The 288,358-nt window shown below is 45.1% G+C and overlaps 6 protein-coding genes, 1 long non-coding RNA gene and 1 pseudogene across 18 annotated transcripts; 6 read left to right on the forward strand and 2 right to left on the reverse strand.

Annotated features, from left to right (window-relative positions):
- Positions 1-33,107: 33,107 nt before the first annotated feature.
- LOC120838962 lies at positions 33,108-33,950 on the forward strand (annotated as a pseudogene).
- Positions 33,951-66,795: 32,845 nt separating this feature from the next.
- Positions 66,796-98,879, forward strand: LOC8031682 (low-density lipoprotein receptor-related protein 1B). 2 transcript variants are annotated; one of them, XM_029978400.4, is made up of 21 exons: positions 66,796-67,077; positions 68,854-68,988; positions 72,283-72,487; positions 73,417-73,618; positions 74,457-74,633; positions 75,891-76,035; positions 76,160-76,259; positions 77,000-77,128; positions 79,780-79,883; positions 82,252-82,369; positions 84,414-84,606; positions 85,546-85,679; positions 86,110-86,400; positions 87,533-87,889; positions 89,140-89,275; positions 89,833-90,120; positions 91,039-91,163; positions 91,259-91,382; positions 91,470-91,552; positions 92,954-93,147; positions 97,226-98,879. In XM_029978400.4, the coding sequence occupies exons 2-21, from the start codon at positions 68,854-68,856 to the stop codon at positions 97,358-97,360; spliced, it is 3,375 nt and encodes a 1,124-aa protein (XP_029834260.2). In that variant the 5' UTR covers positions 66,796-67,077; the 3' UTR covers positions 97,361-98,879. The 2 variants fall into 2 exon arrangements, with proteins under 2 accessions (XP_029834260.2, XP_029834264.2); XM_029978404.4 differs by having other exon boundaries at positions 66,801-67,077; positions 87,536-87,889.
- On the reverse strand, positions 98,864-110,081 carry LOC8031680 (tRNA-dihydrouridine(20) synthase [NAD(P)+]-like). Of its 3 annotated transcripts, XM_029978419.4 has the most exons (13): positions 109,802-110,081; positions 109,634-109,679; positions 108,861-108,952; positions 108,637-108,680; positions 108,475-108,535; positions 108,301-108,414; positions 108,022-108,179; positions 105,902-106,067; positions 102,447-102,568; positions 100,836-101,000; positions 100,686-100,773; positions 100,554-100,621; positions 98,864-99,018 (listed from the first exon to the last, which is right to left on the reverse strand). In XM_029978419.4, the coding sequence occupies exons 1-13, from the start codon at positions 109,916-109,918 to the stop codon at positions 98,904-98,906; spliced, it is 1,356 nt and encodes a 451-aa protein (XP_029834279.1). In that variant the 5' UTR covers positions 109,919-110,081; the 3' UTR covers positions 98,864-98,903. The 3 variants fall into 3 exon arrangements, with proteins under 3 accessions (XP_029834279.1, XP_040356465.1, XP_040065078.1); XM_040500531.1 differs by having other exon boundaries at positions 100,554-100,773; XM_040209144.2 differs by lacking the exon at positions 98,864-99,018 and adding an exon at positions 109,037-109,128 and having other exon boundaries at positions 99,210-100,773; positions 109,802-109,862.
- Positions 110,082-111,258: 1,177 nt separating this feature from the next.
- On the forward strand, positions 111,259-153,516 carry LOC8031676 (vesicle-fusing ATPase 1). Its single transcript, XM_029978436.3, has 20 exons — positions 111,259-111,401; positions 117,728-117,819; positions 117,929-118,025; positions 122,315-122,433; positions 123,451-123,538; positions 123,650-123,707; positions 123,997-124,055; positions 124,186-124,274; positions 125,208-125,350; positions 128,397-128,596; positions 130,484-130,558; positions 131,025-131,378; positions 135,549-135,644; positions 135,731-135,887; positions 137,507-137,640; positions 138,196-138,262; positions 138,350-138,429; positions 142,637-142,833; positions 149,650-149,701; positions 150,642-153,516. Exons 1-20 carry the CDS (start codon positions 111,387-111,389, stop codon positions 150,711-150,713), a joined length of 2,244 nt encoding a protein of 747 aa, XP_029834296.1. The 5' UTR covers positions 111,259-111,386; the 3' UTR covers positions 150,714-153,516.
- LOC120838970 lies at positions 142,811-166,255 on the reverse strand. Its single transcript, XR_005715212.1, has 4 exons — positions 165,863-166,255; positions 164,883-165,030; positions 163,418-163,488; positions 142,811-142,891 (listed from the first exon to the last, which is right to left on the reverse strand). It is a non-coding gene; the product is annotated as an uncharacterized LOC120838970 (long non-coding RNA).
- On the forward strand, positions 159,307-175,507 carry LOC8031677 (toll-like receptor Tollo). Of its 7 annotated transcripts, none has more exons than XM_040500535.2 (8): positions 159,308-159,533; positions 166,935-167,227; positions 167,567-167,653; positions 167,748-168,615; positions 169,749-170,335; positions 171,080-171,218; positions 173,164-173,488; positions 175,086-175,507. In XM_040500535.2, exons 2-8 carry the CDS (start codon positions 166,937-166,939, stop codon positions 175,375-175,377), a joined length of 2,589 nt encoding a protein of 862 aa, XP_040356469.1. In that variant the 5' UTR covers positions 159,308-159,533; positions 166,935-166,936; the 3' UTR covers positions 175,378-175,507. The 7 variants fall into 7 exon arrangements, with proteins under 7 accessions (XP_040065067.1, XP_040356469.1, XP_042143092.1 ...); XM_042287158.1 differs by lacking the exon at positions 159,308-159,533 and adding an exon at positions 159,674-159,761; XM_040209132.3 differs by lacking the exon at positions 159,308-159,533 and adding exons at positions 159,687-159,761; positions 164,045-164,149 and having other exon boundaries at positions 166,935-167,653.
- A 3,304-nt stretch (positions 175,508-178,811) lies between these two features.
- On the forward strand, positions 178,812-190,189 carry LOC120838967 (protein toll). Its single transcript, XM_040209136.3, has 6 exons — positions 178,812-179,857; positions 182,646-183,507; positions 183,608-184,176; positions 185,507-185,645; positions 186,830-187,154; positions 189,604-190,189. The coding sequence occupies exons 1-6, from the start codon at positions 179,123-179,125 to the stop codon at positions 189,887-189,889; spliced, it is 2,916 nt and encodes a 971-aa protein (XP_040065070.1). The 5' UTR covers positions 178,812-179,122; the 3' UTR covers positions 189,890-190,189.
- A 26,685-nt stretch (positions 190,190-216,874) lies between these two features.
- On the forward strand, positions 216,875-236,883 carry LOC120838969 (protein toll). Of its 3 annotated transcripts, XM_042287160.1 has the most exons (9): positions 216,878-216,898; positions 218,790-218,844; positions 219,654-220,506; positions 227,437-227,596; positions 228,020-228,304; positions 229,956-230,524; positions 231,122-231,260; positions 234,029-234,353; positions 236,536-236,883. In XM_042287160.1, exons 3-9 carry the CDS (start codon positions 219,790-219,792, stop codon positions 236,807-236,809), a joined length of 2,469 nt encoding a protein of 822 aa, XP_042143094.1. In that variant the 5' UTR covers positions 216,878-216,898; positions 218,790-218,844; positions 219,654-219,789; the 3' UTR covers positions 236,810-236,883. The 3 variants fall into 3 exon arrangements, with proteins under 3 accessions (XP_040065072.1, XP_040065071.1, XP_042143094.1); XM_040209138.3 differs by having other exon boundaries at positions 216,875-216,898; positions 227,437-228,304; XM_040209137.3 differs by having other exon boundaries at positions 216,875-216,893; positions 227,437-228,304.
- Positions 236,884-288,358: the final 51,475 nt, after the last annotated feature.

Here is a 288,358-nt window from a genome sequence, read left to right on the forward strand (position 1 = left end):
CGTGGACGCCTTGCGGCATCAAGCCCACTCAAGTCAGCGGCCTAGACGAGAGCTGTTGGAACAATAACTTGGGCACAATGGCATTTCTTTACTTGCCGATACAATACATGGCTACTGTGAATCACCCTGCAACGTTGACGGCCCATGCAGTGCCGAACGAGGATTCGAAGAAGTTTTCCGACTAGACAAACTGGGTGGTCGACCGCAGACGTGGACGCCTTGGCGACATCAAGCCCACTCAAGTCAGCGGCCTAGACGAGAGCTGTTGGAACAATCGTTTGGGCACAATGGCATTTATTTACTTCCTGATACAACACATGGCTACTGTGAATCTCCGTGCAACGTTGACGGCCGATGCAGTGCAGAACGTGGATTCGAAGAAGTTCTCCGACTAGAAAAACTGGGTGGTCGACCGCAGACGTGGACGCCTTGGCGACATCAAGCCCACTCAAATCAGCGGCCTAGACGAGAGCTGTTGGCACAATCGCTTGGGCACAATGGCATTTCTTTACTTGCCGATACAACACATGGCTACTATGAATCTCCGTGCAACGTTGACGGCTCATGCAGTGCAGAACGAGGATTCGAAGAAGTTCTCCGACTATAAAAACTGGGTGGTCGACCGCAGACGTGGACGCCTTGGCGACATCAAGCCCACTCAAGTCAGCGGCATAGACGAGAGCTGTTGGAACAATCGCTTGGGCACAATAGCATTTCTTTACTTGCCGATACAACACATGGCTACTGTGAATCTCCGTGCAACGTGGATGGCCCATGCAGCGCAGAACGAAGATTCGAAGAAGTTCTCCGACTAGAAAAACTGGGTGGTCGACCGCAGACGTGGACGCCTTGGCGACATCAAGCCCACTCAAGTCAGCGGCCTAGACGAGAGCTGTTGGAACAATAACTTGGGCACAATGGCATTTCTTTACTTGCCGATACAACACATGGCTACTGTGAATCTCCGTGCAACGTTGACGGCCTATGCAGCGCAGAAAAAGGATTCGAAGAAGTTCTCCGACCAGAAAAACTGGGTGGTCGACCGCAGACGTGGACGCCTTGGCAACATCAAGCCCACTCAAGTCAGCGGCCTAGACGAGAGCTGTTGGAACAATAACTTGGGCACAATGGCATTTCTTTACTTGCCGATACAACACATGGCTACTGTAAATATCCGTGCAACGTTGACGGCCCATGCAGCGCAGAACGAGGATTCGAAGAAGTTCTCCGACTAGAAAAACTGGGTGGTCGACCGAGACGTGGACGCCTCGGCGACATCAAGCCCACTCAAGTCAGCGGCCTAGACGAGATCTAGAGCTGTCTGAACAATCGCTTGGGCACAATGGCATTTCTTTACTTGCCGATATAACACATGGCTACTGTGAATCTCCGTGCAACGTTGACGGCCCATGCAGCGCAGAACGAGGATTCGAAGAAGTTCACTGACTAGAAAAACTGGGTGGTCGACCGCAGACGTGGACGCCTTAGCGACATCAAGCCCACTCAAGTCAGCGGCCTAGACGAGAGCTGTTGGATCAATCGCTTGGGCACAATGGCATTTCTTTAGTTGCCGATACAACACATGGCTACTATGAATCTCCGTACAACGTTGACGGCCCATGCAGTGCAGAACGAGGATTCGAAGTTCTCCGACTAGAAAAACTGGGTGGTCGACCGCAGACGTGGACGCCTTGGCGACATCAAGCCCACTCAAATCAGCGACCTAGACTAGAGCTGTTGGAACAATCGCTTGGGCACAATGGCATTTCTTTACTTGCCGATACAACACATGTCTACTGTGAATCTCCGTGCAACGTTGACGGCCCTTGCAGTGCAGAACGAGGATTCGGAGAAGTCCTCCGACTACAAAAACTGGGTGGTCGACCGCAGACATGGACGCCTTGGCGACATCAAGGCCACTCAAGTCAGCGGACTAAACGAGAGGTATTGGACCAATCGCTTGGGCAGAATGGCATTTCTTTACTTGCCGATACAACACATGGCTACTGTGAATCTCCGTGCAACGTTGACGGCCCATGCAGCGCAGAACGAGGATTCGAAGAAGTTCTCCGACTAGAAAAACTGGGTGGTCGACCGACGACGTGGACGCCTTGCGGCATCAAGCCCACTCAAGTCAGCGGCCTAGACGAGAGCTGTTGGAACAATAACATGGGCACAACGGCATTTCTTTACTTGCCGATACAACACATGGCTACTGTGAATCACCGTGCAACGTTGACGGCCCATGCAGTGCCGAACGAGGATTCGAAGAAGTTTTCCGACTTGACAAACTGGGTGGTCGACCGCAGACGTGGACGCCTTGGCGACATCAAGCCCACTCAAGTAAGCGGCCTAGACGAGAGCTGTTGGAACAATCGCTTGGGCACAATGGCATTTATTTACTTGCCGATACAACACATGGCTACTGTGAATCTCCGTGCAACGTTGACGGCCGATGCAGTGCAGAACGTGGATTCGAAGAAGTTCTCCGACTAGAAAAACTGGGTGGTCGACCGCAGACGTGGACGCCTTGGCGACATCAAGCCCACTCAAATCAGCGGCCTAGACGAGAGCTGTTGGAACAATCGCTTGGGCATAATGGCATTTCTTTACTTGCCAATACAACACATGGCTACTGTGACTCTCCGTGCAACGTTGACGGCCCATGCAGCGCAGAACGAGGATTCGAAGAAGTTTTCCGACTAGAAAAACTGGGTGGTCGACCGCAGACGTGGACGCTTTAGCGACATCAAGCCCACTCAAGTCAGCGGCCTAGACGAGAGCTCTTGGCACAATCGCTTGGGCAAAATGGCATTTCTTTACTTGCCGATACAACACATAGCTACTATGAATCTCCGTGCAACGTTGACGGCTCATGCAGTGCAGAATGAGGATTCGAAGAAGTTCTCCGACTATAAAAACTGGGTGGTCGACCGCAGACGTGGACGCCTTGGCGACATCAAGCCCACTCAAGTCAGCGGCCTAGACGAGAGCTGTTGGAACAATCGCTTGGGCACAATGGCATTTCTTTACTTGCCGATACAACACATGGCTACTGTGAATCTCCGTGCAACGTTGACGGCCCATGCAGCGCAGAACGAGGATTCGAAGAAGTTCTTAGACTAGAAAAACTGGGTGGTCGACCGCAGACGTGGACGCCTTGGCGACATCAAGCCCACTCAAGTCAGCGGCCTAGACGAGAGCTGTCTGAACAATCGCTTGGGCACAATGGCATTTCTTTACTTGCCGATACAACACATGTCTACTGTGAATCTCCGTGCAACGTTGACGGCCCTTGCAGCGCAGAACGAGGATTCGAAGAAGTCTTCCGACTACAAAAACTGGGTGGTCGACCGCAGACGTGGACGCCTTGGCGACATCAAGGCCACTCATGTCAGCGGACTAAACGAGAGGTATTGGAACAATTGCTTGGGCAGAATGGCATTTCTTTACTTGCCGATACAACACATGGCTACTGTGAATCTCCGTGCAACGTTGACGGCCCATGCAGCGCAGAACGAGGATTCGAAGAAGCTCTCCGACTGGAAAAACTGGGTGGTCGACCGCAGACGTGGACGCCTTGGCGACATCAAGCCCACTCAAGTCAGCGGCCTAGACGAGAGCTGTTGGAACAATAACTTGGGCACAATGGCATTTCTTTACTTGCCGATACAACACATGGCTACCGTGAATCTCCGTGCAACGTTGACGGCCCATGCAGCGCAGAACGAGGATTCGAAGAAGCTCTCCGACTGGAAAAACTGGGTGGTCGACCGCAGACGTGAACGCCTTGGCGACATCAAGCCCACTCAAGTCAGCGGCCTAGACGAGAGCTGTTGGAACAATCGCTTGGGCACAATGGCATTTCTTTACTTGCCGATACAACATATGTCTACTGTGAATCTCCGTGCAACGTTGACGGCCCATGCAGCGCAGAACGAGGATTCGAAGAAGTTCTCAGACTAGAATAACTGGGTGGTCGACCGCAGACGTGGACGCCTCGGCGACATCAAGCCCACTCAAGTCAGCGGCCTAGACGAGAGCTGTTGGAACAATCGCTTGGGTTCAATAGCATTTCTTCACTTGCCGATACAACACATGGCTACTGTGAATCTCCGTGCAACGTTGACGGCCCATGCAGCGCAGAACGAGGATTCGAAGAAGCTCTCCGACTGGAAAAACTGGGTGGTCGACCGCCGACGTCGACGCCTTGGCGACATCAAGCCCACTCAAGTCAGCGGCCTAGACGAGAGCTGTTGGAACAATCGCTTGGGCACAATAGCATTTCTTTACTTGCCGATACAACACATGGCTACTGTGAATCTCCGTGCAACGTTGACGGCCCATGCAGTGCAGAACGAAGATTCGAAGAAGTTCACCGACTAGAAAAACTGGGTGGTCGACCGCAGACGTGGACGCCTTAGCGACATCCAGCCCACTCAAGTCAGCGGCCTAGACGAGAGCTGTTGGAACAATAACTTGGGCACAATGGCATTTCTTTACTTGCCGATACAACACATGGCTACTGTGAATATCCGTGCAACGGTGACGGCCCATGCAGCGCAGAACGAGGATTCGAAGAAGTTCTCCGACTAGAAAAACTGGGTGGTCGACCGAGACGTGGACGCCACGGTGACCTCAAGCCCACTCAAGTCACCGGCCTAGACGAGAGCTGTCTGAACAATCGCTTGGGCACAATGGCATTTCTTTACTTGCCGATACAACACATGGCTACTGTGAATCTCCGTGCAACGTTGACGGCCCATGCAGCGCAGAACGAGGATTCGAAGAAGTTCACCGACTAGAAAAACTGGGTGGTCGACCGCAGACGTGGACGCATTAGCGACATCAAGCCCACTCAAGTCAGCGGCCTAGACGAGAGCTGTTGGAACAATCGCTTGGGCACAATGGCATTTCTTTAGCTGCCGATACAACACATGGCTACTATGAATCTCCGTGCAACGTTGACGGCCCATGCAGTGCAGAACGAGGATTTGAAGAAGTTCTCCGACTAGAAAAACTGGGTGGTCGGCCGCAGACGTGGACGCCTTGGCGACATCAAGCCCACTCAAATCAGCGACCTAGACTAGAGCTGTTGGAACAATCGCTTGGGCACAATGGCATTTCTTTACTTGCCGATACAACACATGGCTACCGTGAATCTCCGTGCAACGTTGACAGCCCATGCAGCGCAGAACGAGGTTTCGAAGAAGCTCTCCGACTGGAAAAACTGGATCGTCGACCGCAGACGTGGACGCCTTGGCGACATCAAGCCCACTCAAGTCAGCGGCCTAGACGAGAGCTGTCTGAACAATCGCTTGGGCACAATGGCATTTCTTTACTTGCCGATACAACACATGTCTACTGTGAATCTCCGTGCAACGTTGACCGCCCTTGCAGCGCAGAACGAGGATTCGAAGAAGTCTTCCGACTACAAAAACTGGGTGGTCGACCGCAGACGTGGACGCCTTGGCGACATCAAGGCCACTCAAGTCAGCGGACTAAACGAGAGGTATCGGAACAATCGCTTGGGCAGAATGGCATTTCTTTACTTGCCGGTACAACACATTGCTACTGTGAATCTCCGTGCAACGTTGACAGCCCATGCAGCGCAGAACGAGGATTCGAAGAAGTTCTCCGACTAGAAAAATTGGGTGGTCGACCGCAGACGTGGACGCCTTGCGGCATCAAGCCCACTCAAGTCAGCGGCCTAGACGAGAGCGGTTGGAACAATCGCTTGAGCACAATGGCATTTTTTTACTTGCCGATACAACACATGGCTACTGTTATTCTCCGTGCAACGTTGACGGCCCATGCAGCGCAGAACGAGGATTAGAAGAAGCTCTCCGACAGGAAAAACTGGGTGGTCGACCGCAGACGTGGACGCCTTGGCGACATCAAGCCCACTCAAGTCAGCGGCCTAGACGAGAGTTGTTGGAACGATCGCTTGGGCACAATGGCATTTCTTTACTTGCCGATACAACACATCGCTACTGTGAATTTCCCTGCAACTTTGACGGCCCATGCAGCACCAAACGAGGATTCGAAGAAGTTCTCCGACTAGAAAAACTGGGTGGTCGACTGCAGACGTGGACGCCTTGGCGACATCAAGCCCACTCAAGTCAGCGGCCTAGACGAGAGCTGTTGGAACAATCGCTTGGACAGAATGGCATTTTTTACTTGCCGATACAACACAACGCTACTGTGAATCTCCGTGCAACGTTGACGGCCCATGCAGCACCGAACGACGATTCGAAGAAGTTCTCCGACTAGAAAAACTGGGTGGTCGACCGCAGACGTGGACGCCTTGGCGACATCAAGCCCACTCAAGTCAGCGGCCTAGACGAGAGCTGTTGGAACAATAACTTGGGCACAATGGCATTTCTTTACTTGCCGATACAACACATGGCTACTGTGAATGTCCGTGCAACGTTGACGGCCCATGCAGTGCAGAACGAGGATTCGAAGAAGTCTTCCGACTACAAAAACTGGGTGGTCGACCGCAGACGTGGACGCCTTGGCGACATCAAGGCCACTCAAGTCAGCGGACTAAACGAGAGGTATTGGAACAATCGCTTGGGCAGAATGGCATTTCTTTAGTTGCCGATACAACACATGGCTACTGTGAATCTCCGTGCAACGTTGACGGCCCATACAGCGCAGAACGAGGATTCGAAGAAGTTCTCCGACTACAAAAACTGGGTGGTCGACCGAGACGTGGACGCCTCGGCGACATCAAGCCTACTCAAGTCAGCGGCCTAGACGAGAGCTGTCTGAACAATCGCTTGGGCACAATGGCATTTCTTTACTTGCCGATACAACACATGGCTACTGTGAATCTCCGTGCAACGTTGACGGCCCATGCAGCGCAGAACGAGGATTCGAAGAAGTTCTCCGACTAGAAAAACTGGGTGGTCGACCGCAAACGTGGACGCCTTAGCGACATCAAGCCCACTCAAGTCAGCGGCCTAGACGAGAGCGGTTGGAACAATCGCTTGAGCACAATGGCATTTCTTTACTTGCCGATACAACACATGGCTACTGTTATTCTCCGTGCAACGTTGACGGCCCATGCAGCGCAGAACGAGGATTCGAAGAAGCTGTCCGACAGGAAAAACTGGGTGGTCGACCGCAGACGTGGACGCCTTGGCGACATCAAGCCCACTCAAGTCAGCGGCCTAGACGAGAGTTGTTGGAACAATCGCTTGGGCACAATGGCATTTCTTTACTTGCCGATACAACACATCTCTACTGTGAATCTCCCTGCAACTTTGACGGCCATGCAGCACCGAACGAGGATTCGAAGAAGTTCTCCGACTAGAAAAACTGGGTGGTCGACTGCAGACGTGGACGCCTTGGCGACATCAAGCCCACTAAGTCAGCGGCCTAGACGAGAGCTGTTGGAACAATCGCTTGGGCACAATGGTAAATGGTAATGAAGATAATGATTTGTGGAACAGATCCCCTCTAACACGCTTCAGGACCACCGAGAAGAAGCGAGTGAAGCACAGCTCTGGGTTAAGGCGCTTCCTTCCCTCCGTCGTCGGCCTCGTCTTGCCTAAGCTGATTGGCAAGATGCTAGAAACGATTGAGATTGCACTCAGTCTGACGCCCGAGCACGAAGCCCTTGCCAAGGGGTTCGGACTGATCATCAATCGCTCGGACATGAGCACTCTACCCAGGCAGCACTCCAATGTTGGTCCGACATTGGCCTAACATTGGCAAAGACGGGCCTCAATATGGGACAATATTGGACGCGTTACTCTATCCAACGTTGGCCCAGTCATCGTTGCCAATATTGGGCCACTGTTCAGCCGTCGTTCCAGCCAATGTCGGCCCCATCATTGGTGCCAATGTTGGGCCATTGCTAAACCATGGTTCCAGCCAATGGTGGTTCCACATTGGCAAAGGCCGGCGTAATATTGGACATCACTGGAAGCGCGACCGGTTCCAATGTTGGCCATCATTGGTGCTGATTTTTGGCTATCGTTGCACTCGCCCAGCTGTATGCAAGTGCACTCGCCAAGTTGATTGTAAAAAGGAAGGTACACGGACACAAGGGATTGTTTTGAAATCTTCTAAAAGTTTATTACGCACAGCCTTTTCTGTAGACAAGTACAAACTAAGCAATTCGTAATATGTGAAGAGGTACTACTCAGCTGTTATACAACTGAGAAGATTTCAAAGCAGACAACAACCGGGGTAATTCTTGGGTAGTGTCCAGTCTCCCGGCAAGTGGCAGAATTTTTCCCCCGAAATTCTACCGGTAGTCGCGCCTCATTGGCAGTGCTATCAATATATCGAACGACATTTCATCGACAGATCGTTTCATAAACCATGCGATGTTTCATAAAAAAAACTCAAAATATATATATATTTTTTTTGTTTTTTGCAATGAATTGCTGCAGACTTAACATGAAGCGGCGTGAAAGGGTGGGCTGGTTCGGTGAGCACGCGCCTCAGGAATACACGCGCGTTGAAATGCCCCTATACAGCGTGCAATTCGCGTAACGAATGTCGAGGAAACATTGCGCCTCAAGAATACATGCGCGACGAAATGCCCCTACAGCGTGCAATTCGCACAATGAATGTCGATGAAACGTGAATGTCGACGAAACGTGTATTCACGAAAAGGTGGCCACGAAACGTGTTTTCGCGAAACGCAAGGAGAATACGAAAGTCAGTCTTCTACCCGCAGTTGTGATAATATTTCAGACAGATAATGGCAGGTGACTGTCGGTAAGATTGCGGGGAAATTATTCTCCCGGCTGCCAGGAAATAGGCACTGCCCAATTCTAGAGGTTATCCGAAAGAGTACCCGTAGAAGAACGGACAATGATCACCAAGTAAATTGCAGCGCACTTACGTTGAATATACCAGACTTGAAAGATGTAATCCGAGGTATAATCGACACGGGCACTGCAGAACCAACCACTCAAACACAAAAACTAGAAGGAAGTGATCCGTGAAGATTTAACACGATTTAGCACACGCTGCCATTTGCCGGACCGAACACTAAGCGATTCACAAGAATGTCTTGGGCTTTTTTGAAGAAATCGATACGCGTATGACTTTTCGAACGAGATATACCAGTTACCACAGAAGCGAAATCCACAGCAGGCCCGCAGGCCGCATCACACGCGAAACGGGGAGGCTGATGCTTCGAACGTTCGTCAACTGCAACGCAAGCGCGTCGGAGTATCGTGTCGTCTCCGTTTTCCTGATGAAGCTCGGAGCACGTCGAACGAAAGCTCCGTTGCAGAACCCCCTGTATCCTGGGTTCAATCCCCACCCCTACCCGTTTCGATGTTGATAAGCATCGTACCGGTGTGCGGTCGTGCATCACTACTGCGGGATGAACGTTAAAGGCCTCAGGCTAGCGGTTGTACTGCACTGGTTAAATTTCTTATCTACATGCTAAGAGAATCGTCGTCCGTTGAGGCCGACCAAGTTTTAGGCTGTATCAACATGCACACAACCCAATTATTTTATTTAAATCGTAAATGACAAATAAGAATCATAACAGCACGGATCCTAATTATACAAATATTGCTTGGATATGGGCCAGTTGATTAGACATTGTGATGGTTTGCTGCGCTGCGTTGATGCAAGAAAAACGCACTTGATAAAGATTTAAACTAAACTAGAGAATAGACGAAAAACAACATACATGAATTGCGCAGACTACTGTAATGCCACTGGCGCTGTGGGTAAGTGAATAAATAAAAAATAAAACAACTGTGTAATTTCTTTCTCATCTTCCCCCCCCCCCCCCCCCCCCCACACCGCCACACAGCCACAATATGTTTTTTTTGTTTTTTTTCAAACTATTGTGCACGTGGAGCGAAAGCTCGCGCTGCAGAGCCCAGGATCGTGGGTTCAATCCCTACCCCTGCCCGTGTCGATCTGGATGAGCGTCGTACCGGCGTGCGGTCGTGGATCACTACTGCGTGGTGCACGTTAAAGTCCTAGGCTAGCAGTCATACTGCACTGGCTAAATTGCCTATCTACAGTGGGTAACAATGTTGCCATGTTCTGGCATGTTCTCCTGCTGTATAAACAACTAACGACCGATTTGTTTGTCAAAATACGGTGTAGAGGGAGAAATATAAGAAAGAAATTACACAGTTGTTAGTCTCCGCCATTCATGTACATTGCTTATCTTCGATCCTCTGTTTGAGTTTAAATTTCATGAAGTGCGGGTTTTTTTTTTTTTTTTTTTTTTTTTTTTTTTTTTGGGGGGGGGGGGGGGGCATCTACGCAGCGCAGCAAACCATCAGAATGATTGTAAAAGCCTGTAGGCAATGATAAATGGCGTTCCTGGCTGCAGGTTGCCGTAAAAACATTTGTTTATGATTCGCTTTGTAAAATTTTGTTGTAGGATTCACGACGGGGACGACGGTCCATTCACGGCTCCATCGCCTCAAGCCCGGTTCGCCACGCAGTTCATTGCACAGCCACCTTACCACGTCTTTCAAGAGGCGACAGTGTTGTTGAAAATCAACGTCGTCCATGTCAAACACATTGGCGTGGCTTAAATACCTACGCTGACGGCGAAACACGAACAAGAACGCTGCCATTTTGGACGCTTCTCCCTCATCTCGCGCCCAGCTCGCCCAAACTCGCCTAGGTCGGAGCGGGCAAACTTTTCCTATCCGCGGCGGCTTTTGCCACGTCAGAATGACGTCACAGCATCTCGACGCGAGTTCTGAATATGCCGCCCTCCGACCGCCTCAAACCCTCCGTTCTGACGTCACGATCTAGGGAGTGAGGGCGCATGTCGTCATGCACGGCGCCGACCAATCGCGGCGGGCGGCGAGTTTGAAGGAGCATCTCTCCGTTCCGAGCTTAGCCCCTTAGGTCCGGTCTTCGCAGGCATTCCGGGTTTGTCAAGGCTAATGCGTCATCCGTCAAACCACGTGATCACGCTTCTGCCGTTACCCGCGCACAGAAAGAAGATTCAAGCCATAAGAAGTATATGATTCATTGGTCCGGCGAGCACGCGCCGTCTACCACGCCTTCAGCTTAGGGAGAGAGAGAAAAAGAGAGAAGGAGTCGAAAGGAAGCAGGCCAGAACGGGGGTAGTGGCGTAGGAGTACCAACTTGTTTTTGAGTGGGGGGGCAAACCGGATTCCCCCCCCCCCCCCCCTTCCCGTTCGCATATTTTTACTATAGTCGGTTACAAGTCAAGAAGGTAGGAGGAGCTCCTCCCACAAGTGTGATGCGCCCGTTTCAAATCTCTCCGCAGTAAAAAGAAGAGTTCACTGGAAACGCTCCTTGTTCCGCTTCAATGGATTCCCACTTGTCTCCGGTCCCACTTTTTAAGAAAGCGACCTTTGTATTCATCGGAGAGGAAACCGAGCCCCTGAAACCAGCCTTTGTATACATCGGGGGGGAAGCTAATCCCCGAAAGTCGTATTTGTTTCCGTCGGTGGGGGAGAACTCTAATCTCCCTCTCGTGGCTTCCACAATGCTAAGTCAAAGTCGAAAGATAAACCAAATATGTACAGAAAGGCAAGACCCTCCTCGCGCGTTGTCCGCGACGTCACGGAAACGGTGGGACGCTATTGGATGCAAAGGTGGCGGAGGGATATATGATTCCCTTTGAGGGGCATTTGCCGCTACCTTCTTGACCTGTAACTGACTATAGTAATGAGCCAAACTTTGCCGAATCGAAAATTCGACACCGAATCTGGGGATTCGGCGCAGCAGACTTAACGTCGATATTTAGTTTTTCTTACAAAAAAAAAAGGGGATTTATGTTTTTTTCTTAACTTAAATACAGCACGTAGTGCCTATTGACACAGTTATTACTAAATGAGATGATATTCTACAAGATGATTGTATCGGTGTCACTTTTGGTGTTTACTGCCAATTTTAGTGTCTGCTTGTAGAAAGTGGCGCGACAACGAGGTTGGGTAGTAGCCGGCGCAGTCACACAAGGAGAGCTTCGGTACTGAGGCTTCATCAGCGCACGAATGCAAGTGTGTTTACATTGTTAAAACAGAGGCAATCGCTGCGTTCCGACTTCCCCTGGAAGCCACCGTTTCGTGCGCGAAAACGAATGCAACGTTCGCTGAGCCTTCACCAGAAAAGATAACAATATTGTAAATATGCATGTTTTTCAATTTGAGTCACTTGACGTCAGCTTTGCATGAAAGTGTGCGTTCCATATTCGCAACGTGTCGTTTTTAACCTCTAAAATTCCGGTTTCTGGTGTTAGGACACACACGGACGTTTAGGAAGATGGGGAGAGTGAGGAATGTCGGATCTGCAACGTCGAGCATGATATTTTTGTGTTTAGTTTTAGGCAGATACATGAAAATCGCGAAATAACGCGAACTAAAAAGAAAGATTATTCTGTTCTGGCACAAACTACTTGCGAGCCGAAAACAGGATTGTTTTAATAATAATAATAATAATAATAATAATAATAATAATAATAATAATAATAATAATAATAATAATAATAATTTTATTTGCACGTACTGGAATAATTTTATTTGCACGTACCATGTGGTAATTTGTGGGGCTAGGCAGATAGGTGAAAACCCTTACGCAGAGTGCCTGCCAGCCCGCCACCACATGTGAAAAAGCAAAACAGACATATATATGTACAGAATATACACACTACAGAAAGTACTTAAAAAGGAAAGAAAGGAAGAGGGAAATATGTATCACATTATGACGAGGATGCCACCTGCATCCAATACATCCTGGCCAACTCTCGACACTCTGCCCGTTTGACAGCAGTGGGCTGCGAACACTGTCATTTGTCAGTCAATGTTTCAACTACCGCGTTGCATCAATGTAAAGGTCAAATTAAAATCACATTATCCAGAATGTACCGCATCATTTGTCACTTGCGCAGTGGACTCCCTAAATTACTGGTCGATCTTCTGTTCTTGAGGCAGAGAATATTGAAGAGAACCACACTCGCAAAGGCTCACAAACGCACAGTTACCGTGTTGCCTACTCTGCACCTCGCCGTAACCGCTGGTTCTACTAAACTGTGCGATGGTAACCGCACGACTGCTCGGCGTCCACTTGCAATCCATGGCCCCGTCGCGTTCGCGCGCGTCCGCAAACATTGGCCGAATTTTTGCCGAATCTTTGCCAAACGTTTCTTCAAGATTTTCGGCATGTTCCGGCCGAACTTTGCCGAATCTGAACTTCGGCAGACTCGGTCCATCACTAATTTTTATGGCGCAGACGATTGACCCTCAAGCAATGACGCTCACGCCGGATTGGCTGCTTGGCAACGCGCGGGAACTTAAATTTCGGATTCGGACGGCGCGTGTACACTCAAAGCGCGTTAACCCACCACCCCGCCTGCGTTCAAGCCGCTTCGCGGCGGCAGTATGCGGCTACTAATTACAAAACTATTAACTTACTTAGCCCCCCCACCCCTTGTACACGCCGCTTTGCGGCGTACAGCCGGCAGCCCAAGCCCCGCTGTCTCCCATGAACCTCCGTAAATGGAGTGCCATACCATTTAGTTCAGCGAAATTTCGTCGACAGCATTCGTTTTTTTTTTTTGTTTTTTTTTTTTTTAAGTGTTAATCACGAAAAAGAAATGTCGTAAATATCGCCAAATGCCTCGACATAACAAAATGTTCGAGGAAAATTAAAAGAAGTAAGCCCACGCCGTGAATCGAACCCGGGTCCGCTACGTATGAGGCAGATATCTTACCACTAAGGTATACGCTACCGCTTCGGAAACTCGCGTTGCAACCGCTCCACGAACCATCCCATGCGGCGTGAGCGCCGTTGCTGGAATGTGTATGGCCTGCGCGTTAAAAATATGCCCCCGCGGGTCTGGGGGTGGTGCCCTTGGTATTCCTTGGCCGCCGCCGGCCAGTGTTTGCCCTGCTCAGTAGCGGCGGTTTCAGGGGGGGCAAAACACATGCCTTGCCCCCCCCCCACTCTGAAAACTGGGGGCAAGCGCCCCCCTTGCCCCCCCGGTTGGTACGCCCACGAACGGGGGTGCGCTTACAAAGACTAATCTTCAGGGGCTTCTCAACAATGAACAAAACGAGAGGATTTCTCACTTGTACCCAAGGTTGATAGTGCAGTGGATGTTATGCGTGGCCTTGGGCTTAAGGCAGGTTCAGTGCTCTGCCTTATCACCAGCTTCGAGACTATAGTCACGTGACCCTAACCGGAGACACGATTGGCCTAAAACATGCATAGCGTCTACCCTGCTGTCAGTACCGATTGAACAGGACTGCACTTTGAAGGCCAGCTTTTGAACTTCTAAAGAAGCTGTCCAGCCCAAAAGTGATTATAAGCGGGAGCAAGTTTGAAGATGACCCACATTATAATTTAGAATGAAGAACTAAGCACGACTATTTTTTTCGCACGATTTCCACAAATAAATAAATAAATAAATAAATATATTTATTTACACTTATACCCTCCCCCTTAGACCATCCATCCACCTTTCCTTTGCCTTCCCATCCATCCATCGCTTGCTCTCTTCTCCTTGCAGACTCAACCCCCTCCCCCGATTTTGTCGGTTGGTCGATGCTCCTTCGCACACCTCTGTCTCCCCCTATACCTCCACTGATCCTTGGTTCCTCTGACATAGACCCTCCAGACCGTCTACCACTCCCTCTAGACCCCTCAAACGCACCCTCTCTAGCAGCCTCTGCCCTTTCCTGCCACCTGCTCGTCACCGTTAGACCATCCACCATCCTCCTCCTTCCGCTTTCCTCGCTTTCCCCACCTCCTAGACCCCACGTTCCATCACCTCCTCACCACCTGCACCTTCTCCCTAAAGCCTATAGCCCGCACGCGTTCCTTCCTTCCAACCAACCTCCCACTCCCTTGCCTCTTCCCTCTCTCCCTCCACCTTCCCCTAGAATGCATCCCACCCTAATCCTACTGTAGTGCCAAAGCGCGAGACTTACGGCGGTGGCGCCAAAGCGCGAGACTTAGAGCGGTGACTCACGCAACGTCAGCAGTAATGACGTTTCAAGCGCGCGGCACGAGCAGCACCGGCGGCACCGAGCTCCGGGTTCGAACAGAACAGCACGAGCCTGGCAGCGTTCGACGATGCAGCAAGGCGGTCTCAGCGGAGCCCCTTTTATGTTCTTTTCAGTTTTTGTGTGGTTATAAAGATCAGTTTGTTGATTTGCATCGACGGACGTCTTTCCTGACCCTCCACAAATTGGTGACATGAGGAACGCCGCACCTCTGAAGCCATTTCCCTGCAGCGCCAAGCTCATCAACCGCTTCCAGTCGTCATGGCGCAGTCTGGTGAACGCGTCACTGGTGGACTTTCAGCTTTACACCTTCGACTGCCTCAGTTCTGGCCAGCGGACCCTCAGATCTGGTTCACCCAGGTGGAGAGCCAGTTCGCCACGGCCCGGATAACATCACAAGTCCAGAGGTTCCACCACATCATCGCAGCGCTTCCGCCGAACATCTCAGCGGAAATTCGGGATCTGGTCCTGACACCGCCGGCAGACTCCCCCTACGACACCCTCAAGGCGGAGCTCATACGGAGGACCACGTCGTCGGAACAACGCCGACTACAACAGCTCCTTACTTCAGAGGAGCTGGGCGACCGCAAGCCAACACAACTACTGCGTCGCCTTCAACAACTTTTGGGTGAGAAAGCGCCGACATTCGATGTAGCGCTGCTGCGAGAACTTTTTCTGCAACGGCTCCCGACAGGTGTCCGCATGGTTCTCGCGGCTGCCGCTGGACTCAGCCTTGAGGATCTGGCAAAGCTCGCGGACTCTGTCATGGAAGTCGCAGTGCCCACCATCGCACACGTCGAAAACCAGTCCGGACTATCGCTTCCCACGACTCCTTCGGCCGAAGCGGGGACACCTCCATGTGACGTCAACAACCTTCGTGACGAGTTCCACAAGGAGATTGGACGACTCTCTGCACAGATCGCCGCTCTCACCGATCGCATTCCAGCAGGCCAACGACCAAGGTCATCTTCCCGACAGCGTAGGCCTCGACATCCCTCGCCCTCCCAAGGTACATGCTGGTACCATCGCACTTTCGGCGCGCAAGCCAAGAAATGAGTTTCACCATGCATGGCCCTGGAAAACGCCCAGACTCACCACTAGAGGCGGCGAGTGGTGCCGGTTCCGAAACCAGCCGTCTGTTTTTTGTACTGGACAAGAATACTGGTGTTCGGTTCTTAGTCGACACCGGCGCTGCAGTAAGCGCCGGTCATGTCAATCAAGCCGCAACGCGCTGACGTCACCTTGCAGGCCGCAAACAAGTCTGCCATCGCGACGTATGGTGAACGAGCACTCACCCTCAACATCGGGTTAAGAAGACCGCTAAGATGGATTTTCCTGGTTGCCGACGTGACAGACCCGATCCTTGGACCAGATTTTCTCCACAACTATAACCTGCTAGTGGACATGCAACGGTTAAGCCTTGTAGATGCCACGACTCACCTAGCGGTCCAAGGCATAGCATCCATCTCACCGCTCCCACAACGTTGCATTCCAACCACTACAAAGTTTGAAGACCTATACTCCAACGGTTCCTGTCGCTTACACGTCCCGCCAACTTTCTGCAACCAGGACAGCATGACGTGGCACATCACATTGTAACATCCGAACCTCCCACCCAAGCTCGTCCACGACGCCTTCTGGACGAACAGTTGAAGATAGCGAAAGCCGAGTTCGAGCAGATGCTTGAACTCGGCATCATCAGACCATCGTCCAGCCCATGGGCAACACCCCTCCATATGGTGCAAAAGAAACCCCCAGGTGAGACGTTGCGTGAGTCACCGCTCTAAGTCTCGCGCTTTGGCGCCACCTCCGTAAGTCTCGCGCTATGGCGCTACAGACCATGCTATCACCCCCCCCCCCCCAGTTCTCAGTGTGTGTGTGTGGGGGGGGGGGGGGGCAAGGCATGTGTTTTGCACCCCCCCCCCCCCCCCCCCCCCCCTGAAACAGCCGCCACTGGGCAGGCCCAACACTGTCCGGTGGTGCCAAAGGGATACCAAGGCCCCCCGGTCCTGGGGGAGGGGGGAGGGGTCTGATTTTCCACCCTCCCCCTCCCCCACTCAAAAACAAGTTGGTACGCCACTGGCAATGACCTCCTTTCAGAGGATCAGCGTGAAAACAACTTTGACAGCATGGCAAAACGAAGCCTAGACGTGACACTTTTATTAGACACCTTAGGGCTGGTTGCACCAACGCCGCTTATCTTAACCCAAAGCGGCACTTTCCTAAGCCGGCTTAGCGCCCTAAACCGAGCTCAGGTAAGCAAGGGTTTAAATTCCGGTTGCACCAACGTTAAGCCGGCTTTAAGGACGCGCCCCTAGCTAAACGCTGGATTGGCGTAGGGAATCTAGGGACAAACAGAGCGAACTAGGGAACGCTCAGAGGGACGAATATGATTGGCCGAGAGGAATCACAACAAACAAAAACAAAACTGCCGTAGTAGTCGTCGTCGGCGTCTGCTTATCGCTGTATATCTTCGGTGAGTAACAAATTAAAGGTCTTCAAATTCAATCATTTTTTCGTTTAACTTTCAAAACAGAAGTCAAAGCTTCAAATAAACACGAATGCTCTTTACATCTGTGATTGTGTGTTTAATATCGGTTGATAACAGGATATTTTGACAGTGGTAGTAGTTTTCGTGCTCACATTTTGAAGTGAAGGAGCCATCGGGGACTCTACTCGCTACATCGCTGAAGACAAAACATCATCGATATAAGTAGGCAGGTAAGATGACTACTAAAATCAAGTCAAGCCTGAGACCGATGAAGTTCAAAACAGTGACGAACTCGCCACGGCAGCTGCGAAAATGCCCGGAAATCGTCGAATAGAAGTCGTCGAGAGGTCAGGTCACGAGACCTTGCATCGACGGTACTCGTTGCTATTAGCAAGGTGACAGAACTGCACTGTACCGTCGTGAAACATCCGCTGCAGCCTCAAATGGACTTCAGTTTCACACAGTCGAGTTCAGAAAAAAAAAAACTCCCACTAGTACATCACATCGTGCCGATAAGACCAGTCGTCTCTTCGCATCGCCTGCCCCAGCCTGCCCCGATACAGCAATGAACGAATCCAGCATAGTAGTCGTTACGATTTGTCGTCGCCACGAATGAAAGATATAAAGCAAAATATTCCTAAAAAATCGCGATCATCAAAAAAGGTTACGGTTATGGAACGATACAGTTTTCTGAAGCCAAGATTCTGCTCGCGAGGTTAGGAAAATTCACTGAAGATTGTCTCAAAACTCAGAAAACGAAAGAAATTGAATTTTTGTTGTTTTATTACTTAAAAGCGCCGCAATCTAATGCGAACGGCAGAGGTGTCGACAATCAGCTGATCGCCGAGATCATGTACTGCCACTATTCAACGCGCTGATCGAATTGAAGGATACGCGCTGCAAGTGTAAATAAACAAGGTGGTAAATAACAATACGTTACGGTTATGCGAAAATTAGTAAGTACATACGAATAAGCTCGTTGACAGAAGAACCAACGGGAAGACAAACGGGAAGACAGACGTGAGCCCCGTGAGCCCCACAGACCCACAGCTCCGTACGTATCTCGGTTAGGGCTAACGCGCCCTGACCGCTCATTCACACTGGAAGCGGATCCGCGTTCGCAAAGCGGTTGCGAACGCGGTTGTATAAAGATTCAGTACATTTGCACGCGCACTTGATGTCCTCGAGTGCGCGTGCAATTGCACTGGATCTTTATACAACCGCGTTCGCAACCGCTTTGCGAACGCGGATCCGCTTCCAGTGTGAATGAGCGGTGAGAGTGGAGAGTCAACCTGAAAACAGGGGTCGATAAACACTTCACGCGACAATATTTTGCATCCTTGTCACAATCGAAGGTCATTTTGTCGAGACTTTCACGCTGATGTAGCCTAAAACACTTTGCACAACCAATTTCGTCCACCGCGTCGACCACGACAAACCAGCCGCCATGTTTTTAACACAGGATTAAGAAACAACCAAAAGCAAAGCGCCCAATGTTGAGCGCTTAAGTTAAGCGTAGTTTAGTGCTAGGTTTAGCGATAAGCGAGTTTGGTGCAACCGAACATAACCGAAACTAAGCTTAGGTTCCCGGCTAAGCTCCGCTTTGCACTAAGCGGCGTTGGTGCAACCGGCCCTAAGTGTCTAATACAACTTCTATAAATGATAAATTTCTGCTAATTGACCAACTATGCGGTAGTTTGTTAACCTTATGAAGCAACCAAACGGATTGCTTGAGCGGTTTGAGCTGTTTGCTTCTGAACACGATCTAGCAAATCTTTCAAAACGCGTCTAGCAACCCCGTGACGAGGCGCTGTTTTTCTTTTTGTTTCCTCGTCGCTGCTTTATGCATTCTATGCCGATTTTGAAAAGCGCTTTCTCAAAGAAAAACTACCAAACTTCTTATACAAAAAAAAAAAGGAGAATTAAGTCGCGACCCAGCTCCGTCCCTTTTAACCAAATTGTGAGTGTGCCAACTTTACGACACAAGTGAGTGTCAGGTTGGTCATGTTCACGCCAAGTTCATGCACGCTCATGAAACGCAGGATTTCAGTCAAACATGGTGTTGTGTTACTACTGTACATAATCATCATGATGTGGACATGTGAATGAACGGTGAAGAGCGCGTGATTAAAAGAGTTCGAATTGGAACGTTGCGGCGAATTCATTTCTTTACTTGCCGATACAACACATGGCTACTGGGAATCTCCGTGCAACGTTGACGGCCCATGCAGCGCAGAACGAGGATTCGAAGAAGTTCTCCGACTAGAAAAACTGGGTGGTCGGCCGCAGACGTGGACGCCTTGGCGACATCAAGCCCACTCAAGTCAGCGGCCTAGACGAGAGCTGTTGGAACAATCGCTTGGGCACAATGGCATTTCTTTACTTGCCGATACAACGCATGGCTACTGTGAATCTCCGTGCAACATTGACGGCCCATGCAGTGCAGAACGAGGATTCGAAGAAGTTCTCCGACTAGAAAAACCGGGTGGTCGACCGCAGACGTGGACGCCTTGGCGACATCAAGCCCACTCAAGTCAGTGGCCTAGACGAGAGCTGTTGGAACAATCGCTTGGGCACAATGGCATTTCTTTACTTGCCGATACAACACATGGCTACTGTGAATCTCCGTGCAACATTGACGGCCCATGCAGTGCAGAACGAGGATTCGAAGAAGTTCTCCGACTAGAAAAACTGGGTGGTCGACCGCAGACGTGGACGCCTTGGCGACATCAAGCCCACTCAAGTCAGTGGCCTAGACGAGAGCTGTTGGAACAATCGCTTGGGCACAATGGCATTTCTTTACTTGCCGATACAACACATGGCTACTGTGGATCTCCGTGCAACGTTGACGGCCCATGCAGCGCAGAACGAGGATTCGAAGAAGTTCTCTGGCTAAAAAAACTGGGTGGTCGACCGCAGACGTGGACGCCTTGGCGACATCAAGCCCACTCAAGTCAGCGGACTAGACTAGAGCTGTCTGAACAATCGCTTGGGCACAATGGCATTTCTTTAATTGCCGATACAACACATGGCTACCGTGAATCTCCGTGCAACGTTGACGGCCCATGCAGCGCAGAACGAGGATTCAAGCTCTCCGACTGGAAAAACTGGGTGGTCGACCGCAGACGTGGACGCCTTGGCGACATCAAGCCCACTCAAGTCAGCGGCCTAGACGAGAGCTGTCTGAACAATCGCTTGGGCACAATGGCATTTCTTTAATTGCTGATAGAACACATGGCTACCGTGAATCTCCGTGCAACGTTGACGGCCCATGCAGCGCAGAACGAGGATTCGAAGAAGCTCTCCGACTGGAAAAACTGGGTGGTCGACCGCAGACGTGGACGCCTTGGCGACATCAAGCCCACTCAAGTCAGCGGCCTAGACGAGAGCTGTTGGAACAATCGCTTGGGCACAATGGCATTTCTTTAATTGCCGATACAACACATGGCTACTGTGAATCTCCGTGCAACGTTGACGGCCCATGCAGCGCAGAACGAGGATTCGAAGAAGCTCTCCGACTGGAAAAACTGGGTGGTCGACCGCAGACCTGGACGCCTTAGCGACATCAAGCCCACTCAAGTCAGCGGCCTAGACGAGAGGTGTTGAAACAATCGCTTGGGCACAATGACATTTCTTTACTTGCCGATACAACACATGGCTACTGTGAATCTCCGTGCAACCTTGACGGCCCATGCAGCGCAGAACGAAGATTCGAAGAAGTTCTCCGACTAGAAAAACTGGGTGGTCGACCGCAGACGTGGACGCCTTGGCGACATCAAGCCCACTCAAGTCAGCGGCCTAGACGAGAGCTGTTGGAACAATCGCTTGGGCACAATGGCATTTCTTTACTTGCCGATACAACACATGGCTACTGTGAATCTCCGTGCAACGTTGACGACCCATGCAGCGCAGAACGAGGATTCGAAGAAGTTCTCCGACTAGAAAAACTGGGTGGTCGACCGCAGACTTGGACGCCTTGGCGACATCAAGCCCACTCAAGTCAGCGGCCTAGACGAGAGCTGCTGGAACAATCGCTTCGGCACAATGGCATTTAATTCTTTACTTGCCGATACAACAGATGGCTACTGTGAATCTCCGTGCAACTTTGACGGCCCATGCAGCGCAGAACGAGGATTCGAAGAAGTTCTCCGACTAGAAAAACTGGGTGGTCGACTGCAGACGTGGACGCCTTGGCGACATCAAGCCCACTCAAGTCAGCGGCCTAGACGAGAGCTGTCTGAACAATCGCTTGGGCACAATGGCATTTCTTTACTTGCCGATACAACACATGGCTACTGTGAATCTCCGTGCAACGTTGACGGCCCATGCAGCGCAGAACGAGGATTCGAAGAAGTTCTCCGACTAGAAAAACTGGGTGGTCGACTGCAGACGTGGACGCCTTGGCGACATCAAGCCCACTCAAGTCAGCGGCCTAGACGAGAGCTGTCTGAACAATCGCTTGGGCACAATGGCATTTCTTTACTTGCCGATACAACACATGGCTACTGTGAATCTCCGTGCAACGTTGACGGCCCATGCAGCGCAGAACGAGGATTCGAAGAAATTCTCCGACTAAAAAAACTGGGTGGTCGACCCCAGACGTGGACGCCTTGGCGACATCAAGCCCACTCAAGTCAGCGGCCTAGACGAGAGCTCTTGGAACAATCGCGTGGGCACAATGGAATTTCTGTACTTGCCGATACAACACATGGCTACTGTGAATCTCCGTGCAACGTTGACGGCCCATGCAGCGCAGAACGATGATTCGAAGAAGTTCTCCGACTAGAAAAACTGGGTGGTCGACCGCAGACGTGGACGCCTTGGCGACATCAAGCCGACTCAAGTCAGTGGCCTAGACGAGAGCTGTTTGAACTATCGCTTGGGCACAATGGCATTTCTTTACTGGCCGATACAACACATGTCTACTGTGAATCTCCGTGCAGCGTTGACGGCCCATGCAGCGCAGAACGAGGATTCGAAGAAGTTCTCCGACTAGAAAGACTGGGTGGTCGACCGCAGACGTGGACGCCTTGGCGACATTAAGCCCACTCAAGTCTGCGGCCTAGACGAGAGCTGTCTGAACAATCGCTTGGGCACAATGGTATTTCTTTACTTGCCGATACAACACATGGCTACTGTGAATCTCCGTGCAACGTTGACGGCCCATGCAGCGCAGAACGAGAATTCGAAGAAGTTCTCCGACTAGAAAAACTGGGTGGTCGACCGCAGACGTGGACGCCTTGGCGACATCAAGCCCACTCAAGTCAACGGCCTAGACGAGAGCTGTTGGAGCAATCGCTTGGGCACAATTGCATTTAATTCTTTACTTGCCGATACAACACATGGCTACTGTGAATCTCCGTGCAACGTTGACGGCCCATGCAGCGCAGAACGAGGAATCAAAGAAGTTCTCCGACTAGAAAAACTGGGTGGTCGACCGCAGACGTGGACGCCTTGGCGACATCAAGCCCACTCAAGTCAGCGGCCTAGACGAGAGCTGTTGGAACAATCGCTTGGGCACAATGGTATTTCTTTACTTGCCGATAAAACACATGGCTACTGTGAATCTCCGTGCAACGTTGACGGCCCATGCAGCGCAGAACGAGGATTCGAAGAAGTTCTCCGACTAGAAAAACTGGGTGGTCGACCGCAGACGTGGACGCCTTGGCGACATCAAGCCCACTCAAGTCAGCGGCCTAGACGAGAGCTGCTGGAACAATCGCTTGGGCACAATGGCATTTAATTCTTTACTTGCCGATACAACATATGGCTACTGTGAATCTCCGTGCAACTTTGACGGCCCATGCAGCGCAGAACGAGGATTCGAAGAAGTTCTCCGACTAGAAACACTGGGTGGTCGACCGCAGACGTGGACGCCTTGGCGACATCAAGCCCACTCAAGTCAGCGGCCTAGACGAAAGCTGTTGGAACAATCGCTTGGGCACAATGGCATTTCTTTACTTGCCGATACAACACATGGCTACTGTGAATCTCCGTGCAACGTTGACGGCCCATGCAGCGCAGAACGAGGATTCGAAGAAGTTCTCCGACTAGAAAGACTGGGTGGTCGACCGCAGACGTGGACGCCTTGGCGACATCAAGCCCACTCAAGTCAGTGGCCTAGACGAGAGCTGTTGGAACAATCGCTTGGGCACAATGGCACTTCTTTACTTGCCGATACAACACATGGCTACTGTGAATCTCCGTGCAACGTTGACGGCCCATGCAGCGCAGAACGAGGATTCGAAGTTCTCTGGCTAGAAAAACTGGGTGGTCGACCGCAGACGTGGACGCCTTGGCGACATCAAGCCCACTCAAGTCAGCGGCCTAGTCTAGAGCTGTCTCAACAATCGCTAGGCACAATGGCATTTCTTTACTTGCCGATACAACACATGGCTACCGTGAATCTCCGTGCAACGTTGAAGGCCCATGCAGCGCAGAACGAGGATTCAAGCTCTCCGACTGGAAAAACTGGGTGGTCGACCGCAGACGTGGACGCCTTGGCGACATCAAGCCCACTCAAGTCAGCGGCCTAGACGAGAGCTGTCTGAACAATCGCTTGGGCACAATGGCATTTCTTTAATTGCTGATAGAACACATGGCTACCGTGAATCTCCGTGCAACGTTGACGGCCCATGCAGCGCAGAACGAGGATTCGAAGAAGCTCTCCGACTGGAAAAACTGGGTGGTCGACCGCAGACCTGGACGCCTTAGCGACATCAAGCCCACTCAAGTCAGCGGCCTAGACGAGAGCTGTTGAAACAATCGCTTGGGCACAATGGCATTTCTTTACTTGCCAATACAATTACACATGGCTACTGTGAATCTCCGTGCAACCTTGACGGCCCATGCAGCGCAGAACGAAGATTCGAAGAAGTTCTCCGACTAGAAAAACTGGGTGGTCGACCACAGACGTGGACGCCTTGGCGACATCAAGCCCACTCAAGTCAGCGGCCTAGACGAGAGCTGTTGGAACAATCGCTTGGGCACAATGGCATTTCTGTACTTGCCGATACAACACATGGCTACTGTGAATCTCCGTGCAACGTTGACGGCCCATGCAGCGCAGAACGATGATTCGAAGAAGTTCTCCGACTAGAAAAACTGGGTGGTCGACCGCAGACGTGGACGCCTTGGCGACATCAAGCCCTCTCAAGTCAGCGGCCTAGACGAGAGCTGTTGGAACAATCGCTTGGGCACAATGGCATTTCTTTACTTGCCGATACAACACATGGCTACTGTGAATCTCCGTGCAACGTTGACGGCCCATGCAGCGCAGAACGAGGATTCGAAGAAGTTCTCCGACTAGAAAAACTGGGTGGACGACCGCAGACGTGGACGCCTTGGCGACATCAAGCCCACTCAAGTCAGCGGCCTAGACGAGAGCTGTTGGAACAATCGCTTGGGCACAATGGCATTTCTTTACTTGCCGATACAACACATGGCTACTGTGAATCTCCGTGCAACGTTGACGACCCATGCAGCGCAGAACGAGGATTCGAAGAAATTCTCCGACTAAAAAAACTGGGTGGTCGACCCCAGACGTGGACGCCTTGGCGACATCAAGCCCACTCAAGTCAGCGGCCTAGACGAGAGCTCTTGGAACAATCGCGTGGGCACAATGGAATTTCTGTACTTGCCGATACAACACATGGCTACTGTGAATCTCCGTGCAACGTTGACGGCCCATGCAGCGCAGAACGATGATTCGAAGAAGTTCTCCGACTAGAAAAACTGGGTGGTCGACCGCAGACGTGGACGCCTTGGCGACATCAAGCCGACTCAAGTCAGTGGCCTAGACGAGAGCTGTTTGAACTATCGCTTGGGCACAATGGCATTTCTTTACTGGCCGATACAACACATGTCTACTGTGAATCTCCGTGCAGCGTTGACGGCCCATGCAGCGCAGAACGAGGATTCGAAGAAGTTCTCCGACTAGAAAGACTGGGTGGTCGACCGCAGACGTGGACGCCTTGGCGACATTAAGCCCACTCAAGTCTGCGGCCTAGACGAGAGCTGTCTGAACAATCGCTTGGGCACAATGGTATTTCTTTACTTGCCGATACAACACATGGCTACTGTGAATCTCCGTGCAACGTTGACGGCCCATGCAGCGCAGAACGAGAATTCGAAGAAGTTCTCCGACTAGAAAAACTGGGTGGTCGACCGCAGACGTGGACGCCTTGGCGACATCAAGCCCACTCAAGTCAGCGGCCTAGACGAGAGCTGCTGGAACAATCACTTGGGCACAATGGCATTTAATTCTTTACTTGCCGATACAACACATGGCTACTGTGAATCTCCGTGCAACTTTGACGGCCCATGCAGCGCAGAACGAGGATTCGAAGAACATCTCCGACTAGAAAAACTGGGTGGTCGACCGCAGACGTGGACGCCTTGGCGACATCAAGCCCACTCAAGTCAGCGGCCTAGACGAGAGCTGTTGGAACAATCGCTTGGGCACAATGGCATTTCTTTACTTGCCGATACAACACATGGCTACTGTGAATCTCCGTGCAACGTTGACGACCCATGCAGCGCAGAACGAGAATTCGAAGAAGTTCTCCGACTAGAAAAACTGGGTGGTCGACCGCAGACGTGGACGCCTTGGCGACATCAAGCCCACTCAAGTCAGCGGCCTAGACGAGAGCTGCTGGAACAATCGCTTGGGCACAATGGCATTTAATTCTTTACTTGCCGATACAACACATGGCTACTGTGAATCTCCGTGCAACCTTGACGGCCCATGCAGCGCAGAACGAGGATTCGAAGAAGTTCTCCGACTAGAAAAACTGGGTGGACGACCGCAGACGTGGACGCCTTGGCGACATCAAGCCCACTCAAGTCAGCGGCCTAGACGAGAGCTGTTGGAACAATCGCTTGGGCACAATGGCATTTCTTTACTTGCCGATACAACACATGGCTACTGTGAATCTCCGTGCAACGTTGACGACCCATGCAGCGCAGAACGAGGATTCGAAGAAATTCTCCGACTAAAAAAACTGGGTGGTCGACCCCAGACGTGGACGCCTTGGCGACATCAAGCCCACTCAAGTCAGCGGCCTAGACGAGAGCTCTTGGAACAATCGCGTGGGCACAATGGAATTTCTGTACTTGCCGATACAACACATGGCTACTGTGAATCTCCGTGCAACGTTGACGGCCCATGCAGCGCAGAACGATGATTCGAAGAAGTTCTCCGACTAGAAAAACTGGGTGGTCGACCGCAGACGTGGACGCCTTGGCGACATCAAGCCGACTCAAGTCAGTGGCCTAGACGAGAGCTGTTTGAACTATCGCTTGGGCACAATGGCATTTCTTTACTGGCCGATACAACACATGTCTACTGTGAATCTCCGTGCAGCGTTGACGGCCCATGCAGCGCAGAACGAGGATTCGAAGAAGTTCTCCGACTAGAAAGACTGGGTGGTCGACCGCAGACGTGGACGCCTTGGCGACATTAAGCCCACTCAAGTCTGCGGCCTAGACGAGAGCTGTCTGAACAATCGCTTGGGCACAATGGTATTTCTTTACTTGCCGATACAACACATGGCTACTGTGAATCTCCGTGCAACGTTGACGGCCCATGCAGCGCAGAACGAGAATTCGAAGAAGTTCTCCGACTAGAAAAACTGGGTGGTCGACCGCAGACGTGGACGCCTTGGCGACATCAAGCCCACTCAAGTCAACGGCCTAGACGAGAGCTGTTGGAGCAATCGCTTGGGCACAATTGCATTTAATTCTTTACTTGCCGATACAACACATGGCTACTGTGAATCTCCGTGCAACGTTGACGGCCCATGCAGCGCAGAACGAGGATTCAAAGAAGTTCTCCGACTAGAAAAACTGGGTGGTCGACCGCAGACGTGGACGCCTTGGCGACATCAAGCCCACTCAAGTCAGCGGCCTAGACGAGAGCTGTTGGAACAATCGCTTGGGCACAATGGTATTTCTTTACTTGCCGATAAAACACATGGCTACTGTGAATCTCCGTGCAACGTTGACGGCCCATGCAGCGCAGAACGAGGATTCGAAGAAGTTCTCCGACTAGAAAAACTGGGTGGTCGACCGCAGACGTGGACGCCTTGGCGACATCAAGCCCACTCAAGTCAGCGGCCTAGACGAGAGCTGCTGGAACAATCGCTTGGGCACAATGGCATTTAATTCTTTACTTGCCGATACAACATATGGCTACTGTGAATCTCCGTGCAACTTTGACGGCCCATGCAGCGCAGAACGAGGATTCGAAGAAGTTCTCCGACTAGAAACACTGGGTGGTCGACCGCAGACGTGGACGCCTTGGCGACATCAAGCCCACTCAAGTCAGCGGCCTAGACGAAAGCTGTTGGAACAATCGCTTGGGCACAATGGCATTTCTTTACTTGCCGATACAACACATGGCTACTGTGAATCTCCGTGCAACGTTGACGGCCCATGCAGCGCAGAACGAGGATTCGAAGAAGTTCTCCGACTAGAAAGACTGGGTGGTCGACCGCAGACGTGGACGCCTTGGCGACATCAAGCCCACTCAAGTCAGTGGCCTAGACGAGAGCTGTTGGAACAATCGCTTGGGCACAATGGCACTTCTTTACTTGCCGATACAACACATGGCTACTGTGAATCTCCGTGCAACGTTGACGGCCCATGCAGCGCAGAACGAGGATTCGAAGTTCTCTGGCTAGAAAAACTGGGTGGTCGACCGCAGACGTGGACGCCTTGGCGACATCAAGCCCACTCAAGTCAGCGGCCTAGTCTAGAGCTGTCTCAACAATCGCTAGGCACAATGGCATTTCTTTACTTGCCGATACAACACATGGCTACCGTGAATCTCCGTGCAACGTTGAAGGCCCATGCAGCGCAGAACGAGGATTCAAGCTCTCCGACTGGAAAAACTGGGTGGTCGACCGCAGACGTGGACGCCTTGGCGACATCAAGCCCACTCAAGTCAGCGGCCTAGACGAGAGCTGTCTGAACAATCGCTTGGGCACAATGGCATTTCTTTAATTGCTGATAGAACACATGGCTACCGTGAATCTCCGTGCAACGTTGACGGCCCATGCAGCGCAGAACGAGGATTCGAAGAAGCTCTCCGACTGGAAAAACTGGGTGGTCGACTGCAGACCTGGACGCCTTAGCGACATCAAGCCCACTCAAGTCAGCGGCCTAGACGAGAGCTGTTGAAACAATCGCTTGGGCACAATGGCATTTCTTTACTTGCCAATACAATTACACATGGCTACTGTGAATCTCCGTGCAACCTTGACGGCCCATGCAGCGCAGAACGAAGATTCGAAGAAGTTCTCCGACTAGAAAAACTGGGTGGTCGACCGCAGACGTGGACGCCTTGGCGACATCAAGCCCACTCAAGTCAGCGGCCTAGACGAGAGCTGTTGGAACAATCGCTTGGGCACAATGGCATTTCTGTACTTGCCGATACAACACATGGCTACTGTGAATCTCCGTGCAACGTTGACGGCCCATGCAGCGCAGAACGATGATTCGAAGAAGTTCTCCGACTAGAAAAACTGGGTGGTCGACCGCAGACGTGGACGCCTTGGCGACATCAAGCCCTCTCAAGTCAGCGGCCTAGACGAGAGCTGTTGGAACAATCGCTTGGGCACAATGACATTTCTTTACTTGCCGATACAACACATGGCTACTGTGAATCTCCGTGCAACGTTGACGGCCCATGCAGCGCAGAACGAGGATTCGAAGAAGTTCTCCGACTAGAAAAACTGGGTGGACGACCGCAGACGTGGACGCCTTGGCGACATCAAGCCCACTCAAGTCAGCGGCCTAGACGAGAGCTGCTGGAACAATCGCTTGGGCACAATGGCATTTAATTCTTTACTTGCCGATACAACACATGGCTACTGTGAATCTCCGTGCAACTTTGACGGCCCATGCAGCGCAGAACGAGGATTCGAAGAACATCTCCGACTAGAAAAACTGGGTGGTCGACCGCAGACGTGGACGCCTTGGCGACATCAAGCCCACTCAAGTCAGCGGCCTAGTCTAGAGCTGTCTCAACAATCGCTTGGGCACAATGGCATTTCTTTACTTGCCGATACAACACATGGCTACCGTGAATCTCCGTGCAACGTTGAAGGCCCATGCAGCGCAGAACGAGGATTCAAGCTCTCCGACTGGAAAAACTAGGTGGTCGACCGCAGACGTGGACGCCTTGGCGACATCAAGCCCACTCAAGTCAGCGGCCTAGACGAGAGCTGTCTGAACAATCGCTTGGGCACAATGGCATTTCTTTAATTGCTGATAGAACACATGGCTACCGTGAATCTCCTTGCAACGTTGACGGCCCATGCAGCGCAGAACGAGGATTCGAAGAAGCTCTCCGACTGGAAAAACTGGGTGGTCGACCGCAGACCTGGACGCCTTAGCGACATCAAGCCCACTCAAGTCAGCGGCCTAGACGAGAGCTGTTGAAACAATCGCTTGGGCACAATGGCATTTCTTTACTTGCCAATACAATTACACATGGCTACTGTGAATCTCCGTGCAACCTTGACGGCCCATGCAGCGCAGAACGAAGATTCGAAGAAGTTCTCCGACTAGAAAAACTGGGTGGTCGACCGCAGACGTGGACGCCTTGGCGACATCAAGCCCTCTCAAGTCAGCGGCCTAGACGAGAGCTGTTGGAACAATCGCTTGGGCACAATGGCATTTCTTTACTTGCCGATACAACACATGGCTACTGTGAATCTCCGTGCAACGTTGACGGCCCATGCAGCGCAGAACGAGGATTCGAAGAGGTTCTCCGACTAGAAAAACTGGGTGGACGACCGCAGACGTGGACGCCTTGGCGACATCAAGCCCACTGAAGTCAGCGGCCTAGACGAGAGCTGCTGGACCAATCGCTTGGGCACAATGGCATTTAATTCTTTACTTGCCGATACAACACATGGCTACTGTGAATCTCCGTGCAACTTTGACGGCCCATGCAGCGCAGAACGAGGATTCGAAGAACATCTCCGACTAGAAAAACTGGGTGGTCGACCGCAGACGTGGACGCCTTGGCGACATCAAGCCCACTCAAGTCAGCGACCTAGACGAGAGCTGTTGGAACAATCGCTTGGGCACAATGGCATTTCTTTACTTGCCGATACAACACATGGCTACTGTGAATCTCCGTGCAACGTTGACGGCCCATGCAGCGCAGAACGGGGATTCGAAGAACTTCTCCGACTAGAAAGACTGGGTGGTCGACCGCAGACGTGGACGCCTTGGCGACATCAAGCCCACTCAAGTCAGTGGCCTAGACGAAAGCTGTTGGAACAATCGCTTGGGCACAATGGCATTTCTTTACTTGCCGATACAACACATGGCTACTGTGAATCTCCGTGCAACGTTGACGGCCCATGCAGCGCAGAACGAGGATTCGAAGAAGTTCTCTGGCTAGAAAAACCGGGTGGTCGACCGCAGACGTGGACGCCTTGGCGACATCAAGCCCACTCAAGTCAGCGGCCTAGACTAGAGCTGTCTCAACAATCGCTTGGGCACAATGGCATTTCTTTACTTGCCGATACAACACATGGCTACCGTGAATCTCCGTGCAACGTTGACGGCCCATGCAGCGCAGAACGAGGATTCAAGCTCTCCGACTGGAAAAACTGGGTGGTCGACCGCAGACGTGGACGCCTTGGCGACATCAAGCCCACTCAAGTCAGCGGCCTAGACGAGAGCTGTCTGAACAATCGCTAGGGCACAATGGCATTTCTTTAATTGCTGATAGAACACATGGCTACCGTGAATCTCCGTGCAACGTTGACGGCCCATGCAGCGCAGAACGAGGATTCGAAGAAGCTCTCCGACTGGAAAAACTGGGTGGTCGACCGCAGACCTGGACGCCTTAGCGACATCAAGCCCACTCAAGTCAGCGGCCTAGACGAGAGCTGTTGAAATAATCGCTTGGGCACAATGGCATTTCTTTACTTGCCGATACAACACATGGCTACTGTGAATCTCCGTGCAACGTTGACGGCCCATGCAGCGCAGAACGATGATTCGAAGAAGTTCTCCGACTAGAAAAACTGGGTGGTCGACCGCAGACGTGACGCCTTGGCGACATCAAGCCCTCTCAAGTCAGCGGCCTAGACGAGAGCTGTCTGAACAATCGCTTGGGCACAATTGCATTTAATTCTTTACTTGCCGATACAACACATGGCTACTGTGAATCTCCGTGCAACGTTGACGGCCCATGCAGCCCAGAACGAGGATTCAAAGGAGTTCTGCGACTAGAAAAACTGGGTGGTCGACCGCAGACGTGGACGCCTTGGCGACATCAAGCCCTCTCAAGTCAGCGGCCTAGACGAGAGCTGTTGGAGCAATCGCTTGGGCACAATTGCATTTAATTCTTTACTCGCCGATACAACACATGGCTTCTGTGAATCTCCGTGCAACGTTGACGGCCCATGCAGCCCAGAACGAGGATTCAAGCTCTCCGACTGGAAAAACTGGGTGGTCGACCGCAGACGTGGACGCCTTGGCGACATCAAGCCCACTCAAGTCAGCGGCCTAGACGAGAGCTGTCTGAACAATCGCTTGGGCACAATGGCATTTCTTTAATTGCTGATAGAACACATGGCTACCGTGAATCTCCGTGCAACGTTGACGGCCCATGCAGCGCAGAACGAGAATTCGAAGAAGTTCCCGACTAGAAAAACTGGGTGGTCGACCGCAGACGTGGACGCCTTGGCGACATCAAGCCCACTCAAGTCAGCGGCCTAGACGAGAGCTGTTGGAGCAATCGCTTGGGCACAATTGCATTTAATTCTTTACTTGCCGATACAACACATGGCTACTGTGAACCTCCGTGCAACGTTGACGGCCCATGCAGCCCAGAACGAGGATTCAAAGAAGTTCTGCGACCAGAAAAACTGGGTGGTCGACCGCAGACGTGGACGCCTTGGCGACATCAAGCCCTCTCAAGTCAGCGGCCTAGACGAGAGCTGTTGGAACAATCGCTTGGGCACAATGGCATTTCTTTACTTGCCGATAAAACACATGGCTACTGTGAATCTCCGTGCAACGTTGACGGCCCATGCAGCGCAGAACGAGGATTCGAAGAAGTTCTAGCTCCGACTAGAAAAACTGGGTGGTCGACCGCAGACGTGGACGCCTTGGCGACATCAAGCCCACTCAAGTCAGCGGCCTAGACGAGAGCTGCTGGAACAGTCGCTTCGGCACAATGGCATTTAATTCTTTACTTGCCGATACAACACATGGCTACTGTGAATCTCCGTGCAACTTTGACGGCCCATGCAGCGCAGAACGAGGATTCGAAGAAGTTCTCCGACTAGAAAGACTGGGTGGTCGACCGCAGACGTGGACGCCTTGGCGACATCAAGCCCACTCAAGTCAGGGGCCTAGACGAGAGCTGTTGGAACAATCGCTTGGGCACAATGGCATTTCTTTACTTGCCGATACAACACCTGGCTACTGTGAATCTCCGTGCAACGTTGACGGCCCATGCAGCGCAGAACGAGGATTCGAAGAAGTTCTCCGACTAGAAAAACTGGGTGGTCGACCGCAAACGTGGACGCCTTGGCGACATCAAGCCCACTCAAGTTAACGGCCTAGACGAGAGCTGTTGGAACAATTACTTGGGCACAATGGCAAATGGTAAGGAAGATGTAGATTTGTGGAACAGACCTTCTCTAACACGCTTCAGGACCACCGAGAAGAAGCGAGTGAAGCACAGCTCTGAGTCAAGGCGCTTCCTTCCCTCCGTCGACGGCCTCGTCTTGCGTAAGCTGACTGGCCCGATGCTAGAAAAGATTGAGAATGCACTCAGACCGACGCCCGCGCACGAAGCCTTTGCCAAGGGGTTCAGACTGACCATCAATCGCTCGGACATGAACACTATATAGCGGAGTACTAGTGGCTCAATGACGAGGTAATCAACTTCTACATGAACCTGCTCGTCGAACGGACCAAGCAGAACAGTGACCTTCCCAAACTGTACGCCTTCAACACCTCTTTATTTACGAAAATGGCAGCCGAGGGACACTCGGCCGTGAGGCGGTGGACGAGGACAGTGGACCTGTTCTCCTGCGACATAGTCCTGGTGCCGCTCCACTTCACGATGCACTGGTGCCTCGCAACAATCGACTTCAGGAAGAAACACATCGCCTACTACGACAGCATGGACAGCAACCGTGAGAGGCACACTGCCCCCACAAGCTGCACCTTTACCTGGAGGCAGAGAGCCAGGACAAGCGGGGACACGGCCTGGACTGGGAACCCCCTGGTAGCTGCAGCTGATAAGCGACCTGCCGCAGCAGCACAACGGCAGCGACTGTGGCATGTTCACCTGTCCGTAAGCCGAGTGCGTTTCGCGCGACGCCAAGATCTCCTTCGGAGAGCAGCACATGCCATACTTCCGCAAGCGAGTGGTGTACGAGATCTTAAATGGGCAGCTTCTCCCTAGCTGTCTGAGCGGTGTTTTCTTTTAAAGCAATGTACATGCTTTACTAGTCAGCGACGACACTTTTTTTTTTTTTTTTTTATTCTCAAATAAAGCGTTGTATTTGGTTGCCGGGTGGCCTTGGTCAAGATACTGGTACCCCAGTGTCCGAGGGCGGCTATCGGTGTGGTGGGCCATTGCTCATGTTTGTAGGGATATTTTCCACCTTCTACGTGTTTGGCAGCTTGTCCCAACCTAGATGTCTGAAAGCCTGCTACACCCCCATGGCTGCTTTGCTTAATGCAGGTCCACCCATATGCGTTTGAGTGTAACTGTATCGCAAGGCCTGTCCGGCAGCCCTAAAATACTTCGTCTGCGTATAATCTACGTATCATTCTCCGTGTGTCTGAAATAATTTTTACAATGTTGTAGTAGTTTATTTTTCATGGATAGTGTGAAGACTTGATCTCGAAAATACCTCGAAACCTTTGGTATACAGTCAGATGCAAGTGAAGAGTGCTCCAAGTAAACACCACGATGTGCCAGCAGCCATGGCCCCGAATTGCTCCGTGAATTAACCAGGAAAGGCAATAGCCAAGACGAATTATATGAGTTGTAGGCTCGTGGAAGAGGCGGACATTTTCAAGGCCAAGAGCCCGCGAGGGGGAACACGATTTCTGGGCCTATTTGGATAAAGGTATGTCCTAACACGAAATGCGTGTTATGATCCGAATTCTATGAGAAAACCGTCATGGAGAACTGACTCGCGAAGAACCGTTACAGATTTTCTGTGTCTAGCCTGTATTGTCCTTGTCGGTTCAGGGTTCCCCTCAGAAATATTTGAGATGTGGACACGTGAAAAAAAAAAGGTATATTTTTACACCCTTTGTCCCACATACGACTCCCCAAAACTTCATTTCGACGTACAGCGCGCTGACGTCGAATAGACGGCCTCAACTTTTACGAGGTGCTTGAGAACGGTGAGATATACCTCATTAAACAGCTAAAGTACGCATCAAAGACTACAGAAATGAAACACTGAGGTTTTGCTGTAATACCAAGAAAACCCAGATTACTTTTCTCTGTAGTCCATAACGCGTACATTAGCTATTTCAATAAGTTGTACCACTCGGCTATCAAGCCGCCTGTGAAATTCGGGAACGACGGTTCGACGTCAGCGCGCTGTACGTCGAACTGAAGTTATGGGGTGTCGTATATGGGACAAGGGATGTAAGAATATGCCCCTTTTGTTCTGAGAGTGTATTGGGAGGAGGAGACTGGGCAACTGCTACAACTTTTGGTGTTTTCAGCACTTTCTCTATTGCAGAGCATGTGATTTTATCTGCAGGGATTATGGAGTTCTGTTGCGTAGTGCCACACAGGTGCGACAAACACAGCAATCTGGGTCGTCGAGAATTCCCAGAATTAACGTTGTCTTGTCCAGCAGCTGTAAAATATAGGGGTGGTTTGAACATAGTAGGAATGGGCAGTCAGCTAGACCGGTGGGTGGCAAAGCCACTACCGCCCACTATGGGGAGAACCCTGCCACCCACATACGTACGTGCGACGTCTGCCCTGGTAGCGGTATCTATGGCTCTGAGACGCAGCAGACACTAGCGCCTTCTATTAAGAATGCTTTGCTGCAAGGTGAAGTTCGCCGCGAGGGAGCAACACCGAGCGGAATGTTACCTTCCAGGGGTTGCACCTGTTTGAGCGCTGCGATTGGCTGCGGAAAGGCCCAAACGAGAGGGCTAATTGGCCTCCTCGTATGACACGTCATTCTTTGCGCATGCGTGTCACTCTAAAAAAAAGGGTGTCATGGGGTACACCCATAGGGGGTGTAAGTGCTTGTCACATATACTACACCCTTTGGGGGAATACATGTGCACCCCAAATATGGGAGTACGTGTACACCCGTTGGTGTGGTGCACATGTACACCTTTTTCTACAGAAATCTCACTCGAAAGGAACACAGGTGCACCCCATTCAATGGTGTACGGCTACACCTCTTTCTACACCCAATGAAATGAAAGGGAACACAGATGCACCCCATTCGATGGTGTACCATTGCACCGCTTCATACACCCGCCTCACTCAAAGGGAACACAGATGCACCCCGCTCAATAGTGTACCATTACTCCCCTTTCTACACCTACTGCTCTCAAAGGGAACACAGGAACACCCCGTTCAATAGTGTACTGTTACACCTCTTTCTACACTCACTGAATTCGAAGAGAACACAGATGCACCCGATTCAAAGGTGCATGGACACACCACTTTATGCACCCGTTTCATAACTTCATAAACCTATTTAAGACATCAAGGAAAACAGTAAAAAATGTATGCGCCCCGGTGATTGCAAAAAGGCAGGTAAACGGACACACGGTATTGTTTTCATATCTCATAGAAGTTTATTAGACAGCCTATTCCGTAAACTTGCAAGCAATATTCCGTGATATCTGAAGACGTACAAAGAAGCTGTTACACAACTGATATGATTACTAAGCAAACAAGAACCGGGGGTGAGTCTTAGGTAGTGTCCATTCTGCCAGCAGCCGGTAGAATTATTTCCACAAAATTCCACCGGCAGTCGCCATTAATTCATCGAACGACATTTTATCGACAGCTCAGATTAGCTTTTCTATATTAGCTTCTCTCCTTTTTTTTTTTCTTTTAATGAGCCGCCCCAGAATGTATCCGCGAAGTGACGTGTATGGGTGGGACAGGTGGGTTAGCATTTTTGTAATGAGCCGCCGCAGACTGTCGCCACGAAGCGGCGCGAACGGGTGGGCTGGGTCGGTGAGCACGCGCCTCAAAGATACACGTGCGACAAAATGTCCCTACAGCGTGCATTTTGCGTAACGAGTGACGATGAAACGTTAGTGTCGATGAAACGTGTCTACAAAACGTGTATCGACAAAAGCGTGTTTTCACAAAACGCCAGAAGAATAAGAAAGTCAGTATTCCACCTGCAGTTGTCACATGATTGTAGACAGCTAACGGCAGGCCACTGCCGATAGAATTTCGGGGAAATCATTCTCCCGGCTGCTAGAAAATAGACACTGCCTAATTCTAGAGGTAATCCTGAACAGAACGGTCAATTGTTGCAAAGGAGTAGGTTGCAGTGCACTTACGATGAAAATAACGGACTTGAATTATGTAATCCGATATATATGTCGACACGGGCACTGCAGAACCACACAAACACAAAAACGAAAAGAAAGGGGTCTGTGAAGATTCAACACGATGTGGCAGAAGCAGTAATTTGCCGAACCGAACACTAAACACATCACATGAATTCGTTGGGCTTTTTTGAAGAAATCCCCTGTTGCCGATATACGCGTAGGACTTTTCAAACACTGGAAATCTTGGTATACACTCGAATACGCTGTCGCGGTTGAAATCTACGGCAGCCCCACTGGTCGCAGCACAGCACACAAGCAACTAGGCCGGGAAGCAGACATTCCGAGGTTGAAAAAAGCTATACGTCATCCATGAAACCTTTACCACATGATCACGCTCCTGCCGTTATTCGCGCTCAGACAGAGGAGTCGAGGGTAAAAAAGCCTCCGGTTCATTGGTCCGGCAACTGCGCACCTTCTTCCATGCTTTCAGCTTAGGGAGAGAAAGAAAAAGAAATGAGTATGAAAATTGCAGCTCCTTCAAGGCCAAAAGGGGGCCCTCTCGCAAAGGCTTATCTTCAGGGGCAACCTAACAATGAAAGGATTTGTCGCTTATATCCTCTTGAAAGTTCGACCCAAAGTTAATAGTGCAGTGGATGCTATCCGTGGCCTTGGCCTTCAGGCAGGTGCCGTGCTCTGCCTTATCTCTAGCTTGGAGACTGTAGTCACGTGATCCTACCCGGAGACCCGATTGGCCTAAAACAAGCATAGCGTCCACTCTACTGTCAATACCGAGAGAACAGGATAGCTCCATACTTCCCAACCCAAAAAGTGACCCCCATGGGGGAATCCAAGCACAAGCTGATCGGGGTGCGTGGCTAGCGTGGCGGTGCATTGGTACACCTAGATGTTTTTAAGAGAGAGGGGCATGCTCATTGTCGGTGTACAAGCACACTGGCTGCGCAACGAAGGGTGCGTCTTTCAGGAAAAGGGTGCATGAGCGCATGATGCACCCGACTACACCCTTTTTTTCTGAGAGTTTGGGCAAGCGCCCGCCCGGGCGTCGAGAGCGTTCCCCGTTGACGCTCCCGCCGGTCATAACGGTCTTTCTTCGTAGAATTCGAACGTCCGAAGGAGGCGTCCCAGCGCAGGAACGTTCTTTATTGTTTTGTTAGGCTCAATCTCTTCTGACGAAGTCACCGAAAGCGTTGCATTGACTTCAGTCGAAAATTCAAGTCGTGTGCACCGTATGCAGCAGGCACGTAGCCAGGATTTTGTTTCGGAGGGGGGGGGGGGGGGGGGGGGGGGGGCGGCGGACCTCATGCCCCTCCCCCCCCTCCCCACCAGACTTGTACGTAATCCGTTACAAGTAACGAAATTACTTGTAATCCCTTACATTTATGAGTAATTTAGTAACGAAATAACTACATATCTCATAGAGTAATTTTAAAGTAATTCCGTTACATTTTTTACGTAACGGGTTTATTGTAATCCGTTACATTTTTTTACAGGACCCCCCCCCCCCCCCCACACACACACACACACACCCCTTCTAAAGAAAGTTTTTTTTTTTGGTCAAGTGGAGGCGCAGTGACACTGTCACGCGAATGGACCTGCGCAAAGGGAGGCTTGGCACTCTTCAGTTTCGCAAAGCCTTTATTTGCAACACCAAGCCCCTGAATTCATTTTTTTAGACCCTAAAAAGAATGTCAAGAAATCAAAATAAGCATTTGTACAAAAAAAAAAGGGATGCCCCCCCCCCCCCCCCCCCTCCTTTTTTTTTTAGTTATATCCACTTCTTTAGTTCCTTTGTATTTCTTTGCGATCGAAGACGGGGAGAGGAGGATGCCAAGTGATTGTGTGCCTCTTCGAGAAGCTCGAGGAGGTAAGTGCACAGACAATAACAAACAATGTCCTTCTCGGTTATACTGACTAGGACCATTTTTATGACACAACGCGAGACAACACTCCGTCTAACCTAAAATCCGCTAAAAGAGATGTGATACTGGGGAATTGTAGTAGACCGTTTCTCTCCTCCGCTACGGTATCCCTGAAGAAAACGCCACAGCTGCGCATGCGCGCCGCCAGCCTTGTCTGTGTAGTTCGAGGTCTTGTGGCGGATTACGGAGCGTTTTCCGGGTGCTTAGCGGGCTGCGGAGACGGTCCACTACAATTCCCCAATATGTGAAGGTGTTATTGTCACAAGCATCCTTGTTCGTTGCTGCACACTTATCATCTTCTCTTCGAAAACAGGATTTGTTTTTTTTTTCTGTTTCTTTTAAAGTAGTTTAAAAGCTACTTACTTTTTTGTAGTCCAACTTCTAAAGTTGGCCCACTTTATTTGTTAATTCCAGCCAGGTTATTTGCATCTCAATCACACTTTTTGTGAGTCAGCGTTCTTCTTTTTCCTGTTTTTACCCCAGCAGGACGCATCTTATCTGAAGCAGATATTTTCCCAAATTAAACATATAGCTGTCTAACGTAGACTTGATATTCTGGGCTTGAGAAGAGAGGGAAACTCGTGAGCGCGGGTCACAGTACTCTGCCCTTCGTTGCCCGTGGCATCAGCGGACGTCTATCTGGAGAACACCGGAGTAAACTGCACTCAGTTCGTGCTCCGTGCGTTTTTGAACGGCATCAAAAAAGGTACGCACGGCAAATTTAACGTGCGTTTACATTTCCTTGTTTTAACCGACGTTCTAATTAATTGTTGTTATGAGTGTCCTTTTATTTATTGCTTATATTTATAAACTGGAAACTCTTTTTATTCACCAACGTCTCAACCGAGGCTCGACATGTTCAGAACCAAAGGAAGAAGAATATAGAGCCAAACCTTATTTATTATTCAATTATCACCTTACTGTTACAACTATGTTTTGCTATTGTCTGGCAATAAAGGCCGGTATAGTAAGATGGACATGAATAAATTCTTATCCTAGTGTTGGCTAGGTGTGTGATGACTTCTACTGCTTCGCGATTTCGACAATGGAGAATTTTAGTAGATCGGTCCGATGACCCCGAGAATAATACCCGATACTCCGCCGCCGCCTTTTCGCATTCATCATATTGTTATCGGTGGTATCGGAGGTATCGGAGCGATCTACTTAAACTCTCGAATATCAGGCGCTGGCTATAACGACGAAGCTTTGCTCTATCTTCGAGGTAAATAGTACTTCCATTGCTTCGCTGCTGACGCCCGATGCAGAGCATAAAGGCCCGTACACACTCTTGCAACCGAGTTGGACCGAGAGCTACCAGACCGGTTTTCAAGTCTCTTACGACTTCTTATAGACCAGCTCCGCTGCATCGCATCCGGTCCTAAGAAGTCGCAAAAGGCTTAGAAACCGGTCTGGTCTTTCTCGGTCGAAGTCGGTCGCAAGAGTGTGAACGGGCCTTAAAACAATCGTGAGGGGCACTACCATCCAGTGCCTCAGTTCAAAGGCTGTTCAGCGTAGCAGCTTACATACTGAGTAGGAAATAACGCAAAATGTCTGACGAGACTTTCGAGAGTTAGCTGTTGCTCAAAATACTCATGGTCATTAAATGGAACAGGTTGCAACAATAAGAACTTGAATAACCGGCTCCCCTTTGTTTCTTAACTGAAGACAATATTGTTGAAAGTAACGCCACAAAAGTAACGGATTACTTCTTGGGGTAACGGTCAGTAACTTTTATGGTAGAGTAATTTAATTGTAATAAATTACAATTGAGCCTTGAGTAATTGTAAATGTAATTCCTTACTATTTTTCAGTAACGTGTACAAGTCTGCTCCCCACCCTCCACCCCCTGGCTACGTGCCTGGTATGCAGGTCGGGAAATGCTCTGCCCGGGCGACAGTTGGCGTCAGTTATGACCACCCGGGAAGGCGACCCCCGTCTTCCCCAGACAAAGGGGTGGCGGACATGGGCGGCGGAGAAAAGCTCACCGGAGAAACGCTCACCGGAGAAAAGCTCACCGGAGATAAGTTCACCGGAGAAAAGCTCACCGATAAACCGGCAGATGCGGAGAAAAGCTCGCCGATATTTTTTTAACTTAGCTTGATTCTGCGTAAAACGTGGCAATTTAACACAATTCGCATTCGTCACTTCATTAAAAATATGTCCTCGTTTTTGTAATATTCTTGAGGTTCATTGGGCACAGGGTTGGGCAGAAATACTCAACAATGTATTTGGAAATACAAATACTGGGATATATTAAAATTGTAGCTAAAATACTGATACTAAGATACATCTGTAAAAATGTATCGCGATACGTATCGGAAATACATTTTAAAAAGAGGCAAAAAGTATTTGGAAATACAAATACAGGAATTCATTTTAGAGAGGGCAGAAATACAAATACAAAATTACTGATAGTGCAATACATTTTCCAAATTTTTTGAGACGCCAACTGAGATGAAGCTTGAAGTTTGAAGTGGATGTTTTCGATCCCGAAATTACTTTCCTGTACGCTTGGCACTCTGCCTTGAAGGTAGTGGTTTCGGACGACAAGGAGTCTTCAATGGGCCCAAAAAAACGTTCCATCGAGGGCTGACCGCGGTCCCTTCCATGACAACTTGTCTGTCTGACGAGGGAATCCTGTCAACATTGATCACATGATGTCACGGTGGAATGAACTAGTTAGTATTCTTTATCTGTAGGTGTGGCCTTGAACATGAAACTTTACCACGCTGCTGTATGAAAGGACAATACGTACTTTCGTTGTAGGGTACCTCGCTGAAGACCGTGCATGCAGTGTCATTTGGAATTTTTGAGAATAGTGGACCAAAAACTTATCGAAGTGGCTTGATGCGAATCAGCTGCTTCTAAATGTTAACAAAACAAAATATATTGTTTTTTCCTCAATTAACAGACCAGTTAACCTTACTACCGAAATAGTATTCCAGTCACGGTCACTAGAAAGGGTTACCGAATACAAATTCTTAGGCATACATTTTCATGAAAACCTTCGCTGGACATGTCATGTGAATTTTGTGAAGCGTGACATCGCACAGTCTATTGGCATGCTGAATAGATTTCGTGCCTTATTACCAATGTGGCTAAAACGTCAGCTCTATTTCACTACTGTTCATTCTCGACTGCACTATTGTTTACTTGTCTGGGGGGTTACATCTAAATGTAATATGACTAGTTTGTACTTAATGCAGAAAAAAAGTATACGATTTATTGAAAACCTATCAAGCCGCGATCATACATTCCAATACTTTGAAAAACATCGTATCCTGAATATTGAGGCACTGTATAATCAACGATTGTCTGAGGTTATATTCTCCCAAGTTAAAACTGACCGTGAATTATTCCTTTCTACATATACGAATACTGATACACACTACAATTTTAGAAATACAAACTTCATAAAAATCAGAACCAGAACAAATTACGGTACGCAATTACTATCTTGGCAGATTCCCAATCTTCTCAACCTCCACCCTGGCTTGATCGATATAATTGATCATAATTCAAACCTCTTGACTTTCAGAAAAAAATCAAAAACATATTTTTTACTTTCCGCATAATACTGTTGTCTTCTAAATTATGTGTACAGATGTAATTGTAGTAATGTAGTTCATATATTTTTGTGGCATGTTGCGAATTATTTATTTTTCATTGCAAGAGCGTATGTAGTGTAGTGATCTAGTTACTGTGTATTTTTTGTTTTTGTTTATGGTTAACTATAGCACTCTACCACTAGTCTGCCTGCTGCATCTGCTGCATCTGCTGCAAGTGTAGTCTGGTGCTAGGGGCCTGGTCAGGTGACTTACTGTCACCTTTTGCCTCAGCACCATGACAATCCTGTATTGTCAAAAGTTCCAATAAACAAACAAACAAACAAACCTAAGCATCTTGGAATACATGCCTTATCTTCTGTTACGAATGAAAAAACGATACGGTAGCATCCCTGTTCTGAAGGTCCTTACTACCGACGCTCCACCACCGACGCACGGATTGCAGTTTTCAAGTTTTGCCTAGCATTATCCAAACAAAGACCTCGTGGATTGCGCGTTGATCTTGCCGGCACAGGTGCGAGCTGTCCGAGAATCAGCGGTCTCGAGACGAGTCGCGGGTGTACGAAGTCTGGGTCGGCACAGTGAGGCCACTTCTGGCCTCCTTCTGGGCTTCGGATCACCACAGCAGCGGGTCACGTTCACGTCGGCTGATGACGTACCCTTGAGCCGTGCAATGGTACGGGCGCAGCCGCAGATGAATTCGAATATGTGTTAAACTTCACAGCGCGAGTCTTTCTACTATTTCAGGTCAACCACCGCCAGGCTGGTGCTGCACGGAATGTGACTCAGCTTTGCCGGCTGGGTGTACTCTGTACGCTAAGGCGACAGCGTCGGTTAGCAGCGGGCATTGGGTGGCAGCAAACAATGACTCAAGAAATCCCTACCTAAGAACCTCCGGCAGAAGATGCTCTTACTCGACTCCTGGCACGCCACCTGGTTCGGGTCCCCGACTACGCAACACTTCTCAGAAGAGAGAAGAGGACGCATAGAAAAATAGTTTCTAGAATCAAAAGGAACCTTGGTCAGCATACTAACAATGCCCCAGCATCTCCTTGGCTCTGGTGCCCTCAGAAGTAGAAAAAAAAATGGATTCGGACTTGTTTCTTCTTTTTTTTTTGGGGGGGGGGGGGGGGGGGGTGGGGGCTGGGAGGGAGTATTTCTCAAGAAATGTAACGAAATATATTTCATCCTGATTGTATCGCGATACAACGAAACATTCCAAATGTATTTCGATACAGGAATACAGATACTGGTGAAAAAAATGTATCGCGATACAGAAATACAGATACGAAATGTATTTCTGAAATACTGTCGCGATACATTTGTATCGCGATACTGCCCAACCCTGATTGGGCATATTTACTAATTTTTCAGAAATTAGTAATCACCCATTCTGTAAATTAATAAAGCCGCAAGTATAAAATCAGAACATCGTACACCGGTAAAAAAAAGGCAACAATTTATTGACAGCTGAGGGTGCGCCGTCGGTAGCTCTGTCAGATAAAGAGGTTTGTTTTTTGCGAGCTAATATGAATAGCGGTGTGTGAATCGCTTGAGGTCCAAATATTGCGTAGTGCCTAATAGATAAGTAGATGTTTGTTAATGTAATCAGTGTCGGCTACGCTGTTTTCTTTCTGTTAATTTCACTAACGAAACTTTAGTTGCGAGAACAGCTTCGCCGTGTCGTGTTTGTTGTCTTCACTCCGTCGTCGTCATTTGAGCGGTTTTTATCATGTATAACGTTTACCAACTCGCCCAATTTGCTACCTACCTTACAAATAACTGGTTCTTATATAGCTCACGAATAACAACGGAGACAGTGTGCGCCTCTGAAGGTCATGGCTGGCGCACCGTAGAAGGACACTATCACACAAAGGGAACTTGTGGAAACACCAGCACGAACGGCTAGAAAACGTGCATGTCCGTGGAAGATATCCTATTGACTGTTTTATCCTGTTTTCAAATGTTAACAAAAGCTTCAAAGAGAATTTCAGGCACTGCGGTGTAGCGCGTGCACTTTTAAATTTTCGGCATTTACACCTTTGATTTTTAGGTTTTAGGCAGTCATCATTACGTGTTTTTTTTTTAACTTTTTCCTGTTCTTCAAGTTCATAAAGATTTTAGTTAGGCTTTCGTTGCCTAGAGAGTAAGCCACAAAAAACACTGGCCCGCAATTATTAATTTGGGAGCAATATACCCATTAAGCTTAACAAATATTACAAACGAGGACATTTTATTTTTTACAAAGCTGACGAATTTTATGATAATAAATTGATATATGTTACGCACGAACCAACAGACTCCATATAAAAAGAAGAAAAAAATATCGGTGAGCTTTTCTGCGCATACGCTCAATGGCCGGTGAGCTTTTCTCCGCATCCGCCGGTTTTGCGGTGAGCTTTTCTCCGGTGAGCTTATCTCCGGTGAGCTTTTCTCCGGTGAGCTTTTCTCCGGTGAGCTTTTCTCCGGGATTCGGCGGACAGGTTTGCACGTTTGAAGGCGTCGAGCGTTCGATAAAATTAGTGTGTGGTGCGAACGCAGACACGGTTTAAATAATCGAAGTTCATAAAGAGCAAGAATTAGAATGGCTGTCGCTTGCACTGGCGCATATTTATAAGATTGACACGCTAACCAGTGGCATAGCCAGGGGCTTTTCCCGGTGTATGTGTGCGTGAGGGTGGAAAAGGGGGGAGAGCGGCGGCCGGGCGACAAGACGCCTTGTGAATCGGGGGTCGCCTACGTTTAGAGCGGAAATTGGCAGGAGGTTGTCTCTTTTTGGGGCCGTTGGTGTGTCGCGTCCGACGTTAGATTGACGATTTGATAAAATAGTTGAAAATCTCATAATATTGTTTTTTTTGTTTTTTTTTTTCGCAGAGCAGGAGCCGATCAGGCATTCATTGGCGGTGCTGGTCAACCGGCGTCAATAATTCCCATCGTCGTTGATGTGTGTAAAAGTCATTTTTAAACACTAATTTTGAATATCAAGGTTCTTTTTTTTTTTAATACTTTAACAAGGTTCAATAAATTTAATGGTGAAACAAGGGTACCTCGAAATACCGAATATAAATGTCTGAGTTCATTATTCGTCTGCCTCACAGACATTAATTGTAGTATATTACGGAATAAGGTCATTAAGTTATTGCCGGCAGGGAGACTAGCAATTATATAGCTGTCTTGGCATTTTCTTTGCGTGCATTCAGACATTTCTAAAAGTCTGATCATTCAGTAGGCGAAGTTAGATTGCTCATGTTTGCATTTTTTGAAGTTGATTGAATATATTCCATCCTGCGTCAACGTTTTAGGGTGATTTCGTCGAGGGTCCTGGATGCCTACTAAGGACCACCACCACATGCTGTTGCTGGTACTGTACCTTGGACTCTTCTCGTGGCAGTTCATAACACTGTTTACTGCAGGTAATCGTAGTCCGATATTTTATTTTGATTTCCTTGTTCGCATTTGGGCACTTGAAATGAGGTTCTTGGTTTTTATGTTTACTTTGTGTGTGGTGTCCGTTCATTTCCGAAAGAAAATTTATGGTATACCGCAGTGGCGTAGCCAGGATTTTATTTCGGGAGGGGTCCAATGGCATGAATCCCCCCCCCCCCCCCCCCTTCCCAATGACGAAGCTCGGCTTGGTGAGCTCGACGCTACGAACGCTCACGTAAAGATTAGGGAGGCGCTGTCAGATACAAGGGTAACGCTGCACTGTCCTTTTTGAAAACGAAGCAGGTTCCATTTACAGGAATACGAACGTGGTGGCTGACTGTTCTATTGTCGTCGTAGTTCCGGCCCACCAACTTTAAAGACCAACGACCAGTTCGCGCTTTCCAATTTTCCCCCGCTTCCTTTTCTCCCCCTTATACCTTGTCTACCGTTGCCTATTTCCTCCTCCCCCAGGGTGAGGGGGATCTTCTGCCTTGCAGAATCTCGTGTCTGGTCGTTGGCCTTTAAAAGTTTCCTCACAGCACACAGCTCCCCCCGCTTTTCGAGGTAGCACTGCATTACCAACGCGTGAAGGGCAGACAAAACACAAGGATAGATATAGACCGGTGTCTGCTATGGTTCCATGGGCGCCGCAATGTTTGTTTATGCTGACGCAGTGACACAGTAAAGGGGGGGAGGGGGGGGCTACGCTTTGTTTTTTGTTTTTTTTAGCAACCTTTGCACATAACGTGGTGCAGGAACGTCGGAAAGGCATGGTCACGAAGCTCTAAGAACAATGCCAATGCCAATAATGCTGTAAAGAGCCAAAACCTTGTTTTATGCGCAGCCCCTCTCTTCACAAGAGCCTGCGCTTGAAATTATTATTTCACATTTTTATCGCTAGGGGCTCGGATTTCGGAAACTGGTCTATAGCTAGGCAACCTGCAATGCTGTTTGGTTGGCCGCTATCTAGCTACTGAAGCAAGAAACATTCGGTATGCCCGGGAGTGGCAGCTGCATTGTTCAAACGTGAGCTATTACTCTGGTGGCGCCGCTATAGCCTAGTGTCTCAAGCAAGAAATATTGGACAGGCCAGGAATCCGTGATTGCATAACATGCAAGTACGGTGGAAGCTGCGGCCTGGCGGGCCAATCGGGACGTGACTATCTATCACCGGAGTTTTACTGCGAAGAAGTGTCAGGCTTTTCGCTGCGTCATGCTCCAATATCTGTGCGTTGCGCTCGTATACGTAGCGGATATCGAAGCCGTCGGCACGCAATGTGAGGCTTATCGTTCATTTGCCAAGTTACACCGAGGCCAGGGTATATCTTTGGGCTCACACTCTACTGGTGCCGCCTGGCTGTTACCGGCAGGCTATACTGTCACAAAAAAATTGGGCAGCAAAAAAAAAAAAAAAAAAGAATCTCGACGTTGAAAAATTAGAGCAGCCGTCCTCGCACAGACACTAGGGGCCCATACATAGGGCGAGGGTAATTCTGAACAATTTCAAAACCAAAATCGATTATATATTAAATGTTTAACAAATTCGTGCTACAGAACAAGATGCCGAAGGAAAGAGTCATATTTTTTCTAGGCCGCTTTATCTTGACGTGTGGTCCAAAGGCAGCAGCGGCATATCCTCGGGGCGATTGGAAGTCTCAATCCGAACTCGTCGTTCCGTCACTCGGAGAAGTGACGTCACACGCCAAACACAAACACGCAAACCACACGCCGAACGTGGAAACGAACTTGAATACCCTTGCGCCTATGCGTAGTGAGAATATGAAGGCCCTTCGGAGTTTCTGATGTTCCGTGCAACGAAAAGATTAATCTAAGAACGAATTGCATCGGATGCCACCTCGACATGCAAAGCAGAAAGCAAGACGGACTTCATTGAATCCGTGAGCGACCATCGAGACGGGCGTCTTGATGGAGGGAAATTTCACGAAGTGAGAGAAACTTCGCCAAAAAATAGGGAAATTTTAGGCGTCCAATGAAAGAGGGAGAAACTTGAAACGACCGTCACGTCTGCGCTACAGGCGGTCGTCTTCTCTCCGGAGGTTCAGGACGTCATCGTCTCCTCAAGATCCTAGCGACTCTGCCCCTAACAACGGCGGAAGCTGAGCGCTCGTTCTCTTCACTACAACAGTTGAAAACATACCTGAGAGCGTCCACTTCGAATGAGCAACTGCTTGGTCTAGTGCTTTTGAATGTTCACCGCGCGCGACATTGAAGTTCAAGAGGTGGACATCCTGGATATTCTTTGCCGTGAACGCAGGCGGCTGCACCTTAATATGTAGGCGCTTGGCATAAATAAAATGATCAAGAGAGCCTGTAAATTGCTTTCTGAAATAACTAGTCACAGTTACTTTTTTATTCGCGGTAATTTCTAGTCGAAAGCGCATAATTCTGATCAGTACACAAGGTGTGCGTGAGCGCAGCGCCACCCGTTGCTTACAGTGCAATTGTTCTTACAATTCATTTAATATTCCTTGCATCACTGACATTGTTTTACTTCAGTTTGATTTAACTATGTATTTCAATGAGGATAGTTTGTTACACTTTGCCTTGAAATTGCCATTCTTCACCCCACAAATGTTTCGAAATATCCGTTCTCTATATATCTGAGATTAAGTTGGAGATAGTCCGCGTTCCAACTTCGCTCCGTGCACCGTGCAAGACCGACTGCGTGAGCAGGATAGCGAGCGGGCCCAATGCGGGCACCGGTGTTGTAGGGGGGGGGGGGTCGACTTCCCGGACCCCACCCCCCCTCCCCCTCTGCCTACACCACTGGTATACCGTATACTGCGAGTACATAAATTAGAGTAAGACATACAAGGCTCTCGCGTGTGTCTTTTTCAGTGTGTTCTTTTTCTGTGGTTTTTGTCCTTCTGTGCAGTTCTCCTCGTGTCTAAATAAAACATACATTCAAATTCAATTTTAATCTGGCAAATGACTTCGGCAAAACTATTTGCCTATTTGCCAAAGTTCGGCATTCGGCAGTTAGGGTTGGCTCTCATGGAAGTCGACAGATATGCTGAGTAGCTGCTAACCTGCTACGCCAGTTGTACCCCTTGACTAAGATTTTTTAGTCTCCTAAGTAGATTGGAGTGACAAATTTAAACATTCCTTGAATGCCCCTTGGGCCTTCAAGGAATAATAAATGATGATGATGATGATGATGATGATGACCGGTGAATACAAACTGCTTACTAATCTACGATTACCACCCGCCATGTGATAATTTTAGGCAATGGTGTAGTTAGCCAACAGTTAAACTGGTCACGTCTGGTAAGTATGGTTGATGCTGTTAAATGCTTGCATCAGTGGCTCATCAAATGTGTCTTAGAAATATATAATATTTCTTCACAGTTTCTTTAAATTGGGGATGATAGATTTTAATTTCGTATCAAATGATTTCCAGGTTTTTTTTTTTTTTTTGTTCCAGGCAGACAGTGCAATCTTCCCGGTGGCTGACAGCTCAAGCCTATCCTGAGGTGCCCAGCTATGTGATAGTGGAGGGAGATTTCGAAGCCGCGTCGCCTGCTGAGGCAGTCCTGGTTGCATTCTGCTTCTACTTCATCTTTAACTTTGAGTACCATCACAAGTTCAGGCGCAGATTCATTGCACTCGAGTACTTAATTGCTCTGATACACTCAAATGTGGAGTCACGGTGCACCACATTGCTTTCAAACTTTGTGTTCTTGCTTTCATTTGCAAGAACACAAGGCCTGCACGTGTTCCTCCTCTAAACGTCATCACTAGTAGATCCTCTCAGCGCCCCCTAGCTAGCCCGGATGAGCACCATCATCTGCTACATCGTCTGCTCCGTCGCCTGCCTCAGTGGTTTGTGTAGCCCATGGTGTAGCAGATAATGGAACACATGCTCATCCCGAGTATCAGTTGCTATAGTATACAATGAAGTTAAACGTTCATGTGGAGCGTCAAATGCATGAGTGAAAATGCCTTACTGCTCGAAGGGCTGCAAGGCACTTCACTGGACGCTGGCACTGGACGCCATTTTTGGGGGCGTTGTTTATACTCCGCTTAAAGGCCGACGTACACTTCGCGCTTTCCACTTTCTACCGCCTCCCCCTTTCCTATATCCTCTCCACTTTTTACCTTGGCCCAACTTGGCTCCCCTCGCAGCTTAGGAGAGGGGAGCAATAAGAGGATTGTCTTCCCTGCAGAAAGCCGAGGTTGGGTACGTCGGCCTTTAAGCAGAAAATGCAGCCAACGCCACAATCACGAGAGCTCGAGGTCGCTGCTTTGAAGGCAATGTTACTAGATTACCTCAGTTGTAGAACTCCCGCGGAAGGGGGTACCCCCTCACTCACTTCAGTCCGCCTCCCGTCGTTCGGAGCGCCATCTAGATTGTCGTTTACGAACTGTCTGTTCCATGGAGTACGGTGGAACGCCATCTAAACGCTGCGCTTCGAAACATACGTATCCAATAGAATACACTGGAGTTACCATATCAGGCGTCCGGCACGTCGAACGACGGAGGCGAGTCGTGGTGACTGACGGGGGGTACTGCTCGTGCATGCAGCGCCTATAAGCAGTTCCGTAACTGAGCTCACCTAATAACGTTGTTTGAAGGGTTTTTCCGTAGAACAAGCGCGCGCGCTAGAAATGCACGTCTCGAAGCCAGGAGCGCGTACTAGCTCGCGCTTTTGGCCTGGGGAGTGTTCGCATGCACGTTTCGAATGAACTGGAAGCTCGCTATCAGCTCGCGCTCAGCAGTCGCGCACACAGCTGTGGCCGCCAGTGAATGCGATGTAGTTGTGACGCGGCCCATACTCTCGTCAAGCTTCCGACTGCTTGCCGCTTGGGGTGGGTCGGGGATCTACTAACAAAACGTCATGCGTAGGCCTTGTCTTCTATTTGGTATTGAGGGGGGGGGGGAGATGTCTGGTTTGCCCCCCCCCCCCCCCCCCCCCCACACACACACACACTCAAAAACAAGTTGGTTCGCCACTGCCCGAGCCGGTTCTACGCGCTCTTCTAGACCCCACTTACTTCCCTCTCCTCTACAACCCTTCACCCCTACCTTCCTTCCCATCAACGTCCTCCTTCTTCCCCCGCGGTGAAAGGAATTTTCCAGTTGGTGCTCGTGTTTACAAACAAACGCGCGCGCCTCTAGCGGCGCGAGCGGCACCTCGCATGCGCGATAAGGTGTGGTGAAAAGGTGCGGCGTCCGGCATCAACAACACATTTGGATGCCTTGTTGACAACGCGCGTTTCAGTTTGCGTTTTTTTTTTCTCTTCGTTGTATTATCAATGCTTGTGCTTCTCCAATGAAGTGAGGCAGAAAAGGTTCATTACAGCAAAAAGGTAGAAGAGGCACAGACCTCTTCCACCCAATATTGTATGTCGAAGGAACTCAAAGTGCTTGAAATGTGCTTAATGTTTCTTGTACTTTCTGACCTCTGGCATGGGGTAGGTACCTCGAAAGTATATAAACCAAGATTATGATATATAAAAAAAAAAACGTTATGTATGTGTTGGTATTATGCGAAGAAATCAATGTGCTATTGTCAGCTGGTCGATTGAATAAATTCTAACCATTTGCCCTGTATTTTGCCATTGACATCCCGCGGACAAGCACAGACAAGACGTTTTTGTTATACATCGTTATCACAAATTGTAGTAAATGCAGAAGCAGAAAATTATTAAAACTTTAACTTCAAGGCTGCCACTCGCGACAATGTTTATCCAGTGAAGCGGCCCTCGAATCAGTACGGGCCCCTTTTAGTCCACGGACTACAGTTTGAGAACTCTGTCCTATGTGACGAGTTTCCCTACTACCAGTTGACCTGCTACGAACAGTCTTTCGACAAACGGACCTACAGTCCACCCTACGTGCACTCCGTGGAGGGTAAGAGATCCGGGCGATATGGTCCCGAAAAAAAGTGGCTTCTCATTGCAACATACTGCAGTGAGCTCACCGGCAGTATGTGGCTTCTCATAGACAGAGAAGGAAGGCAAGAGGGGGACAGAGGAGATGGGGGGGGGGGGGGGGGGAGGAGGAGGAAAAGAGGGTGGACCGAGGGAGGGGGAGGTCATGGGTAAAGGTCGAAGACCACGAACAGATGATAATGCAAGGGAGAGAGGAAACAGGAGGAGGGTGACGAAAGGGAAAGGGTACTGAGAATGAAGTGGTTTGGGAGCGTGAAGGAAGAGGAAGATAAAGGGGGAAAGGGCGGGCGGAGCAAGGAGGTGGGGAAGCTGGGTAGGAGAACGGACAGAGGAGAGAGGAAAGAAGGGAGGAAAAGCGGACAGGTGGAAGGGGAGCCCGAGGGGAGAGGGGAGGGAGCAAGGTGTGACCGGGAATAACAAAGATGAAGAGGAGGAGGAGCGGCCAAGGGTCCGAGGTCAAGATCAAAGGTAAAAGGTCACGAACACACAACCACGTGAGAGATAGAGGGAGGAAAGAGGAGGGGAGCGAGGGGTTTAAATGCCACGAACATGTGATCATACGCAAAAGAGATGAGGGGGAGGGGGAGGAAGGGCACGGAGAGGAGATGGGGCGGGTATAAAGTGAGATGAATGAGGCAGGTGAGGGGAGTGGTCAGGTAGGAAGAAGGTCAAGCGTCCGAAGTCAAGGGTCACGGTCACAGGGACGCACGGACACATGGTGGCACGGTCACACAATCGCACGGTCACATTAGATGAGATTATTTTCCGCCATTAGCAAAGCGCTGCCGTGTTTTGTTGCATGCTAGTTGTATTGTTATTTGCATTTTTAAATAAGTATAGTTTAACGCGTTTCATAGCTGTACAACTTTTTCACTGTGCCACATGGCAGATCATTATTGGTTGTTTATTGACACAAAAACGACTTTGTGATGATGATGATGATGATGATGATCACGGTACGCCGACCACTCAGTGAAGGACCGTATGCGGCCACCGCTGTATAATGGTCCCGGACAATATGGTCCCGGAAAGGATAGTTCCAAGTGCTAACCCAGACACACTGGTCCCAGTCAAAGTTTCCGCATTCTTTGCTTGATATTCGCAGTTTTTTTAATGCTTCTAATTCGTCCTTATTGAACATATCTAATGAACATTTGAATACGGTAGTGCTAAAAAAGATATGAATTCCTAAACAGACGTTTTAGCTTAGTTATTAAATGACAAACGACGAGAACCCGTGGATTGACGAACCTACAGAAGCAAACATAAACAAGTGTTGAGAAGCATGTATAACAGGCATAATGTAACTAATATCTACAAGAGCATGCAACACAAGCTTTCTACCTTTCCTGCTGCTTTCTGTGGACTCATGCAGCGTGTAACCAATTTGAATGCATACAAATTTAAATCTAAAATATAGGCACTCTTAATTGGGTACCAGACATTGAATCGGAGGTCGTTCCATTCAATGAGGTGACATTTGTGGGGATTGGTGCATACTGCTCAACCACAAAAAAAGACAAGACAGGCAGTGCATATAAAAACACGACTTTAAGGTCAGCATACAATCTTCGACTGACTAGCGAGCTCATCAAGAGCTCGCGCTCGTGCCCGCGGCGCGCCCGTGAACATCACTGCCGGCGTCAGCGCGCAGATTGTTGGTCACTTGACACACACTTCACCGAACACGGTTTCATCGAATCGCTTTACGCCATTTAGTCAAATGTCGTGCAGGCTAGCATTCTTGCGATATAAGAAAATAAATTAGGAGACGATGACAAGGCAATTAATACAAAGGTAGACCTTGCTTTTTTAATCACCAGACATATTTTATTGCGTTGGTAATTTTGTATCACTACTTTGATGAAATGCGGGATATAAATAGGGTGGGCATGTGACTCACCAAAAGACATGCTTAAAAATGCGCACTTTAAGCATAATAATAATTATAATAATAGTAATAATAGTTTATTCACCATAAACATAAGGTGGGGGCGGGGAAAAAAAGTTGTACAAGCGGCATGACTGGTCTCCAGCCCCCTAAACAGGCTCACAGTGGTGGCGAAAATATATAAAGCATGGCCGTTTCTTCACACGAAAACAAAATAAAAAGGAACAAAACACCAAAAATATCAACAATCAGAAGGTTGTGAGTGGGCATAAGCCTCAAACAGAAATGCAACAGTCAAAAGCAATACACACTAACAAATTTATATAACGTAAATTTAGTTTGCTCCGGGGTTAGCAGAAGAATAAAGCAGTGAACAGTATTTATCTTGACAGAAAGTAGTTAATAAGATTCCGTGAGCTGATGGATGCTATATCAATATTGGTCTTTGCTCCGACGTGTTTCCGCGTCATACCGTTGCGCTCTCGCGACGTCGAGTATGGAAGTACCCAGCGTTTAGTTAAAAAGTGATTCGCGATTAAAAAAAAATAATAATTAGGAAATGGCGATCAACGGAGCCCGCGAATGAATGGGAAACGTTACCAGGAACGCGCCCCATTTTCTAATTGAACGTTTTTGCAAATCGCTCAAAACTTTTTAATCGGATAACGACAAACTCTGAAACTGGCATCTGCTCCAGACCTCTCGCTCTGCGTCTGGGCCTGGGGCTAAACGTTCAACCATTGCAGTTTTTTTTTTTTTTTTTTTTTAAGGAAACACGGTTGTTTTTTTTTTGTTTTCCCCAAACACGCCGCATATTTCTTTAAATAAAATACAATCTTCAGGACGAAATGACACACTCACTTAAATAATGTAGACAAACCGGCCATTCTTTGTTCTTTGTTGCGGGGGCATGGCAGGCGTAGTTTGGATTTGTGAAGCTCATCCGTCTCACTTGCCAAAAGTTTATTCCAATCAGTTATCAGCCTAACCATTACAAATAATAAAGTCAAAATTATGGCCATGTCAGTTTCTAGTTTTTTTCCTTCCCATATAGTCATAAACTTCAAATGAAAGCGCGTTAAGTTTTATCCTCAACGTTTCCCAAAGGCCCCTTCGATTTTGAATTTCGCGCCAATAGGACGTTACCGACGCAAAATGGCCGCACGCCGCAGCCCGCCCGCCGCCTCATACCGCAGCTATGGAGTACACCATACCATACCTCGGCAAACCTCACTCATGAGGGCCCTCACTCACCCTCATCTTCACAGGTGAGGTGAGGGTGAGTGAGTTTCTGAACCAGGAAAATTCATGAGTGTGAGGGTGAGTGAGGGCCGTGAGGGCTGTGAGGGCGGTGAGGGCTGTGAGGGCTGCGAGGGCAAGGAGGGCCGTGAGGGCAGTGAGGGCCGTGAGGGCCGTGAGGGCGGTGAGGGCCGTGAGGGCGGTGAGGGCCGTGAGGGCTGTGAGGGCGGTGAGGGCCGTGAGGGCGGTGAGGGCCGTGAGGGCCGTGAGGGACGTGAGGGCGGTGAGGGCTGTGAGGGCTGTGAGGGCCGTGGGGGCGGTGAGGGCGGTGAGGGCTGTGAGGGTGGTGAGGGCCGTGAGGGCGGTGAGGGCCGTGAGGGCCGTGAGGGCCATGAGGGCCATGAGGGCCATGAGGGCGATGAGGGCGGTAAGGGGTATGAGGGCCATGAGTGCGTGAGGGGCGTGAGGGCGGTGAGTGGCGTGAGGGCCATGAGTGCGTGAGTGGTGTGAGGGCGGTGAGTGCGTGAGGGGTGTGAGGGCCATGAGTGCGTGAGGGCAGTGACATGAGAGGCGTGAGGGCCGTGAGGGCGGTGAGTGAATGAGGTGTGTGAGGGCCATGAGTGCGTGAGGGCGGTGAGTGCGTGAGGGCGGTGAGTGCGTGAGGCGCCCTTCAGATCGAGCATCTTTCTCAGCTATTTTGGTGTTAATGGCGGGTTGTTCTCTAGCTTTCCCTAGATCGACACGAATTGCTGAGATCGGGTCCGGCTCGAAGTAAGCAAGCAACTCGGAGCAATTCGAATACGTTTGAAGCGGCTGCATCCAATCAGGGACGCACAATTTTCACGTGATACCTCGTGCCGGTGATGATGACACCCAAAGACTTGGTTCTGGTTTGAAATCGATCGTTTTTTTTTTTTTTTGGAAATAAGCTGTTTCAGAAAGGTGCATTAGTATTCTTAACGAGATTGAAAAGCATAAAAACACGTTTATAACGCGTAATTTTGTCTAAATAGGGCAAGAAAAATAACATTTTATGATGACGATGGCAAATTGCAGCAATTGGTTGCTGCGTGTGATCGCGGGCGGCCCGTGTTGCTGGTGTTGCGACGTAAAGTTTCTGGACGAAATTGCCCCATCTGAAGCTGGCCTGAGTGGCGTGAGGGCCATCAGTGCGTGAGGGGCGTGAGGGGTGTGAGGGCCGCAAGGGCGGTGAGGCGCGAGAGGGCTGTGAGTGGCGTGAGGGCGGTGAGTGGCGTGAGGGCCGTGAGGGCGGTAAGGGCGGTGAGTGGCGTGAGGGCTATGAGTGCGTGAGGGCCGTGAGGGCGGTGAGGGCGGTGAGTGGCGTGAGGGCGATGAGTACGTGAGGGCCGTGAGGGCGGTGAGGACCGTGAGGGCGGTGAGTGAATGAGGTGTGTGAGGGCCATGAGTGCATGAGGGCAGTGACATGAGAGGCGTGAGGGCCGTGAGGGCCGTGAGGGCGGTGAGTGAATGAGGTGTGCGAGGGCCATGAGTGCGTGAGGGCGGTGAGTGCGTGAGGGCGGTGAGTGCGTGAGGCGCCCTTCAGATCGAGCATCTTTCTCAGCAATTTTGGTGTTAATGGCGGGTTGTTCTCTAGCTTTCCCTAGATCGACACGAATTGCTGAGATCGGGTCCGGCTCGAAATAAGCAAGCAACTCGGAGCAATTCGAATACGTTTGAAGCGGCTGCATCCAATCAGGGACGCAAAATTTTCACGTGATACCTCGTGCCGGTGATGATGACACCCAAAGACTTGGTTCTGGTTTGAAATCGATCGCTTTTTTTTTTTTGTGTGGAAATAAACTGTTTCAGAAAGGTGCGTTAGTATTCTTAAAGAGATTTAAATGCATAAACACACGTTTATAACGCGTAATTGTGTCTAAATAGTGCCAGAAAAACAAAAAATTTATGATGACGATGGCAAATTGCAGCAATTGGTTGCTGCGTGTGATCGCGGGCGGCCCGTGTTGCTGGTGTTGCGACGTAAAGTTTCTGGGCGAAATTGCCCCATCTGAAGCTGGCCTGAGTGGCGTGAGGGCCATGAGTGCGTGAGGGGCGTGAGGGGTGTGAGGGCCGCAAGGGCGGTGAGGGGCGTGAGGGTGGTGAGTGGCGTGAGGGCGGTGAGTGGCGTGAGGGCGGTGAGTGGCGTGAGGGCGGTGAGTGGCGTGAGGGCGGTGAGGGCCGTGAGGGCGGTGAGGGCGGTGAGTGACGTGAGGGCTATGAGTGCGTGAGGGCCGTGAGGGCGGTGAGTGGCGTGAGGGCTATGAGTGCGTGAGGGCGGTGAGTGGCGTGAGGGCGGTGAGTGGCGTGAGGGCCATGAGTGAGTGAGGGGCGTGAGGGCCGTGAGGGCGGTGAGTGCGTGAGGGCCGTGAGGTTTAGTGAGGGTGAGTGAAGGGCTGAAGGTGAGTGCGACTGTGAGGGTGAGTGAGGGGCTGAAGGTGAGTGTAGCTGTGAGGGTGAGGGTGAGTGAGGGGCTTAGGTGAGTGTGGCTGTGAGGGTGAGGGTGAGTGAGGGCGACCTAAAATGCCGACCTCTGCACCATACCGCAGCTACCGCAGCCATAGAGATCATACATACTAACTCTGGAGGAAATGGTCCGCCATTTTCCCATGCATTCTGGCTGCCGCAAGCGGCGGAGTATGCAGGCAGACCCTCGGGGTCCCACATGGTTACCAACTGCCTTCTATTTCACAAATATATCATCAGAGCAGTGTCATGAACTTCAACAATCCAGATATTCGCGTTCCTTTCGAAGCTTTCTTTTTGCATAGCGCGCACATGTACGGCCTCGAGTCAAATCTAAACTAAACCAGATACCCGGCTTCGCCGGTGGGGCGCGGGGGGGCGCGGTTGAGGAATACGAAACCGCGCAACCACCAGATTTCGGAGATTTGGACAGAAGGGAAGTTAATGCAGCGTTATGACTATATTGCTTTTTATAAGCGTTAGAATAGCTCAGAATTTAGTTTACAACGTTAAATTATCGCTGTTTATATTGCTGAGAGTTTTCAGTCTTCGCGTTTACCATTGCGACTGTCGTCCTTCAGCTGGCAACGTTGCTTTCTTTCTCTCGTGTTCTGTCGCTTTCTTTCGCGATCGTTCACTCGGGACCCACGATGTCGGCGCACGAGATTTGCCACTCCTCCTCACCCACCTTTACGCATAGGGATCATACATACTAACTCTAGAGGAAAAGGTCCGCCATTTTCCCATCCATTCTTGCTGCCGCAAGCGGCGGAGCATGCAGGCAGACCCTTGGGGTCCCACATGGTTACCAACAGCCTTCGATTCATGAACTTCAACAATCCACGAACTTACCGGTGGAAAGATATTCGCGTTCCTTTCGAAGCTTTCTTTTTGCATAGCACGCAGATGTACGGCCTCCCGTCAACACTACACTAAACCAGATAACCGGCTTCGGTTATCTGGTTTAGTTTCGTACTTCCGGGCGCGGGTGGCCACGCGGGCCGCGCCCGGAAATACGAAACCGCGCAACTACTAGATTTTCGAGATGTCGACAGAAGGGAAGTTAATGCAGCGTAATGAGTATGCTGCTTTTTATAAACCTTAGAATAGCTCAGAATTTAGTTTGCAACGTTAAATTATCACTGTTTATAATGCTGAGAGTTTTCCGTCTTCGCGATTACCATTGCGACTGTCGTCCTTCAGCTGGCAACATTGGTTTCTTTCTTTCGTGTTCTGTCGCTCTCTTTCGCGATCTTTCACTCGGGACCCAGGATGTCGGCGCGCGGGATTTGCCACTTCTTCTCACCCACCTTCACCCCCCTGACCGGGGCCCACCACCAACTCATGTCTGAATGGATGGATGGATGAATCCGGCTGAGCCATTTGGATCGGGCGGTAGCTTACGCCACCTAGCCATTTTGTTTTAACATTTAAGCTTAGAATATTTAAATGTGAAAACTATATTCACTCCGCACTGCGAAGAGAGTGAGGTTATGAAACGCCCTTGCCATCAGTTAATAAGAAGAAATCCACTCTTCCTTCGGTGTCTCTAAAACCCAATGACTTTATTAAATTCATGTTGTCTTCGGTAGGCATAGGGTGAAGCCCTTTACAGCAGAGTATCAAGTGCTCAGCCGTCTCGTCCTCCTCTCCAGAAGCAGTGCACACTGTATCCATTTCCTGGTACTTCGCTCTGTATGTTCTGGTTCGCAGAACACCCGTCCTCGCCTCAAACAACAATGAGCTTCCCCTAGAATTGTCATAAATGCTTTCTTTGGCAATAACTGTTTTGTTTAATCTATAGCTTTCCAGAGCCATCTTTGTCTGTATTTCCTCTAGCCGCCGATCTCTTTCTGTGGCCTTAACTTTCTTCTTAACTGGGACCTGCTCTTCCGTAACTCCACCATAGACCAAAAACTTTTCTCTTAATTTCCTAGTGCGCTGTCTCCACTTTGTGTCTATACTCCTCATGTATAAATAGCTGAAAACCTTTCGTGCCCATTGCTCTCCATCCATTTGCCTCAACTGATCCTCAAATTCTATCTTGCTCACCGCTTCCCTGCTCTCAAATGACGCCCATCCCATGTCTCCTTGTACTCCCTGGTTTGGCGTTTTGCAATGTGACCCCAAAGCCAGCCTAGCTACTCCGCGCTGTTTTATTTCTAGTCTTGCATGCACTTTGGATTTCATGCATAGCACTGCATTCCCAAAAGTCAAGCCAGGCACCATGACCCCTTTCCAAATCTCTCTCACCACCTCATACCTGTTAAAATTCCAAAGTGCTCTATTTTTCATAACAGCTGCATATCTTGCCCTTACCTATTATATACTTTTCATGCTCACTGAGATATTCTGCACCATCACATCTCCATACTCCTAGATACTTGTATTTACTAGCTCTCTCAACTGTAATATTCTGTATCTTCAGCCTCTCAACTTCATAATCGTTAAAAATCATGACTGCTGGTTTTTCACTACTGAATTCTAAACCTAATTCTTCTCTTTCCCTACCACAGATGCTCATTAATTCCTGCAACTCTGTCCTGTTGTTAGCCATTAGTACGATATCATCCGCATACATCAATCCCGGTAAGGATTGCTGAATTTTTTTTGGCCTAGCTTACAGTACGTAAGGTCGAATCCAAGCCCACACTTCTTTAGACTATCCTCCAATCCTCTCAGATACAACCACGGCCGGACTGGAAGCGCGCGCTCTTTTTCTCTAAAGAGAGCTCGCGCTTCCAGTCCGGCCGTGATACAACATAAACAGCAAAGGCGATAACGGGCACCCCTGCCTAAGGCCTCGTCTTATCTCTATTTTCCCCGTCGCCTTTCCTTCCCATGTTATAATCACCTTATTATCTTTGTAAATGTTCCTTAATATTGCTGTTAGTCCTTCATGTAGGTTTAAGCCCTTCACTATGTCCCACAGGTTCCTTTGGTTCACATTGTCATAGGCACCCTTGATATCCAGAAATGCCAGCCAGAGCTGACGAAAGTAAAAAAAAAAAAAATACTAGCCAGAGCTGTCTCTTTTTGCGCTATTTCTATACTGTGTTAGCAAAATCATATTGTCCGCCAACCTTCTTTGTTTCCGAAACCCGTTCTGTAACTCGCCCAGTATGCCCTCGCAATCTACCCATTCCTCCAGTCTGTTCTTTATAATCTGCATTATTTACAAACAAACCGGAGCGCCCCTAGCGGACGCCACCGGCGCTGCGCATGCGCGATGGGGGTGTAGGCAAGAAGCTCGCCGTCGCCCTTAAAGGGATACTGAACCAAAGAATTTAGTGCCCATATTAAGTGACGCACGTTCTTTCCACGCGCCAGCAGCCGCCGGTGTGCACGAGCACAGGCAACGAAAATGACGTCAAAGACCTCCATTCGCGCACAGTGAAATGCATGGGCTTCGGGCCAAAGGAGAATAAAGACAGGCTTTTCATCTCTACAAGTGAAAGCTACGTGCTTGTTAGACCAATTAATCGCTTACTTTTTACACCAGACACCACTGTGTAGATGAAAAACTTGTCTTTATTCTCCCTTGGCCCGAAGCCCATACATTTCACTGTCATCTTAACCGCGAATGGAGATCTTTGACGTCATTTTTGTTGCGTCTGCTTGCGCACACCGGCGGCTGCTGGCTCGCGGAAAGAACGTGCGCCACTTATTATGGACACTACATTCCTTGGTTCAGTATCCTAAACAAACCATTAAAATGCGATGTTGTCGGCGTCGGTGTGAGTCCCCCTGCCCTTTTTCGCCTTCGAATTGTTGATTCTACGTCTTCCTGACGTGTCTATCTCGAGCGGCGTCGGCGAAATTACCGAGGCTCGTTACACCGCCAAACTTCACTTGAATAACAGGGAGTTTTAGAATAACGTACGCAATTTTAGCGCACGCTAGCGCTAAATTTAGCGCTTGCGTTAGCGCACGCGACGCAATAGAGCAGGGGTGGCCAAGCTGCGGCTCGCGACTCCCTCCCCTACTACCCCCCCCCCCCCCCCCCCCCACGCTTGCCCACAAACACACACACACACACACTCCCCCGCCTTCCTCCAGGTCACGGGAGCATTTTCCCAAAAAAAGAAATGGAACGCGTTTTAAATCTACAGACAGGCTGCGTTGTGGTTGTCTTGTGCTACTGATACCTTACGTATAGTTGGACTGCTTTTGACTCTTAGATTGAAAGTAGTTCGAGTTTCGTTTACTGCTTTTGCCGCGCGCGCGCGCCCCCCCCCCCCCCCCCCCCCCCCCGGCTCTTGGAAGTTTCGTGGTTTTGTTTGCGGCTCTTAGACCGGGTCAGCCTGGCCACCCCTGCAATAGAGTTTTAGAAATAGCGTTTCTCCGCCGCGACGCTAAAGCCCAAGCTAGAGCACTGCACGGGCCCGGGCCAGCCCGAAAGCCCGAGCCCGGCCCGGCCCGGTCCGTGGGCCGGGCTCGGGCCGGGTAGCACGTATTTTCTCGGGCCCGGGCCGGGCTCGGGTTTGAACAAAAAAGTTCTCGGGCCGCGCCGGTCCGGGCCGGCCCGGGCCGTGCCTGGGCAAACTTGTGCCGTAAATCATAGATTGTTGTTGATAGCAAGAAGTTTGCTCATTAATCTTTTAGGTTCATTGAATACAAAAAAGCGAAGTGCAAATTCACTACAGCGTCGTTAAAAATAATAACTAAAAGACGTCTTGAAGCTAGAAAGCCTTCAAGCCGTGTGAGCGAGGGTTCAGTGTTATAAATTATAAACAAAATGAAGTCCCAGTCATATGCTTGTCAACCTGTCTGATTCATCGCTCTCAAAAATATCTAGTTCACTATTAGGAAGGTTTAGAAAAACGTACGCAAGCGCTTTGGGTACCGTAAAACTAGCGTTGCGATGTAAAACCTATGGCGATGCTAATTTTAGCTTGCCCAAAGTGCTTGAGTACGTTATTCTAAGACTCCCTTATTGCACAGAGCGCGACACTATATTAGCGCGAACAAGCGATCGTCGTGTTTTTATGTTTATCTCATAGAATCAAAACGCCGTTTTCAAAACTATTAGTGTCTTTAGAAGTGCTCATCTGGGCCACAGACCTAAGCGGTATACTTTGGTGCCTAATAACACTATTTCGAAGTAAAATTCGAAAAAGGAGCCAACGTCGTGTTCGCGGTATCAGTGTCGTGCAGTGTACATAGTCCGTTCCGCGCTTGCACGTTTTGGGAACCATCTTGAAAAAAAAAAAGTTTTAAGGGGTTAAGTAGGAATATATTAAACTTAAGCTTGCCTGAAAGGGTTGTATATTTTAAGAACGCGTTGACATGTAAAGCTACTTCAGAACATATTCTTAAACAGAAAAGGTGCACAGACCAGGCTTAGAACGATGGAGACTTTTTGCGAAGAGGTTGCGATGTGCAGGGCCTTATAAAAGTAGATTGAAATGGGACGCGTTGAAACGCAAAGGGTGTTTCGGAAACTGGTTCAAATAAGAAGGACATTTAGGGAATGGGTCGAAACAGAACAAATTCAAACGAGAAGGGCGTTTACTAGGGAACTAGTCGAAACGGGACGGGTTCATATGGGAAGGGCGTTTAAAGGGATACTACAACGAAATTTCGGCGCTCATTTTTTGGTCTATATGTGTTCAAAGGAGCAGCATCACATCGAACATACCAATAACTTGTTAAAGAAGTCACGAAAAGGAATTTTAAAACGAATTAAACGATTAGCAAAGAGCACCTGGTGGATGTCGCTAACGCCTCGCTTGTAATGCCCGTCTAGGAACCTTGACAGCTAGTGACGGAGGTTGTCTCGCCTCCGGCCACGACGAGAGAAGAGGGGCAGGAGGAACTCCCCTCTTCCCGAGAATGCCTTTTGTGTGTCGCAGAAGTCGCTATTGTCCCCCTACAAGATTACAGGAGATTAACCCGTCACTCAGAATTCGTACAAAAGCAGCCGCTTCGGTGGGTGGAACGACTAGGCCATCCTCTCGACGTCAGCCTCGCCGTAGCTTTGCTCGTCCTGAGACGACCTACGTCACGATTGCGTTGGATGTCACGTGGTCTGCGCTGGGCCTTCACCGAGCGCTTCCCAGAGTGGGCCGTTTATAACGAAAAATACAGCCACCAGGCTCAAAATACAAACGTGCGATTGTCATTTATGGATATTGTGGATGATATTCAACCTATTTTTGAACACGACGGGAATATTTCAGATTTCGTTGAAGTATCCCTTTAAAGGGACAATGAAGGCAATTTCGGATATTTTTTTGGCGATTGAACTGGGTTCCCGGCACGCCTCAGGCCACGATGCCCAAATTTCAGCCCAAACCGGCGCTTTTGTGCCGCACAAATCAATTAAACAGTCGCGGTAATAATCGTACCGGGATCGATCGGGGCGACGCCCCGAGCGTTGCGGGAGAAACCAGCAGAAGCGGAGGTCACGTGTCCCTGCGGGGCCTGGAAGAGTGACGTCACAAAAGACGTGTCAGCGATTGGTCGAAACGAGAAACGTGCCCTCGGTCACGCTTTGGTTCGTGGTTTTTATGAACACTGTTCTAATTCCACTTGAATAACCATGAAAACTATAAATCGAACCGAAAATGATAACTAGACCGTAAACAAAACACGATAATTATTTTTCTCTTTGCTACACTGCACGCGAAACGGGCAACGCGCAACTATGGGCAAACAAAATATATAAAATAATGAACACAGCGCGGAGCTCGGGGGAGTTCTTTGGTTCTGGTTTCAGATGTCGGTGCCGTGTTTACTTTAGGAACACGGCACTCGAGGGATTCTGCAAAGCGGTAGTCATGCCAAATTTGTGCGCAGTTGAAGGATGTTCAAACGGTCGACTGAAGACCCGTGATCGTTCGGGCGACGCTAGTTTTCACCTACTCCCAAGCGATGAAGCATTGCGAAGTCTCTGGTTGAACAGCGTTGTCTTGCGCAGAGGTCTCGGCGATGGCGTCAGAATTTGTTCGCTACGTTTTCGGTCAAAAGACTTTGAACATAACTTTCAGGTTAGCCGGAGTCTGGGCGTAGGTGTGAGGCGAATCACTCTGGGTCGGCGGCAATTCTGGGGCGTCCTCGTAAAGAGGCATTCCAGAGTTCCGTGTCCTTAGAAGCATCTCCCGTTCTGTTGGTGTCAGGTCACTGAACGGGAGCCCGAATTCGCTCGCGAGAGCAGCATTGCCGTCCATGTTGGTCCGACGAAACGACCGCGCCACCGCGCTGCTATAACCCACCGCGGTAACCAGAGTCTCGATGCCCTAAATGCTGCCGATACCGACAATTCACATGTGACGTCGCTCCCTACGTCACCTCCGTTTTCGGAGGCCCAAAAACGAGAAACGCAGATAGTTCAGTTTCGGTTTCTTCAGTTCTTTCGTAAGTACAGAAATACGCGTCACAAATGTCTATAAAAAATTGGGCAGTATGCCAGGTTCCCAAGAAGCCTAAAAACACCATTTTAAAAAAATAATTAAAATCGCCTTCATTGTCCCTTTAAAGAATGGGTCGAAACAGGACGAGGTTCAAATGGGGAGCTCGTTTCGGGAACGGGTCGAAACGGGACGGGTTCAAACGGGAATGGGTTGTTTCGGGCTACAGCCATCGGGCCGGGTCGGGCGGGGCCTAGAAATTAAAAATTCTGTCGGGCTCGGGCCGGGCCCGGGCCGTGTCTCTTCCGGGCCGGGTCGGGCCGGGCCTAGAAATTAAAAATTCTGTCGGGCTCAGGCCGGGCCCGGGTCGTGTCTCTACCGGGCCGGGCCGGGTCTAGAAATTAAAAATTCTGTCGGGCTCGGGCCGGGCCCGGGTCGTGTCTCTACCGGGCCGGGTCGGGCCGGGCCTAGAAATTCCGGCCCGTGCAGTGCTCTAGCCCAAGCATCTCGCACTTGCAACGCCACCAAGATACGGTTACAATTTTTATTTCACACACGAAATGCTGTAACTTTAGAAAAAAACAAATTTTTTGGTCCAGAGTAACAGTTTACATTTGTTTAAACGTGAGAATGCGACGCGAGCGGTCGACCGGTCGTGTCCGCATGCGTCGCCTCGGCAAGAGTGTACTGACCTTCGCCGGTAAACGTTCGCTCGTCGCAAGCATCAAGTTTCCGGTGATCGTTGCTCACTTTACTGGGTTTTCCAAACCGAGTGCAATGTCGTCCCGTATTGCAAATCGCAGCACACGCAAAGCGCAATGCGCAGTGGCGACGACGCTTTCTTAGCGTAAGCAAAGCTTTATTGTGCGCTGTTTTTAAACTCCCTAGTGTGACATGTGGCGATTCAATCCGCGTGGACGCCGCAGTATGTACGCTAAAGCCTGATTCGCATGACGAGATTTCGCTCGCAATTTTCAGTCGCGACGCCGCTCGGCTGCAAAAGCGTGAACCGTAGCTGAGATTGTCGACGTCGGACTCGATACTGAAAATCGCAAGCAGAATCGACCAAGTGAATTAGGCATAACAAGTCGGTGATGGCCACTGGTAACAATGATCATCTCCTTGCACCTACTGTTTACATCGAGCCTGCTTACCAACCTTCAAATTTAAGTCTTTTGGGGCCTGCACTTACTTCTTATCGCAAGTACCGGGCCAACATTTGGTCTACGGGCCGGCGTCGTCTAAGAGAGCAGACGACAAGCAGAAACGTTTGAAGGAGCAGACGACAGTTCGAACGATCAGGCGGCCGTTTGAACTTTCGCACTGAACGTAGTCCGCAGGTGGTCCGCACAACTTGACGGTTTTCTGGCGTTCATGCTGGAACAAAACAAATAAACCTGGTGACCACAAGTATCCCTGAATTCAACCCAAAGAGCTTCCCGCCCAAGCAATCGTTGTCCGACGGCGTCTGCTTTTCCCTTTTCACGGCACATATCCAGATTCTCGGACGAACCGAGCACGTGAAAACTGACCTCCAAACCTTTCTCCACACTTTTGGTACGGCCCCAGTCGCGGCGTCATGACGAGAAGGCAGGTTTTTGACTGGTTCCTTTCAAAACAACGCAGGAATACACGACCGGCATGGGGACTTCTGTGACTTCTGCCCACAGCCCCAGACCGGAAGTGCGACCGACGCGCCGGCCGAAAATGACCACCACGCCGCCGCCGGTCGAAAAGCGACCTCCGCCTTTGACCAGTCTCCCTAGTCTCAAAGTATTTTTCACTATGACTAATTTCTAACGCCAGTACTGTTTTCTTTGTGTTTTCTTTGACCTCGTTTTGTTCGCGCTTTTTAAATCTTAATTAATATGGACCCGCTAGGCCAAGCCCAATTTTTGATGCACTGTTTTGATGTAGCTTCTAGCGCCATCAGGTTGAGCGGTTGAGAATGAGAAAGTAGATCAGTGCCTACCCTAGCGGTCGTCTGTCTGCACTGTCTGTGTCTGCATTGACTTTGCGGCAAAACCGTTTTCCACATCTTTTAAGCTCAATGTCGGGTTAAAGGTTATATTATGACGGTTGATGAGCTAGTCAGTTCATCGGGAACAATTTGTGTTTGCCTTACCGCTTTAAAGTCATTAGTTTCTTAACTCCTGACATGTTCTTTGCATGTTACCTTGCATATTTGGTCACATTGAGTATCCTCCCCGGCTTCTCGAGATCTTCACGAAGTACTAGCAGTAAGCAATTTTTTTTTTTTTTTTTTTATCTTGAAACACGCTGCGTTGACTCGTTTGATGTGCTGAGTACTAGCTCTTCCAGACAGGGACCGAAGTATGTGTGCTGCAGCTGCCGGTAGCGGGAAGGGCAAAACAGGGTCACTCTTTTTAAACTTCCTTTCCTCTCTGGTGACGGTGCTCCATTGTTAGAAGAAATGCGCAGACGTCGTGCACGGGGCAGTCGTGCTATGTGCCGACACTGTTCCCAAATTTGTCTGCGAGTTCACTTCGGCGAATGGACTTCAGACGCGTTCATAACCGGTAAAAGTGGCCGCCTTTTGAGCAGGAGCGGGGCATGCTTGCGGTCTCACTCACGTGATCAGTGTGTGGATTTTCTTCGCTAGACTCAAGTATTGGGCAGCTTCAGGTTTCGCTGTGCGAACGGGCCGGGCCGCCTTTCGAACTTTACCTTGAATTCTTGCTGGGGTGGCGTTGCAGCACTATTTCTCTATAAAAATAAAATAAAGAAGCGTAAGTAGAAAGATAGCAATTTAGATTACGGCGCGTCATTGCGTTACGACGTAATTGTACACCGTTAACTGTTCCGGGATCTGTCTTACTCGGCATTTATCGTTACAGTCTTCCAGAGCTCACTCAAAATATTATCGTCTAGCAGGGGCGGATGCAGAAATTTCCTGAAGGGGGGGTCAGGTGTTGGTCAGCATACCATATGTTTAGGAACCCCTCTCCTTCGTTTTACGCCCTAGATTTTACACATGCAGAAATCAAGAGGGGGGGGTCAGGACATCCGAACCGACCCCCCTCTAAATCCCCTCCTGACATCTAGTACTTTCAAGTAATCTTGAAATAATATAATCTTGTTCAGCTATTACCGCGTTCAGAAAACAGGAAGGCGTGAACATTTCAGGATAAGGTAGATGGTTGAGCGTATTGGTTTCTAATTTACGATAATGAAAAGAAAGAGGTCTGTTTGTCTTGAATGTCCCTCTTCCATTATCGTAAAATATCAGGATAAGTGAGCCTAAAAGCCACGGCAAAGCCAGGGGCATGGGCGTACCAACCGGGGGGGCAAGGGTTGCACTTGCCCCCCCATTTCTCAGAGTGGGCGGGGGGGGGGGGGGGCAAGGCATGTGTTTTGCCGCTCCTGAAACAGCTGTTACTGGGCAAGGCAAGCACTAGCCGGCGGTGCCACAGGGATACCTAGGGCACCGCCCCCAGCCCTGGGGGGGGGTCTGGGTGGCCCCCCCACTCAATCACATGTTGGTACGCCACTGGCCAGGGGATTGTGAGGGTAAAGCGCTAAAAACAACAGACAAGTAAAAGAAACGTACAACACAGAGCGCTCTGTGTTGTACGTTTCTTTTACTTGTCTGTTGTTTTTAGCGCTTTTACCCTCACAAACATGGATCACCAACTAGCCCAAGTGCATATGCTTCTACAGGCCAGGGGATTGTCGATAAGGAAAGAAATTCGGAATGTTTCACAGAATCGCAGATTGACTATCTCTGACAACAAGTGGACAAAGAACATTGTGCTTTAATCATAAACTAAATATGAGATTAAAAAAAGGGTTCTCACACATTCTTTTTTGTGAGCAGTTTGTCATCTTCGTATATTTATCTTCAAAGCTTTCAATATTTTGTTGACACATTATCCACTGTTCTTCAGCTCTTCTGGGATGCCTCCTAACGTAAACATTCACATGTGACGTGTTTTATCTTTGCCCTATTTCTTTTCGGACCTATCTGACTAGTTTTCCTTCCTCCTTGTCCTTAGATGTGTCTCTTTGCAAGGAGTGGGGTCAGTGTGCCCAGCTCTGCAATGCCAATAGACAGAACAGATCTCTTGTGGACTGTGGCTGTGTCGAAGGATTTCGCCTTGACTACAACGGGGTATCATGTGTTCCATTGGGTATGAATTTGTTTATTCATGCTGCACTCTCATCAGCATAGTTTCATAAAACAATTACTTATCAGTAATGCTTATATTGTTTGTGTTCTGTTTCAAGACTGTTTTTGCATATTTGTTGAACTTCAGCTAGGACATGTTATATGTATTTAGATTTTGGTGTTTGGTTATTTTGGATTCTACTAAAAGTTGCTGAGAAATGCCCTCAGGCATTTTCTGAGATTCAAGCAAAAAAAGTGACAGTAAGCAGCATCTGTGCCATCTAGATTATAATTTTTTACTGTCCGTTTTTGTGGCTTAGCAAACTGGAAACATGATTTTGATGTGGTAAGCTTCACCATAAAATAAACTTATGGGGAGGTGACAAAATAAAGGAGGTATCTTGTCATTTAAGGAGACATTATGAAGGAGTTGTTTAAAAGGTTAAAAAGCATGAACTGAAACACGGACGACAAAGACAGGTGCTACTTACAACTGACTTTATTGAAGTCAGTTGTAATTAAAACCTTCACTCAGCCAGTCTGTCATTCACCATGTTGATAAACAAGCCATAAACGCATGCTCACAAACTTTTCACCGCATTCTTGATAAAGAAAGCTTCAACAATTTTTCTCTCCATGTTTTCATTTGCTCCATTTATTAACGTCGTCGAATCTAAAAGCAGTTTGCAACCGCAATGCTTACGATGCCGTACGAGATGCCCCCTCAAATTGTTACGTACAGTGAGCCTGTACTTCTTTGCCCTATCGTTAAAACGACGTCCCGTCAGTTTGATATAAACACGGCCATAACTCGAGGGATTCTTGTAAAGTTCCCACTCAAAATTAGTCAAATGAGGGATTGCGTCCACATTCCTACACACTGCTATCCCCATGAGCTGCCAGCATAGACTGTCAAACAGCTTTGATCTTCAGGTTGAGTGTTTGAAGAAAGCTAGTTACCCGTCTTACCTATTCCTGTTTTTACCTCAACAACCGTAGTAAAACTAGTCCGGCTCCTCGCAGAGCATTACTAATTTCGCCCTTTACGTTGATAATTAAATATATGTGTAGGTGCTTTTTGGGTTAGATATATGTTATCAAGACATACACGTTACAAATGCCAAAAGCATCTCTTTTTCCTCCAACAACCAAATCTCAAAAGAACTACTTTGCGCTGCATATGTACAATGTGCAAAACTTGCTTTTTTCTTGAGGTGAAAACTGTTATAGTTTCTAAGGTTTTTGAAAAGCTCCTACAGTAAATTAAACATCCGAGCGGCGAAAACTGTCAAGAGCAGAGAGAAAGGATGCCAGTGAAGGTTGTGCCCCATATGCACAAGGTGTCGCACAATTTGTAAAAGGTAGCTGCCAGGCATAAAATCAATGTTGTGTCGAGATAAAAGCATGTCGCATGCTCCAAGAAACATGTTACGAGGTGCTCTGAATCTGTTACAAAGGTTCCCTTGAGTTGTGGCCATGTTTATGTCCGATATAAACATGTACGTAACAATTTGCTGTAAGTAACAATTCCGGGGGGGGGGGGGGGCATCTTGTAAGGATGTTGGGAACCGCTTTTGTATTTGACGAAGTTTGTGAAAAGAGTGAATTAAAAGATTGAGATAGACACTGTTTAAGCTTTCTTTATCAAGAACGTGGTTGAAAAGTGTGAGAGCATGCAGTTTATTTTTCTGCGGAATAAGGCAATGTCTTTCTTAGATGGCCTCCTCTAAGACTGCAATTACGATATAAGGAGACAAAGGAATTTTTGCAGTCAAGATTCATATTTACATCACAGTTATTTTATGATGCTTACCCAGAATTAGCAGTTGACACTTAAAGTCAGGAAATCACATAGAAAATATTGTCTGGAACATTAGCAGCATTTGTGGGTAAGGTGAGGCCAACCTTTTAGTATTTGAACCTCTTTTGTTATTTGTGACAACATACTCTTTTATTTATAAAATAAATAAACAAGCCCCATGAGTCATTGGGATACATATATATATATATATATATAAAATTAATGTTCTAGCAACACTTCAATTATTGTTACCAGATCTGCCTGCAGATACAATGGAAAAGTTCCTTCAAAGGGGCCCTGCAAGGACTTTTTTACTTGTTTTGAATTTGCACCAAACCTGAGCGCACTGAATGTAGGAACTGAATGAAACTTTTCTTTTCTCGAATTTCGTTTTCTTTTAAAAGTTATAGGCAAATTAAAATTACAAAAGCAAGTAAGAAATAACCTTTTTCTTCACGTCCTTGGTCGCTTGAGTGGCCGTGAACTAGAGGAGGGGTAGTGAGCTCAGCGAGAGCGCTCACGGCTGCCGCACTCCGTGTCGAAGGCTCGAAAGGGCGCCACTAAAGCATGTGCTGGCTAGGCTGTATGAAGCGGGCAGCCAGGGCGACTCGCATTGCATTTGCTGCGCGATTAAGCCCTAATCCGGCATGACACTTCATTGGCCACAAACGACAGCAAACACGAGGTAAAGATCAGTTCAGAACAGGAGCTACTTCGCGCTGCCATACCGCCAAAAGGCAAACCAAAGCTGCTCGCCGAAGGCCTTGGGAATGCTCGGAACCGGCCGTACATCCGCCGCGTACATCCGGGGACTTTTCTGCATGAGTGCGACGGGTCATTTCTTGTTTCCATACTTTATAAACCGCATTTGTTTCTTTTCTGATCTAAAATGCTGAACAAAAACTACTTTCATAAAAATTCCATGTTTGAGCCTAGCTCATATATGGAATTGAGTGTTACCCGAAAAAACCACTGGACGAGCCCAGCTCGTCCAAGGCACTTAAAGGGTTAAACAGCTGGCAAATCTTGCTCTTTAATAAAGAAAGAAGTGTTTTAGAATGCTAATGTTTTTTTATTTTTTATTTAAATGCCTAAAAGCACCGTCTGCATTACAAGAAAATAAATAAAAATGCATCAAAAATGCACAAACACTCCTTGCATCTACACTTGAAAATGTGAGAAGTTCTGTGCTTGTTTTTTGTCAAACCTCCATTACTAGTTCTGGGAGGTAACCATGTTTTATATTTTGTAGCAGCTTTCCTGCTGCCTCATTCACCTTGCAGAAACATGTATATGTGCAGCGACTATAAAACAAATGCCTGCCCAGAATGAGGAAATAAGTTTGCCAAAATAGGTAGAAGGGGCTTGCTCAGTACCTCAGGCCAATTCTGAACTTTACGCAAAACAAAGCTTGCACAAGTGTGGTTTATGCTCGGTATTATATGGTTAGTGTGGCAGTCCAGGCGGTAGATCCGGTCTGTGCCAAAACCCTATATGTTGTGACTTTCCTTCTAGATTCCCTCGTCGTCTTCCCTCCTGATAACTACTAATGTTGGAATTCAACAGGCATCTCTTGGTGCCGAGAACACTAGCCAGTTTTTGTATCAGAGTCAGACCCTAGCAGTTGCTGTTGATTTTCTGTTGAACGGTCCCAATACCACAATCTTTTGGAGCGACATACAAACTGATCGAATCAGTGCGGGAGAAATTGTCCAAGGACGTGAGTACTCTTCCGTCTTCTTTCTTGGTCCTCTTAGCATTTGAATGCCTGGTGATTGGACTTCTTTTCTCCTTGGAAATAATCTAGATTGTTTCCCAGGTGCAACCTTTTCTTAATCTACAAATTACATTGAGATAATTACTCTCTAATTTTCATTCTGGTTTAAATGCACATGTTTGCTTTCCTTTTTGGTTCTTTAATTCAGCATGTTGGTCTGACCTTTTAGCCATTAGCAACATATTTAAAGACACATAATGAAACAAAAATCGCTGCTACCATTATATGAAGTGCCTACCATGGTGCTTTTTTTTTTTTTTTCATGGATTTCTTTTGTTATGGTTTTGGTATTCAAGACAACTGGAATGCTTTATGTTGAACTACAGATCCAAATCAATGAGGTAAAGTGTTCTAGTCTACTTTTTTGGGTATTAGGTTGCCCAAGGACAAGTTGCATGTTCAAAATTTCAGTTTCGTATGTTGCAGAAGTTCAGAAAATAGAAAAAAGCTGCACTATTTTTTATGTAGTTGCTTTTAGGACATGGCTGTTCACTGGCCCAGCTACTTTTATGAGTTGGGCCAATAGTAGCTGGACTGGTAATTGCATCTCTTCTGAAGTGCCTATGTTGTGGGGGGCCAGAGTGAAATTTGGTACATGTAAAATTTTTCTTATACAGTGATGCAAACAAGCTTCGAGGCCCTGTGGCTTTTGTACTTTTTAAATTGCGAGAACTGCTTATTTTACGGTGGTTGGGTTAATTCTTAGAATGACAGTACAAACCTTCTTTTGTGGCATTAAAATAAAGGAAAGGGAATGCAGATGTGTGTTGTGTGCACTTGTTTTAGGAACTTTCTCATCTTCAAATTGTTCTTTTTTTTTTTTTTTAGGGCCTCAAGGGTTGTAAAATTTTGTCTCTGTCCTTTTGGTGCAGGTCTGGAGAATGTCCGTACCCTAGTCTCCGGAGGCTTTGACTGTGTGGAGGGTCTGGCTGTGGACTGGATTGCATGTAATCTCTACTGGGTGGAGAGCAAGCACCAAGAAATCGAGGTCTCGAGGTGTGACGGTTCTTTGCGGGCGTCTGTGGTTGGGGACGTCCGCCGCCCTAGGGGCTTAGCGCTGGATCCACGGGTGGGGTGAGCAGCGCGGGCAGTTTCTCCTCTCGCCTCTTTGTTTACCTCTCGTTCTTTTGTTTTGAGTACTTGCACGCACACTTTTGCTGCTATAAAACGGATAGGCGGGCCATAGTCACCATTAGGAAATGCAGGGTGTGGCTAGTCCCAGGCATCTCATTATCGCTCCGCAGTCAGTGAGATTGCAGTATTTGCTGATAAGAATACTGAAGAGCGAAAAGAGTGGATCCCAAAGAAAGGAACATGATAAGCCCTGCATTTCTCAAGCTATCAGTGGCTGTAATTGACACATTTCAATGAAATTTAGAGCTCCAAAAGAACATGGCATAGGAAGGAGATGCACAATGTGCATTTTCTTCCTATTTGAGTTTTGTTGGGATAACAAGAAACGTGTTGTACAGGACGGTTAACGTAGAACTGAAATTATTTAATAAAAAAAAAAGGAGCGCTTGAAATGTTGAAATTATGCCTTCGAGATCAGGTTACCGAGTGCGGTGGATGTCGAGGTGCAAGTGTGAAATAATGATTAGCCAATTGCTAAAAATCCATTAATTAACTTTTTTAAGTATTCTCTGTAGGCGGCACATTACAATTAGAGATTTGTACTCCATGGCCAAAATAGCCATGTTAGGGTTCAGACAACCTTCCTAGAATTTTGTTTAAATTTTTTTATTTGGGAATTTTTAAATATCTGTTGTGGTGGATGGTCAAATAGACCACAGGGGACTGTTTCCCCATTTTTTGCTACTTTCACTTTGTTGTGACAACCTGCATACTTTTCAAGTACTGTCAATATTTAAAGAGGAATAGGTCTGTGTTTAAGTTCTATTTCCTTTCATAGCCTTCTCTTCTGGACGGACTGGGAAGATGATAATCCACGAATAGAGCGGAGTCTCCTGGACGGAAGTGCCAGACAAGTGATTGTGGATGTGCAACAGTACAGCAACATGCCCAAATCTCTACCAAATGGAATCACACTTGACTACGCAGTGCACAGGGTATACTGGATTGATGCAAGGTATGACGCTTTTAGAGGACAAGGCTGCCACCTTCATTTCTTGTGACTGTTCTTAGTATGTTTTTAATAATACCAGAAAATACCATGATTGAGTTGTGTAGTTGTAAAATAATGAAAAAATGATTCTGGGCATCTGTTTTTCATACTTAATGTCGGTATCATTGGAAAAGGTCTGTGGAGGTTAGCAGGGGCACTGTACTGCACAGGTCACTCATTTACAGTCTTGGAAACAAGATGTACTGTGTTGTCAGGCTACTAGTCTCAGTTTTAGTGTTGTGCTAATATTTTGATAGCAGTTTCGAATACTCTATACGACGTTTGCTTCGAGGTGAACTGAGATATCAATATTTTTCGAAGTGTCGATCACAGCTGGTTAGCCCCGTTGAGTTTGCTTCTTACCGAGCACCGGCGCACTGCGGAGCAGCAACAGCGACGGAGCTCGCTTCCGCGGGTGTTGCTTCTTCTCAGTGCACCGGTGCTCGGTGAAAATCGCACTCAATCGGGCTAAAACGCCGCGGGCAACACTTTGCCCGCGGCGTTTTAGCCCCGTGCTTAGGAGAAAAGCACACTTTCAAAGTGGGATGGTGCACGCGCGAGCCTTGTGTATATTGAAATGGAATCGAAAACTTTGTGAATGTTGCAGTAAGTTTCAAAAATTAAACTGACTATTATGCGTGAGTGGCCATTAGGCAAAGATGTCATGACAACCTACATGAATAATTCGTGACTGAAGAAAATATATATGTATATAGCAGGTATATCTATAAACCCCCTTTGTTAGGTATAATTGGGAATCTCTAAAAGTTTAATTTTATGTAAAATGCATAGTTTACTTGCCATCTCAATGTAGGCATCGAACTTTCTGAGGCCACAGTCAATAAATATAGTTAAATCAAAATTAGCTTAGAAATGGACAAGTGGAAACTTGGGAACAACCTTCATGTGTTCAGCTGGGTTTTCATTTAAGTAATTTGAAGTCATGAAAGGCTTAGACAAACTGTTCAATATTCAATTAATACAAATATTTGGCTAAAACCACTTCACTTCAAACTCACAATCCACTATTTGCACATAACGATTAAATTTATATTGTGCGGTATAAGGACTTCATGGCATCTTCTTCGTATCACAGTATGGCACACCAGGAGGTAGCACAGTCTTGGCAGTTGTGATGACTCAGTCTTGCCAGTTAAAGATTTGCTGCACTCAACAAGTACAACTCTAATTTCGCTGACCTCACTGCTTGGTGTATTTCAGGGCGGGTTCGATTCACACTGTCAAGTATGATGGCTCAGACCATAAAAAGATCCTCCATTTGTCTACATTCTCCAAGCCGTTCTCGATGGATGTCTTTGGCGACTATTTCTACTGGACGGACATCACCTACTCTAGCATTTATAAGGCAAGTGCTTCCATGCTTGCTCAATGCTTTTGCACCCTATCAACCAGATGGGTGCATCTGTCTGATGCTATACATGCAAGACAGCCTGGCATAGAATAATGCTGTTAATCTATTTTCTTCTTAGGCTCACAGATTTTCAGTGAATGCATCTCAGCAGGTGGTGGTTCACTCCCCAAATAAGCTCTATCAGGCAGCCATTGTGCACCCTTCGCGGCATCCGACATGTGAGTGCCAGTAACAGTTTGGCTATGCCAGTGCCACAAAGAAGCACATAAAGCTTGTCAATTTGTAAATATCCTACTCCGAAGTAATAAACTGAAATTAAAAGCTGGGAACGAAAAACAGCTTTGCCATGAATGCACCATCGTTGTGCCCATTGTGAATAATGCTATCTCGAATATTTCTTTTCGCTCTTCAGAGGATTCTTTGATTGCTCTTTTTATAGTCAAAGTCGTGCGAGTTGTCATCTTGATTGGTAAATGAGGCTGAGTTGTTTGACTGAAGAATAATGTTAATCTAAGGAATATATGTGTTTCAAAAAACGTTTTCTGTATTGTTTTTTAACAGTATTAAATTGGTTTTATTTTAAAAACTATCTAGTGGAATCAGCATTTATTTAGGCCTGTGATGACATAGTTCATGTTTATATATTTTATTTTTGCTGCTACTTGTTAGTTGCCATCACTTCCTCCTAAAGAAGCAATGGTTAGCCTGACTCTTCACTATTATTTCTAAAATTATATGTGCCAAGAAAAAAATATGAAGAATGTATTATAACACCACAGAACTCTAAGGAAATGGCACTTAACAAAATAGCATTTCTTCTGCCAACTGGAGAGAAGCAGCATTTATACCCTCGCAATTTTGTATTGTGCATCTCTTGATGCACTTCAAGAGGGAAACTTGATTTACACAGGAACTGTTGCTAAAATTTCTCTCCCCCTGTTTTTTTTTTTTTTTTCAGCCAATGCACAAAACTACTGCGCACACAAAAATGGCATGTGCAGCCACTTGTGTGTGTCGGGAAATGCTCGACCTTTGTGCTTGTGCCCGTATGGCCTGCAGCTAGGGCGCAACAAACAAACATGCGAAAGTGAGTGTTTTTCTTTCATCTGTTGTCTTTACATTTTTTGTTTGCCTCTTGCTATCTATTTTTGTGTTTACTCACTTATTTAGTTTACCTCGCAGTGCCTGAGAGGCAGTATTACAAGCAGACAATGCCTTTACATTTTTAAATAGTTACAGAACATAAGGGGATTGGGCATGAGTGTGCACAAGTTTATCATAATGCCAAAAAAAGAAAGGAAAAAAAAACAAAAAATCATGAACATGGGAAAGCATGAATTCAAATAGCAACTCACCACAGATGGTTGAAAAACAGAGCTGTGGCGATCATTAATCCGATTTTATTTAAAATGGAATATTCTATCTGCTCTTTGCAAAAGGAAAGAAAGAGGGTTTGAAAAGATCCGTTCTGCAGATACTCTTTAACCTTTGCCTTCAGGATGTGAAGTGAAGAGGCAGCATGTTTACTTGGTTTTGTCCAAGTTGATGTAATTATGAAAGATGTTGAGATAAAATTTTAATTGCATGGACCACCTTCTGCTCGTTAAGTGGATTAAAACAAGTTGAACTTGCAATGCTAAAATAGAAAAACATAAACACGGAAAAGCTTAAATGCAAACATCATTACTGAAAATCATTGAAAAACAGGGCTGTAGGGCTATTGAAACCAATTTCATTTATAATAGCCTATTCCATCTGCTCGCCATAAAAGGAAAGAAATGGCGTATACATCCGTTCTGCACAGATACTCTAACCACTTTTTGAGCGGTAACCACTTTTTGAGCGGTCTCTTGTTCCAGATGTGATTTGGGCAGGCAGCATGTACTTGGTTTCGTCACGTCAGTGTAGTTATGAAAGATGCCGCAATACAATTTTAATTGCGTGGACCACCTTTTGCTGGTTAAGTGGAACAAATCAAGCTTGTTTTCAAGTAGGTTAGCACTCAATCCGGAGTTATAGTTACCTGATATAAACCTGGCGCCTTTCTCTCTTTTCCGACGTCTCATTGGCACGGCGAAGACACTGAGCCCCAATGCACTACCGCTTCTGTTCAGTGATGTCCTCTTTGATCCGCTCCTTTCTCATGCAAGGCGTAATGAGGACAACTGGAGCACTTCCAGCGATTGCCGTTCATAGAGCGGAGCCAATTGTTGGCCAGCACATATCCACTGGGACAACTGCATATCGTGCATGAAGGTAGGAAGCTTCTGGAGGTGACATGACGCCACCAGAAGTGAAGCCAGAAGTGTGGAGGGATTATGATCCTAACGATGACCAAAACACACTTCTGGCTGCACCTCTGGTGGCACCATGTCGCTTCTAGAAGTATCCTACCTCCATGAAATCGTGCCATCCATAGTGCGATGACGCACACATGAAACGATCGACGACCTTTGCATGCGCATGATAAGGAAAGAAAGAGGCACGGTAGAGGAGTGGGGTCAAATTGTTTTATGTTACAGATGAGAATTTTCCGGGAAGGGGGGGGTTGCTGAAAGAAATGGTATTGCATTTAGTAAATGGATGACGTGCCTTGTCATATGTTCTGAAAATCGAGGAGTATGCAATTCACCTGAAATCCGGTATCAAAAAAAGATGTAACGTCGTGGTAAAACTCAATCGGCTGCATCTCGCAAGAGAACCCCTTAATGAATCCGTGTTGCGAGCGAGTGACACAATTGTTTCTGCTAAGGTGATTAAATAATAGATTATACTATAAATATGTCCCATTGCTTTTGAGCAGGTACAAAGAAGAGAGATCGGTCTGTAGTTTTGAAGATTATTGTTAGAGCCATCTTTTTGTATCAGTACTGCATTGCTGTCTTCCATTCTCTAGGAATCCTACTGCTTGAGAGTGACTTTTTACACTGAACCTCTAAAGAAGAAAGCTACAATTTAAGAATGTTTTGCGAGGACATGGTTTGGCATGCCATCGGGCCCCCCTGCTTTATTTACCTTAAATTCAGCAAAAGGGATGCACTTGACGTTCAGTAGTAACACACAACAAGTCTACCTATAGTCAACTTATATGGTGTGTTTCATGGATCGCTGGCCAAATCGCTCCTGCCAAAAGTACTAATTGCACAGGAAAAGGTTGATTTTGGAGTGGTGTCTACCAAAGGGTCTGATTAGGAAAATTAATCATGTTTGGTGGTATAAGTAGGTTCTTAATTACTTGCTCGGAGACACATTTTGATGAGAAACCGAAACTTGAAAACGCGTCCAAATTGAATGTTTTTTCCCTGGAATGGCATAAAATTCTGCACTTGCCTTATATTTTCGTAAAGTACACTGATTAAATGCCTATACTAATTATAACGTTCATTACTCAAAAATAATTTTAAGAACCTAGTTTTTATGAACATTATTAATTTTCCTAAATAGGCCCTTTGGCAGAGACCACTACGTTATCAACCTGTTTTCTGTGCAATGCATACTGTTCGCAGGAGCGATTTTGCCAGTGTTCTGTGAAACACCCTGTATAATGATACAGTAAAGATGATACAAACTCCAGCTGGTATGGTAAAAGCGTTGATGTGTGAGAGTTCTCCTAGAATGGGGTCATGAAATTATGATCCACAAATTACAAGTGGAGTGTCTAGAAGCCTCTTGTAGCTGTCTTCCTCACATACTCTTTGTAAAAGGTGCTATTGAACCCTGTCTTGTTTTCTTTGTTAGGACATGGTCCACTGCTGATCTATGTAATGAAGACTACCCACACTGCCTATTTTTCACTTCCAAGAAATCCTGCTCAGTGGGTTTATCCCCCTCTAAAGTTAAACGTGAGTGCTGTTATGTGGCTTTCTTTACTTTAAAATGCCTTTTCGAGTGATGTGGGCATATAGTGGCACCTAACATTACCTTTGTAAGGTAATGTAATGTCACATCACATAACAATGTAATGTAAGGTAATGTCACAAATGTACCGTTTGTGGCAAAAATAAACGAATTTGAATTTGAATTTGAATGTGCATGCATGTATTTGGTAGTGAGGAGCCATATCTATTGGCTCTTCAAAGGTTTGTTGGAAAGCTAAAGGTGTACTACTAGTTACCAGAGTTTTGAAAGCGCAATGTCTCACTGAGTGCTAAAAGTTATCCTGTGTTATGAGGCCTGTATCAACATTTTCATAAGTGCTTTATCGGCACAAGTCAAATCTTTTTGATCAAGATTATATGCTTTGTTTTGTGAATGATCTTTGTGAATGTCTGAAGCATGACAATTCTGTAAACACCTGTGACTGAAAATGTTACTAGGTGTGTTGCACCCTTGTTGTGGAAGGAAAGGTCTTGTATATTTATGCAAAAAGCCATTTTTCTAGTCAGTAGCCCTTGTCTGTGTCTACTATTGCAGTGAAAGTATAAGATCATCTCGCTGTGGAAGGGAATGTGAAGCGGTTCTGTATTTGAGGAAAAACACCAAAATCGTCTTCATTTGGCCCGCAGAATCACGAATATCAAGATTATTTTTCAATTTGGTTGTTTCAAAATCAACATTTTCAAAATGTTGATTTTGAAAAATGACATATTTACATCCACCAACATCTAGAGAGTATTCCCAGAAATTTTTATTAGTTTACACTGCATAGTTAATGTTTTATAAATTATTTTCTGTCCACCGAAGCTAAAGATAAGGTAGGGTTTGGAGCACTTCGAATGAATTTTTCTCCGTTCCACTTTTTGGTATAAATTCCATTTTAGTCAATCTATCGTTTGATAATGGCAATACAGGGAAGCCTCGTTCTTCACTTTTTTTTTTACTGAAATTTAATAAGGAATGCTGTTATGGAATCTTTTTGTGACTTTACAGATGTCTTTAATAAAAATGTTGACATTTTGTCGAAGACACAGAAGACCAAAAAGTTGACCAATTTTGCAGAAGAGAAAATGTATAGAAATGAATGACCTTTTTACAAAAAACAAACTTTCCGTAGCCGCACCTCCTAGGCATTCGGCTACATATATATAGTGAATAAAAATTGTGAATATTGTGATAGTTTTCCGACGATAGATTAACTAAACAATGTAGGCGTGTTGCTGATAGAAGCTGCTCTAATTTCCTTCCCACTAAACCGACAGACCTGAAATTTTGTTCTTTACCCTCTAGCATGACCAGCAGCCTACCCTGTAAATTTGATTAATTTTAAGACAAAGGTTCAAAAGTTGATCCTCCCGGGGGGTGTGTCCCCTTAAAGTATTGCTGAAGCCCCTCCTTTCTGGGGTTGGACGTCATACTAGGAGTTTTCAGAATCTCTGCTCTCGCGCATTCAACGCCTGTCAAAGCTATGCACGTGCACTCTTGCTATTTTCAAAAAGTGGGAAAAAGACGTCACGACTGGTGTCAGTGCGGGGAATATACATGGCAGGCTTGCAATTGCACGCGCTGCCCACACGAGTGACACGCGCTTGGCGGCCCAAAGATCCTAGTATGACGTCACGACTGATTGGAAGTTTTTCATGCTTTCTCGCATTTAGTTACCGTATTTTCCGGGCTATAGTCCGCGGACTATACATGTTTAAAAGTTGAAATTTCTGGCTGTGCGGACTATCTACGCGTGCGGACTATACAGGAATGGTTTTTCAATATCGTTGATTATGACGAGACGGGATGGATTTTGTGAATAAAAGAGTATGTTATTGATAATTTATGTATATTATAGGCTTTTTTTGTGAGCTAAGAAAACGTACATATGTCAAGGTGTGCCGCGTATGAGAAGAATTTCGTGTCGACTAAGCACCAGGTGTGGACTATGCACTGGGTGCGGACTATGCAGCGGGTGCAGACTATCTAAGCAAAAACTTTCATTTTTGATTCCAAATTTGCCTCTGCGGACTATACACCGGGTGCAGACTATAGTCCGGAAAATACGGTACATCTTTGGGGAAAACGAACATGATGTTCAGATTCACGGTATAAAAATACGTCAAAATTCACCTCTAACTCGTTTGTTTTTTTCAAGAAGTGTTTCAGCTTCCCTTTATAATCAAAGTAATCATTCAATGAATCGGGTATTTTGCTGTACAAGTTTGATAGTTTAAACATTTTAATGTATGTTTTTATGTAGGCAGATTGGCCAATAGTGGACGGCCAATTTATGATTAGTGAACCTCTTTTTTTATCCTTTGTTTCTAATCCTTATTGCATTTATAGGCATCCTCGTTTGGTATGACATATGATGCTGTGAATATGGCCCTGTATTGGATTGAAGGACGAGCAATTAAGAGGCATTTACTCAAAAGTGGTGTGACTGAGACATTTGCTGAATTCGGTAAGTTTTATGCAATCAAGTCATTCAGAACTGTGAAACTTGTGTACTGTATAAGGTTGGTTTGCTGCAGATTGATGAAGTAAACATTCAAACATGTAATAATAATTTTAGCTGCAAATCTTTAAAGTGGGAATGTTCCTTTCACAAGGACCATGAGGGGATGTTGAGATTGAGAAAATTTTAAGTTTATTCTTTTTGTGTATCTTTGTAAAGACAGATTTTTTTGTTTGTTTTCTTTTCAACGAAGTGCTGCAATTCTGCTTCATTCTCATAAAGCATAAACCAAGCCTTTCCCGACTTGCATTGGGGTCGTCTCCATGAGATGATGTCATATATACAATAGTGCAAGAGGACAAGAACATGAAAGGGACAGGGCAAGCACAAGTGGCGGAGGCTAGCTTTTGGGGCGATCTCCATGAGATGATGTCATATACTATATAGGGTGCCTGAAGTCGTCGGGCTTGATCTACAATTTACCGTAAATATCAACGCCTGCGCAAAGCCATCAAAACTTTTCGTCAAAGGCGTATTTCACGGGTCCGATTTTTCTTGTAAAATTACAAAGCGTAGCTCCCTTTTTGTAAAAAGTAGGGCCAAATAACTTGCCAGGTTCAACAGCGGGCAGTGATACAGATGACGGAGTCGAGCGGTGGGGCGCGTTTGGCTCACGTAATGATAGATGGCGTTGGGAACAGCGTCGAAAGGTGTAGCTGACCCACTGATCTCTATGTCTATTTGCTGGATCGTGTGTGACCAGCTCCGCCTATGGATGGGAATGCGGCCACGGTCGGCCATCTTTTTGGTAGAGTTATATTATCTCTAGCCATCATAGGTAATATGGCGGACAGCGCTATGGCGGCAGGCTGCCATTAAAATAGCCGTGGGTCTAGTACACTGTACCGTGGGTGATATTTCATGCTTGATTGAAATTGTTCGACGAAGCAGATTCTTGAAACCCGGCGTGAACGGTAGCCTCATCTTTCAGGACCCGGCGAGAGCTCTACAAAAGCGCAGCACCGGGGGAAAGCAGCGCAGCTCGTATCGAAAGCGGACTCTGTACCGGCGTCTGCTTTCGATGCTTCTTTCGATGCGACTTTTGATGCACATGTGCTGCTTTTTCCCGGTGCTGCGATTTCGTGAAACTTTCACTGGGTCCTCGAAGATCGGGCTACCGTTCACGCCGGATTTCAAAAATATGTTTTGTCGAACAATTCCAATCAAATACGAAATATCACCCACGCTATTTTGATGGCAGCCTGCCACCACAACTGCCACAACGCTGTCTGCCATGGATGGATGATAGTGGCTGCACCAGCTGTACATTGGCTAGAGGTAGTAACATAGCTTTACCAAAAAGATGGCCACCAGTGGCCGCATTCGCGGAGTGGGCAAATGCAATCTAGCAATTGTCATAGAGATCAGTGAGCTGACCAGCGAAAGAAAGCAGACGACACGCAGATGAAATCCGTTGGCAGCAAGAACGTCGTCGTTATGCTACCACTTTTTTTTTTTTTAAACTTCAAGTTTTGCTTTTATTATTTGCATTTATTTTTAAACCAAAGGTACATTACAAAAAGATTATCTTCATTTTAGTAAATCACGGTGGTCGCGAGCAGTCTTGATAAGGAGGTAGCGCCATCTATCAATATGTGCGCCAAACGCGCCCCGCCACTCGACTTGGTCATCTGCGTTGTTGTCCATCATTGACCCTGGCAAGTTTTTTTGGTCCTATTTTGTACAGGTAGGGAGCTACAATTTGTAATTTTACAAGAAAAAACAAACCTGTGAAATACACCTTTGACGAAAAGTTTAGATTGGTTTTTGGAGATGTTGATTTTTACGGTCCATTTTAGATCGAGTCTGGTGACTTCAGACACCCTAACAATAGCATAAGAGGACAAAAACATGAAAGGGACAGGACAAGTGCAAGTGGCAGATGCTAATTTCTAGACGTATTGAGCCAAAATCTGAATTAGTTTTACGGTCTCAAGTTAAGAGCTTGTGTTGTATGTTAGCTCCTTCAAACTGTTGTTTGTTTCACCAGGATCCCGAGTGAAATTGACTGCACTCTCACTTGACTGTCTGTCCGGAAATCTGTACATTGGAAATTCGATGCAATTAAACAGCGACATTCGAAGCCAGATTTCGGTGTGTTCAACGGGCAGGCGTTACTGCAGCAACCTCATTTGGGATGCCGTGAGGCATGTGGCTGGCTTGACAGTGGACCCTACCAACAGGTGATGGCCCTACTTAGCTTCAGAGCTTTTTTCTCTCTCATTTGGTATTCTTGTGTCATCATACTAAGCAGTGCAGTGATGAAAGTGACAAAATCAGCATTGGCAGTTTTCAACCAACCCGAGGCAGAAGGGAAGGGGTTTGAAGAACTTATGGTTGGGCATGAAGTATCTCTTAAGGATACGTTGAATGAATGGTAAAATAGGTACTGAGCATTTACTCGTGCAATTGCCCACATTATATATGTATATATTTTTTGGACTGCCAACATGAAGTAGACTCAAGATAACATTTGCCCGCTTATAATGATTGCTATTGCGATTTAATTTTGGCCGGACACTTGTCCGTCATTTTGTGACTTCTTGGCTTTTAGTAGAGATGAATTATGCACAGCATCCCTGTACAGAGACCAAAATTGCACCTTATTGCATCTTACTTTGCAGTTTGGATGCATGAATGATGCGGCACTGTTTGAATCACTCTTTGTGCATCTCTAGTTTCTAATGCCAGTGGTTCTCAAGGGAAGGAGAGGGAGATATAAATAGCAGCCTGGAGGCTTAGATGGACTGATTGTGATCCTGGTTCTACTGTGTTTGTTCTTCTAGTTGGATCTCATTGGAGTAGTATGATTTTGTTTAAAGTTTTCGTGTATGTAGGGTGTATATTGGAGAGAGTCACCTTTAATTTCACTTATAACTACCGTCTGAATGGCAGAAGTGTGGTGCTAGCAATACAATTAATAAATGCTGTTTTCGTCTGAATATCAGTAATAGATGTCCTGTTTTCGTCTCCTTTCTTATTGTCCCTGTGAGGTTTCGGCGCTTTGATCGTGATAATGAACCAACTAGCTTGAATTGCCATTTTAATCTTCTCATACGCTATGGTCTTTCTGCCTCTCTCAAGTCAATGGCATTCCTCACTGAAGTTAGCATATTTCCTAGGCTTGTCTTCTGGTTGGAACGAGATCGGGCAACTGTGGAACATGATTTTATTACGATTAAAGTTGCCAACTTGAATGGCTCAGACCCTTTTACACTGCACACATGGACAGTCTTGAAGAATGCTGTTGCCAAAGGTGGGTTGTTCCTGTAAAGCTTTCAGGTTTCTCTTTGCTTATTTTATAAGAGACCCTCCAACACCATTAAAAAGGTCAAAACTTGTCTTTCTCACTTGTGACATAGTATTTAAAAAGAGTTGGCGTTTTCAGTTGAAATAAAAAAGGAAATAAACAATAAAAGTTTGCCAAAGTAATTTTTTCTAGTTTTTAAAAAGAGTATTTTCAGTTGAAATACAAAAAAAAGGAAATAAACAAAAGTATGCCAAAGTAATTTTTGGAAATTGTATTAATTGCAAACATTTCTGTTTTAGAGCAGCAGTATGGCATATGTTTTGAAGCAGGGTGTGGTTAGCACTGTTTAGGCAAAGATGTGGTGCAATATCTTGCACAATGTAGCTTTCTCATTTTTTAGATAATGTACTTTTAATGTCTTGTTTTTTCTTCTCAGGGCTGAATGCAAATCCAAGCAGAAAAGAAGTGTGCTGGATTGAAACAAGCAGTGGCAACATTATGTGTGCGGGCTATGGCACAACAAGGACATTTTCGCAGTTTAATTTGTCTGGGGAAGTGCTTGGAGAAGTTGAGCTTACATCGTATGGGCAAGAAATGATCTACAGTGTTGGAAATGGCCACATGTATACCGCATCATACGATTCTGGAGACGCCAAATTTCTGTGGAATGCGTCTGAGCCAATCAGTTACCTGAAGCATAGCGGTGTGTACAGCATAGTTGATCTTGGTAAGAGTTGTTTTTTAACTCTTCACTTCTTTTTCTGGTGTATTTCTCACTTTTATTTGCCCTCCACTGTGTGCTGGATTCATTGCTGCCTGCAGTAAATAAACAAGTGAGGCATGGGATTCGGTATATTACGCAGTTAATCTCAATATATAGGGTGAAACAAGGAGACGCCAGGCTCTTTAAATCGACCGGAAAATTCGGTTTCTTAACCTATCGCGCTACGACTTTGTGCAGCGTTGCCCGCAGATGGTGCATTTTTTTTTTAAAATTTGCGAAAAGCGAACTTACCTGAAGAAAAAGTAAAGAAAGAAAAAGGCTTAGCTCCTATGGAAACGCAGCGACGCCACCGGTCTGCAAACAACACGGCGCCGTTTCGCACGGGAGACAAGAGATGGCGCAACAAATGCCGCCAACGTAAAGCCCCTTACGCCAACGAACGAGCATACGGCGCCGAGAGCAGGCCTTTTTAGCAGACAATCTTTTCGACTAAAAAGCGGCGCGCGTTCCGCGGGCGGCGACAGTCGCAGAAATAAAAAAGACAGGCGCGGTAACAGCAAGGAACTGCAGTTCCTTGTCTGCAAAAGGGCCGGCTCTCGACGTCGTCTGCTCGTTCGTTGGCGGCAGTTGGCGTCGCGACCGCTTGCGCCATCTCTTGTCTCCCGTGCGAAACGGCGCCGTGTTGTTTGCAGACCGGTGGCGTCGCTGCGTTTCCATAGAAGCTAAGCCTTTTTCTTGCTTTACTTTTTCCTCAGGTAAGTTCGCTCTTTGCAAATTTTACAAAAGAAATCGCCATCTGTGGGCAACGCTGCACAAAGTCGTAGCGCGATAGGTTAAGAAACCGAATTTTCCGGTTGATTTAAAGAGCCTGGCGTCTCCTTGTTTCACCCTGTATATGCTTTGATGTATGCACCAGCACTTGGAGTCCAACGAGATGTGGCAGGGTGAGGCTGCCATGTGGCTGATCATAACAGTTCACATCACAAATGCATTTCAGCATTTGGGGCACATTCGGGCTAGAGCACTCGGGGAAATGGTTCAGCCAAAAATAACTCTCATTTAGGTGTTTGGCACAAGTTAGGTTCAAAACCTTGCTTGAAATCTTAAATCTCGTCCGGACTTTTGTTTTATTCAGCAGAAAGCCACCCCTGCTCTCATCTGCCTGAGCCCTGCCATGGAATCTGCCTTCCTCAAGATAGCAAGCACGTCTGCCTTCCTGTGGGTGGTTCGGATACTCTGCTGGTGTTCTTACAGAACCATCGTCCAGTAGTGTACCCTGTAGGGTCAGACCCGACGGCCCCACCACTGCTCTTGCAAGCAGGGTTTAGTGACATGGCTCTAGATGCGATTCATGTACTCGCAACGGAAGAGTCTGTGGTCTTTGCGAGCCGCGAACACATCTTCTTGGCACGCATTGATGGCTACAATGTGACACCCATCGTCACAGTAACTGGTGCAAGGGTGACTGCTCTGGCTGCTGACGTCACTTCCGGTGAGTATGGCTTGTCACTGGTTTAACATTTCCACTAGCGATTGAAGACTAAGGTAATAAGCCTTGTTGGTTGCATATCTGCTTATATAATTATGTATACCTCTCACCACTGCATCAGGTTGTTGACAAAGCATAAATGTGGCAAGTAGAATCTCAGTTTCGGGGGACAATTTAATAGTTATTAATGACATTTTCTCTGTATATGTTCCAATGTTCAACCAAATAGCCCACCAGATGATTTTGTTACAGTCCCTGTTTTCAATCAGATCTTCAATGGCATGACAGAGCTTTCATGGACTTCCCTTATTATGTGAAAACCAAAGCACATCTTCTCTTGGCTGGGGATTGGTGGCCGAGTATGTTAGTGCAACGCAGCTCGGAGCTCATAGAACCAAAGCTTGGGCTGCAGAACCTAGGGACGTTTCCAGGGTTTGATCCCCGCCCCTACCCGTTTAGATATGAATGAACATTGTACTGGTTTGCAGTTGTGCAACAGTTCTGTGTGGTTCTCTGGCTACTAGTCGTATCGCACCGGCTAAATTTCTTATCAACGACGTGAACCAGTGTGTCCATATCTCAGTGGCAGACGAACCTCTCGCTGGGGGGGTGTTTTTTTTAAATATTTTTATATTGGAATGCTTGCTATACCTTTGCGGTGCCAGCAGAGGAGCAATACTATTTTCTTTTTTCTTGGTTTAGCCCCTAAGTGCCAAATTTTTTTTCTTCCAAAAGTAACCTAAAAGTGTCATATTTGTTTTTATTTTGAATTGTTATTCCTCTAGTATTACACATAAAATTTGAAAAGTTTATTACGCAAAAATCAGCGGAGGCGAAAAAAATATTTGCCGACTAAAACGAGTGCTGCCATCCATGATCAGCGCCGCAAAACTACTCGGACGAGCCTAGCTCGTCCGTGGATTTGAGAGCTACCGAAAAAACCACTGGACGAGCTGAGCTCGTCCACGGCATTTTTAGCCAGAAACTGGCCGACGAGCTCAGCTCATCCAAGGCACTTAAAGGGTTAATTTCCTTTTCTTTTAAGTCTCCTTTATCTATTTTGTCATTGTCGAAACATTCAGCATCTCATTTGCTTTTTGGTTGGATGCATAACCACTAACAAAATTTTTACTAATAGTGACCGGGCATCTTGCTTGACTGCTGTGCAACTCTGCATATGTTGCTTCATCGTTCCCCACTCACTTCATTCGCAAAATAATCTTCTTTTTTTTTTCCCCTGGTTTCTGCCTTAGGTCTTTTGTATCGAGCAGTTTACAGTGCTGCAGGTGCAAAGATAGAGGTTTCCAGCTTTAATGGCTCTGGGAACACTGTTCTGGTTGATACAAACCTCCACAAAGTCGTCACTCTTGCAGTTCATCCATTCCGGAGGTGAGCTCTGCTTGATAATAGCTGCGCAATAAAGAAGATTGAAGTACTTATTCCTTTTACGTTTGCGGGGCTTGAAAATTCATAGTGGTCGACCGAATTCCAGAGCGTCTTCCACTCGGATGTTTGTATGCAATTCACAATTGGAGAGTAGTTGTTGAAACAGTAAGTTAACTTTGTCTAAAAGGGAAGGAATATCCTTATATAAACCTTTACTTGGAAGATTGTATATTTATGCAAGTTCTTGCTCCTAAATTGCTGAATGATGCTTCCCATGTATGCATGTTCAGAAATATCTGCATCTCGGTGGTCTCGAAAAGTTAGAAATTATATTTTTATTTTATTTCGCAAAATCTACCATGCTGCTACCTAATAGCTTCGTGTGTGTGATGTCACAAACCATGCTGGCTTGGTGGCTACATATACTCATTGCTTGCATTACCTCAGCTCTTAGACGACCGCCCTATACGCTTCACCAACAAAATGCGACCCAAGAGCCATCCTTGCATATTTTGCATGTAGTATATACTCAGTCATCCAATCGTTCTCCCCACTCCCAGGCTTTTGTTTTGGAGCAGTGCAGGCGAGTGGCCCTGCATCGAGCGCTACAGCTTGGAGGATGGGGAGCGACGCATCATTGTGCGAGATGAGCTGTTCCAAGTGTCGGACCTGTCGGTGGACCTCGAGCGAGACTTGGTGTACTGGTGTGACCTGGGCACAGCTCGGATTGAGAGGGCGCGCCTCGATGGCTCGCGCCGCACCAGCATTGTGCTTAACAAGGGCACCAACAGGCACTATTCGCCGGTGTCTGTGGCAGTCTTCCAGTCTGTCCTCTTTTGGATTGACAGGTGAGGTGACCTCATTGGAATATGAACTTGCGGTTACTCTAGTGGCGTAGAGGGTGATTTCCAATGCCATTCTTTGCTGCGAAGTTCTTTAGACAAGTGCAAAGTTTGCTTTGTGCTAAAGAGTGCTTCGGGCAGCCTGTTGAGAATGGTGCCCAGTTTTATGCAATATTTTCTAAAGACGCTTACTCGCTCTGAGCTACGAAACGTTTTTTCGTCATGCTAGGTTGTTTGCATTATATCTTATTAGCTCTCTCTCTCTCTCTCTTTCCTTCCGATGTTGTTTAATTATATTTTTATTCAGTCTTCTGGATCAGTAAACTGGTATCCACACAGGTTCATTGATGAGTTCGACATCCACCTTCAGGCGAATTTGGCAGGCGCCATTACAGAAAAGTGTCCTTCAGAGAATTTGATGGATATCGGTTGCCAGAGAGCACTTTATAAACATGATTAAACAGGCCTTAAATCTCATCCTGTGTAGTGCACAAGAAGTTGTTTTAGGCATAGAAGGCTATGCAGAATCTGCAGACAGATATGAAACACATTTTTACAATGTGGAACAGGACTGTGTACTGACACGAAATTGTAGCATTGATGCAAAATGCACAGTGTGCATCGTATCATCGCAAAACATGATTTTGCGAATTCTAGTTTTGCCAAACAGACACCTTTTATTGTGTGGAAACCAAGTTGTTAGTCGTTGCGTGGCAAATAACTTTTTTTTTCTACTGTATGTAAAACTGTGTTTGACTGGTCAGTTGATTATTTCTTTCCTTTTAATAACTTATCAATGTTTGTATAAGCTTAATTTCCTTTGCATTTTCTCAAAAAATTTAGATGACTTGGTGGCCCCACAAATGCTTTCCATTTCTATTGGAAATCCCTAGTAACATGGCAGTTTTTTATGCTTTTTTCAAGTACATACTCCGGTGGATCCCTGGTGATGTTGGTCAAGAACAGGCAACCACAAATTTCAACTTGGAGTCGCTACCTTGGTCCTAATGTGTCGCACTTGCAGCTCTACGACAAACGGATGTTTCTATGCAAGTTTCCTATTACTAGTTGTACATTTGTTTACATTATGGTTTCATTATGACTTTGGCTGCGACTGCTACAATAAATTATGTTGTTTTTTCAGATTATAATGAAACAAATGATACCCTTGGGAGCAACATCAACCCCATTGTTTCCTGTCGTGGATTTTGCTTTAATGGAGGAACTTGTTTGGCAAGTGATGATGGCCTCGGTGGACCTACCTGCCAGTAAAGTTGGCTCTTCAAATTCTTCTGTTTGCATGTTTGAAGGTACATGCTCTCTACAAGTGTATGCATTTTTCTTTTCATTTTCAGATGTACAACTAATTTCACCGGACCACGGTGCCAGTTCTATGCAACTTATTTCTATAATCCTGCCTCAGCCGATGATGAAGCGAGTATGTATCATTTTTCTGTTAAATGGTCAGCACAATGTCTGGGGCTATGTAGTGGGATTCTTAACCTTTGCATTTGTTTTTAAGAAAGTTTAGATACGCGTGGTTCATAATTTGCAACAACAAACATTTGCTGCTCACTCTACTAGCATGTATGTATATATATATATATATATATATATATATATATATATATATATATATATATATATATATATATACCGGGTGTTTTTGCGAAGACTTTCAAAAATCCTAAAAATTAGGGCGATTGAAAAAAGAAGAAACTCTCTTCGGGAACAAACTACCAGCCTCGGCGGACGTCAGGAATTGCCAAAAACCTACTAATTAGCCAGATAATTAATTAAAACTTGTTAATTAACTTTTTAATTAGGGGAAATAGACATATGGTTCCAATTAGAAAGTTGCTGAGCGTTATCGAAAACCACTAAATCAGTCATTTTCAGAAAGACTGAGCGCGTTAGAAATTAGAAAATTGCTCAGCATCATCGAAAACCACTAAACCAACAAATTGCAGAATGATAGAAGGCACGCGAAGCATTTTACGGCTTTCTAAAAAACCGCACAAATTCGACGGATTTTTAAGTTTCGGTTTGTTATCGGAGCGCATCTCCGCCCCTACGGCACCGCGCCCCGCAAAGAGATAGTGCAACCAACCTCTGCTGAGCTGTCATCGCACGACGCCGTAGAGTCTGGTTGCACTATCTCTCCATTAGGCGCAGTCTGCCGGGGCCAAGATGCGCTCCGATAACAAACCGAAACTTAAAAATCCGTCGAATTTGTGCGGTTTTTCAGAAAGCCGTAAAATGCTTCGCGTGCCTTCTATCATTCTGCATTTTGTTGGTTTAGTGGTTTTCGATGATGCTGAGCAATTTTCTAATTTAAATCATGCCCTTAAACACAATATTAAAAAAGTTAATTAGGCAAAAATAATTAACAAGTTAATTATCCCCGACATTCATAATTTTCTTAAATGGGTCCTAGGCCCAGGACCACAATGCCACAAGCCTTTTTTCGTTGCGATGAGTAGTTTTCGCAGGAACGATTTGGCCTGCGTTTTCTGAAACACCCTGTATATGTATGTATATATATATACGCACACATTAAGTTAATTATTGAAATTTATACTATGTATTAAATAATACTAGAAAAAAGTCAAAATGTGCAGGTGAATGAACCATACTGATCGAATAGAATAAGTGTTGCAAAGCCACCAACAGAAGATATTGTTACGAATTTCAGTTGTTTGGTAAAGCTTGTCACTAAGCAGTCAAAAAGCAGCGTTTCATAAATTTCAAATTGCGAGTTCTTGGCAGGACATTTGATTTGCACAGTGCAGATTGTTCCTGAAAATACTAATGGAGGCCATCTTTGCCCCGGTTACAGTGGACATGAAGATCATCGTGATTCCAGTGGTAGTGGTTGTGTCGGTGTTCTTGCTCATGCTTGTGGCAGCTTGGGTGAAAAGGAGACGTGCCTGGCAATCGAGCGCGGTCTCCCTTTCCTCTGAAGAGGCCAACCCAGCATTGGCAGCACCCATGATTGACTGCCAGTATGAGACCTCCTTCTCGGATAATGTGGTCAGTGCTCTTTTTCTGCCTAGTTTTCGGCTGGCTTTGAAGAAGCTTTACATGGATTGTTTGTCCAAACTAGAGCTTGCTTGCTCTAATGACAGGCATAATCTTTTTTTAACTTTTACATAAATATGTCCCAGAATTAGGTCATCAAGTGCAGAAGGCATTTTTGTCGTTGAGCAAGTGGTCAGGTGGCTCGTAGTAATAGTAATAGCTAAGTGTACTTCATTTCAGCTTAAGTCCAGACGCAGCCGACGCCAAGAGCTAGTGGAACCATTCGGGCAGCGTCAAAAGCAAAAGTCCTGGGTCTTTTTTTTTTTATGATTTGTTCAGCGACAATAAAACACGTACAGCAGCATGACGAACACCATGATGGTGCGCCCTTGACGCCATCTGATTGGTCCCATCGGCTTGTACTGTCAGTTGTTCCTGGACTTGAGCTGAAACAAAGTATAGCAATGTGGTCTCTGCATGTGTATATTTGACCTGTTCATGGTCAATTATTGGCAAAAAGTATTCACTAGCCATCTATGCAGAAACATCAAAATGAGTAAAAACCGGTATTAAAGGAATAAAAATGAGACAAGATGGATTTTTGTGGCTAAACGATGTGCACACTAGTAATCATCTGCAGGGATAGTCCAGAAGTGTTGCCTTCATTTATAGGACTTAGTCATATCCCAACAAAGAGCAAATGTAGCAGAAGCTGGTAGAACGAATCTGAGGATCTCCTGGGAAGTCTCAGAATGGCAGCTAATATTTTGAAGCCTCTAGGTACATAGTGTTGGCATCTGTGCTGTTAGCGTCCTCCCACTTAGAGGAAAATCTCGAAGTAAGAGATGGGCTACCATTTTTATATTGCTCACGAGATTCCTATAGTTACTACAAGCTTGAACATGGTGCCCTGAACGATGCTTGCATTGCTGGAGCATGCATGCTTCGCGGGACACTGAGAGCCCGGAGCTCATTCTTATAGCTTCTGCTACGATCATACTTAAACATAGTACGCAATGTTTGAGTCGGTCATGTTCTGCTTAGTATTTCAAAGCACCTTGATACTCTGCCCAGTCAGTTATTATTCAGTAAACAGTGCCCAGTGAAAGATTGTTAAGCATAATTCGTTCCTCCAAACACAAACATTTGAATGCTTGTTAATTAAGGATTGAAGAGTGGGGCATGGTAACAGTTTCTCCTTAAAGGCCGATGACCAGATTCAAGATTCCGCTGGGCAGAAGATTTTCCTCACCATGGGGAGGAGGAAACAGGCAACGGTGGACAGTGTAGAAGGGGGGAGAGGAGGAAGCGAGTTAAAAGTGGAAAGCGCGAACTGGTCGTCGGTCTTTAAAGCCAGTTTTCGCACCTATTTTCAGCACATATAATTTTACGCACAGTTGCTATTTGTATTCCACTTGTAAAATTAAGTCTTTACTTGTTGAAAGACAGCCCTTATTGTTTGTTCCTTTTAAAGAGGGGTTAAGCATTTTACTTTAGGATTGTGGAAATGCTATGAGGTGTGAAAGCTATGCAGCCCCACTTTAAATTTTGATTTTTGTAGCGTGAGCTACACTGGCTGAGGTTGAGCAGTTTCGCGTGGTTGTCAAAGAGCCGTGCTGCGCAAGTGCGAGGAGCAGTGACGTCACATGGCGCACAGCTGGTGTGCCGGAGCCGCTGCGCGCTCCGCCGCTACCACGCGCACCTCGCCGGTCTGTGCATGCGCGAGGAGCAATGACGTCACACGGCGCACAGCTGGCGTGCCAGAGCTGCCGCCGCCGCGCGCCTTGCCGGTCTGCGCATTCCAGAGGAGTGACGTCATAGCCGCGGCAGACGCACTGGCGCCGCCGCGTGCCCAGCTGTGCGCCTCCGTTGCACAGTAGCCAAGTCTGACGTTGCACCGGAGCCGCTTGATAGCGCCTCTCATTTTGTGCGCATAAGCTCACGCTACATATATCCTGGCATAGCCGAGCTAAGCCACCGCAATTTTTAAAGATGTAGTAGTGGCATACCAACATCTAACAAAAACAATGCTCATCCTTTTTTGTGCATCCTGGATAGAGTTGGAATGGTAAGCAGCTTTAGCTTTATATTTTGCTCTGCTGATGGAGTGGTCTTCTCTTCATTGTTAGCGATGGGAGGGAAAATAAGGTACAGTCAGCGACATTGAGCTGACCCAGTTTAGTGCTAGCCGGAAGGGGTAAAATGCCGCATGGGATGCTATGCTATGTTACTGACCGTCACATTCCGACAATAGGAAATGTGGTAGTCCCTTTCAGTATCTTCTTAACAGTTTAACATACCCGGGGCTCCCAGCAGCACGGCTTTTGTGCCGCCTCGACCCGAACGCCGGGCCTGCTCATATTGCCATACTCTGTAGTTCAGCCGAACTGAAGTGTCTAGGTGATTTGATCTCAAATCATGCAAGGTAAATGGGGCTCTTTAGAGTGTGTTTGGGCAGTTTCTTGACTGGAAGAGTACAAGCCAAACATGCTATTTGGCTCTCAACATATTGCCTCCTGAAGGAGTGACAGTGGATTAGAACTTTATGCACAGCCTTCTCAACTTGGACTCAAAATTTTACAATGAATTGTGTGCTTTCATTGCTATCAGGGATGGGCAAAATACATGCAAATATGTATCGAAATACAATTACAAAATACTTCGTCAAAAATGTATTTAATTACAAATCTAATTACATTTCCAAAAAAGCATTCAAGTACAAGATACAAATACAACCAAATCTATTTGGTCTCCTCCAATTACTCTTTCAAATACATTCCTCGAAATTTGCGTCAGCTACTTCAGGCCCAGGGCACCTGCAACGGGTTTCTGGGTATCTCATTTTAAGTGTGCATCGCACACTCGGGAGTTAGTGTGCGAGGCTCTAGTAACGTAACAGAAATATAATCACAAAAAAAGTGTAATCAGCTTAGACGTAATAGGTGAAAAAAGCGCAGAGCTTCAAGCAGTTTTTTTTGTCGATTACATTTTGGTACAGACCAACAAAGAACTGAGACGACCAAGACGCGCAGCACTAGCCAGATAATTTTTAATTGTTGCAACTCGCACCAGTTACGAAAATATGGACGACCCGCGCATTTAGAATGTTCCAGGCAAAAATATGGATGAAAATCAGGCTGGAAAGCATCACAAGTTGTCACAGGCACTTATTTAGCCAGTCTGCCTGTGAACGTCGATTTCGTCACTATTCTTGCCCTGGACTAGCACCGTAATCACAAAGTCACTAAACGCTTGTGTTTGAATGAGAGACACTGCATTCGGTGCAGAACATAGTTTTCTTCCTGCTCTGGACACATCTTAGGATGAGCAAAATGAGTCGTGACAATAAATTTGAGGGATGTACTTTCGCCCACAAAATTGTATTTAGTTACAATTGTATTTGAAATACCCACGTTTTAGTATTTTAATAAACTCGTCAAATACATTACCCAATTTGTAATTAAATACAAATGCAAAATACACAAAGTATTTGAAATACGTATTTCAAATACTTGTATTTAAAATACTGCCCATCCCTGATTGCTACAAAACATTTTTTTTTCTTTAAATTTAATAGAATATTCTAAATGTGGCACCCGTGACAATAATTAGCAAAATTTGAATTGTCATAGCTGTTTGTGCATTTTAGATTGTCAAAAGCAATGTCACCTGAAAGCTATATCAGCTATCTCCTGTTTGTGCTTTGTTGCACACTCTGAATGTTGATATGAGATGGAGGCACAAGTGAATAGTAGACATTTCCTCTATTTGTACATAAATACAATACTGCTTCCACACAGTTTTGCTTTGCATGCAAGATATCGCTGGAGTCTGCAAGTGCAGGCATTAGCATTTGTGGTTGGTTGTCAGCAGTAAAATCAAAGTTGGTAGTCCAAATGCACTTGCTGAGTGTTCTGGTATGGTCATACCTATAGGGCAGCGTAGCGGGCTTGATTCACCAAATTTATTACGTTTGCATTTGGGGCCAAGTTGGAACGTTCTCAAGTTATGCTTACCTGTTTAGTTACAATCCTTTCAAAATTGATGCAGCGTTCTCATGGTGCACCTGCTTATTGTCCTTAAATTTCAGTTGTTGATGGGGACTAATCTTGCATACGAAGAAACGGAAGCTCCTCCGAAGAATGCCTTGCCCACTGGTTACTTTCAACGGCCAAGTAAGAAGATCCTCAAAGAGGTTGCTTTTGAGAGGTGCATCCTCACCTGAAGCCATTGTTGTTGGAGAGGACGTGCCAGACATTGGCAACCTCCAGGGCAGCTTTTGATTCACCTCACATTGTGCCACTGGCCTCGTCAGTTAGCCACTTGGCCTTTTGACTTTTATGTACTTGTTCCTCAGTTGTTCTCTCAGTTTTTGTATGTGTTCATATGTGGACCGGGATCTCCGAGACAGGAAGACCACTTAAAGTTTCCAAGTTTTAGAATTATTTTTGCCAAGACGGCTATCTTGTCTTATTTTGTGTTCCCTGCAATGGTGCTGCTTATCTTTTTAACTTCATTGCATTAGTTGAGGCGAGATGCATTTGAATGCTTTTCTGTGTTTCTCAACAGTCGCACAAGTTTCGCTGTTGAATTTACTGTTGTGTTGCGGTTGCTGCTTTAAGCGAAAAGGCATTTTCAGTTGCTGCCCAGTGCTTCTGGTTAGCTAAAGAATAGAAAGGGAACTGAAGAAATGGACATAACATCTCTGTTATGGCATCATGCACTCAGGAAGAATCGTCAGCTAGTTGAACAAAGCATTTGTAATCTACAATTCGAGCAATAGAATGCCAATTCTGAACCAAAGTGACCAGATTTGCTCAATGGTAACTTCTGTAATCTCACTTCCACAACACAGATCTGGCCCAAAAGCTGTTCACATAGGAAACCACAATGTATAATCTGTTTAATCAAAGAATTGTGCAATTTAGTGGTAACATAACAGCTCATTTAGGAATATGTGAGGGTAAGTGAGAGTTGTCTGATAAAATTTGGCTACTATTGTTTCATGGTTGGTTTTGAGATTCAGGCATTAACTTCAGCTGGTCAGGTACGCGACTCAACTCCCTTGCACAGGCATTTGAAAAAAAAAAAAGTTTTATGCTTGTCATTTTACCTGTTTTATGGTATATTATTTCTAGACCAGCATGTGATTCTAAAGATCTCAGTAACATGTACAAGAGGACTGAAGTAGATTGGAAATTTATAAGAGTTTCTGTATCAGCTTCAGAGGTTTTGTTTGGTATCAGTGTACAGAACCAAAAGTGTCATGTTGCAAGTCTTTAGTGCAGTTGCCAAACTGAGGTAAACGCAATTTTCAAGTTTTCACAGCCTGGCTAACGGCAGTGGATATTGTGCTACATTTCAAAGTGATGTACCATATACTGTAGCCAGAATTTTATGTTTACAATTCAGCAAGTCGGGTGAATTTTGTTGTTTCTTTTGTACAAGCTCTAACAGATGCGAGCACTCATTCCAAGAAAGAATAGTGGATTTTGTGCATCTGTTAGGCCTTGGTGTCACGCATTTTTTTAGCTTTTAAGCAAATTTCTATTGTGTTCTTTTGGTACCTTATTTTTCCCTCCTATCATATTTGGACACCATTTAGACACCTGTAGTTTCTCCCTGAAACAACACTGTTTTGGTACTTAGAACCCACAGTTATTTAGTAGAATGGTCAGCTGTCTTAAATGAATGTTATGTTTGTTGAAATTATTTCCATAGAAATATATACACTTGGAAAACAATGACTTTATTTGTGAACTTTTCATTTACTCCATTGGCATGCCTGCTGTGTTGCCTTTTATCTTGGACCCGTCAATTAAGCCCAGAGCATACAGAGCTACCAAGGCTGCTGCCTGCTCTGCATACTTCTTGCTTTTTTCTCTGTAAAATCAGAAATATGTTGCTGTTAGCATGCACATCCACAAAACAAAGTAACACAGCACCAAAGGTTGTTTGGGGGATACCGGTTCTGTGCGTGCGTACACCCTTCCCCCGACAGTGTTTCTCACTGTTGCCATTTTCGAAGGGCACTATCCTGCACAACCAACATATTTAACCTTTGCCCAAATTTCTATCTGGTGTATGGGGACAAAAAAAGCAGTAAAAACCGATACAACGGCACCTGATGGACTGAGTGATGTTAAGCTGCCCTTCATTTAATGTTCGCAGACGGCACTCACAAAAGGTCCATTCCGGGTTGCCGCCCCCCACCCCCTTGAAGGGGAGCTCCAGTGTAAATTTGAACGTTTTCAACTAAACATATTTTCTGAAAGCACAAGAAACTTAGCCAAGAGCAGCAAGTAAAAATTATTTATATAATTCTTAATCGTAGGAATATGATATGTCCAAAACTACCCTGCAACTTTACTGGTCTGCCATCTTGTTGCGACGTCAGATGATGTGTTAACATCAGCACGCGGGCAGCTTGAGCCTGTTTCGCCCAGCATCGGAAGTCCGTCGCGATCGTCCGTGGGAAATATTGAACTGCTATTCATCAAGCTTGTCTTAGTCAAGTAGTTACCAGCAAATGTTCCAAGATTTTCAGCACGAGATTTCAGACGATTCACCATTTGCATCAATCCGCCGGCATCGCCTTTGAAGGGACTTATTCGCGATCCGCCTACATGAGGACCCAGATGCCGTTTCGAAGCAGAATGGCATGGAAGGTTTTATTTGCTAGCATGGTGTCAACTGTTTTATAGCACAACACAAACGCTAGGAGCCAGCATTCGCGTCAGACAGCTCGGACCCACTTCCGCCACCGATTTTTCAGTCGGAAAACTAATAAGATGTCACTCAGCCGCATTTCTTCGTGGTGCTATTGCACACCACAGCACATTACCCGTTCCCCCTCCTAATCGCTTGCTGCTAATATAATAGCCTAAACCAGACACTGTTTGCAAAACGACAGACGCTCACTACGCAGAACACAATGGAGTAGAGAGCGTTGCAACATTTGATGTCACAAGTGCCCCTGCTCGTTGGTGCCACTAGAGCAGCAGCAAGTGATTCGGAAGTGTATGCGTGAGCTTCAAATTTAATTGTCTCAAAAGAAAATCAATATTTTGATTAAATAGTTTGTAGACCTACTCACAGGTGAATATTGAGTACACGGAGCTCCCCTTTCGATTCGCCCCTGCAATGTTTCGGCAAACCCCACCATGCGCCAAGAAACTGAGAGAGGAGACGAGCATTGCCACCATGGTTTCGGTACGCTATTCCAACAGCCACCAGAACATTCAAATCATGTTGGTGCCTTCAAACTGGATGTGATTAAATGCTGCTAAAAGTTGCTCATTTATAATTGAAACCATACCTTGATCTTGATTACTATATACTTATTTCAAATGCTATAAATTGATGGTAAATACCATACTGCACTTTTTTTTTTCTTTTTTGTACAGCTTTTTACTTACAGGAATGTGCTGGAATACCTCTTGCTGTCCACAACCACCACAGAGCGGAAGCTTTTCTCTTTGGCTTCCTGAAACATTGACAATGTCAATACTGTTTATAAAAAAAAAAAAAAAAAAAAATACTGAACTTACAGTCTTGTAGGATGGGTGTGGATAGTTATTCTTCCGGGTCCAGTTGATCAGCGTAGTCTTTGGAAGGTTGCTCATCTCAAACATGTTCCTGGAAGTTCAGAATGGTTAGAATTACTTTAGGCTCTCCCCCATGCAAATATTGCAACATACCTCACAAATTTCGCTTCCATTTGCCAGACTTCTTCATTCCCCACTTTACATCGCTTCAGTGTCGGTTCTGAACTGTCATTCTTGGACAGATCTTTAAGCTCTTTTGCTTTTGCTTGGAGTTTTTTTTGCCAGGTTGAATATAATTCTTCCATCTTCCAAAGCCTACTGCAAAAAGCACATCGCTGTTCAACGAAAGGTGTTCATAGAACGTGGGATGTATTGGTTATATGTAGGGTTTTGTGTTTTCAGAGCAAATTTGGCATTTATCAGCGACTACTTCGCTTAAATTTTCAATTCTTCCAAATTCAACGTTCATCGAAGTTTAATTTTGTTCTATTCCCAATTCTTCAGAATTATAAATAAAAAATATACTATCTTTCCACTCTTTAAAAAAAAAAAAAGAGCAGCAGCAGTAATTTGTTTACAATACAATTTTAGGTTGGTAATCTTGTTGCAATAGTTTACGTACTGAGACTCTTACTGCAACCTGAAGCGAGAAAGTCACTGGTTGTCACTACGGTCACGTTATCGTTTAGAGCAGCCAATGGGAATGAGGCACTACCTGCGAGGGAGCCATGCTGCGGCGGTGATGCTTCATGGGCAAAGAGCACCAGTGACGTTGATCCTTGCGCTGGCTCCGTAAGCGAAGCTGCTTGCTTAGTTTCGGTTTGAAGCCGTGTACAAGGGTGACATTCCTCGCCATGTAGCGCCTACTACGCATATTTTTAATTTAACTTTCACAGTACGGCTAGATTGTATTGAGGTCAAGCGTGAATTCTCCAAATAGGTTTTGCTTTTAAAAAGAAAATTTATAAAGCTAATGAAAACTTTTGTTAATTAGCTAACTAATCAATCCATTTCACCTCCTTTTTGGTGGCTGTCATGACCACCAGTGGGTCCAAGGCCATAAATAACCCTAATAAAAGCTCCTCATTTTTTATTCTAAATGAAGAAAAAAAAAAGCTCTGTATTTGCTTTTGCATTAAATTAAAGTTGCACCAAAGACATTTCTGAGAGTGTCTGTTCTTGGTGATAACTTATCTTAGGGGCTCCAAGAATCCTAGAAATCAAAAAATTATGCTTGTGCAACGTCTATTTCCCTACTAAAAATGCGATATAAATTCGTGCTACGCCCCTTTCCGAGTGAAAAAATCTGGAGCACAGAATCCAGCGGTGGCGCCGGCGGCGTGATAATGGGCATGCATCAGCCAATCGCAAGCCGCCTCTCTCGTAAAGGCAGCTTGCGATTGGCCGATGCGCGCCCGTCGTCATGCTGCTGGCGCCTCTCCTGAATTCTGTGCAGCAGATTTTTTTGCTCGGAAAGGGGCGTGGCACAAACTTCGATCACATTTTTAGTGGAGAAATAGAAGTCGCACGAGCATAATTTTTGGATTTCTAGAATGCTTGGAGCCTCTAAGATAAGTTATCACCAAGAACAAACAATCTCAAAAACGTCTTCAGTGCTCCTTTAAGTAAGCCAAGCCAGCACATAATTTCATATATATCTTTTTTAATCAAGTAAGTTATTTTCTGTGACGTGCAGGAATGAAAAGATTCTACTCCAAAAATTTCTAATGTACCACCTAAGCAAGAAAAGTATCCAAACCCTACCATATTTCTTCCATTTGCTGGCTTGCCAAGAGAGCTTTGCCCCGCTCAGTATCCTGGAGGGAGCCTAGCATCTGCTGAACGCAGTACTTGGTGTTGGTGGCTCTGTTGTCATACTCTATTGCCTGTATATTATAGGTAGTAATCAATCAACAAAATATGTGATCCAGTCTGCCACAGGGACAAGTTCTAAGCAATGCTATGAAATCGCACCACGTTTGTCTTCAATATCGGAAAACAATAAACGATAAGTTAAATGTAGAGCACCATCTAGTAGCGTGCTGAGAGCTATTTCCGCCATCTTGGTAGCGGCAAGAAAAAGAAAATAGTTATCCAACCAGCAGAGAACCCGTGTAAACAAGCGACCACGCTCCCTGTGAGAGATGCGATGCCAACGCGTTGCTGCGTTCTGCTGAAGCAGTGATATACCTTTGATTCGTGTGCGGCATGAACGCAAGCAAGAACAGGGTTCACTTTTTTTTTTTTTTCTATTTGTTACTTTACACTTTTGACAAAAACAATCCGCGACAATGTATAAAAACGTGCGGACGTCATCGCACGGCGCGAACCCAGTTACAATTATTAAACTGGGCCCTAATCTTTTCACAAAGTTTTACCGGATTTGTTTCTGAATTTGCTTTGTTATTTTCTGGTGCATGCTGTAGTGTCGGCCTAAGTTTTCTTGGCGCCAAAGCAGCTCAACGTATGCGGACGAGACCAAAGCTGAAGGCAAAACGACGGCAGTTTTAATACATCCACACCACCGACCATCCTTGACAATGCGTGTGCTTAACAGTGAACAAAAGCTGAAAACACCGCAGTTCTTCACTTTAATGCCATATATTAAAAAATAAAAAGGATTACTTTTGTACAGCCAGAAAACAATCTCATTGCTTAGCAGCGATTTCTATACACTTAATCAGGCATTGGTAAACGAGGTTTGTAAAACGCCTCTAAAAGTAAACAGGAGAGTTTGTTGATACAATATTTTTGGAAGATTTAAAGCGCAGTTATGTAGAATAAAAAGCCCAACAGACACTGATGACGTCTGTTTGTTCTCAAATCTTACAGACTGGATTTTGCCGCCTGTTTCGTCGAACGCCACGTTCCATTACATCGCTTAAGTTCACTGCAGTGGCTAAAACCCCTATGTAGGCGGCGGCAAAAAGCTATGCTGCAGACGTCGGGTGGAGCAACACCGGCGACGCCAACTTCATTTCACAGCCTCCCATTTTTTACAGCAGAGCTGTTTATGGCTAGGGTTCCGTGGATTTTTTATGTGCATCAACAAAAACTTGCACCGCCCCCTCTTTTTCGTCGTTCCAAGCGCTTGCATGCCCAGTTCCTTCCACTCTCCTGGGGTGGTGGTCGCATCGCGCGTGTCTAGTTTCCTCAAGCTTTTTGGGGCGGCGATAGTCGTCCCCGCGAATGTATATGCAAAATCAGAAAGACAAGTTGCCGTTCTCCATTTTCAATTTCACTTCTCTTCTCTCGTCATAATGGGGAGACCGCGCATAATCCACACTCCTGAGGAGCAACGCGCCTTTGAAGGGCAGCGGCGGGCAGCAAACACCTCCGATAAAGATTGTGCACAAAACGCCAAGCGCATGCGGCAAACCAGACAACGGTGCGGGGCGGAGAACGCATCACAAAAACGCAGGTACAGTGGAATCCACTTATAACAATATTACATATAACAATGTACTGCTTATAATGATAAAGTTTTAGTCCAGATACAACGATAATCGGTTATAACGATTGAATTTTCAGGTTTTCTCATTATCGTTTTAAGTGGGTTGCACTGTACCATGCTGCTAAATTGGACAACTTTAATGGAGCATAAGCCAAATTCAAAAAAGACTTTCTGGACAGACAGTTTGGGTGTAGTTGTAGGGTGTGTAATCGGCTGTGGTTCGACGACAACTTGACCAACATCGGCAATGTGCGGGAGCCTGCAAAGCGGACTCGTGCACTGCAAGTGCTGTCGGTGACCACTTGCACTTGACCGATGACTACCGATCAAGACAATAAATGTGTTTGTACCTTTGTTCAAAATTCTGTGTCACGTCTGTGTCGTGTGCTAAACAGCTTCGCTGGTCATCATCCTTCACAGAGTGGAATGGCTCATGAAATGGCTCAGTTGAGGTTCAAATTTTGTTTAGTGCAAAGGAACTCGAGGAGTAGTTTTGGGAAAGTCAATGCTGTCATTCTGCCAGGGTTGAACAAATCTTATTAACCGGCACGACATCCATCAACTGTGCTTTCAGTCGACGCCATCTGAAACCAATTTGAGCTCCTTGCAATGCCCCAAAAATATTGCCCAGGGCAGTTTCTTCCACAAGAACTCCGAGCTTTCCACCAATTAAAGCTTTTGTCAATAACAGCTAAAAAAAAACTAACCTTTGAGTTGCATGTATTGGAGTGGAGCAACCTACTGCTAAACAGTAAAACTTCATGTGTCTTCGCGTCAAAAAAAAGAATTGAAAGTATCTTCAGAGATCAAAGGAAAGAGGGCCTAGTCCTTTGCCCACATTGGGTGATCGGAAGTCGGAAAATAATGAAGTTGCTGAATCACAATCACTGGCAGAGCATCTCTGCCTTGGAAATGCCGAGAAACTGAAACTCAAGCAACTTGACGCTACCAAGATGGCCACGCACAAAGTGCTGCCAGACCACCAAGCAGTTTTGCATATCGTCTATAGCTTTGTTAGTAAACTGCTATAGGGTGGGCGATACAAGTAGCTCCATTTGCTGATCTCCAAAAAGTTGCATAAGCTAAAACTAGAATGAAAGAAAGCAGACTGTTTCACTCTAAAAATGGCCGTGAAAATTGGTGCTACAAGGTCACCAACTTGCAACATTCATAACAATGATTCTGTCAACTAATGTTTTAATTTCAATGCAGCGATCAGCTCATACCGTGAAATTTTGACCACAAACATGTTGATTAAGGCACCCACCCTTTTGTTTTTTGGGAACTTTAGTAATGGCTGGAGTGTATGCAGGATGTTTCACCAACAACTAAAAATACTTAAAAAAAAAAAGCAACCAATGTCCCTTTTCTAGTTACAAAACAGCAACATCTAATGTAACATTCTGTAGGTAATTCATATACCTTTTCCAATTTTCATCATGTAGAACATGCATACTATTGTCCAATAATGAAAGAAACAAATAAATTATGTGGCCAGGTAAAATAAGCAAACTGGGCAGGTAACAAGCCTTTTCGCTGTACCTATGACATGCCACACACTAAACTTGAAGTGTCAATTTCAGTGCAGTTTCATAAAGTTATCACAGGCAATTTGGGAAAATAATTTAGTCATAATGCTTAACTACGCTAAGTTGTTTTAGCAGTAAAGAATTATGTGGCATTACTTTTCATATACATGTTATTGACACACTATGGAGGTAATTTGTTTGCTCAGCCTGCACAAATATTTCAGATGTGCACTCACATAGTGGAGGTACTGTACAATGACATCATCTATGGGCTTCCTGCCTGCCTTGCTGAAAATGGAGCAGTTGCTTTCAGCCTGGCGAGCCAACATTACAGACGTAGCCCCAGTGGCCACACGGAAGCGCTCGATGTCTTCATAGTCCACTATTTCACTGGATCCTCCACTGCAACAATGAAGAAATTGTTTCAGTTGTATTGTCAATGCGACATTCACTCCCGCATCCGACAAGTTGGAAGGTTACAACTAGGAATGCCGCGAACCCCCCCCCCCTCCCCCAAATTTCGAGTTAGGAAGGCTAAAAAATTTTGACCCTTGTTAAGATTCGAATTTGAAAAGTTTGCAGCTTTGGAATCCCACTGGGTTAGAGTTCGAACAATTCGAAAATGTCAAGGTTTCTGAAAGTTTGAGTTTCAAGATTTCTATTTTTTTGACAGATCGTTTGAAAAATTCTAACATCTAGAATTTATTTAAAATTCAAGTTCGAAACATTCATACAATTCGAGGCACAAGTTCGCAAGTTTCGATTTTAAGTTTGAAGTCTTTGAATTTCACGAACGGAGATCAAATTCTGCAGTTTAAAACTAAGTTTTCATGAAACTTTCTAAGAAAATATTGCGAAATGTACAAATTTTACTGAAAACGTTGCCCATTCCTATCGTGCAGTGAATATACTCCTTCCTTCTGTGCTGTGGTACTGATGGCACTACTTTTTTCACTTGTTATTTGTCGTAACTTTTGAAACAAGCGTTGAACTGGTTGAACGGCTCATTGAAAAGCCCTGAGGCGGTCAGGTGAACATACTTGCTACTTATTTGCAAACTAGTACCAATCCGATGAAATGCCGCCTAAATGCAGTGCTGGCATAAGACAACGAATCATACAGGACAATGCATGCACATGAAGGCACCCAGGCTTCCCGAAATTTGTTTGTTGCTCTAGGTGTTCATTTTCGGCGGGATGAACTATGATATGGAGGTCACATGTTATCGGGTTAACCATTATTGCCGCTGCCTGGAACTTCTTCGATGGACGGAGATATTTGCCGCTCTAAAATGCAGTCGGTTACTAATGATAATGAACTAAGTGCCAATTCAGCGTTCTTCGTAGCGCATCAGCGTCGCGCTCTGCGCACGCCTTTCCTTGACTCGAGGAAATTGGGGGACTTGCATTCAAAAACAACTAATGATATGAAGCACATCCCCAGCGAAGCGCCTCGGTTGAAATTCAAGTCTACAGATTAGGAACCTGTTGGCCCACAGGTTACCTCGGGGAGTTGTACGCGGCAGATCCTCTGTGCGGAAGTTGAAAGAAAAAGGTGTGAGGTCAAGGCCACACCAAAGAGATCATTTAGCGTTTTACAAGCCAGTCGCGACTCGCTTGTGGCACGATCAGCTAAGTAAGACTCTAAAGCAATTTCAACTACCCTTCACACAATGGCATCTTGTGTTATTTATATTTGTTGCCTTGAACCGCTTGAACCCATGGGGGTGAACCTGGTTCAAACTTTGTCTAACTTTTGATCAGAAGTTCGAAGTTCGTCGACCTTTTGAACTTAAGAGGTTCGAAAGTTAGAAAATCTTTGAATTTCTTAGCATGGTAGTTAGGAAATTTATAATTTCATAGCACGAAAAAGTTAGTTAGAAAACAATAGAATTTCTTAGGGTCAAAAATTCTGAGGTTTGAAAATCATTGAATTTCTCATGTAATAGGTTTAACGTTTCAAAACTTTGCAGACCTTTCGATCTTCGAACCTCAGGTTCGCAAAAAGTTTGCGGCATCTCTAGTTACAACTCGCCTTCAATGTGATGCAAGTAGTAACCACCATTAATGTACGAAGAAAAACATTTACTTTTTTTGTGTACAAGACAAAAGCTGCTAATATATTCTGGGGAATATTCAGTCTGATAAACTGCCTTTGGCAAGCACTGCACTAAACATATTTATTTTATGACAGTGAAATTTCCAGGGGCTCTGTCGAAGAACAGTGACTAGCACACAAGATGATTCAAGAAAACAGTGCATGATACAAAATACTCTAAGTTAAAATAACTGATCCATAATAGCGAAAATCCACGATGAGAAAAAAAATGGCATGCAACTTTCAAAGCGGCACTTACTTTGCTATGACTGGAATAGTGAGGTGTTCGGCCAATGCCTTAATTGTGGCATTCCTGTTTTTATGTTGTGGCCTCTCTTCTTTGGTTCGTCCGTGGACACCAAGTGCCTTGACCCCAGTTGACTCAATCAATTTGCCCAGTGCAAGGGTGTCTTCTAGCTAGAACCAACAAATAAGAAGGGGCAAGACAGCCCTTATTAGAAACTGGTATAAAACAATTTAAAAAAAAAGAAAAACATTTGGAAATTGATATTTTTGTAGTCCCAGGATTGATTCATACCCTGTCAAGAACCCTGATCTTGCAGGTGACTGGCAAGGTTGTACTCTGCACCAATGCTGTAAGAATGGCTTTCACTTTGTCCAATTGCGTGAGCAGAGCAGCACCCATCCCACCCTGCAATGCCAAATAGGTCCTTCAGAGATATGCACTTTGCACAGTTACATTCACCCAGACCTTCAGTGAAAATTCCTTTGGGCATCCCATGTTGACATCAATTCCTGCAACATCTTTTTCTCTGCAATGCATGTGGAATTCACATCAAAGCGGTCCACAACTTTTTGAAACACACCCATAGTAGTATATGCAGCACTGTTTACTTAAAAAGTAGAGACTCACACAAGTTTGGCCACTTGCACAGCACGCTCGGGGCTACAAGTGCCCTAGAAAGTAAAGTAGCATTACATTTCACTGCTTGGCGATATGTAGCACGATAATATGTAGTTTGGCAAACCATGCAACTCGAAACAATGTTCAGAGAAAATGGAGTTTGTACGGTATACATGCATATTAACACAGAGTGAGGGCGAGAAAAAAGTAAAATAACAGCATACAACACTCACAATCTGTAGAATGTTCTTTCCTCTTTCTTTCTCGCATGTTCGAAAGACAATCTGATGATCATCATCGATATAGTCCACAGTGCCCAGGACCTCTACAAAAGTTGCAAGTACAGAGATTGCATCATATTGGCAAGTTTTAGTGTGTAACACTCGGAAGTATGGCCCAATGCACGCACCGTTCATCACACTTATTTATTGTATACATTACAATCTCTTCAATGGCTCCACAGGCACTGCAAAGTGTCTGAGTAGTTGCATTCTACCATGCCTGCACAGAAATAAAATATTTCATCTAAACTATCCTGTGGCTGGGTGCTGAAGAGCAAGAGGCAAAGCTGCACCAATATATTCACTTTACTATCCAAAAATTGCCTACAGACATCTAAAACAAGATAACAAGGTGAAGGAAACAAATGTATCCAATGATACAACACAACAGATTCCTGTTTTGAATAAACAAGGAGGTTTAGCCACACTCTCGCTGCATAAGTAAAGACATACTTTCAGGGTCATGACCGACTCCCCCCCCCCCCCCCCCCCCCCCCCCTTTTTCCCCCTTTTTTTCCCATCGCACACAAGGAATGTCGGGAATGGGCAAATACTGGCGCCACCGACATCCATGGGACGGTTTAGCTAAAAATCAACATTAAAAGCCAAAACATTGCCATACGTTGTTCCTTTCATTGTACAGAACACAAAACAACGAGAGAGGGTATATTGTTTCCTAAAGCGAAGATAGGCTGTTTTTAAAGGATGCTGAACAGATCACTTACGGTTTTCCAACCGCTGACACTTCAACAAGCGGTAGTCTATGAGTTCCTAGGGAGAGAAAAAAAGATGGAATGCTGCCATCAAAATAACCTGATTTGGCAAGTGTGTCGTAAAAGCTAGGAAAAAAGAGCAAGACATGACAGTATTGTGAAAACAGAGCTACAGTATACCTCAGAGTAGACGAGATCAGCCCCGTAGTGCAAGGCGAGCAGTCGCATAGGCAAGGTGCCTATCCTCACCATAGGTGCTAGTATAACTTTGTTTTTGTAATCAATAACCGATGTCATGCTTGTTCAGGTGTGTTTTCTTGGAACTGAGAACTCGTCAACAACTCACAACTCATACTAACGCAAAAAGAAGAACGAAATTCGACTATTCAAGCATTTCAAGTGATACAACGACCCACCATCGTACCATACACATGTGCACATGCATAGTGTGGATTGGATTGGATTTATTTGCCGTTCATCAGTTTCGGACTTGGAGGCTGGGAGTCTGCTCAACGCACTGATCTCTATGTCTATTTGCTGGATCGCGTTTGACCAGCTCCTCCTATGGACCGGAATGCGGTCACTGGCGGCCATCTTTAGGTAGAGTTATATCATCTCTAGCCATCATAGTAATATGGCGGACAGCGCAATGGCGGCAGGCTGCCCTAAAAATAGCCGTAGATCTAGTACACTGTACCGTGGGTGACATTTCGTGCTTGATTGAAGTTTTTCGACGAAGCAGATTCTTGAAACCCGGCGTGAACGGTAGCCTCATCTTTGAGGACCCGGCAAAAGTTCTACGAAAGCGCAGCACCGGGGGAAAGCAGCGCAGCTCGCATCAAAAGCAGACTCCGTACCGTCGTCTGCTTTCGATGCTTCTTTTGATGCGACTTTTGATACGTGCTGTGCAGCTTTTCTCCCGGTGCTGCAATTTCGTGAAACTTTTACCAAGTCCTAAAAAACCGAACTACTGTTCACGCCGGGTTTCAAAAACATGTTTCGTCAAATAATTTTAATCAAGCACGCAATATCACCCACGCTAATTTGACCGCTGCCTTCCAACTCACCTGCCAAAACCATGGATGGATGACAGCGGCTGCAGCAGCTTACATCGGCTAGAGGTGATATAACTCTACCTAAAGATGGCCGCCAGTGACCGCATTCGCGGAGCGGGCAAACGCGATCCAGCAATTGTCATAGAGATCAGTGGCTCAACGCATAGGCTCAACGGGCTCAACGTTGAGTCTGCTGGAAAAAAAAAAAGGAACATGAATTTTCATTAACATATTTATAAAGCATTCATCAACAGTTATGAACATATGTTGCTGTTGCAGGCTACGATGACCTGGTGAATGTCCTTTAGTTTTAGTAAGCTAGCCAAGCTAGCGGTGCCTAACCCCTTTTGAGACAGGAGGGTCAGCAAAAGTTCAGATTGCCGACACAGGTAAAAGTTTTAGTTTCTTGTTTTGTTCTCGCTTTTCCCACTTTTGGGACACTTTTACTGATTGGCGATCACACGCAGCCTCTCCCACTCAACGATAAGGCGCTTGGTTGCTTCAAATTTGTTGTATAGGTGGCGCGAGTCACCGCCCATCTTTTATAATCATTTGTAGGCAAAGCTGGGCAAAGCAGGCAAAGGCCAACGTTGCTGAGGCAGAGCGGGCAGAGGAGAGCAGCAGCGGACTGCAACTGCAACACCGGGAGGAGGACGCGGCGCTGTCGCAGTGTCGCAGTGTGGTAACCGTGAAACCATTTGGTCCTCACCATGTCAGCGACGAAGGTAAATCCATGTTTATCAAATCTATAAGTGAAGTTTATGTAATTATCCGCCACACCGTCGTAGTAAACAGGGCAGGAATATCCCGTGTACTAGTGTAACGGCTCTGTAGCGATTGTGACTGTTACCTCGCGGTGACGTTGCCTGTCTGAGTAATCCGAGCATTTCTGAGACGTGAACCGCATTGTGAATACGCGCATTACAGTCTGTGCATGCCCCAAAAAGCGTACCAGATATTCTCTAACATTTGAAGGAACTGTCGAAAAAGACATCTGAGTTGGTGTCGCGTGCTGTTGATATTTCGGAGTTGGAGCGAGTTTCGGTGTTCACGGCCTGGGTTTTTCGAACTCTATCAGTTTCCATGACAGAGCGATATGACGCCTTCTCCTTCGATCTTCTTTTTATATCTGAAACCTCTACTCCCTCCGAATACGCTTGACTTCGGTTTAACGAGTTCGTGTTGCGGCCAGAAAAATCAATAGTGCGGCACGGAAAAAACAACAAAAAAGCACGAAAACAAACGTTTACAGCGGAGGTCAATTTTCTCGTTTTTACGGCGCAATGTTGTTTCTTCCTTAATTTAATGTAGTCCAGAGTTCACTTATATTTTAGTAGTCACGGTATTTTAGGGAAGAACTGAGAATGCACTCTGTCAACACCGCTTTCTTATTTTTTTATTTGCTGCTTCGCGGAGGCGTTTGCTCAACGGCCTCCCCCAAATGTGCCATTCGATCTGGGTCTCCGAGCCAGTCACGTTATTTGGATGCTCTCGGTACTTATATTGGCCGAATGTTTATGCTCTATTTTATGGTTGATCGTGTCGGAAGGGACAGTGCCCCATTTTACCTGTTGCCTCTGGAGGCGGGGCCTGAAAGTAAAGGACGAAAAACATGCGTCAGCGCCCGTTTGGTTAATTATTCAGTGTGATCTGTCACATCGTGCTGTTGCCACTAGTAAATTGTTTTTATTTTTTTTTCTTCCTGTTGTTGCTCTTGAGCGTAATAAAACAAACAAATACTGTATACATGTGCACAGAGCCCTTGTGAAAATGTGGCCCCGTCCTGTGTCTTAAAGCAGAGGCAGTCGACAAAAACTCTATCAACAAACTTAGATGAGCAGTGATGAAACACAGAGATAAAACAATGTTTCTGACAACGTCAAAGATCAGTAAATGAACTTACTGTCATTCAAAAGAACCATTTACTGTGAGTCAAACGGGCCATTTAATAAATGCAGTGTGTAAGCGGATGTTAGCGGCCAAAGACTTAAACTTGAAGACGTTTGACCAATTCTGTGTGGGAGTGGGAAAGGAAGAATACCCCGAGGAAGATGAGCAACAGGAAGCATACAATACGAAAAGAGTGACAGATTTGACTACGACAGGAATGAAAACAGACGTAAATTTAGTCCTCTTGTGTTAAATTATTTTTCAGAATTTTCATTAACATTTTTTTACAGTCTACAAAATCATTTATTCCATTCTAACATGGCCAACGAGGAAAACCAAAACAAATCTTGCACCGAGCACGGCTGCAACGGGCTGCGACAACAAAAAATCGCCGGATAGACGACAGCAACCACCTACCGAGGTCATGATAACAGACCTGATTTCACCCAATGCCACAGAGAATCGAACGGATGCCACGACCACCACGACAACCTTGGCATCTGACTTTGAGATGATCGCACGACTCCTCGAACGGCAAGTCAAACCTCCCTGCGATACCTCAATGCACATAACCACGACACCAGATCTAACGTTAACGCTGCCGACCTACTCTGGAAAAGAAACTGAAAGCTTTCCAGAATAACTCGCTACCACCCAATCAATGAGAGATCGGTCAGACTGGAACGAACCAGCTACGCTGAGCGTAGGGATCTCACGCCTTCGCGGATGAGCTTCCGAATGGTACCGCTGGATGGCATGAGACTCACGGATTGAACTGTGTGGATAGCAGCCATCAAAGCGGAATTCTATGAGCCTCTTCTGTTTCACCAATGGGCCTCACACGTGAACCTCAGAGTTCAGCAGCAAGGTAAAACACTTGCCGTCTATATGCACTCTTGCCTACAACAAATCAAGCAAGGAAGATATCCACTCATGGACGCAGATGTTGTTGACCCACTAATCAAAGGCATACAAACAAATACCCACAAACCTATGCTATCTGCATTCTACGACTTACACCCAGGATCAATTTCCGATTTCCTCATCCACGTTTCACGCCTAGACCGACAAACCGACCACAAGTATGAATCCGAAATCATGCCATCACCTAGCACGGGAACCAAGGCAAGACTGCTCCCGACATCAAATGCTGCGACTGTGCCTCATGCATCGTCACCGAAGGTCTGCATAACGATGCCTGCTATTCTAAAATTGGATATATGTTCAAGGTGCTAAAAGGCAGGACATTGCGCGAAAGACTGTCCCGTACCGGATACAGGCACCGGGGAACAAAAAGCAGCTTCCCCGCAACAAAGACAAATTCGCATGCTGCACCAGAACGCGACCTCCGACAAGACAATGGATCGTGTCAACAGTAAGCTTTATTGAAGCGACCATTACTTTCGGACATATGGTTGCTACAGTCGAGGTGCGACTAGTAAAAAATCTCCCACATACACTTGCTGTTGACCTCGACTGGCGCGAAGCCATTCCTTTAGATTATATCAAGCGCTACAGTAGCTGAACCCACTCAATTGAATGGATTTCCAAGACGCAACCCGATCTGATCAACGAGCATTCCTCCACATCAACGAACAGGGACGGCGACGGCACGACCTCACATTTCATCACACCGATTCCTATACACGTTTCTTCAACCAATCGTCTCAGCTGGAAAACCAACAGCCCTGTGAACCCATAAACAAGATGTTGGCCGTGACCAGCTCTCGTTGCACGCCGGATCTCCCGCGCCACGGTAGGCATCCTGAGACACCACATCGAGACTCGATTTGTCTTGCTGTACTCAGATCTATTGCAACAGTCGACACTCACGACTCCACGGCGAGGGAAGAAGCAAATTTTCCAACCCTCCCGACGTCCAATGAGGTTAAAAACACTGTCTGCTCTCTTAACGAGCCCTTTGATGTACACAACGAGAACTTCAAGGAAGTAAAACGCGCACATCTGGAAAATGTCGGAAGTTTTTGCGGCCCGCCCCAAAGAGGACTTGGTCTCTGCAAACACAAACACTGCATCAAACTCACCGACGAGTAGCCTGTCCGTACGCAACCTTATTAAACCTGCAATGCCAACAAGAAATTTATTCGTGCAGACCCCAACGAATGGCTTCGAAAAGGCATAATACGACCTTCCAAATCATTGTGCGCCTCACCCGTCATCATTGTCGAACAACTGCATCACGAGTCGACCCCAAAACGACCCTGTGTCAACTAGAGATTCCTCAATTTGAAGAGTAAAACAGGCTTACCCGATGCCCCATACTGATTCACTTGTCTGCTAGACATCCGAATCAACCGATTCGCCTACATAACAGAGGATCACGACAGCATTTGCAAGGACGCAAAAATTTTCATCTCGGAAGTGTAAGCGGGCGTTAGCGGCCCCAAGGAAAATGAGCATCAGGAAGTGAACAAGACGAAAAGAGACAAATTCGACTACAACAGAAACAAAAATGGATTCGAATGTAGCCCTCTTGTATCAAACTATTTTTCAAAGTTTCCAATAAATCGTTTTAGTCTACAAAATTGTTCATTGTATTCTAACAAAGTCTAGAGGAGTATGTTGGGTGTAACTGGTCCATTTGCCTAAGGGTACCTCGGACATAATCAATTGAGTGTTCCCACATTATGATTTTTGTACAACTTCCACGTGATGAAAGTTTTACGCCACTTGATTGTTTTCACTGGGAAAACCGAAGGTCCGGCGACTTCAGCAAAATTAAGGGCACCTAGCGGTTTGAACAAAAAGCTGTGGTGGCAGGTTGGCTCGCCAGCTTTCTCAAGCAAATAGGATTTTCACAGCGCCTGGCGGTCTAAAGACAAAGCCGTGAAAGTAGGTTAGGAAACACGTGATGAAAATTGCCAATATACAAGCAGCAATATGACACCTGCATTATCATAACGTGGTAAATGTGCTGCAACTGTGAGCAATAGATTTTCGCCAGTCTGCAACCAATCACGAAAATAATGTGAGCTACAAAGTACAAGCATGTTAATATAAATACCAATTCCACATTTCTGCAAGAAAGGTGACTTGACCATTCAATATATCTAAATGCATTGTTTGCACTGGTGGCAATGGAAAAGTTAGGTTAGGTTAGAATGAAGCCTCTAAGGAAATTTCGAAATTGACCTGGTATATCCGACATACCTTTAAAAACATTCACCAAGTACGTCCAATGTACAGTCGGGGACAAAAGTTTCTGGACCACAGTAGTGGTGGCCTATATGCATCGCTGCGCTCTCTGATGGCGCGGCACCTGTTGTCGAGACCGGCACTTGGCACATTCTCATCCTTCCATACTCGCAGGGATGCCGATTCTTTCGTTTCCGGCAGCCGTGCTCCGATTATCAATAACTTGCAGCATGGCGCCGCTTTAGAAGCATCTGTGCCAAGCTGTGCTAGAGATCTGTGCTAAGAAGCAGCACTGTGCTGGCTGGCCGCACCTGTGAATCAGCGGGAGGGGAGGATTCACAGATCTCGCAAGCTTGCATGGCGGTGGGTGGCGCTTTTGCAGCAACTGTCTTCTCCCAACTCCGACCCCAAGGCCGATTTCTTTATTCACATAAAGAACAAAATTACATAGAGCATATGCTTCCGCTAGTTGATCTTGCAAGTAAACAGCTTAATGACCGTTAAAATTACCGTTCACTGCAGTGACTTGCTCTACACGTCGCAGCAGAGACTCGTAGAGGGATGCCACCAGCTCAGGTCGTGCACGGACTTTCCCACTCTTCTTTCATGCTGCTCTCAGACTGGTGTTCAAATCGCAGGGGTTTCGCTCATTTTCGTCATCAAATGCGCATTAACCGCCTCGCGAATGTGGTTCAACCACCAATGTGAATGAGGCATAATTGCCACCTAGAAAGCATTGGCCGTGCTATTGGTCTTTCATGGTCAAGGATGTCGTTCAGCAACCGGCACACCAGTTTGTCTCTCATGAGTATAATTTCCAACTCTTGCTCTTTTGCAAAGGCCAAATAAATGATTATTTCGGGTTAGAAAGCTTAAACGACTCGGCTCTTGGACTTTTTCAGAGGTGCCTTTAATGAGCATGAGTTTTCTATTTTTGAGCACCTCATGGTAACATTCTTGCAAGGGTCAAAACTGTTCCACGTTAATCAGTCCTTATATCATTCGTTATCAATGGGTGAAGAAAATTACCACAAAAGCGGTGCGTGCCGCCGTGTAAGCTGCAAGATCGGCGAATCCTTCTCCCTCACTGCTCCACAGGCACAGCCAGTCGGCCAGCGTGGCTTCTTAGCTCGGATCTCATGCACAGCTTGGTGCAGATGCTTTCGAAGCGGTGCCACATGGCAAATTATCCAGAATCGTAGTGAAGCTGCTGGAAACGAGAGAATCGGCATCCCTGCGAGTATGGAAGGATGCGCATGCGTCAAGCACCGGTCTCGACAGCAAGTGCTGCGCTCTCAGGGTGCAGCAATGCATATCGGCCACCGCTCACGTGGTCCGGAAACCTTTGTTCTCGACAGAACCTCTAAGGAAATTGACTGGATACGTCTGACAGACCTCTAGACAGAGTGTTTAGTAAACTTGGTTGGCAAGATCAAGCAAGCCATTTAATGCATCGCCCGTCAATGAAAAGTTGGGCCCACAGCTTCCCTGAACGAACAAGTGTTATGTACATGAAAGCTGCTCATTTTATTTCCATATGCATTTTATGTGAGGGAGGAGAATGCTTTGCATGAGTCTATTGCTCTCTTAAAAAGCAACTAGATAACTAGATCGGGTATTCCCATCAATCCTATTGAACTTTGAAGGGCGTGATAAAAATTGGGAATTCTACAGAGCAAAGTGCTGGTTACCGTTAATGTGCTAGTGTGCTTGCAGTGGGTGCTAATTTCCACTTCTCGTATGGTCAAAGCTATCTTTTTTGAAAAATGCATCTCCATGCCCTAGATTTTCATATGGCAGGCAAAGCCATGCAGAATTCGAAATTTCATCTCAAAATGTTTTGAACTCCAACTCTGTCATGAAAATAGGCCACTTGCCCTCAGGAAGGACAGACCATACTTGCAACTTGTCCACCATTTTTGTCTATCTCTTTGCAACTTTGTCTTTTTGTCCTGGTATTGCTAAATTTTCTGCATTACATCACAAATTTTCTATTTTGTTGCAGCAAATGAAGGTGGACAGATGCCCTACAGAGGAGATTTCGCTATCTAACTGTGCAGCTGTAAATCAGGTGGACTTTTCCGAGGACAAAGTCAGGTGAGATCATGGTGCAAATGGCTCCTTGTTATTTGCTCAATAGTTTCCCTCGACATTTTTACTAGCCTTGGAAAGCTTACCTTTTTATTGTATGTTTTTCACCTACCAGACATGTTGAGGTCACAACAACAAACCACAAGTTTGTCTTCACTATCAAAACTTCTGACAAAGTGAAGCCGGGATGCATGGGTTTCAGCTTGCCCATGGTTAGTATGCTGTTTGAACAAATGTTTTTACTGAATTTTTAATCATTGTTGGTGTCTGAAAGGTCCAGCAGTCATGGTATTTAACTCTTTCCTGATTGCGCCTGTAGGCCATTGATCACCGGTGATCGATGATTTCCAAGCGCTGTCAAGAAATTTAATTTAATGCGGAGAATGATGTTCCACAATCTTATGGATAGCCAAAAAACGCTAGTTTCGGTTTCAAGGTAGGTTTAAGCTTTATCACAACTTGGTGGGCTGTCAAAAATAGTCCTGGGAACGGTGGTTGCACTTGTCTAACGTGGCTAACTGCTTGCATTAGTCTTCGTAACAAAGATGGGATTATTGGCATAATTCAAGTGTGTTGTGGCATGTTATGTTAGACCTTAAAGGGACACTGACAGGGTATTTATGCTCGCCGAGGTTTTTAGTTGTACGTGACATATGAGAGCTCAACTACCCACAACAGAATTTGCGGCTCGAAGTTCGGTTTCTTTCCGCCCGAAAACCGCCGATCAAGAACTGGCCGGTTCGAGTCTCGCTCACTCTCTTTTTCGCGGTCACGGGCCGTTTTCTAAGGTATCGATGCGACCACCAAATTTAATCAAAGTCGTGGGTCACTGAAGGCACACACTTAGTATTAAAAATAGAAAAAATGATGAAACCCATATTTTGTGGCTTCTAAAAAGCTGTAAATACGTTGATTGAAAAAAAAAGTTCCACAGACAACCGGAAGCATTCCGTGCGTTCGTCGTTTCGCGTATCGTGGGACTTGCGGGGACGGCGAGGGCAGCGAACGACAGACCTCTATTTCAGAACTGTCGTTCGCGGTACCGGCGAATTCTGTCTACCGTTAAAAAAGAAATTTGGGACTGATCAAAATAATGGGTATTCATCCCGTACGACACGCCCGACCACCAAGCCGATTTGCACGAAGACGTCGCCGAGCCGTCGCTCCCTTCTCGTGGCTGAAGACATCGCTCGCGAAAACGTCAAGCACGACGTGTCTACTTCGAGTTGAATATGCACGCGTACGATTTCTGTACTAGGTGCGAATGTCCCCAAAGCGTGGTGCTTCTAGTCTTCGACGCACCCGGGAGTGCTTTTGCTAGAAAAAAATCGACAGCAAACTTTCCAACTTACAGTTTAACGGCTGAATTATTACTAAGGAAAGAGATCCACCACAAAAGAGATGCCCCTGTAGCTCAGTGGGAAAGACATCCAGTTCACATGCGGTAGGTCCGGGTTCGATCCCCGTTATGTTCTTTTTTTTTTTTTTTCAACCATTTTCCGATATTTACATATCTTTTTTTATTTTTTTTACAATCATCACTGAAGAAACAAACAAAAAATAACAAACAAATGTTGTGGACGATACTTCGCTGAATTAAATGGTATGGGATTTCCGTTTTGACACCTGCGAACTCAATGTGATCACTTTCCACAAAATGCAAGGAGCATATAAATCAGGTAGCGTCCGCTTTCCGAGGTGCCCGTATATGTTCTACAGGAATTGCAGCCAGCCATTGGTCCCGATCCCGTTGATCTTTCGGAAACTCTGTCGCACAATGCCACTTTTTTTCGGATGCAGGACATGTGAACCAGCTCTTCACGCAACATCTTGGGTGTATTCTTTTCGGAGCCGATCATGGAAATTCACAACGGGCACTCACTACTCATCTCCAACTCCTCAATGTACAAAACAACTCATCTTGGAGTACAGAAAAACGAGCGGAACAAACATAACTGTAAAAGTATCGCACGGCGAGCAGTTCCCGCACGCCGCATGTCGTGTCGTCTGCTACGGAGAGGAGAAAAAAAAAAAAGACAAAAAACGCACGGTCGGGTGTAGCCACGTGACTTCCGCCACTCACTCTCTTCTCTCCACTTCACCGACCTCCGTCGGGTTTCGGTTTCGAGCAGTTGCGTCTTTTGGCTTTATTAAAAAAATACGCTACTCTGTTGCAAAATATTAATTGGGTAGTCCTCCGACACCATAATGAAGCGCCTGGCAAAAAATAAAAAACATTTTTTTGAGGGGTGTCAGTGTCCCTTTAAGAGCTCTGGGGACACTTGAAATTATGTTACAGTGCAACCCACTGATAACGATAATGAGAAAGCCAGAAATTTCAATTGTTATAACCGATTATCATTGTATCTGGACTAAAAACTTATCATTTCGAGTCTAGAAACTCTAGAAACTGATCGTTATAAGTGGTACATCGTTATATGTGGTATTGTTTTAAGTGGGTTGCACTGTATAGGCATCGATTAACAGATGCAGAGTTGTCGGTAAGCATCAGTATAATTTCCAAGGCTGTCCTGAGCCGGTGTGCACATTTTATGTTCCGAACAAGGCACACAAAAATTCTAAATATGGGGGAACTGCAATCAAGCTATGACCAAACTAAGGTAGAACACAAAGAAAGCATTTTCTGGGGATGTGAGGTGTACTATTTGTGCTTTACCAATATAAGCATTCCTTTGTTGAAAAGCATACGTGTTATGGAGGCTAACTCTCCGACGAACCAAAAATAGACAACGTTAGTGAGAGTACACTAACTTCCAGAAGTAATAGCCATGGGTGTGGGGCACAGTTTATACATTCTAAATTTTTCTTATTTATCATTTAATTTGACATAGCTGTAGATGTTTTGGTGTTTATACGCCTTCCACACATAGTCTCCTGCAGTGCGAAGGACCCACTGGGAGCGCGTGGCCGAGACGGTGGCTGGTGGGGGCACTGCGTGCTCCGGGCGATTCCATTCTAGTCCGAGGGGATGCACAAAGCAGTTCCTCAGCGTCTTGCTACGGCTGTGTGTGAGAGACCGGCCTGAGCAAAAGCGATTATTCTGACTTAAAGCGGGAGATCCCTGCAGTCCTTTTAACAAACAAATGCACGCTTTCATGCATTATATCTTTTCGCTACGGTACACAGGGATAACTTCAATATTTCTTTATTTGGCAGTGCCTCTTCTGACATTTTATACCAGAAACAATGGATAAAAAACAGGGATGACTATGCTTGTTTCGAGCCTTCATGACCATATCTCTGGGAATGACACCAATGAAACGCATTCTCTCATTAAACTGAACCCTAAAGCGCGAGACACATGGACAGCAGAATCGTCCGATCCGACAGTCCGAACGCCCCTCCGAATTGCCGCACGTGACAGTTGGAGACGCACGCTTCCGACCTTGCATGCGACACGACGATCCGTTCAGCTCCACCCAAGAGATCCAGGCGCTCCAGCGGAAATCCGTGTTCCTATACAGATCTCTGGTCCTCGATTGACGGGACGAGCGAAATTAGGAGCTCATTCTCGCTAGCGCGTGCATTCTTTCTGAGGCCACCTTTCCCGAATGGGTCAGCGGGATTCACGCGTCCGGCTTCCCGTTGCCCAGGGTCAGCCCCGTTTTCTTGCTCGTCCTGCCAGACCCAGTATGTCATCATGACATTCGCGCTAGCTGTGCTATCATTGGCTAAGCGCTTCCGACAGTCCGTCTGCCATGCGAAACTATCTGGTACGTCGGACGCACACCTGATCGCCGATCCGACGTCTGAAGCGACCAAACTTCTCGGTTCAGGCAGTCGTATTGCTGGATCGGATGGATTTTTCGCGCATGTGTCTCGCACTTTAGGCACGTCAAGGCCTGGTTGAATCCGATTTAGTGAACTTGGTGTCCTCCCCTCAAATCAGAATGGTATCGCACGAAGCAAGCATAGTGCCCCTGCTCACCAACGTCTCGGCCACGTGCTCCTATTGGATCTTTCATATTGCAGGAGACTGTGCATTGCATTTTCAAGTAATAAAATTTTAAAATAATTTTTCACATTATACTAATTTCTTTTTTTTTTTTAAACAACTGAATGGCCATATTTTGATGTGTCATATTGCTTCGTACGCAAGCTAGTTAGGAAAATATAAGCGTTTGCTCGGATGCTTTGCAAATTGCTACTTTTTCCATGGTCAGGAAAGAGTTAATGTATACAGTGATGTCTCGTTAATATGAACGCCTCCGTTCCCCCCAGAAATCGTTCATAATGTGAGTTGTCCATATTAGCAATACAAAAATGCATGTATGTTCCCAGTTTGTCCTTGAAAATGGTGTCCATATAGCAGGGTATCCAATTATCAGTGTCTAATTGGATACCCCGCTATATGACTAATTGTTTTAACCATGAACTTTCTAAATTGCTTTGTTGAGCTGCAGAAAAAGAAAAAAAGCCTGACTTGTTTTTTTGTTGTTTATGAAGTTCATTAGGGCACAGTGTTTTTATGTTCTTTCAGAGAAAATGGGCTGAACTGTCGATCAGCCAGATGGTGGATGTGCGGCCATACGTTTTTGATCCGAACACGCAATACATTGCCAAAATCACGCTTGAGGTGGACTTTCTTGAAAAGAAAAAGTGAGACATTTTGGTTCTGTTGTGCATTAATTACACTTGCTGTGCATGGAATTGGTGTACTAAAAGCTGTCTCGAGTGTTTAGTTTTCAAATTGTATACTGCCACTGCTCAAACTACATTGAAGAACTCAAACATTTTTTTTTTGTTTTCTTAAGTTTATTGTGGTAACTTATTTAGTGAGCAAACTACTAGTAGCATTATGTGCTGCCACGTTTTGCCGACTGAGGGAAAGTAAAGAAGGAAACGGGTCACCCGCTGTAAACGTGATGAGGGTTCCTAAATGCTACATGGCAGCAAGTTTGACAGTGGGGAGCAAGTGCAGTAAGTATGCAACATAGTTTGTAGTTGCCGAAAGGATTAGAACTGCGAGGAGGTCTTTCAGTTGCCCCTCCTCCTGGACAGGCTTCCTGCCTTCGGTAACGCTGCAGCATCTCGTGAGCTTTGATCGTGCACTCACAGCAAAAGCACGATGAAGGCAACGAGAGCGTGCTGGAGGTCAGGCATCCGAGGGAGACTTCCTGCCGTTCTCATCCTGCGAGCGACTGTAACACGTGCCATAAAAAGGCAAGATTCATGCATCAGCGAGGGGCTTTTCAGAAAATCAGTAGTTGGTGTTGTACATACGAGATCTATATATTGACAGACAGCCTTCAGAGTTATTAATGCTGTATCTGCTGCACCCCAGAGAATCTCTTGAGCAGATCGATGTCATTCTAAGATATCAGGACGATATTATCTGGCAACAATTTAGCATCTGTATTTTTTCCAATGATCTGTAAAATAATCTGAAAGAAGTTTAGTGTGTTTACCTTCATGTAAATTCAAAGTGCCTACAGGCATTTTTTTAAAATAAACTTGTTTTCTCGAAGTGCCTATATCCTTCAGTTAAAATAAACTGTTATCCTTGTTTTGGTAGATAATGGTGGTTTTTGTTTGTTTTCTTTTAAGGCTGTATTGTAAGACCCTAGGTTTTATTGCAAAGCAGTAAAGAGGTACCAACCTAATTTCTCCCCACAGTGTTACTAAAGACCCTTATGACACAGACAAGATGGCTAGTGACTTTGTGCAGCAGTTTCCAAAGCAGGCCTTTACCGTTGGTCAAATGGTGAGAGTTTGTCTACTTCTACTATATATCTTTGTTGTGGCAAACATCTGCATTTGTAATAGTATATACCTATGTAGTGCTATTTACAGAACATGAAATATTGGGTTTCAGTTGGCCTATGGGTTTCTGGACAAGAAACTTCTCAAGCTGGTTGTCAAGGAGATGGAAGGTGATTAATACCCGTTTCCTAAAATTTATGGTGCATTTTTTTTCGTGGGTATGGAGTGATCCAAGGGTGCTTCGTATTCATACTTTGAAGGCAATAAATGCCATCTCATAGTTGCACTTGCTGCCCTACATGAGTAACCAGTTAATCAGTTATCTGCAACATCAAATATCCATGTAGTTGGTTTGTGCAATGGTCCTATCTTCTTGAGCTTGGTCAATGAGAGAACACTAAATTACAGATCTGGAACCTTAAAATTTCTAGACAAATTTAAAGGCTTGTGGGTTTGCAGTTGCAAGTTTGGACTACCTAAGGGGAGATGCCACCAAACCCCAAGGAAAACCAAAAACAGTAAGTTGCACAATCACCTTTTAGTGCTTTATCAGCATCAGATTTGTGCCACACAATAGGCTTATGTAGTGTTTTTAGAATATCTTAGCTTGCACTGGTTTTTGAAACTTTTTGATTGCAACATTTCTAGACTAGAATCGGACTGCTCTTGCCAGATGCGGGAGTTGTTTTTGAAAAAGCGGAGGGCTCTGCAATCGGCCTCACTGGCTCTGCTAAAGGGTAAATATTTTTTATCTTGCCTCATTGTACTTATGCACTTCACCTGCTGCATTTCGTCAGTCATCAAGCCTCGTGTATTTTTGGAGGGATGTTAGCTTAATATAATTATTTTGCTCTATTAGCACCAAGTAGTAGAGTGCTCTTGTAATAATTTATTAAAGCTGTGAGTACAGTTCTTTGCTTATAATTACTCTATTGCCAAACAAGGGACATGGTCAGCAATGCGTGCAAGCTACATGAGTGGCCCAGAGGCAAAGTACTAACTTGCATATCCCCAGTTCTGGTTCCGCCCGCAAATTGATGGATGTTTGTTGTGCAGAAGGTGTGTAACTGACATTTCGATTGCACGTCTAAAGATCTCCATGTGATTGAAAATAACCCTCACTCCTCTGTTGGGGCAGGCCGAATGCCCTTCGTTGGTTTGGGATGCTAACCCCCAAAATTTTTTTTACTTTTACTAGCAATGCATACAATGATGATGCAGAACTGTTGAGGCCTGTTTATTTGAGTTTATGGCCGCAAGTATTTGGGATTTTAGGTAATTCACAGACTATACATAGTTTCATACCAGTGATACTAATTCTGTCTTTTTGTCATTTATGTGTAAGTCAAGTGTTTGTGCTGCTATATTTTGTAGACTGTAGATAGCATGCAATAACATTAAATGGGATACTTTTTCCATCTCTCAAATATAATTTTTTGTTGAGAACTCGGTTTATATGGTGATCAAAGATTTCAAACATAATTTTACTTTTGCTTGTAACTGACCTGCATCTCTCCTGAAGTTTGGTTGCTGCAGTTTGCTAACAGATATAACAGTAGGTAAAACTAGATGTGAACCAGATCAAAAATCTAACAAGAGGTTAATTTTTAACACAACTAAGGAAATATTAAAGACGCTGCTAATGTTTTCTCTGTTTCTTTTGCATTCAGCAAAATGGTGCGCCAGTCCATCATCAACCCGGATTGGGATTTCAACAAGATGGGCATTGGAGGGCTAGACAATGAGTTTAGCGCCATTTTTAGAAGAGCGTTTGCCTCACGGGTGTTTCCACCTGAAGTCATAGAGCAACTTAGTGAGTCATACTTCCTTTTAGCATTTTCTTTTTCAGTTTGTATTTCTGACCCTTCGATAGCAGCTATCAGCTCAGGCAGGGCCTGTAATCTTATACAGTAATCCTTCTTTATAACGAAGTCAGCGGGACAGCAAAAAAATTCAATATAAGCAGTTATTCGATAAAAGTGATAGAGGCAAAAAAATGGCACCAGCAGCCTTCCAGGTGAATGGGAACACTGAGGAACACTCTGACCATATATTTAATCAAACAAACCTTGGTTATGAACCACAAGCAGCAGCTTCACCGAGTAAAAAAAGATAGCTTGCAATTAAGTGGAGTTTGCCGACAATTTCATGCGGGCATAAGTTCTCCTCGAACTGCTCCAGGCGTCGCAAGAACACCGTCACCGCCGCTGCACTCCACTTTGCTTAGAAGCAGCTTTAGGATGTTTCGTGTTTCCGCAGTCGTCGGCGTTTCCCATAGTGCCTTTCCGATGTCGCTTTGTGTTTACCCTGGCCTCGCGCAAGGTTTACGATCGTAGCATCCATGGCAGGAGCAACAACGGAAATGTGTGCATCGACAAGCGCGAACAAATGAGTTATCCTCGGTGGCTTTGCTGGAAACGTCTGCATCGACAAGCGCGAACAAATGAGTTATCCTCGGTGGCTTTGCCGACATGTTCTCACACACTCCTGCAGAGACCGTTGCAGCTCTGGGAATCGTGCGCCAGCTCGGCAGACGATCGTGAGAGAAAATCCGACGTGCGCAAAGCAGCTGGCGATCTTTCATCTTCGGGTCGCGGGCGTGTTTTCTCTTGCATGAGAAACTTTTGAACCCGTCCAGTATGCCTTACTTGTTCTGTAAAACAATGGACAGTGTCGAACAGCCGATGTTGGAATGTCGAATTCTTTGGCGATTTCAGCCTTGCAGATCTAAGCGACTTTCAGTAAACACTCCCACTCTCATACAACACACTTGTGCGTGTAGCATGTGGTATGCCGCAGGCACACGCGTCGGGGGCTCCCGAAGGTTTGATCTCCTCCGGGCTCCAGTGCTCCCTTGGCCTGATACCGATGGGAGTTGGGCAACGTTGGCCGCGGGTGCCGTTAATAGCATCGGAACGTGGACGCTGCTCCCACTGCTACCTGCCCGCCTCGGCGCATTGGCATCGGAAGTGGCACTCTGCCCTCCGTCACCCGTTTGTTCCATTTAGTTGTTTGCCATTTTCCCAGTTTGCCGTTTACCTCGGTGGAGAAGGCTGAGGGAATGCGAAGGTCTCCGTGCGTCTCCGTGTACGCTTGCATGCCTTTGGCTCCATGACTTTCGTAATAAGCGTGATCGGCCACCGATGCATTTCGAATAGAATAATCTGGTTCAAAATGCATTAATTTCGGTCAGGACCACGTTGAACTTCGATAAAAGCGATAATTCGAAAAAGGCGATTTCGTTATAACGAGGGATTACTGTATACAGTCGCCTACCGATTTTTTGGACTCGGAGGGGACCCTGAAATTGTCTGAATAATCAAGCGGTTCGAAAAATTGATGTCTGCCCAAATTATGAAATTTTCGCACATATTCCGCTGTGTATTGGCTACTTTCCACTTGCTTGATGTCAATTTTAAGTTCTCGTGCAACTTCTGCTTTGTTCACTTTTCACTCGTTTGTTGATCTGTTTGATCTAGGTGCTGCACTTTGTTGGCGTTTTCGTTGGCACAAACAGCGAAGTTGAAGTTGGTGCTATTTGGCACTATTTGTAGACAATGTTTAGTCCGCCAAGCTCACTTCAATACTAAGCCTATCACCAAAAAACCTTTGTGCTCAAAAACCACAAGAACGGCAGACGGCTGCTCTTCTTGCGGACGCACTGGAAAAACATGGACCACGAGACGAACTGGAAGAGCCATAAGAATGGGCAGACAGAAGCCATTTTGGCTATAGCGGAAGTGAAAAATTTGACTATAGCCTCAACCTAGCTTTTTTATTGAGTAGGACGTGGTATGGAGGCTACAGGGCAAAATCATAACAACCAAAATGGCGGTGACTAAGCTCGCGGCGCTATTACGGCGGCTGTTTTGTGGCTGTAAACTGAGGAAATCACACAAATTATGTCCAAAATATAGAGGAATAAGCTTTATGGTGTCCGAATTTTAGGTCAATGTTATACATTAACTCTATGGGGTGAGTGACGGTTCGGCGAAAACGTCCGAAAAATCTGTCGGTGGCTGTAGTATTAAATACACAATCCATGTTGTGTTGATGTGACGCACAACTTGTAACTTTCTGAGAGTTTCATGCACCTATGTCATAATAGGTGCCCACCCGCTACTATGAAACATTTGAAAAATAAGATAAGGACATATCAAGCCCCACCCTAGAGTGCCTTTATGTTTATGCAACTTTCTTAGGGTTTTGACGTCGGACTATTTTGCGTTGAGACACTTGGGTTTTTTTGGGTTTTTTTGCTCTGGAGGGCATGAAAGAGTGTCTTCTGACACAAGCTCTTAGCATTGACTGTGCTACAGGGGCATTTTCTTTCTGGCTATTTATTTGTATATTTTTCATTATCACATGCAGTCGGCATCATGTATTACAAAGAGTGGCATCTCCCTAAACAGAATGTTGAAGCACCTATATCCACATCAGACTTTTGAGCCTACCTTGCTAACCAAGGTGCTCCCTTTCATATTGTGTGCCTCTTTCATATTTTTTCACACTTGCCTAACATACACCCATCACATGTTTGTCAAAATTATCTCAAAAGTTTGGGTGTGCTCTTGCTCGGTATTTTATAATAGCATGTGATACTCACACACATGCAATTCCTTTGCTCCTATAACCTTAGAAATCAATTTTCACTTACAAAATATATTGCGCTTCACCTTGAAGACAACATTGACTAAGTGCTTGTCTATACTCATTGCTTGAATGAATAGGAATATTTTTACACTTCTAAGATTTTAAATTTCAATAATGGTGCGTCTACTTGCTTTTTATGGATAGTAAGAAAATGGCTTAGTTTTCTCGACGACCAGTTAATGTTGTGACAATGATTATGCCTGCAGATCTGAAACATGTCCGTGGCATCTTGCTGTACGGACCTCCTGGCACGGGCAAAACCCTGATGGCCCGACAGATCGGAAAGATGCTCAACGGAAGGGAGCCCAAAATTGTGAACGGCCCCCAGATCCTAAACAAGTATGTTGGGGAGTCTGAAGCCAACATTCGCCGCTTGTTTGAAGATGCAGAGGAAGAAGAGAAAAGGGTGGGCAAGCAAGCATTATCTTCTTCACCGATGTAGCTGCCTCGCTCAGTCCAAGCAGAGTGTTGGCCGTTGAATCCCCACTTGGCGGATTTGAATCCCAGTCGAGCAGCACTATAATTTGGCAAAGGCTCGTTGCTGTGTAGGCACCATGTGACATATTTCAGCTTCACATTACAGATCCCCAGTTGGTATAAATTAATCTGCAGTGCTATGAGACGTGTGCCAGATGTTCTTTGTCGGTTTGGAATGTATACCCTCAAGATTTAATTTTCTCTTTAAATAATGTGAAGTCATCATTCCAGAGTAGCCAATGTTGTAGTCAGTGCTATTGGCAAGGAGATCAAACTATAGAGGGCGCAGTTTCATTATCATCATCATCACCATAAACAATTGCTGTGTGGCAAATAACTCCAACACCAGCACTCGCCTAGCATGCTGGCTTTGAAAGGACCACCAGCACTTGCCTAGCGTGCTGGGGTTGAAAGGCATGCGGTCATGCCTTCCGCTGCCGCTGTCAACTAGGTGATGCAAGTTGCTGCCTAATGGGCATTCTCAAATCTAACTCTTTAATATGCGCGCCTCTCACGGCGGCAGCACACGCACTCATCGAGAAGCGACCTCGGCCGTTGCAGCTTGACTGCAGTGCTACACTGATGGGTGTTGCAAGGTCGACATGCCTGCTTGGGCTACCACATTGGAGGAAGCGCGGGCGGCGGCAGAGCTCTACCGCTCTCCCTATGCCGACTCGAAAGGGGCCGCGTGAAGCACTGTTCGTTGGGCGATCGGTAGCAGCTCCTAGCGGATGCAAGGTGCCCATATGGTGACGTGTGCAGTCGGGTGTGCGTAGTAATTCATGCAAACTGGTTTTTATTTTTCCGGTTATTTTTTAAATTTTATGTTTGATTTTATCATAGTAGACTGACATACTCTGTATAGGGTGACCAGACATCCCGTTTTAGAGGTTCATTTGTGCCGTCCTGTCTTTTTGGTTTAACGAAGCCTCATGTCCCGTTTTTGTGGGAACATGCATAGTAGTTGCACAAATCAGTACTAAGTGAACGGAAGAAAACAAAGATTGTTTACTTGCTACAGACATAATGTTATAAAAATACACATTAATACTATGAAACATACTGTAGTTGAATCTGCTAATACATTTGGTTCACATAAGCATTTGTGCGGGAGACTTCTATATTACTGAATTTGATTCAGAAACATTTCTTCCTCAGTGTTAAAAAATGGGAAAAAAAAAAGCACTTGTGTTCTCAAGGGAGAACTTAGGAAAAATCTGAGTGTTTGTTTATGGGAAGCAGCTAAGCTTTTTTTTTTCTGCCACCCGCTTTGCCTTTCTCTATGTCCCATTTTTTGCTCCGAGGATTATGGTCGCCCTACCCTTGCAGCACTTGTATTTTTTATACTGCAATTGCGTCGAAGCAGACAAGGTAAAATAAAATTAGCCTAATCCTGTTGGAGGCATGGCCGGACATCTCCCTCTAATCTACAAAGTTCGGAACCTCAACAGATTATGCCTTAGCTCGTAGCAAGTGGAGTGGGGGCTTCCCTTGGACATTGCATGAAGTTGATTGGGTGGACCTTTCAGGGTGGGCGGTCATCTGGGATTTTACTGTAGTGTTCCATGTAACGCTAAGTGTCTGGGGGATGTAATAAAATATTTGTGCAATTTTAAGCAGCCTGCGACTCTAAGCATCATGGGGTTTGTGCAAGGCTTGATGTAGAGATATACTTTAGAAGATGAATGTAATTGTGTTTCAAAACTAAGCATCCCCTTTTTTTGGGGGCCAAAAAAAAAAAAAAAAAAAGCATAGAATCACATGTTTATAGAAATGTGCATTTTGTTGCTTTCATTTCTTTTGAATTATTTTTCAGCTTGGAATCAACAGTGGCCTCCACATCATCATATTTGATGAAATTGATGCCATCTGTAAGCAGAGGGGATCTGTGGTAAGCTGGGCTTGAATTTAATTCAACCTCTAAATTAAAAATTTTCCGATAGCAACTTTTGTTTCCATCCTCCTTCAAAAAATTTTTTTTCAACACATCAAGAAATTTTGCATTTTCTGTAATTTTCTTGTCTATGGGCCACGGTAGAAATCTTCACAATTTTTTCCACCCTCATGAAGCAGGGAGAGTAGATCAAGTTTTTGTACAAGCTTTGCAGGCACATTCATTCATTATTAGTGCAAAAGCAACATATGCATGAGGACATACTAAATTGGAGAGTGTGGGTGCTTGATCACTTTGAAGCATATTGTGAATGGAGGACAAGGAAACTGGGGGTTAGCTTTTAAAGCGCATAGTACCCAATGAGTGAGGCACTTGTAAAATGTTTAAAATGTGTCGCCAAGAAAGCATGTCCCAGGGGACAGACCAGCCTACAGGCAATTCGAGATCCATCCTTCCCTTGCAGGCAGGCAACACTGGTGTGCACGATACTGTGGTAAACCAACTGTTATCTAAAATCGATGGCGTCGAATCGTTGAACAACATCCTGGTGATCGGTATGACCAATCGGCGTGACATGATCGACGAAGCGCTAACACGACCAGGGCGTCTGGAGGTCCAGATGGAGATTGGATTGCCCGACGAAAAGGGCCGACTGCAGATCCTGGACATTCACACTGCTCAGATGCGCACCCATCGCAAAATGGCCCCAGATGTCGACCTGGCCGAGTTGGCCGTACTCTCCAAAAACTTCTCTGGCGCTGAGCTGGAGGGACTGGTACGAGCAGCACAATCAACGGCCATGAACCGGCTCATCAAGGTGAGTCCCCAAGGCAATCAGATTGTTAGCATATATGGTCATGTCTTGTTAATGTAAACACCATTAATGTGGACACCATTAATATGGGCACCCTGCTATATACGCAAACTTTACGGGAATTGACCTGTCGCATTAATATAGAAACCTGCTGTCCGGACCATTGACAACTAGTTTGAAAGTAAACTGGGCAAGTACAGTTATAAGGTGTACGAGAAGGAACAGCTCGTCATAGTTTGGAGCACCTGCCAGTAATTATGGACGTTCTGGTCTAAATTAGGGCTGAAACTCGGGGAAGTTCAATTTCCCATCTCCTAACTCTTTGACAAATTGAGATATGTATTGTGGGGACCCCCAGCGAGAGTCGCCCTTTGCCGTTGGTTTGGGCCGTCTTATATAGCCTGCAGAAATGGATGCGCCCAGGGTGGCAGGAAGAAGGGGCAGAGGGGCGTACGGCGTCCATGTATCAAGGTCCTGAAAAGTGTGCCTGTGGCAAATCACTTGAGAAGGGTAAGGGAGAGTCGTCCACGAGGGAATACGGCGTCGTCTCGCGTCTGGGAAGTGCCCTGACATGGCAACACCCCTCGGCCTGCCTGAGTTGGGCCTAGATACAGGGAGCTACGTGGTTCCCACACTGAGTACCGAACAATGGTTAAATGTTTTGGAGCTTTCCTGCCAAAAGGAGCACTGTTTTTTCCTTATATGTGTCACGGCCAGGGACGACGATCCTGAATTTTTTAACAGGAGGGATATGGAGATTACGCCTTGCAGGTAGCACATGTGTTATACTTTTTGGATAAGAAAGGGGCTCCAAAGCATATGTGCATACGAAAGTCACAATGTTTGTTTACTAAATAAACTCTTTTCTGACCACACTTGTTTATTATTTGGGATCTTTACCTTGATTTGTCATTATGGACGAATCACATCATGGACGATTTATCTGGGGAATGGAGGCGTCCATATTAGTGAGACAGGACTGTAGTACTTCTGTGCATTGAAGGCTTTCAGAAACTCTACTGCAATTTTAAAGAATGGTGTGCATAGTTTGTTGCTGGCCAGCCACTTTATTATTGGAATACATGAGTACAACTGGAATACATGCACTTCATTGGCTCAATTAAGTTTATAGAATGAAAGAAATTACCCTGGTCTTATTTTCGTCCTTTGGTTCATTGTAACATTTCCAAGGAAAAAGAAATATTTTTGTTGCCAGTTGGTCCTATCTATATTTGGTTTGTAGCTCCCAGGATCATCGGAGCCACATATTGAGACGTAAAGAGTTGCATGCAGCTCACAAACTAGTTTTATTGTCTCTCAGTTTTATTTTTTTAATGCATTAGGACGCTTGTTTTGATGAACTCCCGGCCGTGTCTTACATTTGTCACCACTGGGGAGAGAGAGGGAGAAGGATGGGAAAGGGTGACGCGTGTGACGCTCCTATTGGTCCTAAGCGCTGACGTCAGCCCGCGTCAAAATCTCCCTCTCTCCTGCGCTGACAAACTGACAGACACCTCTGGGCTTTTCGTCAAAATGAGCCCTTTCGTTTTCATTAGTCACGCTCGCAGCTGGCGCGGAGCCAGAGAGGAGGCAGTGCGGCACAACACCTCCTAGATAACAAAACCCTAGTGCCAAATGAGATGGCATCATCAGAGAAGGCCAACGCTGGACAGATTGGAAATGAGGGCTGCATTAGCGCTTGACTTCGAGTCCAGTTTGAGCCGAATGTTGACACGATCATCATGTCCAATCTGTGCCCAGCATTGGCCTTCTCTGATGATGCCATCTCATTCAGCACTACGACTTTATCTGGGAGGTGTTGCGCTGCGGCGCGGTGGAATGCGGGCATGCTCAGTTGCTGCTCTGCCGTCGCCGGTTGTTCTTCACTCTTAGTTTCCATAGTAATGGTGCGTGGGGCTGTGACGTGTGTGTAGTCAAAACGATGGATGCGGTTCCCTCCATGAGTGATATGGATGTGGTTCCTTCCACGAGTGATATGGATGAGGTTCTTTCCATGGGTGGTATGGATGACCGTATCCAAGGACTTTGACATACTCTGACAGGCAGAGTACAGGAAAGGGGTGGAAAACAATTACTGGCAGATGCACTAGTACCGTATTTTCCGGGCTATAGTCCATCGACTATACATGTTTAAAAGTTTTAATTTCTGTCTGTGCGGACTATCTACGCGTGCGGACTATACAGGAATTATGTTTTTCAAGATCGTTTATGACGAGACGTGACGAATTTTGTGCACGGAAGTTTATGTTAATGATGATTTATGCTCATTATAGGCTTTATTGTGAGCTAAAAAGGAGACATTTGTAAACCAGTGCCGTCTATGAGAAGATTTTCGTGTCGACTAAGCACCAGGTGCGGACTATGCACCAAGTGCGGGCTATGCACCGGGTGCGGGCTATCTAAGCAAAATCTTTTATTTTTGACCCCAAATTTCCCCCTGCAGACTATACACCGGGTGCGGACTATAGTCCGGAAAATAGGTAGATTCTTAAAGGGCAACTCCGCTTCATTTTTGATATTTAGAAAACTATGTAGCCCTCTTCAGTATCATATAGGAAGATCCCATGTCAAATATTACAATCTAATTCCGTCTATATATTTAATAAACTGGCCAGCAAACCTTCAAGTGAGCCATGTCGCCGAAATCTTCCAACTCTAGCGTGCGACGTGAGGCGCAATCATCAGCGCAGTCGATGCGACTGAGTTGGAGCGGCCAACGTTGAGCCACTACGTCAGAGGCATGACTACGTCATTCTCACATTGTTTGTTTTTACTTCTCAGAGTGAAATTGAACGATGACGTCATGAGTTTCCCCTCCCGGTGTAGGCTGAACGGCGTCCACGTGATCACTGTAACGCGGATAGGCTAGTTTGCGCTGCCCTGCGCGCTTATCGGTCCGTTTCTCTGCTCCCCCTCTCCTCTTTCGTCTTCTCCCCTCTCCCCCGGGGCATCACCATCCACGCCATGCGAAGCGACCTGCCCGCGTCGCGTGTCTTGTCGCCCCCCCCCCCCCCCCCCCCTGAACGTCACCCAAACGTCACAAGACCATGTTGTTCGACGTGACGTGGCCATGACTCTGACAACACCAGACCAATGTTGCCTGACGCAACCGAAGTTTCGGTTTCGGTATCAGCTGATGTTTAAATTGGGATTGCACGAATAATATTCCACATTTCGCGAATCGGAAGACGTAGAGCTGTTTAGTAGTGCTTTGTGAAATGGAATCACATGTAAGCCTAAATTTTTTGGAATTGAGTGGAGTTGCCCTTTAAAGAATTACAGGCATGAATGACCCTTGTCAGTTTTTTATTCTTCCTAGTCTCATGGTTTTAAGTTGCGACTTTCTACACTATGCGCTAGAGCAGCACCATTGTACAGACTTTGCCGGTTCTAGAGAATATCTCTTTTTGCAGTCGTTGTGTGTGAAAGTCCCTAAAACGAAGACAAGCTTGCTCAATTTGAGTGAAGGTTTGTTGTCGCTTTTCTCAATTGGAGGTCATATGCTACTCAATATTTTGCCATCACAAGTTAGTTTAAGTTACTGTAAGGAGTTAACTAGAGTTTAAAAGAAATAAAAGATGGAGTTTCTTAGATATTGACCTGCAATTTTGCTGCTTTTAGAGAAATGACTTACGTTTCTGCATTAATAACAAAATTGCAGTGACTGCTAAGCAAAATATCTTTATATATTCGTAAGCTGTATTTCAAGACGCACATTTTGATATATTTTGCAACGTTTTTCATAAAGTTTTTGTTGGTAAGAAATTCTTTAATGTCTCTCTAATACATGTTTTTTTTTTTTTTTTGCATGTTTCGTAATTCTTTTTGGGGGAGATAGATATATTTATTGAAGAGAAAACCAGAATCCCCTTTGGTGCGCATTTAAACCGTAAATATTAGACCTTCCTTTTCTGCCTTCTGCTGTCTTATGTATGCAATGACTACTTGATCAGTCTGCTGTAGGAGTGATGTGTGACAGCAATGGAGCTCTAGCTCCCTGAAGGTATTGGCACAAGGAGTGTAAGCCTTCACCAAATTGACAAGGTGTAGCTGCTATTTTTTTTTTTATTATTTCAGGCACTTACAAGTGCCAGGTTCCTAAACAGTTGTTTCTGTTACATTTGCAAGCTGATTGTAAACTCTGATTCACAGGCTGGGAGTACGGTTGAGCTTGACCCTGAAGCTGCTGAGAAGCTTCTCATTAGCCGAGCAGATTTCATGAACGCCCTAGAAAATGATGTGAAGCCGGTAAGCAACTTGTGTGCTACACCTAAGCACACTGAGAGAAGAGACATGCATAAACTGACTGCATTACTTTCCATTTTGTATTGAAGGCATTTGGCACAAGTTCTGAGGAAATTGAACAGCTAGTAACCAAAGGGATCACAACTTGGGGTCCCCCTATCAGTGCCATTCTTGAAGACGGTGATCTCTTTATTCAGCAAGCTCGATCACCTGAATCTCGCGGTTTGGTCACCATCTTGCTTGAAGGTGAGGAACTCTTTTGCTGTCTGCTGCTGTTAACATATAAGGATTTTATAAGTGCAATTAAGCTTGAATAAAAATATAGATTAATCATTCATTATGCATTGTTTTAACTTTTTTTTGCAACCATAGCTGTAATTTTCACTGCTTTACCTTGGAAGACTGCAATTTTAGTTGCTGTATTGCACACTGCCTTTCAGTTATCTGGCCATCCATGTAGATTTTGTAGTGTTTATTGAATGATAAAATCTGCAGATAATTTTTTAGCTTTGCTTATTTGGAAAGATTGCTGCATTTGTAGCTTCCAATATGAAGACTGTACATGGTGTTCTTGTTTAGAGTAAAATTAAAAAAAAAAAAAAAAGCATTTAATAGTATGAAATGATTTCTTCATGACAATGTTATATTGGCTGCAGCATATATCGGGGCACGAGTGCAGCGTGATACTTGGCGAGCTACTAATTACCTAAAATTCACATATTTTTAAATAGTATGTTTAGCTTGCTCATTCCAATCATAAATTTGTAGCTTATCATCAGTCATAGCATTGAAATGCATATTTTCTTCTAATAAGCTATTAAAATAGTAAAATTTGTGCCAAGTATTACATTTTTGGCAAAAATAGCTGGTTTTTCTCCTTCAGTTGTCAAACAACTAATATGAGAGAACCAGTTTTCTTTTTTTATATTTGAAACAGTTCTTTTATTTTTACTATAGTCAGTTACAGGTTAAGAAGGTAGCGGCAAATGCCCCTCAAAGGGAATCAGATATCCCTCCGCCACCTCCGCATCCAATAGCGTCCCACCGTTTCCTTGACGTCGCGGCCAACGCGCGAGGAGGGTCTTGCCTTTCTGTACATATTTGCTTTATTGTTCGACTTTGACTTAGCATTGTGGAAGCCACGAGAGGAAGACTAGAGTTCTCCCCCACCGACGGAAACAAATGCGACCTTCGGGGATTAGCTTCCCCCCCGATGGATACAAAGGCTGCTTTCAGGGGCTCGGTTCCCTCTCCGATGAATACAAAGGTCGCTTTCTTAAAAAGTGGGATCGGAGACAAGTGGGAATCCATTGAAGCGGAACAAGGAGCGTTTCCAGTGAACTCTTTTTTCGACTGCGGAGAGATTTGAAACGGGCGCATCACACTTGTGGGAGGAGCTTCTCCTACCTTCTTGACTTGTAACCGACTATAGCAGTGAACATTTATTGCTATTTTTCACCTAAAACCTTAGTCTGTTTTCCTGTGAGAGACATAGTGCAGTCTTACATTATGTGGTAACTGTTCCTCCATAAATAAGCTGACTACTATACTTGTCACATGAAGAAAAAAGCAAGTTTTGCACTGTAGTTCAGACACTGTGCAAAGAAGTTCTCACAAGTTTTTGTTGTGAGACACAGTGTTTTTTGCATTCAAATGTGTACATTCTGATAAAATAGTTCCATATAACTGATCTTGAAGTCACATACAACTGCCTTAATTTGCCACATAAAAAGGGGAAATTAGTAATGCTGCAAGGAGCTAAACATGTTTACTGCAGTTCTTGACGTGAAAATGTGTATAGAATGAGGCTTTTAACCCAGATTCGGTATCTACTATCCAGCTAACATTGAAGCACATGTTTGTAGGTGCTCCAAACTCTGGCAAAACGGCACTGGCGGCCAAGATTGCCCTGCGATCCGAGTTTCCGTTTGTGAAGTTGTGCGGCCCTGACTCCATGGTTGGCTACACGGAGACTGCCAAATGCCAGATCATCAAGAAGGTAAACACTTCGGAAGTCTAGGTCTTAAGAAATAGGTTTAAAGAAGTAATCTTGTCTTGAAGTGTTGAAAAAATAAATGCTAAAAGAAAGGAACGCGTGATATGCATGAGAGGAAACTAAATTTTGAGGTTTACAGGCCAAGCAAACAAAGGATATCGTTATGGTCCAATCAAGGAATGAGGAATAATTTAGACCACCTATAAATATTTAATGTGCCAAAAAAAAAAAGGTATCGGTTACGACTTGCTACACCACAAGAATTTTGCATCAGATTGTTAGCCACTCTGGCGAGGTTTTAACCCACCAACTGGGGATTCGTAGGCTGGCACTTGACCGTGGAGCCACTGAGGCAGGCAGCTGTGAAATATGCACAGAGAGTATTTGTTGTGGTGAGTTGGAAAAGAGGGACACACATGTATACAATATAGTTTAAAAAAAAGATTAATAGACGTGTGATTGGGCTGTCTGTGCATTTCATGATTGTTAAATCTATGCAAAACGAATGTTGGCATCCAGCCGGCTTGTTTCCTAACTCTACAGTATTCTTGTTTGTAGGTATTTGATGACGCCTACAAATCTCAGCAGAGCTGCATTCTTGTGGACAACATTGAACGACTGTTAGGTAGGTGGCCATGCACCTGTTTGTTGTAACCCTGGTTCAAACTGGTAAAATGAGGGTGTTCTTTACATCACTCTCTCTTGTGTGCAGATTATGGTCCCATCGGACCCAGGTACTCAAACCTAGTTCTTCAAGCTTTGCTTGTACTGCTGCAGAAGGATCCTCCAAAGGTATTGAACATTTTTATTTTCTTCTACCTATAGTGTTGCATCAGGGCAGTTTGAGTGACAAGTGAATTAAGTCGTTTTGTATACTGTAAACTACCAGTAGGCAAAATTTGCAGCCATGTTACATTTACATCAATGTAATGGTTGTGTTAGAGTGACGAGAACAAGATGAAGCAGTAGAGTGTATAGAGTGTACACGAAGAGTGTCCATGCTGGGATTAAAGTGAAGGTACAGAACATAGGCTGAGGTAGGAAGTAAATACGGTACCCCTGTTAGATTTTGTTGCCTTCAGTTCCTTATTTAGAGCAGTAAATTAGTTTTCTTGCATGTTCCCTATTTATTTGGCTCCTATCGCAGCAAAAGACGAAAAGGTTTTGCCAGGGGAACTTCATTATATAGAAAATGTGGGGTGCAGTATAGGGATTCCATCAGTTGTGAAAGAGCAAACAAAATAAAGAACAAGAGTGCAATAATAGAGCTCATCAAACAATTTTTACGTGGTGCCAACATGTTCCCTAGAGTTTGCAGAAAGTGAAATCTTAGAATTTATCCCAGGAGTGATTGAGTGTGGACAAACAAAAGAAGCCAGAAATCACAAACTCCTTGTATTCTCATCATCTTTAACAAATAGTTTTGCAGGCTTTGCATTGCCAGTTGGAGTTGGGGCGACAGTAGGGAAGTCCTCAAGAATCCAGCTGGCATATGCAGTCAAGTTTAAGTGTACTGTTATTTCATAGCAAATGCCAGTGGTTTGAGGCATTTTCAGTCGCAGATTCCAGGGATAAAAGGCTTAGTTCCGCTTCTTATGTGGTAATATACGGAGTGTTTCACGAAATGGAAACCATATCTTTCATCAAACACTATGCATTGTGCAGGAGGCTTACTGCCCTATTGGTCACTGCCAGGGGACCTATTTGAAGACATGATAGCATTTGGGATAATTGACTGTTTAATTACTTTTGTACAATCAATTTTTAATTTCGTAAAGATAGAAGTATAATTTCAGATAGAAACTTGATGGGTCATCATTGAAAACCATTTTAAATTACTAAGAAAAATTTATTATGTGTGCAACATCTTGCAATGTTCTGAAAAAAAAAAATAACACAGTCAAGGGTTTTGCTTGCTCTGCATCTTAATGCAAACTGCCAGTAGGAGATAGAGTCCTTCAAAACAACTTCGATTGGCTTCATCTTTCCGGCATTCGTCAATAAACCACTTATAAGAAAAACATTTTTTTTTGTAAACAGTAAAATTATGCATGGGCCTTAAAGGGATGGTGAACCAAAATTTGGATTTCAGAACAATGCAGGAGCTGTAGGCGGGATCCTACAATCTCTACAACAATATCTTGAATCGACGGCCATATTTTTGGAAAGAAAAGGTCAAGATTGAACGAGGCCGACGAGGCGCGTGATGTCAAGATATCTAGTTTCCTCCTCCTCTCTTCGCTTCGTCCCCTCAAGGCGGCGAGGCGGAGAGGACGTTGGGGCGTTCCCTCTCTTTCTCAGAGAAATAAGACAGGAACATATCTGTCAGATGTGGTCGTCCGTTCGATATATCGTTGTATGAGTGGTGTTTTGATGTTTGTAGCAGCCTGTTGCGTAGCATCCCGTTGCACGCTTTTGCCGCCGTGCTTTGTGGAATCCAGATTTCGGTTCAGCATTCCTTTAAAAGGCCAGTGAAAAGAAAAAAAAAATTTAAAACAATCTGGGTGGGACACGCGTGTCAAAAAATAAATTTCATATGAAAAAAATATTTTTTAGAGCAATATTGAGGGCGCAAGACGCGATTTAGTCGGTAGTCAACTACTCCTTTCCACTTGTTTTCTCTCCGCATTTTGGGCGCGTGGAGGAAAGGTGGATCGGCTTGGCCATCGCAAAGATAGAGAGAGAATATGACCATCTCGTTGAGGTGGAAAAAGTGTATGACCATTCCGTGACGTCATAGACTTTGCGCGCAGAATTTATAATAGATCTCACGCCATCGATAATGCTCTAAAAAAATTGTTTTTTCGCGTAAAATTTATTTTTTGACACGCATGTCCCAACCAGACTAGAGGAGGACACTTAAGGAGGCTGTGGCGTATTTGCGTGGGTGGCCACATTTGCTAGCGGAAGCCGCCGTAGATGTAGACACTGCTGCTGATGTCGAGGCCGTAGATGTAGACGTGGTCGCCTTACTGTCCATTGCACGAAGCACACAACGAGCACAGATGAAGTCCTAAGCGCACCTTTTGCACACGGCACTCCGGCGGTGACATCAGGCTGCTGCACTTGAGCGTGAGCATGAACGGCGCGTGCTTGATGACATATTTTTATGGCCATCTTTCGGGCACAACAACGCCGCTTTTTCATGTAACGGGACAAGTAAGGTCGTCCTAGAGATCTAGGACGACCTCAAGGATGACGCCAAGGACGGCGTCATCCTTGAGCATACGATTGAGCGGCGTGTGCCGCTCAGTCATGTTTTTATGGCCATATACACCGCTTTTTCACTCACTGGGACAAGAAAGGCTTTTGCCTTAAAACTAGCAAAGGTGATGTCATCAGTGGGGTCAGATGACCCTTGCCACTAAGCTGGCTCGAGGATGCCATCAATGACGTCGCACTGCTCTGGACAGATAACAGGCGGCAGAGAGGATCGCCGCATGCCCGGTGGCAATCGCTGCACATATTTTTAAAAATAAATGCAGTTTACATTTACTTTTGCCCAAGATAAGTGTGTTAACTGAATTCACTGGACAAAAAGCTAAAGCAGTCTCCTCCTAACTCAGATTTCTTGAAACATGCTTCAGTTTCCCTTCAAATCTTTCTGAAAATTTGTATTGAAACCATATCTTTATTGTAACAAACAAAAAGTTAGTTATTCTGACTTTTAATTACACACTTCGACTAGCAGACTATCCTTACCTTGAAGGAATACTGAAATGAAAATGGAGATCTGCTCAACACACTTATAACTAAGCTAAATATGATGATTCAAAATATGAAATAAATTGTCTAATTTTTTGCTTCAAATGCTCCACTCTGGCAAGCACTCTAAAGCATCCATCAGAATGCACTATATGTCTTCGGACATCCCCGATACGGGCTGTCTCAGCACAGTCAATGTTGGCTTGGTTACTAGCTGCGTCACTTGGCAGCAAAGCTCGTGTGTCACTGCCTCATTAGAGTAAGGTGGCAAGTTGGGCTTGGTGCTGAATGGAAGACGTGCTGAAAAACATCAGGCAGAACAGGTACTAGGGAGAGGAACACACTGGGAACACACAATGGCACTTGTGTGTTGTTCCTCTCCCTTGTCCATGTTTTTGTGCGCACTGTTTTTCACCATGTCTGCTTCCCTTGTCTGAATGTTCAAGGGCTGAATGACTGCACTGTCTGCTCACTCTCAGTCATGCCAACTGTGCACTTGCATGATGTCCTGTTGCTCTTAAAAGTATAAGTGCTTCTAAGCTGTGGCACTGCTCATCAGAGACAAATCATATACTAACAGCATGACAACAATACATTTGAAGTGTCTGATAGGTGTGATTCGGTAATCATTTATTAGTTAGATTTAAAATACTGCAAATGACTGTTTTTGCGAGAACCTAATTTTCGCGACTTGAAGAGCGTACCAAAAAATTGGTCCCGCAAATGTATCTTTCCACGATAACGAGTACAGAGCACATTTCTTCAAATTGCAAAACTTTGTACCCGTGAATCATTTTCGAAGTCCATACCGCACAAAATTTGCAAAATATTGAGCCCACGAAAATAAACTAGTTTACCGTATGTCTTGCAGTTTTCAATCGTGAGATTGCTGTTTTCGACCTGGTCCTATACCATAGTCCAAACTTAATTGAAGAAAGCACAAAAAGTTTATTTGAGTGTCCCTTGTGAGCAAAAAAAAAGTACCTGAAATCGGGAACAAAAGAGGTCCTTTTCCACTGCCCGTCGTTGGAAATCTACTGGGTGAGTGCAAACTAGCGCTTTGTGCATCATATAGTTGATGCTAATTAAATGCTAGTTCTTATGCGGACTACAGACAGATACTTAGGCACACAGTACAATGACGTTCCACAGAGCTTGGGTGGCATTGCACGGACGTTAAAGCAGTATGTATAACTTCCATCAGCAGTTCTTTAGTCCTTGCAATCTAGTCTAGCTGACGTGTGTTGCGCATGGGGTCAAGTGCTGTGGCTGATCTGATCGGTGTACGTTCCAGGGCCGCAAGCTGCTGGTGCTGTGTACGAGCAGCCTGAAGGGAGTGCTGGACGAGATGGGCATGAGCACCTCCTTCACGGCGGTGATGCGGGTGCCCAACCTGTCGCAAGCGCAGCATGTCCTGGCCGTGTTGGAAGATGTTGACTGCTTCTCCAAGGAAGAGCTGGACCGCATTGCACGACAGCTCGAGGGACGCCGGTGAGTCTCGCAGTTCCTCTGACCTGGGCCATCGCCGCCCTGGCAGCCACCAGTGGCCCTGTCCGGTACGGTGCTCAGAGTTGAATGTGCCATAGTTAGAGAAACTTGCAAGTATTTAACAGAAAAAAGGAACTGCCCTTTGTCATGCTTCAAGGGTGGCACATTAAAAAGGCAGTTTAAAAGGAAAAAAGAAAACTTACCTTGATACTTTTTTTTTTTTTTATAAAGTTGAGAGATGCAGCATGCATTCTGTGTCTTGGCCTTCTTGATGTTTTTGCACTTTTCAGATATTTGGTCTCTTTGACCCTTTAGCGGTTTTAGAACTCTTTTTTGACATTTTGAGGCTTTTAGACTTGTTTGAGAAGCTAAATTATGTGAACAAAAAGTAAGGGCGCAAACGAGCTGGTGTACATTGCACATGGTTGAAAAAACCCCGAGACTGCGGGTAAACGACACAACACTAAAAAGTCTCTAACACAGCTGAAATTTTTATTTTCCAAACCTGGTTATATAGGCACTTCGATACAAAAGAAAAAAGGGGGGAGAGGGTGAGAACCTCAAAGAATGCCACTTTCCACCAACGTAACCTCTTGACTAAACAACAAGGACAACAGACTCTGCGTCACGCACTTCACTTATCTTTGACCCCTCGCTTCCCGACCGCCAAACACACTGGTAACCCCAAGCCCAGTAACACATATACAAAAAAAAAAAAAAAAAAAAAAAAAAAAGGAAAGAACGACCCATTGTCCCTTCTACCCGAAAACCGACAGACATAAACCTTGAAGGTCAGAACTTTTCACAGCCTAAGAAAACGCCGCAGTTCATTGTCCAACCCAAACGACGGCTTATTAACTGCATTCCCGTGACCTAATATCGTTAATGACTCTTTTATCAACCGCTTATGATCATCTTTTTCCCTCAACTCTACTGAAGTTAGATGCCACAACGGTACACAGTTTCTACATTCGATAACATGTTTTGACACTTCAGAGTACGGGTCTCGTTTCATTATACAACGTTTGTGTTCCATCATGCGCTCATTTATACAACGTTTAGTCTGTCCAATATAACAGAGGCCACAATCAAAAGGTATCTTGTAAACGACACCCGACGAACATTCTACATCCTTTTCTCTGTGTTTTATCGTGCAACCTGAAACAGTTGAGGCAAAAGGGGTCAAACGGCTCAATCCATAATCTGTAGAAAAGGCAGTGCCAATATTAAACCTGCTGGCTAACGCTTTGATGTTGTGCGAAATTTTATGAAAATATGGAAGGACTACTCGCTTTGAAGGCCTAGGATTTTTCCGAATTGACTTCTTTGGACATATCATATACATCAACTGCCTTAAAATATGTTCCTGTGGATATCCAGCAACCTCGAAACGTTCTGTCAGTCGACGAAGAGAAGAGCCAATAAAATGTGAGCATGACTTCTGTACTGTTGAATTGACGAGATTCCGAATTATTCCCAGTTTGACATGTTTAGAATGGCAGCTATTGAAAGGAAGAAGAGGTTTTGCTGCGAACTTTCCGTACTTCCAACAAAGGCCTGAACTATTCCTAAGTTGAATATCGAGATACTGTAAACGGTCGTCATTCGGTCTCTCTAGCGAAAACTTTAATTCGGGCGCTGCTTCGAACACTACTTTTTCCAAAGAATCCGCCAAGGAGCCATCTGTCGAACAAACCAAGATATCGTCTACGTACCTCCTCACCAGAATTTCCTTAGGGGATCTATGTTTAAAAGACTCTAGAAGACGCAGATCAAGGTCTCTTAGATAAATATCCGAGAGAGTTGGGGCTACCGCCGAACCAATACACACACCCTGTTGCTGAATGTAACTTTGACCATTATGTTGCACAACCGTAGAAGCTAGATACACTTCTAAAATCTTGAGAACATCCTGAACAGATACCCCCGATTGCGACTGGAAACTGACCAAATGTTCTTCCAAAAAGCTGCTGACCCTAGCCAATAACGTCTTAGGTTCTAAAGAATAGTACAGATCTTTTATGTCAAGTGAAAAGATTGTGCACCTCTTTCCGTGGAAAGGTTGCAATTCAGCTACTAAATCATCAGAACAACGCAGTGACAACGGGGATCTACCGTATTTACCCGAAAATAGGTCGACCACGAAAATAGGTCGACCCCTATTTATTGAGCCCACCGAGAATAAAAAAAAATAATTCAAATATAGGTCGACCTTTTTTTTTTTTTTTTTTTTTTTTTTAGGAAACAGGGGAAAGTTAGGGCAAAAGAAACAAACCTTTATTTACAGCACTCTCAGCTAAATCACAGGGCGATGTCAAAAACTTATTCATCGTCAGAACTCCGGACATATCGTCCGAAGCTTCGTCAGCTTGGTAGACATCCTCACAAATTGGCAACAATACCTCACTGACACCGTTGTAAAATGACGACAAGAAGAAACGAAAGAAGGTGGAGACGGGCGAGCAACGAAAGACCAAATACAAAGACATGAGCAACGCTGCGAGCCCCGTGAGCAACACGCGACCCGCCGAAAAAAACAAACTAAAGTACATCCTTTTTTTTTTTTTTTTTTTTTTATTTTGTGCGCGTTTGCGAGGGAGAGGAATGGGGCGCGGAGCGCATAGGAGCCTGGGCAAAGTGCATGGCGCCTCGCGTTCCTCTCCCTCCCCTTCTCATTGCCCAGCGAGGGGAACGCTACAGGCGTGATGGCGAAACCCGACACCGAGGGAATGTGCGCGAGAGCCGTAGCTGGCGGCCACGGGCTGTCGGCTGCTGCTGTTCGGTTGTTTTTGTGCATCAAAAGCTTTTTGAAACAAGAAGCGGCGCGGCTCTACCGCGACGCCGGCTAGGTGATTGATAGCTCCATACCCTCTGTAGGGTTTCAAATTTTGGTCGCGAATTAGGTCGAAATTTTTTGGTCACGATTATAGGTCGACCCTTAATTTTTGACAACATTTCCGAAAAAAAAAAGGTCGACCTATATTCGAATAAATACGGTAGTATCCAAGATCGTGAGAGTTTTCTGAAGAAATGAGGACACTATTTTCTGCCATGTGCCATTCTCGTTTATGACTACTCTTAGAGGAAGATCTACCTTATGATCTTTAAGGAAAAAATTTATGCCAAACGTGTCTTTAGAAACATTATTAATTCTGGTGGTCAAAGCTGTTAGATCGGCGTCCTTACAAACCCTCACAATTTCTCTTTTGGACTTTTTCAAACAACCGTCAAAAGGTCTAAACAACCCCGCCATGGCTTCGTCCGATTTCCTTCGAAACTCCAACACTGGTAACACTGAAAACAAACCCGACTTATCGGTTTCTAAGAGTACTACATCTTTCTCATCTAATTCCCTCTTGACCGATACGATCTTGCTGAAGTCCCGCCGGTCGCTTTTGTACGAATCGTCAACCAAATCCGACATCCTTTTTAAAGAAGACGTTATCAATGCAGTTTTTACCGCCGGGTCAGAGACGGCACTTGACACAGTATGAATCGCAGATACAATATCCATCCTGGACGGTTTTATATTTACACAAAATTTAGGGCCGTTAGCAAGAATGCGTTCCGTCGGTTTTGATAGTTGAACATCACACCTTCCATATTTTCATAAAATTTCGCACAACATCAAAGCGTTAGCCAGCAGGTTTAATATTGGCACTGCCTTTTCTACAGATTATAGATTGAGCCGTTTGACCCCTTTTGCCTCAACTGTTTCAGGTTGCACGATAAAACACAGAGAAAAGGATGTAGAATGTTCGTCGGGTGTCGTTTACAAGATACCATTTGATTGTGGCCTCTGTTATATTGGACAGACTAAACGTTGTATAAATGAGCGCATGATGGAACACAAACGTTGTATAATGAAACGAGACCCGTACTCCGAAGTGTCAAAACATGTTATCGAATGTAGAAACTGTGTACCGTTGTGGCATCTAACTTCAGTAGAGTTGAGGGAAAAAGATGATCATAAGCGGTTGATAAAAGAGTCATTAACGATATTAGGTCACGGGAATGCAGTTAATAAGCCGTCGTTTGGGTTGGACAATGAACTGCGGCGTTTTCTTAGGCTGTGAAAAGTTCTGACCTTCAAGGTTTATGTCTGTCGGTTTTCGGGTAGAAGGGACGATGGGTCGTTCTTTCCTTTTTCTTTTTTTTTTTTTTTTTTTTTTCTTTTTTGTATATGTGTTACTGGGCTTGGGGTTACCAGTGTGTTTGGCGGTCGGGAAGCGAGGGGTCAAAGATAAGTGAAGTGCGTGACGCAGAGTCTGTTGTCCTTGTTGTTTAGTCAAGAGGTTACGTTGGTGGAAAGTGGCATTCTTTGAGGTTCTCACCCTCTCCCCCCTTTTTTCTTTTGTATCGAAGTGCCTATATAACCAGGTTTGGAAAATAAAAATTTCAGCTGTGTTAGAGACTTTTTAGTGTTGTGTCGTTTACCCGCAGTCTCGGGGTTTTTTTCAACCATGTGTAAATTATGTGCAGTGCATTTTGCATCTCTCGTGCAAAGAATCGAGGTAAGTTGCAAATTCTTCTCATTAAATCGCAATGTCACGTGAAGTGATGTGATGTCGTATAAAGTCACATGAGCATGTCATGTGAAATCATGATGTGCTCACATCATGTGATCATGTAACTGGTGCATTACATGACACCTATAGTGATTGCATAGCTATATAGCTTATGTGATCACATGACATCACAGGACCCCCTCCGACATTGGGGCAACAAATTCGGTGGCAGTGTGAGTACATAGCAGCTATAACGACACCAGAGTCCTTCTGTATGCTTCTGGTCGCGAAACTTCTCTGTAACACTATGGGAGAGCTTGTTAGTGGATGTGTCGCGGCACTGGTGTCAACAAGGACGCAGAGAGCCACCCATCTAGCCACCACTGTTGGGAGTCTGGCAACCAAGAAGAGTGATCGGAATTTTGGACCCACTCTGAATTAGCCTCGCCTAGATTGCGGTGACGCAATCTAGGTGTTTCGTGTTAATGTACGCGTCTTTGGCCCTGTACACACTCAATCAACTGCTCAAACTTCCTTATCTGCAACAATCTCCAAAAAACAATATCATCTCTCGTTTTTCTTTTTCTTGTCTTGAAATGACTTTTCAATACCGTCACGACCACCGAAATTCAGCTCTGCAAGTGGCGGCATCTAGTGGACGATGTACGATCCCGTGAGCTCAATTGACTGGCTCTTTTTTTTCTCGAGAAAGCATTGTTTTCTGTAAGTTCTGTTGTTAGAGATGAATAAGGAATGACTGGTGCTCTCGTACAATGGTCAATTACAGGCATAACAAAATGTTAGTTTACGAGATTGTTTTTATAAAACTACTTGTAAGTGGTCACAGTGAGTTTCAATTGGCTCATTCACCGCACCCCTTTCGACAGTGGCGCATATAGCGGCAGCTTCTATCTTCGTGACAAACTTTGTCGGAGTGACCAGAAGTGTATCGATGCACTGTTACGAGACTCGTCCAAACAGCTCTGCTCATGCACTAATGAAGACATGTGTGTATGTATAAAAAAAGAATCAGCTGCACTGGTGCTTGGGTAGAGCACCAGACTACGAAGCGAGAGGTTTGCAGTTCAGTTCCTTGTGAGGGACAAGGTGTTTTTTGGGCACCAAGGGAACGTGTGCAACAGTTTTTCATAACACTCTAGACGTCATAACCAGCCCATAAGCACAATCTTCATTCAAATTCTTACTTGTACCCAAAATACCTTATATAATCAGCTGCCTCTTATAGCTGTGCTTACTGGAGCAGTATTTTTGACTAATACATGAAAATATAAATGAAGAATTATGCTGGTACAGTTTCATGAAATTACTATACTGGGCGACTACTTTCTGTGGCAATGAAGTTAAAGCTGTGGGCCCTCGTGTACCTGCATATCTTGAGTGCCGATCGACTCTGTGCGTGCACACTCTTCTCTTTTTCTGAAATGCCCCAGAAAATTGTCACCCCGGAGTACAAAATTTGTCCGATTTCCTCTCTGGTTAGCACTGTAATAGCCCCAGTTTATTCTGAAAGAAACACTATGATCAGCTTACATTTCCTGTGGAATTAATTTGAGAAAATTGCACAAACTGAAAATATTTTCAAACATTTAGCTTGTAATTAAATCGTCTATCCTAATTTATATGTGGGGTTGACGAATCCATTTACCGTATTTTCCGGGCTATAGTCCGCGGACTATACATGTTTAAAAGTTGAAATTTCTGGCTGTGCAGACTATCTACGCGTGCGGACTATATAGGAATTATGTTTTTCGATATCAATGATTATGACGAGACGGGACGGATTTTGTGAATAAAAGAGTATGTTATTTATAATTTATGTATATTATAGGCTTTTTTTGTGAGCTAGGAAAACATATATGTCAAGGTGTGCCGTGTATGAGAAGAATTTCGTGTCGACTAAGCACCAGGTGCGGACTAAGCACCAGGTGCGGACTATGCACTGGGTGCGGACTATGCAGCGGGTGCGGACTATCTAAGCAAAAACTTTCATTTTTGACCCCAAACTTGCCTCTGCGGACTATACACCAGGTGCGGACTATAGTCCGGAAAATACGGTAGTTGTGGTCAGAAAATATTGTTTCTTCGAAAGTTTACAAAAGTTGGAAAAATGCAAATTTAGTGTAATTTATAGTAGTAGGCAAGAATTTGCTATGCCTCTGGCATGATTCTTCTATAGCAGTGCTGAATTGTTATCAAGGATATTAAAAGGAATTGTAGAAAAGATTTGAACACAACTGTTATAAAATATTTTTTTTTTAACTACTGCCGTTTGTTGTTTGTTCGATTCTAGTATCTGGATTGGAATCAAGAAGCTGCTTGCCTATGTGGACATGGCTCGTCAGGTGACATATTCTATTCATTCGGTGACCTCAAGATTCAGGCGTTTTCACACCTGCAACTCGCAGCCGTCGCACAATAGTTTTTTTTTTTTTTTGTCGTGGAGCAACCGATTTGGAGCAGTCTCTCCCCAACCAGTTTTTCAGCTCGGTCGCCGAGCCGCCAAGCTGCTAAGCCAATCAGCGGTACTCGGAAGTGACGTGGTGACGTGTTGCATTTGTTGGCGTCCAGTCAATGTCTGGCGTTCCATTCGAGAGACGCGACCAACATGTCAGCACACTCCTCAGTTGGCAGTAGCTGCCATGGTGGTCTCCGCTGCGGCTCTGATGCATGCGAATGAATTTTTTATAACGAGCAGCACCTCGATTTGAACAAGCGCCCGAAAAAAGACATTGGCCCGACAGCAAATCAGTGCCACTTTTAGCTTGATCATGTAGGTACCGTATCGTTCGAGTAAATGCACGTCGATGTAGAAATTGTGTTTCCATTTTATGGTTTCAAAGGACCCAGGCCAATATTCCAAATTCCTTTTTCGATGTCAGAAGATACGAATGTGTAGTTGTAGGCAGCGGAAATGGGAAAGCAGCAAAACGCGAACCCGTACTGTTGCGGGAAGGATGGAATCGACGGCGGCTCCCTAGAGCCTATGAGAAGCGTCTTGGTGGCGGCTACTCGACGATTGCACGGAGCGTGAACCACAGTGGTTGCGAGTCTCAATGGGGCTAGCCGATCGTGCAGCTGCTCTGAGTTGCAGATGTGAAGGCACCCAACTACTATTTCCAAACTATACTTGAAATCTGCCACATGCAACTTTAAATTTAGTCCTTCTTTTTCTTAGTTTGTTCTAGTTGTCACTGATTTTCTTTATTATGAGATGCTATGTACCAGATGTTTAGTAGTTAGTTTAAGTTTTCATGTCAGTGAAATGGAGTGTTTGTTTCTCAGACTGCATCCCAGTACCGAGTGACAAAGTTCATCTGCAAGCTGGAAGAAGAAGGAGCCCTAGAACTGAAATAAAGGGGCCTTTTGCACCTGTCAATCAGCAATTTCCCGCCATGCATGCACTACTTGTTGTTTCTAGGGGATCTGAAATTGTACTTGTTGTCAACACAATTTGTTTCAAACAGTGTTGCAAACATTAAGATTTACTCTCGTGAAATTCCACTGTCTGCCGGATGTGCTGCTGGCCTTGGTACAGTATTATAATATACAGGAATAGGTTCTATCTACTTTGTATGCATTATTTATTAAGAATTGAATGCTCTCAGCTTTTTGTTTGGTTGTTACCGAGCAGAATGTTTTGAATTTTTTTTACAAGTAATACTTGCCCGGTAGATAACATTACTATACTTCAATCATTCCTTTGCTTAGTACTTTCCAATGGTTTTACTGTGTAGTATAGCTTTTTTTTTTTGTTAGTTTTGCTTGAGGCACTTTCACTCTTTTGACAATCTAGGGTAGTTATTAATTTTCTTTAAACCCTTTTTTGGTAATATCTTGCAGAAACGTTAAAGCTTTGAAATATGGCTTATCTCCTCTCTTTTTTCATGGTTTCTCAAGCGAAATAATTTTCAAGGATCACCCTGCAGGCCTAATGTAGTCTAAGTGGATATACATGCAGACTTTGAATTACCAGTAATGTTTCTCTGGCACTGCTGGGGGCATTTCTGATCTTTGTGTTGTATCTAGCTTAATACCATTATAGAGTAGATTTCTTGTCAGTTTCATGTTAGTTGCTCTCAGATGTGTATAGCTTTTGAACTCAAGTTAGGTTTAGAACATTCTGTACACCTCTGCAAAAATTGGCTTCATTTAAAGGGCGTCTACATGATTTCCAAATGTGAGAGACCAAAGACAAATAAATGGATAAAAAAAAACGCTCTATTACATTTTTCCTTGTTTTGTGGCCCGATTTGCATTCTAATATAATCTATATCGTTTTTAAAAGAGCTGTTTCTACATTTAGTTTTTGTTTCGATCTTGCTGTGGGTAATTGGAACAATTTCAAGCATCCTCCACATGAATATTGCAAAAGCTAGAATGCCTTGTGCAATTCTTTACTTCCATTTTGTGACAAATTGTATTTGCTTTTATTTTCAGATAGCAAAATGGTTGCTCTATTTTTTTATATTTCCATATCTTTGAATAGCTTAATGTCTCATATATCCCAATTGACATATTTTCCTTACATTTTGCACAGGCTTTTGTCAGTTTTCAGATCTGCTGTAACAGACATCTTTGCTGTTAGCTTTAGCCCTCATAGTCTAGGAGAAGCTTCCACATAGCTTAAATTGATGTTCCCAGTAGTTTGTTGCTGGCAATTTGTTATATTTTACTTGTAGCATGATAATTGTGATAGACTAGCGTACCATAAAATGGTATGATGCAATACAACTCAACGAATGTTAGCATGCTGTATGCCTGTGTGCCAGTCTCTGGGCCATTTGCATTGCTATGTCATGACATGTTTGACACTGATCCCATGCTCACTGAAGATTTATCCATTTGGTGCTTTGGCCTTGTACCCTGAGAATTTAATCCAACTCCAATTTGAATGCCGTTTTACAAAGATGGGAGTGGGCATCAATGCAGTTGACTGAATTATCTGCTGTAATACCGACAGAAACTTCCGGAACTTGGTTGTGTAGAAAGACCCAATCAAAAGGTAGTAATATTTTTGCTCTCATTAAGCAGGCTGTTTATGGAGCACATTCATTGTTTCCTGTTGTGCTGAATGTTGGAATTACTAAGTGATGTTCAATGAATTACAGTATGCTGTTGTGTGTATAATATATTGTTATCGGTTGTGACATTGTAAACGAGATTGGATTTGGAGGAACTTCTGTGGGTAATTATTGTGAAATACATGTTTTACTTGATTGCTAGACTACACAGCTACTACTCATGTTCTGCCAAGTAAGCCATTTTCCATTTTGTAGGTGTAAACACAGTGGACAGTGCCCAAGCTGCAGAATCTGTTTTTGCAATGTGCCATATTTGTAACAAAGAAAAGGTTAGTATTTCATTGAGGTATAAATGTATGATGTGTCAGGTCGGGAGATGAACCAGAGTAGTTTTTTTTTTTTTTTTTCTGCTTGGTTGGCGCAGTTGAAAACAAATATGCTGGCACATTGTGATTATCTGGGTCTCATTTAACCCTTTCTGGCCTTTTACGTGTAGATTCTACTGCAGCATTGTAAAAGGCTTGAGCACCAGGTGCATAAAGTGCCTTGAATATGCTCCTGTGCCCTCTTTTCAGCATTACAGTCTAAGCTCTTTTTAACAGACCTTGATTTTGACCAAGTTTTTGGAGTATGTTGTTTGCAGATATGCAGTTGAGTCAATGGTATGTGGAGGAGAATCAACTGAACCTCACAAATTGGTATGTTACATCCAAATGTCTGTTGTAACCAGATCTGTTGTAATGAGCTTGGACTGTATAAGTTAATGCAAGCTCTTGCCTCGGGAGTTAACACGGACATGCTCACCCATCTCGAAAAACACCCTTGGATGCTACAGGCTTCAAATTAAACGTCTTTTTAAATGCTTTAACTGACTTCAGGGAAATTTTCGAACATTCCTTTTAAATGACCAGAAAGGGTTAAACCTGTGGATCCTACCTAGTGAGTAGCTAAAATACAAAAGTACTTAATCTCTCAAAACACGTGGACTTTTTTTTGTTTTTTTTTAAGGCGTTTTTAGCAAAAAGTGCTGCTGGAGAAAAAAATAAAGGTTATCTAATATCCGAAAATTTATCAGTATCGGGTAGTCTGTTAAAAGTGTACTTTTTGTTTGGTAATAAATAAGCTTTCAAAAATTCTATGTAGATCTGTTAAATAATTTTGAAGCAACTTATTTGTGTTCTGCCTTAGGATACAAAAGAAAAAGCAGTTGGCACTAGGATTTCAGCAGTATGTTCAGTCTAGCTTGGTTGGAATCGAATTCTACTTACAGTGAAGGTGAACTGGCACAAATGTAAACATGATGGAGAAGAGGATAGAAAGTTCTAGGAATTGAAATGCCAGTTTTCTTTGTATGAGTGGTTTTAGAAAAGTTGCTGTTTATGTAACAGGCCATTCGTTTATTGGGCACATGCAGTTCCTACATAACTAACATGTGAGTATACAATATGGTTGAGGAACTAATTTCCCTAGAGTTTTGTTGTGTGATGCATTGTGTTGTATGCAATGCAGGAGATGATACTATGTTTCGAGTCCTCAACAGTGTTTAAATATTTTTAAACGCTAGTACTTCCAGTATGTTCAAACTTCATTTCAATATTGTTTTTCTTTAAAGGGGTACTCCGCCGATTTTTGAGCTAACTATATTTTCTGACTCCCCGGCTTCTACCCTTTCTGGTATGCTATTTAGTATCGTGAAATTTATAATGGTTATTGCGAAATCGGCAAATGAAAATGATGCAAAAACCAACATTCAAATATACCCGCCCTTTTCAGTGCCGTGACGTCAGTGGAAGGTCAGCTTGCCAGTCGGGCGAGCAGTTTTAAAAATAGAATATGCCAATCATTTGTTCCGTGCTGAAGCGCGGGTCCTTGAGCGAGCTTCCAAAGCATTCATTTGACACCATGAAACTGCTTCGAATCAGTTGGGAACAAATTCTACAGTCCAAAGGGTGAACCCCTACACCTCCACTGACGTCACATTTTCGCTGTTGCCAGTAGAGACTTTCAGTTTGAAAAACATGGCGAGGACAAAAATTGTAAATTGAATAACTTCGTGAAAAAAAAGTATTTTTACACAATATTTGGGATACTATTTTGGCGATGTTGTGTGGCGAGTTTAGCAAAATTTCAAGCAAATCGGGGACCATGAAGAAGTCTGCGGGGTATCCCTTTAAGAGTAAATTGACATGGGGCAGTAGTTCGCCACCCACGTAACATTTGTGTGTAGCTGGGCAAAGAGGTCACCATTGGTGTGCACACTGGTATATACATATATCAATTGCCCTTCTCTGCTGAGTCTACAAGACAGTTCCTTCTATTACAGTAGTAGACATATACTGTATACATGTTGGAAGTACTGCCTCCGGGCTCTGGCCGTCTTGCTCACTTGGGGTGTGCTTGGGCTCGGCCATAATCATAATAACTTGGTGCCCCAGCAGCAAGATGGTGGCACCCAGAGACCGTATTTGCAAACATGTTTATGCTGTTAAGATTAGAGGCCTTTGGCTGTTTTGTGTCTGTGCCTAGAACTATAGTGGCTGTATATAAACATGTCTCTTGAAATCTCTATGATCTCGTTAAGCAGTTTCCCGAGTGCCTCTTGATCTTCACTTTTGTGTTGCTAACCAGTGTAGTACATGTTGTTACAATTCTTGTCCGCTACATTTCGAAGGCATGAGAAATTTATTTTTGCAGATGTCTGTAGGGTATAGCATCTTAAATTAGTGTAATGTTTGTTCTATGTTTAGGAATTTGTTTATTCTGTCGGTTCTGAGCAGGCACTTATCCTGTTTAGCTTTCGAAGGTAACTGTTTTGAAAAGCAGTTATCTGGGACGCGTTAGTGGCCCTCAAGCTCATAACTTTGGATCCGGTGCAACTTGACAGCTTCAGACAGATGCAATTTCCTTTTATTCCATTGACAAATGGCACGCTCGATCATAGCAACATTTCCAACATTGAAAACCAGTGTGCTGTTTGTGTGATGTTTCACAAACACATGGTCCGGTGCAAAACAATATGCTTAAGGAGGGGTGTGTATCGTTTTGTCGAAACGCGTTTCGTGAACTTTTCATAGACACGTTTCATGGACACACATTTTGTTGACACTGTGATGTTTTGTGGAAACTCATTTCATTAACTCATGCTCTATACTCTGTTGCAGGTTAAAAAAAAAATAAAAAGCAGGACAAACTTTTTCCACAAGGCTCTTCACTCTTTCCACTTTAGCAGAGCAAATGCTGGAGGGGAGGCAAGTGGTCTTGCCTTCTCCCTTGCCTTCTCTCCAGCATTCACTACCGCTATACTACTAAAGTGGAGGGCTTTGCGGGAGGAGTTTTTCCTGCTTTTCTTAACCTGCAACAAAATATAGCGATGTTTCGTGCACAATTGTTTTTTTTTTTTCTTTTTTGGATTGGTTTCATTTCATTCACTGGAAGTATTCCGCAACCATAATGGACTATAGTGGACCAACCAGGTGGCCCTGATAGAGCAAAAACATATCTGCGAGTCGGATACAACCTAAGAAAGACAGTGCGAGGGGAGAGGGAAAAGGGCACGCACGAGAATAGCCATTGTGGAAAGGATGTCGCCATCTCCACTTCATCGTTCCTAGTTTCCACCCATTGTCCCCTCCGACTGTCTTTCATGCCGTAATAAATCGAGAGATAGCCCACCTAAAATCGAAAGAAAATTGTGTGAAAATAAGGAGGGGGATAACTTTCGGTGTGCAATCAAGAAAAGTTGAAAAAATGCTATAGTTTGATATCATCTTTGTCAAACATGTTATTGCGCGAAGTGGCAAGGGCAGTGAAGCAAAGATAACTGTACTTCCAGTCAGCAATCATTGATCCAAACACTATGATTACTAGAGGTGGGCTATCTTGCGGGGTTTAAAAGGAAATAGCAAATCAAGCCAAAAATGGGGGTGGGTTACCTTTCGGAGCGGGGGGCATCTCTTGAGATTTTACGGTAGGTTGTATCTGACTAGGTTTTGAAGCGAAGGGGATCGGAAGGGAGAGAAGCGAGGGTAAAATTGGTTGTAAATTATAATATCAAGCTCCAGCATACGGCAAGCCTCGTCGGAACCACCAAGGGTTTAGCAATTTAGGCTACCATAAGGATGCCGGCAGCCGTGGCAATGTGCACTGAAAGAAGCTATCAACGAAATGCCGCAAGATGTGTCAATGAAACGAACGTGGGCATCTTTTAATGAAACGTTGCAGTGTCGATGAAGCAGTCAAGCGAAACGTCATTCGACGAACTGATATTGCCACTGCTGACAGAGTTAACGAACTCTTCGCCGCTTAATATTACTCCGTTTAAAATTGTCTTTATATACAAAAAAAAAAGTCTACTCTTTTTTTTCTATTATTTTTTTAACAACAGGTGTAATTCTCGGTTTGAAAAACTTCACGTGGGCCTGGCTGGCCTTGCTGGCCTGGCAGGCGCGAGCTCGTACATTCCCTCGATCAACGAAGCTCCTAGTTTACGGTGGCAATTAGTTGGTACCTCTTGTCGGTGTGTCAGGTCACGATCGCGCTTGATGTCCCATCGAAGGAAGAATTGTAAATGTGTTAGTGCTGAACTTGAAGGAGCCTGATGGTTGGTGCGCGGCGTATCCCAGACGCGTACCGGCGCGAGTCGGTAAGGGAGAGCAGTGCGTTAGGCCGTGCCAGCAGAACACGCCAGCGACCGTGACACGACTTTACGGGGGAAACTAGGGGAAGAGGAGGAGATAAGAGCGGCGGCGGGGACGTCAGAGCAAAGGCTGCGAGGTGCAGACGACGCTTCTACTCGACGCTTCTACTCGCTGTGATTGAATGGAGAGAGGACAAAGCGGGGCAAGGAACAAAGACAGTCGGTGACTGGGTAAGAGTAACGTGGAAGCTTCTCCCATCTCTTTCATCATCATCATAATCATCATGCCCTTATTTGTGCCAAGAAAACAACCCACCGTCTACAACGTGGCACATTGAAAAATCTAGAAAACGTAATCGGCTATACATAATTAAAAATGTCAATGACAATAAAACTAGCATGCGACAAAGCATGACAGTACACAGCTAATGACGGAAAACAATCTCGTCCAATTTTCTTAGCTGTCAAGAATATCAAAATGTTCATGCCCAAGATTATTTACACATGTCTGCATTCTTGTTAATGGTGATAATATATATTGATTGTGATGATAAAAAGGAAGAGCTCTCCTGTTAATACGGGTTGGTACATTCAAATTCACTGTACACAAAAGCGTCGAGTCAATGTCCCCGTGAACTATGTGCAAAAGTGCTACGCCGCGCGACAGCGTTCTGGGGGATAGACACTGTAAGCTAAATTTATCAGGCAGAAGGTCATAGTTGTAAAAATGCCTTCGGCCAAGGTACCTGCCATACAAGGCGTCGCTCAAGTGACTATTTTGGCTGCGTAACGTGCACTCTGCGAATTCCACAACGCAGAGCCAAAACCGACTCTTGATCTGATAATAGAACCAAATAAACGGAGCAAGCGAGCAAAGCTGACAACATTTATGGTTAAATGGTTTATCATTCCATGTAATCTAAATGCGGAACAGACGATGTAGGTAACATGGCAGCCAAACGAAAGAGCAGTGTCAAAGTACACTCCCAGATCACGAATCTCTGACATTCTTGTAATACACTTACCGTCAAGTGAATATAAATACGGCACAATTTCACGTTGAAATTAACCTGAGACTCGGGTAGAGAAGAAGCATCAAAACGTTGAAAGGACAGAAAATAGACCGGACGACGTCGTCCGGTCTATTTTCTGTCCCTTATACGTTTTGATGCTTCTTCTCTACCCGAGTCTCAGGTTAATTTCAACATGGTTAATATTCACCAGCTCGCCTGCACCCTCACGATTTTTTGTACAATTTCACGTGTTTCTTAAAATTTTTTTTTATTAAAAGACATGATTTTAGTTTTTCTGGGTTGATTAAACAGTTCTCCCGACAACAGTCCAAATATGCAATGTATCACGCCGAAGGCCGCAGTCGTAAATCGAGGTAAGAGTCGAAAAGAGCTCGATATTAGCGGATGACAACATGTTTGATATTATTGCGCACAAGTGGATACGTCATTGATAAAAAAAATGGTTTCAAATTGGAGCCCTGTAGTATTCCTGACGACGGACAGAAAGGATCCGAGAGTTGTTATTTTTTTATAAGTACAGGAGAAACCCCACTTCGTGACAATTTTTGCAAGGTCCTGTCTTCCTTTCTGCTTATACAGCCTTGATGTTGGTACGCCTCAACGGGTGACCTGTCTCTTAGCTGTAGATGAGAAATTTAGCCAGTGCAGTACAACCGCTAACTGGATTTTTTAACGTGAATCACGCAGTAGGTGCAAGACATGGTTCACCTCATCAAAAGTCTTCGATGGAGACTGCGGCTCCATCGAAGCGAATGCTGGAGAGGAGGCCGGCGCTTTGCCTCTACCCATTCCAATCGGCGCTTGCGCTCTCTCGTCTCCACCGTGTTCGATTCGACTGTTTCCCCCTTGTCGCTTCTGCATATCGCTCCACTTTGTGGCCGGACTCCTGTAACTTCACAGCTCGCTGCCTTTTAGCCGAAGAGCAAAACGGTGGCGGTCCGTGTAACGATGAGAATACCCGGTAGCCATGCTACCGGAAAGGATGATAGGGCCTCCAAAAATTCCAGATTAGCCGTTCTCGAATGAAACGCGGTGACGCGGTTTCTACGCGCTGCGCTGAAGGAACTCACGTGGGCAGTAGTTCCTTTCTATTTTCGGAGAAGGAACGCTCGTATGAAACGAACGCGCTTGTTTCAGCAACCTTTGCTTTAAATGATAAATGGCGGACTGCGTGAACGCTATCGGTACACCGGAAATGTAAAGGAGCGCTGGGGGCGTTTATATACATATATATATCTTCTTTCTGATTCGCCTGTTCTCGCTTTCGAGTTTCCTGGCGATAAGGGCGTCCCTTCTACACTTATCGCGAACGGTGTGACGTCGTGTCGCTCTTTGAATAGGAGTTTGACTCTGTCCTCATCCCGTTTTCTTGGGAGCTTATGACGCTATGTTGGTTGGTGTGCATAATGTGCGAACCAGAACCTATCTACATAGTCCTGCTACCACTACGGTTGGGAATTGTCGGAGGCGTTTGCATCGTGATGTATGTAATCATTTTCGTACCACTCCGGTCTGATCGGTGCTTTGTCGTTAGCAGCGTACAGCAAGCTTGCTTTACCTTGATTGTTTACACCTCGTTTGGTAGGCGCAAAGATGAATTGTGTGTGCTTTGTCTTTACCTTCGAAAGGTTCCCATGAAGAGTAAAAGCTGCGTGTACCCATGAATGACTTGGGAGTCTTGGATCAAAAGCAGCCTCATCTATAACCTCTGGTATGGTGCCTACACGTGTGCTCTGGTTTCGTAACGCCGCTGTCGGTTATCTAAACATTTGTATGTATGTATGTAATCTTTATTTCAGACGAAAGAGAAGTCTGGGGGGCTGGGATGAAAGAAGACAAACTTGTCTTCTGACGGGACCAGCTTAAATGCGTCCATCAAATATATTTGATGACCGCATTAAAGCTGAAGCTGAACCATGAAGCGATTTTTATCGCGTTTGCTAAATGCTGTTTAGATCCGATTCTAAATGTGGACAGATTTTTCTCCCCGTGCGCTGGCTTTGGGCGGGGGTAACGTAGGAAATCGAATAGTGTTGTAAATACACAAACAATTTTTTGACTCGCTGAATGGGGCTTAGAATGGTGGTGTTTATAATATGTAGGATGTTCATTGCTTGTTTCACTATGGCCAAGCCGTGCAGAAAACGAAGGGAAATTGATCAGAGTTAACTTTAGCTCGTAACCTAGAGAAACGGCCACGTGTTCTGACTGGTTCGTGCTTACCAGGTTAAAGGGGGTGGGGGGGTGGAACGATTTCCGGACTTCGGTCACAAATTTGTGGAAGTTGCCCTCGGACACTTTTAAAGTAAAGAACAGACAACCGATTTCGCCTTCATGTCCTAGTTTTGTAAAAAAAGAAAAAAAAAAAAAGAAGAAAATTATTGGCATTTGGGCACCCCTCAACTCACTCCCAGTCTTTGCACTGCTAGTGACGTAATTCGGGGTGCCATGTAGGTTCCCGTGTGCCCTCTCGGAGGACGCTCCCTCTCTTGCTGACATTAGCGGGCGCTATGCTGCAGCTTAAATGGGCACTGACACATCAAAATCATTTATATATATATATATATATATATATATTTTTTTTTTATTCCAAACGATTGAAAACGATGCCGGGACATTACCCTCAAAACTCAGAACTTGGGAATTCAAGTATTTGAGAAGTAAAAAAACAATTTCCAAATGCCGAATTCGAAGTTTCCGCGCGATCCGCGCCGGTGCGTTGACGTCAAATATCGCGGAGTCCTGAGAGTTCACTTTCTTCTACGGCTCCCTGCTGTTGCTATCGCGACCCAAAGGCAGAAGGAAAAAAGCGAGCGCCGGCGGTCCGAAAAAAAAAAAAAAAAAAACCCGGTTTTGAGCGGTGTCGTTTGTTTTCCGTGGGAGGATACAAATGCAGAAGGCGGCACCACAACGGACTCCGATTTTTGGTATTTCAAAAAGGGCCGTAGTGCGTTCGCAATTGCGTTAAAAAACATGTTTTACAAATGCCGTTATTAAATTTTATAGAAATGTCGCCTACAAAGCTTCTAAATTTCCTAATTCTTGACATCACGAATCAAAAGGAGCGAGGAGGCGAAAAGCGGGAGAGGAAAGCACCAAAAATAAAAAGGCGCGCGCGCCCGTAAGAAACTTTTTTTTTCGCAATGCGTTTTTTTTTTTTTTTTTTGCGTGTTTATGATTGCAACGGGCGTCGCGGCTGCAGGTGGGGAGAAAAACTCGACTTTTCCTTTGCGATTATGCAGCTGAATCGCGACCTTTTTTTGTGAAGGAGGTGTTTTCTTTATCCTCCGGGGGACACGATAAGCAACGTAAAAATGACGAGACGCCAATTCTTTTAATCTTAAAATCGTTACCCCTCCTTTAATCGAAGTTACGCGTCTGGGCTTGTAATTCCTGCGCCGCAGTCATTGTAGGAGTTGGACGATTTCTGTCAGCGTATCAAAACCGGAATATCCGTCGACTGTACCCAAGCGCAAACCAAATGGAAGTGCAGTCTCCTCCACTCTGTTAGCTGCGTTTAGCTCTCGTATCATGCACAGTTAATTAAGTACGCGGGCTTGGGTGGAGTTGACAAATAACAGTTCGGCGCTGACCACGCCACGATCATAGGAAAGATTTCTAAACGAGAGAAGGAAAAAACAGTCCGCTCCTATTTTTCACAACCCCATTCAGCAGCATTGACAGTCATAGGTTTGTGGCCTCCAATGCGTAGGTCGTGATTGAACCGGAAACCGGACTTCTGTCAACGCAATGCTCGGGACAGAGTTTTTTTTTTTTTTTTTTTTTTATTGCGTCAGTTTTGCCACGGGGCATCAGGAAAGGGGGATAGGGTTAGGGAAGTAAAGATTATAGGTAGGCATGCAACCCGGTTTCGCGCAGGTACGCGCACAATGAGTCAGTGTATGAATTGTTTGTAGTCCATTCATCATTTACCAGCGACGGGTCATTGTCCACACTGCAGTGCTCCCGCTGATGCATGTGACATAAAACATCTCTTGTGGTCGTGCCCCGAAACAGCCCCTGTGCGCGATCGCCTGCTCAGAGAAGTGGGCCTTCGCAGCAATCGTCCCTCGGACAGAGTTCAAGCCGCACCCTGACACACCACTCGGGTCCAGTACATGCACGGAGTGTACAGCCAGAACATGGCGCCCTCGAATTATTCACGCAGCATGCGTCAATAATTCTTCAGTTAAAAGGTTAAGACGCGCGAACAAAACGAGAACAATGAACACAAAGCCGACAGGACAGGCGCTAAATCAACTGATTTTATATGAAGTCATCGTCACTTATGTAAATTTTAACCAGCACCAACATGCTGTTCGTCGTATTTCTGTGCGTTTTCTATCATCAATCATGTACAGGGAAGGCCAAGTAACTTGCACTTTTCGCGCTGTTTGGTTGGTCAAATCAACTCGTAATAAAGCGTTAGATACAAGTAAGAATGTGACAGAAGTTCCTCCCACGCCTTCATTACTGCCAGCCAGTGTTCTGCAATGCGTAAGTCCGCTACCCAGGCGCCAGTCTTGAGTAGTAACACTTTACTGTAACTTCGTTACTTTTTTGGTAACTTGTAATTGTAAGGAGTTACTTTTTAAAAATGTAACTTGAAACTGTAGTTATATTACTTTCTTCTGAGGTAACGATGAAAGTAACGACGTTACTTTTGTCGTTACTTTCCAGTGTTTTATGAATAATATATCACTGAACGGAGGGGGTGCAATTTAGCCATTCCTTGCACTTTCCAAATCGTCTATTTCGACATTTCGAGTGTCAAGTTGGTCTTGCACAAAGTTGTGAATACGTTCTTTCTCGCGAGTCACGACCCAAATATAGCCACGTGTAGATTTTATGAAAAAAAATCTTGTTATCTTTACGCACGCACTTGTACTTTGTGACTGAACATTTACATCTTAGTGTCTAAGCACTACCGATGTTGTGGTTTTTCTTTTTTCTGTGCAAACGCATTTTAATCGGGTGAATCAACCGTGAAACAACAATACACGGGAAGGACACTGCATGTCTCGTATTTTGATTAGCGCCACTACTCCGCACTGCGCATGTTTCGTATTTTGATTTGCGCCACTATGGCATGGAAACTTTCAAACACTAACTTCAAGAAGCAACTGCTGCTAAGTTAGAATATGAAGTGAAAAGCGTACTTTTTAATTTTATGCAATAAAACGTTGTGAGGGGCGTTTTCTCATTTTTTCTAAATTTTTGTTTTGTGTTATAGAAAAGTAACTGAAAAGTAACGTCGTTACTTTTTAAATGTAACTTTAACGAGTTACTCTTTTGTTGCGGTAACTGTAACGGTAACTTCGCTACTTTTTTATAACTGTAACGAATTACCTTTTAAAAGTAGCTTACCCATGACTGCCAGGCGCTAAGGTTTGTGGGGATCGGTTCATACTGTTCACCCGCTAGAAGATCAAGACAGGCTGGACACGAAAAAAAAAAAAAATCTTTATCCGAAAAGGCCCTGCGATCTATAGTGCTTCCCCTTTCCAACCCTGGGCCGCGCCAACGTCTTTCTCTTCTACAGGACAGCACGTCACATAATTCGTCATGCTCTCCTGGCTCCCCACTTTCCCTTCACCCAAAATAAACAACACACTCGTCATGGGTACTTTTTGTTCGCGTAGCGATTCAATACCGTGGCTGGTCCGTGGCGGTGTTTACTTTGGCGCACTAGTGTGCTTTTTGCACGCAACAGGTATACAGGGAGTAAAATTCATGCCCAGTGTCCCTTTAAAGAGTTGCCTCAGAATGGGCGAAGTGCCGAAGGGTTTTTGCGTTTCACTGTCAGATATAATTACTTAGTTTTATTTTTTTTTTGTTATTAATTTTGTTTTTGAGAATGGCGAAGACTAGCATTAATAAAATAATAAAAAGAAAATATTGTGTGGGGGTGGGGTGTCAGAAACCTCTCCTGGTCGTTCATAGTTGAGCCTTTTTGTTTTGCCTAACTGAATTAATTTTGTTTGTTTGTTGTAGCGAACTGGTTCCAGCCTCGGTGAACCTGGCTAAGCGGATAAGCCACCGGCGAAAAATAGTCCTGTTTCTATTCCTTTGTGGTGGAGGCTTGATCACAGCTGATTGGTAAAGCCCCGATAAAACTTTATAATTTAGCTTGCTTTCGTAATACAGGCTTTATCAAAACCTTTATATTGCTACCGCCTTGGCTTGGTTCGCGAACCCACCCAGTGAGGATTCATACACTCTAAAAAATCCCCGTGCGTCTACTTTCCCGTACAACGCTCCGAGAACCAATGCAGCTCAGCGAATGACAATGCCGAAACATATGTTTAGACCGAAAACCGCAGTCTGAGTTGTGACATTAAGCAATGCAAGCGTGACGTTTTGCATTGCTTAATGTCACAATTCAGACTGTGTTTTTTGGTCTATGTTTCGGCATCGTCATTCGCTGAGCTGCCTCCGTAAGTTGCGGTGATTGGCTCTCCGAGTGTTGTACGGGAAAGAAGACGCACGGACTTTTTTTTAGAGTGTAGGCCGACACCTAGCCTCGGTACCGGCTCTGAACCTGTTTTGTGAATAATTATGAACAGCGCGATATAGAGAATCTGTTGTATGGGTGTATACAAAGAGTAGACCTCGTGTGAAGTGCATAAATAAAGTGGTCTTCGCTTCACACCGTGAGTACACAATCCGGAATGAACCGCCGGCTTATCTATTACGCACGTCAGTCTTGCACTGACTGGAGGCAACGGGTGACCGCAGCGGCCGCCCTATTTATCTTTTGTTTTGTGATAGCCTCCCTTATCTAAAAATGTCCGCGAACTCGATTGCGAGACATTGATTGATACTTTCTTACCTGGAGCACTACTCAGAGTAGGGGTGTCTAAAGGCCTTACTGTCCTCGGTGATATGCTATTCCTCTCTGTCGCTTTGAGACAGATTTGCACGTGCGCTGTTGGATAAGCTTTGGCAATCTGCAATTGGTTCATTCTAAAAACCTGAGACTGCAAAAAAAAAAAAAAAAAAGTAAACGAAACGCAGCGATTTATTTGAGTTCACCAATGTTTTAATTGCTATAGTAAGGTGGTTAGTTGGGCGAGTTGGTAATAATTGCGCACAAATAGAAAGGAACACAGGAGAGAGAAGTGCCAAGCGCAAACTCACAGTTCGATGTATCGAAGGAAGAAAAAAGAACAGCCCGCAGTACCAGCTCGGGCCGAGGCCACATTGGCACGGGGGCAGTTGCAGAAATCGCCTTTCTGCAATCGTAGGAGTGTGGTCGATGTTGTGTGCCCTCTGCGTGGACGGGTGCACCCGTGCCAGTGTGGCCTCGGCCCGAGCTGATACTGCCGGGCTGGTCTCCTCTTTTCTTCCTTCAATACATCGAGTTGCGAGTTTGCTCCTGTCTCTTCTCTCTCCTCTGTTCCTTTCTATTTGTACGCAATTTTAACCATGTTCGTTTTTAATTGCTACAAAACACAGGAGACTTCAGGTATACTGCCAGGAAAGAAAACCCTGCGTCACCCCAACACGAAAACCATACTTTCGCCAAGACGAGGGAGCCAAATAACAGAAGTCTCCACGAAAGTGAGAGGCTCATCAGAGTTGTACTTATGAACGTTTTGCACCTTGGAGCTTGACTACTTGACTCATAAGCATCTTACGACTGTCTTAGTAATTACAGGTGAACAAAATAATACCATTAATTAGCAAACGTAACACTTACAACGAAACCGTGGGATTTTTTAAAGATGGTTGCGTGCAGCCGCGGACGGCTGCCTGCAGCCTGCAAGAAACGAGTTGTATTAAGTTTGAGATGCACATAGATTTGCAAACCTTGAGTCCGGAAAGGAGTGGTTAAGTATCTCTGGTCCATGGAGCTTGTCTCGCCGCTGCTCTAGCCGGTTCCGCTTTTGTTCCTGCTGTTGCCACGATGACGAATACATGCTTCTGCGGCAGCTGGCGAAAGAACAACGCGAACATTTCTATTCGTTATCTGTCGGTAACCGCGCTTTTGAGGAGTTGCTCGTCTGTCGCCTTTCGTGCGATGCTTGATGCACGTGTGAGAGTAGTTTTCTCGGAATCATTTAGACAATGATATGACAAAAGAAGAACAGCTTCGCGCATGTTAATATACCTAAATGTCACAGCAAGTTCACCGAGTAAAGAAGACAGGAACATAACGGCCTAGATAGGATAATTGTCAACATCTGCAGCTTATCACATCGCAGGTTCTGTCCGCTATCAGAGTGGGCAGCGATTCTTGCACGTGCGGCGGCGTCTAGTCGTGAACAATGGGTATACCTAATGCCTTGTGAACTCGTGACGTTTCAGAGGCTCGGTGGCCCAGCGCAGAACCTATTTATGAATCACAATCTTCTCCTGGAAAGTACTTGTAGCTTTTTTTTTTTTTTTCAGTTTTAACATGAAACGATTATTGGCTAAATGTTCGACATTTCGTGAAGCCTGGATGAAAACGTGGCCGCGAGGCTCGACACTGATTGGTTGACGGGTGGGAGAGGAGGAGTGAGGTACTCGACAACGATTGGTTAACGCGGAGGTGGTGTGGCTCGGGGTGAGTGAGGAGGAGAGCTAGGCGAGGTGGGATAAGAGGACAAAGAAGGTTTTTGGAAGATCTCCAGGTCTATCATTTCAAGTGTACATGCCACGCGTTAAATTATCTCGTGAAGAGCGCCGTGAACGCAGGCGTCTGGCTGAACAGGCTAGACGTGCTGCTGAACGATAACAGTTTGTTATATGCTTGAACGTTTCACGTATGCAACACAATTACTTGGCAATTTGCCATACATTTTTTTTTTATTGAACAAAGTTTGGTGCGTTGGTTTTCTATACTACTAATCACTTATTTAAAGTGGTGCCGGGATTTTTTTTCTTTTTTCTCTTTCAGAAATGGCGTTGCCAAGTGGCGAGTTTATGATGGCGCTGTTGCTGATGGTGGCTCATCTACGCTTTTCCCAGCCCAAAAATTGGAGGAAAGTGGATACTGATTGCCCTGAGCTCGAATTCTGCTACTGCCAGCTTATCAAGCGTGGTGCCAAGATACTTTGTAGGGATATTGACAGCAGCGACGATTTGGCGCGTGAACTTTCTAAGCTCAGCAATACTTCCATTTTTCAGCTAACTGTGAAGCAAGTTAACCTTACTGTTCTCCCTTCGTTTTACTTCGCGGATCTCAAAATGGTAACACTCTCCTTGATTCATACTCCGGTGGAATATATAGAAGATTCTGCGTTTGCAAACATAACCAAGCTCAGACGGCTTCAGCTCGAATCCAATAGGCTGAAGACTATTCCGGCTGCGTTTTCGACTCTCGGCGAATTGACGATTCTCATATTGTCCAGGAACTTCATTGAAACTGTCAACGTTGAGTTGCGTAATTTAAAAAATTTATCAGAGCTGGACCTTTCCCGTAACCGTATCAAGAATCTCCACCCCCTCGCCTTAAGAAATCTAAAAAACCTTCGAAAACTGCGACTCGGAAATAATTATATCGAGTCTTTTCCACCTTTCTTTTTCAAGAGGGCCAAGCGTCTGGTCTTTGTTGATTTGCACAATAACCGCATCAAAATGATCTATGAAGCCTTTCAGGGTCTCCTGCAGCTCCAGGTACAATATGCATATCTGATGTATAATAGTGTGATTCCGTCGACGGATGTAAGGGAAGTATGAAGACACAATGCTATCTCTTATCTATTTGCAGGAGTTGCTTTTGTTCAACAATAGCATCATAAACATAGATAGATTGTCGATGGGCAACGTTCCCAACCTACGAATACTTCGAGCTGCGCACAACTCGATCACCGACATCCGCAAGTATGGACCCGTGAACGTCGCCCTCGTGGAACTGGACCTGCGACACTGTAACATCTCGATGGTTGACAGTGAAGCGTTTCGAGCGCTCGGAGATTTAAAAAAGGTTGACCTTTCGGAAAACTCGATTTCATACATAAATGGAACGGCCTTCTATAAGCAGTCAAAACTGGAAAACTTTAATGCCGCGAAAAACGTTATAATTAGCGTGCGTGACACTTTCAAAAATACTCAGAGGTTGCGCATCCTGAACTTATCCATGAACAGGATCTCGGATATTACGGAAGCTTTTCTAGAGTTACGAAGCCTGACGTCATTGACACTAACAATGAACGAGATACAATTTGTTGGGGATTCAACATTTGAAAACAGTGGTAACCTTAAACGCTTGAACTTGAGCTTTAATAAGATACGGTGGCTAGGGAAAAAGAGCTTTAAGGGACTTGTTAACCTGAAACTGCTGTTAATGAATAACAATCTCTTTCTGACGCTGAATGGTTCCCTCAGCCACATGCCCATGCTAAAATATATTTACCTGGAGGACAACCATTTGGAGGTATTCAAACCGAGCGACTTCGACAATGATCCGCAGCTAGGCTTTATTTATGCCTTTCGTAACAACCTAACCAGCGTCAATGGTGCGTTCAGAAGCCTGAGAAACTTGCAAGTGGTTTTGCTACAGAGAAATCGGCTGCAGGCCGTTCACAGGCAAAGTTTCCCTCGGTCACTAAACAAACTGCGAACCCTGGTCATTGAAGGTGAGTGCTTACACTCCTGTTCAACTTTCTCTAGTATATATATATATATATATATATATATATATATATATATATATATATATATATATATATATATATATATATATATATATTACATACACGCCCATGACTGCCGCAAACAGAATCGAAAGCCGAATAGCCATGTTAAGAGCGCGCTTGTCGTTTGGTCTTTTGAAATGAGCGTTTGTGCTATATTTCGGAGTGGTATAACGTGCTTTTATTATAAGTATAGAGCGCAGACAAAGGCTGAAAGATACACAATCACATACAAACAATTTAAAAACGTAAGGCCATGGCGCTCTCTATGTTCACTAGAACATAGTAGTTTGTAGTGCAAGCGTAACATCCATGAAAACGTTTTTAAACCTACCTAACCTTTCTTCACGTCGTGAGTTATCCCGTCTTTGTCTGTTTCATAAAATTTATCATCACAATTCTTCCTTGCATCAAAAATTACTAACTCCTCCCTCATATGTCTCGCCACGCGTCGATCACCAACACAAAATCGGTCTACCTGTTTGTAAAACCACTACTTTTTATAATTCATTCATCCCCAAAACAACAATCACGTGGAACCACCTTCCATCGTCAGTTGTGTCTGTAACAGATGCCATCATGTTTAAGCGTTGTTTAACCACTTTTCTAAGTTAAAAATTCTTATGTTCGTGTTTCTATTCTTAGGTTGTCATTTTGTTCTTTAGTGATTTTACTTTGTAACCCACTCCCCTCTGTAATGCCCTCGGGCCCTGAGGGTACAATAAATAAAATAAATAAATAAATAAAATAAATAAGCTTGCGACGACACACGCATCGAGTTACGATGTGTGTGTAGAGAAACGCAGTGACGACGCGCTTTGGGTGCTGCTTTATTGGTCCGATCGGCTCGTAGTGTCGATGGCGATCTGACTTTTGAGGTGAAACGTCCGAAAACGCGGAGATGGAAATAGGGGGATACGCCAAGGAGTCGAGGCAGGGGGAAGCCTCGGGTGGCGAGCTAATGACGAATAGTCAAGTACGGGGAGACTGAGTTTCGCGAAGAGTTCATTGATACGCTTATTTGAAGCTCTCACACTGCTATCCCATTTATTTCTGTGCCTCGAAACCCTTTGCAGCAAACCCAATTGTATGTGACTGTCTGCTCTCCTGGCTTATGACTGAAGCGGTTCACGTAACAAAGCGCGGAGTGCCCATGTGCCAAGGTCCCGCGTGGCTGGAAGGAAACCTTCTTTACAACTTGACCTTGGAGAATCTAACAACGTGGAAAGAAGGCTGCGACCCGAATTGCATCTGCGAATGCGTCGACGACGGCGCCTTCGGCAGACACGTGTTCGTGGACTGCTCCGACAGAGACTTGACGCAGCTTCCCGCCACGTTGCCCGCCGACACCAGAGCCCTGGATCTGAGCGGGAACAAATTGGAATCCCTGGATTCTGGGCCCTCAAACACCGCAGGTCTCGCGAAAAAGGCACCGTTCCTGCGCCTGCTCAATCTCAGCAACAACTTACTGTCAAGCATCGATCCTTCTGAGATCCCCCAAGGGACAGACGAGCTTTTCCTTCGAGGAAATAGGCTGTCTCGTTTTCCCATTGATCTGGTTTCGAAATTTAACATGTCCATCCTAGAGTTGGCTGGGAATCCGTGGAACTGTGACTGTGAGGACTACGCATTCAGGCAATGGGCAGAGGCCTACACAGATGTTGTAAGTCTGCATTTATAATTGTGGTTGTCTGTCGCGATTATCATAGACAACAAATTAAGTCAGATAAGGAGAGCGAGACATGGAGGATCGTGCCTTTCACAGTGTCGCTACTTATTAGATGAGCCTAAAAAATGCCTGAAGTCGTGTGTGGGTATAAATGCATTCACTGTTGTGTGGTACGATTAATCGATATTATGGAGAATGAAAAAGCTCGATGGCGAAGTTAGGTGTTAACTGCGAGCTCGAAATCAGTTTCTGTGTGAAAGAGGGTGAAATGAAAACGAGGAAATTGAAGGGTTAGACACAACTCTGGTAATGCGGTCACTAGTACCTTTTTCGTGTACTTTTCTTCCCCCAGGTGAAAATACTACCTCTGTCACTTTGTGTGTGCTCTTATAGTGTTTCACAGATCAGTCCCCGCAAAGTTGATTAGCAATATTACTTATTGGCGGATTTTTGAAAGCGCTGCATTTGATCATTTACGATTGTTTCAATTAGCCCATCAATATTTTTTAACTAATTTTTTTTTAACATTGTCTACTAACTGAGCTCTGAGGCTTATTTGGTGTAAGAGCCATTAGGCTATGACTCTGACTTGCTCATTATCGGCTATATGAAATAAGCTATAAAATCGAGAAAGCTCGTGCATACATGTCAGAAGTGTTCTTTAACCAGTTGTGCTCCTAACAGTTCGGAATCACTGAAGCGAAGCTGGTGCAAAATAAAGCATTCTGATTTGCACAGGTTGAAGATGCCGAAGAAATTACGTGCGCCAAAGGCCCAAACCAGCTCGTTTCACTTAAACGGTTTATGGACCTCGGACAAAAAGACTTGTGCCCATCAATGATGTCTAAAATCTTGTCTTACGGACTACCTCTTTTGGGTAGGTATTTATTTATGTTTTTAATAGAAACTATTGACAATACAGTCACATTCCGAAAATGCTCTCTTTCATATAAAACTTGTGTTGATGATTTACGGTGCTAGAACTGTGTTGTCTGGTGAAAGCGTCCTGGCGGCAGCCTACGAACTGTTTCGTGGGGAGGCGCTACTGTGCGCATGTAACTGCCAAAATCACCAGTTATTGGATGCCTCATTGTCAGAAATATGAGATGTCTACTGATTGAGCCATTCAATTACTGACACTTTCGGCAGGTGCCGATGCGCCTTCGCTTCGCTTCGTGTGCGTGTGTGTGCAGTGGCGTAGGAGGCTGAGGGAGAGGAGAAGACGAGAGGTCACTAGGAATCATTGCATAAGAATAAAACGTTAAATTGAACAATAAAGATACTACATCGAACCATATACCGGGTGTTCTTTTTTTTTTTTTAAGCTTTCCAGATTTGTTTAAAAAAAGCTGTGAAAGCTTCACTTACGCGGTTTGTTCATGTGACTTATACGGACAGGGGGACATAGTATATAGGGCTCATCATAACGATCAGTCGGGTAATTAAGTAAAACTTGTTAATTAACTTTTGAATTATTGAAAATAGTTTGATGGTTCCAATTAGAAATTCGCTGAGCGTCGCCCAAAACCCCTGAATCAGTACTTTATAGAAAGACTTTGAGCGCGTGAAAAGCGAAGTAGTGCGCTAAAGTTACCACTCGTGGAGCAGGTACAAGGCTGGGGCTAGATAAGAGACGGAAAAATCGCGCGGGCGCCTTATCGCAAGCGCTAGCTTTGTACCTGCTCCACGAGTGGCAACTTTAGTGCACTACTACGCTTCTCACGCGCTGAAAGTCTTTCTGAAAATGACTGATTTAGTGGTTTTCGATAACGCTCAGCAAGTTTTTAATTGGAACCATATGTCTATTTTTATTAATTAAACAGTTAATTAACAAAATTTATTTAATTAGCTAACTGATATTACGATTAGCCTCTTATTCTTTGTCCTCCTTGCAGTATAACTCACCTGCACAAACCGCTTAAAGGAGCTGTGCAACAATTTTTGTACTGTGCACAAATACCGCTTAAAACGGATACCTAACGTTAATGACCTATGAAACACGCGTTCGTTTTTCACCCCACGCAATAGAAGTCCCAGAAAAAAAATTAAGAAAAACGAGCAGCGTTCACCCCCTCAACTCGCAGCTAGAACAAGCGGCCACGTGATCTGGAGCCGATTATATGCCGCCAGTGTTGATCATAGCCACGCGCTGGGGTTGGCAAAGCGCAGGACACGCGCTGAGTTCCACACATTGTTATGGCTCGGCTGTTGTCGTCGTTGCAGCGATTGGACACCGGTCACTACCCGAATGCTTCTCGAGCTAGCAATTGTCACGAGCCCAAGTCGAGTGCTCACGCAATGCTCGGGTCCAATCTATGAACCGCATTCAAATATCGTCACTTGGGTGTACTGCGATCCCCGAGTTACGTCATCAAATTTTGCAAAGGAGAGATTGAATGAAAATGATCGCTTTTGTCCTTGAAATTACACCGCAACAAAGGAGTTTCTTGGCCAATGGCGTTGCGTGTGAGTATCCTTGAGTCCCAGGTGTGCCAGTAAGCTCGTGTAGAGAGAAAAACATTCCAATTGAATATCGTTGCACAGCTCCTTTAAGTGTAGATTTCACAACTTTTTTAAAGAAACCTGTAAAGCTTTAAAAAAAAAAAAAAACCTGTATTTGCTGCACATCGCTTATATTTGCTGTACAAATATTTGCTATACATCGTTACTGTACATCGAAAATATATATTTGAGTGATAACTACAAAATTACTCCTTCCAGACTGTCCCAGACGTGTACATTGCATTATAGCTTGTTGGCATTTGCCACTTACGAAAGTTTGACTATGGAAATTTCTTTATTTGTTTTGTCGTGTGTTTCAGTGTTGTTGATAATCTCCCTGGCGGCATCGACTGCTTACCTCAGGCACAAGCGGGCGATCAAAGTATGGCTGTACGCGCGCGGAGTATGCAGTTCATTGCAGTGCATCAAGGAAGACGACCTAGACGAAGACAAGATCTTCGACGTCTTCCTCTCGTTCAGCAGCAAGGACTCTATGTGGGCATACGAACAGCTCATCCCCGGCGTAGAGGCCCATGGCTTCTCGGTCTGCACCTATGACCGCAATTTCAAGGGAGGCTTCCTACTCCAGGACATCATCCATGAAGCGGTGTCCTGCTCGAGACGCACTCTCCTGTTGCTGACCAAGTGAGTGAGAGCTTGCCATGTTGCAACCCACGGATTCATAGGGTTTAATTAAAGGGGTTAGGACATAAAAATTAAACAGGTAAATTTTTCTTGAAATGGAATGCTCATAGGTTACTTATTTTCATACACAAAGTTTCGCGAGTTTTAGATCTAGTAATCGTAATAATGAATTTACGAATCTTGGTCATTTTCGTCTGGCGACCAGGCAGCACTGCTCAAGTTAGTCACACCATGGTGCTCATGAACCACGTGATAGTCACATTTAGTTTAATGCTATCTTATTCTTGGCGCCCCATACTCGCCCAAGCTCGCCTCGCAACGGTACGATCGCACACCCACACCGCTACTCGACGTCTCCGTGCCCTTCGATCTTCCACCCTGCATGCATGTGCGCGATCGTTGCGGGCGACGGCGAGTTCGTCCGTGACGATCTCGTCGTCGTCGCTGGAGCTGGTCGCAAGCCGGTCAAAGTCAAAATGACCAGCTTTCAGCATCTTTCGATAACATCAGGCTCATCGCTGCTGCGATCAGTGTCGAAGACTCCGACGAAGCGAGCGACGCTGCCATCGTCTCGAAACGGCGTGCTCGAAACGCGGAAGGTAAACGTGGAAGCTGAAGGGCGAGATTTCGAGAGAGCCAAGTCTGTGAGTGCGTGCAAGGGGACGCCGTGCGTTGGGCGGATGTCGTCACCACCCCAACAAACACGTCAACATTTTCGAATGGGGCGGATCCGAAGGTCCCGCATCTAAATCGCTTTATCCACGAAACAATTGCGCCAGTTTCAAAAGAAATTTAGCAGGATTATAGGAACATACAGTGGATCTTAGCAGTATAGTTGCCTCATATTTTTTTTTGGCGTTTCCTAACCTCTAAAAATATTAAGAATACCTAATGCATTTGGTGACAGGTTCATCCAAATCGTGTTAGGAAACATTTATTGGGCTGCCTTACAGATCCATTTGCCGATTATGATGATAATGTAATTCATGCAAAGGTGCAAGCAAGCTGGTCACTCTTGTCCAGCTCGCTTGCACCTTTGCCATTAATTGCATTATCACCATAACCTTAAAATGCAGGCTGTTCACCCTTGTTCGTGCTAGACTGGTAGCAGCTGATAAAACCTGTTTGCTCTACTGACGTCTAACTCCTGGTTAGCTCAGTTGGTAGAGCGCTCCAATGGATATGCAGAGGTCCCTGGTTCGATACCAGGACCAGGTGGATTGTTTCAGTCGCGCACCAGTCACATAGCTGTGTTTGGAGATTTGTGTTTGTCCTATGTCCTCCTTTGTTCCCCTTCTCTAGGGATTACTATCGCCGATTATGAATTGGTGCTTTGGGAAACATCCAGTCAGCGTCCCCCTGTATGAATGTTTTTGTTGATTCTGCTTTTTTCAAGAGTGACCTCACTCATGTGCTGTACAGTGTAGAATGACTGACAACCCTTTTGACAAGTTTTCTTTTTTACTTTTTTTGTATCCCTCACGTATATGTACCACCACATCACAACTTCGCTGTTATGCTGGGGCACCAAACAACCGAAGAATTGTTATAGAATTTCTATCAATGGATCCCAAATGTTTTCAACTTTTTTCAACAGGAACTTTGTGGAGAGCGAGTGGTGCCGATGGGAGTTCCGGGTGGCGCACCACCAGGCTCTTGAGGACAAGATCAACCGTCTAATCCTGGTCCTCGTGGACGAACTGGCGCCGGGCTTGGTGGACGAAGAACTGCAACTTTATATGCAGGCCACCAACTACCTCCGCTGGGGCGAACCACATTTCTGGGACAAGCTCATTTACTCGCTGCCGAAGAAGGACGCCAAACGCAAGCTTATCCTGAGTTCGCAGGAGTACCCGATGACGGTCCAACCAGAAAGTACCGAGCCTTGAACCAAAAGTCACCAACGTTCATCATTCACATTTCTACCGCCTGTAAAAGCCTTTTCATCCATTCACATTATCGCGCATATTTAAATGCAACGTGAAAAGAGAAGACAAAAATAAACACTCCATTCCCCTACTTCGGTGAGAGCGCCATGCTCTGCGGTCAAGAGCGCCGCAAGGTTAAAGTTTTGGAAGGCGCCGGCCCTGGGTCGCTTTGCAGTGGAAGCAGCTTCTAGAGCTATATAGGGCGGTTTCCCGAAACGACTTTTCACTTCCGGTAAGCCGCGTTTTGCCACGTTGACGAACAGCGCCCACCACTGTAGCCATACGTTTACACGCAGACAATTGATTGTTGGCATTGTTTCTGGGTGTTGATGAAACTCAACAGCATGGCGAGTGGCTCTGTCCACGACAGAACACAGTAAGTACAACGGGGGACATATTTGCGTCACATAAACCCAAAACTCTCTGCTCGTTTTTTGTTTCGGAGTCGCCTCGGCGGCATCTATACGGGGGCCATTTTGGCCGCCGACATCTCGATCGCAGGCCCGTCTTAAGTCCGAATAAAAATCGGTATGTGTAAAAATCAAGTATACTAGCTGATGCTTTTTTTTTTAAATTATTTTGGCTGGCGTAGTCGATCATGGCATGAAAGGACTCGAGTGATCTGGAGACACTGCCTCCGCGCACAGAAAGACGTAGGGCAACAGTTCACCAACCGGCGAGATTTCGAGCCGAAAGTACGTCACATGAAATCGCTCCTCGCCTTCCTAGTTTCTTGATCAGTTGCGTGGATGCCTGATGGTCACTTCCTGTGCAAGCACTAGAAAATCGCCACATGGCGCGTAAGAAGCAATTAATAGACAACGAAGCAAGTGTCCACACTATTTGTTTCGGCACTCCAGGCCGATAGTCGTCTACATGTTAAGGACCGTTTCGTTATTGTACCGGTAGCACACGGACGACTCTCTTGTAACAGTTTCTCGGTTGAGCATAATCCGTGGCCATTCAACTCGTGCTCACAATCAAGAGGGTTCAGTTGTAATTCTTCTCTCGCGGTCGGAACAATTTTTTTTTTTTTTTAAATTTTAATAATACTGCGTTCACAAATTGTCTTCTCAATTGGAGTGAATGCCTCAAGGTGATGACCTACTGAGCGTGTGCTCATGTCGCAGGGATGCCTCGGCTATGAGCTCACACTCGCAGCGGGGAGAATGGTGAACCACGAAAAACAGTGGGAAATAGTTTATTTGAAAACGGTGAAGTTGCGAAGCACAAGACGCCACCCCCAGTCTTCCATGCACTTTCAGTTAGATATAGGACTCGATAGATGGGCGCAATAAACGATTTTTTTTTTCTGGTGTTTTTTTTTTTTTTTTAAAGGTCCGCACCGAGCTATTGTAGGATATTCGTGCTGCCCACGGGTGACTGCTAGGACACAGCCCCGTTTTAAATCTTACGAGATCATTAGTATGAGCAGACGTCGGATCGTACTGGCAGAACGCCATTGCTGCGTCTTGCCATTTCTGTGTCTTGCCATTCCTATGTTAATTCGATGTATGTAGGTCGTGTCTGGTTGTATCGTTGCGGCTGTTAGAACTCTTGCCTTATTTTCTTTCCCAAGTCCGAGTCTAATTTCTGTCCCCGCCCCTTGTGTAACGGTTTTCAGGAGTTTATTTCACATTTTGTTATGCAGAATAGAAGAAAAGATAGCCAGAATATCGCCGTCAATATCTCTAGTGTTGGTGGTGGTGGTCGTGGTTGTCGGAATATTGACGGGTTTAGTCAAACGATGTGCTGGTAATTGGTCCGCCGAAAGCACCAGACGACGTAGGAGAGGAGTTTAAAAGGTGTGAAGAGGGGGAAAAGTGAATTTTTATAGAAGCACTTAATTTCGTTGTCTATTGTGAATGTAATCGTTATCGTTTTTACACGCCTTGCCATCGATCATTCTTCCAAGTAAAGGACAAACTATTAAATATTTTAATTTCAACTTAATTTCTTGCCGCATAAAAGTTGTGCTTATCACCCTTGTTACCTTTTATCCAACAGATAAATGTTCAGTTCGTTCCTTCTTTTTTAGCAAAACTAGTCGAGTTCTTGGCTGCGTGTATAGTTTGATTCTGAGGCAAGAAATGTTCATTTCTTGACATTTATTTGTTACTCTGCCCGTTTGTCATTTTATAGTTTATCAAATATGTTGGATGATCCCTCCCTCAGGTGATAGCTTTTTTTTTTTTTTTCAGATGTAGCAATTATTATTAAAAAAACAAATATTAAATGGGCATTCAAATGTTTTTCCAGAAGAAATAATAATATCAGAGATTACGCAGTAAACCAGCCTAATTAAATTTTATTTCTTGTCATAAGCAGCTTTGCGGTATTTCTCCATTGGCACCGAGATGTTTCGGTGGCACCGTCTTTAGTTCCTCTCTCTGACGTCAGGACCAAGGTCATGAGCAACGTGCAACAAGTTCGATGGTGCGTCAAAAGCGCGGTGGGAGCGCCTAGTCATCGCGCTCCTAGATCAACACCGTCCGAGTTGAGAGTCAGATTTTGCTTTTATTTCTCTCCATGAGAGCGGAAATAATCCTACCGAAGACGTCATGGTGATCGTTTGACCAATCGTGGAAGCTCCATCACCGCGACGCTTTTGGTCACGCGCACGGCGCCAATAATGCTGCGGTTGCTCAACGAGGCGGACGTTTCGTACGTAAGTTTCAGATTAGACGTACCAAGAATTTTCTCCGTCATGTTCGCTACCGGAATCGCGTTTCCTGCAAGTAGGCGACTTTCTCGGACCGGTGTATCAGTTTCCACAGGCGCTATTCTGCAAACGCCGCAAAAAGAAAAAAAAAAAAGTCTATTCTTTTTTTTGTACGTTGTACTCCGCTGTTGATTTCTAGTGACTCGTCAGATTTCACCCCTCGCTCTCTGCGGGTTTGTTAGTTGAAGCTAGGTTTTCAAAGCGCTAAAAACTTTTTTTTTTTTTTTTTTTTTCCTAGCAGCTGTTTGTGCGGACACTGCGCACTTTGAATATGCAACTCAGGAGTATTCTAAGCGGGATTGCTCTTATTGTGAGTTGATATATTTTTGATTCGGCCCGATTTTCAGGCCATCCGATAAACACAGCTATAATCGGGGATCAACTTCATTTTTCGAGTAAGGCATATTTGAAGTGCATGATTGTTTGTTTGTGCAATACTCACGTCATCTCATTAACATTGCAAGTGCGCTCTGATGTGGAGATACGAGCGAAATAAGACGGTTTTTTCTAGCAAGCGTTTTAAGCATGTTTATGCTTCATTACCGTAATATTTGTTTAGGGGCTGCAGATTTGAATCTAATGTTTTCCGTTTTTATTTTTTTAATTGGTGGCTGCTCTTTAGCTGCTGCGATAAACCAATAAGGCTTCCACGCCAAGTCACAGTTTGTGCCGTCCTGCTTCGGTAACTTGCTTCGATAACAAACCGAGTCACATATCAAATGGACGGAGGGCGCCCTTTGCGCGTATAGCGGATAGCGACACCGACAACGTATGCTGCGGCCTTTCCCTCCTGAGCTCTTTTTATCAGCGACAGAATCCGCCTCCCTGCCTGTGGACAGAGTTTTTATCTCACACGTGCTGGGACCGTCGCCGTGCGGTGTTTGTGCCTGCTATCGGAGTTTTTATCTCACATGTGCTGGGACCGTCGCTGTGCGCTGTTTGTGCCTGCTGTCGGCGTAAGATTTCCCTTTAAATTGTCGCAAGATGTGCTTCAGTGGCGTGAACAGCTTTTTTGTGGTTCTAATTGTGGCGTCCGTGAGTGAACTGTGTGAAGCCAGAAACTGGCGACGCGTGAATACCACCTGTCCTGCTCTCAAACAGTGCGAATGCTCGCTTGTCGTGAGTGGTGCTAATGTCAGATGCTCGAACTTCGTCAAGATGGTAGAGTGGGAGAACGGTACAGATTTGAAGGAAGATATGGACAGGCTTCAAAATACCTATATGCGAAAGCTCACGTTTAGTGGTGTCAATGTAGAAATCCTGCCAGCCTCGTGGTTTTCTAATCTAAGCGTTGCTGTTCTCGTTATACAGCACTCTTCATTGAAATATATTGAGGATACCGCCTTCAATGGGATCAACAGAGTGTCGAAGGTGATGTTAGAAAATAATATGCTCACGACTATACCGCGCGCTTTGAAATCGTTCAAAGCGCTGAAGAGTCTTCACATACCGAGAAATTTAATTAAGACTGTGAACGATGAGTTGGATTCATTGGGCGAGCTTAAAGAACTTAACCTTCGTTCCAACTTCATCGAGAAGATTGATGAAGATGCCCTGAAGAACCAAGTGCACCTTAGCAAACTGTATCTTCAAAATAACAGACTCGAGGACATTCCCCGTCTTCTATTTAAGAATACAAAACATTTAGAACATATTGATTTACACGGCAACCGTATCAAAGCCATCGGGGACTCCATCCGTGATATGCCGTTTTTGAAGGTAAGATAGTTTTCTTTTCGATGTGCAAGTGTACTGACAGAGCCAAGCTCGTCTTTTAATGTAGCGATTCTAAAGATGTTTTGTCGCAGCCCAGCTCAGTGACAGAAATATTTAAGTTTATACTAAACCGTGTGGCGAATACCGGTTCGACTAGTCTAGCACTGCGTCATTCATGACCTTCGCAATGGAAGGAAAAGCCACGACAACAACCACAACAACCAGTCTTCTGAACTGTGTCAAAATTGGGGATGACACTGCCTTATTCGATTCGAACCGGTATTCGCACACCTCCCTAGTCTGTAGCCACCGTCCGTTTTGTATCGTAGTTATTTTAAGGTAAGTATATGATTCTCTGTGATTCGAGTCAAAGAAAAGAAGGTACCGTGGTTCGTTCCACTACAAGACAGAGCGCAGCCGGCGCTATGCGCAGCGCAAGGTGCTGCTTGCGCAGGGGTTGCGCTGGCGTCAGAAAGACACCGAGCTGTGATTGGTTCTGATGGAGGCTAGTTGTCTTGAGATCTACCCATTCTCCTTCCAATCGGAGGCAACCAAAACTCGGCGTCTTTCTGACGTCCCCGTAACCCCCTGCTTAAGAAGCAAACGAACTTGCGCTCCTCATAGGAGCCAAGGGAATCAATCAAGGAGCGTCAAAAGCGGAACGTCACGGCATGGACCGTGTTTCTGTGCGTGTGCCATCGCCGCTGACTTCAACGACCTTGGGAAGACGCCTTGACCTCGCGTTTTTCTATGCGTGTGTGCGTTTTCTAGCCCATGACTGCGCTCTGACGTATGATGAAACCAAGTACCTGACGTATTTGGTGTAGCTCCTTTTACTTCACATTTCTTCACTTTTATTAGGTTTGTTTTGTGTAAACTCTACCCACGGTTGCGCATTTGGGAAGTTTAGTTTGCACACTGACCCCGGGGCGGAACATATAAATCAGTATGATCTAAATCGTTATTTAAATCATGATTTAAGTTATGATTTAAATCAGACCAACTTTACTGTGACGATTGAAATCAAACCTTTCCCGCAAAAATAATCTCGAAAAAATATATATATATATATATTTTTTTTTAATTTACCTTTTGTCTATCGTTTGATACTTGTTCTGTGCTTTTTTGTATTTAGATCACAGGATAATTAAACGAGAACCTTACACTTTGTTCGCCAGCTACGTAACGTCCTACTGCAACAGAATTATTTATTTATTTATTGTTATTTTCAGTGACCGACCAACAGCTTAACGCTTCCTTAGTGGTGCACTTATCAATGAGTCAATGAGTAGTAAAATGTTAAACAGGATAAAAGCGAAACGTTAGGAAAAAACAATAGCCTCAACACACTTACGAAATTTACGCTTTTCATAAAAAAATATCAGGGCTAGCATTCGCACAAATCTGTTCTAAATGGTTATAAGTCAGTTGTAGGCGTGTCATGGGTGCAGCATGGTAAAAGTCGGTAGGGTAAAACAAAGTACAAAAGTCTACAAGACTTACGAGGAACGTGGAAGTAGATGTGACTAAGTAGCTCTGGGGAATCAATTATGCCATTTACAATCTCATACAAATATGTCAGTTCACGGATTGTTCTCCTGTTGTGCAACGAGTCTAACTTCACGAGTTCACAAATCCTCTTATAGCTATAGAAATAATTCGGTTGAAAATAACGATCAAACGAACCTATGTTGAACGCTCTCAGCTACACCTGAATTTGTCACTCCAATACAGCTTGCTTAATTAAAACGCAAAAAATAAAAACACACACACACACGCACACGCACGCGAAGCCTAGAAATCCAATGTCCTATACAGCAATTGAGTAAAAAAAAAAAAAAATAAAAGAAATCTGATGGTTTTATAAATACATCAAGTCTGGCGGGTATTACGTTGTTAATTAAACGGTACTTTACATTTACAGTCATTATTTTTTTCTACATTCTTATCAGTGATCGAACGAATTCATATCAGTCCGCTATGCAAAAAAAAAAAAAAAAAAAATTACACCTAGGGGTAAATAATCAGCATTTTATAGCCACAGTGATTTAGGTCAAGTAAATCTGATTGAGATAAAATAAATCAGACTGAAATCGAATACATAATATTGAATCAAGCACATCTGGTTTATTTGATTAAAAATTCGCGATTAAAAATATCACGATATTTTCCACCCTAAAAACCCTATTAGGTTTCTGTGCTCTCGCCAGCTAATAATTACTAATTTAAAATTCTTGTGGTAGCCAGGGCATACAGCGAAAGTTTGCAATAAGAAACATGGCGGTAGTATCTTAAGAATGTGGGGAGGGGAGGGGGTAATAAATGCACACCGCCAACAAAATCCTGAGGATGATGCTAAATACTTTCCTTAAAATGTCATCTGTTATCAGTGTATTATTTATATTCGGTTATGCGTTTTTTTTTTTTACATTTTCTATTCACAATTGTCATTGTAAATAAAAGGTATGTGGGAAATACAGTGCGGTGTTCATCAACAGTTAATTTTAAGATATTGCAAGCAGTAATATCGTTTCATAAACCATGCATTCATTTGACAATGTGTGAAATTGTTTGAGGTGCTTATTTTATTGTTGTCCTAAATATTATTAATTTGTTTATGTAGTACGCAAGCTTTAAAGCCCCTGTTGTGAATTTGGTAGCAATGTCGGTGTCAGCAGAGAAAACCAGACATTTTATACAAATCTGTGGTGCATGAGATACAAAGCCTACTCTATTCAACAATATATTTGTTTAGCCTTGAAGGGTGACACTGACTTCATTTTGTTTTCAGGTTGTTTACGTGTACAATAATGACATCACAGAACTCAACGAATTCACAAAAGAAAACCACGACAACCTCAAGAGCCTTCGGGCTGAAAATAACCTGATCACTTCGATAGCTGAATTCGGTTCTGGCAACACTAAAATCGAGACTATCTTTTTACGAAACTGTAGCATATCTGATATTCACTCTTTAGCATTCTCAGCCCTCGAAAGATTGTCTCAACTGGATCTGTCGTCCAATAGGATCTCTTACATCAACGAATCCGCTTTTCATAAGAGACTGGAAATTTGTAACCTTGCAGAAAATCAGATTACGTCCTTGTCAGGTACATTTAATAGAACGCGGAGGATGGTAAGCCTTAATCTATCTTACAACAGCATCGAAGATATCACGGAAGCCTTCACGCAACTTGTTGACTTGAAGAAACTTTCGCTGAACAATAATCGTGTTCAATATATTCGGGACAGGACCTTCCATGCTAACGGTAATCTAAATCATTTGAATCTCGGCGAGAACATGATAGAATGGCTCGGGCAGAGGGCTTTCGAGGGACTCGTTAGTTTGCGGTACTTGCTTATTGATCATAACATGTTGCTTCATTTGAATGGGTCGGTGAGGCACATGCCACAGCTTCGGACGCTGCATATGAACAACAACAGTCTCCTGTCCCTGAATAGGAATGATTTCGTTGATGTTCAGAGACTGGCTTACATTTACGCGTTTCGGAACAATATAAGTCGTGTCGATGGAGCGTTTACGCAACTTGTGAATCTCCAAGCTGTTGGTCTTCACAGCAATCAACTGAGAACGATGCACCGGAAGAGCTTCCCAAACTCACTGAAGATTCTGGAAAAACTCGTTGTGGAGGGTGCGTGATATGTTTTGCTCGCTTTTGTTTCCTCTCTTTTGAGTACTGCACTCCTTAGGGGTGGAACACTGCTATTATGTTATTACGCCCTTTCTTTCAGGTAACCCACTGTTATGTGACTGTCAAATCACGTGGCTCTTGGATAGTCTCCCCCCGGGTACGAAACGAGGCGTTCCGGTGTGTGCAAGCCCCCCTCGGCTGGCAGGACGCATGCTCTATAACCTCACAGTGAATGATCTTGTCGCGTGGCCGGAGGACTGTGACAATGGATGCACTTGCCAGTGCCACGAGGACAGCATGACTGGTTGGGCGGTATACGTTAATTGTTCTGGTGGGAACCTGAAGCAGTTACCGAGAACGTTTCCAGAAAACGCATGGAAGTTGGACTTGAGCGGAAACAGTGTGGAACATCTAGACGAGCGTCTCGTGGCCAAAGCGCCGGGTCTCCGCTCTCTAAGCTTGAGGCGAAATCTGCTATCGAGTGTTGACAGATCTACAATTCCAGAAAACGTTACTGTTCTGGATTTGAGAGATAACAGATTGAAGCGGTTCCCCTTGGACCTCGTGTCGACGCTCAACTTGACAAGTATATGGCTGGCTGGCAACCCTTGGAGCTGTGACTGCGAAGATTATGCATTCAGGCAGTGGGCAGAGGGCCACAGCGACATGGTAAGTATGTTCATCGTCACGTTCAAATTATCATTGCTCTAATAAGTCACTTCACGGATTAAAAACGATCCAGCATCTATTTTGAAATCTCAGGACGAACATGCCGCTTTGGGTGGTGCTTTAGCTGCGTCTAGTTTCCGTTCGTACTCACGCAGTCAGAACACTGTCAGAGTTACAGTTGAGAGTATATTCGACGTTTCGAACGGGAACTGCTCGAAACGTCAATTAGACCTAAACTAGAACCCTGACCGTGTGCATTTTGTTTTCAAATACTATTATTAAGTTTTGTTTGACGAAAAATGGTCCCCTTCCAAAACATCGCACGCTTTTATTAAACTGACCACTTTTTTCCATAACTTTGTTTTTATTTGTAGTAAGAAACACACACACAAAAAGAAACTAACAGATTTAAGTGTTGGAAGGGTTTAAATGGACAGGGATAAAATACTTTCATGACCAAAAACCGAACTTCAACAGACCCTTTTTAAAAGTCAGTCTATCCACTTTGTCTATAGCCAAACCTGTCATGCTGTATTACAGAACCCTCAACACCAGAAAAAGCGAATGTTTTCGAAACCGTATACCTGAAAGTGGGAAATAGCAGCTAAATTGCGCTCAGCCAGCTCGCGCTTTAGCTGCTATGTGCTTCCTCGCGTCGCACGCGCCGAGCGAGCAAAGATAGCGGTGATAGCTTTCAGCGCACTAAGGGCTCATTCACACTGGAAGCGGATCCGCGTTCGCAAAGTGGTTGCGAACGCGGTTGTATAAGGATTCAGTACAATTGCACGCGCATTTGATGTCATCGAGTGCGCGTGCAATTGTACTGGATCTTTATAGAACCGCGTTCGCAACCGCTTCGCGAACGCGGATCCGCTTCCAGTGTGAATGGGGGGTAAGAGGCGCACTGCCGAAGCTTGGGGAGCGCCGAGCGAAGGACATAAACACATCGGAGTAGGCCACGCACCCTCGACCGTAGGCTCACTTCCAGGCTGCACCGCGAGCCACGCGCTCCTCTGTGCGCAATACTTTTCCCCCCGATAGTACGTCGTCTTCCATTCATGAAGTCAATGGTGCTCGATTTAGGCAATCGTTTTCTCCTCTCACCGCCATTATAGCGAAACTATTGGAGGTTTTGAGACTGCTACTAGGTGACTGACTTTTAAAAAGGGTATATTGTGAAACTGAAACCCTTTTGAGGTAATACCTAGTAAATTGTGCTCGTTTCAGAGAGCCGACAGCTGATATTAACATTTCCGTTAGTCATTGTGAACTGTATAAATATGTTGGCATTAAGAGCATTAGACTGAATTGTGGGACTGGTGGTTTGCAGATTCAAGATGCTGACGAGATTTTCTGCGCCGAAGGATTCAACGTTTTAGTCTCCCTGAAGTCTTTCATGGAGGTGGGACAGAAAGAACTTTGCCCTTCAGTTGTCTCGAAAGCAGTATCGTACGGAATATTTATGCTCGGTACGTTTTCCCAATTTACTCTTTTTTTTTTCTATTCTAATCAAAAGAACAGTTGCAAATGAAACCAAATGACGGGAAAAGAGTTAATCTCTCCGGATTAATTCGTTCACTTCTTATTGAACGAGTACTAAAAACGACCTTTGCGTTTCGCGGTGAATTACATTTTTGCAAATTCTGAAAAAGTCAAAAATGCTTGTTAGAGAAATATATTATTAACACTAAAAAAAAAAAAAAAACAACACCCTGCGTAGACTATAAGGTGGTAATTAATTGCGAAGTATAAAGCCTGATGTAATCGATTACTCCAGACTGAACGGTAGCTCCCGGTAGCGAAGTTACGCTCTCGCGGGCATTTCCGAAATTCGACGTCTTAGTATAATATAGAAAAATATTCGGCCTATGAAGATAAACAAATAAGAACTATTGTATAGTTAAAGCGTATGCATGGTATAAACGACGGTATATTTGTAGATCGAATACTTCACCATTTGCACTCTGCATATGCTTTAAATATACACTAGTTCCTGTCCGTTTTTGTTGTATTTGAAGTCAAGAGGAAAGATCTGTAATTTGTGATGAGGGCAGAAATGTGAGTATAAATTACGACTACAGGGAATAAGCGACTAAAAGTGGAGGCAACACATTACTCGTTCTTCTCCGTACAAACCATTGCTTTTTTGTTTTTGTTCTTGTGGCGTATCAGGAAAACATGTGTAAATATATCGAATAGTGACAAGAAAGTAACAAGTAACACATAGTAACAGATATAACAAAAAATAACAAATATAAAAAATAGTAACACCGAAAAGAATTTGAGAAAATTCTACTTGTTATCGGAAAGTGCTGTTCTAAATGTCACGCGAAACAACAGAAACAGCAAAAAGAAGATAAAAATAAAAATAAGAATAAAGGGACAATGCAATGGAAGAAATATTTCTTCAACAGTAAAGCGAGGAAGCATTCGGCCCACCAGGCTCACTCCTCGGGTATGCGAGAGAAAGAGAGAGAGAGAGAATAAACGTTTATTAAAGCACCATGTTCCGGTGCCCGACGATAGTTACCACTGGTCTCCCAGTACAGAACGAACATGTTGTACCAGCAGGGACAGTAGTGTGGCTACGAGGTCATGTTCGTGAATCAGTATATCCTTTAATAACTCGAGCTCTACAAATACTTTCTTCCAGTTCTTGCAGCCGCTGCCCTGACTGTATCCACAGTCTACCTCAAGTACAAGCGGGAAATTAAAGTGTGGCTGTACGCGCGGGGCCTCTGCAGATCGCTTCAATGTATCAAGGAAGACGACCTTGACGAGGAGAAGAGCTTTGACATCTTCCTCTCGTTCAGCAGCAAAGACTCCAGTTGGGCCTATGAACATCTCATTCCAAGGATGGAGGCCCACGGCTTCACAGTTTGTACTTATGACCGAAACTTCAAGGGAGGCTTCCTGATTCAAGACATCATCCACGAGGCCGTGGCCTGCTCCCGACGCACCCTCCTTCTGCTATCCGAGTGAGTATGCCAGGAGTGGGGGGGGGCATGGGAGATCGTAAACCTTCTTTTCGTGTACACGACGTACTACATTAGCGTCGATGGCCAGTTTAAAGCGGCGGCGTAAGTCGACGTCTAAAGCATATTCCAACTTTTCCCTTGCATGTAAACGGTGCTTTCTCGACTTCCTCGGGCAGTCCCCGTTTTCTCAGGATCACAAAAAACATGTTCACACAGGCTATAAATTCGGTTAAGGCGCACTAATGTTGTCTTTTAAAATGCATATCATTCATAGGATCTAGCTCTCGGCTATTTAGTGTCCGAGTCTGGGATACGGCCGCGATAGAGCGCACCGTGGCAGGATTCGTACCGTGGCAGGACAGGATTCGCATGCCGAGAAACGGATGGGAAAAGGAGAGAAGACCAAAGACAAAGAAATATATGCCGATATGACTAAAGCCCCTTTGTACTGGAAAAAGTGGTGCCATTCATTGTTGTGGACATGCTCGAGACACGTGCCGCGCGCTACTTTTGGGAAGAAGATGGCGTCTTAAATCTAGCCCAATGCTGCGCAGTGCCGCCATGATCTTCCAAAGGGCTGCACGTTGCACGTGCCTCGTGCATTGACGCACCTTGTGCTACTTTTGAAGCATAAAGGGGCTTTAGATATGACTTCAGTAGCTTTAGAACTTGACCCCCGTTTTAGAGAACACCATTTACATCGACCGACTTCTCAGAAGTTGTATCCAGTGCTATGATGGGCGCGGGATATATATATATATATATATATATATATATATATATATATATATAGAGAGAGAGAGAGAGAGAGAGAGAGAGAAAGAGAGAGAGAGCAAGCGGTGTTCTGCTCAACTGGCCCAAGGCTTGGGTTGCACAAGGAATTCCCTTTCTAAAGCCACGTGTCGATGATGGCACAGCTATTCAGTTGAAAAACATCTCAGTCGTCTGCAAACCTGTAAGCGTGAGCTGCACCAATTGCTATAGGGAGTATTCACTGGCGGCCATATCTGTGTGCGTGGTTGCTGAGCGCGTGCTGACGGCGAGCTTCCACAGTTCTTTTGCAACGTGCATTCCACACCATCAAGATTGCCGGTCTTAGCAGGCTATTAATGTAAGCTCGTTCTGAGCATGCGCCCTAAACATCGCCCTTAAATATGGCGTCCAGTGAATGCCCCCTATTAGCGGCGAGATGTTTTGGTGGCGCCCTCCTATGGTTCCCCCTTGTGACGTCATTACCTTGCGAACAACAAGTTCGATGGTGTTTGTAAATAGCATGGCAGAAGCCTGAAATCATTGCGCTCTCAAAGCAACACTGCCAACACCGTCGAAATTAAAGTTCTTTCATTCCTCTTATTTCCGTCGATGGTATACCCTTTCCGACGTCATAGTCAGCTTTTGGACCAATCGTGGAAGGCCGACCACAGCGACGCTTTCGGTCGCGCACGTCGCCAATAGAGACTCGAAGTCCTTGCTTTAAAATTTGCCTCTGGTGCGCGATCGCACGTGTAGCGGATGCACTCCCGAAACCTGTGTGCTCATGCTTGTAGCTTTTGCTGAAGTCGACGTCAATGCGGGAAATGTACCGAACACTGTACCAAGGAGCATGTTATCCTCAGATCTAGAGGAGGTGACCCCACCCAGCGGCAAATACGTGAAGTAGAGAAGCACTTGAATGACGGTAGTCATTCAAGTGCGCAGCGAAAACTAGCGCGGCCTCGCGGCCGAATTCCGAAACAGAGGAAAGATATTAAATGCACGCCGTTGAAGTTGAGAGTATTTCGTTTTACTTTAATTAAGTGCGAGCAGAAGGTACAAGAGCGAGCTCCGACCGTTCAGCATCCCCGTCCAAGCACGCGCCTTCGTGCAGCGCTTGTGCTTATAGCTTCGGCACGAGCACGAGCTTATAGCTTAGAAGCACGACTTAAAGCCAAAGCTATGAGCTCGCGCTCATAGATTCGGTTTTGCTTGCACATAAAGTAAAAGAAACTATACACCATTCCAATATTTACAAGTCCTCAGCCCAGCACGCGCATGTTCATCGCTTCGGAAAGCGAACAAATCACGCGCCATACGCACAGACATTGAGAATAAAACCGGCTAAGAGCCTTTTTTTTGTCTTTTTTGGAAAGGTCTATAGACATGTAAGTACACGTGCTGCACGCGCTCGCCCTGCTCGTAGGAAAGATGCGAAGGATTACAATAAGGCGATGGCGAACACACGTACAAAGATGTTTGCCTAAAACCTCATGGGTGCCGTGAGTCACGGTAAAAATCTAGAACAAATGACACTGCACGTGCTTTGGCTGAGTCTTTATTTTGCTTATTTACTTCGAATCTTTTATACTGAGAAAAGGTGAGCGCGTGCCGCGTATACCTACGTCCCCACCATACTCCTTGGTGCATGGCTAATTTCGGAAGTGGTCTATTGATGCCTCTCGTCTACTCACAGGAATTTTGTGCAGAGCGAGTGGTGCCGCTGGGAGTTCAGGGTGGCGCACCACCAGGCTCTCGAGGATAACATCAACCGCCTAATCTTAATTGTCGTGGACGAAGCTGCCTCCAACGCTGTGGACGACGAGTTGAGGATCTACATGCAGGCTACCAACTACCTTCGCTGGGGGGAAGCACACTTCTGGGACAAGCTGCTCTACTCGCTGCCCAAGAAAGATTCTCAACGTAAAGTGATTCCCAACTCCCAAGAGTACCCGATGGCCGTCATTACGAGGCATATCTGAAGACCACTGATGACTATCACCAACTCGTTAACGTTGTTTTACTTTTGGCACCTCGCTTCATATCAAGAGCAGTCTTGCGCGCTTGCACGCCGGACAAGCGTAATAGCTACAGCGCCGGGCAAGTAAAGGGACCACCCTGTTTACCCGATTCGAAGGTGACCCCCATTCTAACGCGTACTCAGTATTTATACTCAAGAATAATGATTTCGGCTCCGATTTTAACGCGCAAGTTTTTATGTCAAATTTTTTTTTCTAAGAAAAATGTTTGCGATAGAATTGAGTAAAAACAGTATTTGGGAACAGTTGTTTTGTAAATACCTTGATATCAATCAACTCCACGACACACAGTTGTGAATCGAAGATGCATGCGTTTTCTGAGAAACGAGCGCGCAACATGCGAGTATTGTCTCTTGAAGTAGCAGTGAACGGCTACGAAATTCATTCATGTGCGAAGCTATTCGCCTCATAAACAGCTCATAGTCATGTTGATTTCGTCAACCCTGCGCAATTTATACAAAAGAAGAAAAGAAAAGAGTTACTTTTATTTTTGAAAGGCTCTCGTTAAATGCTATGCTGTACCTCAATCCCCTGTAATATACTTCAGCTTTCTTTGAAAAAAAATTGATCAGTTTAATTTTTTTCTTTTTGACTTATCACTCAGATGGGAAAAAATGCTTAATTCATCGTGTTTCATCCTGATATCCTCGTGCTCAGTTATTTTTATTGTAGCTACCCTAGCTTGTATATAAACTCGAATCCTCCAATACGTGTTCTGCCTTGGGATGATCGAACGTTAGGTTTCGCTGCTTGTGCTGAAGTGCACCAAGACTTTTATTTGTGATAAGATTATTCCGATGGTGCGTACGTTGAATATTAGTGATTGTTTGAAAATCTTTCCCTTTTTTTTATAAAACCGGTTTTGGTATTTGTTCTCTGTATTAAACATACGTTGGCATCGTATAATCCTAATATTTGTCTATTTTTTCTTGGGTTCAGCGCACATCCCGTTCCGGGTAATACTCGTGTAGATCAATAGACACTTTTAAATAAAACAAAAATAAAAAAAAGAAGCAAACATTCGCGGTCGTCTTTCTTGGGGCACGAAACGTGTGATTAGATCCGAGTCTTCGCCGAAGACGCAGAATTCGTTTTCGACACGAGCTTAGCCGAGTTCACGCCGAGCGCTGACCTAGCCCTTCTGTTCAGTGCATGCTCAGAGTACGTGTCCAAGCAATGGCGCGGACTTTGGAAACGAGTTTATTGGAGCAGAAGCTGCCAGATGAATGCTTTCGGACCGAATGAATCAGGCATAACAAGTCGGTGATGGCCACTGCTAACAACGATCAACATCTCCTTGTATCTACTGCTTGCATCGAGCCTACTTATCCCAACCAACCTTCAAACTTAAAACTCTTTTGAGGCATGCACTTACTTCTTATCCGAATTACCGGGTCAACGTTCGATCTGCGAGACCCTGTCGTCTGAACGAGCCGACGACAACAAGCAGAAACATTTGAAAGAGCAGACGACAGTCCGAACGATCAGGCGGCCGTTTGAACTTGAAGACGCACTGAACGCAGACTTGGGAAGTAATCCGTTACATGTAACGGATTACCTGTAATTCGTTACTTTTTCAAGTAATTTTGTAATTGCCGCGTTACTTTTTTTTTGCGGCAGTAATTTGTAATTTCGTTACAAAATATTGGTAATGAATTACTTTAATTACTCGTCACTTTTTTAATATGAGCATAATAAAGAAACTGGAGCATTATGAGCTGGCAATACAGAGGCATAGATAGAGCAAGTTCAACAAATTTAAATAGAAACCATCGTAAAGAGAAGAGTAACAAAACAAAAACAATTTTTTGTCTGACCGGTCACCAGAACCACTAGGAAGACGTAAAAATACTGTGTGAAAAACAAAGAGCAAGAAGACAATGCTCAGTAGACTTAGCTTCTTTCCATCGCCTTCCATCGGATTTTTCTTCTGGGAAACAAACCTCTTCGTGTTTAATTGTTTTTGACTTTACCACTTGAAAGGCCCGTTTCCTATGGGAGCTTCCGTAGATCGGTTCCTTACGTCTGCATCTCCTAGCGGAGGTAGATGATGCTACTGAGCATGCGCACCGCTAGCTTTGTCTGCAGGATTCCAGGGATCGTTTCCGGTCGCTGTAAGCTAGCGGGATGGTGGTTGTGGTTGCAGCTTTCGCTACCTTGTCAGCTTAGAGGTGAAGCTTGCACCCTACAATCTTTCTCTCAAGTAAAATATTTTATTTTTACAAGGACTACCATAATGCGGGTGTATAAGAAATGGAAAGTAGTGTGGCAGAACATTTTTGAAAACATCAAAATTGTTTCTATTGTTTTTCTTGATAACCGTACTGGAAAAGTAACGTGAAAGTAATTTGTAACTTAACGACCCGCGCGTTGCACGAGCTTGCACGCATGGGGCACCACTTGTGGCGCCATGCTTGCAATTGTCTATAGCTCCAAAGTAGCAGCTGTCAACGTTCACCAGCTGCTGAATATGCTGTAAGTTTACCGAGCCCATTTGTGCGTGCAAAACTCATCTAGCTCATATAGACATAAAAGAGCATAACATCAATTTTGTCGCTTCCGAATAAAATAACAAAACATGTATTTGTAGTGACTGAATGAATTACCTCCGCTAGGATGGCGTTGCATGTTTTGTCTTCTTCTTCTTTATCTAACGAATAAACGCCCCGTGGCAGTTGGAACGCGGGTGCGATCGAATCTGGCTGCCTGTTGTCTGGATCCCGGTCGACGCCCACCGAGGCGAAGTTACAACTGGCGACGACGATGCGATGAACAGACAGCATGCCGAAGTTCCACGAGTTCCGCCCGGACGAGGAAACGTTCGACGACTACCTGGAACGCTTCCAGATTTTCGTGCAAGTGAATACTGTGAAACCAGAGGATGCGGCGGCAACGTTCTTGAATTTCCTCGGGACAAATGCATATCGCACTCTTAAGGAATTGCTGGTGCCCGCGCTTCCGATTTCCAAGAGCTTGTCAGAATTGACATGCGTACTCAAGAACCACTCCTCGCCGGCCAAGTCCACCATAGCGGAGCGGACGAAATTCCAGCGGAGGCACCAGAAGGACGGCGAAAACCTGGCAGACTTCGTGATTGCCCTCAAGAAGCTGGCCATGACTTGTGACTTTGGTGAATTCTTCGACACTGCTCTTCGAGACCGGTTAGTCGTGGGTTGTCTTGATGCCGAGATTCAGCGACCGCTTCTCGAGATGGATGGCAGCTCCAAATTCGGGGACGTCTACAAGGTGCCACTGGCAAGGGAACTAACTGGCTACAGAGTAGAGTAGAAAAATGAAAGCCGTTTACAAATCCCTGTAACGCCGAATTGGAGCGCAGCTCTTGAGGAGGAGTAGGGAAGGGTACTGAGGGGGGTCACGTCACCTGCGGTTAGTCACGTGACCTCGGGGGGGGGGGGGGGGCCCTCGGGGGAGGTCACGTGACCCCCCCCCCCGGTTACGCCGACGCCGACGCCGACGCCGCTCAGGCTGGAAACGGGCCCCTAAGAGCTGCGCTCTAAAAGCTACAGAGACAGAGCGGTGCAGACGCCACCGATGTGCATCTGTTGTGGGACAGACAAGACCACGAACAGCAGCGACAGCCAGGCACTGTCTGCTCTCGATGTGGTTCTTCTGCGCATGAACCTTGTAAGCACCCATTTCTTAAAGCGAAGTGCTTCGAGTGCGGAAAAGAAGGACAAACCAATAGAATCTGAAGAGGAGAACAGACCAGGGGTAAGCCAAAGAGCCGGCCTATTGTGGGTCCCGGAGATGTGTGCGTTGTAACGTAGTCGTGGGGGGAGGCACCGGTTACGACTAGGCTGGAAGTAGCAGGTCACGAGGTAAAGTTGGAGGTTAATACGGGCTCTGCAGTTACCCTTATGCCAGAGGAGGCGTATCGAAATATTCTACCTCGAGGAGTGCCAAAACGGTGTGACCTCAGCTTGCGTTCGTACATCGAGAAAAAGTTAACGTTGTCGGTGTATCCTGCGTCGAGGTAGCTAGCGGCCACGGGAAACATGTGCTGCCTTTGGTGGTCGTGAGAAACGGCAATGTGCGGCTTCCAACGCTGCTTGGTAGAAGCTGGCTGCAGCAAGTAGCGGGACTGGAGGTAAGTTATCGCAGTTACAGCAGAAGAGAAAACTCTTGAAACATTGCAAGTGATGTTTCCGTCAGTGTTTAAGAAACGACCCGGAGACATAACAGGACTCACGGCAAGCCTTATTTCCAAGGATAATGCTCAGCCAATGTTCTGCAAGCATCGTACCGTTCCTTTTGCGTTTAGAGACGCTGTTGAATGCGAGTTGAGGAGTATGATTGACGATGGTATCTTGTCTCCTGTGAAGACAAGTGACTGGGTAACTCCACTAGTCATTGTTCCGAAGCCCGGCGGAAAGATTAGTATCTGTGGCGATTACAGTGTCTCAGTAAAGCCGAACTTGCGCACGGAACATTACCCCTTGCCAATGGTGGGCGAGTTGTTCGCAACGTGCCCGAAATGCCGCGTGTTCACGGTTCTTGACATGCGAGCTGCGTATTTGGTACTGAAACTTGATAGCAACGCGAGGAAAGCGCTCAGAGTAAACACTCACCTCGGTCCTTTCGAATTTCCGCGGTTGCCGTACGGCGTGTCGAGCGCTCCTGCTATTTTTCAGGCCACCATGGATACGATTTTGCTTGGGTTGCCGAAGGTTACGTGTTACATTGACGATCTGTTGATTGGAGGCAGGAACCATGATGAATGTTTTGATAATGTGAAACGCGTGTTAGAACGACTTGCCAAGCATTGTGTTAACTTGAACTTGGAAAACAGCAAGTTTTTTGTGGGAGAAGTGAAGTACCTTGACAAACACGGGTCCCGGCCTTGCCCCGACAAGGTGGAAGCGGTCAAAAGCGCGCCGCCTCCTACAAATGTACATGAATTCCGCAGTTTTCTAGGAAATTTAAACTTCTACGCGAACTTTTTGCCAGACTTGGCAGCATTGCTACGGCCTCTTTAGGACTTGCTAGAAAAATGGGCTGAATGGTTGTGGTCAAAAGAATTGTGATGAGCGCGTGAGGAAAGCTAAAGAGCTTCTGTGCAGTGCTGATGTCTTGACCTTGTACTCTCCGAGTAAACCTGTTAGGTTGACCTGTGATGCTTCTAATTATGGTGTAGGGGCAGTTTTGTCCAGGACCAACTTATTCAAGTTGGTCCTGGTTTTGTCTCATGATGTGAGCAAGGGAGTTTACAGACCGGTTGATTACACTTCCAAGGACATTGACGACGGCTGAACAAAACTACTCGCAAGTAGAAAAAGAGGCACTTGCTATTGTTCTCGCTGTCAAGAGGTTTCACAAGTATTTTTTCGGTAGGAGATTCACATTGGTCACTGTCCGCTACCCTCTCACCACACTTTTGAAGCAAGGGCAGAAGTCAACCGGCATGGCAGCTGCACTTATACAGAGATGGCGACTTCTGTTAGCTGAGTACAACTTTGTGATCATTTATGCGAAGGGTACCAACATTGATCATGCCGACGCCCTTTCAAGGCTTCCCATTTCCGCAAAAAGAGAAGACTGTGATCAGGTTAACTACTTTTCGTCGCTCGATCATATTCCGGTCACAAGCATGGACAGTGCAGGAAGAGACTAAAAAAGATCCCCTAATACCTCGGATCATCGAACTCACGAAACAAGGATGGCCAAAGAAAGTAGACGATCCTGACTTAATTCCCTTTTTCCAGAGAAGAGAGGCGTTGTCTACTGACCAAGATTGCTTGGTAGGGGGCACGAGAGTGGTCACTCCAAAAGCATTGCATGACGTCATCATCCGTCTTCTACGCGAAGGACACCGAGGAACATTTAAAATGAAGATGCTGGCGAGACAGCATGTCTGGTGGAGTGGACTAGACGCTGCTATTGAGAATCTGGTGCAAACGTGTGACGTCTGCCAAGCAACACAGAACAACTCCCCCCGTGCTCCGGTCCAACATTGGCCGTTGTCTACAAGGATGTTCGAACGCGTGCACGTAGACTTCGGACAGAAAGAGCAATCGAACATACCGATCCTAGTTGATGACCACTCAAAATGGCTGGCAGCCATTCTAATGTCGTCTACGACCTCTTGGCACACCATCGAAAAGCTGCAGATAATGTTCTCGCAATTCGGGATGCCAGAAGAAGTGGTCACAGATAATGGACCACAGCTGATGTTTGAAGAGTTCAGATTCTTCATGCGGTAAAGTGGAATCTGCACACGACAACTCCTCCTTACACCCGGCATCCAATGGACTTGCCGAACGCGCAGTTCAGACGGTAAAGAAGTCCCTTCTGAAAGAGGTGCTGGAGGACAGGGAGCGGGGTGGAAAGAGAAGCATGCAGCTGGAGCTGTCAAACGTTTTGTTCCAGTACAGAACAATTCCCCACGTGGTAACGGAAAAGTCGTCGGCTGAGCTCTTTCTTGGGTGCTTATCAGGGACACGTCTTGCCTTGTTGAAATCCAATTCTGGTGCTTTTCGGCTAGAAAAACAAAATGAAGCAAAGAAGACCGTTGACACCCAACAGGCAAGGCCAGGTGAGTTCAATGTCGGATACAAAGTGTCGGTGCGAAACGTGAGAGGGGAGGAAACTGGATGGGCGAGAGGAAAGGTGACGAAGAAAATTAGTACTCACATACTTGGCGCGAGTTTTTATTTACTTATTTATTTATTTATTTATTCATTCTGCTCGCCTTTTTCAAGGCTTTGGCAGGAGTGGTACAGCATAAATTCAAAATACAATGCTGGGTTACACAAAATCAACAGCGTTGGCAGTGCCCCCACAGCCCTGAATACAAGCGTCAATTCACACCAAAAGAAACACAAGCGTGCAAAGATAAAAGTGAAAACGCAGTTGGTTTCAAAAATAGAACACGATCAGGGTCACGCGACTGAAGAAACAGCAGGGCAAACGTGCAACAAGGTTTTGACAAAATCGTATCTACTAGGTTCGCGACAAAAACCGTGACAACGAACCCCCTCGAGCCCGTCGGCTGGCAATGACTCGCAAGACGGAAAAAAAGCGACAAAGAAAGCACACAGAAATGTTCAAAACAAGATTGTCTATTCAATTCGTGATAGAAACTGTGATACAGAAACGTTCTTGACCGCGTCAGCTGGCAAAGAATTCCACTCGCGGATAGTGAGTGAAAAAAAAAAAAAAAAAACCGAATGAAGAAATGCATTGTTTTTAGCAGAAAATTCTTTGATTGACAGTCGGTGTGATCTCCTTGTTGCCCGTGGTTGGAAGAAAGAAATATAATTCCTCTTGTTTATTTTTAGGCTGTCGTTAACAATAAGGTACACAAATTTTAATCTGTCCCTCCGGCGTCTGGATTCCAGGCATTCAAGGTTAGCATTTGCTAAGGGCTGGCTAGGTGATACTGAGACGGACCAGATGTAGGTGTTGTAAATAAATCTAATTGCCTTTTTTGTATTTTCTCTAGCTTAGTTATGTTTACCTTCGTATGTGGATCCCATACCATGGCAGCGTGGTATGGGCCGTACGTAAGTTATGTAGGCAATCAATTTTGCTGATATGCTAGAATGACCCAGGGACCGTCTTAGATAGCCTAGCTTTCGGTACGTGCGATTTACAATGTAGTCGATGTGGTTGTTCCACCGCAGATCGGTTGATATGATGACACCCAAGTATTTAAAATATTCCAATTTTTGCAAGGGTACGCCATCTATTTCGTAGGCAAAATTATGAAATGTTTTTCTTTTTTCGCGTGATGGTCATACATACGAACCTTATTGCGTTGAGTGTCATCTGCCACGTTTTGCACCACTGATTAATTTTTTCCAAGGAATTTTCAATAAGGAGATGATCTTCAGGAGTTGTAACTTCTTAATAAAGGATGCAGTCGTTTGCGAAGAGATTAATCTGGACTGGAATCTCGTTTAAGACATCATTAATAAATACGAGAAGCATTAGGGGCCCGAGAACAGACCCCTGCGGTACCCCAGAGTCAACAGAAACGGAATCAGAGAATGTACCATCAATTACAACGGATTGGCGACGGAACAATAGATAGTCACTAATCCAGTTCGTGATCGTGTCGTTTCTTAAAATTGATCTCAGTTGTACTAGTAGCGTTAGGTGCAAAATTTTATCAAAAGCTTTAAAAAAATCCAGGAGGACTGAGTCCACTTGACCACGCTGGTTTAGAACTTCCGAGAAATAGTGAGTAGTTCACACCAACTGTGTAGAAGTAGAGAGGCCTCTGCGGAAGCCATGTTGCCTGGAATAAAGCAAGTTATTTGATTCTAAAAAAAAAAAAAAAATATGTTAGCTGATATTATGTGTTCCAGTACTTTTCCTGTGGTGCATAGCAATGAAATTAGGCGGTAATTCGTCACCAGCTGTCTGTCTATGGCCTTACAAATGGGAATAACTTTGGTGTACTTCCACTCAGTCGGTACTCCGGCTTCTACAAGAGAATTCCGAAATAATATTGCACGATATTTAGAACACCACTCCGCGTAACGGCGCAAAAAAGCGTTCGGAATGTTATCTATACCGGTAGACTTTTTATTATCAAGATTAAGCAGCAAGGAAAAAATTCCTTCTTCAGAGAACGATAAGTCATCTATTAGCGGGGTGTTTACCGGCAAGTCATAATTTGGGCGTGTGTTGTTACCTATTATGAAAGTCGTTTTGAAAAAGTCATTGAAACAGTTTGCCATAGTTGCGTTGTCGCTTATCGGTTCGCCATTTACTTTAATGTTCGTGATTGCCTGCTTACGTGGTGAAAGATATCTCCAAAAATTGTCAGGAGAGGACAGCATAAAGTTTGGGAGGGTTTCTGAATGAAAGTGTAGTTTGGCCGTGTTTATTTTTTCTTTCAACTGAGTTCTGAGATCAACAAGAACGCCCATTTCGCCATTGCTTGGGTATCTCTAACTACATTTTCTTGTTCTGTTAGTTTTTCGTACTAAGTGAATAATATCCCGGGTCATCCAAGGATTCTTCCTATGCGCCGTTTTCTTGAATTTAGGTACGTATTTGTTGATGCAAGACTGAACAAGAGACAAAAAATAACCCGAGTTCATCCACGTTGTGTTGTACAGAATCCCCAAGGGTCAAGTAATCAGCAAAGGCAATATCTAATTTGTCTAGTACACAAATATCGTTAGCTCTTGCAAAGTCAAGTACGCTGGATTGTTTACCATGAATTGGCGTATTAACACCGACAGCAATTGACAGCAGGATTGTTTTGTGGTCGGAAATGACATCCAAAACAGAGAGCATGTAGTATTTTTTTAGCAAGGCCGCTGTTTACGAAAATTAAGTCTAGTATTGACCGGGCTGGGCCACACACACGAGTATCACACTTTACCAACTGTGTCATGTTGTGAAAAAAAGCAATGCCGACCAGGGGCTCAGCATGCGTGTAAAGGAGAACCGGAAATGTAGAGGACTAATCAATCTCGGGCGTGTTAAAATACCCAGCGAGAATAAAGTTACGTTCCCCCAAGTTGTTGTTCGTGATTTACTGGTTCAACTTTTCGAAAAATAATACTTTTGAATTTGGAGGCCGATAACATGCTCCTATAACAATGCTCACATTCGCGAGAGACGTCCTGACCCAAAAGCACTTCAGTTCCGGGATGTCATCTGATCTGATTACAGGTGAACGTTCTCTAAAAAAAAACCGCTACCCCCCCCCCCCCCCCCCCCCCCCCCGTCTATCGCGGTCTTTACGTATCATGCAGTATCGGGGAGGGAGAATCTCATGATCAGAAATATCGTGATTCAACCAGGTTTCCGTTACCGAAATCACGTCCGGCGAATAGACAAAAATTAAGCTTCCGTAATCGACCACTTTGTTCACCACGCTTCTCGCGTTAATATTTATTAAAGTGAATTCGCCGTAAGAGTCGACTAGTGGCAGGTCCGCCCTTTTCCCTTGTGTGTCTCGTTGTCAAGTGCTGCCCTCTGCTCCAGTGCCTGGTGGGGAGGATAGACTGCTGCATATGTACCTACTGTCGTTGTTGGCGTCCCAACCATAGATTGTTGCGTGCACCTTAATTTTGTAATAGACTTTCGCTCGTTACTTTTTTTCATCCGCTGCACTAATCCAGAGACTCCTACGAATATCAAGTAGTCTTTTTGAGAAGTCATCGGAAACACTTACCCTGTTGCCTTTTAGTTTATGGCAGTTTTTCATCACCACTACTTTTTCCTTGTATTTTGTGAATTTTAAAATAACCGGACGATCCTTGTTAGGCTATTGTTTTCCCATCTGTATGTTTTTTTCGATTTGAGTGGCCCTTACGCCCAATATGGCCTCAAAGATTCCTACTTTTATCTTATCTAGCAGATTCTGTTCTGTTTCATGCTCATCTTTTATGCCCCTGATTATGAGGTTGTTTTTGCGAGAACGATTATCGATGTCATCGTATTTTACTGGTAGAAGGTTAATTTCCGATTGGAGATGCCGACTTCACTCTGCAGCGCTTGGACCGATTTGCGTGTCTCACCGACGTCAGACAGCATGCCTTCGATTGCGCTAAGCCTAGTGTTAAATAGTTGGAAAGACTGGGCAGCAGTAGTTTGTTTTTCTTTGACTTCATTCACTGTTTTGAGGACATCTTGATGCCTGTCTACAAGGTGTTGATAATTATCCTCTGGGATTCACTGATTTCTTTAATTTGACAAAACATTTCTTCGGAAGTAGGCCCGGGATTAACCTCGACGTCCCCAGATAGCACCAAGAGCAATATGATTATTCTTCCACTATCACACATACACTGGAACACCGTTTTCGGGCACGGCAGGACTACAAGACAAAGTTCATCAGAACGGAAAAGAGATTTTCGATCACCAACCTGAACGACAAGAGTGAAGAGCAGATTAAGTGACACGTTCACTGGGGTTTCGCCGCGCCCACTGAAGCCGGCCGTGGCAGTTGACGTTCTTATAGCAGCGCTGGCGTCCTCATGCGTAGGCTCGATGCCAAAGTGTACCTGACTGGTGCTCCGATGTCGTCTTCGCGCATGCGCGCAAGTATAAATGATGACGATACGTTGTTGTGAATAGCCGGTTGTCTTGTCATTTCGGCAGATACTGCCCGCTCGGGAAGCTCGTTACCGCCGGCTGCAGTAAGGGATCTGCCGAGCACCGCCTTAACGACAAGAGTGAAAAGCAGATTGGGTGACAATGTTCACGGCGGTTTCGCCGCGCCCACTCTTTTTAGTAGGATTCGTTTTGTACACTTTGATTGCCTGAGGCCAAGATCCCAAAATAAATTTGATGCAGAACGGAGCTCGCCGGCCCGCGGTGAGCCGGCAGCATCCACGGATTCAGATGACTCGGACTCGGAGCCTGAAAACCACTTCGATAGTCATGACAATGACGAACCTTCTGTTCCCGTTTTTTCTGTAAGGCAAAGCACACGAATAAGTGGGCAACCCGACAGGCTTACTTATTGCCTGGTTGGCAGACCAAGTTGAATTTTTGCTGTTGTACTGTGTAAACGTGTTTTGAATTAGTGTGGGGAAGTGTAGTGAATGAATGAATTACCTCCACTAGGAGGGCTTCGCGTGTTTTGTCTTCTTCTTTGCCTAACAAATGAACGCCCCGTGGTAGTTGGAACGCGGGTGCGATCGAAGACGGCTGCCTGTTTTTGGATCCCGGTCGACGCCCACCGAGGCCAAGTTACAACAGTATTTCAACACTTGGCAATAAAAATACAATAGAAACAACACTTACAAAGAAGACAATAAATTCATTAAAGATGGCGTGCACTTTTGAAACGGGTCTATTGGGACGCCCTTCTTGAAAGCCCCCAATTTACGTTGAGTGGAAATATGCGTTGTACAGATGACGCGAACCTCGACTCGTATCATTCACGGAAGGCTATCTTCGGTTTCATATGGACTCTAAGTTATTTGGTTGTTTTATTTTTATTTATGTGAGAATACTGCCGGCCAACTTTTGAGGGCCAAGGCATGATAGACGATCAAAAAAACTTGTCGCATGCGTGGCGAAGGCCACGCATGCGACAAGAGCGAAGACGGAACTCGTAGACCATTGTTGGAATACGGGTCACTGTTTCGACTTTGAGAATGCGTCCACTCTGGCGCGCGAACAAAGGTGGGGTCCACGCAGGTTCGTGGAATCATGGTTCATCCGAAGTGACTCATCAGCTTGCAACTCGAACCGCGGCCCCCTCCCCGATGTGTACGCGGACTTGCTTAAATAGGACTGTTGAAGTTTTTTCCCTCATTCCTGCTTGTAGGTTTCACTGACGATGTTTCCTGCATGGGAGACGAAACGTTTGATTAAATTGTTAATTTTGTTGGGTAAAGTCGGAGCAGTTTTTTTGATCATTATGACTATCGGCTTTTGGAATATTTTTGGCATGATAGACAGCATCAGAAACCACCAATGAGTCGAATGAACAAACAACAATTAACAAGAAGCTTAGTCATTGGGGACAGGAAAAAAATTCATCAGCTGTACTCGCAAATAAAGCGGTAGAAGCAAACGCCGTCACACTTGGTGGCAACTCATTCCATTCACAAACAGAACGAGGAAAAAAGGAGTATTTAAAAACATATTTTATACAGCGGAACTCAAGGAGCAAATTCTCGTGCTTCTGCGTTTGCATCACGACTCGCGTTATACTGCAAATAATCATCAAAATTTAAACCAGCTTTATTATAATTTATATTATGGAAAAATTTAAAACGCTTTACTTTCCTTCGACATGGTAATATCGACACTCCAGATGCGGTATACAACGATGACACGTGTGAATCTTTGCCGTATGAGTTGTAAATAAACCTAAGCGATTCTTTTTGAAGGCCTTCCAATTGGTCAATGAGCGATTGCGAGTTCGGGTCCCATACAGCAAAGGACGAATCAGCGATTTATAGGCCGTCAGCTTTGTCGCAGGATTACAGCGACACACTTTCCTACCTAGCGACCGCAATTTACTTGACGCTTTCGTGACAGTCTGCTCAATATGACTAGCCCAGCTTAAGTTGAAAATGATAGTAGCACCCAGATACTTGTATTCATTAACTACTTCTAAGGCATTTGAATGAATATAATAAGAAAAAAAAATGAAAGCCGTTTACAACTCCCTGTAACGCCAAATTAGAGCGCAGCTCTTGAGGAGGAGGAGGGAAGGGTACTGGGGGGTGGGTCAAGTGACCTCGGGGGGCGGGGGGGGGTTCACGTGACCTTGGGGGTCACGTGACCTTGTGGGAGTCACGCGACCTTGGGGCGTCCCGTGACGTCGGGGGGGGGGGGTCACGTGACCTGGGGCCACGTGACGATGCCGATGACGTCATCAGTGACGTCACTGATGACGCCATCAGTGATGATGATGATGACGATGCGGATGCCGGTGACGTCATCAGTGGCGATGACATCAACGGGGGTCACGTGACCTCGGGGGAATCCCCAGGTCACGTGACCCCGGGGGGGGGTCACGTGACCTGGGTAACCGTCGTGACCCTCGTGAGGGTAACCCTAGTGACCCTTGTGAGGGCAACTCTCGTGACCCTCGTGAGGGTAACTCTCGTGACCCTCGTGAGGGTAACTCTCATAGCCCTCGTGACCCTCGTGAGGGTAGCCCTCGTGAAGGTAACCCTTTTGAGGGTAACTAACCCTCGTAACCCTCGTCAGGGTTACGAGGGTAAATAACCCTCGTGAGGGTAACCCTCGTGAAGGTAACCCTTTTGAGGGTAACTAACCCTAGTAACCCTCGTGAGGGTTACGAGGGTAAGTAACCCTCGTGGCCCTCGTGATCCTCGTGAGGGTAACCCTCATGAGATTAACCCTCGTAACCCTCGTAACCCTCACGAGGGTTACGAGGGTTGCGGTTACGCCGACGGCGATGGCGACGCCGACGGCGACGCCGACGCCACTCAAGCCGGGAACGGGCGCCTAAGAGCTGCGCTCTAAAAGATAGGCACCTTCTTCAGTGTAACTGACAGTTGCACACATTTCTTGACATTCAGATCCATTTGCCATTTTCGAAACCACAATGAAATCATTTGAATACTCTCCTCTAAGCATTTTTGGTTAGATACACAAGCTATACTTGAAACCGATACACAATCATCAGCAAAAAAAAAAAAGAAAAAAGAAAAGAAAAGGCACTGTATCGAGGGCTTATCAACTCGCAGGTCATTGATAAAAACCAAAAAGAGCAACGGTCCGAGTACCGAGCCCTGGGGCACTCCAGTAAAAACAGGTAACTCTATTGATTCAGCATAGCCTACACACGCTAACTGTTTACGATTCGTAAGGTACGAGTCTATCCACTTCAGTAGGCGATCATTGCCCAACACTTGCTTCAATTTCTGCAGTAACTTGCGATGCGAAACCCTGTCGAACGCCAGTGTCGACTTGACCATTGTTATCAATCATTGAACCAAACTTGTGGACCTTATGAAGCAGCTGTGTCACTGTCGAAAAGCCTCTTCGGAACCCGTGTTGGTAATCTACTAAGAAAGTTTCAGATTCTAGGTAAGTTACGATATGCTTAAATATGAAGTGTTCGAGAACCTTGCAACATGTACTCAACGATGACACTGGTCTGTAATTGCAAACACTTTTTTTTTACACTTTTATATATAGGAACAACTTTGGCTACTTCCAATCTTGAGGTACGTCACAAGTTTTTAAGCTACAAGAGTAAATCACGTAAAGAAACTTGGAACACCAATCAGCGTAGCTTGGCAAGAAAGAGTTAGGAATTCCATCTGGGCCACTCGACTTTCTAGTGTCTAATTGCAAAGGACTGTTAAAAATACCTTCTGTAGAAACAACCAAGTCACTGATTCCACAACTGTCATGATTAAATGAAGGCAACATACAGAGTCAACGGTGAAGACAGAAGAGAACAAATAATTAAGCTCACTTGCTATGCTCGCTTCATCGGCAAACGTCTGCCCGCTGTGGATAAGCTCCTTAATCATCACACTTTTGTTTCGTCAAATGAGCCTACACTGTTAGAAAATTCCATCAATCTACGTGGAAAAACCGAATAGAACATGTCCCGTTTTCTGGAAATGCATACAATGTGCTGTTTGCTTTCATAAACGGGAACTGTACCATATGCATTGAAATGTGCTATTTAGGCAATAAGTATGAGCTTATCCGTATAAATAAAAAAAGCCTTGCAAGATTACAGTTTATAGTCGGTTCAACTGGTATAAGCGAATTGAACGCGCCCAAAAGTGCCGGATATCCAGCAATTTTAATGGAACTCTATCAGACCGCGGAAGTACAGTGCCCGTGAGCCGTGTTACGTCGCGCGCAGGAAGACATCTCTCACCCGCGCATGCGCAAGCCGCTGCCGGCCGACGTGGGCCCTCGAGCTGCGGAGTGCTGCTGCCCGTTCGGAAGGCGAGTTAGACGTTGTTATCGCGTCGTCAGAGGCGTTCAGCGGTGCGTAGACGGCTTTGTTTTCCAAGGTACGTATACGTTAAGTTGTTCCTAACGCAGTGTTATTTTACTATCTCTAAGGGTGTCGTATATTCCAAGTTCGGGATGCCCAGCGTGTAGCGTCTCGTCTTCCCAGCTGCATAAAGCTAGGCCTTTCATAGTTCCTAATTCGGGGCGGCATACTGCCCGACCCTACTTAGTATTGATGGTATGCTGCGCTGCGTAGTTACGCGGGAAAAAACTGGAGAAATGAAGTTAATGCAGAAGGACAGACAAAAACATGCATGAATTGGCGCAGACTAACAACTGTTTAATTTCTTTCTCTTTTTTCTCCCCCGACCCGTATTTCCAAAATTGCGGCTAAGAAAACGAATGGTTGATGTCTTGAATTTGTTGGCTTCTGAACTTGATAGTGTTTGCTGTAGCTGCCTCTTTGATATACGAACTGGACGGTGTGTTTTTGTAGCGTTTACCTGGGGCCTGATGTTTGCTCGATAAGTTTGGTATCTTATTGAGTAGATCTATTTCTTCTTGTCGCAAAGCTAGTGATGGCTCACTGACGCACGCTCCGTGTCTACCCGAGGCCATGTGAAAAGCCTCGATTATTTCACGCTTTGTTCTGTCCTTTGACCTGGCCAAGATGGAAGTAGTGTCAAGGAGAGCTTTGCAGTTGCATTTTGAACAATGCGCTGCAAGGTTGCCAGGTGCTTGCAGTTGTCCGCATGCATGGTTGTGCTCCCTTAGTCTCTCGTTAAGGCATCTCCCAGTCTGCCCGACGTAGGATCTTCCACACGACAGTGGTATTTTGTATACCACACCTTCGACACATTCAACAAATTTGCTCGTGTTTCACTTGACACAGTGCCTTGCTGTTAGTCTCGTCCACTTCATGGGTGACCTTCCTGCATAATCCTTTGAGCCTGAAAGGGGCAGATAGTGACACTCTGACTTCGTACCTTGCGGCGATGTTCCTCTGCTACTCGACCGTGTGAGCGATCTTGGCAGCTTGCTAAATATGCGGTGAAATAAGGGTGGCACCTGCTTGATGCAGAGAAATAGTGCAGGCTTTTACATTTTAGGAATAGTAACGCATTATCGTGCGATATTTTGAGTCGCCCAGTAAACTTATCCGCGCTGAGCCAGTAATCAATCATCGTCGTGGTAATACTCGTGTGCGTGCCGCGGATGCTCCGGGCGTTTTGCGTACTAAATTAATGCCATTTTTTCAGGACTGATATTTCCTAAATAACTTGAGCTTCTGATAAACAAATTTACTTCGAAATTACCCGGTCGAGTTGAAACCTTTATTGTAATAGGTGGTATTCACTGGACGCCACATCGGAGCTCTCTGAACGCTGCGCATGCTCAGAGTGAACTCCCGCTTATGGCCTGAGGACACCCTTTTTATGTAGAGTAATGCCACATGCACGACGTCGTGCAGCTCAACCGGAAGTGGCTGTACGCACGACGCGCGTTGATGTTCTTTGATTGGACGACCCGAATCCTGGCCATAGTGGCAGCAGAGCTTCGCTCTGGCAATAAAAATTACTGCAGAGCCCCTCAAACAAATATTTTCGCCCCATCATGACCTAACCAACCTCGCAATTCACGAGCTTGCTCGTGAATATGCGACCAGAGTCGCGCATTATGCATGCAGCCTCACACATTCAGGATCATGCTCGTGAATTGTAATTGGGTTTTAAATGTCAAGTTCACTTTTTTTTTTTTTTTTGAGGATGGGATTTGACTTGTTTTCATCGCTTATCAAGTTCATTCGCCTCAACGGAGTGCGATTTCTCCTTGTGAATTAAAGGAAAATACTGTATATATCACCGGAATAAAGCGATAAAACTCGTGGATATACGTATATGTTAACCGGAAGAAACTGAGAATCTCCTCCCCAGATAAAAACTGAAAAGGTGTGCGATGTTTGAAAACAATTATAACTCCCGAAGTCCTAGGTATTAATGCTCTCAAACACAGTTAAAATCATAAACGTTCGGTTCAGCGTTCCTTTATGACTAAAAAAAATCGACTTTTTTTCAGACAGAAGCATCTTCGACTGCCACTGGATGGCACCAGGTGCTTCGAAGGAGTCAGCTTCCTCTCTGCCATGAAGCTGATGTACGCCACATACCTAAAGTACCCTGCTGAGCTGCTAGCAGCGTTGAAGTTCGTTTAGAGGTAACTATAGATGTGCCTTTCAGTTATGAAAATGTGCGCTGTGAATTTGCTTTGGAAAAATGTATCGTATGGACAGTTCTATTTCATTCAGGTGGTAGAATTGTCTAGTGGATATTGCATGTCATGAAGAAATAAATAGGCGATTTTTTTTGTCTGGGAAGCAGCAATAGCTGCTAAATACTTTTTGACAGCGTTAATGACGTAATAGGCTGTTAGCAATAAATTATGTAGCTAATCTGTTATCGTGTCCTTGCCAACATCCTAAGCAGTTTGGCATACTTTTGAATGATGGTGTGCTCTTCAACGTATTTCCGGCAAAGAAAGATATACCATTAGGTATATGTTATGAGCAGAGGTGCGCACTGAGAATCGTACAATGACGCGTCCTTCTCTTCCTCTAAGCAAACAAAAAAAAAAAGCGATGAACATTTAATTTGGAAACTTTGTTTGAACAGAAATAGCATACATATTAGCAGTGGTTCTCAACCATTGATGTTTCGCGGACCCCTTGTAGAAAGGCGGAGATGATGGAGGACCCCGTTGGGGGTGAGGGGAATAGAAAGCTATAGGTTATCATGATAAGGATTTAATAAATGGATATAACTAAGTGCTAGTATATAGTAAACTTATCTCATTGACACACGCACGAGAGTACTCACCCAAAAATTGGAACGTTTCTTAACGACGTGAAGAAAGACAACTAATATTGTCGTGCTTGACTGATAAGACATGGCTTCGCGGACCCCTATAGATGCCTTCGCGACCCCCATTTGAGAAACACTGCAATATAGAAGTGGTGGCATTGTCCCAAGTCGAGAGACCCCCAAAAACGTGAAATTTCGGAATATGATCTGGCTGCGATAAATACTTGGTCTGTTTTATTGTCAGCTAGTAGCTTTTCACGACGATCTCGACGCACTGCTAAAATCCTTGGCAGAGAGAGTATGCCTGTAGCGTGGCACACACACACACGCACACACAAAATATATCAATGTACTTATTAATATAACCCCCCCCCCCAAAAAAAAAAAAAAAAAACGATTTTCGTATAGAACGAGTTAAGTGCGACGGGTCAAAGCGAGATATTTTTGAGAATGGCTGTTTTGAAAAGGGCCAGGTGAAAAGGGCGAAACGAGAACGGACTCAAATGAGGAGGGTTGAAATGTGAAGGACGAAACGGGAAAGGACCACATGTACCAGGTCCAAGAGAGAAGATCTTTTTGAGAATGGTTGTTTTGAGAAGGGCCAAGTGAGAAGGGCGAAACGAGAACGGGCTCAAATGTTAACCTCCCTCTAATAATAACCAGAATATTCTGCTCAAGCACTTCAGGCAAGTTTTTTTGTAATATTGCATTTACTGGTACTGTGAATTCCTTTTTTTAACCGAAGTATCGTTGGGTACAACTTTACTAGACAGGCGAGCTGGTTAATATGACATTCTACAAACCGAGATGGAGGCTTCGAAGACATACGTTTCAATTGAGACGGATGTGTTCGTCCTTCTTTGTAGCCTCCGTCTCGGGTTGTAGAATGTTTTAGCGTTGTGTGCTGACACAAGATCCGAAATGTGTCCAGTTATTACTGAAAACTGATGCCAGTAAGCTGAATCGTTTTTTTTTTTTTGTGTACAATCACAATTCGTCTTGATGCAAGGATCAGACTTGGAGGCTCATGGTGTGTGCACCGACTGTCCAAATTAAGGGCGTGTCTCGGCTTGAAAGTATACGACAGACGAAGTTTTGAATTTGTCCAGATTGGATTACTAACCGATAGAGAAGTTAAAGAAGGAGCCAGGAACTCCTTAGCTTCTGTTATACATCCTCCTCTAAGAAATCCCACCCATTATTTATGCTATCTTTTTTTTTTCAGGCGACTTGTGGCAATGAACCCGCAGGAGGGGTCCCGGCAGTCATCAAGAAAAGTTTCTCTGGTGCATCTGAAGGCGCAGGGAGCCCTCCAAGAGTTCTCGAAGTTCCAAAAGAAGTGGAAAAAAACTTCGGTGCTTGTTTAGATTAATCTTTCTTTTCTATTGTTAATATTACAATTTGTTGTATAGGCCAAGATGGTTCTTTTCGAGATGTAGCATGTCAGCATAATTTTTGGTCACATTTTTTTAGGAGACTGCTCACTTTGATATTTTTTTTTATGGCTGAGCTGCCCCCCAAAATATTTGCGGCATGAACTGTGTTTTTTTTTTTTTTTATTGTGTATTTGCTCTAGTCATTTAAAAGAAAAATAAATGTAAATATTTTTGGAGCAGCAAACTGTTCAGTCTTCTTTGCAATGGGTCCGTTGCTATGGGTTGGAACCAAAAGGACCAAGCGTGAACTTAACTTGATAACGATTTCTTTACAAATGTTTATCTGCCTTTATCCACGTCACTACATGTACAATGCTCTCTAAACTTGACGTCGCATGTGAACACTTTCTCATGGCATTCCTGGCTGTTCTACTAAGTATATATGTCACAGATTCATTGTTCTGTTTTCAGGATAGTGCTCGCATTAGATACGACAGTTCAAATTTTCCATACATAAAAGTTTGGGGAACATTTGCGCATTGCAGGTAATTTTATGTTGCAAAGACGTGCATCAGGTTGCGCCTGCAAACTGCCAGGACATCCCTGTTTTGCATGTCGCATATCAACTTTTTCAAGGAGGAGCTTGGCATGTGACATACAAAGCCCGGATGTACTCATGAATAGCGGCAGTAACATAAAATGGGGCGAGTACTATCACAAACAAGACTGAACTTTTTCCGTACGTACAAGAAATGTAACCTGTGTCGTTTTGGACGCATTGGAACATGTAATGTACTTCGTAAAAATGGTACATGTTCTGGCATGGCTTGCAACAGAACATGTGCTGCTGTGTGCCACGATGGTACATTTCCTGTAGCATACAGTACTTGTTCCCTGATGATGGTGTATGGAACTTGTTGTGGCTACCCATTCAGCAACAACATGTCCCGTACTAAAGAGGTATGGAACATGTTCTGTAGTCCGGTAATACAGTACATGTTGTGGCAACAAGGTTAGCATGTATGTGTCCCATATTTTGACAGGAGTTTTTCTAACAGTGTAGAACTTTCTTGGATTTTCTATGAGAAAGCTGTGCATCGTGACATTAAAGTAACGATATTTAGATGTGCGCACAAGGGGCCGTAGCTCTTGGCGAAGAGGAGGAAGCATAAATTTTAAACTTGGTTGGAGCCTATCTACTCGATTTATCTTTCGTTTTAAATGTAAAATATCGCGCTTTACCCATGGATTGTGCCTCTTCCTTTTTGCCGGTCGCTCTGGAATAAATTTATCAGCACATGTAAAGATGACTTGCTTAAAAAACAGCCAAAGCTTATCTACTGAGTCCGGGTTCGCATCGTAAAACGCAAGAAATCTGTCTAGAGCTGCTTCCAAGAAGTATAGAATATCGATATCATTCGCCCTGTTGAAATCACGATAAGATATTGCTTCGCTTTCATTGTGCGCATGCTGCGGTGCAGATAGGTCACATGCAACTATTGCATGGTCAGATATGTCATCCGCGATTGATACGTCAAGAATGCTTCTTGTAACGATTTAAAAAAAAAAACGCGAGATCAAGCAAGAATTCCCTGCCATTCGACACACGTGTGGGACACTTGACCACTAGACTTAAATTATTACTAAAGCAATATCAACAAGAAGCCTAAACTGATTGCATATCCCATTGGGCATCACGCAATTCCAATCTATATCTGGCAAATTAAAATCACCAGCCATAACTATACTTGAAAATTGCTTGGTTTTAGTTAGAAGAAACGCAGATAAACTCTGTAGGACATCAATACTGGCCTTAGGACATCTATATACTGCTCCTACAAGCATTGATTGGCAACCAAAACGTATAGAGGTCTAGACCATTTCTCAGTCCTGGCCGTGCTCAATAGACATGCATGGAATGGTGTCCTTGATCAAAAGAGCGACCCCTCCCCCTCTTGAGCCACGATCCCGTCGGAATACCTTGAAACCATGAGAAAAAACGCCATTATCAGGTACTTTACTGTGCAGCCAAGTTTGTTATAAATGCCACATCAGGGTTAAATGCCAACAGAACACCTTCAAGCTCTACCGCTTTATTGGAGACACTTCGAGCATTTAGGTTTAGGAACCTAAAGGGGCGATAGAATCTTCCCCTTGCTTTGGCTTGGCATTCAAAGCACTGCTCTCGTTGTCAACCCTCAGTCGGCCTAAGAATGGTCGGAAAAGGCAACCCTCGGGCCACAAGTCGGGACTAACAAGTTTCTCGAAATCCTCCTCGTTAACTAACACGTGAAACGTATCATACGTATCATACCTAGCTGCCAGTTTAGTACAAGAGAAGCTCTGGCATCCTGCAGCACTAGACACAATTTCTAAAAGTTCTTCGCTGGTGGTCTCTGGATGTAACCGAGAAACAAAAATAGCCCTCTTCCTAGGAGGTTTGGCCACCACACGCAACTTACTGGCTTTTGCCGAACCGACGGAAGCCTTGACTCGTCGGCGTGGCATGACTTGTTGCAAGCCGTCTTCGTCTACAACAGGGGAGACCGCCCTCTTGGAGTTGTCGGCACTCGTGTGTCCTCGCTGGTCCGAGAACAGTGGCATGCCCACATCGTCACCACTTGAATTGCGACGAATGCCGGGTAGGCCCCGACGCCGCTCGTCATTCGGAGGATGTCTCGCCGCTCTCGTGCATAACACACGCTCCGGACGTTCACCCCCAGAAGACGCTCGGAAGCCTCGGAGGCAGTGGGCCAACTTGTGCTCGCCAAACAGAAAGATGAATTGGGTTGCGGCGCTTTAGAGTAAGATGGTGCAGGCTCACTCTGCCATACTTGGGCCTGGCCGGTCTCTTCAGCAGCGAGGCATCTCCAAAGCAGTTCACTGTTCCGCACCAGATGCGTTCGCAGCGATTCGTTCTCAGCTCGTAAGGACCGCACTTCCTCGGACAGACCATCGATCTTGTAGCAGAGCTTTTGGACCAGCTTGTGAAGAAAGACTACAGCTTTTCGACGGTGATTCTCTTGGTTTCCCATCGCTATCCTGAGCCGACGTAGCCGACGACGCGATTCTTACTATTGACGCCTCTTCACTCCGACGTTTAGTGCATGAATCGCACTTGAAGGCGCTAAAGGCCGGTTCAGACACTTGCGTTCGACTGCGGTGCGTTCGGTTAAGGCCGGTTCAGACACTTGCGTTTGACTGCGTTCCAGTGCGGAACGGCATGCTTGCGGTCGACTGCAGAAGCGGGTCGCCTAGCAACCGACGACGCTTGGCGTTCCGCAACGCACCGCAACAGAGTTGGGCCAGGCTCAACATTCCAGTGCGGAGGGGCATGCGGTCGGTTGCGGTGGACCAATCGCAATTCGCGAAAAAAAAGAACGCCGAAGCGCATGCGCGGCGCTGGCAACTACATCCGGTTCGTCCCGTTTTTTCCGGTTGGGGTCGTCTGCTTCTTCGTCTGCTTCTGAAGTTTCTTCTACGTACTCACCTCTGCCTCGTCATACGGAAGTATTGAAAGCCGTGGTCCAGGCACATGTCGCGCACCAGATGGTGGTACTCCCCCAAAGTTTCGCGGGAGCGCAGGAGTGAGCGCACCCACTCGCGGCCGGAGTGGCGTCGCCGCTGGAGCAAAATCATCGCGGTGGTAACCCGCACAACCAGGGGCCAGTTCGCCTCACTGCCCGCCTGTGCAATGTATCCCCGCACGCAGACTAGGAAGAGATTCTTCGGGTTTTCTGTTTCTTCCAGTCTCGACAACCCCGACGAGCACGGAGAAGTCGCGGCCATACCGACGCTACCGTCGGACGCCGACATGTTCGTTGTGATCATAGTTGCTTGACTTCATTTGCTGCAAGTCGTGGTTTTGATTGGTGCGCCGCAAGAGCCGATAGCAAGCTCCTATTGGTTCTTGACTGCGGCGGACGGCGCTTCGACGCAACTGTGTGTACAAGCCATCCGCAAGCGCACTCTGCATCATTCCGCAGTCGCGCTTCCGTAACCGAACGCACTGCAGTCGAACGCAAGTGTCCGAACTGGCCTTAACACCGTTCGTCACAAGCAGGTCAAAATCAGCGTCAAGAACATTGACGCATTTCACAATGAAAACTCCGTTTTGGTAGAGTGGTCAGCATATTTGGATTTTGGCGGTTTTTGCTCAACGTAGCTATTGTTCACCGACATGGTGATTTAATTGTAATTCGCGGAAAAATGATAAGTTGTGTGCTGCAGTACAACTATTGTCATCTGCACTTTAGCGTATACCAAAGCATATGTAGACAGGCAAGCAAAAACATTGGTCGTTCAGTTTGGGCTTTGCGAGCTGGGACAAACCTAGAAGGATCTTTATAGGGTGGGATCGTCAACTATTGCTTGATGGGTTTTGTAAAGCTGAGACTTAGTATTTTACTTCAAGCATAATAATAAAAAGGTGCTCGTGAAAAGGCCAATCTTGCGTCTTTTTCCCCTTACTTCATTTTTGAAGGCACATAAGGTTCGGGATACAATAGAAACCTGGGTGTATACATTGCCAAAAAGTATAAACCAAATTGCATTTTTTTTACTTATTTAAATGACACTAGCGCAAACCTCCACCAGCAATGTCACAAAAAAAGTATACCTACAGGATTAGTATTTGTGGCAGTATATGAGTATACGCGAAGAAAACTGTCGAGTGTTTTTGCTTTCTACCCGAATACAAATAACGAATAAGATGATTTGTATTTAACACGCCAAACGTGGGGTCGTTCGAAGGTCGGCCAGCACACAGTTTGATGGGGTCGAATGCGTGAGAGCAGAAGCACGTGTTCAAAGAAAGTAGCTTACCAGATAATCTATATCGCTAGTTCACGCAGAAACGTGCTGTTGAATTGCTCTGGGGGGATGAAATAACGTTTGAGAACGATGCATGACGCAGTCATTCCTCGTATGCCCCTCACCGTGCTGGAAATAAAAAGAAAGTTCCCTCCCCTCCCTCTCGAATTTCAACTGGGAAAGGCTTCTCAGTTAAAATTAGTTTGGTTTTCTATCTTCCGAATCTATTGTTTGATTTCACGGAGAAATAACTACGGGTGATCAGGTTCCATTCAAATTGGCCCTAAATAAAAATAGCTGTAGAGACAGATTAAGCACGTTTTTTAATATATATATATATATATAGGGTGCGTTTTTTTAAAGCTTAACAGACTTGTTTAGAAAATGCGTGAAAGCTACACTTATACCACTTCTGGAGGTGAGTTATACTGCTATGGGGCCATATTATAGGGGGCTAAGCGTAACGATCAGTCGGCTAATTAATTAAAATTTGTTAATTAACTTTTTAATTAATGAAAATAGACACATGGTTCCAATTAGAAACTTGCTCAGCGTCATCGAAAACCACTAAATCAGTCATTTTCAGAAATACTTTGAGCTCGTGAGTAGCGTAGTATTGTACTAAACAGGGATGGGCAGTATTTGAAATACAAGTATTTGAAATACGTATTTAAAATACTTTGTGTATTTTGTATTTGTATTTAATTACAAATTGGGTAATGTATTTGGCGTGTGTATTGAAGTACTAAAACGTGGGTATTTCAAATACATTTGTAATTAAATACAATTTTGTGGGCGAAAATACATTCTCAAATTTATTGTCACTGTCCAGAGCAGGAAGGAAACTACGTTCTGCACCGAATGTAGTGTCTCTCAATCAAGCACAAGCGTTTAGTGACTTTGTGATTACGGTGCTAGTTTAGGGCAAGAATAGTGACGAAATCGACGTTCACAGGCAGACTGGCTAAATAAGTGCCTGTAACAACTTGTGATGCTTTCCAGCCTGATTTCCATCCATATTTTTGCCTGGAACATTCTAAGTGCGCGGGTCGTCCAGATTTTTGTAACTGGTGCGAGTTGCAACAATAAAAAATTCTCTAGCTAGTGCTGCGCGTCTTGGTCGTCTCGGTTCTTTGTTGGTCCATACCAAAATGTAATCGACAAAAAAAGCTGCTTGAAGCTCTGTACTTTTTTTTCACCTATTACGTCCATGCTGATTACATTTGTTTTTTTGTGATTATATTTCTATTACGGTACTAGAGCCTCGCACACTAACTCCCGAGTGTGCGATGCAAAGGTAAAATGAGATACCCAGAAACCCGTTGCAGGTGCCCTGAAGTCGCTGACGCAGATTTTGAGGAATGTATCTGGAAAAGTATTTGGAGGAGACCAAATACATTTGGTTGTATTTGTATCTTGTATTTAAATGCTTTTTTTGGAAATGTAATTAGATTTGTAATTAAATACTTTTTTGACGAAGTATTTTGTATTTGTATTTCGATACATATTTGCATGTATTTTGCCCATCCCTGGTACTAAAGTTACTACTCGTGGAGCAGGTACAAGGCTGGGGGTAGATAAGAGACGGCAAAGCCGCGCGGGCGCCTTACCGCAACCGCTAGCTTTGTATGTACATACCTGCTCTACGAGTGGTAACTTTAGTGCACTACTACGCTTCTCACGCGCTCAAAGTCTTTCTGAAAAGAAGTTAAGTAGTGGTTTTCGATGACGCTGAGCAAGTTTCTAATTGGAACCGTATGTCCATTTTCATTAATTGAAAAGTTAATTAACGAATTTTAATTAATTAGCCGACTGATCGTTACGATTAGCCCCTTATAATATGTCCCCCTGGCCGTATAACTCACCTCCACAAGCGGATAAGTGTAACTTTCATGCTTTTTTAAAACAAATCTGTTAAGCTTAAAAAAACACCCTATATATATATATATATATATATGTTGAAAGTATTTGACTGAATATTTGATGAAAACTACGGCGTAAAACATGACACACATGTGCTAATTATAATATTTGTTACAGCGTGAAACGGAAACAAACACCTACATTATAATCTAAAAAAAACACAAAAAAAAAACACGGTGCTGAGCGCCAAACTCTGCCTCATGTAACACCCGACGGCTTTGCTATACTCCAGCCGATAGAAACCGGGGACTAGCACCCAAAATATATTTCTGGAGATTTATTTTAAAAATCGCTTTATGTGGTTTGGACCTGACATTCTATTCTAGCGTGTTTAGTTATCATTTGACTCTCCTACTTTGATTCTTGGAAGTTCGTAGATTGCAAGTCCGAGATAGCAAAGACATTGCGTCCTCGTTGCGGTATGCGCTGCAAGCGGACGTCCCGTGATCGTGTTTGCTTTTGATAAGGCCGGTCGTGTTCGAGTTTTGCTTGAACACTAAAGTCTCTCCACGAATTAAGTCGTACGAAGGAGCTTCGGAACTAAAACTGTGCTTAAGGAAGGCCAACAAGAGAAGTGAGAAGGTAACGTGAGTATCCTCTTTTATAGAAATGCGAGATTCTCGTCGATTGTGCTACATATGATCAGTGAAGTGGAGCGTGTGGCGCGAAATAAATGTTTTCAGGTAATAGACCAACTCATGTTTACCAACAAACCAGAGCGCCCCTAGCGGACACCACCGGCGTCGCGCATGCGCGATTGAGTGTGGGCAAGAACCTAGCTCGCTGTCGCCCATAAACAAACCATTGAAATATGCGATGTCGGCGTCGTTATGAGTCCCCGTGCTTTTTTTCCCGTTGGAATTAATAATACTACGTCTTCCTGGCAATATCTACTACTTGAGCGACCTCAGCGAAAATACAAAGGCTCGTTACACCGCAAAACTTCACGTGAATAATGTGCCACGCAGCGATTCATTCCGCGTGGACGCCACAGAATGGACGCTAAAGCCCGATTCGCATGATGAGATTCCGCTCGCAATTTTCAGTCGCGACGCCTCTGGGGCTGGAAAAGCGTGAGCCGCAGCTGAGATGGTCGAGGTCGATACTGAAAATCGCAAGCAGGATCGGTAACAGGTCGATGATGGCCACTGGTAACAATAATCAACATCTTGTATCTACTGTTTAGATCGAGCCTGCTTACACCAACCAACCTTCAAACTTAAAGGTATTTTGATAATTATCGCAATCACCAGGCCAACGTTTGGTCTACGGGCCGGCGTCGTCTAAAAGAGAAGATGACAAGCAGAAACGCTTGAAAGAGCAGACGACAGTTCGAACGATCAGGTGGCCGTCTGAACTTGAAGACGCACTGAACGTAGTCCGCAGGTGGTCCGTGCAACTTGGCGGTTTTCTTGCGTTTATATTGTTGGAACAAAACAAATAAATCTGATGACAAGTATCCGTGAATTCAACCCAAAGTGTTGCCCAAGCAATCGCGGTTCGACGGCGTCTGGTTTGCCCTTTTCACGGCACATATCCACGTTCTCGGAGGAACCGTGCAACTAAAAACTGACCTTCAAACCTTTCTCGACTCTTTGAGTACAGCCCCAGTCGCGGTGTTTTGACGAGAATGCAGGTTTTTGTCTGGTCTCTTTCAAAACAACGCATTAATGCACGTCTCGCATGGTGACTTCGGCCCACAGCCCCAGACCGGAAGCGCGCTCGACGCGCCACCACCGCGTCGTGACGTAACAGAGTTGAGTTCGTGTATAAAGAGTGCAATGAGTACTCTTGTCCTTTCTCCTTGCTCTTGTTGTAATCGAGCACATGCATGCTATGCATGCATGTGCTCGATTGTGCATGCATATATTGTCCATGTGCGATTGCGATTATGCATGCATATATATATATATATATATATATATATATATATATATATATATATATATATATATATATATATATATGCATGCACAATCGAGTGCCTTGCATGCTATGTCTACAAAACCTCTTCCATTTCAGGATTGAGTCTCCTGCATTGTTCCATATAGTTATCGCACAAAAATACCGCTCTTCATTTCAGTAGTTTAAAATAACTGGTAATTGATCGCCCTATGGGTTCCCGTCACATAAATACTAGCGCATTAAAATATATTTCAATGATGTGTAAACATTTTCAGATACATGTCGTTGACTTTTACCTAATTTGTTATTATTTTTTGTTATTCAATATTTATGCAACGCCATGTATTATAGCTGAATTGATAAGGAACATTATAATAAAATTAATTGAAATAAACTAATATATCTACGAAATGATCTTAGTGCGATTATATTATCGAAGGGTTGCACTAGGTCTATCTATATTTTTCGTGAACAACGAAGCAGGTCAAGGTACTGTTGTTTTGGTAGATATTACAATGTATGCAATGTTCTATCTTTCATTAAAAAAATATATACATTTTTTTTTATTTTCAGGAGTGTGGACATATGTGATCTATCAAGACGCCTCGTGTCAAAAAGTTCCTACGCGGTTAAGTAACATTTTTTACAGTCCATTTTTATAGAATGCGTCTCTTTCTAAGACTAATTTACCGATATCTCTCATAGGCCGCACCTAATTTCTTGAGCCGAAGGCCAAGTCTACTATAATCACATAATTTTATGTTTAGACGGCTTTCAGAAGGACGAAGAACATTGTTGTAGTACAAGCTACGCATTTCTAATTAGTTGTAAAATTTTAACCTGCAAGAAAAAAGAAAAGAGAAAAGAATTACCGACTCACGTAGAGAGAGCATGTTAGGTTTACACCAGCTATCAGTTTCATGTCAAAATAGTGGTCTGTGAGGTAAGCATCGATGTTGATCTGGTTGGCCATCTCAGCACATTTGTTTTAATTCGTATCTGCGCCAGATTGTGTACAATGTATGCATAAACTGATTAGATATCTCTAAGAGTTATACAAAGTAGACGCAAGGTCGATTACTTGAAAACAGAGTTTCTTGTCAAACATGCACCTTCTACATTACGAGCGTTGACAATTAGTGTACACGTACAATTTCAGAAAACGTGGAAACTGTTTTGTGTTATTTATATATGCTGATTGTTTTAATGTCAGTGTTATGCTGGCTTACTACCATTGAAGGCACAAAAAGATTGACTGCTCGCTTATGCGCACAATAAGTGTTTTTTTTTCTGATTAGTTTTGTGATCGAGTTGGTTCGGAAAGTTTGATAACTGGCCGTCATACCACCAGTGTATCTGAGCGAGCTACGAGGTGTGCGATTACTACGACCTGTAAGTGACCTAGCTTTGACAGCAAACTCCAATCCTATTTTGCAGATACGCCAGAACGTTTTATCTGGCATGAATTTCAGCGTCCTTGGATATTGAACACTGACGTTACTCATATAAGTGCTTGGAACGTTGAAGATTTGTGCGGGGATATTTTTCAGTGCTCATTCCAATTGATAGGAGAATGTCTTGCAGTGGAACACGTGCGCTTTGTATTGTGCTTTCTGTGGTGAGCTTGAGCTGCATTTGTGAAAGCAAGAACTGGCGTCGAGTGAACACAACGTGCCCTCGTCTTGAACAGTGTGACTGCAGAATTCTTCAGGCCGGCGCCACTGTGTTGTGTCAGCGCGTCAAGAGCGACGTGGACTTGTCGGGAGAGTTGGCAAAACTTCAGGGGACAATGATCCGAAGACTTACCTTCTCCAACGTCCAAGTGGACACGCTGCCTTCGTCCTGGTTTCGTAACATAACTGTCGTGGTTCTAATGATTAACTATTCTCCCGTCCGGTTAATTGAAGATCAAGCTTTTTTCGGCGTGAAAAGGCTAAAGATAATCGAATTTGTAAAGACTCGCTTTGCGACTGTGCCTCGGGCCCTTTCTGCTTTGCAGCAGCTCAGAGACCTGAGAATTCAGGAAAATTTCGTCACGACCATTGGAAACGAGTTGCAGTCCTTACGTACATTGGTGACGTTGAGCTTTTCTGAAAATCAAATTAATTTCATCAAGGAGAGTGCTTTTGCGACTCTAAAAAACCTGAGAAAACTGCGATTGCAAAACAATAGACTTGAATATTTACCTCCTCTTCTATTTAAGGACCTAACAAAGTTGGAGGTGGTTGATCTACACGACAATCGCATCAAAACAGTGCATGACGCATTCCAGGGTCTGCCTTTCTTAAAGGTATTGTACTATATATTCCATACATATATACCGGTTTTTTGGGTTTTTTTTTTTTTCAGATTTGTTTAAAAAAAGCCGTTAAAGCTACAGTTATGCGGTTGGTGCAGTTGAGTTATACGGCTAGGGGGACATAGTATACGGAAATAGTCGCAACTATCAGTCGGCTAATTAAGTAAAATTTGTTACCTAACTTTTTAATTAGTGCAAATATACATATAGTTCCAATTAGAAACTTGCTGAGCATTATCGAAAACCACTAAATCAACTCTTTTTATAAGGATATAACGCCGGGGCAGCATTTTATGGCGTTCTGTAAAAGCGCTTGATTTGGACGCGTTTCTAGATTTCGGTTTCTTATCGGAGCGCATCTACGCGCCCCCGGTCCTGCTCCCCAGTGGCTGAGACGCGCAACACACATGCGTCCTACTTCCCTCCATTCTACGAGGGAGGCGAGGATGTGGCTTCGCGCCGCGACCACCGGGGAGTAGGACCACGGGCGCAAAGATGCGCTCCGATAAGAAATCGAAATCTAGAGACGCGTCCAAATCAAGCGTTTTTACAGAACGCCATAAAATGCTGCCCCGGCGTTATATCCTTATAAAAAGGGTTGATTTAGTGGTTTTCGATGATGTTCAGTAAGTTTGTAATTGGAACTATATATATATATATATTTTCACCAATTAAAAGTTAATTAAAAAATTTTACTTAATTAGCCGACTGACTGTTGCGACTATGTTCCCTGACTGTATAACCGTATACCGCGGTTTGCACATACTGCACAAACCGAATAATTGTAGCTTTCACGGCATTTTTAAAACAAATCTGAAAGAATTAAAAAGCAACAAAACAACCCTGTATATATTAAGCTTAACAAAATTAAAAAAAAAGAACCATGAAAGCTGGATTAATGCGGTTTGCGCAGGTGAGTTATACGGCCAGGGGGACAGTACAGGGGGCTAATCGTAATGATCAGTCGGCTAATTAGTTGAAATTCGTTCATTAACTTTTTAATTAATAAAAATAGGCATATAGTTCCAATTAGAAACTTGCTCAGCGTAATCGAAAACCTATAAATAGTAATTTTCAGAAAGACTTTGAACGCCTGAGAAGCGTAGTAGTGCACTAAAGTTACCACTCGTAAAGCCTCTAATTGGAACCATATGCCTATTTTCATCAATTAAAAAGTTAATTAACAAACTTTACTTAATTAGCTAACTTATCATTACAATAAGCTCCCTATTTTACCGCAAAAGTGTAACTTTCAGAACTTCTTAAAAAAAAAATATATATATATATATATATATATATATATATATATATATATATATATATATATATATATATATATATATATATATATATAAAGAGTGACGAATGTTGACAAATGCTTCCGTTGATATATGGGCAAAAGTGATGTGCGCAGACACAGCAGCCGTAGGATGAAAAGAGTAAAATTCTAATTTAATGGCGAAAAAAAGTCACGCAAGAAAAAAGGGTGAAGTGCCGAAAAAAAGTTGTATTAGTTTACGGGAATAATGAAGACTAGGCACAAGAGCGCTAATTACGTGGGAAAGAAACTTCTAAACAGGACGGAGTAAAAGTCAAAGTTAACACACAAGAACTTACAAAAATAAATTGTTAAATGAAAAATGGAATAAAGAATTGAAAATAAAAAATGAATAAAAATAAGAAAAGGGCCTGACGTCCGTCGACGTTTCGGCAGTGGCACTGCCTTCTTCAGGACGGGAGCCCATATGGCGTGGTAGGTTAGTTTTATAAAATATCTAGGGAGAGGGTTAGTTAACGCGAAAGTTCGAAGGGGTTTGTAGGGTAAGGGAAGCACGGGGGGGACGAGTCCAATTTTGTCGCGATGAGGGAGGCGGTTCTGGGTTTTTTTCACAGGTGCACTGGTGGTATGGAGGAGCTCGTAGGGAAGGGGAACACAGAGGGCAAAGTCCAATCTTGACGCGATGAGGCATGACAATTGTAGGTTCTGTTCGCCGGTGCATTGGTAGCAGAAGGAGCTTGCCGGGAGAGGAAGCGCCAGGGGGTATGAGTCCACTTATGTCGCGGTGAGGGATTAAGGTTGTGGATTTTGTTCGGAAGCTGCCTTCCTTTTGTTCGGAAGGCAGCTTCCGAACAAAATCCACAACCTTAATCCCTCACCGCGACATAAGTGGACTCATACCCCCTGGCGCTTCCTCTCCCGGCAAGCTCCTTCTGCTACCAATGCACCGGCGAACAGAACCTACAATTGTCATGCCTCATCGCGTCAAGATTGGACTTTGCCCTCTGTGTTCCCCTTCCCTACGAGCTCCTCCATACCACCAGTGCACCTGTGAAAAAAACCCAGAACCGCCTCCCTCATCGCGACAAAATTGGACTCGTCCCCCCCGTGCTTCCCTTACCCTACAAACCCCTTCGAACTTTCGCGTTAACTAACCCTCTCCCTAGATATTTTATAAAACTAACCTACCACGCCATATGGGCTCCCGTCCTGAAGAAGGCAGTGCCACTGCCGAAACGTCGACGGACGTCAGGCCCTTTTCTTATTTTTATTCATTTTTTATTTTCAATTCTTTATTCCATTTTTCATTTAACAATTTATTTTTGTAAGTTCTTGTGTGTTAACTTTGACTTTTACTCCGTCCTGTTTAGAAGTTTCTTTCCCACGTAATTAGCGCTCTTGTGCCTAGTCTTCATTATTCCCGTAAACTAATACAACTTTTTTTCGGCACTTCACCCTTTTTTCTTGCGTGACTTTTTTTCGCCATTAAATTAGAATTTTACTCTTTTCATCCTACGGCTGCTGTGTCTGCGCACATCACTTTTGCCCATATATATATATATATATATATATATATATATGGGTGGTTTCATCTCAAATCGTGCAGGCAAAAAGGGTCGAATTTTTAATTTCGATGAAAAAAATATATGTTATGGCGCCGTTTCTAAAACCGCAGTCGACACAAACCGCAAGTTCGTCGGATTTTTTGTTCTCGACTTATGAATTTTTAAAGAGGCCGCGGCGAAAAGCAGTGTTTTTCACACCCGTCGTGGGTCGGATGTTTCGCTTGATCTCCCGCCATGGATTTTCAGTCCACATTATATTATCTTTTTTGAAGCACTCTGTGGACACATTTAAAAGGCTCCAATACCATGAAATAATTTTAGGCCTTTTGCTTTTTTTCTGTAAAAATGTCAAAAACGCCTCCTCGGTCAATTGTTGACGAAATTTGACAATTAATTACTGGCGATCTACTTGGGTTACAGCGATATTTTTTATGTCCACGGAGAGCCCGAAACACGCTCTTTATATTTATTATGAGATGCTTTGTCTGTATAAGATATCCTTTGCGGTACGTTTGCGTTAATATTATGCAAAAACCAAAAAGTACCATTTTTGAAATTGATTTTCTCAAAAAACCCATTTTTTATTTTTTTTATTTTTTGTTCAAATGTAGATATGATAGTTGTCTACACGAAAATCAAGCCTAGAAAGTGTATATTTTGTTTGTATGTTCTACATTTAAGCATCAATATCGTACAAAAACGTGTTTTTACGGCTCGAAATGGACTTGCGAATTGCGCGTCTTCACAAGCTTGGAAATAGTTTTTTCTTTTTTTCAACGTTCCCACATAAAAATTAAATACAGTATTTCCACCCTGATATATTTATTGATTATTTAAATTTTATTATAGGCGGCAAGCTACATCGGAGGAGTTCCAAAAAGAGAAAGCAACACGTCTTAACAGACCAGCAGGTGTCGTAAATTTTTAACGTGTAGGAGTCGGCAGACGTCTTATTGATTCGGGGCCCTCATCGGCCTGCATGAACGTCCCGCCCTTTCGGAGCCAGCAGATGACCACGACCTTTCGCGCTCGTTGTGTTAGATCGGACGGCCCGTGACAGTAAAGCGAGCAGCGCACCCTGTGTCACGAGGAGTGAAGTGGTACGATTGTGTCGTTGACGCGGCGAACAGTGACAGCCACCCAGGAGGAGTCTGTCAGAGTATTGCACAAGGGAAAGCAAAGGAATCGTTGCCTGAAAGGATGAGGACACCACGGCCTTACAATGTCGACGGTCAACAACTGTTCTGCCAGCCAAAACAACGCCGCGTGCGCGCTAAAACCGGCGGCGCGGGACAGAAATCCTGCAGACGCACACACGAAGATGGGCCGGTTCCGTTAGGGAGGTGGGGAAATTTGAAACCAGCCATCCGTGCATGCGTGAAACGATACCGCCTGTTTGCCCTAGCTTCGAACGCCCTATCCTTACCTTGAAACGGCCGTGCTCTCTCTCTCTCTCTCCGGGGAGATCCGATAGCACCGAAGGGTTATCTATTAAACTTGAGGAAGAAAACGAGAAGGGAGTGTTTAAGTTTAATTATCCCCACCAACCCGCTCGTTCTGTCCTTATAAAGGGTTATCTTTTTTTGGAAACGGCAAAGCCCGGAGACTGACATTGAAACGAGCGTGTTGCTAAATATACTTGTGTTTGTATTCTGCCCGGAGACTAGTTGGGTCGAAGTCAGCCTCCTTGTCAACTATAACCGTTTGTGAAGAGTGGGCTTCTCCCGAGATGAAACGTTAGCGCCGGCTGACGTGTTCTTTTGAAAAAGGAAAGGGGAAAGAGAAAGTTTGAGTAACTGCAGAAGCTACCTCGAAAGCTCCTCTCCCGATATGAAGCTTGAAGCAAAGTCTCGGTTACCTTCTCGCGCATCGCCTGCTCGAATCTATTCTTCACTTTCTTTCGTACAGCCACTGTTCCCGCACAGCCGTCGTGGATGTGCGTAATAGAGGGAGGAACGGATTCGAGCATCATCTGGACGCCGTCATCCTGCCAGACTTCAATGTCCTGGGACCGACTCGTGTGTGTTTCTTCGCCCCGCTGAACTTTGTTTCTCGGGTGCGGTTTTTTCTGAACGTTTTTTTTTTTTTTTCAATGTTTTCTTATTAACAGTTTGTTAGGACTGTTCAGTTGTTGGGTTTATTTCGTCATGGCGTAGCGGCCTGGCGGTGATGTAGAGAGCGTGTTCGCACGCATTTGGTTGCGTCCCGTTTAGGGAATGCCCGGGGGAGTTGGTTTTTGTTCTTGCCATGTGCGGCTGAGTTTTCCCGTCTTTATTAAATTATTGATTTTTTTTTTTGTTTTACCTTTACGTGCCGTCGACTTCTTTGTCTGACTCTCCACCAGGCGTGGACCTATCGCCTTGCCACCGCTCGAACCTAAATACTTTATTATTTTTTAACGCAATTTTCGTTAAGATCGGAGTTGGGAATTTAGTTCCTATTTATTTATTTTTATTTCCTTCCCCTCCCCATGACACACTCTCTGTGTGTTTCGGACCGTTTCTGTGTCACCACTTTTGTGTATTACGGAAGTGAAAGGCCATTCCCTGGTGACCTGTGCGATGTGCGGTGAACAAGCCCCAGTGTTTGGTTTCGTAAAGAATTGTATATAATATATCGACGATGTGGTGACTTTCTTTGTCTTAGTAATATGACAGCTAATAGCTAGTCGTGCTAGTTAACTTTGAAAGGTTTATAAATCGAAACGATACAACGTCTGTGCCTTTTGGTTATTGAAAGTCTACTAGGCCTGCTGATTTGGTTAGATATGTATCTCATGGTTCCCGCTCTTATCAAAACATACATAAATATTCAATACCACAAAATCCGTTTATAATTGATTACAAAACGCAGAAGAAAATTCAAGAAAACTTTTTCACAATTCATAGAGACGCATGGGTCGCTATGTCTGACTTAGGTCTTGCAAAACAACGACGTCTTTTTCCGATATTGAGGCCTAAATATAAAACATGCAAACAAAATATACACTTTCTAGGCTTGATTTTCGTATAGACAACTATCATATCTACATTTGAACAAAAAATAAAAAAAATAAAAAATGGGTTTTTTGAGAAAATCAATTTCAAATATGGCACTTTTTGGTTTTTGCATAATATTAACGTAAACGTACCGCAAAGGATAATTTATACAGCCAAGGCATTTTATAATAAATATAAAGAGCGTGTTTTGGGCTCTCCGTGGACATAAAAAATATCGGTGTAACCCAGGTAGATCGCCAGTAATTAATTGTCAAAGTTCGTCAATAGTTGACCGAGGAGGCGTTTTTGACATTTTTACAGAAAAAAAGCAAAATGCCTAAAATTATTTCATGGTATTGGAGCCCTTTAAATGTCTCCACAGAGTGCTTCAAAAAAGATAATATAATGTGGACTGAAAATCCATGGCGGGAGATCAAGCGAAACATCCGACCCACGACGGGTGTGAAAAACACTGCTTTTCGCCGCGGCCTCTTTAAAAATTCATAAGTCGAGAACAAAAAATCCGACGAACTTGCGGTTTGTGTCGACTGCGGTTTTAGAAACGGCGCCATAACATATATTTTTTTCATCGAAATTAAAAATTCGACCCTTTTTGCCTGCACGATTTGAGATGAAACCACCCATATATATATATATTGGGAGTGAGGGAAGATTTACAGGTGCAGGTGTAGCAATATTGTGAACGAAGAGGGGAGAGATTGATTATTAAATTTATTGCATTAAAGTTAGGTTAACTTTGATGCAATAAATTTAATAATCACTCTCCCTCTCTTCGGCCACTATATATATATATATATATATATATATATATATTTTTTTTTTTTTTTTTTAATGTACAACTTTCGCATAAATAGCATGTGAAGGGAATAAATAGTTGAAACGGTAAGAAGTTATAAACTAATACTAACATGTTGAGAAAATTATCTCTTAAACTTGACAGTTTGAATTTCACTGAATGGTGATATTTTTGTTTTAATGCTTCAGCATCTTGTGTATACAACATTAAATAATAATTAAGCTGTTACAGCATAACCTCAACCGTATGCTAATGCTAATTGTTTGTTTGTTTTTCTTTCAGGAAATTTATTTATATGGCAACGCCATCACTGACATAGACAAACTCGCAAAAGGAGATCTGAAGAGTCTCAAAATATTAACAGCAGACAACAATTTTATGAATTCGATACTTGACTTCGGACCTATAAACATCAAGATTGAAATCCTGCGTCTTCGAAATTGTGGGATATCTTATATTCATCCATTTGCTTTTCGTGCACTAGAAAAATTAACATATCTTGATGTGGCCAACAACAAAATATCTCACATAAACGGATCGGCGTTTCACAGGGCGTCAGGGCTACTGTATTTCAGTGGAGGGACTAACAATATCATCAGTTTGGCAGGTACCTTCAGCAGAACCAGAAAACTGCTCAGCCTCAATGTATCCTATAACGTGATCGATGATGTAACCGACGCATTCACGCAGCTTGTTGTTCTAAGGAAATTAATGCTAAGAAACAATCGAATTAAATATATCCGCGATGGCACCTTTCGAAATAACGGAAATCTTAAGTATCTTGATCTTGCAGAAAACAGGATAGAATGGCTCGGCAAAAGGGCTTTCTCGGGTCTCGTCAACCTAGACTTGTTGTCCGTTTCAGACAACTTCCTGCTGCACTTGAACGGATCTGTGAGCCACATGCCCCAGCTTCGTATACTAAATTTTTCTCATAACGCGATTCAAACTTTATACGGAAACGATTTTTACAACGATCCGGAACTTACCTTTATATATGCTTACGGCAACAATCTCAGCACGATTGAAGGGGCCTTTCAGACATCTCCAAAACTACGAAGTTTGCATATACAAAAAAACAATTTAAAAACGCTACCCAGAACGAGTTTTCCAGCTTCATTGCAGAGGCTACAAATTCTTGTGTTTGAAGGTGAGTTTATTTCTAGTTTTGGTTGTGTGACACCAACCCTCCCCCCTCCCCCCTTCTTAGGTTTTGTACGCAACTTGTATTGCGGATTCCTTTACATAATTTTATAATTTGAAATACATTACCAGTGTCGTGTAAAAGTTTACTCCTAGAGCGGCGCGATTCGCGTCGCATCCGTTGCAGCGGCAGCCGCAACGGCAGAGCGGCGCGGTTCCATAAGGTTGGAAATTTTTCGCCGCGGCAGAGCGGTAGAGTAGCAGCATTTTCGCTGGCCATTCACATCGTGATGGGGGACCACGTGATAGGAGAAGAAACACTGCGGGAAAGAGTGCACATAGGATGGCGTTTCCACCTTTCGAGCAGACATGCAAAGAACAATACACAGCCGATCTGGTTTCTCGTGCTGGGTCCTCTTTGGTGGGCTTATTTTCTGCTTCAGTGTCTAGACTTGAAGGGGTTTAGCCTGTGCGTCTGTGTTCTGTGAAAAGACATTGTAAAATCCGATTTCCTCTTTTATCTTCCCTTTTCTGTCACAACGTGTATGTAATCGCGTTCCTTGGGAATAACTCAAATACGTTTGTGACAACGAGCATAAAAAAAACAAAAAAACGCCACGCATTAAGTCACATTAAGATTCTGTTTGTGTGTTTAAAACGCCTGTAGTTTTAATAAAATAAAATAAAAAAAATATAAACGATAAATAAAGCAGTGAGGTTTATACTGCAAGCCACAGAAACCCCTTGGGCGCGTCCGCTTGCTGTAAGCAACATTGGGCATTGCAGCGGCAGAAAACGCTCATGTGAAATGAAACCTTGCGAACCGTGCCGCCGTCCCGCTAGCGGCAGCGATTTTGGTCGGAGAATCGCAGTATGTGAAAAACATATTACAGAGAATAATGAAGCTTTACACCCTGGCACATGATTGATATTTATGACTCCTCGTCCTATTTCATTAAGTCAGTCCAGGGAGTAAGGTAACCCTGCAGCGGTGGCTCCCATAGGTTTTGTTTTTCCTTAGGTTTTATAGAGTGGGTTGGGAGGGGGGTTGATTATTAGAAGTGTTCTTCAATACTTCCTTTCAATTAGATCTTGTTTATGTATGAGAGAAATGGTCGTTTTTGGAGCAATACAGGTTGCTTTCTTTAAAATCGAAGCAGTGGCGTAGCAACCGGGGGGCCGGGAGGCCGTGGGCCTTGGGGTACCAGACGTCCCAGTCACGTGGGGGGTGTCACCTCTGGCAGCACCTGGCACCCCCCCCCCCCCCCCCCCCCCCCCCCCCGGCCTTTCCTGCTTTACTGGTTGGTTGCGATCTTGGTGAGTAAAGGAGAAAGGGGGGGGGGGGTATGAAAAACATAAGGGCCCCGGGTGCCGAATGGCCAAGTTACGCCACTCAGTATTTTATGAAGTATGCATACCTTCTTATCAGTCTGACAAACATTCTTTCTATTAAGTTCTTTCTATACCACTACATGTAAGTCTAGTTGTCATGAAAGCAATTTGTTTTGCTCTAGTAACGTATTCTATGGTGTCCATAGATTTGTGGATTCCCATTGGGAATATAAGGTCAGTAAGTGAATGGTGAACGAATATGTTTAGTTGATTCTTAACTCGACCTCTTTGTGGAAATTCTGAAACAATGTTTCTATTTTATTAAGGAAATCCGATCACTTGCGATTGCCGGATGTCCTGGCTTTTGCGGATGGCTCAACATAGAGTACAACAAGGCAGTCCTGTGTGTGAAGGACCACCACCTTTAAGGGGGAGACTCTTTCACAATATGACTAAAGAAGACTTGACAAGATGGCCGACTGACTGCTTCGAGAGTTGTGCTTGCTACTGCTATGAGGACGATTCACCTGAGCAAAACATTTACGTAAACTGCTCAAATGCACACCTAATGCGCATACCAAAATACTTCCCAAAGGGCACTCGTATAGGTGACTTCAGCGGAAATCAACTGGAGCGCCTCGATGACACTCTTGTAAAGAAGGCACCAAGCATTGAATCGCTGATACTGAGAAATAACACCCTTAGCATCGTTGAACCAGCGGTTGTTCCTGACAGTGTGAGGCACTTGAATTTGAGGAACAACAAACTAACTCGGCTACCGTTGGACCTTGTAGAGAAACTCAACTTGACCAGCATATTGCTGGCTGGAAATCCTTGGCACTGCAAATGCGAGGACTACGCTTTCAGGCAATGGGCAGAAGCTAACTCGTACATGGTATGCATTTGTTGGCTTCAAACTAACACACTATCACGCGCTCATTTAACCTGAGACCTAATGACACTGCTTGAGCGTCTGATAAAAAGCGTGTTGTGAGGTGCAAAGCACATAACGTATGGACTATTCCGTTCAAAGACTTGTGTAGCTTTGTATGAGGCATGAGCGCGAGCATGTTGTTTTAGAATATACTTTCCTTGCGTGAGAGCTCCACGCTTGGTTAAACAAAAAACATAGCACTGAACATAACTTCTCACAGTATATGTATGTTTAATCTTCAATTCAAAAGTGGTCCAGAATACCTACCCCGGTCTCACTAGTTATTTTTTTAAAAAATAATATTGTATTTAAGTATTTTATAGTTTTTTTTTTTTTTTTGGGGGGGGGGGGGGGGTGCTTCCTGCTTTAGAAGCTTATAGTTAAAATTGGTCGATATCATGAATTTATTTGGCTTGCAGTTTCTGCCAGGGCAGTACGTCCACAGCCCAAATGTGCGTGTACCGACACGTCCTTTGAGTCAAGCGCGTCCGGTTATTCGGAAACCTGTAATGCCCTCGTTTTGTTGAGAATTCATCGCCGTGTCTTTTTGACGTGCAGGTTCAAGATGCTGATGAAATTATGTGCTCTTTGCAATCCCATACTCCGGAAGCTATGAAGCCTTTTATGAAATTAGGACAGAAGGAACTCTGTCCTTCAGCCACCTCAGCATTGCTGCTCTATGGAGCTCATGTACTAGGTATAGTATAATTATTTTACTTCTCGAGTTATTGCGTAAACAAAATATACATTTTACGTCAATGTTGAATACATTGATGCAAAGCGCGTCGCAGTTGGCATCTCAATATCTGGTTCTTTGTTTTTAATCCCTTTCTCATGGCTAGAAAGTTAACTGGCATCGAAACTCTTAGGACAATGCATATCGCCATGTTCGACAACGAGTGGCAGTAAAAACTTTGCTATTGGACACTATCTGTTTTGAGTAAAATGCAACAAAACAGCGTCATATTCGGACAAATTGTTTCGCGTATTTCGCACGTACGTTTTATTTGTTTTATTTAATTACCTGAGTAAAATTTAAAAAAAAGCGGAAAGACACAGACAAGAACGAGAAGGTAGACGAACAAGGCGTTGACTTATGAGTGAAGTTTATTCGTGCTAACATCGAATATAAATACTGCAACGTCAAAACAAACAAACCAAGAGAAAATACATGACATGGGCGCCACGTGCTCCTTAAGCTACCGTCTCGCGCTGTTGCTGTGTGTCTAAAAAGCATCATTCTTTATCGTGATGAGCGCTGACACAGCTTTCCCCCCAATTTTTCAATTTACCGCGCTTCAATAATTTCTCGAATGAGTTTATCTTTGTTTTTTTCAAATCACCTCACAGTTGTCGAAGACGGGAGTGCAACGACAGTCTCGGCAATGCAGGCGAACCCTATAAACAGAACCTTTTAAACGTTGTATTTATGCTCTCGCAAGCGATCATTGAGGCAGCGCCCCGTTTGCCCGACGTTATCTCCTACCGCAGGACAGCGGAATGGAGCACACTATTCCCTCCACATAGTTCACAAGTCGTTCATGGTGTTTTTTGGTGCATCCCTGCCTTTCTTTAGAATTGGAGTTCACCTTTCTGCACAGCCCAGAAAGCTTTTCCGGAGCTGAAAAAACTACATCAACACCAACCCTTTGGCCAACTTTCTTCGGGTTATGAGAGATCTTATGCAGGTAAGGTAAAACCATTACTTTTTTATTTACCCTATAAGCCTGCTGGGTTTTTTTCTCACGTCCTTTCTTAAGTAGGCTATCAGCAACGGTCGTCAACAGGTAAAATTGATATCCTGCTTCTTTGAGCCTTTAAGCTTGTGTGTCGACGCTCTCTTTTACCCTGCGGGGGCAGGACTTGAACAGGGCATTTTTAAAACCGAGGTTAATAATTCCCCTTTTCACAAGTTCAGAAGCGCTAAGGAAAAAGGCAAGATGGGTGTCTTAGCCTCAGGCTCATATATCCAGCACACATGGCCATGACCAAGTTGAAGGCTCAGATCCAGAAACCCAATGGCTCCATTTACAGGTACTTTATACGTCAGCACCAGCGGTTTCAGACACTTGTGGAAAGGATATTTCAGACACTTGTAAAGAGGGGAATTATTAACCTCTGTTTTCAAAATGCCCTGTTCAAGTCCTGTCCTAGGGTAAAAGAGAGCGTCGACACACAAGCTTCAAGGATCAGAGAAGCAGGATATCAATCTTACCTGTTGACGATCGTTGCTGATAGCCTACTTAAGAAAGGACGTGAGAAAACAACCCACCAGGCTTATAGGGTAAATAAAAAAGTAATGGTTTTACCTTACCTGCATAAAATCTCTCATAACCCGAAGAAAGTTGGCCGAAGGGTTGCTGTTGATGTAGTTTTTTCAGCTCCGGAAAAGCTGTCTGGGCTGTGCAGAAAGGTGAACTCCAATTCTAAAGAAAGGCAGGGATGCATCAAAAACATCATGACCAATTTGTGAACTGTGTGGAGAAAATAGTGTACTCCATTCCGCTGTCCTGAGGTAGGAGATACGTCGGGCAAACGGGGTGCTGTCTCAATGATCGCTTGCGAGAGCATAAGTACAACGTTTATAAGGTCCTGTCAGGTTATCTCGGCCAGCATTGCCAAGACTGTCGTTGCACTCCCGTCTTCGACAAGTGTAAAATGATTGGAAAGAACAGAGATAAACTGATTCGAGAAATTATTGAAGCGCGGGAAATTGAAAAATTGTGGGAAAACTGTGTGAGCGCTCCCATCACTATCTCTGCCCGATAAAAAAAATTTTTTTGCTTTTTAGACGCACAGTAACAGCGCGTGACGATGGCTTATGGAGCACGAGGCGTCCATGTCATATATTTTCTTTTGGTTTGTTTGTTTTTACGTTGCAGTATTTATACTCGATGTCAGCATGAATAAACTTCAGATGTAAGTCAGCGCCTTGTTCGTCTGCCTTCTCGTTCTTGTCAGTGTCTTTGCGCTTTTTAAAATTTTTAATAATGAATTACCAACTAGCCCAGACTTCTACGTTAGTCAATTTAATTACCATCTGTAGATCCTGCTGTGCACGAGATTACTACAAGACATAAAAAAGCGGAGTTATAATCGAGCTTGACAGCTTTCAGGTGCGTGCCACTACAGGGTATCGAATGCTGAGATGTCATTGGATAATTTTATTTATACTTATGTTGAATTTGTTATTAATCATGTGCTTTCACGCGTGGCTTCAAATGAGCCAGAAACTTTAGGTAATTTCTTAAAATTAAATTGAAAGTTTGCGTGTCTTTGTTGAGTGACACCAATAAGATTTCAAGCGTAAGCTGTTTTATTTTATGATGTGGGCCCGTTTATCGAGACTCTGACTAGAGTAGGACAATGGTGTTTTTTTTTTATGAAACCTTATTGTTTTAGATTTAACAATTACATTTATATCAATGTGTCCATGACTGGCGTTTTACACAAGCTTCACTTCAGTGTTTCTAGCCTGTGCCCTGACGGCGTCGACCGCTTACCTCAAGTACAAGCGAGAGATTAAAGTGTGGCTGTACGCACGGGGACTGTGCAGCCGGCTTCAGTGTATCAAAGAAGACGACCTAGACGACGATAAGCTCTTCGACGTCTTCCTATCGTTCAGCAGCAAAGACTCCAATTGGGCCTACAACGAACTCATTCCCAAGATAGAGAGTCACGGCTTCTCCATCTGCACCTATGACCGCAACTTTAAGGGTGGCTACCTAGTTCAAGATATCATTCATGAAGCCGTGGCCTGCTCGAGACGCATCCTCCTCCTGTTGACAGAGTAAGTAAAGCCGGACCGGAACTCAGTCATAATCACAGGTTGTTAATTCATTTTCGCCGAATTAATGACAGTTCAGATAACGTCTCGTTTCCTTCGTATAGCTTTATTTCGTGAAAGTACGAGAGCGACCTTCAGGATGAAGATCCTGTAACTGTCACAGGTATACAAAAATTGTAATATATTGTCACGGGTGGTGACCAATAAACAAGAAATAAACAGTAATAAATAAACGTTTAATGTGGCGAACTTGTGCCAAAAATAAAAAGGTACAAAAGATAATAACAGAGCGTCGCGGGCGTCGAAGTCGGCGTAGCAGCCGAGTCGAACGCTGGGGCGAAACTGACTCCGCTCGCCTTGCGGAATCCCTTATGTACCCTCGTGGGTTTCTGGACCGTTCTGCGTAGAAGGTTCGGCGCGTAGAACATTCTAACCTCGAATCAGCCAAGACGATTCTCGAATTCACCAGAACATCAAATTACACTGCCAACAAAAATGTGTAGCCGCGGCCAGGAATCGAACCCTGGCCTTCTGCGTGGGAGGCAAGCGCGATAACCGTTAGGCCACGCGCGCGCGGCCTACTTGGCCAGCTGCGCGCGCGGCAATATTGAGCTCACAGAACAAAAAGTTCGTTGTCATATTAAAGCGATGTGTCATTGCGTTTGTGTCTACGGTGCTCGGCACAGGAAATGACGGCAATAGCAGGCATATGTGCTTTTGACTTGGCACCTCATTTCTACCATTTCAAGGTTGGAACGTTCCGGAGAGCAGTTTATTATACGCTGTCGCAACTACGTGAGTAAATTGTATATCAACGGATGTTAGGCTACTAAGTTTTAAATAATGACTTGAACATACCGGAAATGCTTGCCACGTTTTTCGTGCGTGAAAATGAGGACCATCGAATAAATAGCGGGTTAGTTTTTTGAGCAAACGTTCGGATAAAGACACATTATATTTTTAAAAAGCAGTCGTACAAGTGAAACTGATAACTCTTCAGGTTATATATTCTCAATTGAAGAAGTTAATTTTGCGTACTTCGTTTCAATTTAGAAGGAATGGACCATTGCTAGAGCGCCCTTTGAAATGTGTCTAGTCTATACAGGCATCTGTACTTGCCCGAGTTTTGTCCAGTCGCCCGTAGTCTGATCCAACTACTACTTTAAACGAACACAAGTAAGTAGAACTAATTGATTCGGTATCCTTCGGCTTTTTTTTTTTTCTTTCTCGCCTAGGCCGTAGCTTTTACGCAAGGTAGCGAGACACACCTGGGCATACGCCACTTGGGCCTTTGAATTTTAAATGGACCCTTAAATCTTCACGTGTTAATAATGCTATATACAAGTTGAACATGGTGATAAATAGCGCACAGCAGACGAAGACGCCGTAAAAGAAAACAGGCAGGACAAGCGCTGACTCGCAACTCAATATATAGAACATAGAAGAACGGAACAAAGAAGATGATAAAAATTAAAAGAGAACGTGTTCATGACATTATGGACACGTTCCTTTTTTTATTTTTATCGTCTCAGCGCTTTTCTTGTATTTTCTCCTACGGTGTCTTTGTCTCTTCTGCGCTGTCTATGCCGCTGTTTATCACCATGCCATCAATGCATACCAACTTACCCAACTTACCACCTTGCTACATACAAATACTTTTTTTGGTAAGAACAGTTAAAGGTTCGAATAAGCCTCCTGAAAACGTCGTTAATTGTGGCACATTAGCTTAATTTGAAAAATGTCTAATGAAGTTTTATGAAACAATTTGGGCATGTGATCCTGAAAAGAAAAAGATTATTAGCAAATTTTTCAGATATATGTTCTTTCTTTGTGTAGAAAGATGTGAACCAGTAAGGTTGTTCTCTTTGCTGTCTGTTCATAAAACTGTATGATTATGTAAACGACTGCTGTCATGCACTCCAACAGTGTTTACAAAATTTTAAAATGAAAATAGCTAAATAAAAAACATTTTTATTATTTTTATTTATTACCTAGGCTGTACGACGTCTGCTTAAAATGAGTGCCCGCAGCAAGAACAGGTCACTTTTACCGTGTATCCGTTAACTTTGCGCACGACGACACAAGCAAAGGAGCCCATGAAACGCTTGTAGCTCAATTCGGTTAGCGCAAACTTCCCATGAGTCCATTAGCCCACTTTTTCTATATCTGTACCATCAACACGCAGGAACTTTGTAGAGAGCGAGTGGTGCCGCTGGGAGTTCCGAGTTGCCCACCATCGTGCACTTGAAGACAACACCAACCGGCTCATCGTCGTTCTTGTGGACGAGGTGACTTCCGACGCTGTCGACGAAGAGTTACGACGTTATATGCAGGTCACAAATTTCCTTCGCTGGGGAGAGTCGCACTTCTGGGACAAACTCCTATACTCGCTGCCCAAGAAAGACTCCCAACGCAGACTTATCCCCAGCTCCCAGGAGTATGCATCGAGTCATCTGTGAAGCTATAGGGGACGATGGCGACTATCGCTGCAGATTTCCTCAATAAAGTTTGGCTTGTTTATGTTTTCGCCAAATCTTGTCCGATGACCTGATGTTATTGGAGCAAATTATGTCGCATTGGTTCATTTTCAGCCGAAACAGAGCTGATTTTGTGGCGTCGTGGCTCTAAACGTTTTGCACGTTAAAGGGATGGTGAACCGAAATTTGGATTTTAAAAAGCAATGCGGGAGATGTAGGCGGGACGCTGCAATCCCTACAACACTACTCGTAAGGCGATATCTCGAATGGACGGCCGTATTTTTGGAAAAAGAGGTCGAGATTGAACCAGGCCGACGAGTCGCGTGACGTCAAGATACCTTGTTTCCTCCTCTCTTTGATTCGCTCCCTCAAGGCGGTGAGGCGGAGAAGACGCGAGGCCCTTTCCTCTCCTTCTTGGAGAAACATGACGTCAACATCTCTGCCAATGCGCCTCCTTTTTTGAAAAATACGGTCATCCGTTCGAGATATCGCTGTATGAGTGATGTTTTGGTGTTTGTAGCATCCCGTTGCACGCTTTTGCCGCGTGTTTTGGGGAATCCAGATTTCGGTTCAGCATCCCTTTAAAGAAAAAGAAAAAGGACAGCACTGCATTTATGTATTTTCGGTCCGAGAAGTACAGTCATAGTTAAGGCCCGTTTACACACTTGCAACCGAGTACGACCGATAGAGACACCTGTTGAACCCTCTTAAAATTTCTTAGGACGAGAAAATACACTGGCACGCTGGCGCCATCAATGCGGTGACTCTGGAACTCCATTTCACTAGAAGGAAGGTTTATCGGGATTTCCGAGGTCAAATGTGCTTACTACCTATGAGAAATGAACGTTTATAACGTTGACGAACGTTTTTCGAGCCAAGAAAGAAAGGATAATGCGCAAGAGAAATAAAAAATATGCGAGACTGCCATGTTTACACTGCTACCCAGTAGATGGCGCCAGTGTGCCCTCTCGTCATGAGAGATGGTTCCAAGGTACTCGGTTCTAAGAGGTCGCAAGTGTGTGAACGGGCCTTTATAGTCACTGACAGATTGAGAGACGCAGTGTGTAGCAGGTCCTGAGCATCATATTGTCGCTCCGCAGCCAATCAGATTGCAGAATTATCTTATAAGAACGTCGAAGGACCAATCACGAAGCAACCAGTGTCAACCGTGCCCCTGTCGTTCGTAATTCTTCAATGCAGAGAGCGGGTCGTCTGCTTCTTGCGCTGAAGTTGCGGTGACGTCAGAACGACGCCGAACTTTCATTGACCTTAATTGAAAGGACATTGGGTAGACCTCAATGCTAGATACCTTGAGGTCTACCCACTTTTTTTTTTTTTTTCAATCAGCCAATAAGAGCTGGACTTTCTGGCATCATCGCAAACCCTGTGCAAGAAGCAGACGAACTTGCGCTCCGCATAGAAAAATTACGAACGGCAGGGGCAGTAGGGTCGAATATGGTGAAACTTGGCATCACTGCTCCGGAGAAATTAGAGTGGGTGTTTCGCACCGGGAATGCATTTCGGTCCCTGGACGTCGCCCCTGGTGTCGAGCGCAAACAATTGATCGTCAGCGATTTCACAAATGAGGACAGGACGTGGGCATTGGTATCGTTATTTGCAGCGCAATGGCTCAGGATATTCGTCCTAATTGGCTGCTTTATTGTAATATTACTCGATGTTTAATAGCAACGTCGAGCTGTGTTAATCTTATGGTACAGCGCGAAGCTAACGATGTTTGCAGTGGCACGTAGAAATATGACATCTAACGCAGGGCACAGAGTGATGAACTATATTCCCCCGTTTCCCTCGTCCTTCGCTGTCAGGAGGCACCGTAGGTATGGCGCGGACGCCGCACCGTTTTTTTTCGCATTTATTCTGTGCCGTTATGCCCGAGTTCCACTAGAGCGACAAACAGAATCAATCGACACCGCGACAAGCCTCAAACGCGTGCAGCAAGCACGGAAACGTATCTTTGGCAGGCTTACTATCACTCGTGCTTACTTCACGAGTACCAAGATACTGCAAGTGTGCCAAGTGCACCATCGTGTGCATGCTGCACGTGTTTGAGGCATGTCGGTGTCGGTAGTTTTTGCTTGTCGCTCTAGAGGGACTCGGTCATTACTGTGCGTACTTCAGTAGCGCAAGTACTCTCGCTCAGCTACTATAAAACCACGAACGAGGTTGAGCACTCTGCTGTAATAAAACTCCTTGGGGTGATGCAGGATAAGACGAACAAGCCGTTCATATCATTTCTTTCGGGAGTGATTCGGTCCAATAATAACTTAGATTCGTAGAGGTCAATATTTTGGAAAACGGGCTGTTGTTAAATGACAACCGCAAGGTTTAACCCAATACGAACTGTTTATTACTCTCAATCTACAACTCAAGCTTCGTGAATTGGACCAAGCCGCAGAAACAGTGGAATAAAGGGCCAGATAAAGAGGGCCTGAGGTCGGGAGGGGAAAAGGGGGAAGAGGATGCGTTGCTGTGATAGGTTTTATCAGCCTTCCTCAGTTGCCGCATTTGCTCGAGTAATAGCCGCACTGTTTACAAAGAAAACCTGAGGGTTCGCTTTTCCGCGGCACGCAAATTGCCAATCACCGCAATCAACAGCATGATTCCAGCGGTTTACAGGACAGAGATAACGTATTCGCGTGAAGATACCATCTTTGAAAATTGCATTTGCATGGAGAATCGCGTTCTCGATCTAGTTATTCGCTATGTAATTTATGCGCCACGCGATGATTGGGTGTATATGTGTTCTGTGGAAAAGCAGACGCAAGGGCCTTGTTCATAAATAGTGCGGCTATTACCCGAGTAAATACGCGGTGTTCAGGCTGTCAGTGTCGCTGAACTAAGGAAGGCGCTGGTCAGGAGTCAAATGTCTAGGGTCACCCTCTTTCTGGTGGTGGTAGCAGAATGCCCTCGGGCGTTCGGGAACTCGTCCATGGAAGATGTAGATGGCAGGTGTGAGTAATTTTGAAGTGTCGTGTATTGCAGAGTCCAGTTGGTCTCAGATGGCGCCCGGTGTTGCGGGTGCGATTGGCTCCTGTTCCCCAAGAACATGCCACAGTAGAGGTATGAGGACCTCGAAGTAGATTACTGGCATTCCTAAATAGTATCAAGATGGCTAGTTGAGCCAGTTGGTCGTTGCTCTTTAACGGACTGCGCAAAAAATAAAGAAAATAAAACGCGGATTGGATAGAGTAGGTAGACAGGGCATGACGCACTTTTAAGTGAATGACCTAATCAAGAAAACCACATACATAAAAATAAGTACGTCCTTACGGAACGAAATGAAGATAATCCAATTCACTCTTGCGTGAGTCACGCATTCTGTAGATAATTAAATGTTTTGTCTGATCGTGTCAGTGAAGGTATGCTCCCACGGGCGGCGGAGGAAAGCTCACCGGAGAAAAGCTCACCGGAAGAAAGCTCACCGCAAAACCGACAGATGCGGAGAAAAGCTCACCGGCCCTTGAGCGGAAGCCGGAGATATTAGCTCACCGAAATTGTTATTTTTTTTTTTTAGCTTAGCGAATTGTGCGTCGCACGTGGCAATTTAACACAATTAGAATTCCTCACTTCAATAAAAGTAATTTTCCTATTTTTTGTAATATTCTTGAAGTTTATTGGCCATATTAGTAATCTCTCAGAAATGAGTAATCACCCAATCTGTCTATTAATCACGCCGCAACTATAAAATCAGAACATGGGACACCCGTGAAAAAGACAACACTTTATTGACAGCTTGACAGTGCACCGTCGGTAGCTCTGTCAGATAAAGAGGTTTGTTTTTTTGCCAGCTAATGTGAATAGCGGTGTATGAACCGCTTCAGCTCTGAGGATTGCGTAGTGCCTTATAGATGAGTAGATGTTTGTTGGTGTTTATCGACGGCAACGCCGATAAACATCCGCGGGTGATGAAAATAAAAATAGTTAAAAACCCGGTTTTTAAATATTTGTTTTATAACAATGTTTTTTGTTTTGTTTTTTTTCACTGAAAAAGTTATCTGCAAACTTCCGTCAAGCACATTATCTTGCCCGGAATCATGCACTTTGCCTGTCTTTCTTTTGTGACCCGTGGTCTTGGACACTTGGAGGACAGTATCTTTGTTCCACTGTTCTCCAAGGACAGCGGACTTCCTGGGCCACTGACCTGAAAGATCACTATCAGTGGTCCGAGAGGCCAGTCACAGTCAGTGCTCTTGTTCTCTTGAGGTGATAACAGTTTCATTGTCTTTGTCTTATTCAAGTCAGAACGGGAGAACAGTGATAACCAGGGCCCAGTGGTAGGGTGCAGGGAAAGAATGGAGAGAAACCTTGCTTTGTCATCGGGAAAATGACATAAGAAATAACATTTCAAGTTTCACATCACACGAACCAGATCGAAGACAGCAGGATGGAAAGAAAGCGTAAAGTTTCGGATGGTTAAGCTAAGGATTTCGCCGATTTTGACGTGTGTACCGACCTTTCGTCCGTGGTGTGCAAGTACTGCCGAATAACGGTCAGCGTAAAAAATGGGAAAGGCGCTACGAGTATCACAGAGCACATGTCGATGAAGCGTCACATCGAGCTCAAGAAACCTCGCCTTGATGCATATAAGTACTTTTAATGAGAAAGCATTAACTGTCTCATGGAGCGAACCGACGTCATCAACTTTGAAGCCTCGCCAAACAGGCCCTTCCCTTGTCCCAATTTCGTCTGTACCAGAAAACTGATGGGTAGGCTCCCATTGGTTGGCGCGCGTCATCAAGGAACGATGCTGGCATTGGCCCTCGTGCGGCGTAGTTCCATAAAACGGCACCAGAGAAGCCCTCTTCATGGCGGTGCAGCGCACGCAGCGGCCCAGTCGCCGGTAAGAGGTGCGGCGGTCGGGCCTGGCCACCTGGCCGCAGAGCCCGCCCGGGCAAATTCCAAAGAGGGTGCATGGCCGAGCTGAGCGCAGCGAGGTCACTTCACGAGATCGCGCGCTCAGCCGTCGGCCGGCGAAACGCGGCCGTCCACGCCACTACGCCGCAGACGAACTAAGGGAGCGGACGAACGACATCCATGCTTTCGCATTCACTACTCATAAGAATTGCATAGGTGTCCTCGGACTCTTTTTTCTTACCATGTCTTCATTGGATTTAGAGTGAGAAAGCTAAGGTAATCTGTTACTCTGGAGGAATGCCCGTCGTATCCTTGAATGTTTCTATAATTTAAACATAAATAAAAAAAAAAAAAATTAGCCGGCAATTTTCGGACGTCCAGCTAGAGCTCTACGGAAGAGTGCATCACGCGAGTCTCGAGGAAAAAAGATGAGGCCGACGACGTGGCTCACAGATTCTGCAAGGCCCTCTGCAAGGCTGCGTTCCTCTTAACAAGACTGACGGACCCCTTGGAGACATCTTCAGAGGTATGTGCCCAGCTGCTTGCACAATGCTGTTTTCGCAGATGATGTACCCAGGCGCGTATCCAGGAAGGGAAAGGGGGACCCTTGGGCCCCCTCCCCCCTGAAATTTTCCATTTTGCTGGGGCCTCCTCTTCTCTCCCCCCTCCCCCTCACCTCACACAGCATTTGGTCATGAACACCCCCCCCCCCCCCCCCCCGAATCAAAATCCAGGCTACGTGCCTGGATGTACCGCAAGTGCTTGCCCAACGTATTCTCAAGATAATTCTTTACTGCGGGAACTGTGCGAGAATCGTTCGATTTCTCTGACTACCGATGAGACACCTGATCTCCGTGGCCGACCAGCAATTGTGACACTGTTTGATTGTGAGCTTCTCCAACGAAGGACCTTTATGGCATATCTCCAAGTACTCCAGCAGTGCAACGCCGTCGCCGTTGGGGTGCTTGTCCAGTACGTTCTCGGGAAGCTTGGCAAGAGTTTTCGTGATGTGTGCGTCATTTCCTCAGACTCAGCATCATACATGCACAAGCTGCACAGAGACATGAACTATTCCGTGCCGACTTCATGGCGCTGCACTTCAAAGACCCGTGCCATCACCTGAACATCACACTCGCCGAGGGCATGAAACTGGTTGAGTTCGAGGTTGTACAAGACTTTGTCGTCCACTTCCCTGCCCTCCTGGAGAGTTGGCGAGAGCTACCGCGTACGCTCAATAATCTTTGTCACTTTATGAGCCTTGAACATAAGTGTGTGTCCACAGTTAGCCCTTCACTGTGGTTTTTCCTTTTACGAGGCACTCACTGATATTTCGGATTACTGGCGCCCAATTTTATCTTTTCTGAAGATTAATGACGCAGGTGGTCAGAGGTGCAAGAGGCTGAATGCACTTATGTCAACTCCAGTGTCCTCGCAAGAAATTCTTATCAAAATGACTTTCATCCACGAAACTTCGAGCTCGCTACTTAACACCATAAAGGTTCTCGAGTCAGAAAAACCTTTCGTGCACGAGGTGTATTCTCTTCTCGGAGTAAAGCTCGCAGCTTTGCTGAAAAGGTAGAATACCCTGCCACTCGACAGCTACAGCAGTGTTGATGCACTTCTGAAGATGGCTGGAGAGGCCCTAAGGTCAGAGCTCAAAGGCTTGCTTTCCTGCTTACTACCGCGCGATTTAGGAAAAGTGGCTCAGGACTGTTTCACAAAACATCGCTAATGGTCTGCAGTTCACGGGTGAGTCGTTCTGGTTCCGCGTTGAGATAGTTAACCCTTGCGTGCAAATGGAGCCTGCCCGAGGGATTTCCTCCCCATGAAAGCATCTTCAGGCTTGTTGTGCTTGATGAATGAAGGTCAGCGATCTGGAAACTGAGTTTATTCAGTACCGCCAGTATGCCATCAGTCCTGTAGTTGACTTCGTGCTCTTTTGGAAGCTGCATACATCGGACTGGCCAGTACTGTCCCAAGCCTCGTTGGACGTTTTGGGGCTTCCCGTCTCCAGCGCAAATGTTGAGCGGGCATTCTCGAATTTGCGTGTCGTCAACAGGAAGGAGCGGGCGGCAATGACACACACGAGACTAGGAATTTATGCATGCATATAATGCAATAATCAAGTGTGAAATAGATTCTCTAAAAGGTGTAAATAGAATTTGAACTGTTTTTCGTCTTCAGTGGTCGTTTACGTGCGCAATTGTTTCCTCGATAATCACCGTTTTTAGCGTCTGCACGAGAGGATTCACCGAAGAGCACCGGTATTCTATAAAGAAATAAACACCGATAAACATGCGCAGATTTTGGTCATAAATAAACACCGGAAAGTATAAAAGTATACACCCTATTTATATGCCACCCTCTCACGCTATTTCCACCATGCTTGCACACGTTCACACAGCCAACCGCCACACCTCCATAACACTTCCAATGGTACAGAATGTTTATGCCACCCTCTCACATGTGCGTGTATTTATCACGCTTTTTTAGTGTCAAGTGGCTCATTACGTAGATTTTTTTCCTTCAAATTTCGTGTTGCATTTACAGCAGATCATTCGATGGATAGATGCTATACTCCGCGACAACTTTTCTTGGCAAAGCAGTGGAAGGTACAGGCCCGCGTTCCCTCTCCCATTTTGAGTATACGCAGGCTCTCCTCCTCCACCTATTTCCGGGGAGAGGAGGAGAGCTCGCGCACACTCAAAATGGGAGAGGGGACGCGGGCCTGTACCTTCCACTGCATTGCCAAGAAAAGTTGTCGCGGAGTATAGTAGTTTCACCTTTTATATCGGGCGGCAGCTAGCGCCATTTAGCGTAAACAGTTTTCTACCTAATTTAAAATTACTACCCAAAATTCCGACTGCCACTTAATCACCTAACCCATTAATTTGTGCTTAATTTCTGATTTCCCTACGTTTTTTTGAAAATTTCCACCCCAGCAATCACAGTGAGCTGCAAGGTGATCAGACGGGGACCGCGAGACCGCCAAAGCGTGTTCTCCGACTTGAATAGTAGTTTACACAAAGCAGTGTTGTTGTTGCTGTTCTTGAGGTTTTGGCGCATACCCAAAGAGGAATTGCCGAAGGCTTAGTGTGACTTTAAAGAGAAAGTAATTAAAGTAGTAAAATGCTTTTAGTAATTACAGGGTGTTTCACGGAACGCTGGTCAAATTGCTTGTGCGAAAAGTATGCGTCGCGCAGAAAACAGAACCCATTTCGAAAAATAATAACGCTGTGTAAAATTAATTTAGGAATTACTTTTGAGTAATTAACTTTTTAATGATTAAATTAAAGGTATTGTTTCAATTAGAATTTTTCTGGGTGTCATCAGAAACCCCCAAGTGCTATGTTTTACGAAAAAACATGACAGGCGCAAAAATTTTATGGCGTTCAAGAAAAAAAAAAAAACGCTTAATTCGGACACGTTCTTCAAGTTTTGTTTTTCTATCAAAACGCATCTCCGCGAGTCCTGCTCCCCGTCTCCCCGAGACCAATATGCGTAGTCATCGCGTCCCCTTCCGTAGGAGAGAAGGTGTAGTTGGCTCAGCCAACACCTTTAACTAGAAGGTGTTGTTGGCTCGGGCCGACGAAATGAAACGCTGCGCTGCTTGGGTGACATTGCGAGAATAAGCATTGATTCTTGGATTTATCTTCGTCACGCGAAGAACGAGTGGCGGCGCACGTCACTTAAGCGCTTTGGTCCCGGGGGAGCAGGACAGCTGTCACAGAGATGCGTTGTGGTGGCTGAAAAGTCGACATTTCAAGACCCGTCCAAAGGGAGCGTTTTTTTGGGACTCTGTAAAATTGTTCGCATTCACTATAGTTTTGTAAATTTCACTGATTTAGTGGTTATCAATGATGACCAGAATGTTTCTAATTGGAACCATATTTTTAAATTTACTAATTAGAGAGTAAGGTACTCAAAACAAAAGTAATTAAGAACCTAATTCTACCGACTGTTATTAATTTTCCTAAATAGGCCCTTCGGCAGAAACCAAAATAACATCAACTGTTTTTTAATTTTTTCGATGAATGCCGCCATGTAATCGCGGCTGTGAAGAGCGATTCCGAACAAGAAAACAATTTGTCGCCTTTTTGTCGACGTGATATAACAATAACCGAGTACGCTTATTTTACTTCTTTTTTACAAATGTTAGGTGCGACGTTGATAAGCCCGACGAACAGTTTAATTTTGGGATTTCAATATAAAGCCTCCCTCGAATCATCTCGCGATGCATGAAAGCAACGGGAAATCAGATGTCTACCTACAACTCTATAACGTTAATATCATAGAAATAAAAAAAAAAAATCAATGATACCGTCACGGAGGAGAGAGCAAAAAGTATAAAATTTTTAAACACTTATAAATACGTCGGAGGCGATGGCTTCCTCGCTCTAGACTGCTTGTTTCGTTCGCCGACAAATTAAAGCCATCGAAAGAGAGAGAGAGAGAGAGAGGCAAAAATGAGGACAAAATGTCAAATTTTTTATGTGATTCCCGCGCATTAGGTTTGCGGGTCTGGAACGAGAAAATACTTTTGCATATGCCCTCCCCCTTTCCTCTCAGGCAGGAGCGCGCGGACGCACGTCGACGCGGCAGGGATGCCGACTCGATGGCGGGGCGGGCATTTTGATGCGATGCCCGACGAGGCGCGGCGACGTCTCGGTGCACACCGCTACTTCGGAATAGCCAGTTTCTTCGCTGACTTCGTTTCTTCGCGACGAAAGCCCACAGAGCCGCGCGCGGATAGCGAAGAAACCGATGGCAGCAGCACCGTTCTTGTTCTTTCTCCCTCGCGCACACAGCCGCGTTCTCGTCGCGGCTCCTCCGCACGCTCAATATTGTCTCCGACGCGCTGCGTCTCTGTCTTTGGGGATCAGATCCGCCGCTGCGTGTGATGAATGTAAACAGGAGTCAGAGATTGGCGCCCAGGCGGCGACAGAGCCGCATAACGGCGGCAGACCGCGCCGCTTCGCGTTTGGGGTGCACTTAGAGACCCGGGCGCCGCGTGCGTTGGCACTTGGATATACACCGAAGCGGGCTGCGAAAAAGTAGCAGAGGAGCGACTTGACGTTCGACGGTTAGGAGACATATGGTGGGGAAGGATAACTCCCGACAGTGGTGAAAAGGGGAAGCGACAGAAAAAGAGGGAGAGACAAGAACTGGCTTTAGTTCTAAAGGTTCTTTTTTTCTTTTTTTGCTGTCTTGTAAATGTGGTGTGTCACGGAGATTTTTTTGTTATTTTAGCGTCGGACTTTTTTTTGGCAAAACTGGTCGGAAGAGTAGAGGCGGGAATACGGTTCATGGTGTAAATGCTAGAATATATATTTTTAGGGGTTGGTTACTTCTAATAAATAACCCTATTGTGCAATTTTTATTCATAGCATGAGTACCTCAGTTCAACGCTTTACGAAGGGGGAAGAGGAAGCTGTAAGGGAGCATTGGTAATTCATTGTTTGGTTAAACTGCACTGCGAAGTATTACACATGACGACGCTGAAATGAGAAAGACAACGAGACAAACAGAGGCAGAAAGCACTGGCATTGGAAAAAAGTGACCTTCACTAAAGTGCAAACACTTGATTGTGCAGCGCAGTTGACGACCCGTGTTGAGGGAAATTTTTATGCATTTTTTTCGGGGGGGAAGTGAATTCACATGGCAATTAGGTGCATTTTCTGCAACACGTACTATCGAGTTCGAATGAAATGCGAACACTTCCGTGCGTGGCCGTCGATACATGCTGCGCCTCCTGGAGGCCTCTGGAAACTGATAAAACTGAAGGGTGGAACGTAGGGCGCTGCGAGAGTGTGCGTCCTACTTCGATGTCCCCTCCCAGCACAGCCCAAGCTTCGACGCCGCGCCTGTAATGCACTGGAAGTTCTGCCATTGTTCGCATTTCACTCGAACCCGATAATACCTATGCACGACCGCATCTGTATTTATTAGTTCTACGTCTGGTGTCGCTGCTAGTTGGACTTTTACCTTCTTCTGTTATTTGACTCGCAGTCTCTAAACCTTCATTCCTTAGTCGGCTATCTCTAACCAGGGGCTACCACCATCTCAAGAGTTTTGTGAAGCGTTGTGGGAGGAATGGATGTGAGCACATTGCTTTACAATGTTTTTCTGGCATGCCGTCCTTGTTCAAACATAGCATGTTGGAGAGCTAAGACTATGCACCTTTGCCTTCGAAAGTGCTGCACACTATCTGTAAGATGGAAAATATACCCCTTTTAAAAACGTCTGACAACAGTGAAAATACGCTAGATCTGGCTAGGTACACTGGGCAGCGGACGCCATCTTGAACGATGTTCCGGGTTTGTTTGCGCCATCCCAGTACGAGCTTGGTGTGGTGTGGTGAGGAGGTCGTGGGTGAAATACAACTGCCGTTTCTTTATCACGCGCTGAGAAGTTCTTGCCTTTTCTGCCCGGAGTAACAACAAGCGACTGAGTAATACCATGAATTTAATAAAAGTAAGAGTGGATTATATGGTTTCTTGAACGTTCTTAATGTGTTTCGGTGATGCACTTGCAGCCATCTTGTTGTGAAAGATAACTAAGTATTCGTGGCTACGCAAGTTTTAAAAACTTGCGGTTGCATCATCCTGTTATTCTACAGCAGGGGTCTCCAAACCCCAGCCTGGGGGGCCATATCCGTCCGGACCCAGTGACGCCCGGCCCGCCAGCCCGCCTCTAACAACGCAAAAACACGCGCGCGTGGAAAAAACGGCGCCACGACGCGCACCAAAAGCGCAAACAAAGATATCAGAAAGAATGGGGAAAAAATGCATCAACACGCTGGTTCTTATTACGTATTGTTGTACCACATTGTCATTTCCACCATTACTATTCGTAGTCCCCGTTTCATGTTTGTGTAATTATGCAAAGAATTCTTTTGCGTTCTCGTGTATATCGTGCTTAGTGTCCTTCTGTTCTATGTGAATATTCCAAAGTTACTCTGCGCTTTGATTTATGCCTGGTGAGTTTTCTATGTCACGATTTTTCTTGTAATGTCATAATTATCAACATATTTAATTTAAAATTGATATTTATGTATTCATCCACATTACTTCTTTTTATTTTTGCTCTAGTTTAAATTGTTGAATTAAAAACCGTAGTTAGGTTTATTTATTTAGTATTTCCTGATTTATATTGTCCTATTTATTTTTTACCACTCGAGACAGCGACAGATCCCCAATGCAATCCCATAGCTAAAACACGGGTTTGGAGACCCCTGTTCTATAGTCTATTCCCGATCAGTCGCGAGCTTATGTAACACGCAGTGCACAGTTGTCGGCGATCCGGTGACTACGGGCCAACCAATTCCTATGATATGCTATGCCGAACTCGCTAGCAGGTTGCCAACAGCACACGAAGCAGGTGGGTTTTATGTCTAGAAACAATTCTGCGAAAATAGTGCCCCTTTCTGTTTGCTTGAACGGCGCTAGCACGTGAAGATTGGTTATGTAAAAGCCAAATTTGATCATATCGCAATTCTCACTGGGCTGTTTTTAAGCTATTCCACAAATTATAACATTTGCACGCACACAAATAAAGTACTTGCCACAAATTTTTTCTCAAAATTAATTTCAATTTATTCTTCAATACGGTCGAAAAATTTCCCCACGCCTTGTCGACCGTAGTTGCTAAAACGGTCAATCCTTGGTCGTTTTAACGTAATTTTGAATCGAACTTAGCAGCTTCTGGATTTCTTGATTTTGGTTTGAAACACCCTTCGGGGACTTTTTTGGAATCTACACAGTCAAAACCTTTGGACGACAAGATGCACTATGCCATAGGCCGTTTATCACGTAGAACTGACCTGGGAGCTTGGGAAACTGATACCAAATCAGAAATAATTACCACTTCATAACGCGTTTTCGATTAGAATGAGCCAAGGTAATTGCATGTAGGGAGAAAAGTTACCTAGTGCGTAACCACTTAGTTACGTATCAATTCGGCTGAGGTGTCCATTCGGATGAGGGTTCGATTGGGCTGAAGGGCTCAATTTGGCCGGACGCCCCGATTCGGCTAAATACCCTGACACGCTAAGCTTTTCACTTTTCCTTTCCGGTAAGCCTTTTAACTTCCGGTAGACCGTGTGCAGCCATGCTGGTGAACAGATACCTCCATTTTCCCCAGTATTTTGCATCAGAGGAAAAGGTATTGACATCGTTTTGGTGTTGGTGTATTCTTTCTCATTTCCATCGTACATCAAGTTTAACATCTATGAAAAATAGCTTATCTTTACCCAATCCTTGCTTATGTTTGTTTCAAAACACCCGCCTGAAAATTTATCGCTTCTTTTTGTTTCAACAAAATATTTTTTTCACAACGCAATCTTGAAATCTGAACTTATAACTGGAGCCATTCTACATATCATCAGGCATCGATCACCCACATGAAGTCGGGATTCCACGGTGTCACACTAATACCTACCTCAAATAATTCCTACCTCGTACGTCTAGTGAATGGAATTATCTCCCCACATTCATCTCCACAATTCTTAATCCTCTTGATTTTAGAAATGCTGTGAACGCCAGTACCTGTTTATTTTCTTGCTTCGTTACACTCTTCGTACATTGTAAACTCACACCCTATGTAATACCTTCGGGCTCTGAGGGCACAAATAAACAAATGAAATTAAAGATGTTAAAGGGTAGCGAGCGGTTCTGTCGACGATTGAACGTCAGAAGTACAATCGGGGAGGGCCGCACAAACGCACGCTTATTTGGAGTCGCCCCGGCGGCATCCGCCTGGGCCGTTTTGGCCACCGAAGAGCCGACTGCTGAACCGCTGACTTCTATTCGCTCTATAATGAAAAAAAAAAGCGATATGTATAAAAATCGAGTGCCGGCCGATTCTCCTTTATGTAGCCGACAAGTGTAGCGGGCTCCGCCAATTGCGACTCAAGAGAACTCGAGCGAGATGGAGAACACGGCCTCCACGTATCGGAACAATACAGGTCGAACGTTCCCAGCATGAATTCTGGCCATATTCGGAGCGGAAAGTGCGTAAAGTTAGAAACGGCCTTATGCTGGTGGAAACTGAGGGAGAGGAGGAGACGCGAGGGGACGTCAGAACGCCGAGCTCTGATTGCAATGATTGCTGGGTAGAGGTCAAGCTAGATGCCTTTGCCTCTACCCTGCGTTCGAACGCCTTCGAACGCTTTCGAACAGTGGGTAGATACGTAGGTATCAAATAAATAAATAAACAACTAAATAAGGAAATAAATAACCGGTACCTGCGGGGCTACACGATATTATAATAAAGTAATATGCAATAAAGCGCCCACCAACGGTAGACCATGTTCTTCTTCAACGTTAACAGAGAGTTAGTAGATCGTTCCGATGGCTCCGATAACGATACCCGATACTCCGCCGCCGCCTTTGCGCAGGCATCGTATCGCTATCGGGCATCGTCATCGGGGGTGTTGGGGCTATCGCAACGATTTACTAAAACTCTAGCGGTTCTTAGCATAACGTTAGCGCGATACCGCTGCCATTACTGCTGTCCTGGAACCGGAACGGGAACATACCACGAGGGAAGCGTTTCAACCAGTCGCCATGCTACACCGTGATCTTCTTTTCTTTTTTCTTCGGTGACAAAGCGTAATTTGATGGCTGATTCAATTTTTTTTTATTCGCAGTACGTTCCCGGTTTGGCTTCGGCGCCGCGGGAACGGTAACGGTATTGCGGTAACGCTATGCTTATACTGCCTAATATCGACAAGCTCTTCTGTATCCTTACTTACTTGAGAATATCGTTCGCCGACAATACAGTGGAAAGCATGTCCGCATGGGTTGTATTGGACTAAAAGACATTTTTAAGCGAGGTGCGTAGCCCTTTTTCATTGCTCTGTATTGACACACCGTAAGGTAAACTGCATGAAAATGAATATAAACTTATATCAATTACATTGAAGCGAATGTATAGTGTACCTCCACTTTATGGGTGTTCAGGAACAATTTTTATTTCCATAAAAATTAATAGTGAACGGGGGGAAAATCATACACGCAGAAAGAAACGAAACACATATATGTAGATTTATTTTTTCCTTTTTTTAAAGTGGTTTTTGGCAAGTAGTAAATGTAGGGAGACAATTGTTGCCGAGCTAGAACAAGCCTCGATTCTCCAGATATAAGAACGGCCGTGATCAAAGCATTACTCGAAACTGGACATAGCACTCAACCCACGATTGATTTCTCAAAGGAGAATGGCTCTGTTTGTTTTGCGTCCTTTTTTTTTTTTGCGCTTGGGAACGAGAGATAGGGTACAGAAAAGAATAAATATAGTTCCAACCAATGATTTCTTTTTTGTGTACTCAAATTATTTCAGCATAATAGGTGGACGCAAGATAGCGCTGGGGTACGTAATCACATCTGCAAACGTTTCGAGGCACCATTTGATTGAATAGATTACGAATTATTCGGAATTGCATTTTTATCCTGGAGTTCTTATTCATAAAATATATTCATGTTCTGTAACGAGGTATATATACCTGTTTACAAAACTTACATATATGTTTTGCTTAGTACATTTGAAAACACATACTTCTCTTAATCTCACTTTATGTACTACTTGTGAGCGCAACCGAAACTATAGGGAGTATTCACTGGACGCCATATTTGTGGGTGCTGTTTAGAGCGCATGCTCAGAACGAGCTCACATTAATAGCCTGCTAAGGCCGGCAACCTTTATGGTGCTAAATGCACGCTCCAAAAGGACTGTGGAAGCTCGCCGTCAGCACGCGCTCAGCAGCAGCGCACACGGATATGGCCGCCAGTGAATACTCCCTATAGTCCATCTCTAGAATACTCTTAAGGCAGAGACATAAAAAAACGCGTGGGCTTGAGCATTTTGCTTTAGAAAGAGAGTTTTTTTGTTTTTCTGTGACCGTTTACTCAGAAAAAGAAGTTACGAAACTATGTACTTGAGTTTGTTCTTTTGATGGTGCTGCAGACAATTTGTACAGCTCGCGCGCGTGACACGTAATTGCATCGCTTCCCAGGAGTTAGAACGGTGAACTCGTACGTGCTGGGCACGGTGTAAGATACACCGGGTACTTTCGGAGAGAAACAAACCCTGTTTGTTTTTTTTTTTTGTTTTTTTTTTTTTGCCTTGCGTAAGTAAACTACGTATCGCAGGAAGCTGAAACTCAAGAAAGAATTTGACGCAGCGGTTGGGATAGAACGCGAAAGTTTGAGGCCATGACGTTATCGGGATCAAAAGATAAAAGAGAAAGACAACATTTATCCATGAGCCGGGACTAAGCCTAACATCGTCAAAACAAAAGATTCCATTCTGGGCGCCTTTAAAATTTATTTGAGTAAAGAAAAGAAAAGAGAAAAAGTTTGGCACAAAAGTAAAACAACAACAATAAAAACAATGTTCTCTTTCTTGCTGCCAAGTGTTTTTCACTCATATAAATGCCACATGCGTCCACACATAGACTCCTGTCTGGTCTTTCTATTTTATCTGTTGATTCAGGTGGCATCATATGTTATCAAACTTTCGTCATATATCCTCAACGCCATCGTCACATTCTCACGGAGTTTCTGCTTCATATGATGCGTAGTTCATTTACGCGGGGACGAAAAACATGTATTTTTTTCTCAAAAACACTCGGTATATTTTACACCGTGGTGCTGGGCTAAGGACTTTCTACTCTGGGCGGTCCATTTGTGCACAATTAACGGGTATATACAATGGGTCTTATGGCATCACCATGGTTCTGTCGGGCCAAGCAGTTCCTGAATACAAAAGTGAGAGATCACAATCGATCAGCTAGTAACGGTTCACTTTTTAAGAAATGTGCACTTATATCAGGGGTGTCCTCAGGAATTGAAATTAGGGGGGGGGGGGGTTAAATTTCAGGGGGGTTATGGGGGGGGGGGGGGCATTGAGAATAGAGGAGTCGTTGCGAATTAAGGGGTGCCTTCAGAAAAACAAGGGGGGAGATGTGTACACACACCCCCTTAGGGGGTGTGTAGGGAAATCACTGGCTTATATACACCAACCATCTCTCGAGCCCGTTTAACATTCGACTGACTCAGCCATGGGCTAAAGTAGCTGTGTGGTCAATGACAGTTGGGGACGTGCGCGATCAAAAGCGTTGCTCTGGTCGGCCTGCCACGATTGGCCGAATGCTGACTATGACGTCAGCAAAGGATTCCCATCGACGGAAATAAGACGAATGTAAGAACTTTAATCTTGACGGTGTTCGCACCTTTGCTTTGAGAGTGGAATGATTCCCAGCTTCCACCATGCTAATTACAAATACCATCGAACTTGTTGTTCGCGAGGTAATGATGTCACGAGAGGACACTATAGAAGGGCGCCACCAAAACATCTCGCCGCTAATTGGCGACGTGCGCGACCGAAAGCGTCTTGCACGATTGGCCCAAAAGCTGACTATGACGTCGGAAAGGGTATACCATCGACGGAAATAAGAGGAATGAAAGAACTTTAATTTCGACGGTTTTGGCAGTGTTGCTTTGAGAGCGCAATGATATCAGGCTTCCACCACGCTATTTACAAACACCATCGAACTTCTTGTTCGCAAGGTAATGACGTCACGAGAGGACACCATAGAAAGGCGCCACCAAAACATCTCGCCGCTAATAGAGCATTCCAATAATCGCTTTCTGCGTGCATGTCATCTTTGTGTGCTTGTCTGTGAAACGTCTTCTGAGAATGTGCAAAAACTCTCTGTTGCGGAATGTCATACGCTGCGCTATTGTCAACAGCCCAATGACTCAGCATTTTTCACCTAGGATTGCCTAGGGTGCCTCAATGTCCTTCTGTTTAGGGTGATGCCACCCTTTGTAGTACCACATGCCGACAGCACGCGCTCACGGGCAAAATACAAAGAAATCGACGAAAACAAAATGTCGCCATAGCACAGTCAGCGCCGCAAGCGCGTGCAGGGACACGCTCTTTCACGCGCTTCTCAACAAAAAATAAAAATAAACGTGTGTGACAAAATGGCGAGATGCCACCACCCTAAGCAAAGCGGGCATGAAGGCACCCTAGGATTGCCAAGGCAGTCACGATCATCTCAGCGTTCCGATAATATTGGGTCGCGAAGTCAACTGGTTCGTGGCTATTGAGTTTCAACCTTAGCAAATACAATATTTGGTAAATTATGTAGGTGTTTACTAGCAGTCTTAATATACAACGAACGAAATAAAGAAGAAGCAAACTAGCTGCGAAATGATTGAGTAGGGCAGCCTGGTTATAATGTCATTTTCTGAGCGTTCTCAGGTGACAATTTCTGTTCGAAGCTACGAATGATTTTCGCTGCTCGTGTCAGCAGCAGCTCCTGATCTCTTTTTCGCCAGTGCTAGCGGGCAACGCAGCAAACTAACTGGTGCTGCGGACGCCACCACGCGTCGGGCATTCGGGAAAGGACAGTGAGCGCGACGGCGAGCTGGTGGGAGCTTGAGTTCGCGCAGACAGCGGTTCTGAATGGCGATAAAAATGGAAATGAGCCTTCGTGTTTTCCGCGAGCGGTGAAAAATGGCAGTGACACTCGCGTACGCCCCCCACCGTCGGCGCAACCCGAGCGGAAACTGATATTAAAGGCGTGATGGCGCTGTTGGTGTCTCCAGAACGAGCACCGCATCCTGCCTCGAAACACAGTCCGCCGTTTTCTCAACACCCAAGTAAATTGCTTCCTGCCGGTACACGCCCTTCGTCCGTTTAATTTAAACTTGGCGCGCGCGGGGGGGGGGGGGGGGGGGGGGGGGGGGGGAGGGGGGGGGGGGGCAAAGAGGCCTCGGAAACATCTCCCATTTCCAATTTCCGCTCAAGAAAAGTTCCTTTTTCTACTTGCCGACTTTTCGGCATCAGGAACAACGGGCGCATGTCTGAGTGGCCGAGCAAGCCAAGCGGGAAAAGCCCCGACTGCTGGGTCCAAGTCGAAATTTGCGTCGTGGAACTGAGCTCCCTCGCTTTTTGCTTCTCAAGTCCGGCGTCTTTGGTCGTCTCCAAAGTCTCCACTGGGGCACGGAGAAAGTTTTTTGAACAGTTGCCCAATAACGCGTGGTCTTACCAAAGTATATGTACTACGGGAAATAATTTTAGGCTAAAAATAGTTTGAGAGGCGTGCACCAGAAAATCAAACAGAAGAGATTCTTCCGGGATAACGGTTATCGACCGTGGTGGCTGACCTCAGGGCACAATTGTAACACGATAATTGGCGAGCCCATTAGCCGCAATTCGCTAATTAAACTTCTACATACTCGTCTTAGACGGCACATTCAGGGGTTCGTAGCCCGAAATAGATTATGGCAGCTCTTTATTTTAGAAAAAAAAAAAAAAAGAAACATTTTGCTCCGCGTTCTTTAGCGGTGAAGTTTGATGAATGTGTACTGTCCAGAAGTCGACATACCGGAACTACAAAGAATAAGGAACTAAAACAGCATAAGCCCCGCATCCGAAGAGAGGTCGAACTGTGACACGTCTCTGATGCGAGTACGTAACCCGTAAATGTCGCGTCACTGCCAAATCGGCTTGTGATTGGTCAGCACCCGCTCCCGCAGCTGTCACCGGGAGGTTTAGGAGTTTGAGTAGATCGTTCAATGGCGCCGATAACGATACCCAATACTCTGGTGATGGCTTTGCGCATGCATCGTGTCGTTATCCAAATGTAGACAAAGAAAAAAAAAAAAAGCAAGGGAGATGAGAGTTAGACGAGTGTTCGTTTAAGGGCCGAGGTGTGAATATTCGTTTAAAGTGCAGAGGTGTGAATTGAAAAGTTGTAGAGCGCACTGAGAATCACCGGATTAAGGTGTTTGCGACATGATACGCTTTGCGTGGTTCTTTTTTTTTTCACCTAAAAATAAAACCCGTGAAATAAAAAAAAAAAAAAAAAGTGACCCCTTGACAACGCGCCCACGCATCGCGCTTGCAGCGCTCTCGGACGCACTTTGATAAAGCCGTGCGTCTACTTTCCCGTACAACACTCGGAGAGCCAATCACCGCAACTTACGGAGGCAGCTCAGCGAATGACGATGTCTGAGCCGCCTCCGTAAGTTGCGGTGATTGGCTCTCCGAGTGTAGTGCGGGAAAGTAGACGCACGGGCTTTCTTAGGGTGCCTGCTATGAAGGAACAAGGTTCATTTTGTGGCTGGCGCGCTTTCCGAAACAGGAGTTCGTGTTGTAGGCTTCGTAGATAATGTAAAGTTAGTTTTACTCCCGCAAAACCCTCCGTTTTTTTTTTTTTTTTTTTTTTAAGGTGTGATGAACGTTATCATGGACACAATGTATAAACTTTGTTGGTACATTTTACCGACGGGCTGCAAATATCTGATTGTGATGTGCTGATTTACAGGTATTAAAAGAAATTTGTTGAATGAGTACTTGTTAATTAGTTCGTGAATTTGCACGTCACACTCGTCTGGTGTACTGATATTTTTCTTTTTGCCGATGGAATAATTGGTATCAGCGAGGAACTATTTATTTATTTAAAAAGCGCTTTCAAAACCAGTTTTTTTAAAGAAACAAACAAAACAAAATATTTTCGAGATTCACGGTGCGCAAAGCACGGATAATTTTGACTTCCAATATCTCCCTGTGCGGAAAGCGCGTGTGGAATCCTTGCTCCCTTGCATGCGAGTGTCTAGACGCTCAAGCACCAGGAATATCGGAGGTCATGATTTTCCCTATATTTCGTGCACCGGGGAGTTTCGGAGGTAATAAATGTGGTCCTATTTTCACTCATCGTGGAACCTGTCGCCTGGCATACTGTGCCCTCATCATTCTGTCTTTGGCATCGCAGTCTTCATATCTGGGAAAAAAAAACAAACAAACGTTTTTCAGGCCCCGTCTTTCATTGAACTCACTCAGCTATCAATCTCGGCGTTCGGTTATTTGGGTGTTCTTAAGGAAAGTAGATGCACTGGTACACGTTATAATGTTATTTTTTAAAAATTTTTATTTACTTTTTATTTATTTAAGCGCATTGCAGAAACTGGCAGTGCGTCCAATCTGCCTTCACCAAGTTGCAACCACCTCGACAGAATTGCATCGTTTGAAGGTAATACTGCACTTTTTGTTTGGCACGCGGACGGTGTCACAAAACTCTAACTTAGTTCCAGCACAAAAAAAAAGGAAAAAAAAAAAAAAGGATCCCGGAGACCGAAGGGCTGGAAAATTGAAGTTGCCTTATCACCACGCCGTGATCACAAAAATACGGGGTGTTCGCCAGCGACCGCACGCCAGTAAAAACACGAACATTGCTTCTGAGCAGTTTTTCTTTTTTTCGTTTCTTTTTTAGATTCTAGGCCCTGACTGGGGGGGGGGGGGGGGGGGTGAATTTGTTGCTGGTGCCGAGGAGCAGCGCTCACTGAACCACGAGAAAAGCTATAAGGACCGGCCGTTACAGATAGTCTCGCAAGACAGAGGCAGTGCACGAGCGGGAGAGATAAGGGCCTTCCACTTAAAGTTCAACCGGCCAAAAAGCAGTTCCCGAAAACGAGACTCGAGGAAAAAAAAAATTAAAGATAGGAAGAAAAATTAATATCTTTGTGCGTGTCATTTTGAGCGGCGAGTTTCAGGCTTGAAATGCGCCACTAATTTCAGCTTTTTTTTTCTCCCCCTCCCTTTTTTTTTTTGCTGCTCGATAAAGGTTGGCGAGCGTTCGTAACAGTTTTGTTTGTGTTTACGTTGAATGTATTTTCTTCTTTTTGGTTTTAAAGTTCGGGTTTGATGAGGAAGCTTTTACAAAATAAATATTTCTTGATGAGAAAGGTATCTCCATGCGATAGCAACTACAGTGAGGAGTATTATTGCGATGGACGTCTCGATTGGGACCAAATACATAACTGTACTGAACGCTCATCATTTGAAGTCGACGCTACAAGCACAAGCATGTTGCCATGAACGATACTTGCACTGCACAAGCGTGCGTGCTTTGCATAGATGCTGGAAGCCCGACGCTCGCTCTTGTAGATTCTGGTGCGCTCGCACTTAAAGTACGACTAAATATAGCCGGTCAATGAAAAAAAATAGACGTCACCATTTGCTGAACTCCATGGAGCGAGTTATGCGACGAATAACTGGCGAACGTGGCCCGACGGCACGCTCGCTTTGAGCGCCAAATCGTTGTGCTTCTCGAAAAAATATGTAGGTATACACGACGTTCCGGGAGGACGCTCTTCTTCAAGCAGCCACTGAGCTGATGCCACGCACACAGCAAAAGCCGCCGTGCCAAATTCATTGCCTTCTCGCAGCAAATTCGTCGCATGGAGTCCAGTTTTTACTATTGTAAGAGAAGAAAGCGTCCACTCGAGGAAGGAAAAAGAAAAAGGAATTTTCCGCATAGCGAATTCTTTTGCAGTGCTTGTGATAGGGACACATTTAAAACATTCGGCAGCTCGTTTACCTGTTAAAAAAGTGTGTCCTAGCTTTTGTTTAAGCTTGAAGGTTTCGCTATAAAATACTGAGATATTAATTATTTTGTAAAAATATATTTGTACCAACTTGAAACGAGATTAGTTTATTGCTGTGTTACATTAAACATTTAAAATAGAAGCCGCAAAACAGATTTCCCATAAAATCGGGCCTCGACACGTTTAATGTGTGCAGCTCAATAATCAGTACGACCTATACACTCTGTTGTTTTGCTGTAAAAAAAAAAAAAAATCCGTTCACGTTGACGCTTTTAGCAGCAATGTTTTCTATCCAGATGCAAGTTATTTAAGCTTTAAAATGTGGCAACACTGGTTTACGCTGTAGAAGAGAAATCTAGGCAGTACAGTACACTTGCGAGCCTGAGGTCTTTGACATGCATCACGCAGTAGTGATACACGACCGCACACCGGCCGGTATACGATGCTCATCCAGATCAAAACGGGCAGGGCTGGGGATTGAACCCGAGATTCCTTGATTCTGCAGAGCGATCTTTTGCTCTATACTCCGAGCTGTTGTGCGCTAACACACTCGGCCACCGATCCCACCCATTTGAGCATAAGCCACTTAGTACAAATGTTCCCGCGACACTGAAACCTCCTTGGCATTAACAATAGCGCCATAAACATATTTAGAACAGGGGGTCTGCAATTTAATATACAAAAAATAATATAAAGTGCCGCTCCAGGGTTCAAGCAAAAACACATTCGCGAAGAGTTTGTTTACAAACAAAACATACAGTTCAGAAACCTTACGATCGTCCCCTTGGGCCGAGGGAGGCGCTTAATCTCTAGCGACACCCTCGATCCCGTAGAAAGGAGAGCGCCATAACCGCTCACGGACCCTGCGCCTCTCCTCAACACGGAACCGTAATCCGGCTCCAAGTAAAAGAAACATATTTGGATACAAAGTCAGGAGCCCTTGGCGCTAATCCTCGTGAAAGCGGGGATACTAGTGCGGGACATGATGGTGTATTGGTGAAAGCAGCACCAGAAGAATTGCGATATAAAATAAACAAAAACTGACTGGGGCTGCGAAAGCTTTTATAATTTCCAGCTTTCCTGGAAACTTGCAGTCTTAATCCAGCTTCTTGAGATTGCTGATAGCACTCCTCTATCGTATCTTCCTTTTCCAGCAGCGAAGGCCTTTCAAGCAGGCAGTAAGAAGTAAAATAGGTCTAGAGGGCTGACTCTAAGCCAAACGAACACAAAAATAACTTCGTAATAATTTAACAAATCCACCGTACTTGAAAAACATTTTTTTTTCACTGTTATTGTAGCGTGATGCCTTTGCAACGTTTAGTTAATGCAAGAGATCCTCAGTATACTTCTTATGTAAAAATAAAGCATTTTGCTTCAAATTAATTGCGCTACAGTTATGGCAATGTGCAGTACAAATTATCACGCATGCATATTTTATTTCTTTAGTCTTAACAATAATTGCGAACATCTGTTCTCCGTTAAAAGATTCTTACAAGTGTGCTTCATCTGATGCTCGTTCTTCGTACGATGGTCACATTTAGGAGAACGTGAGAATGTAGCAGCTGTGAATAAAATAGGATCACCCAAGAAGCCTAACTATGGGCCGTATAATGGAGTATTGCTATGCGAACAGAGGGTCTAGTCTGATTTATGAATTCTGTAAACTACCCCGTGTTCTTAAAGTTTCGAATATTCGGGCCCTCGTTTACGGAATTTCTCAAGGAGAAGGTCTTCTCTCAAATTGCAAGCGACAAAATTACCGCGCTTATTATATTTCGGCATCTCCGACAATTGGTTAGAACATGTTTTGCAATCGCGCACTGCATTTTTAACTTTCACCATTTTCCTAATTTACATAAGAGGAATAAAAAAAAATGAAAAAAAAAAAAACTTTAATGTAATTTCCTACGATTGTCTGAAAAAGAAAGAGAAGAAAAATATAGAAAATGTGTATATACAAAAAAGCGAAAACAAAAAGTTCGGCTTTGCTGGGAAGCCTTACGGCAAGCGGCTTTCTGTCCTTCCAATTTTCGCATAGAGTAAATTAAATGTGCTTGGAGCGCGACCGAAAGTACTCGCCTCAAAAGGCAAAGGAAAAAAAAATTGGAGTCAGAGATTACAAATAAAACGTACAAACACTTCATGGCCTTCAGAGCAAAGACTTCCCTTCAAGCTGCGCAAACAGAGATTAAAGTTTAACGAACAGTGAATGGCAAGAAAATTGGATCTCCCGACAGCTGTACCATCAAGGCTGGGGATTCTATCGGCCATGCCTGCCGAGGCTCACCACGTTGTTCAAAGCGAGACAACACCTCGTGTACAAAGGCGACCAAAGATTTTGAACAAGAGAGCTAATCTTCTCTGCAATAAAGAGCAGAAGTTGGGCACGGGAGCTTGTAAATAGGAGTAGCTTTGGAGGAGGGTATATTTTTTTATTTATTTTGCTGTTTTTTAAACCTGAAAGACAAGAAATAAATGGCCCACTTCTGGAAAGCTAGAAGTCTATTTAGTAAATATAGAACATTTTGCTCGCTAAACGTCTAATAGGATACAGTCCTGTTTTGCGCTGAAGCTGTTATTCAAAAGATTGTCTTGTTAACGAAAAAATTTCCCATGAAAACCATCAGGTCACACTTTCTTGGGAGCCTGGCTAGAGGCAGACAAATCACGGGAATGTGTCCGTGGACCTGAGGAAATTTGCGTATCACATAGACGAACGTCGTAAAATTTATCTGTAGACGAGCCTTTCAGAGCCGAGCAAAAATCCTCGAAGATTTGAAACTAAACATTTGAGAGAAATCTCTCTGGTTGGGGAATACAATAATTAAAATATGGCAACCAACCAATTCCTAAACATGTAGGGGCCCTACGTTTCGAACCGACTCGGTTCTTCGTCAGGGGCGACTGTGGCCGTTGAGGAGCGACGTTTTTCCTCAACGTCGCTCCTCAACGGCCACAGTCGCCCCTGACGAAGAACCGAGTCGGTTCGAAACGTAGGGCTCCTACATGTTTTGGAATTGGTTGGTTGCCATATTTTAATTATTAATTATCCTCGAAGATCTATGCTCAAGCAATCTGTTGCCTTTTCTAGTACGTTGAACATCAGGATCGGACTGGCTACAAGCACCTTTGCCGGCAACAGTCTGCTGCATATAAAAATCGCAACAAAAGCCATTCTTCGAACATGCACGCCGACAAAGCTTCGCGACTGGGCTTTCCAGCAAATCCAGAAGCTGACGCTTTGAAGAAGTTGTCCGTGACGATGCGAGGCCACCGAATTCATACTCCATACTGTATTTGGGTGGTCCTTGTGCGGATACGTGTATACAATGCGCGACACTGTTAGCGCGAACACGACATCGGCCCTTCACTTTATAAAAAAGCCCGTGCGTCCACTTTTCCGCACAACACTCGGAGGAGAGCCAATCACTGCAACTTACGGAGGCAGCTCAGCCAATGCGTCAAGAGCTACGCGGCACAGACATCAGTTTTCACTAACACCGATTTTTGCGCGTACTAATATGTTTAGGTTTAGCTTTTTCCCTCACACTATTAGCGACTGGAACGGTTTACCTCTCGAACTACTTATCCACACCAACTTTGCAGAATGTCTCGAGAGTCTTAATAACTATAGCATGTTTTGCTTTGTACATTGCTGCACCTTCATCTTTTTCGCATGGACATTAGGATTGTATAGACCTTCATACTACATCTGGATAGGTCGTTTTGTATTAGTGCATGATGGAATTACATATTGCTTGATGCTTGCTTCCCCCCCCCCCTTCCCCTTTTTTTTTAAAATAATATATCCTGTATATTTGCTAGTTAGTTGTAAACCTGTTAATGTCGTGTTATTTGCTTTCGTTGTATGTGTGAATGTATATGTTGTATCCCACACCTACTTGGGCCTTCAATGGCTTGTAGTATCTTTTAAATAAAAAAAAATAAAAAAATGACGATAATATCAGAACTAAGACCGTTTTTGGTATAAACAGATGTTTCGGCATCGTCATTCACTGAGCTGCCTGCGTAAGTGTCGGTGATTGGCTCTCCGTGTGTTGTTCAGGAAAGTAGACGCACGGGCTTTTTTTAGAGTGTTTTTCGCAGTTTATTTTGGGGGGGAGGGGGGGGGGGGGGAGGCGCATTGGCGGGCATCAACCTTTACTGCTTAGTTTATTGTCATACACTTTCTAACACAATAGAAGTCTTTGCGACAGTCCTTCGATTCTGAGAGACAGGCAGAAAACACCGGCGATCGCTTGTTTGCAGTAACAGTGTCGCTCTGTGTACGTGCATGTCGTGGCCACGGGATGCAGCAGTCAAGCCAGTGGGACGTCCATTGCCCAAGCTATTTGTGTCTGCGTTATCGTGGCTTTCATCATACGCAACGAGATTTTAAAAACGAAGGTCGTAGTGGTTTTTTTCCCCGATGTCGCTTTAAAGGGATCATCAAATTACTTTCCTCAAATTTGGCTATCTGCTGTTTAGACATAAATAATCCCTGACGTTCCAAACGGCCATAAGTTTTTTACTACTGCTGTTTGGATTCCGTCGCAAGAAAAGAGAACAAAACAACAGTAATATTTCTTTGTTTCGTTTCTCGTTTATTGTCTTTAAGCTCAATTGTGCTTGTTACACACTCCATGATATTCAGTTCGTCAGATTTGACTCCAAAATATTTTAAGACGGCTTAGTGCAACTCGGTGTCTTTCAATGGAAAAGAAAATGCACATTCAACGTTCTTGACAAGTTTCGCCCTTTCTGCTACTGGCAGCTTTGCCCAACTCATTAGTATAGTTTTTTTTTTTAGATAGAATGATTGAAGTTCCTTGACGGCAACGGCCAGCTCTACATAGAGCGAGAGTTAAAAATACGGATGCGCAAGAATTTAAGGAGTTTGAATATTTATACTTGGAAGTGGGGAAAAAAACACAAACCACAAATAAAAACTCACGAAAAAAAACACTCACACGCACATCCTTCTCCAGAGGTCGGCTCATGCAGCCAGGAAATCTATTTTGAGGTGGGCCGGTAGCTCAATATATGGTAATGAGACCGAAGCGTAAGGCGATCCGTCTTTTTTTTTTTTTTCCTAAGCTTTTTTTTTTTTTTTTTATTGTTTTCCTTTTCAGATTACGCGCCAGCGCCGCATTTTAAGGCTAATTGAGCCTCGTGAAAGGCACGCATCTCATCCGCCCTTGTCGCTCGAAATCCGCCTCTCCTATTTTCCACGTCGAACACTCAAGCCGAGCCCCCCCGAGTTCTTTAGGCTGCTTACCCCGACTTCCTCGCCATTATTAGACGAGCACTGTGTTTATACCTGCAAACGACGCTCGGCGCATTTCGTTCTAAGCTTCGGGACCTTTGCCTGCGGCCCCCCGCGGGGTGCTTAAAGGTACACGTAAGCGCAGTAAATTTAAACCCGGGGGGCCTCCTATGGATACATAAACAGCTTTCTGTTTACAAATATCAAACGTGTGGGTGGGAACCGCGTTCATCGTTCTCGCTGGCATCGCTGCCTTTTGGAAGTGTTCCAAGTGGCTGTCCTCGAGTGCGGTTGGCTATTTTCAAAAGGGCTTCTTAAAATTTGCTCGGGAAACCCGGGTGAGCCTAGCCCGCAACGGTCAGAAGGATGTGAACGTCTATTTGAATCTTCCGCGAAATTGTGTGAAATGCGTGGCTATAAACAGCCCTCGTCGGCACGGCTTACCGAGGGTGGAGGCCGAGGGGCGCCGTATCATCGCGCTAAAGAAATGTTTTCTTAGAGTCGCGTCTGATATTTGCCGGCAAGTTCGCAACGTCGGTTGTGTCACGGGGAGGGGACGCATTAAAATGACGGACGTCTGCTCGAAGATCGCCAAGTTGCATGTTTGAAGTGGGGGGCGACCAAAAAAAAAAAACAAAAAAAACGTGTCGTCACGACCTCGTACAAGGCAGTATAGCAAGCACACAAAGCTGAGCCGTCGGGTTCCCCCATCTATTCGCAAGAGCTGCAAATATCAACAACCCATGGTCCTGCTGGTTAGAACACGGGCCTGTTGAAGCAGGTTCAAGAACAAGTCTAGAAAGTCAGCATTAGGGAGGGTTTGAAGGGACTCTCTGATTTGTTTTCAGCCATTAATGGACTTGTTTTGACAATAATATCGATGCTGATGATGCTGATGGTGATTTGCTGGCGTTTTGGCGGAGCCGCAGCGCAAACTAACTAATTGATTTCGCTGGAGCTAAAACGTGCGACTCCAGCAATCGTACCCACGCGTGCAATATGACGTTTTTCAAGCTGGTTACACGAAAGGAATTCAAGCAGCATGATTCGATCAATGTTTGAGGTCAGAAAGATCTTAGACATTTTTTTACGCGGGAGTCACCATGTTCCGGCGTGCGGGAAAACATCGTTTTGCTTCGGCCATACTGTGATGTGTAGACCCACCACTGGGAGAAGCTCACGTTTTAATCCTGACTGTCGATCATTCTTGTTTTGCCTTTTCTATATTATTTTACTAATTCCAGGTCGTATTGCCTTGCCTTATTTTTTTTTTTTTTGTGTGCGTGAGGTTTAGCTTATGGCAGCAAACCTACAAAGAACACGTGCATCGTGACGACGCACTTTGGATGCTGATCGATTGGCTTAGTCGGATTATGTAGCGTTGGCTGCGATGAAAGGTGGAACAGAGTCTAGATGCACACTTCCCCCGGCAAGGCGGCCACTGGATTCAAACGCCGTCACCATATTCGCCCCTTCACCAGGCGCTAGATAAACTCGTCCAACGCAAAGTTGGAGCCGAAGTTGGGGGAGCGCGCCGATTGGGACTCTGGCGACAAAAGCGCCGCGTCATCGTCGCGCGAAACCAATTGGCGCGTTCCGCGAACTTTCAGCCCCAACTTTGTGTTTGACGAGTTTAGGGTTTCCGCCGGGAGTTTTGGGCTTGGTTGTCATTATTATCTCGTTTTTACGGGCCTTTTTTTTTTAAATCTCTATAGAATAGTTTCGTTTCGAGTTCTTTCCGAAACTCTTCGTTCTACAGGGTCCAATTGAAATAAATAAATAAATAAAACCTAGTTTTTTGGCCCGCACAAATAAAATACTAAAGTGGTACATGTTGAATACCGCTGACATGCGGTAGGGTGACAGCGGTAATCCACGAAAAAGTAGCAAGGAAAACGCTAGAAGCGCATGCTATAAAGAAAGAGGGTACTGAAGGCTGGGGTCAGCCAGTCGTCAATTTTTCTGCATCCAAAAAAGAATGATTTGATTGACACGTGGTTTTGGTTGACGTCATTAGGTGATTCAGTGTGTTTTTTATCGGTGGTTGTTCGCTTTAGCTGTTTTTTTTTTTTTTTTAAATAAATGTTAAGTTGAGAGTAAGCTCTCGTCCTGTTCTCCTCCCTTATTGTCCTTCTTTATTGTTAGTGTTTTTACTTCTATAAATAAAGCACGCATCGCAGAAAGCTGAAACTCCGTGGGAATGTGATGCCAGCAGTGGTTAGACAATGTAAAAGTTTGACAACATGACGTCCAGCTGAAGAAATAAAAAATAAAACGAAAATATAAAGGTTCAATATTAGCCGACATCGCCTGAATAGCATTTAGCCAAATGCTATTCGGGCGAGCGGTGCAACAGATCGCGATCCCGACTTTGAGGGTTCTGTTTGGCATGCGTTGGTTCGTTGAATCTTTAACTATCTTCGGTATAGAGTCCCTTAAAATGCCCACCTGGCATGGATATACTTTTTTTTTTACGTGCATTCATTGCTGCCATTTCTTAGTAAAGTAACTTCTCTTTTATCAGAAACAACGACGGCGATAATACGTTGTAAGCTTGCTATTATTGATTGCGAGTCTTCTGAATTCATGCGGTGTCATATAGTTGAGTAATTCCTACGAAATAAAGTATTTACTGGTATGATTTTCCGGATGTCTCCACGAATTCAAAATTTCCTTCGGCATGCCTTTATATTTCTCTATTTCCCTACAAGAAGAATAAATTGCAGCGTAAGCACGTGCACTTTTCCGACCTCGTTTTGGAGGATTGTGCGCGCGATGTTCACGTGCCACTTTCCTGGAGTGGCAGCTTTGGCGGGGATTTCTGTCAAAAACGCTGTTTCGAACAAGCTGATGACAAGCTCCTCTAAAACGAAATCCCTGCGCCCGTATAGTCGGTTACATTCTTCAATGACGCGGAAAAGGTCTAAAGGGCTGAATACTGAATCCTAATCAAGCGCTTTAGGTAAAGTCAATTTGCTGTAAGAGGTTTGGGTAGGGAGAAGTTTGCTTTCCTAAAATAGCGTCTGGGTATTTCCGCTGCAGATCGGCAATTTGGCCAGTGACGTGCGACGGCTAACGTGGGGTCTTTAGCGTGCGTTGCACAGCCGTGATTACACCACGAACGCTGCAGGCTGGCATATGCTGGTCATCTAGAACCAAACGGACAGGGGTGGGTATACTCGAACTTAACTGGAAGCGATCTGTTCTATTCTTTATAAATGTATTGACAGAGTTCACATAATTTACATTGTACATAATTAATCAATTGTAATTAAGGTAATAGCAGAAAGCTGTGAACTCGAAGGATCAACAAAACACGCCTTTTATGAGTATCCCAACTGTCACGACAAGGACATGTTCTACTGGCCATTGAATATTTTTAAATTGGTTGGCGCCTCGAAAAGAATGGACCAAGCTACAAAGGTATCCGAGGCTGTGATACTATTTCTTTATCGTATACGAAACCGTCATCACGGTTGTTAGCGATTTTCGTGTAGGTGAGTGATTTGTAGGATCATCGTCATCATTTTGATGTTTTTGCAGTTTTTTAATGCTCGTTAAATCAACGTAATTACTTCTTTCTGCCCTATGTGATTATGAACTGTCTTTACCTGATATTGAGTTTATTCATGCTTGTATATCGGTGTGTATACGCAGAAGATTTCCTATCGAAGAATAATGTATTTTTGCCTCCCTTCTGCGATAATGCTCTCCGGACGCTGAGGAATCAACCGAATAAATAAATACCTGCATTTTTTTTTAGTCGACGTTAAAATCATTTCACTGTACTCTCATTGCAATGACTTTCTTTAATCCCTTCTCTTAAGCCCAGTAGAAAGCAGCCCGATAGGGCAAACGTCAATGCTAAGCTCCCTGTCTTCCGTTCATCAACACTAAGCAATGAATCAATCAATCACATAATTTTCTAATGGGCGCATCCTCAAGTTGCTGGAGAGCGTGAAAGCGAATCCAGTCTTCAAGAGCACTCGAGCTAGCGCTCCGTCAACGAGGCTCTCTTTCAAGACGTTGCTGCGGAGGAAGTTTTTAGCTTGTACGGGTCCCTCCGTGAAGTTCCTCTAGGGAAAACGAACCGTCAGCCATAACGGCGGATTCCCGCTCGACGTCTCTCGATCCGTCAGGCGAACTTCCGCGAGGGATTCCGGGAGACGGGGATGAGGCGTTTCCCTCCTTCACTCCCGGCCCCGCGAGATGGCGCGGAGAGAGCTCGCCATTCCGGAAGCGAAATACCTCCCTTCTAATTTCGAGCCTCCGAGTTGTCGCTTCTAATTGCTTCCGTCCGATAATTGATGACCGAAACGCTGGGCGCTTCCCGACTTTTGGTGCTTACCGAGAGCCTCGCGAAGGCGCACCTCCCCCCCCTAGTGGCGCGCAGCCTTGCCAACGCCGTCGGCGAGGGGTGTGTGCCGATGATGGAGCGCTGACGGGCCGCCTCCGAGGTCGGAGATAGACGGAGTAACTCCAGAGCTCGCGCCCTGGCCGCTTCGTGCCTGTTATTAAGCTCGCTGACGAAGAAAACGAGGGCCCCGATTCATCGAGACCACTGTCGGTCCGACGCCTAGGGCGCCGAGTCGACGATTGGACTCGAGTCTCGGGCAGCGTACTGACGCCACTTGTCTCCAGCGCCGACCATTGTTTTACAAGTTTAGAGCGCACTTAAAGGGGCCCTGCAAGAACGTTTTTACTGGTTTTTAATTTGCACGGAACCTGAGCGCACTGAACGTAGTAATTCAATGAAACTTTTCTTTCTTCGAATTTCGCTCTAGTTTAAAAGTTAAAGGCAAATGAAAATTACAAAAAAACAAGCAAAAAATAACCTCCTTCAGGACATCCTTGGTTGCTTGAGTGACCGCGAACTAGAGGAGGGGTAGTGAGCTCAGCGGGCGCTCACGGCAGCCGCACTCCGTGTCGACGGCTCGAGAGGGCGCCACTAAAGCATGTTCTGGATAGGCGGTATGAAGCGGGCAGCCAGGGCGGCGCGCATTGCATTTGCTCCGCGATTAAACACTAATTCAGCATAACACTTCATTGGCCACAAACGACAGCAAACACGGGGTAAAGATCAGTTCAGAACGGGAGCCACTTCGCGCTGCCATACCGCCAAACGGCGAAACCGCACGACAAACATGCTCGCAAAGGGCTTCGGAACGCTCGGAACCGGTCGGATCCTCGACCGCGGCGCCGCCACGTACATCCGGGACCTTTCTACGCTCGCCGCTCGTCAGCGCCTGATCCCACTACACCTTTTTAGTATGCGCCGCCTTTTACACCGCTTGGTGGCGGGTATGTCGACGGGTCATTTCTTGTTTCTGTAGTTAAAAAAAACCGCATTTGCTTCTTTTCTGATCTAAAATACTGAAAAAAAATTACTTTTATAAATAATTGAAACGGTTCGCGCCACTTATATTTTGTATTTCGACTAAAAAAAAGCATTTAGCGGCTCTGACCTGTAGTAAGCCCAGGACCAAAGACATCACATATCGCGCGCCTTCGGCACTGCGGGTCGCCCCCGTAGGTGGAGGAGGTTTCCGCGTCGTTCAGTTAAAATATAACGCACTGATATTTAATTACTCTCTCAGTGCCCGCTGGCTTGCTCGAACTCCATGAGACGTGGAAACCGCAAAAAAAAAAAAAAAAGTAGACGCTTAAATATGATTGCAGAGCCCCTTTAACGGAAAGTCGACACTTCCCCATTTTCGACGGCGAGGTCCAAGTCGCAGGAATGGACGCTACCAATGCGATACCTTGAAGTCGCACTCGCACTGTTCGTACACATCACACAAACGACACAGTGTTGGCTGCAGGCATTTAATTTCATTTGATTTCAATTCATTTAATTTCATTTATTATGCCCTTAAAGCACCTAGGGCTTTACATAAGGGGGGCATGCACAACAGTGTTGCGGAATTGCCACTCCGGAGTTGGAATGATTCCGGAATCATTCCACATTTTCGCGACCCCGGAATGGAATGGGAATGGAATGGCGGCAACGTTGAGGGGAATGGAATGGGAATGGAATTAGATGCCTTTCGCCCGGAATGGAATGGGAATGGAATGGGGCGCGGTTCTTTATTTTTTTTATTAATTTTTTTTTTTTTTTTTTTTTACGTTTAGCTATATTGAGTTAATCAGCGAGTCAGTTGTTCAGAAATAAAATGAGCGGGAAACTGCAAACCCGTGTGAAGCCCTAACAAACTGATACGCAAAAAAAAAAAAAAAAAAAATGCAATACAAAAAACAAGCGTGAAAGCAAAGAACACAGGGGGGAGGGAAGGGGTGCGGCGGTGGCGCCTTTCACCAGTGAAGTTCAACACAAATCCGAATGCGTCTGCGCCTGTTGCACGGCTCAAGGGTACATCATCAGTCGACGTGAACCTGACCCGCTGCTCTGGTATTCCGATACCTAAGAAGGAGGCAAGACATGGCCTCGCTGTGCCGACCCAGACTACGTACACCTGCGACTCGTCTCGAGCGCGCTGTTTCTCGGAGAGCTCACACTTGTACCGACCATCTCAGGTCGCAATCCACAGCTCTCTGTTTGGATGATGGTAGCCAAAACTTGAGGACTGCCACTCATGTGTTTGAGGCGGAAGGTCGGCAGGTAGGGCCGTCACAACAGGGATGCCACCGTGTCGATTTTCAACCGTAACAGAAGATAAGACATGTGCTCCAGGATGCTTCAGGTGGTCCACCCTATTCTCGAAAATTCCAAATGCAACTGCCTGTATGGTCTTTAACGAGGTCACCTGCAACGAAAATATGTATTGTCCTTTCATACAGCAACGTGGGTAAAGTTTCATGTTCAAGGCAATAGCTACAGATACAAGAATACCAGTTCATTTCGCCGTGACGTCATGTCATCAGTGTTGACAGGGGTGCCCTTATTGGACAGTTGAGTGGTGATGTTTTGATGGAATTTATTTAGAGGTCGACGTCTTTTCACATCACTGGTCAGACAGACAGGATGCCAGGGAAGGGACCGCGGTCAATCCTTGATGGAACGTTTTTTAAACCCATTTAGGACTCTTCGTCCGGAACCACTAAGGCGAAGCGCCAAGCCTGCGGGAAAGTAATTTCGGGATAAAAAAAAAACTTCCACTTCAAACTTAAAGCCTCATCTCAGTTGGCGTCTCAAAGAAATTTGAAAAATGTATTGCATTATCAGCAGGCACGTAGCCAGGGGGAGGCCCATGGGGCCCGGGCCCCGTCCGAAAACTTCCATTTTGCATGGGTCATACTCTCCCCCCTCCCCCTCATACAGCATTTTGTCATGTGTGCCCCCCCCCCCCCCCCCCGAAACAAAATCCTGGCTACGTGCCTCATTATCAGTATTTATATTTCTGCCGTCCCTAAAATATATTCCTGTATTTGATTTTCCAAAGACTTTATGACTCTTTTTAAAATGTATATTTCCGATACGTATCGCGATACATTTTGACAGACATATTTGTGTATCAGTATTTTAGCTACTATGTTCATCTATCCCAGTATTTATATTTTCAAATACACTTTTGACTATTTCTGCCGAACCCTGCAACGCAATGCGGCTGTCAAGTGCCAATTTTTACCTTTAGGAATTAGAGGAATGGAATGGAACGATTCAGCCATTCCAGGAATGGGAATGGGCCCAGTGCCCCATTCCTAGGAGTTGAAAGGAATTGAATTAACGAAAACTCCAATTACCCGGAATGGAATTGGAATGGAATGGGGGTGCCCATTCCTCAACACTGATGCACAAATATATTCAAGAAATGGGAAACACAGAGACGTGAGGTTGTTAAGTATTAAAAAAAAGTGGCAAGCGCAACTCTGAAACCGAATGATTCCTAAATATTGAAAATAATTTCTGGAAGTGAGTTCTAATTTGAAATAAATAACTGAGGCGGTGAAAATGTGAAAAGGTTGGTTCTTGGTGTGGTCAAATGAAGCTTTTGAGAGTGGTCCGTACGCGGTGAAATGTGATGTGCAACCGGGCAATACAATGCTCTCTGTGATGGACAGCGTTAATACAAAGCGTGCAGGGAGACTAGTCTCGCAGCTTTTCTTCTCTCTGCTAAAAACGGAAGGCCGAGTTTTTTTGTTTTTTTGTTTTTTGTGTGATAATGCTAGTACGCGTATAGCGTTTAACGATAAAGCGAGTGGCTCTATTGTGTATTGATTCTAATTTCTGTATTAGGTAAGCCTGGGTGGGGTTCCATATTGTAGATGCATACTCGAGCTGTGGGCGAACAAGGGTGGTGTAAGCTACGACTTTTGCTTCCCAATTGGCCATGTGTAATCTTCGTCTTAAAAAACCAATACTTTGTGCCTTTGCAGTGACGTGATTGATATGTGCCTGATGCGTGAGGTGCATGATGACAGAATTCCTTGCGGGCAGGCTCAAGCAGGCTCAAGCAGGCTTGAAGCATGCTTGAGCCTGCTTAATTTCTTCCATTGGTATGCTCATGCCTAAAAGCAGTTTTTGTACGCCAATGTGACACGAGGACACTCCTCAGAGAGTGTCTCTAAAGTCTGTCCTCTGGGGGATTCATTAGCAGTGTGTAACTCCGCTCCAAACACTGGCGATGTTTGAAGCCTTGGAGCGCATCTTTCTCGCCAACTGCATTTTACGAGTCTTTCTTGAAGTAGGTGCACTGAAGTGAGAGTGTATGCTTACCGGGAGGTTTCGGCAGATGTATAACGGATCCGCAATGCATAGATGTATGCGGGTGCCGTGAACTCTGATCGAAAACATGTTTCGTTATGTATATATATAGTCACCTTCTAAAAGTTAAGCCACTTTCTACTAAGCACAAAGCATTCAAACACCCGTGTGGCCGAACGACATTTTTGCTTACATGTGCTGCGTTGAAAGCTCAAGTATTCACGACTCCAGTTCGTTGCTCGCCCTCTCGTGGCGGAAACGGGAAGCGCTCTGTCCCACGGTCCTCCTGCTCAGCGGGCACGGCGGAACTTCTTGCTATCATGGCTCGCCAACAGTCATTTCTCAATGCAAACAACACTCTTCACTGTCCCATTGGAGTGATGCGGTACATATGGCATTGTACCTTATATAGAAAGTTTCTGTATTGCCTATAGAAGCAAGTGTTGTGCGTTTGCGTTGTAGTTGCGTGCTCCCCTCTGCTCATGCGCGTCGTCGCCATGCGCCAATTCAAGACCGAAATTTCGGGCTCCGCGCACGCGCAGTATGAAACACGCAACGCTAACGCAAACACACAGTGCTCACGTTCGCTCGTATCGGGATTGTTCACTGGCGGCCATAGCTGTGTGCTCTAAATCCCCTCGATGTGTTTACATTTGTCTCGCGTGTAGCGTCTAATGCGCCAGTGCACGCGGCCCGTGTCTCGAGCAGCCCTTGGAAGCAAATGGCGGCGCAGCACTGAAATGAGCGGCTATTGAAAGTGAATGGCGGCGGAGCACCCTCTCGTGGCACCTGTCTTGCGCGTTTCCACAACAACGGTTGGCGGTACTTGAAAGCGTGAATTTTATCAAGAGACTTTAGTGTGCGCGACTGCTGAGTGCGTGCTGACGGCGAGTTTCTATAGTTCTTTTGCTACGTGCATTCCGCAAGGTCAAGATTGCTTAATGTAAGCTCGTTCTGAGCATGCATTGCCCTGAAATATGGTGTCCAGTGAATTGGTGACGTGAGTGATCGAAAGCGTCGCTGTGGTCGGCCTGCCACAATTGGCCGAATGCTAACTATGACGTCAGCAAAAGATTTCTCATCCACGGAAATAAGAGTAATGTAAGAACTACAATTTTGATGGTGTTGACAGAGTTGGTTTCAGAGCGAAACGGTTGCAAGCTTTCACCATGCTCATTACACAGAACGTCGAACTTGTTCGTCGCAAGGTATTAACGTCAGGAGAGGGAACCACAGGAGGGCGCCACCGAAACATCTCGCCGCCAATACGCAATACTATAGTTCTGTGCACATTGCGTCCTTTTTCGTTGGTCTACCCACTCATATGCGAGATCCGCTAATATTCAATTTTCATTTCTTTTCATTGAAAGGCGAAGGAAACCTGCGCCTTCCGCGCTATGCTGTCCTGCTGCACACAATGTTACTCGGTCTTGACCCGAGGCATGCGTATTTATTTGTATTTATTTTAAGTTTTACTTTAATGTTTTATCTTTTAAATTTGTATTTTTAATTCTCTGTCCGGTACGACGACGGCTTTGCAACTATCCGGGGGTATTCGCCCCACCCTCCCCTGCGCCCCCCCTGCCCCGCGATCTGCTCCTTGCTCCCCTCTCCCCTCTCTTCCGCGGCGTGCGGCGCCCGAGGGGACGAGGGGTGACCGTCGCGGAGACGGACGCCCACATCGGCTTAGCCTTACGGACAATTAGTACCGAAGATGTCGTTCCAGAGCCATTGCCGTCCGTTTATGACCTATTGTACCCACCGCAGTGTCGGAGATTTCATATACGCCTCTTTAGCTTTGAAACCCGCCGCCCTAACGTGGGAACGCGCTCAAATGCAACTTTTTTTTTTTTTATATGTCTTTTTACTTTTATTTTTCGTGACGTCACGTCCTCCTCGCCCCATTGGCCCCTTACTGCTTTGCACAGTCTGATGCCCTCACATGAATGCCATCTCCTGACGAAGCCGAGCCTCTCGGCGAAACTGTCGAAATACATGCAATAAACTCCTAGCATAGCAACTCCGCAAGTACGGATCTCTGACTTATTACATTTTCCCAGTCCATTGTTCTCAAGCTGCTCTGCCTCACCTATATATATATATATATATATATATATCAGGGTGTCGAACCGGAACCGAACCGAACCGAAAACCGGAACCGAACCGGTATTTTTTCCGGAACTGAACCCGAACCCGAACCCGAACCGTTATATTGTTATCGCGATGAACCCGAACCGGAACTGAACCGGAAAAAAAATAACGGTTACCGGCTCATGTCAAAACGGTTCGGCCACGCGCTGTTGACAATGAATGTGCTATCAATGCCATTTGTTTTTTAAGTGCCGTCAACTGACACACACCTCGCTTACATATTTTTCTTCTCCACTCAGTCTTAGGAATATAAACGCTGCATCCATGAATCTTGACATAGGAACCAGTATTGCGCTGGTCGCGGCTTGCACGGAAGAAAGAGAATTGGAAAGCTGTGCAAAAAAAAAAAAATAAAAAAAATAATAATAATCGCGTCACGGGATTTCTTTTTCCTACAATCTCGTAAATCCTAAATGCTGCTGTGTGCTCATTTCATAACACGTTTCTAGAACGCGCGAGTTCTTGAAGCTTGCTTCCATCGGAATGAGAAAAGAAAAGGCTGTGGAGTTTGATAATAATGCATCCGGTTTCGTATAGGCACTTAGAAGCTAACATATTTGTGAGACAGCGAACTCTTCTATTTTAATATTTATCCTATTCCGTCCTTCTGGCATTGCGTTCGGTGAAGTGTTTTTCATATTCCGTATCTTGTTTAATGAAAACTTCTTTAAGGGTCTAATTTGAGTTACCGAAGGCTAGTTCAAATAAAGAAAGCTGTATTTTCTCCCCACTGTTCCTTCAATTGCTTACACGCCGAGGTGGCGGGATAGTTAGCGAGTTCTACTTGTAAGTGGGTTTGTAAGGAGGTCGCGGATTTTACAGCTACTGCGTCGGACCCAATTAGATGAAGTCCGAATGCGTAAACGTTGGTGAGGTAACCTTTTAGTGGCACATAAAGAAACCATTCCTGGTAGAAATCCCTGAGCCTTACAGTACGATGTATCCCATTTCGTATGTGCTGATTTCAGATGTTTTATTTGTAATTTATTTTGATGTTGCAATTTGTCATTTCTAATTTCCGAACAGGTTCGCGAACCGGTTCAGCGCCCCGAACCGGTTCGCGAACCGGTTCGCGGATCGAATTAATCGAACCAGAACTGAACCGGAACAAAATAAATTTACCTGAACCTGAACCGTAACCGAACCCGTTTTTTTTTCGGTTCGACAAACTGATATATATATATATATATATATATATATATATATATATATATATATATATAGAGAGAGAGAGAGAGAGAGAGAGAGAGAGAGATAAAAGCTCTGAGAAGTTTTGTAATTAAAAAAAAAAGGACAATTTTTTTTTTTTTTTTTTGGGGGGGGGGGGGGGTGGGGTATTTGACCCGGAAGCAATGGCGGCGAATTTGGAAGTTAAACCTATTGTTGAAAGTCGTGACTTTGATCACACCATGTGATTTACCCACAATTAATATAATTTTTCATGGACTTCTCAGACGAGCTAGAATTTGTTTTATTTATTTTATAATATCTTTATTTTATAACCTGTTAAATAAACTAGCTGCAATTGGCACCAGTGATGATAATTTGCGAACTTTAGATTATCATAGTTGTTCACGCGTTTTAAATGAGATTAGGAGCAACCAATTATATTAGAGCTTGAAAAACTACGTAATAAAATATCTTGATTGCATTATTAATTATGCAAATTAAGCTAATCCAGGCCTCCAATAAACGACACAATCCCCAAAATACGCCATTTAGCCATAATTGACTTTACGAAAAGGTCTCATTTTTGTTTTTAGAATATGAAAAACTTTGACATCGTTATCAAAAAAGACAAAAACCCTGGATGTAATATAAAGTCCTATGCGTCACGCGTTCCCTTAGAAACACACGCACACACACTTCTGCCGTCTGACTCGGACCCCGTTTTTACTTTTTTGTAGTGAAAACAGCGTTTTTTAACTTCTATGTTTTGTGAACATTTTCTTAATTCATCACCCGCTGCGATATTTTGTAAAATTTTGATTGATTCTGTTATTCTTGTGCTGGGAACAATGCTAAAGCAATTAATCATCTAAATGTCCAAAAACCCGGTAAAGGGCCCGCAATTCGTTATTTCACATGACAATTATCCGAGTGAGAAGAAGCAGCAAGGACACACAAACATCACCGCTGATTTCTTCAACAAATACAATATTCTATGTTAGCTCTAAGGAGTGTGAAACACCCTGTCTTTAAAAGGACAATGAACATTCCAAAATAATTTGAAGTGGCGGGATCTGAAACTTATGTCACAAAAGGAAGTTTCAGCCAGCATTTTCTTTAGCACAAGAATTAGGATCTGAGACATATCTTGAGTTGGTCGAGAAACCGAAATTTGACACCTATATCGAAAAACTAAGTCCAAAACAGAAGTTAGTTTCGGTTTCGTTCTTGATTTTGTCTTCAGGATAAAAAAGTTACATCCTTGCCTAGCGCCCTAGCTTCCTCGTATAAGCGGGGTTAATTTGAGTCGCTCAGTGAAGTCAGCACAATAGGCAGGCTCATCAACCGGTATTCCCCCCCCCCCCCCCCCCCCCCAGCACAAATCTCCGACCCTCACTATAACCGCCATATTGGAAAACGAGTGGCGCCACCTACAGACAGTTGGAGTCGCGAATAGTTTAGGTAGTCACTGCCAAACCGACACGCCCTTAAGTGACGTAAATTTGAGTTTGCGTTTATTACATGTCAAAATCAGTATCAACTAGAACACTGATCGGTGGAGAAGGGTGAGTCCAACACGTCAGACGCAATTTCTCTACTTTTAGGGCGTGTATAAAGAGACGGTTATTAATCATAATTAATAGTACGCGAGGGGATCGACCTTACGCGGAGAACTAAGGATCCTTGACGATCAGCTGTGAACTAAAAATGTGTCGTTTTCTTTTTTTGTTACTCGCCGTTCTAGGGAATGTATTAAAACAACAGTAAATTCTTTAATAGACCGGAAGTGAATGGTCTTGCAGATCTCCAAGGAAAGAAGACACAATGACTGCGAAAGAAAAGGAAAGACACACAAAAATAATAAAAAACGACCTAAGTAGAAAACAAAAAAGGCATTCAGACGAAGAAAGAGAAATTCAACCTCCCAACCGAAAATCCTTCTTAGGACAGGTAGACAGACGCAATGAAGGATAAAGATTTATATCTCATTTCTCGCTCAATTAGTTCTCTTAGTGCTTTTTCAAAGAGGGACAAAGGGTGATTACAAATTTCATTTACTTCTTCCATGGCTTAATGAGGGATGTTCGTGTGTCTTCTCGGTGATTTGCGAACATATTATTTTCTTTTCGTGTCTCGTCAATAAACACATAAAGCCGAATTGCTTCAATCCATTAGAGATCTACAGTGAGGGACTCAGCGCGAACACCGTGTGGGTGTTCATTTCTATGTCATTTATACAGCTTTTGGCCGAATACTAAATATCCTAAATTCTTACACTGCAAGAGACTTGCAATATAAGAACTGCAGGAGAGGCTCCGCCCTAAAGAAAATCAATGCTCCGCTCGATGTCCAATGAGCCGAAAGTCATTGGGCATTAGGTAAAGCTTTGTTTTTGTAAGCCTCAATTTCGAAAGAGAAAAAAATAAATATAACACCGATTAATGCTTTTCTCTTTCCGTGACGTCAGAAGAATGATGCGTATTGACTGAGTGGTTGCCGAGTGCAGTAGTGACGTAATTTCGCTCTGCAAACTTGAGGGCGGAGCTTCTTCCGCAGTTCTTATTTTACAACATACTGAGAGTCACCGCACTTCTTGATTCGCGATTTGGGCTTCGGTGTTTTTACGCAGCACTCCGCAGCACTCCGCAGCACTCCGCAGCACCGTGTTTTGATGGCTGCCTAAGTTTATTGTTACATCGTTCTCAATCAAAACTGCAGATAGTGCGGCTCAGTGAGCGAACCGTCACGGTTGCCCAATATTCCGAGGCCACGCGCGATTACAGACACGCCGCGGTGCCACGCACTTGACTCGGCCGTCCTACTCGAGGTCAACTTTCTGTGGCATTTTTCCGAAGACGTAAAAAGTGTGCGAGCCCAGTTTTAATCGGCACTCAGGCACGCGCTCCCGTTCCTTCAAATTCCTCTATACCACAGAAAGTTGTCCCTGAGTATTAGCGGCGAGATGTTTTAGTGGCGCCCTCCTACGGTTCCCCCTTGTGACGTCATTACCTTGCAAACAACAAGTTCGATGGTGTTTGTAAATAGCATGGTGGAAGCTTGAAATCATTGCGCTCTCAAAGGAACACTGCCAACACCGTCAAAATTAAAGTTCTTTCGTTCTTGTTACTTCCGCCGATGATAAATCCTTTTCTGACGTCATAGTCAGCGTTCGGCCAATCGTGGAAGGCCGACCACAGCGACGTTTCCGGTCGCACACCTCGCCAATAGGGAGTATTCACTGGCGGCCATAGCTGTGTGCGCGAATGCTGAGCGCGTGTTGAAGCTTCCAGATTTCTTTTGCAACGTGCATTCCGCACCATCAAGATTGCCGGTCTTAGAAGCCTATTAATGCGAGCTCGTTATGAGCATGAGCTCAAAACATCGCCCTCAAATATGGCGTCCTGTGAATACCCCCTATTAGCGGCGAGATGTTTTAGCGGCGCCCTCCTACGGTTCCCCCTTGTGACGTCATTACCTTGCAAACAACAAGTTTGATGGTGTTTGTAAATAGCATGGTGGAAGCTTGAATTCATTGCGCTCTCAAAGGAACACTGCCAACACCGTTAAAATTAAAGTTCTTTCGTTCCTCTTATCTCCGTCGATGATAAATCTTTTTCTGATGTCATAGTCAGCGTTCGGCCAATCGTGGAAGGCCGACCACAGCGACGCTTTCGGTCGCGCACGTCGCCAATAGTGTGAGCTCGTAAAAGGCATAAAAGAACACAAGAACCCACCCTTTCTGGCCCCGAAATGGCAAACAGCAGGCCAGCCGCACATTGAAATCTGCATGCGCGACACCTGGAGGAAGACAGTTTGCACGTTGGTGTCACAAATTTTGAGAGAGGATGCGGTACCAACGGTTCAAATAAATTAAAAATAAATAAACATAATTGTAAAAAAAAAAAACAGTTGATTTTGATTGGTGGATTTCGAACAGGTAACAGACAGATCTAAATAATTAAAATCACGAGTGACTTTCTTTTCATGTTCCCCTGTTCGTATCCTTCCGCGCAGTGTAGAGTCTCATCAAACAAAATTGGGGAAATATACTAGGTATTGCTATTTAATCACGAGATTGGGCGCAGTGGGGAGCGCATGCAAGAGGAATGACCCAGAAGCGTCTGGAAGCAGACGAGCCAAGCCTGAAGCAGACGGGACAAGGCGAGACGACATGGTCAGAATTAACATCGAGCAGCGCATCAATATAAAGGTTCAGGTGAAATAAAAAAAAAAAAATCAGTGAGTGTGTGTTTTAAAGTTTTGCTGGAGGTTTCACGTGTTCTAGTGTTTGAATGGCAGAAACAGTTTGCAGAGGAACGAGAGAACGTCGGAGACGACGAACGGCCGGGTCAACCTGTCACAACAACAACGAAACAAAGCGTTGCGAAAATGAGTTGAATTGTTCACAAATGATCGCCGATTTAAACTAATCACAAATGATCGCGGGAAAAAAAAAAGCGCCGGCTTTCGCCAGACGGCATTCGCTCTGCATGTGACGTCAGAACAGTGAATGTTGCTAACGTGCCGCCGGTCGAAGTTCTTTGGTCGTTCGCCACCTATTCGCTCCATGGAGTTCAGCTTTAAGTATTCGGATGATAGCAGGCATGGTGCACACTAATAACCAGACTGAACTATAAATATTACACGACCAATTAAACATGTGCATAGCCTGCGCCGAAACGGTGCTCAAAAAACCCCACTCGGGAGCAGAAAGGCACCTGGAAATACATTTGCACTGACTTTATGAAAATACTCGCAGCGAAACATGATTTGATAGAGAGATCATCACATGTCACGAGTTGTATCTGGTAAGATCCGAAAAACGAAAAGACAATCACTGTACTGGAAAACTTATACATCACCTAGAATTAAAATGAAAAGGCATGAACGGTGGGCAAGGTAAAGGAGAAAAAAGGTAGCGCTGCTGAAGGGGTTGACACGCGATAAACCTCCAGCACTGGCTCCAACAATGGTACATTCCTGTGCAATGGCGTATAGGGTAACGAGCAAAACGCGAGGGCGCAAGTGAGCTGGCGTAAGTTCTTCATTGCAGAATTACCCGAGACTGCCGTGACGTCAGAAAAACGACAGGAGATGGGGATCATGTTTAAGGGGTGACCGTTAGGTTAAAAGATGATAAAAATAAGCCACATCTTGACACCAATCTTGTCAATACTCTGGAAACCACGGTTGGCAAAGTCTTCGTTTGTAACATCTGTTAAGAATGGAACCTTCGGCGACCTTCTTCCGAGTTTCAACGCTGCGGAAGCGAGTCAAGACGAGTCCGGGACCGTCGCCCGCTTGTCGGGGCCTGCGCGAGACGAGTCCGGGACCGTCGCCTGCGTGACGGGGCCTGCGGCAACAAGTCTCAACGCGCCCGTGACGTTAGCGGGACGTGTGTGTGTGCGTGGTGGTTGGTGCGCTCGGGAAAGGGAGAGAGGCATGGCCTAACTGCGGAGAACTTTGGCTACGTCGCACTGGACGGCGGACTTTGCTGCGTCGCACTTGACGGCGGGTTGCTGCATCGTACTGGCTGCCCTGGCGGAGAGTGAGGGAGAAACGGACCCTATATAAGGCGGAGCGCGAGGCTGCTCCGTTGTTCTCTCGGATTTGACGACTGTATCGCTACCATGTAATTAAACCGTTCGTTACGTTACCAAGTCTCCCACCTCCACTGAACCCCTGGGTTCTTCACTTCGGGGAATGGACGTCGTCTCGAGCCAGGAAGCTTCCGGACGTGCGGCCTAAACCCCGCCTCGAACAACTGGTTGGCAGCAGTTGGGATCGGACCATGCGACATCGTGCTACATCTGTGGGTGAGCGTTTGGACTTTGCTTTGAGATTCGCCAGGCTTCAGATTATGGGTAATTAATTTTGAACTGCTGGGAATCCTTAGTGTTTGACTCGTGCGCTAGGTTTGTGTACAACCTCGCGACAAGTTTTATAGCAAAGCCAAAGCTAAAGAGCAGCGATCATGGATCTAATGAGGTTACTGAGAACAGATTTACTCTGTTTATGTGAAGAATTTGGTGTGGAGGTGGAGCAAAAGATGAAGAAATCTGAGATCAGTAAAGCAATTTCAGAGAGCGCGGAAGCAGAGGATATTAAAATTGCGTGGGAATTACTTCAGAACGCTAAAAGTGAGGCTGCAGCAAAAGAGGAACGAGAGCAGGAGCAGGCTGCAGCGAAAGAGGAACGAGAGCAGGAGCAGGCTGCAGCAAGAGAGGAACGAGCGCAGGCTGCAGCGAAAGAGGAACGAGAACAGGCTGCAGCAAGAGAGGAACGAGCGCAGGCTGCAGCGAAAGAGGAACGAGAACAGGCTGCAGCGAGAGAGGAACGAGCGCAGGCTGCAGCGGCAGAGGAACGAGCGCTAAAAAGGCTAGAGCTCGAAATTGAACAACAGCGATTAAACTCGCAGAACAGTAGAGTTGGGGCTCCGGTACGAGCAAGTGAGGCCGAGTCGTATCAAATGAAGAAGCTCCTGCAGCCGTTTAAAGTTGGGGAAGACGTGGGCCTATTCTTAGTTAACTTTGAGAGGACATGTGAGAAGTTGAGCTTCGCCCCAGAAACGTGGCCGCAACGGCTTTTGACTTTGTTGCCCTGTGAGGCTGCAGAGGTTGTCGCGCGCCTTAGTACTATAGACGCGGACGACTACGACAAGGTGAAGTCGAGCCTTTTGAAGCGGTATCGCCTTTCTGCCGAGGCGTTCCGTCAAAGGTTTAGAAACGCATCCAAAAAGAGCAGCGAGGGCTACTCGGAATTCGCGTACGGGCTTAAAACCAACTTGATAGAATGGTTGAAGAGCGAGGAAGTGTACGAAAGCCGAGGGGTCCATATCACAAGAGCGAATGACATTTTAGCGAACGGCGACATTTGAGCGAATGGTCGTTTTAGCGAATAACGGGGGCGCGCGTTAACCCATCCGTCGCGCTGCGCTTTACGCCGCTTCGCGGCGACAGTCTTCGGCAACTCATTACAAAAATGTGAACCCATTTGGCCCACCCGAAAACGCCGCTTCGCGGCGTCCAACTATTCGCTAAAGTGTCGTTCGATGAAACGTGGGCGTTCGCTAAAACGTCATTCGATCAAGTGAGTGCCTCCCGGGTGCAGGATAGGGTGGGAGTCGACTCTGTCGAAAGGGCCGCTGAGCTAGCCGAAGAGTACGCGACGCGTAGAAAGCTGAGCGGAGAGGAAAGCGAACCCGGCCGGAGCGATCAGCGCAAGCCCTTCCAACAGGGAAACGGCTCGCGAGAAAAAGGGCCCGAGAAGCCAGAAACAGGACAAAAGGTCCCAGAAAAGAGCGGAGATCCCTCGAACGGAGAGGAGGCACGGAAAAGCCAAAAAGGGCAGTTCGAGGCAAGGAAGCCGTTCCTGTGCTACAACTGTCAGGAGCCGGGACACACAGCGGCCAGGTGTAACAAACCGCGGGTTGTGTTCTCGTACGTGAGCGGTAGTGACAGGGACCTGGAGCTTCTTCGTCCCTATCTTCACGAGCTCCAGGTAAACGGAAAGCCGTGCAGGGTGCTTCGTGACAGTGCAGCGACGATGGACGTTGTTCATCCGTCGTATGTAACGACATCCAACTTTACTGGAAAGGTAGTTTGGATCAAGCAGCTGCTCGAGAAGCACAGTGTCTGTCTGCCTATGGCGAGAGTAAAGATAACTGGCCCGTTCGGAGAACTAGTGACAGAGGCGGCTGTCTCGCAAACAGTCCCGTCGGAGTATCCCTATTTGTTTTCTAACCGGTCAGATTTCTTGCTGCGCGAAAGGGGTCAACAACTGGGAGGAGGACTAGTTCAGTCGTGTACGAGGTCCAAATCGCGTCAGCTCGCCCCTTTGTTAACGAGTGAGCCAGAGCCAAAGGCAGCTGACGGGGAGCAAGCACTCCCAGAGTTGGAGGCAGAGAAACGGGATGAGGGGGTCCGGGTTGTAGAACAGCCCGACATCGTAGCACCAGAAAGCGTACGCCGTCCCAACGCGCCGGCGAAAAAGGCGGAGGAAGACGGGATCATCAAAGGATCTCTCGTAGCTCCGGCGTCACGTAACTTTGGTCCTCCGTTACGAGTAGACAGAGTGTCTTTGACAGTCGAGCAGAAGAGCGACCCTAGTGTGTCAGGGTTTCGCGGTACAGCTCAGGAGATTGCTAGGACCAATGTGACGGGGCATGAAAAAGGCGGATTGTTTTATCGGCGCTATAAGGACCGCATTTTCACGTCTAGAAATCACGTGAAAATCGATCACTATGACTTCAGCGTAAGAAAGAGGAAAGGCAAATTTAACAGCAATGCCGATGGGTTGAGCAGATTTTTCTGATATCACCAAAAAGAGTAGGGATGATCTCAGAGGTTTTCGTCATCCACGGGAATGAGGATCTAAGTGGGGGCACTTCGTTAAAACCCCAAAATGACCTCACAAATTGCGAAGAGTTTTTGTCTTTTTGTATTTTGTTCATAGTGACCTCTTTGGAAAAATGAGTTTTGCTTTGGCGACAGCGGGTCTCGATACCCGAAATTGTCCTAAGGTTTTAAATTGCATTGTTTTGGCAAATTTTGGTAATCCGTAATCCAGTCTGGCGGGTCTCTGGCGGATTCCGAGCGTTTGACTGCGGTGTGGCGTGGTGTTGTGGGGGACGTTTCCGCTGATGCCTCCGTTGTGAGAGGTTTGGGAGTTTGCTTAGTGCTTGCAGCGTCTTCTCAAGGCCTACTCCAAGCCCACCTCTTCAGGCCAGCGATAGTATCACCGGCCATTCGAGGTTTCCCTGGCCCCGGAGGGGCTGTTAAGAATGGAACCTTCGGCGACCTTCTTCCGAGTTTCAACGCTGCGGAAGCGAGTCAAGACGAGTCCGGGACCGTCGCCCGCTTGTCGGGGCCTGCGCGAGACGAGTCCGGGACCGTCGCCTGCGTGACGGGGCCTGCGGCAACAAGTCTCAACGCGCCCGTGACGTTAGCGGGACGTGTGTGTGTGCGTGGTGGTTGGTGCGCTCGGGAAAGGGAGAGAGGCATGGCCTAACTGCGGAGAACTTTGGCTACGTCGCACTGGACGGCGGACTTTGCTGCGTCGCACTTGACGGCGGGTTGCTGCATCGTACTGGCTGCCCTGGCGGAGAGTGAGGGAGAAACGGACCCTATATAAGGCGGAGCGCGAGGCTGCTCCGTTGTTCTCTCGGATTTGACGACTGTATCGCTACCATGTAATTAAACCGTTCGTTACGTTACCAAGTCTCCCACCTCCACTGAACCCCTGGGTTCTTCACTTCGGGGAATGGACGTCGTCTCGAGCCAGGAAGCTTCCGGACGTGCGGCCTAAACCCCGCCTCGAACACATCGCACTTTTTTATTATTTACAAAACTAAACACTATACAAGAACTCTTATTCGTTTGGCAACTAGAAACACTCAAATAAAAAAAAAACAAAAAAAAAAAAACACATGCAGTGATGTATGATGTACTTCATAGATGGGAACGTTAAAGTCTAAGCCTGCACATGAGATTCCCTTGCTTTAAACGCTTGCCTTTCGCCTGACGACAGCGCAGTAATAAGTGTGCGGCGCGCGTCTTTCCTGCCATTTAACCGAAACTATTAGTTTCACAACCCTCTTACACACACTGCGTTCCAAATAGCGGCTTCTGGGTAAGTTCCTTTCCTCGACTCGAAGTCTAGCCAAGAAAAGTATGATAACAAATTATTACCGTTCCACTCTTCCAGGGGTGGGGAGGAGTGGGGTGAGGGAAGGGAACGGGGGGGGTGGCGGTTGTTTACGGGCTGTGCTCTTGCACTTGCCCCCTTGGTTCGCACTGCCGGCAAAATTGCCGAAATGGAGCGCGAGGTTAATCAAGTGCAAGGCGCGGGAGGGAAGATCACGTTCGTGACGCCTCGGCGACACGTGTCATCCGAAAAGCTTCTCGTTAGTCGCTCGGCATTGGTGAAATTTTGGCGAGTCTACAGATTATTTCCCTTGAGCCATCGCGGGAACTCTGCAGTCGACGTGACTTCACATTAATTATCAGGACGAGGGGGGGGGGGGGGGGGGGGGGCGAACAGCGAAGCTCAGTTTACCCCCCCCCCCCCCCCCCCCCCCGTTTCCCTCCTAAAACAAACAAACAGGCAACAAAACTGAATAGAAGAATAAAACTTCATTTCTGTTCTGCAGAAGGTGCCAAGACAATTACCGTCGTTGGTAAGTGACGACACATCGGACGGTGACAGGAACATTCGCCTTGAATGTTAGAAACTGTTTTTCTTTTCTTTTTTTTTTTGGAGGGGGATGTTTAGGAGGCTCTCTGGCGCGGACAATGGGAATGGGAGCGCATGCCCAATTCGTCGTACTCATACTCCTTTGAAAAAAAAGAAAAAAAAAACTTTCGTACGATCTAAGCAGCAGTGTATAGAAAGTTTAGTCACTGTTGGAATACAAGAAAATACGTTAACAATAATTTAAGATGGAACTTTATACTTAGTTAAAGAGGTACTCCGGCCGCTTTTTGACCTACCCAAACAAATTACATTTTCTGAATACCCGTGCTACAGTCTTCATGGTATGCTATTTATAGTCTCGGAATTCAAAATAGCCATTGAGAAAACCGTAAACGAAGATGATGCCGAAACCAACATTCAAATTTCCGCGCGCTCTCCCGTGGTGTGACGTCACAAATGGTGCAGACTTTCAGGTTGCGCCTGTAGTCTTAAATAAACTCACTGGATCTGGGACTTTGAATTATTCTTAAACAGAACATGGCGAGCTTTTTCTTCTTTTTTTGTGTTTTTTAGTGAATGAGCTTCCAAGAATTTCTTTCCCACCATCTAACGCCTTGTAATCGGTTGAGAACGTGGTTTACTGCCCACTCTGCACCATTTCTGTCGTCACACTTCAGTGTTGCCAGTAAGGGCTCTCGGTTTAAGAAACACGATGAGAACGAAATTCGAAAATTCAATAACTTCACGAATTTGCGAATTTCTTCTTTCTTCGCAAAACTTGCTGGCCTGGTACAGCCGTGTCTATAGGTGTGTTGAACAATTTTGAGCAAATCAACGACCATACAAAAAAAAATCGCTGGAGTACACCTTTAACACTAGTGGCAATTGGTTTAATCACATACTTAACAGATGTCCGATGGACGTCCATGCATTGATTCTAATTAGGGCTGCACACAAAATTGGCAATAAAATGTCTGCTCGATTGAGTTATTCAGTTGCTTTCTCCCACCATGTTAATGGAATAAAAGCAAATTCTGAGGAAGCTCTTTGCAGTAATTCTGAGGAAGCTCTTCGCTGTAATGCTGTTGGATGTATGCAGGCGTTTAGTTTTGAAAGTGAAGTTGTTAACATATAGCGACGACATTCGTAGGAGCGACGCCTACCAAACCCACGCACGTATACCATACGCCCCGGTACCTCCTGCATCCCTTGCAGACGGTATGACTTTCTGTATCACTGTAATCTAGGCAGGGTTTGCTTGATATAAAAGGCAACACATTGAAATCACATCAGGAGACGCCAACGCAAGAAAATAGCGGCACCCGAACCAATCAAACCAACAAGAAAAGTTCAATCTCATGACCATACTAAAAGAACTGCCGCTTTGTGCGACGAGATTTCAGGAGAGAGCTGACCGTACGCTTCGGGTTTTTAGCCCAGCTGGCGCGTGCTGAATCCACACTTCAAAATAAGGGTACTTTTTTAGATATATATATAGCAACGCAAAGCTTTAGTGTTATGTCTACTAAAAACATTCTCAATTGTCTGGCTTTTTTTTATAAGTAGCCTCGCGACACCATACAATAAACTATTTAATTGCGAAGTGGAACGTACACGGGGACTATCGCATTGCGGCGTAGGCACGGTTCTTATTCTTTATCCTTTATTCAAAGGTTACTCCGCATTGCCCGAAGGCCTTACAGCAGGGGGGTTACAGTTTGCCAAAAAAAAAAAAAAAAGTCTTCATTGGCAGAGCACAAGTGCTCTTCAAAGATCGTGTTCGACTGTACAATGGTTTTAAGAAACAACGAATTCACATG

The sequence above is a fragment of the Ixodes scapularis genome, unplaced genomic scaffold (genome assembly GCF_016920785.2).
Source record: "Ixodes scapularis isolate PalLabHiFi unplaced genomic scaffold, ASM1692078v2 PGA_scaffold9__187_contigs__length_104089568, whole genome shotgun sequence".
Lineage (NCBI taxonomy): Eukaryota > Metazoa > Arthropoda > Arachnida > Ixodida > Ixodidae > Ixodes > Ixodes scapularis.

Coding starts and splice junctions, on each gene's coding strand:
- LOC8031682 (XM_029978400.4), top strand. CDS start 68,854: ATGTGTCTCTTTGCAAGGAGTGGGGTCAGTGTGCCCAGCTCTGCAATG. Junction 76,260..76,999: donor CCCTTCGCGGCATCCGACAT/GTGAGTGCCAGT, acceptor TTTTTTTTTCAG/CCAATGCACAAAACTACTGC. Junction 84,607..85,545: donor ACAGTGGACCCTACCAACAG/GTGATGGCCCTA, acceptor CATATTTCCTAG/GCTTGTCTTCTGGTTGGAAC.
- LOC8031680 (XM_040500531.1), bottom strand. CDS start 109,918: ATGACATCGGTTATTGATTACAAAAACAAAGTTATACTAGCACCTATG. Junction 102,569..105,901: donor TTGTACAGTACCTCCACTAT/GTGAGTGCACAT, acceptor TATAATATACAG/GCAATAGAGTATGACAACAG. Junction 99,019..100,553: donor AGGTATTCCAGCACATTCCT/GTAAGTAAAAAG, acceptor CTGATTTTACAG/AGAAAAAAGCAAGAAGTATG.
- LOC8031676 (XM_029978436.3), top strand. Junction 117,820..117,928: donor TTTTCCGAGGACAAAGTCAG/GTGAGATCATGG, acceptor TTCACCTACCAG/ACATGTTGAGGTCACAACAA. Junction 123,708..123,996: donor GGTTGTCAAGGAGATGGAAG/GTGATTAATACC, acceptor GTGGGTTTGCAG/TTGCAAGTTTGGACTACCTA.
- LOC8031677 (XM_040209133.3), top strand. CDS start 166,937: ATGGCGTTGCCAAGTGGCGAGTTTATGATGGCGCTGTTGCTGATGGTG. Junction 167,654..167,747: donor AGGGTCTCCTGCAGCTCCAG/GTACAATATGCA, acceptor ATCTATTTGCAG/GAGTTGCTTTTGTTCAACAA. Junction 168,616..169,748: donor GCGAACCCTGGTCATTGAAG/GTGAGTGCTTAC, acceptor AACCCTTTGCAG/CAAACCCAATTGTATGTGAC.
- LOC120838967 (XM_040209136.3), top strand. CDS start 179,123: ATGTGCTTCAGTGGCGTGAACAGCTTTTTTGTGGTTCTAATTGTGGCG. Junction 185,646..186,829: donor GTACGGAATATTTATGCTCG/GTACGTTTTCCC, acceptor ACTTTCTTCCAG/TTCTTGCAGCCGCTGCCCTG. Junction 187,155..189,603: donor ACCCTCCTTCTGCTATCCGA/GTGAGTATGCCA, acceptor GTCTACTCACAG/GAATTTTGTGCAGAGCGAGT.
- LOC120838969 (XM_040209138.3), top strand. CDS start 219,790: ATGTCTTGCAGTGGAACACGTGCGCTTTGTATTGTGCTTTCTGTGGTG. Junction 230,525..231,121: donor CAGAAGCTAACTCGTACATG/GTATGCATTTGT, acceptor TTTGACGTGCAG/GTTCAAGATGCTGATGAAAT. Junction 234,354..236,535: donor ATCCTCCTCCTGTTGACAGA/GTAAGTAAAGCC, acceptor ATCAACACGCAG/GAACTTTGTAGAGAGCGAGT.